This window comes from Sorex araneus, chromosome X, assembly GCF_027595985.1.
Source record: "Sorex araneus isolate mSorAra2 chromosome X, mSorAra2.pri, whole genome shotgun sequence".
NCBI lineage: Eukaryota > Metazoa > Chordata > Mammalia > Eulipotyphla > Soricidae > Sorex > Sorex araneus.
Window position 1 is genome coordinate 326,581,261 of NC_073313.1, and position 288,358 is coordinate 326,869,618.

The window sequence follows — 288,358 nt, forward strand, 5'->3', positions numbered from 1 at the left end:
CTATGGTAACATTTAGATTAATGCAGAGTTTCTCGACCAACTTCATTATGAATGTGTAGGGGCTTCCCACACCAACAAGAAATTCTTGTATACCAGCAGAGTGCCTGCGTACTCTATTCTGATACTACTTACCACATAGGTCAAACCCCAACAAGCCTGTCCTCTACTTAAGGAAACAGCCTCAGGACTAGAAACATAGTATGTCAGGCAAGGCACTTGTACTGCAAAGGGCTAACCCAGGTTCAATCCTTAGCGCCACATTTGGTTCCCTGAGCATAGTCAGAGGTAAGCTCTGAACACTGCTGGGTGTGGCCTCAGAATCAGAACCAACCAAAAAACAGCAACAAAACAAACAGTCATAAGCCCAGAATTTTATCTGGACTTTTGACCACCAGCTTTAGTGCTGACTACAAGATCAGGTTGTCAACTGTGCATATGATTGATTATACACATCAAAAAGTACCCAGATGTAGGATTACATAGCCTCAGGTAGTTTAGGTTTATTGGGTTACTCCCTTTACAGTGCTCCCATTCCTCTGTGTTTATTTGTAGCTTCTTTCTTAAGTGTTCTGTTGACATGTAAATATTGTTTTTCTTTTCTCCTTGAGTCCTTTGCATAGTTTATTCAGAGCCATGTCCTTTTTGTATGGACACAGGAAGACTTAGCAAATGCTATGCTTTTGTAACCTGGGAGTCATTTGACTTTACATGATATTTTCCTCCTGGGCATCTGTTCTCTCTACCTAAGCCTCAGCTGCCCTTACTTCCTAGCACCCCAAAAGCAGGGTCCCGACGAGGGACGAGACAGACCCAGGGCAATCGGTGAGTTGTGTGCTACCCTGGCATCGAGATGGGCCTGGCCAAAGTGCCTAATGCTTAACTATAAATTAAGAGCTTGATCATGGACAAATGTCATGATCCAAACAATGATAACTAGATTTGGACCCTGCTAGGGTGAGGAATGATTCATCTGGCCTGAGTGCTGTAGTTGAGTCTGGCAAGATGTTCCCAGGAGAGCAGCCTTGCAAGCCTCTATGTATCTCTTGCTATGTCTATACAAAAATAACTAGTATTAAGATGTTAATGAGTGTTTGGAGTAAGGAAAGGAGAAAAACACCTTAAGAGTCAGGAAGGGCTTTCTTATGATGATTTTGCTACCTGGCTGTGTGTAGCCTAGGGGCAAGGGTGAGAGAGAAAGAAGGAGGAGAGAGACAGAGAACGGAGAGAGGCTGCAGTAGATCCAGAGAGAGGATGGAGCTAGAAGTGCGGGAGATGGGAAAGATGGAAGATTGAATAAATGGTAACTAATCAGCAACCAGCTTGGTCCTTGTTCTTCCTTCGTCTGTCCTTGGCTAACGGCTGTCCCGATCCAGTCCACACACAGCGGTTCCAGAGCACCGAATGCAGGCAGTGAGATAGAGCATCCCGGAGAGCCCGCGAGTGCACATGCCTGTTGGTATGCTTTAGTTTTTTACACCCAGAAATCTCTCTAGCAAATTTAATTAATTAATATGCTCACAGAACTCAGGAAACCTATTTGTTCACAAAACTTCCACAATTTATTACAAATCATACAGAAGAATATGAATCAAAACCAGATAAAGAGAAGCAAAGGATGATGTCTGGAAGAAAGGAGCTTTTAGTCGCATGGAGTTAGGTCCAACAAGGCTGCTCATGGAAGTTCTCTGGTTCCCCATCCTGGAAGCTCCTTGGAGGGCCCACACCCCCATTTTTAGAAACTGACTTCTTCACAAAACAGCAAGATTAAGTAAATCATTGGCCACTGGCAACTGAACTCAGCTTCCAGTGCTTCTCTCCTCATAAATCAATCAGTGGTACTATAAATTCCAATTCTTTAGTCACAAGATTTCTTTGGCAACCAGCCCTCATCCTCAGTTGTATTCCTAAAACCATAATAACATGATAACACTCTCATCACTTTGGAAATTCCAAGGCTTTATGGAATTGTGAGGCAAGAACTATGGGTATAGACCAAACGTATCACTTGTGTCACTTGTCATCCATTGATCTTTGATTTGCTCGAGTGGGTGCCAGTAACGTCTCCATTTGTCCCTGTCATGTGCGAGTATAGCCCCAATGAGTGTAGACCAAGCATACATGAGAATATGCATTTTGATAATCTGAATGACCAAGAAGAAGCAAACACATGGGTTAAGTTAGGATAATCTCTCCAACTAAAAATCCTTAAATTAGTCACATTTAAAAGACCATTTTCTAAAATAGGATAACATTCACAGGCCCAGGAATTACTATTAAGAATCTAAAGAAGCTATCATTTTAAAGTCTTACTCAGAAACTATGTACAGACATTTCAAGCATAAAAATTGATTCAGAAAGGTTATGTTCAGGACCAGAAGATAGTACAGCAGTTACAGTTCACTTTCCCTATTCCCATGGTCCCTCAAAAATCACTGGATGTGGGGCCAGAGCAATAGTACATTGAGTAGGGCATTTGCCTTGCACGTGGTTGATCCGGGGTTTGATTCCTGGCATCTCGTATGGTCCACTAAGCATCACCAGGAATAATTCCTGACTGCAGAGCCAGGACTAACCCCTGAACATCGCCGGGTGTGACCTAACAAACCAGAAAAACTAAAAAGGATTCAGCCGGTATAACCTTGAGGCCTCCAGCATGGCCAGGTGACCCGGGAATCCCCGATAAATTGTACCTTTAAGGCCTTGGCTAGTTGACCAAGAACTGCTAATGAGGGTCCAAACTCCTGAGCACTTTTCAGGAGTCTCCCCAACCCCACCAAAAAAAAAAAAAGAAAAATGTTTGTTTTTTATACAGTAAAATTCAAGTTAATCAGGGCCTCATACACATGAAGCATGATGTGCTCTACCAGAGAGTTCCAGCCCCAATCCCTAGATTTTTTTTTTGCAAAAAAAGAGTATACCCTGGCACTGTACACCCCTCCCCAAATAAGATGTCCAACCCTTTTGAAAGTTTTTTAAAAATTCAGTAAGAAATTGTCAGAATTTAGCGTCAATGTTCCACATTTACCCTGTTACACTATTTTTTCTAAATATGACATTCCACTTCCTTTTTGTTTTAAAGAGAGAAAACAACTGTTATTTTTAATTTCCTAATTATACTATCCATCTGGTTATATATATTATCCAATTATTTAGGTCTCATCCAAAGAAGAGTCCTAAGGATATTCTCTTTAGGTGGATCTGAAATGCTTAAAATAAATTCTGAGACTAAGTTAGGGAACAGAGGTTCTTTATTTTTGCCTCCTCAGGGGTGCACTGACAGGAAATTCAACAAGCCAGACCAGAGACAGAGATGTTTGGAAAACCATCAAAAAGACATTTATGGAATGAGCAACAAGAACTCTTTAACATAGTTGAAAGAGGAAGAAAAATATGATTATACTGAATGCCTTATTTCAGAGATCTTTATGAAGGCTTCAAAGTCAATAAGTAATATTATAATCTATATATACAGCAGCACAGTAATTCTGAATAATGTTCATTTTAACTAATGAGTTTAGGAAAATATGTATTACTGGTGAGTTTTTTGGCATTTCAAAATTATAATGACATATTAATCTATACTTTCTAAAAACTCAGAGAATATAGGGTAAAAATTTTTTGGGGGGACATGAAACAGCTCCTCTGCTCCTTAAAGACTATGATCCTGGAGGGCTACTAACCACTTTTGGCATCCAGTGGCTTCTTATAGAAATGCATCTAGACTGTGAACTGAACTACAATCCCATGCCGCCCCAGGTGGGAAAAGGTTTTTCTCTCTTGACCTTTTCTTTCAGTGTGTGTGTGGGGGGGGGGGGGGCGGCAGCGGTGGCGGTGGCACCCACGTGGCGACCACCATTTTCCAGAATCCACTACCCAGAGGTACGAGTTTGCAGTGACGTGGCACGCAGGAGATCTTGGGATGGGGGTGTTACCAGTATGCTCTCCACCCAGACGAGATCCAGAGCAGCTGCACACGAAATTGTGAACTTGTGTGGTTCTTGGTGGTGGAACATGTGCACTGGTGAAGGGATGGGGGTCTTATCATTGAGTGACCGAGACTTGAACCTGAAAGCTTTGTACCTTTTTTCATGGTGATTCAATAAAAAAAATTAAAAAATAAAAAAAAATTTTTTTTGGTCTTTGAATAACACCTGGCTCTGTGCTCAGGGATTACTTCTGGCAAAGCTCAAGGATGTTCTGTGGTACAAAGGATCAAACCTTGTAAGGTACAGGGCAAGCACCTTGCCACTGAACTATCTCTTAGGCACCTATAGGATGTTTTCAAATGATTAATCATAGGTCTACTTATTAAAGGAAATGACACTTCTGCCTTCATAATCAAGGAAAGAGGAGTGGGACTGAAAATGTAACTTGACTAAGTGAAATACAATAACTTCATGGGCACTGACATTTCTCATGAGCACTTTTCTTTGTGCCACATTCCAAACAGATGAAAGGAAAGACCACATAATAATTAGTCAATTTCTATGCAACTTTCAAAAGAGAAAGCAGAAAACATAGCTGACACATGTAAGCAAGAAAATGCATGTTAAGTTCACAAGAATTGCATTCCTGTGAGCTTGATAACTTTTAAAAAATTAATTTTAATTACTGTGGACACACTCAGTGATACACCTTGGGGGCTATGAAGTCACTCATATAATGCTAGGGATTGAAACCAGGACCTTGCATATATGCAACACATGTTTTATCATTTGGACTGCATCTATTGTCCATGAATGAGATGGATGAATTTTAAATCTACTTAGAAAATTGGTCTATTCACTTTTTAAGTTATTATCTGTACTGTGAAGTAATATTTTTTTCAAGTATCTAATTTCAAATGATTGCTACTGTTCTGATATAAAATTACATAACCATCAAAAGTAATTTAAAAGTCATACTATGAACAAATGGGAGGATATGTCATAATTTAAATTCACAACTTGTTTCTGCAAACTTCCTGATTCATTAACAACAGGGTGTTGGCAACAGGAAAGAATGAAGTCTTTCTCTTCCTCAAGTATTTGGAAACAGCATTTGTTTTTCAGTCTACTCACTCTCTCATTAGTAGTCTGTCTCACAGATATTATTGATATCTTTTTCCAGTTAACCCAGTTTGGCTACATTTTGACTTAAAGTGAAATTCCCTATGGTTAAGTCTATTCATAAGCTGGTAATTTCTGTTTCTTCTTTTATGTTGGTGGCCTAGGATTTAGGTGGGTAAAGATTGAAGTCAATATTGAGTGTGGGAAACAGTCTATTGTTTAACTCTTGCCTGGTCTCTTAGCTAGACACTTTGGGCAGGACAGAATTTTTAAATATTTCTTACATGTTCCTTAAACCTTCTTGTGTGTAGGAGATGATGGTAGAATTGACAAAAAATAATTAAAAACCACACACATTGTTTATCTGTACACTTTCTAAATATCTCTTATTGGATTATATTCACAGTGGGCAATTAACAAAGTTTACTATAATCAGAACATTTCATTTGCTGATATTTTTCTTATGCTTGAGCGGATGCCAGTAACATCTCCATTTGTCTCAGCCCTGAGATTTTAGAAGCTTCTCCTTACTTGTCCTTCCAAATGGTGCTGCATTGGAGGCTCTTTCAGGATCAGAGGAATAAGACCCATTATTGTTAATGTATTTGGCATAACAAATACGCCACAGGGAGCTTGCCAGGCTCTGCCTTATAAATGTGTATAAATGTATATATATTCACAGTTCTCAAAGAATAGGAGGTACAACACTGTGTGTTAAAAATATTTACTGGCGGTGTCTGGAGCAATAGTATGGAGGGTAGGGTGCTTGCCTTGCACAAGGCTAATCTGAGTTCAATTCCCCAGTGTCCTGTATGGTCTGCGAGTACCACCAGGAGTAATTCCTGAGTGCAAAGCCAGGAATCACCCCTGAGCATTGCCGGGTATGACCTCCAAAGCAAAATAAATTAATAAATAATAATTATTTTTTTAAAAAAACATTTAGTGGTACTAAACTGGTCATTCAGCATAGAGTTATCAGTTGTTTGTTATGTATCAGAAACTTGCCAACCACAAAATCGAGAAAGGTACTACTTAAAGGGCCAAAGATGCAGTTCATGTTAAGGGTTCATGCACTTGTCTTGTTTGCAACTTATCCAGTTCATTTCCCTTCGTGGAATATGGTCTTATGAACATTGCTAGGAGTGACCCCTGAGCACCTTCATGTGTGGCTCAATCCCTGTCCCTCTACCCCCACAATAAATTAAGATAAAATAAAGGCACCTAAAGAGAAGCTTTATAAAAGGGTGTGAAGTAGATAGATAACTCAATGGGCTAGTCACATGCTTTGCATACCAGAGGTCTATGTTCGAGCTCATTGCCGTATCTCCCCCACTTCCATCCAAGCATTGTTAGGTGTGGCCCAGAGAACAAAAAAAAAAATTTAAAAGGCAGCAGTTACTTGTTCTTATTTCATTTTATTTTTCATATTAATTTTTCCCTTTTTCTTTCCTTCCCTTTTGTTGTCTCAGTGACTGAGGGTTGTAAAACCAGTTGCAATGCTCACACACTCGGTCATGATACTTGCCGGGGGGGGGGGGTCACACATGTTTAGTTGTGGCGCTCACACACACTTGGTTGCAATGTGTTGGAGATCACACAATCTGTTGTAGTGTGGGGATCCCAAGTGACAGTGCCACTGTCACCAGCCTTACATACTCTCTGCATGTGGGACAGTGTCAGAACGAACTCATAGCCTCATGCCAGCAAGTGGATACTCCAACAACAGAACAATCATGGCTCCTGTTTCCTTGTTGTTCACAGAATATACTTAGCTAATGAAAACAAGAAGGACAATATTGTTATACATCCTCGAACACAGGATTGGAAAAATTAAGCAGATTTTGTTATGTTTCTATGGGGCAGTAAAAAAAGAAGTGAGGAAATTTCAGCAGAATTTACATCATTCTTGTATGATAGTATATAGTATCACTTCTATCACTTGTAGTCCCGTTGATCTTCGATTTGCTCGAGCGGGTGCCAGTAACGTCTCCATTTGTCCCTGTCTCGAGCCAGTGCAGCCCAATGATATCTGCCTGCTCCAGGAACAGGAAGAGCCTCAAATCATTCACTCAGGGATTCGACGAAGAAATCTGACCATCTAGTTGGTGGGCGGCCACGAGGTCTTCTGACGTCCCGTGGAATCCAGTCATAACAGCTCTAGTCCAGCAGTCATCTCTGAATTGCATTACATGACCGGCCTATCTGATTTTTGATGTCTTGGCAAATGAGACAGCATCCCTGATTTTTGACCACCAATGGTTTGATGTCTTGGCAAACGAGACAGCATCCCTGATTTTTGACCATCAATGGAGGTCAGAACTCCAGATTCCTTCTTTCACTTGAGTGAGACATGATATTCCCAGCATAGCTCTTTCAATTCCTCTTTGGGATACCCTAATAGTATTCTCATCCTGTTTGCATAGGGCCCAGGTCTCTGAGGCATATGTTAGTGCAGGAAGAATGGTGGAATCAAAAAGATGTGCCCGGAGTCGAAGGTTCTTCATTCTCTTAACCACCTCTTTGACGCTTTTGAACGCATTCCACGCTGCTCTCTTCCTCCTGTGCAGTTCTGGCACCAAGTCGTTCCTCATGTTGATTTCTCGACCCAGGTACACATAGCTGCTGCATTTGGAGATGTTCGTTCCATTGAGAGCAAATGGAGCTTCAGGGACCAGTTCCTTTTTCATGAACATCGTCTTGTTGAGATTCAGCTGCAATCTGACCTTTCCACACTCGTGATCAAAGTCGGCCAGCATTTGTGCCGCTTGGCTAATGTTTGGTGTTATGAGAACGATGTCATCAGCGAAGCGGAGGTGGTGTAATTGCCGACCATCTATCTTCACTCCCATTCCTTCCCATTCCAGTCGTCGCATGATGTTCTCAAGGGCGGCACTGAAGAGTTTTGGTGAAATGGTATCACCCTGCCGCACCCCTCTCTTTACATCAATGATCACTTCCTTGCAGAATGGTGAGATCCTGGTGGTGAATCCACAATACAGCTCTCGGAGGATTTTGATATACTGAGTTTGAATGCCCTGTTTGACCAGGGCTTCGATGACTGCCTCAGTCTCAACAGAATCGAAGGCCTTCTTTAAATTGATGAACGTTAGACAGAGTGGCATCTTGAACTCTCGAGAAACTTCAATGAATTTGGTCACTGTGTGGATATGGTCTGTCGTGCTGAATCCCTTTCGGAACCCGGCTTGTCTGCATGGTTATCCTTCGTCTAGTGTTCTGCCTATTCTATTCAGGATGACACGAGCAAACAACTTGTAGACGACAGACAGCAGGCAGATTGGGCGATAGTTACCGATGTCGTGGATGTCTCTCTTCTTGTACAACAGAACGGTCCTACTGGTTTTCCACTGGGACGGAACCTTGCATTCAGACAGGTAGCGTGTGAAGAGTCAGGCTAGTGTATTGATGAGTACTGGTGGCAGATTCTTCAGGTGTTCGGGTCTGACTTTGTCTGGACCAGGTGCTGTTTGAGTCTTTACCAGCGAAATGATGTGTCGGATTTCAAGAGGAAGAACGTTGGGAATGACATATCCATCCTGCGGAATTTGGTATGTGGGCAGGTGGACATGGCTGTCAAAGAGATCCGAGTAGAAGTCATGAATAATTTTCTCCATTGCCTTTCTGGAGGATGTGATAGATCCATCGAGACGTCGGAGGGCAGTCATCTTGGTCTTGTAGTTGGCGAAGGACAGGCGAGCGTTGCGAATACTTTTCCTGGCTTCTGCTGCACTGGCCAACCAATAGTATATGGTGCCCGTGAAAATTGGCTTTCAAGCTTCTTAGTTTATTACCCACCTCATCCCTGCAAGCACACCCTTTCCCCAGTCTCCCCTATCTTCATTCCTTTTTAGTTCACTTTTATGCAAAAATTTAATCTATAACTCTAAGTTACAGATTTCTAATGCTAACAGTATACCTCATGTACCTTGGAAAATTCCACACTAGCATGCTATTTTTTAAAAAAATAATTTAAGAACTGAAATAGTAGACAGGGTGCTTGCTTTGCACATGGCTCACCTGGGTTTGACCCCTGGCACTCTGTATGGTCCCTTGAGTATGCCAAGAGTGATCCCTGAGTGCAGATCCAGGAGTAAGCCCCAAGCACTTCCAGGTATGGGCCCTTCCCACAAAAAAATAAAATGAGTTAATGCACACAGACTTAAGAAAGTGACTTTCAAGCATTAAGCATATAAAAATATAGATAAATAGTTATCACTTGTATCACTTGCCATCCCGTTATTGATCGATTTGCTCGAGCAGGCACCAGTAAGTCTCCATTCGTCCCTGTCGCGTGCTAGTGTAGCCCAATGGCGTCTGCTCGCTCCAGGAACACAAAGAGCCTCAAACTGTTTATTCAGGGTCTTGGTGATGAAGTCTGACCATCTTGTAGGGGGGCCACGTAGTCTTTTGACGTCCCCTGGAATCCAGTCGGTAACTGCTTTACTCCAGCAGTTGTCTCTGAATTGCATTACGTGTCCGGCCCATCTGATTTTTGATGCCTTGACCAACGAGACAGCGTCCCTGATTCTTGACGTCGATGGAGGTTGGAACTCCGGATTCCTTCTCTCACTTGAGTGAAACGTGATACTCCACGCATAGCTCTTTCGAGTCCTCTTTGGGATACCCGAATAGCTTTCTCATCTTGTTTTTGTAGGGCCCAGGTCTCTGAGGCATATCTTAGTGCAGGAAGAATGGTGGAGTTGAAAAGATGTGCCCAGAGCCAGAAGTTCTTAGCTGGAGATAAGTAATTATACCTGCTAAAAATACTCAAAACGTTAGTAGCCACACTCTTTTTCCCTGAAACCCCATGTAATAGGCCAAGTACATTGTTTCTAGTGGACTCAGGTAGCAGGAGTTTCTTTTACAAAATACTGGGGGTCTGAGAACTTAAATTTATGTTGCTATATTTAAAAAATTACACTTGACATGATGCTTTTTGGAAAGAATATTTGTATGGCTTCGAGAGTAATATTTCCTGAGACATTTTAGACTCAGCCTTTGCAGATAAATTTTGAAAATTCCTTGTTTTTTTCTCTCTTCCCCTCCCATTGTTGTTGCTGGCCATAACTGGGGATTACACTTGGTTTTATTTTGCAGTATTCACATACTTAGCTGAAGTGCTCACCTGGAGTGGCACCCCTCCTTTTTTTTTCACACCTTCAATGTTGGCGCTTGAACGCTTGAACATGCGCTCGCTGGGGGTCACACTCTTTAGCATTGATGCTTGGGAAAATCTTGGTTGTAGTGCTTGCCGTAGGTTGTACACTTTAGTCACACCTGCATTAAGTATAGAAACATATAGATAAGGAAGCAATGACCTTACTGTGGTGTGTCAGAGATTGTACACTCTGGCTGTGGTACAGCAGGTTATAAATAGCAGAGCTGAAGGGGCTGTAGGGACTAATATTGGAAGCTTATGAGTGGGACTTGGAATAAAATGCAAAACTTGTTTTTTTTTACTTGAAGCATGTGATTTTCAATGTTGTTAATGATAAGAGTTCATGCATGAGGTTCCAACACCACACCTCTATAAAAGTGTCTGGCAATGCCTTACTTTTATAGGGTAGGTGTTTTGCCACTGAGCTTTACCTTGACCCTGTTTTTTTCTTTTTTTCTTATTTCTTTACTCCCCCACCAAAACTTTCCTTCCTTTTGTTGTTGTTTTTATGACCAGGGATTGCACACATGCTTGGCTGTAGTGCTCACTTTTTTTGGCTGAAGTGCTCACCCAGGATATCACGCTTTAGTCTGCAGGGTGCTGAAACTCACTCTGTTTTAACCTGGGGGAGTCCCAAATAGCAGAGTCTCTGAGACCAGGGTTGGTACCTGTGGGTATCTCTAGGGATCAAACTCTCAGTGTAAGGCACATGTTTTTGCCTTTAGTTATCCCCAGGGCCACAATGGAGACTTCTCAAAGCACCAAATGTAAAACATCTTTTGGTACTATATTTCAATATTTAATTACTCATTAACCAACATCTTTCTGCAATTAAAATTTATTTCCTCTTCTGTAATTTGTGAAGCTAAAATAGAAAATAACTGATCATTAAACCTTGCAAAATTAAAGATTTTTTGTTGCCCTTTAACTTTATTGTTTCACAGACTCAGCAACTCTGTGGGGTGCAAACATTCGGTAGTATTTTATTTTGTAAACAGTGGTTGATAAGTACTGCTCATTTACCACTAAAACAACTTCTGTATGGTATACAAATGATGTGGACAATCCTGCATAAATTTTTTAGTCTCCAATTATTATTAAAATGTGAAATCTGAATTTTAGGGATATCTTTGGCCTGATTGGGAGAAATTGTCTTATAACTGAGAGGCTGAAGGTGTTAATTTATTTCGGTTTCTTTTTTGTTTTTTCTTTTAGACACACCTGGTCATGTACAGGGGTTACTCCTTGCTCTTCATTCAGGATTCACTCCTGGCAGTGCTCATGGACCATATGGGATGCTGGGATACTGGGGATTAAACCCTGGTCTGCCCCCCACCTTTGCAGAGCAAGTGCTGTATTTAACCACTGTACTAGGGCTCCAACTCGAACTTAATTTGTATTTCACATGAGAAATGGATAATTCCTAAGGTTAACATTGTCTAATATGACAAATGAATCACTGACTTCTTCTGCAACACCTTAATAACACTTCTACACAAATATGGAGCACTGAAATCTTTAGAGTTACTTTGTGTAAAGACTGAGTCATTTGAAACTCACGCTTTACGTAGGTTGATTGTTGGTGCCTAAAGACTCAAACTGTTAGTACTATTACCTGGTTTATTGGAAGTACCTAAAGAGCATGGACAATTAATCTGTCCGGATGCAGGATGCAGGATGCAGGTGAATGGAGTCATAAGATGTCAACGGGAAGTTACAGACACACCTATTAAGAGTGACAGCACACCTAGTCTTATAGATAGGTGGGGTTGGAACACCAGGGGTCATGTGGTGTGTTCTAGGAGAGTCCTTTTCAGTCCCCACGTCACTAGGAATGTTCAAGCTTTTTAACAATTCTTTTTTTTTTGGGGGGGGGGTCACACCTGGCGATGCACAGAGGTTACTCCTGGCTTTGCACTCAGCAATTACTCCTGGCGGTGCTCAGGGGACCATATGGGATGCTGGGAATTGAACCCGGGTCAGCCGCGTGCAAGGCAAACGCCCTACCCGCTATGCTATCACTCCAGCCCCTTAACAATTCTTTTTAAAAAATTTATTAATTTTACTTTTAGGGTCACACCCAGCGATGCTCAGGGGTTACTCCTGACTCGGCACTGAGGAATTACTCCTGGCAGTGCTCAGGGGACCATATGGGAAGCCAGGGATCGAACCCAGGTCGGCCGCGTGCAAGGCAAATGCCCTACCCGCTCCAACCCCTTAATTCTTGGGGGGTGGGGGGACACCTAGAATTTATTAAATGGTAAGCATCTGCTGAAGGTTACTTACGCCCTTCCCACTTTGATTAGAAAGTAAGCGCCTATCACAAGAGTCATTTTCACAGGAAGACAACCCAAGGTGAGGATAGTGGTGGTTTGGTGGGAGAGAGCCCTCACTGAGCACGTCATTCCCACCCTTACCTCTTATTAGAGGTTGGGGGGGTGTGTTTGGGGGGGGTCCACATCCTACTGCTCATTCCTGAACGCACCGTCACCCTCCCCGGATCAGGTGGGGTGAGTATGAGACGGGCCCATCTCTCTCTGGGCAGCTGTCGCGGGGAGCCCCGCCCGCTGGTTCAATCTCCGGGGCACTCGGACAAGTGCAGGCTGCAAAAATAACCACCGGGAATTCTCTCCCGTGACCAAAGTGTGAGTGGCAACTGAGAGTTTTACAGGCGAGACATCCTCGCAGCGTCGCCGCCTCAGGTGCGGCTCCCACGCGCGGGATACTCAGCTCCGGCTCAGCGCCCACCCCCGCGCAGCTCCCCGGGGTCGCAGACGCCCCGCCCCCTGCCACCCCCGCGCGTCTTATTGGCCAGATCCTGCGTCCGCCTCGCCTCCTGACTGGCGGCCGCGTCTGTCGGTCTGCGTGGCAGGGACATTTCCGCATTGAGGGGGGCTGCTCCACATGGAGGGGGAGGGGAGGTGTTTAGGAGAAGTGGGGGCTTGGAGTGTCTGGAGCCAGCGTCTGGGTGGGCGGAGAGGGTCAGCATCTGGGCTGCGACCACTGCCCGGGGGCTCGAGGTGTACACGCGTGAAGGGAGAGAGGGAGAGGGGAAAAAAGGTGCCTCAGAGGTGACATTCTCTCAGCCCGTGAGCCTTCTTCCCGGGGCGCCATCAACGTCCCCAATTTCCCAGCTGCTGCAGAAGAGGAAGGTGGGTCTCGCTGGCGGTTCGCGGAGGGGGGGAAAGGGCGGGGGGCAGGCGTGCCGCGACCCCCTGGGCGGAGGCGTCGCCCTTCTTAAGAGACGCGTGGGTTCCTCTTCCTCAGACCCGCCGTGTAGGGCTGCGGAGGCCCAGCTGGGGGGTCGCGAGCGCGCGGGGCAGGAGAAAGTAGAACGTGTCCGGGCCGGGCCGCTCGGACTCGCGGCGGCCGTGCGCGCTGCTGACCCGCGGGCAGCGGCCGCCGGGCGCGGGGCGGCGCGGCCCTCGGCCCCTTCTCGGGAGCGGCGCGCCGGGCAGTGCCGCTCGCTGCGGGGCTGCGGAGAGCGAGCCTTGGCCCGGGCCGCCAGCTCCAGGACTTCTGACGCCGTCCCCGTCCCCGGATATTTATGGACTGGAAAGAAGTGGTGGCACGGCCCCCCATTGCCGGCCTCCCCGCCTTGTCCACGCCTGCTTGGGCCGGGGCCGCGGTGCAGCCGGGTTTCCCGGGGAACTGGCCGGACACTACTGGCCGGCCGCGCGGGGCGGGGGAGCGCTGGGCGGGGGGCGGAGAGGGGGGGCTCGGTGCCCGCAGCAGTCCGGCCCCCGAGGGCGTGGGGAGGGGGGGCGGTGAGATAGCCGCGGTAGATCCGCCTCTTTCATTGAAGAAATTTAAGTTCGTGGGATTTTACCTTTTCCGGGTGTCTCCTGTTGGCCGTCATTGGTGTCAGGAGCGCACTGTGGGCAGGAGTTCCAAACCGACTCCGTCGCTTCAAGTTTCCGTCCTCTTAGAAGTGGGGGAGTTTTTTCCTAGTGTTGCCTTTTTTTTTTTTTTTTTTTGGAGCCAGTTTTAATTGCTTTGAATAAACACTCCCTTAAGTGGCTAAACACTTGGAGAAGAAAGAGCACGGCGATTTGGTCAAGCAGGGGGAGAAGAGAGACTTGCCTCTCTTGTGTCTCCTCTAGCAATTAAAAACAAACAAACAAACAAGACAGACTCTTTTCATAAAGCCCCAAAATGTCGCTATTTGTACAAGGTAAGACACCCTTCTTCTCTCCTGGGTTGCTTCAGCCGAATTTGGGTCCCGAAGGTTTGTTGGGGAGGGGTGGGAAGGCGAAAGTGCAAATGCTCCTTTCAGGTGCTATTCGCAAAACCCCTTTTCATTAAATTGACATCTGAGCTGCCTGAATCAGGCCCTAGGTTTGGTGTTTCCAACTCATATAATATAGACTCTTTTGCTCCTCTGTGTTTTCTGCCTCCCTGAAATCAGGTTAGTAGCACTTCGGTTGCCCAGAATAGTGTCTGTAAATGATAAAACTGGAATTTGGCAGCTGTTCTATTTTCTTGGTGGGTGTCAATGTACCTGTATGTGCAGAGACAGGAAGAGAAGCAGGAGTGCTGAGGGAGGGTAGGTGGATTTTGCCAGGATTTTTGGGAAAGCTTTAGTGTTCTCGGCTGCTACACGGGTTTATGTGTACGTGGTTTGAGTCTCAGATTATTTTATTGCGAAATCGGGAGTAGCTCTTAGAAGCTGGAGGTCATTTCAGCAGGAGAAATGACTTTGCTGCATTGCTGTGTTTAATTTTTTTCTTCACTTCTTTGAAATCTTAAAAGATTATTAAGGTTTCTTTGAAATTTGAAACGTGCCACCTGATTTCCACTTTAAAAAATATTTTTAAAAAGGGCTATGGAATGTCCCTGTGCTCTTCGTTAAGCGTTGCATGTATGTGGGGTTTATGTTGTTTCCACACATTGAAATTTGTGCAAGTTTAAAGCCTTAAGCTTCTCATTAATTTGTGGCATAGAATTTACCTTCTGGTGTTCAAGTAAACCTTTTACTTATAGTATCTAGAGTATGTGAAGACATGAACCATCTTGCTGAACACAAGACCAGTAAAGTTCACAACCACTTAATGTGATTCTCCGTAAATGTAGAAGTACTTTTGTAAAAGTATGTCAGTGTTGGCCATCATATGACCCTGGGGAAAATATACTAGTAAGTTTTGCATCATCACTTCATTGGCCTTAAAGTTGTATAATAGAGAATTTCTATTGGTCATTAGCTTTTAAGTTCATATGGTATTTTATGTGTGGTGAGAGATGCTTCTCCTTCTTCTTCTTCTTTTTTTTTTGCTTTGTATTGGGGCTACACCCCGAAATGCTTAAGACTTACTTCTGGTTCTGCACTCAGGGATCACTCCTGGCAGGCTCGGGGATCCCTATGGGGTGCCAAGGATAGAACCCTAGGCCACTGTGTAGAAGGCAAGCTTCCTATCTGTTATACTTTCGCCTTGGCCCCTGCTTCTATGTTGTCATTGACTAGTTGTCTTAGCCAAGAATAGAAGGGGAGAGATGACTTTGAAATTTAGTGGTTTTCTTAAGAGCAACCACACAATTTAATTACCAGAGAGCCAGCATTTTGAAATGATATGCTGAGAAGTGGACGAGTCACTTTTCTTTAAAAATTAAGACTTTTTATTAAACACCAATTGTTTCTTCTAGTTGACTTTAGAATAGTTTGTAGAGGTGGTACATATGAATTGATTTCACAGCTTTTACCATTAAGAAATCATAAATCAATAGGCAGTATCATCTAGTGACTATATTCATTTTTTCCCTCCGTGTCATCTATTTAAGTAGGTCTCTCTTTTTTAGATTTATAGAAAGTATAAATGGAATTCTTTTAGATTTATAGAAAGATTACGCATTTATCAAAGCTAAGAAGTTATCATTAGGTATGTTGGTATCTTTTTAAGATAGAATGTAAAATTCCACATTGTTTTTAGTTGCCATGCACTTTAGCTTAAAAAGGTAGTTTTCCTCTTAAACTGGCAGGTTTATGCAAAAAAGATGATAGCCTTCAGTTTATTTTTAATGTGCTGATTCTCATATTTATTTAAATATTTTACTTCATGTGTAAATCCTGTATGTGTTTAATGAACTCTGCTGTTCTTTAACTGCTGATAAACCAGTTGGCTAATAACTGGCCTATCTCGTGAGATTAGTTTTGTAGAATAAGTGTCAGGATATTTTGTTCTTTGTTTTTTTTTTTTGGTAAATCAGAGTGACCTTTGCTATAGCAGTTGTTGACATTTCCACTCATTGACACTGAACTCATGCTACTTCAGAGGGCAAAGATGATCAGACATAACCCCTATTTTCATATGTTGCATTACTTGAACTTTATAAGAACCCTGAGAAGTAGATTCTGTTTGTTTGTTTGTTTATTTATTTATTTATGTCCACACCTTGCGGTGCTCCAGATTTACTTCTGACGCAATGTTTGGGAGTTTAGGCAGTACTTGGGGGACCATATGATACTTGGGAGACCATTTCCATGTGGAAAAACATGGTGTTCCCACGTGGAAAAACATGCACTTTTACCCTATTAGTCATCATCTACCTCTCCAGGCCCCAAGAAAGGTAGTAGATTTTTATCCTGAAGAGACTTATTTTATCAAAATAAGTCACAACTAGAAGACAATGGAATTCATATATATTTGTGTGTGAAACTCATGCTTTTTTCCAATACTGTTTGTTTTTTCTTCTTTTCAAAACTTATTGAGTAACTTTTCTCTAACTGAACTCTCAGTTCCCAAGAGTAGATATTACATTACTAGGGAAAATAGTGTCTTGAAGTAGTGGATATTCTAAAAGAATTTGTCTTGGATGCTAAGTGAGAAACTCAGCACTTCGTTACTTTTTAAAGCCCTCATTGTTGGTTGTGTTTATAAACATCTTAGATTACTTAAATGTAAAGAAAGGCAGAACTTAAGTTTGGATCCTAATTGTTTGAACTAGTAACAGTTTACTTGGTTTCTCCTTATATAGTATTTGGGTATAGTGGGTATACTGCAGGATTATTGAGATGCTGAAAGGAAATCAGTTTTGCAGGTGTCATTTACATGGTAAATAGCCAGCACGTTTTACTTTTCTTTCTTAAAATGAGGATGGCTTTTCTAATAGCATTGTCACCGTAAGTATAACCATGTCTTCAACAGAGATAAAGAGAAACAAGGCAGATAAGAAAAGTAAGACAAATTTTCTCTTCCATGTTTGATGTTCAGGCACCTAGCACTTGAGAGTTGATATATAATTTTAAAAGGTTGGGGGTGGGAGGAGGGGGGAGCTTGAACATTGACATAAATATATAATTGATAACAGACTTTTTCGATTTTTCTTTTGAAGTGCTATTAATGTGCAGTGTATTATTTTGGAAGTTTTGTGTTATCACTTATGGTGGGTATTTAAAAAACTGGGTATTGTGACTGTTAAGCCTGTTTGGAAGATCTGGGTGTTATACCTGTGTATTATGTGCATGTGTTCTGGGACACATGAATGTCTTAGAACTTTGGGTTACTATACTTGGTTCAAAATCTCCTCCTAAATCTAGGCAACATGATATATAAGAAAGCTGGTTGTCTCCATTCTTGGGCAGTGTAACCATAAACTATAGACTGAATTGTTTATTTAATAAAAGCATTTTTAATATCAATGGGCAAGAAGTTTTTAGTATTTTATTCCTTGCCAAAAGTAGTTCAACTTTTCTTTGGCCATTTCCCAAATCTGTGATCTTCAGGCACTTAAGGAACTTGTAGGAAATGTCTTCATTGCTGAAACTAGGGCCTAATCTAGCTGGATATTCATTCTGCCCTCAGGTAACTTTTGTTCAGCTTGTGAAATTACTTATTCCCTTGCTAGTTTTCTCTATCCCAGGGATTGTTATAGGGTCTCTAATTACTCTAAATAAATGTGAGCACTTAGCTTGGTGAGAAGAGACTCCTTTGTAACAATTGAGATGCTATGGGTCATTTGATAGCTGTGAAAATATTTTGGTTAGGCTTCTAAACCATTTGAGATCTTGCATTTAAAAAATTTTGAGAACTATGAGGTAATTTCCCTACCTTATTTGGACTTAAAAATGGCACAGGGACTATTGTGATTCCACCAACTAAGGCCATGTTATATGCTTATATTAAATAGGCCATTGTTTAACTTATGTAGCACCGTAGCACTGTCCTCCCATTGTTCAGTGATTTGCTTGAGCAGGCACCAGTAACATCTTCATTGTGAGACTTGTTACTGTTTTTGGCATATCGAATATGCTCTGAGAGGGAGGGATCCCGCTTGCAAGGCAAATGCCCTATTCGCTGTGCTATCTTAACTTATGTACAAGTCACTGTCACTGCCATCCCGTTGCTCATTGATTTGTTCGAGCGGGCACCAGTACGTCTATCATTGAGAGACTTATTGTTACTGTTTTTGGCATATCCAGTACGCATGGGTAGCTTGCCAGGCTCTGCTGTGCGGGCGCGATACTCTCAGTAGCTTGTCGGGCTCTCCAAGAGGGACGGAGGAATCGAACACGGGTCGGCTACGTGAAAGGCGGACGCCCAACCGCTGTGCTATCGCTCCAGCCCAACTTATATAAAGTCCCTTAATGTTCTGAAATTGAGGTTTCAGGGGAAAATATTTGAGTACCTGTATCACTTAAATATTTAGACCTATAGCATTCCTATTTGTTAGAATTATCTTTATTTATTTATTTATTTATTTTTTTGGCTGATTCCTGTCTGGTAAGTGTCACCTAGCCAGGAAGGGTGAGCTAATTGTAACTAAAGGGGTTTCAGATGAATATAGGTATGAGAAATATTCTGGTGCCTGTCTGTGGAGGTTGAGATGTGGCTTGGGTCTCCTCAGATCCCAAGAACAAATTTAGTTTATTGCTGATTATTCAGATAACTAGGATGCCTGAGCCCTGAGGGATTGTGATATGACTCTGCAGGACTAGGGGTGACTGAAGCACACTCCTTATTTTTAAAGTTGTGGTTTAGGAATCAGTGTTACTAGGGAGAGATTGGGTTTATGTTAGAAAGGGGTATAAGATTCCGCTTTAGTTAAATTCATTATTGTACTAGACATGGAAAATGAAAAGAAACAATTTTTTTCTTTTTTCTTTTTTCTTTTTTTGCTTTTTGGGTCACACCCGGCGATGCACAGGGGTTACTCCTGGCTTTACACTCAGGAATCACCCCTGGTGGTGCTCAGGAGACCATATAGGATGCTGGGAATCGAACCCAGGTCGGCCGCGTGCAAGGCAAACGCCCTACCCGCTGTGCTATCACTCCAGCCCCAAGAAACATTTTTTTTTCATAGTTTTTTTTGTTTTTATTTTGATTGCAAGGTAAAAAAATAGAAACTTGACAATGGAATTTTTTTGGTGATCAAAGTTAACCGCCACAGGTGAGGAATACTGTGCCTCTAGGTTTGCAACCTTGAAATGAACATAACATTACTTATATAGTACAATATCCTGAAATACAACCTGTTTCTCTAGTCATGAGCAAATTTCAAACTATTCATATTTTGTTTAATATGTTAAATAAAATATGGAATACCCTTTTTAAAATTTTATTTTATTTTTTGGTTTTGGGGCCACAAATGGCAGTGCTAGGGGGACCATAGGGGATAGAATCTCTGTCTGTTGTGCATCAGGCAAGTGCCCTAACCTCTGTACTACCTCCCTAGCCCTATAAAGAGGACAATTATTTAATAATAATTTATTAGATTCTTGATTAATTTTTTGGATTTGGGGCCACACTCAGTGCATTCAGGGCTTGCTCATAGCTCTGTGCTCCAGGATCACTTCCAGAAGTGCTTGGAGGTCATATGTAATACCAAAATCAAACGGGGTGGGCTGCATGCAAGACAAGCACCTTCACTCCTATACTATCTCTTTAGCCCTAGAATATTCTTTGAAAGGCAGGGTCCTGGAGCCTGGGGAAGATGACCAAGGGGCTGGAGCATACACTTTGCATGCAGAAATCCTAGGTTTGATCTCTGGCACTACATGGTCCCCCAAGTACTGCTGGGAGTGACCCCTGAGCAGCATATTTGAGATTAGCCCTCAATTATATTAATTAATAGCCCTCAAACCAAAATAAATAAATGAATAAGTAATAGAAAGGGAGGGGTTTATTGTTCAACAGATTAATATAAATCTTTTATTGTAATTATTAAATTAGAGTACAGATTACATGTGCATATGTAAGCATGTATGTAGCACTGTCATTCCATTGTACATCAATTTGCTCGAGCGGGCAACAGTAACATCTCCATTGTGAGACTTGTTGTTACTGTTTTTGACATATCAAATATGCCACGGGTAGCTTACCAATCTCTGTCATGCGGGGGGATACTCTCAGTAGCTTGCCGGGCTCTCTGAGAGGGATGGAGGAATTGAACCCAGCCACATGTAATGCAAACGCCCTACCCGTTGTGCTATATGCATTATATATTCATACTGCATATGTGCATAAATGTAAATACAAGAAATACCAAAAGAATGAGGAAATATTAATATATCTTTGTAAAAGTTTATGCATATTTTTGTACTGTCTTGCAGTTTTTCTGTATGCATAAAATTATTTTTGAAATAAAGGATATATATATTTATTTTTTGCAGGTTTTGTTTTATTTTTTGGCAACGTCTGACTGTGCCCAGGCTAACTCCTGGGTCTGTGTGCATTGGTCACTTTTGGATGAACTTTGGGGACCATAGTAGGTGCCAGGAATTGGTTTGGGTGCTCACTCCAGTCTAAAAGTTGAAGTTTTTTTCTAAAAAAACGGCATATGATTTCCCCCCGATAATCATAATTTGAACTTGAACTTGATGTAATAGTGTTTGTAGATATCAAGGCTGAACAATTTAATTGTCTCATGAACAAAGACATAACTGAAAACATATTTCTTAGGTCTCCAAAATTCCTATGCCAGGCATGTATTTTTATATTGTTTATAAATCTTTGACAGTTTTCTTGTGTTGAAAGAAAATTAGTTTTAAAAAACCCCTTAGATTATGAGAAAGGGATTAAATCTCTGTTTGGAAGTTGTGTCCCAATTCTCTTGCTTGGTGATGCCTGCAGATATCTCCTTCAGTTTGTTGTAAAGTAATTGTTCAGGGTTCAGATTCTGCTTCTTGCCGAAAGTCCCATTGTCTTTTTTTTTCAGTCATTACCAAATTAAATTATTGTACCCAAACTGTTTTGACAATTAAAGCTTGTTATTGAGAACAACATACACACAGAGAAATTAGCTATATTATGTTGATATGCCTAAACAACAACATTTTTTTTTTAAATTGAAGTTTCTATTTGTTTTGAGGCCACACCTGGCTGTGCTGAGAACTTACTCCTGATTCTGCACTCAAGACTTACTCCTGGCAGGTTTCAGGGTACCATTGGGGTACCAAGAATGGAATGTAGGTCAGCCATGTGCAAGGCAACTTCCCTATCTATTGTACTCTCTCTTGAAATAAAAAATACATATGTCAGTCCTTGAAAACATAGAGATGTATCAATTTCAAGAGTTACTTTGTGATGTGAGAGCATAGTTACTCTTATTAATAGGAGATCTGGTTTATAAATGCTGGCATATACATTTATTTTCATTTAATTTGTTTTTGTGTGGGACCCGGGGCTGAGATCTCCAAGCCTGCTTGGATCAGGACTTGGCCTCTTCTACCCAGATCCCCCATTTTCCAGTAGCTAGGCAGTCATACCCACAAACTGCCCCCGGTGCCATGTAATACCATCAACAGCCAACATCCAGAGACTATAAAACCAAGCTCCTGAAGCGCTTTGCAGCCGCGTGACATCTTAGAGCCTAGTTCTCTCTTTGAGAGAACATGGCAAGCTACTGAGAGCTTCCTACCCGCACAGGAGAGCCTGGCAAGCTCCCCGTGGTGTATTCATATGCCAGATACAGTAACAATGATGGGTCTCTTTCTCCTGACCCTGAAAGAGCCTCTAATGCGGCACTGTTGAGAAGGCCGAGTAAAGAGAGGCTGTTAAAATCTCAGGGTTAGGACGAATGGAGACGTTACTGGGACCGCTCGAGCAAATTGGTGATCAATGGGATGATAGTGATAGTGATAATGAATTTGTTTTTATTTGAAGACTTGGGGAAACACACTCAGCAGTGCTCAGAGCTTACTCCTAGCTCCGTACTCAGGGATCACTTCTGGCTATTCTAAAGTTACATATGTTGTATCACATATTGTACTGGAATCAGCCACAAAGTGAGTGCTTTACCTCCTATACTGTTTCTTCAACTCAAAGCTGAATTCTTTAAAAATCTATGTAAATAGTTCCATATTGTTTACAATATAGAAAAATCAATTTTAATATTACTAAAAGATCATATAAAATTGTAGATTAATGAATTGATTTTTCTAATATGATTCATATTGATTATGTTTTTCCAGTTTTCCTAAAATTAAATCTAAATGCATAAATTACCCAATTTTAATTTCTAAAATTAGTGAAAATATTCCAGTCATTTTTATACAGAATAATAAAAATTAGATTTTTTTTTGGCTCCTCACACTCGGCAAAGCTCAGGGGTTAGTCCTGGCTCTGAACTCAGTAATTACTCCTGGTGTTGCTCAGGGCACCATATGGGATGCCAGGGATGGAACTTGGGATGGCTACGTGTAAGGCAAACACCCTCCTCAGTGTACTATCACTCCAGCCCCAGAATAATAAAACTTAAAGGAAAATTAAAGAGTCCTAGACTCTTTAATGTCAAATTTCATAGACTGCTTAGGAATTTGGAAATTCTTTGACTACATCCCTGGTACTCAATTTACAAATTAACTTGTTCATGGGCTGGAGCGATAGCACAGTGGGAAGGGCGTTTGCTTTTCATGTGTCTGACCCAGGTTCGATTACTCCGTCCCTCTTGGAGAGTCCGACAAGCTACCAAGATTTTCTCGTCCAGGGGCTGGAGAGATAGCACAGCGGGTAGGGCGTTTGCCTTGCACGCGGCCGACCCGGGTTCAAATCCCAGCATCCCATATGGTCCCCTGAGCACGGCCAGGGGTAATTCCTGAGTGCAGAGCCAGGAGTAACCCCTGTGCATCACCAGGTGTGACCCAAAAAGAAAAAAAAAAAAGAGTTTCTCGTCCCGGCAGAGCCTGGCAAGCTACCCGTGGTGTATTCGATTATTGCTAAAAACAATAACAAGTCTCACAATGAAGATGTTACTGGTGCCCGCTTGAGCAAATTGATGAGCAACATGATAGCAGTGATACAGTGACAGTGATACAGTGATGAGGAGCCTTAGGACTTATGTCTGCTCATATTTTTCTTAGTTTTATCTCCCCAGGACCAGAAACTGTGACTTTGATCTTTGGACTTAGTAGGAACTGCCTCCACGACACTGGATTCCACATCATTGATCTTTACTCAGCACATAGGTGTTCCATAATAGGCTCTTAGTCATTTATCTAATAACATTAATTGACTGCTGGATATCAGACTCTGTACTGGATGGCAAAAATATAGTGGTGAATGAAATAGACATGATTTATTCTTATAGAGACTATAATCATTGGGTAAACTAGACATCGACTAAATTTAACTTTTATTATTGGGGTGGGGAGTTGGGCATATCTGGTGGTGTTCAGGGACTATTTCTGGCTCTGTGTTCAGGAGTCACCCCTGGTAGTACTTGTGGGACCATATGCCAGGAATTGACTGACATTGTCAGCTTTGCAAGCAAGTGCCTTTATACCTATACTATCTCTCTGACCTGACTACATTTTTAAAGTATGACGTTATAAAAGAAAGGTACAAGGATCTATCATGGGTGTATGTAATAGTGAACCTTGCTTAGTTTAGATTTCTGGAAAGAGGTTCATTTAAACTGAATCTGATAAATAAAACCATTTATGTATGAGAATTTAAATCTTGATAACACTCTCAGGTGCCTGTACGCTCCCAGATACTGAGGTAGGTGTTGGAGAAAGCTGAAAAATATATTTTGATTTGTGTTCTTTAATAGTTGCAGAAGGCATTAAAGCAAAGAATTCAAGTTTAGGGGCTATTTGATATAATACAGAGGCAGGACTGATGAAAACGTTTACAAGATAGAGTTGTGATAGAAAGGAAGGCCTCTTTCAGTGTTTAGAGTCTACCAGCTAGAAACACTAGGAATGTCATCCTGCAAAATGGTAAAAGTTACTTATGTCAGGGAATTTGAGCTTTTGGGGACTAAAGAATGAAGGAGATTTCCTGGAGTTTAGGATGATCCTCTCATGACTTTGGAATTTACAATGGGCCATTAATTTATAGTTCTTTTCTTTATTTCTGCCTAGTTGTATCTAAAACTGTTGTTGAATTAGTGTTTTGGAATAATCTTAAACTAGTACAAAATGAAATCTTAGAAAATCAAGCACTTTCACATTCACGGGACAGAAAAATACCAAATCAGGTTGGCTTAACAATTGTGGTACATATATTGCATAAATTGTGAAGATTTGGTTACTTCATATTCCAGACTTGGTTAATTTAGTATAAAAATTTCACCAGCTTTCCCTTCTTTTTCTCTGCTCTCATAAACATATCTGCATTGTTCATGGGTCAGCTTCCCTCAAGGTCACTAAATGGCTGAAGAAACTATGTCCAGGGGTGGGAAGAGTATTATTTCTTCTCAGGTGTCTCTTATTTCAACAAGAAAGACCTTTCTTCAAAGTTCTTTTGTAAACTATGTCCTTATGGCTCACTGACCAGAGTTATGTTTCATGCTTAACCAAATGACTAGGGAGGCTTTAGATAAATCTAGGTCTGGTGCCAGTTATTAAACACATGCTTAGGGACTAAGAAAAATGGCAAAATACCAGTAGGGTAGGGAGAAGAATTGAAGAGCATGACTGCTATAAATATATTGAGATAATCTTTATCAGAACTACTCAAAGTAGTATTGGCAGTAATCTCTTATTATATATGCATATTCAAATCCCTACTCCATACCAACTGAGTCAGTCTCTCTGAGAACTTGCCCAGGAATCTGTTTTAACAAGCTTTTCAGGTGATTTGTATGCACATTAAAGTTTTAGTAGCACTATTGAGATATCACAAATGGAATAGGAAAGTGCAGCCTTTAAGAATCCTGCTTTAGAAATTTAATTTTGTATTGGCCACTCAGAAAAAAAAAATCCACAAAACTTCATCTTGACTTTTAAGACATTCCTAGCTAAGGCATTTGTATTTATTTCAATAGATAATGAAAATTCAATTGAATGAGGAAGAGAAATTATATGAGTGGGGTGTCAGATTAGGAAAGACGGAAACCAGTTCTAGTTGGTACCACCAGATTACAGTGACAGATGCAGACTTGTTAGGAAACTGCTGTCCCCATGACCAAGAGTGTGAAAATGAAAGGGAAATTAATATAGCAGCAGTGGAAATGCAAACAGTGGATGGAATTGAGATTTAATAAGAACTTTGGTATTGGGTTGGATATAATGTGAGGGGAAATATAAAAGCCAGTGGCACTGTGGGATTCTGGATCACATAGGCAGGACTAGTGCAGTTTTAAGGAAGATGAAATTAGATGTTGAGTTTTATTTTGAACATGGGATACATACTCAGCTGGGTGTCCAATTGCAAAAGTCTACACAATGGTAGGAAACGTGAACCTGGAGTTCAGAAAAAATATATCAGCAGAAGTACATATCTGAGATTAGCAGTAAGAAAACTGATAAAAAAAATTATAGAGGGGGAAAAAAGCAGAATTCTAGGAGGTAAGGGAAGAAAGAAGGAACTAGTTAAAGAAACTGAGCCTTGTCCAGGGAGCTAGGAAGAGATTTAGGATAATTTTGGGTAGTGGAATTCAAAGAATTTTCTAGGACAGATGTTTACAAAGAACAGAATACAGAGGACTTCAGTGAGAACTCAGAGGATAGTTAACTTAAAGTGATTGTAAATCTAGTCATATGCCATTACTTTTTATTTGTTTTTTTTCCAGTTGCAACTACACTTGTGGGATTTTGTTTATTTGGATCACAGATCATTTTGTGTTTTAAGATCAATTGAGGTCTATTTCTCTGACTTTGGGTTTCCAAAGACTAATGGGACTGATGGGAGAGCTCCTTACCTTGTTGTTCTTGGTAACTCTTGCAGCTTTCCCATGTACTTTGCTTTTTGAATCTTTCTCTTTTAGAGTGTTACGTTGTTTTGTTTGGATTAAGTTGTCAGGGAAGTATATCGTGTATCCTTCTCAACTGCTGAAATGGATGAAATGAAGTACCTGAAATAAGATGAAGCTATGTATTTTTTCCATTTAAAGAGAAGAAAGTCTCTTATGATTAGAATTTTAATTCTTGTGAACAAGGAAGAATTAGGAAATTGTGTGTGTGTGTGTGTGTGTGTGTGTTAAGTCAACCAAGACAATTCTGCTAAGACCAGTTTGTGTGGTAGGGAATTTCCTTCTGTTCCTTTGGGTGTTTAAGATAATCATGATAAGAAATGTGTTTTGGATAAGGGTCAGAGATTAAGTGGTTAAGTGGTTAAGGCAACTGTCTTGCATGGAACTGACTCCAGTTCAATCCCTGGGACCATTTATGGTCTCCCAAGCACTTCCAAGAGTGATCCCTGAGTACAGAGCCAGGAGTTAGCTCTGAGCACCACTAGGTGCAGTGCATAGATTTTATTATAAAGATCAGAGAGAACCAGGATAGTGGGAGAAATGAGCAGGATATTTTCATTTCATTGTGGTGGATTTGAATTAGAATAAATAGGCTTTGCTTCTGGGTGCTAGCTAGCATTAGCTGCTTTGTGACCTTACGAAAGTCATTTATGTCAGTCTGTTTTATCTATAAGATGAAGAGTGTAAATTAAATGCTTCCTCTTATCTCTAAAAATGTTTGTTATGACTGTGTTGATGAAATTTTTGGTTCCTATTCCACACTGTCCAAAGTCTAAGAGGAACAGTTCTCTTGCTAGGAAGTGAGAAGGACAAGACATTTTAGGAGGGTAGACATTTTGCATTATTCAGGGGATTCTTTAATTGACCTTCCCTTAGAATTATAGTTGTTATTGCCAGCAGTGTAGCTTGAGAGTGTTATGTCCAAGAAAGCTTGTAAATCGTACTTTTTTTTTATCAGAAATGTCAGACTAAAAAAGAAAATAATTAAGGATGATTTCAGCAGGTGATAGCAAAGGAAATGGTTTCTAATTCTGTTCTTTCTGCTTTGAGCCAAATGCTTAATATAGTGGCTCTTATTGATTAAAGACAGGTCCATATTTTTTATTTCTTAAAAGCCCTTCATTATTTTTAAATCATTAAAACAGAACTTCACAGTAGGTCTTTGACCAGGGAAGCAGGAGGAAAAAGCAGTGGGGTGAGGTGAAAGAGGAGATAGTTATTTTTTAACTGTAATTGTAAAGAGCATAGAAGGAATAAAAATTGTTGTTCATTTGCTTTTGGTGCTATTTCAAACAAATGGGAGGAATAATGATTGGGGGTAATTTGTTACTACTTGAGTTTGAATCTTTGTCTATGTGTTTTTGAATCTGTCTGATAGTTTGAGTTGCTGCAACTGGCAAAGATCATATGTATATTTAATGTAAGTCTTTGAGCTATTAAGTCTTCGGTAAGGAGACTCCTTTTGTGGGTTCTTTGCATTTTGACTTTATATCAGTGATTTGCAACCTGCTTTACATAGGCAGATATGTGAGTTTGGGGAAGGGGTGTTGAAAATTATTGCTCTCAATCAGCAATTCTCAACCAGAGTTAGGGGGAGGGGAGGTGGGGGTGGTGGTGCTTATTATTCCAAAGGGGCTACAAATGAAAATTTTGTAACTGGGGGGGGGCACTAGATGAGGGGACCAACTAGTAGAACAGAGGTGGCCATAGACGGAAGTAAGGTCAGAAGGGGGACACTGTCAGAAAAAGGCTGAGAAGTACTGCTCTAAAAGGATTCTGTGGGTCTTAAAATTTTTTTATTTTTTATTTTTGAGTGTACTCATTTGAAGAATTTCTAATAGCTACTATGGTTATTTTTAAACTTTGCAGTTACATTTAGTTATATCTTACTTAGGCATTTACCAAGAATATAAGTAAGTTAAATATGGTTTTTTTTTTTCTGTCACGATTATTTTTGGAATGCCACGGTGAATGCTGGCTTTTATAATCCAACTTCAGCAGTGGAGCAGCAAGACTATAGATGTCTTTGAGTTTGACTAACAAAAACAAAACCATCACGTTAGAAATCATTAGTTTCTTTGGGACTTTGATGGTATTGGAAAAGCAATAAAGTTGTACGTTGGAACTGTCAACAGTAACCTGTTGCTTCATTACAATGAAAGTGTTTTAAAAAGACAAAAATCATTAGTTCTTGACTGTTTTATCTCTCTGTGACAGAAAATCAAATAATTCATGGTTCGTTAGTTGAGATTTAATATTTTTCCACTACAGGATTTCCAAAATTTTGGAATTGGCTTGAAGATGGGATGGGGGTGGGGATTAGGATGGAGTTGGTATCCTGGATATACATGGGGTAGAAGGCAGGGTTACACATTTTGAATTATAATACCATCTGCTAAGACTTGGGCATGTGTGGGTGATAATCACATTACCTTTAGTTTAAAATGTTCTGCTGAAGGTTTCAGGAGATGGTTCAAAGGGCTCAAGTACATGCTCTCTGCCAGTTGGAGGCCCAGGTTCAATCCAGTGCATGGTTACCTGAGCACCACCAGGAGCGATGCTTACTCCTGATACCTTATCAGGAGTAGCACCTTAGCATTGTTGGGTACCTCCTCAAAACCTAAAAACCCATAATGTTTGGAGTTCTTATTTGTTTGTTTGTTTGGGTCACATCCAGTGGTGTTCAGAGCTTACCCCTGGCTCTGCACTCAGGGATCACTTCTGGCAAGCTCAGGGGGGCAAAATGGGGTGCCTGGAACTGAACCCAGATTGGCTGCAAGATAAACACTGTACAGTCATTCCTCCCCTCCATTGGAGTTCTTAATTATCTATCATAGTTATGCAAACTTGCTTATGCATTTATAGGTTTTTGCAAATTTAATACAATTGCTATTGCTCTGGGAAACATCTTTAGGGTGTTTATGGGACACGTGTGTGTTTCTTATGGTGTTTCTTAGAAGTTGTTTATGAAACATAGTTTGAGTCATTTTGGTAGTTTCGTTGGAGTTCATATAGTCATGATACATTTTATGCCTGAAAAAACACTATTTTAGGATTAGATGTTGTATTTTCACCAAATATACATGGTATTTTGATATGTTAAAAGTATAGAAAATGATTTTGAGGGGCTATGTTGACTAAGTCACTTATTAATTAATATTCCTATGTTTAAAATTTTTTTAAATTGGGAGAGTAAGAGGTTGTATACACTAAATAAATTGTGTAAGGAATTTTATATAATTTTTCAATTTCTCCTCCAAAGTATTATACAAATATCAACTATGTTGGCTTAATTTTTTATATATAAAAATATTTCCTTTTGCCCAGATAACACATAAAATAATTCATAAGGTGTTTTGGGGCTTATTGAAGTATATTTCTTCTAACTTAACCAACATTTTATAGAAATAATTGGTAAACAAACTTTGTAAGCTTAAAGATATCTTTATAAAGTAAGATTAAACTAGGTATTGTGGATAAAAGGGACAAATAGATGAATAGTAACCTCATCTTTAGTTTTGTAAGTGGTAGACAGGATAATTAGAATAGCCTGTCAAACATGAAAGTTTTGTAACTATCTCACAGTGAGTCAATAATTAAAAAAAAAAAAAATGACCTGTCTTGGCATTCTCTCTGGTTCTTGGCCTGGAATATTTTCTTTTTCTGTTTTCTATTCTATTTCCTTTTTTTTCTATTTTTTATTTGTTTTCATTTTAGAGGTATTTCTGTCACCATTAGTGACATCTGTCTGTCATATCTTTTGGCCCAGCTATCTAAAAGTTATGATTGTCTTGTCTGACCTATATAAACACTGAAAAGTCTTGAAAAGATTGAGAACTAGAATTTGGGAGACAGCCTTATACCCTTTTTACTGTATATATCACTCATTCATTCATTCATTCATTCATTCAACTCCCCCCTAACCAGCCCCTAGTGCATACTGTTGATGCTGTTGAAATAACCACAGGCTGCAGACTTGCTTTGTTGTGGTACTCTGCATTCTCATTGAAGTGCTCACCTGGAGATGTGGTGTTGCACAGATGCTTGCTGGAGTTCCCACTCCTGGTTGCAGTATTGGACATCTTTATTTTAGGTGCCATTATTGTTGGGTATGGCATTGTCCACCTATGGTGCTCATAGTCGCCTGACTGCAATGTCGCCAAACAGCAGAGCTGCCAGGATTGTCTTGCCAAATGAGGGAGGTCAAACTGAATTTATGCTTGCATGGCCTTAGCCACTCTACTGTATCCCACCCCTCATCTCATTTTATTTATTAATGTATTTTGTTTCCGTCCTTTAACTTCATTGTTAATTTTGTGGTACCTGGCTGTTGTGCTGCTACATTTTTAATTGTAATGTTCGTTGGTGGTTGCACCTCTGTATTTTGGCACTTCCACATACCTAGCTGTAATGTGGCCAGAAGTTGCTTACAAAGCTAGGCACCATAGACTACAGAGCTTCCAGACTTAAATAGCAGAACTACCCAAGACCATGCTTAGCACACATATCAGTATCAGGGATTGAACTTGCAACTTCATGCTTGTAAGCATTCTAAGTTGCTGAGCTCTTCCTTTGGCCACAAAACCTGTCCCCTCATTTTAAAGGAAAAATTTTAATGCCAGTAAAGTAGAAGTTTCTGTTATTAGGGGGTCCTTTAGTAAGGAATATAAAACTGGAATGACTTCCTTTCTAAAATGGAAAGGATTCCTTTAAATATTTCATTTGTCCTATGGAAGGATGAAACTTTTGCTTCAATTGGGAAAAGAATTTGTTATTCTTTCAGGTCTCTTCTAAGGTACCGGTTCCATAAGAGTGAATTTCGTAAGACATTATTCAAATTGTTCTCATTTTTCTCCAGATTTTTGTCTAGGAGGAAAGACATAAAAAAAGGGATGAAAGTATATACACAAATGAAGATTTGGCCTCTTATATACACCTACCCATTTTCCCAGAAAGTGTTTAGTGCTTCAGATACATGATAAAAGCATGGAGTCATGTTTGAATCCATATCATCTTAACAGTTGACATTCCAGAAATCTTGTGAGAGAATGATGGAACCATGGTTTAGGTCCTTTACATTTCCTAAAACACTTGAAACAAATTAGCTGTTATTTACCAGGTGTCTGATATTTTTAGTTAATGTGATATTTTTTGCTTTAAGATCTTAGCAAAGCTATGTCTCAAGATGGTGCTTCCCAGTTCCAAGAAGTCATTCGACAAGAACTTGAATTATCTGTGAAGAAGGAACTAGAAAAAATACTCACCACAGCACCATCACATGAGGTTGAGGTAAAGACTTTGGTGTTTTTTCAAATTTCTTTTTCTACATGTAGCTTATTATAAACATAGGTTTATAATGTAGCTTATTATAAATCTGAAATAAACATAGGATGTCATATAGCATTAAAAAAGAAAATGGGATTGCTTAAAAATTTAGGATTTTTTTTTTTTCTTTTTGGGTCACACCTGGTGATGCACAGGGGTTGCTTCTGGCTCTGCACTCAGGAATCACCCCAGCGGTGCTCAGGGGACCATATGGGATTCTGGGAATCGAACCCGGGTTGGCTGTGTGCAAGGCAAATGCCCTACCCACTGTGCTATTGCTCCAGCCCCCAAAATTTAGTATTTTAGAGACAGAGTGATAGTACAGCAGGTGCAGTGATAGTACAGGAGGTGCAGGTGTGGCCGACCTGTGTTCATTCCTTATGCCACACATATGCTCCCCAGGAGTCCTGCCAGGGGTGAATTCTGAGCTCAGAGCCAAGAGTAAGCCCTGAGCCCAGAGCCAAGAGTAAGCCCTGAGCATTGCCAGGTTTCGGCCCCAAACAAAACAAGGTCAAATTAAGGACCTTAATTATTTACCTTTTATTTTAAAAGTCTCTTTTTAATTCTAGAAGGTTTATACAAATTATAGAATCATAATAAAATTACACTTTATCTGTGTTGTGATAGCTTCAGATGGATATCAGCATGAAAAGTTAGTTTGATAAATCCTGCCTGTCTTTCACAAAGAGTGAATTCTAATAGAACCATGATACTTTCAACAACTATAGAAGGGATTTCCTGAAATAGTAATTCCTTTTATTTTCAATTTTCTGTTTGTATTAATGTTTTGAGATTTGATGTATTTTGTTCCTTTTCATCTATTTGGTGAATATTAATTTTTCACGGAAAAGAGGAATATTAAGATATGGGTGAATAATAGTAGAAAAACAGTTGGAATATCTCATATATCAAGCAGTAAATTATAATTGTTATCAATAATTACATGATATTGCTCAGCCAGGAAAGGCTTGTTGTGTGTGTGTGTGTTTTTTTTTTTTCTTGCTTTTTGGGTTACTCCTGGCTCTGCACTGAGGAATCACTCCTAGCGGTGCTCAGGGGACCATATGGGATGCTGGGGTTTGAACCCGGGTCGGCCATGTGCAAGGCAAACGCCTTACCCGCTATGCTGCTATGCTGTCGCTCCAGCCCCATGTGTATTCTTTTAAATGTGGTTTTTACTAGCTATTTTTCTGTTTAAGTTGGAGTATAAAGAAAAAAATCTCTGCTATCCTCCATATCCTAATAGTGTAAGAATTTAATTAAAAGATAATTATATAATAGGTCTATGTAATAATAAGCCTGTTGCTATTTGTAACAATGTCTTCTATTTTCATAGCACACTAAAAAAGACCTGGATGGATTCAGAAAACTGTTTCATAGATTTTTGCAAGAAAAGGGCCCTTCTGTGGATTGGGGGAAAATTCAGAGACCTCCAGAAGATTCGGTAAGTTCTAGATAAAATAAGAAAATTTAAGGTAATTTTAGGACATTGGTTTAACTTTAGGGCTGTGTTAACATAGAGGACCTGTAGGAAACACCACTTTATCACAGATAGGTATTATGTTACATTTTGTCTCCCCATACTGAAAGAACAGAGATAGCTTTCTGCTACTTTTCTTTCTGTCAGACCCAGCTTTCCTATCCTACATAGAACTTACTTCAAGTCAATCCAAATGCTTCTGTTAACTGCAATAAAGAGGTGTGGTGATCTAGTATCAACAGATTCAAATCCTTGTGCTCTTGCTGCTGAGTTTTGTGTAAATGAGGGTAACATCAAGTGCTTTATGTATACGCTTCAGAAGATCATTAATGGTGCTTTATTAAGAGATGTATGTGGAAACATGTTGAGTTTTGAAGCATTTTGTAGATGTTTAGCACTTAGTTCTGCCATCATATAGCACCATCAGCCTAATAATTAGTGGTAGTAGTTGTTGATGGTGTTCATGTAATGTTTGTGTACTAATCTTGGAGGCCTGTAAATGTGTCCTAAACAAGTGATTGCTAAATGAATAATCTAAATTAAATGATAAAAATAGATTTGTTGGGACTAGAGAGATAGAAGAGCGGGTAAGGGTCTGTGGCCTACCTGGGTTCAATCCCTTGTATCACAGGGTCTCTGGAGCACTGTAGGAGTAATCCCTGAGCACAGAGCCACGCATCGGCTCTGGGCACAGCCAGGTATAGCTCAAAAGCAACACAAAAATGTTTTTTAAAGTATAAGTTTGTTATATTGACTTTTCTCCCTTACTGTCAGCAATTTTGATCTTAACTGCTTGAAATACCTTTGCAGATAGAAAATACATATTGGAATTATTGTACCTAGAGAGTTTTATCTTTTTTGTTTATTTTGACCCGGGTCTACTTCTGGCTCTGTCTGTAGTGTGGTTAGAGAGTTGTTCCTGGTGTGCTCAGGGATCATGTGGAATCATCTTGGGTCTCCCTCATGCAAAACAGGCTCTCAGCCCATTTAGCTGTATCTTTGGCCAATAGTTTATCTTCATATGTTTATACTCTTAAGTAATCTGGTATTGGTTTAAGAGCAGGGTAAAGTTTACAGTAGGGGTTCAACAAACTACTGCCTGAGGCTGCTCTGCTGTAGCCTTTATAAAGTTTTCTTAGAGCCTAACTTATGTATTCATGTGTATACTTTCTGTGGTAGTTTAAATAAATGGAGTTCATATATTTTCCTGAGAAAATCATTTTAGTGGTAAAATTATTTTTATTCTTAGATGTAGAAAAAAATTCAATTCTTTTTAATTTTTTGCTTCTCTGTTTTGTTTGGGGTCCCTATCTGGCTGAGCTCAGGGCTTATTCCTGGCTCTATGCTTAAGAGTCACTCCTGGTGATGCTTGAAGATCATATGCAGTACCAGGAATTGAACCCCGGCTGGCCATGTGCATGGCAAGCTCCTTATCCCCTGTATTGTCTCTCTGGACCACAAATTTAATTTCTGATGTTATAGCCTACCTGTTTTGAAGGAAGCTGCTCTGATTGTTTCTTTCAATATATTTCAAAGTTTAAATTCTGCCTTACCAGTGAAGAAATCTGCCTTTCTATATTTTGAGTGAAGACATATATACATGTGTATATGTATATGTATGTATATGTATATATATGTGCATATTAGAATTTCTTGAAGTGGGGATTGCAGTGTGGGGAAGGAAGGAAATTGAGGGATCAAGGGATTAGAACTCCCTGGGGATTTCCTCTAGTTCAGTAGTACCATCCCAACAATGCCTAACAAATTCTTTTTGGAGGCTGTGCCCCTATAGTAGGAAGACATAGTTAGTGTTAAGAATTCAGAATTGATAGGGGAAAAAGGAGGATATGGAAAATAGAATTCTTAATGTCATAATTTTATGAAGTCTTTGTTTATGAAAGTCTGTGTACATTAAAATATATCATTATTTTGTAACTTAAATTTTGGGTGTCCCTTATAGGTGAAATTGTTTGCCATAGAGGCATTGGGAGGGTTGGGATTGGAGGATGGGGATACTAGGGACATTGGTGGTGGAAAATGTGCACTGGTGGAGGGATCATTCTGTGACTGAAACTCAGAGATGAAAGCTTTGTAACTGTATCTCACAGTGATTCAATAAAATATAAATAATTTTAAAAAATTGGGGGGTGTCCTTAAAAAATGTGTTTATAATCCCATATAGGAGGTTTTGGAAAGTGGAAACAAAAAGTGTTTGCTTTTTAAAAATATGTTATTTGCTTCTTTAGGGACAAATACATTTTATACTCTGCATATTAACAGGTTTTGCAAATAGATCTGAGAATACAAATGAAGAGTTAATATTAATTCTTTACTTCCATATACTCTACCACTTCCTCCTTGTCTCCCATCCCACATCCCCACCCCCATAAAGATTTTCTTTGTGGCCAGAGAGATATATAGATTAATTTTCTTTTTATATGACTTTTTAAAATTAACATTAGGTTTTTGTTTTCTTTAATGCCTGTGATAATATCTTCCAAACCAATAACAATAATAATAATAATAATAATAATAGCATTATTATTGTATTTGGGCTTGGGGTGGCATACTTGGTGGTGTTTGGGGAATTGTATGTGATTCTGGAGAATGAACCACAGTCAGTCACATGCCAGGCCAGTGCCTTTACCCCTATTCTATCTCCGTGGGCCCCAAAGACATTATTGTGGGAGGCTAGTCCTTTGAAGTGACATTTATCATATCAATGCTGCATTATAGGTGTATATGCATAGACATTATCATAACAGAGATTCTATGTTATTCTATGGGAGTTGGTAAGGCACTTGAGTTAGCTACCTGTTTTTTAATTCAAGTTTTATTAGAATACAACCACACTCTTTTATTTTCAGGTTGTGTATAGAAGTTGTCATACTACAGTTGCAAAGCTGAATAGTTGTGTTTGAAACTACATGGCCTGTAAAATCTAAAATATTTTCCCTTTCTTTTTCGAAACAAATTTACTAAAAAACTCCACCTTAGTGTATTCATTTTAAAGTATCTGCAGTAGTTTTATTTACTACTTTGTCCCCTCAGAAAACTTACACAAATGCCATTTTAAGCTCTGGTGATCACTGTTTAGATAAAAAAAAAAATTTTTTATATATACTATGTTGAAAGACTTTAGTTAAGCATTCCAAATTTTATATTAAATTTTGCTTACTCAACTTTGTCTTCTATATTGAATACTTTAGCTCTGACAGTGAACACACTGAATCCATATTTTACTGAATTCTGGTTGAGAACAATAACCCAATTTATCAAATTGTATTATGAATAAGGCTCTGCCCCAGATTTGTGAGTGTTAACTAAATTTTATAATCAAGCTTATCTTTTTTTTTGGGTCACACTCGTCCATGCACAGGGGTTATTCCTGGCTCTGCGCTCAGGAATTACTCCTCGAAGTGCTCAGGGGACCATATGGGATGCTGGGAATCGAACCCGGGTTTGGCTGCATGCAAGGCAAACACCCTATCCACTGTGCTGTTGCTCCAGCCCCAATCAAGTTTATCTTGATATTTAACTATACAAATAAATAGTGCTATTTTATATATAACATATATGGTTAATATTTTATACTATAACAAGGAAGGGACCAGTTTCCATATAATAGTTTTGTTTGACCACTTCATTGTTTTCTAGTGACACCATGAGAATATCTTGACCTTGAACAGATTTCATGTTTGAGTTTTTGTGGATGGAGATGGATAGAAAATAGATGAAATCAAAGAAGGTGTAGAACTTTTTCAAAAAAGTACCAACAGGTTCTTTTAATCCCTAACTTAATATGTATTATCATCTGGCAGATGTCTCATTTATATGAAAAATGTTCTTTAAGGAAGGCATTGTTTTAAAGTTCTCTAAAGAAAAAAAAATAAAGTTCTTTAAAGGGTGAGGGTTCACAGTGATTTACTAATAAAAAATTTAAAATAAATAAAGGGTGAGTATATTTGTGAGGGAGAAGGAGACATCTAAAGTCAACTGTTTTTTTTTTTGCTTTTTGGGTTAGACCCGACGATGCACAGGGGTTACCCCTGGCTCTGCACTCAGGAATTACTCCTGGTGGTGCTCAGGGGACCATATGGGATGCTGGGAATCGAACCTGGTTTGGCCGCATGCAAGGCAAATGCCCTACCCGCTGTGCTATTGCTCCAGCTCCTCAGCAGTTTCTTAATTGAAACATAGAACTGACATAAAACCATGTACCATCGTGGTATTTACTTCAATAGATTTTTCTATGTCACTCCATAAAATAAGTGAGATCTTTTGTTACTCTCAACTATCTCTACAAAACATTGGAAGATGTGTGTTTAAATGGCAAGAGATTCTAAGAAAGATACAATACATGTGTACAGAGTAAAATCGCAGATTCTTTTTTTTTTAAGGAGAATAATAGAACTTTGTGCATGTAACATCTGCACATCTTTTTTGAAAGATTTACTAGAGGCAGTTTGCTAAAGGATCTGACATGATGTGACCCAGGATGGTTTGCTTTGAGCATGGTGAAGAATTCCCAACTGTTTTCAGCTAATGATAAAGCCAGTAAAGACTTGTTTTGTGTATGTGTAAAGATAAAATATATCCTGAATGTACAAGTATTGAACAAAAGAAAATTGTGATATTTAAGGAGTACATAGCTGGATACACAGAATTTTATTTTTCATTTGACATAAAGTTTTTAAATGGTAATAGTTATAATTAGTATTATAAGCAAATGTACTTAGTAGCTTTTGTGAGAGCTCTCTTTTCTTACCCTTTGATCCCATAATGAACTGAGAAATCCTTAATTTTCTTTCACATACTTTTATATATAGGATCTTTATTTCTCTATGAGGACTTAACTAAGTAAACTGATCCATTGCATGTAAATCTTATTTATTTTTTTTCTTTTTGGGTCACACCTGGCAATGCTTAGGGGCTACTCCTGGCTCTACACTCAGAAATTACTCCTTGAGGTGCTCTGGGAACCACATAACCATATGCTCTGGGGACCCCACCATAATGCTGGGGATCAAATCCAGGTGCAACCCTACCGGCTGTTCCTCTGTAAATCTTTTTAATTTAGTGCAGGAAAATTAAGTCAGGGCCTCACACATGTGAGGCATAGTCTTTATAACTGAATCACAATGCTGGCCCCTGACCTGTGCTGTTGCTTCTTTTATCCCTCCTTCGCTCCCCCCTCCCTGCCTTTCTCCCTTCCTCTTTTTCTTCCCTCCCTGCCACCCTTCCTGTGTGTGTGTGTGTGTGTGTGTGTGTGTGTGTGTGTGTGTGTGTGTGTGTGTGTGTGTGTGTGTGTGTGTGTATGTCTGTAGTGGTGGGGAAGGAGGAGTTTGGCCCTATCAGTGTTCAGGGTTTATCTCTTGCTCTGCTGAAGGACCACCCCTAGTTGTGCTCATGGATCATTTGCTCATACGCGATTCCAGGGACTGAACATAAATTGGCCACATGAAAGACAGGAGCCTTAGACACTGTACTATGTCTCCAGCCCCTAGTCTTATATTTATTTTTGAGACGGGGGTGTTGTTGGTGGGTGGGTGGTGGTGTTGAGGCCACATATAGCAGTGCTCAGGGCTTATTCCTGCTTTATACTCGAGGGTCATTCCTGGTGGTGCTTGGGTGATCATATGTGGTGCTGGTCAACTGTGTGTCATACAAACCTTACTCTCCCCACCCCACACTGACCTCAGAGTCCCTACCCTAGAGCCTACCCTAGAGCCCCTTTTTAAAAGAATTTTTTTATTAGTGCAAACACTCCTGAAATTCATATGGAACAATAAGCCCCCACAAATAGCTAAAGGAATTCTTGGGGGAAAAAAGATGGGAGGCATCACCTTCCCTATCATAATTCCATTCTTGTCACTTTTTTTTTTTTGATATTTCACTTTAGGAGCAGTAGTGGTAACTGTTTGGCTACTTTAACACCATTTCTTTGATTACTTCTTTGAGAGATTCTAGGAAAGGTTTTTGTTTCTAATTGTTCCTCTTGTTTCTGAGTGGGGAGAAGGAGTATACTCCCACAGAATCTAGCTTATTAGGAAAATAGTAGCGTATGTGTATATTAATATTACTCTTTCATTTTGGTTTTGGGCCACACCTGGTGGTGCTTAGGGATGGCTTTGCACTCAGGAATCACTCCTGGAGGTTCTCTGGGGACCATATGGGATGACGGGAATTGAACCAGATCAGCGCCATGCCAAGGCAAGCACCTGACTTGCTGTACTATCTCTCTGGCCCCATGCCACTCTTTAACATTGCCAATCCCCCTTTCTCACTCTACCCTATGGAATTAGTTAAGTATTATGGCTCTTGGCCTGGCCCATTTTGATGCCAGTGTAGCTTACAGCTTGCCCTGGGTCCATCCAGACCCTCGTTGGAACCCTGCTTTTGGGGTGTTAGGAACTAAGGTCAACTGAGGCTTAAGTCGAGTAAACAAATGCCCAGGAGTGAATATTATTTGGAGTCAATTAACGCCCAAGTTTCAAAAGCATAGCATTAACTGTCTTCCTGTGTCTATACAAAAAGGACATTGCTCTGAAGTGAACTATGCAAAAGACATAAGGAGAAGAGAAAAGCATTATTTCACTTACAAATCCAGAGTCCTTAGAAGGATCTGACCTTACAAGTCAATGGAGTCTCATTTGGGGATAAAGGTTGAGGAAGCAGAGCGCAGAGAAGAGGTTACAGATAAACACAGAGGAATGGGAATGCCTTGAAAGCACTGTGAATGGTGTAATCCAATACCTAAGCTCCCTGCAGCGAGGGAGAAATGACAAACCAATGCTATCCTATTCTCTTCACCTCGCTCTGTGTGTCTGTGTGTGTGTGTGTGTTTGTGTGTGTGTGTGTGTGTGTGTGTGTGTGTTTTGCTGGGAATTGAACCGAGAGTCTCAATCAGCAAGATAAGTGCTCTACCAGTATGCCGTATCTTCAGCTTCAGCACTTTGATCTCATGTTTGTGGAGGAAATGGATTCAGAAACAAGTAACTATAGAATGGTGTGATAAATAATTCATAGAATGCTGTGTAAGCATCTAATTGACATCAGGGCTGAGCAATACATCTTAGCATTATGATCAACTTCTGGAGTAACCTTGAGGCAAGACTTTACTGAGAATGAGAGGTAAATCAGAGAAAAGCAAAGCCTTGAGAACCATAGAAGTCTAGAAGAATAGGCTTGTATCATCTTATTCACTAGTTATGAGGTATACGTTATATTTATTTGCCTTTATGTGATCTAGATCCAGAAGAAACGATATGAGGGCTGGAATGATAGTATAGCCAGTAAGGTGTTTGCCTTGCACGCAGCCGACCCAGGTTCGATCCTTGGCATCTCTTATGGTCTCTCAAGCACCACCAGGAGTGCAAAACCAGGAGTAACCCCTGAGCATTGCTGGTTGTGCCCCTGCCCCCACCAAAAAAAATGCCATGAAGAAACACCCCAGAAGAACAGCATGGGAAAACCAGCAGCTGATTCTTTTTGCCTGCCACTGCAGCTCTGATGGCTGAGAACCTTAACCAGTGGGAGCTATAATTTGAGAGACAAAAGTGGTGGAAAATAAGAACATAAGTTTAATGATAAAAATGCTTATACTTGCTTCTCCCCCCCTTTTTTTTCTTTTTTTTTTTCAAGTAAGGACTACTCCCAGCAATATCTGGCATATCAGGGGCCATTCCTTGCAGTACAGTTCAGTTTTGGGCCCAGAGCTGTGGTGTATAATGAGGCAGAGGGCCTGGTAGTCCTGGGGACCTTCTGGGCCACCCCTGTGATATTGGGGAAATGGGTCCATGTGATACTGGAAATGAGTATCAGTGTAGGACCCTGCACTGCAGGGTTTTCAGCAGCACCCCTTCGGGATGTAGCCACGCTCCCTCTGTATTTAAATTCTCATAAACTTCATAAAGTTAATGAGAATTTTCATTCTAGTAGCTTCTGTTTCTGAAGTGTCAGGTGTATTGAGGTATAATTTACATAAAAAGCAAACAAATTCATCCTTTTTAGTGTATAGGTTTTTTGAATTTTGGAAAATGTAATACAGACCTGTAATTACCATCATAGTAATGTATATACATAGTAAGATATACAGCTTCTCTATCATCTCCAGCCATTCCCTCCTGCTGCTTTAAAATATGCTTTTTCTTAAACTCTTACGGGACTCTGTTCCCATGCTATCTCTTTCCTTAAACACTCAAGAAAATTTGTATCTTTCTAAATGATTGTCTTTTCTTTCTTCTAGACTTTTCTAAAGAAAGAGATCAACAGAGCCTCAATTCTCAATACTTAGTTTTTGCCCTCTCACCTTAATGTTGCAGCCTTAATCTCACAACCTACCAGCGCCACCTGTCCTTTTATTTTTCATAGTTTTGCCTTTCTTCTTTCCCTGCTTTCACTTTTCCAGATTGCTCTAAGGTGAATTATATAATTAAATTAAAGTGTACATTACACTGTTTTAATCTCTAGTTATGTAGTATTCAAGAATTTAAAGCCTAGGATAGAGTACAAAAGAATGCTATTAGTGGCTTCAGTTTTTGTCTTTAAGGGAATTTAGTATTCCTGCAGTTGTTCTGAGGTATCTTTTGACACAGTTATGCTAACTGGCTGGTTGACTGAGAAGACAGATGGAAGTGATTTTAATGAAGAGCACTTAGTCCTAGCCATGAGCATTATCAGAGATTACCTTTACATTTTTTTCTAATTTAGTCAGCGTTAAATTAATTACAGAGTTAGCTATTCGTGAGCGGGTTCAGACACAGCGTTTTAACATCAGTCCCTTCATCAGTATCTACTTCCCTCCATGGGATTGCCTTTTGGACTTTCCATCTCCTCTCTCAGTTTCCAACTCTGGTTGTCTACCTTTTTCCTTTATAATTCATGCTAATCTACACTAAAATATTCTTTGGAAACTACCACCTTAAACCAGTATGAATTTAGGTCAGATGCCTCACAAGGTTCACTAATTTCATGACTTCAGACGACTTCTATAAAAGGTCGATAGGCATATATCTGTTGATAGGGTTTGAATTTAAAAACAACTATCTGTAATTACTATTTTTTCCTCTTGTAACTATCGATATCCAAAAGTTGGGACTGGATAGATAGTGCAGCAGGTAGGGTCTATCCTCATTTTCAGTTGGTTTAAAGTTCATTGTTATAGTGGAATATTATTGTTTTTCATCTCTTTGATGTATTGGAAGTTGTAACAGTTTTCAAAATTTGAATAGCATGGTTTTATAATACAAGTTTTAGGTGAGTTGCTATTTTTTGTTAGTTGTCAGGGTCCCAGCTGGCAGCACAGGGAGAGGGACAGAGCCATTCCATATGGTGCCATGCCATTCTTGGTATTGTATGCAAGCCCTCACATATGCAAAGCACTCTGTCTTTTGAGGCACACCTTCAGCCAGAGTTGCTACTTTTTTTTTTTTTTTTTGCTTTTTGGGTCACATCTGGCGATGCTCAGGGGACCATATGGGATGCTGGGAATCGAACCCGGGTCGGCTGCGTGCAAGGCAAACGCCCTACCTGCTGTGCTACCAGAGTTGCTACTTTTGTTTGTTTTTGTTTTGGGGCCACACTCAGCTGTCCTTAGGACTTGCTTCTGACTTGTTCAGGGATCACTCCTACAGGTGTCTTGAGGCCCTACGGCCGTTCCTGGAGATACTCAGCACAGCAGTACCCTGTGTGCAGACCAGATAGTTATGGGTTTAAGACTCAGCAGTGCTCAGGGCACAGTAGGACCACAGCTGATTTTCTAATGGGGCTAGGCAATAGAATCTGGGGTCTTGAACATACAAAGCATGTATTTTAGTTCTTTATATGGCACTACTTGGGCCTGGTGGTGCTTTGAACCACAGGGGCAACCCCTGGGATATTTAGGAGGGACCAGGGCCACCACCACTGTTGCTTCTGTCTCTGTGCATTCAAAGCACTAGTTCTTGATCACTGAACTATCTCCCCGGCTCCCCCACACTTTTTTTTTTTAACTAGAAACATTATATAGTGATCCAAACTAATTTCTGAAGCCATTTCCTATTTTAAAATTTACTGCTACATCAAAAGAAGTACAAAATAATTGCTGAAAGGCTTTTAGAATTTTTTGTCCAATCTCAAAATGGAAAATAAATAAAAGATAGCTGAGAAGAAAAACAAAAAAAAAAAGAATTGCCTGAGGGTTATGGTACCTATGGCTAGAAAAATATGGAAAAGGTAAAAATAAGTCTTTAATCAAAGTTTTCTGTTTATGAATGAAATTAAAAGCATCTTCATTATAGTAATCCTAAAGCCACTGGGAGATTAGAAAGTATTTTATTATTTCAAAAGAGCATTAAACAAATATCACTTAAAAAGTTTTAAATGAAAAAAGGCATATTTCTTAACTTCATTTTACAAAAGAGGAATTGAAGTTCAGATTTAGTAATTTGCCTTAGAGGGAGATATAAAGCAGATACTGAGTTAGGCTACAACAACCTTGTTCTTTGATACCCTTTAGTAACAATAGTAGAGCTCTTTAAGGAACAGAGTCCTATCTTTAGAGCACAGAATGTGGTGTACTTCGTGTGTTTATCAGCAGTATTAATAATTGCAACACCAGCAAACAGAATTCCAATGCTAATGAGCCAAGTGTTATCCTCAGCTGTTTACATGTATTTCCTTTCACAATCCTCAAACAAATTTAGGAGCTTACTAATATCCATTTGACACTAAAACTATGAGACTGAGAGTGATTGAATTTTACATACAAGTTTACTTAGCAAATCGGTGGCAGAGACAGAATTTAGACCCAGATGTGCCTGATACCAACTTTTAACCTCTATATTGTATACTATAGAACAAACACCAGTTACTATCAGTGTATGAGAGAAGCTTGAGGGGTTTTAAAGTTAGACTCTTGTTGTTTCTCCATAGTTCCTGAGTAAAATTGATGAGTAGACTTCTATTTTTTGTTTTTTAAACTTTTTGGGTTATACCCAGTAGTGCTCAGGGGTTACTCCTGGCTCTGCACTCCGGAATTACTCCTGGCGGTGCTCGGGGAACCATATGGGATGCTGGGGATCAAACCTAGGTTGGCTGCGTGCAATGCAAACACCCTATCTGCTGTACTGTAGCTCCAGCCCCCTAGACATCTTTTCTAGTGCATAAAATACCCCCACTTTTCTTTTTTTGTGGGATGGGGAAGTTGGATCACACCCCAGTAATACTCAGAGATCACTCCTGGTGGTTTTCTGGGGGCCCTGTGTGGTAAAAGGATCTAGCTGAGGTCATTGGATTCAAGGCAGGTGCTTTAATTCCTGTAGTACCTCTTTGCCTTCTCTTTTAAATTTTTTAATTTTCATTATGCTTGAAATAATTTAATATACCTTTATTTTGGGTTATTGGTTGTTAGCCTTTGAATCACTATGATCTTTATTACTTACTTTGTAATAACAGAAAGCCATGATATTCAAGTTTTTTCCTGACAGATGGCAGTACCTAATACATACAGAAAATCTGTGACTTTTTGATTCTCACTTCTGGTAATAGTTCTTGTGGAGATTTTTACTAAGACTTTAGTAACTCAAGTAGCAGATGGAATAGTGGAATTGAAGGATATTGAACATGAGTTATTGGAACTGATGAGAATTGTTTAGAGCAGTGTTGATCCCAGGATGTCTGACTTGTTCTTTGAAAGGACCTATTTATTTCCCCCCTCATAAATTTTTGCTTTGAACATGTGAGGATCCAGTGTATGAAAAGGATGACTGTTTCACTCCACCACTGGAAAAAATGCTGCAGTGTTTTTCTGTCCATTTGCTTAGAAACATTTATTTTGGATTAACTAAAGTAATTAAGACTCCCCCATATGTGATTTAGTATTTACAGATAGAAAATTTGAAATACGTTTTTGATTTGATAGTCTGTGTTCTTAAAATTCATAAACAGAAAAAAGCAAAATAACTTAAGTAGGAAATGTACTTTTCCAGACTCAGTTCATAATATTTTTATGTAATTATTCATTTTATTTACACATTACAATTTGTTTTATAATTACTATGTGAATATTTTAGCGTAATACTATTTTTTATGCAAAGTCTTAAATTTAAGGTTTTTTTTTTGCCAAACTTGTATAGAATGCATGCCTAATTCAATATGTATGCCGAATTTTTTTCTTCCTTGAATTAAAATATCAGTGCTTGTCATCTGGTTCCTAATTAGTGGCGAAACCACTTTGTTTGAAGCTCTGTATGTATGTATTTTGGGTCTCATGAAGTGCTCCAGGGCTCCTAGTGAGAGTGAGCTAACGGCTTAGTGATTCAGTGCAGACCGGAGGATGCATTGCTGCTTTGCTCCTGTGGTGTTGGGGATTACTGGGCTGTACAGCCAGTGTTTGGAAGTTTCCAGGGCTACCCAGAATTGCTTGGCAGATCATGTGGTACCAGGCATCGAAATGGAGTGGGTCCCACACCATCCGTGTACTTCAACCCCAATACTATTACAAAATTTCTATTTAAAAGAGAAGAAGCTCATATCAAAATAGGACAAGCAATAACTTCCAAAATATTTTATTTACTAATAACTTTATTCATTTTATTCATTTATTATTGAGCAAATGAATGCTGTCAGTGACCTAAGAATATAAAGGTAATGCATGTAGAGGGAGAAGTACCTTATGGCAGTTGCTTCCTTTCTGGAATTTATACCTTTATAGATATAGAGTGCTGAACAATTTAGAAACAGTGTAATAATTATATCTGAAATTAAAAGTAGGGCTGGAATAGAGTCATTTCTGAGGCATGAAAGCCACAAAAGACTTCTGAAAAATATTTTTGCTCTCTGGTCTTAGATTCCTTGACAGTACTTATAAATGTGTGCTTCCCCATAATTATGGTAAAACACGCATAACATAAAATTTCACATTCTTAACCATTTTAAAGTGTACACTTAGGTAGTATACTGTTGGTTAACAGCCTCTAGAACATTTTCATCTTGCAAAACCAAAACTCTGTACTCCTATTCCTTGCTTCCCCCAGCCATTGGCAGCTACTATTCTGCTTTCTGTCTCTATGAATTTGATTACTCTTGATGTTTCATGTACGTGAACAAAACGTTTTTTTTTTTTTTGCTTTTTGGGTTACACCTGGCGATGCTCAGGGGTTACTCCTGGCTCTGCGCTCAGGAATTGCTCCTGGCGATGCTTGGGGGACCTTATGGGATGCTGGGATCGAACCCGGGTCCGTCGCATGCAAGGCAAACACCCTACCCGCTGTGCTATCATTCCAGCCCCTGAACAAAACTTTTTAAATCTTAAGTTTTCTTCTGGTGTTTTGAAAATTGTTCTGCTACCAATTTCACATGCTTGTAGCTTTCCATGAAGAGGGAATTACTGTAAGACATTGATCTTGACAGGAGAAGTTCATAGTCAAGAATAACCTTGGGAGAGAAGGTTATGCTGCTTCCTCTGGCTGTGCTGAGAAGTTGTCAAGTGGTTTGGTTTAATTTCAGGGTCGGCATGGTTTGCAGAAGCAGAAATATTATCAAAAGTTGGATTTTTTTCACTTCAGAAGATTGTCTAAAGCCAGGTTTGGCATGTCTTTTCTATAAAGGGCCAGGTAGCACATTTTAGACCTTGTAGGATATAAAAACTTTTATAATTTGTTCAGCATTAATACAATCAAAGAAGCAGTAAACCATCTGTAACCTAATGAGAATGTGTTCCAGTAACATTTTCTAAAAACAAGATAGCAGGATTAACTGTACCAGAGTATGGTTTGTTGATAGGTCAGTAAATTGTCCTCCAATTACACTTGACTAAAGTCTCTGAATGAAACACATGTCTGAGAGACTATTGAGCTGGTTTGTGACCAGCTCATAGGAAAACAAATATTCAGTAGCATACTTTATCACATTTGTGCCATCAATTTTAATTTGTACTATATAGTTACTACTAAGAGAAGTGCAGCCAGTCAATGGTAGGTCCCATTATTTGTATAATGCATCTTGGGTTTCAGATATGTTAAAATGTGGGGTAAAAGTGGAGAGTATGTTTGAATCAATGATGCCAGCCAATATTAGTGAGTCCTGTGGACCATACCCTTTACATAGCACATTACATGCATTATTCCATGGGCATTCGCCTTTCACTTGGCCAACCTGAGTTCAATTTTTCTGCCTCTGTCGGAGAGCCCAGCAAGCTACCGAGAGTTTCGAGCCCGCACGGAAGAGTCTGGCAAGCTATCCGTATTGGATATGCCAAAAACAGTAACAGAAAGTCTCTCAATGAGAGATGTTACTGGTGCCCGCTCGAACAAAATCAATGAGCAACTGGATGACAGTGACAGATATGAAATAGATAAAGAACTTGGAGCAGTTAAATACTTTGTTGTTATGAGGAGTGGAATCTTAAGATCAAACCCAGGCAGCCTGATGTTAAAAACCTGTGCTTTTAGCTACTATATTGTGCCATCTCATTCCATTTTGGAGTAGGTTTTTTTTTTTGTCAGATGATATAATTCATGCTGCAATTGGCAGCATTTCTTATGATTATTTGAATCAGGTCATAGAGGAAATAGCAGTTATATTAATTTTCATTTCATGTCTTTGCAAATTCAGACATTCCTCAGGGCAGACCACTACTGGTTTTCATTAAATTTGCATATTGGTACTCTAAATAATATTTAGGAACTTTATTGAGAACACTTTATTTATTTATTTATTTATTTATTTGCTTTTATGATGGTGCTCAGGTGTTACTCCTGGCTCTGCATTCTGGAACTACTCCTGGTGGTGCTTGGGGAACCATATTGGATGCCAGGAATCAAACCCAGGTCGGCCACATGCAAGGCCAATGCTCTTACTGTTCCAGCCCCTGAGAACATTTTCTTAAATGATCAAGTTTCTAAGTCAGGTAAATGTATCGGAAAGTGACATCATGGTGCTCTGTGCAGATTGTATATGTCATGCCAGTTAGCGTATGTGATCATGCGGTTACAGAAGAGAATATATACCACTGATACTATAAATCATCCTCTTGAACTCTGCACATTAGAGCGACCCTGTGTTAGTGGTGCTGAATTCATCAGTGGTCTTACTGACTGTTGGAGGACTTAAGGAAGTGCATGACCGCTGAGCTTAGAACCTTGAAGAATTCTGTTGTTTCAAGTGCAAACTTAGCTTTGGCTGACAGCAGGCCATGAAGCTTGCCTTGGAGAGAATTGTGATTTTCAGTACTTCTGACTATTTAAAGAAGAGTCAAATGGAATGTGAGTTAAAGATGGTATACATTTCTCTTACCCAAAGCTACATCACGGTGTCAACTTCTTATTCAGTCCAAATAGAAGGCTTCTCATTAAAATGCAGTTAGTAGTTTATTTTGGACAAAATTTTCATATTAGCTTTCACTGGGGGAAAAAACTTATCATAAATAGATTCTTACATATTGTGAGCTAAAGTTTTACTGAAGAGAAGTAGATTGTACATAAATATTTTATCTTAGGGGTGCTATTGTACTTTTCCTAAAAGAGTTTATTAACTTCTGATTTTGAAAAGTGCCTAATTGTTCATAAAGCTTGAGACTTACTGATCTGAACTGACATGTAAAGGATGAAGTGTAGGTGAAGTGAGTTTGCCTGAGGAGAAAGTTGAGGAGAAACGTGGAATGCATTCCAAGGAATGCAGAAGAAACCTGTCTTCTGCATTCCAAGGGATAAACAATGAACAAGGGATGCGGCACAGTAAGAGTAAATTTGCCATGTTCCTAGTACACATATGCTGGAGAGGAGAGAAAAAAATGAAAGTTAAAAAGAGCCATCACTAAATCATACCTCCAGCTTAGTATTTCATTCAGCCACACTTAATAGTGAAACCCAAGGGTGAAAAACAAATAATCTAGAGAGATGGGATAACAATCGAGTCATCAGGAGCCCTGACTTTTCTATCTTGCCTCTCTGCCATCCTTAACATATCTCATCCTGGTCTTTAAATTAGTACTAGTCACATGTCTCCATTCCAAGTAACAGGAAGGAGGAAAATCACGCCCCTTTCCTTTCATAGAGATTTTCTAGAAATCTTTCAACTTTCAGTAGATCATATTGGCCAGAACTCTGACTCAAATAGCTGCAAGAGAGATGGAGAAATGCAGTCTTTAACCTGGGATGGTGGAACTTGAATGAAAATCAGGGATGAAGGTAATGAAGGAAAAGAATGATGCTGGGATAGATTAATTATCTTTGCCTTGTCAATACTTTATTTTGTGAAACATGCAGTAAAACAGGAAACATTCAGATTTTCTCGTTTGTAAAAGATTGCTGTCTGCAAGGGGAGGTTAGGTTGGAGGGAAGTAAGGATACCAGAGACGCCTCTATAGTAACAGAGGTGGAGGGGGAATGCTTATCATGGCAGCTAAGAAAATTTCACAAGACTGATAGGTTTGATCATTGCTCAGTTATGAACAGGCTTCTCAATCAGCACCTGGTTTGTCTTTGTGTCCTAGAAATAGGTGAACATGCTATGGGGTTGGAGCAGATTGCTGGGAAGAAGAGGTCTATTTAGAAAGGACTTGATGAGAAACCGGGAGAAGGAAGAAAACAGAATGTGGAGTTTCAGAAGAAATCTTGGGGAATAGAGTATTTTAAGACAGGGAGTGGTCAGTTGTGTCAAATCCAGCTGAGAACACAAATAAGAAAAGTATCTGCATTACTGATAGGATTTAACAATTAGGAGGAGGATGACCTTGTTAAGACAAATTAGTTGAATGATGAAGAAAATAAAATTGCAGTGGGTGAAGGACAGAAAAAAGATGGAAAAGTACCTAATTTTTAAAGGAAGTTTTGACTAAAAAGGGAGGAAAAAGGATGTGTAACTGTGCTATTGTTTTCTTGTTTTTTAAGATGGAAAATATTTAAACTTCTTCATAGTATTGGAAAAGAATAGAGGGAGAGCTAGTGAAGAGACTGGATGATTGATAAGGTTTTGCAAGGGATAGTGGTGGAGAGATTTGAGGTACAAGCAACTCTTCCTGTAACTAGAAGGAAGGGGAGGAAATGGATGTAGTTGAAGGGAAGTTCTGAGGATCTAGTGTAGAAAGATGAGAACATTCTCTTGTGACTTTCATAAAAAATAGGAATTGGGCTCATCTTGGGTATTTTTGAGCTCATTGGTGGACCATGGGATAATAATGTATATGATTTTTCAGGTTTTCTTTTATTAAAAAATGGTTTAGGTATTATTTTTCTGCTCTCAACACAAGCTTTCCATCTGGTCTTCTTTCAGAAGAAAGAATTTGAAATGGAGAGACAGGAGGTGAAAGTACCTGGCATAGAACTTAGCACACAGACACTGTGCAACATGGGATTAGTAAAAAGTTGAAGTTCCTGTACCACTTTCTGTACATTTGGAGTATCTTTCCAAACTTGTTTTACTGTTTACACAGCTTATTTTCTTTCAGGAGAATTTGCTTTTGTTGAAAAAGAAATCTTTCAGATTGCAATAATCATATCTTTGTGAACTGTAACAGGGCAGGTACTGTTTGCTTGTTTGGGTATTTGGCACTGTTTCCAGGAATAGCACAAATATGCTACCAAGAACTGGGTTAAACTATTGCTAATGAGAACAGTGTGTCCATGACTGAGGATGAATTCAGCTTTTCTTCTAACTGGAAGCTAAGTTCTGAGCAATCTTGGCAATATATAGGTACTATGATGCATAGTTTTTAAAGACTCTTATTTAAAAATCCCTTTTATTTCAATAGAAAAACTAGACTGACTTGTTTAAATCACATTCTGTAGTAGATTGTCTGCTACTTGCTTTTGTTCATTCCCCAGAGGAAGTTGGGTCCTTGACCAATTCTTTTCTCCCGATGAGAAGAGAACATGAGTGGCCCAGTCTTGCCTGCACATTTTGCAGGAAGCCTCATGAATTACTTGTAGAGGTTGCCTTATGAATATAGTGCAGTAAAATTCTTGCACACTGAATTCTACTCGTGTCTGGAGAAAGAGAAATAGGGTGATTATATTGAAAGCACAAAGATCACACTAGTAACAGACTAACGTGATTCTTACTGCCATGGAAACCGTGTCCAGCAGTGTCAGGCGGTACCCCTGTTTTCTGAACACCACCCATCCTCTGAGTAGATGTCTTTGTGAATTCTCTTGAGGGAGAAGAGGAGGTGAAAAGTGGAGGGAGGTCTAAAAATGTCTTTCTGACTAGGTGTGTCTGGTATAATTTCTGTTGCTAAGCAATTTCCTAAATCAGATACCCTTGCTTGTGGAACTAAAAGTTCTGTCTGTGGCATTGCTTGGTGAGGTCCAGTAGATTGTGGGCAGAGGCACCAACAGAGAGAACTTCTACTGGCACCTCGGGTGATATATGTGATAGAAATGTGTGCTGATCACCTGTCTATTGAGTTGAATATAAAGAGATAGAGGCTAGGATATAGTTAGAGTAGTTAGGATACATAACTAATATGTGATGTTTAATTCCTGGCACTGGTCCCCCAAGCATTGCTGGGTGCATCCCGGGAGGCTCACGGGGTAGGGGGGGGTCTTGGGGACTCCCTGCACTGCAAGACCTGAGCAGCATTGCATCCATTGGTCTTTGCACTGAACCTTAGCCCCATTATTCAGGAATCATCAGTGGAGCCCCTGAACCTCCTGAGTACTGCTTAGGAACCCTCCCCCTTCCCCCTTAGTGTACTGATTTTGGGAGGAAGTTATAGTATCAAACTATTGGTACCTTTCACTCTGTGTGTGTGTGTGTGTGTGTGTGTGTGTGTGTGTGTGTGTGTGTGATAGGAGAGGGAGAATATAGCTTATGGAATTTATGTGAAAGATCTCTAGTTGGAATCTTCCAACAGCAACCCCTGAACAGTCTGACTTTTATTCCCTCTTTATATTTTATTTCATTCCTTGTGACTCATCCCTTTCCCTCCATAGTTACTTCCTTTTCAGTCTTCTAATTGACAGCCAAGACCCACTGGGACCTATAGTTAACTAGCTGATCTTTTTGTTTTATTTATATACTTATTAAATTTTTTGTGGGGGGGGGCACACCTGTTGAGGTTTAGGGGTTATTCCTGGTTCTGTACCCTGGAATCACTCCTGGTGGTGCTCTGGGGACCATATAGGTTGCCGAAGATCACATTTAGTCGGCCACATGTAAGGCAAATGCCCTACCTGCTGTACTACCTCTCTGGCCACTTTTTTGTTTTGTTAGCCTTTTTTTTTTTTTAACACACCCAGCAGTGTTCAGGGTTTACTCCTGGTTCTGTGCTCAGGGGTCACTCCTGGTGGGAACCATATACGCTCCTGGGAGTCAAACCTGGTTTAGCCATGTGCAAAGCTAACACCCTGCCTTATAATGTTTCTCCAGCCCAGGCTTATGGATTTTACTTCCTTTCTCTTTTTGTTCATGGATATTTGAATGAACATTAAAAGTATATTTATATTGCTTTGGTAGCTATGGAGATGGTGCCAAGGACTGGAATACATTCTTTGCATGTGGGAGCCAGCTGTTCTGGTCTCATGGTTCCCTGGACACTGTCAGAAGTAACCTCAGAGATGGGTGACATCCTCCCATCCCCCTGTTCTGCTGGTATCCTGGCAGTCACTGCCATGAACTGCCTCTGGTGCCATATAAGCTCATTAACTGGCCATGATCCATAGAATCATAAATAAATCCTGAAAGAGATCAGCAAGCTGCAGAGATGCTTCTGTACCCTGAAGTTACCATCCAGTTAAAAATTTAACTCCAGCTGTATCACCTAATTCAAAATTTTAGAATTCTCATACTTTATACGACTGATACACCAGGAGTAGCACAAGGCTTAACCTGTAACAACATGTAAGTAATCTCTTATATAAGGACTTAATGACTCCAGGGTGAAATACAGCAATCTTCACATATTTTCTTCTAAGGAAATCTTTTTTTGATCATTTTTAGCGAGTTAGTCATACCAAGCAATACAAAATGAATCATTTAGGGCCTACTATTGAGGCAAGCTTTGGTGGTTGGGAAAATTGGAAATAATGGTGGTAGGAAGGTATAAAGGTGTAATGGGACTGGTGTTGGAATATCAAATGTAGTAAATCATCTTGAACAACTTTATAAAAATTAAATTTTAAAAAGAATCAGAAAAAAATAAGAAGTAACTCCAAGAGGTTCATACTAGGAATAACCCTCAGCACCACTGGGTATGGCCAAAAATTAAATAAAATAAAGTACCCCTTTTGGCTAAAGGCCAAACACCTAATATTAAAAATCATTATGAGCTGAACCAGAGAGATGCTTTAGTGGCTAAGGCACTTGCCTTGCATGCAACCAACCCCTAGACTGTGCATTCAGGAGTGACTGCTGGCAGAGCTTGGTGTGGGAGGGGGTATATGAAGTGCCAGGGATTGAACTGGCATCCCAGCTGCGTGTGAAGCAAATACCTTTTATCTTCTGTACTGTTTCTCTGAATCCTGACTTATAATTTTAAAGTGGCTTTTTCTTTCAGTATTAATTTAAAATTTTTTAATTAAAAGTTCAAATTTCAATTACCTTTTCCAGTATGATTGAAAAAAATAATAATGCCTCAAAAAGATTTGTCAGGGATGTGGATGAGTGGCAAATACCTTGCATGCACGAGATCTTGGTTTATCCTTGACTCTGTCCGCCCCCCCCCCCCCCGCAAAGTTGTCTGAAAGTTAAATATTAAGAAGGGAACTCTATTTTGCTCATACCTAGAAGTATGATGTAAATCTGATGCCATCTTCCTCTTAAGGACAAGCTTAAACTGAGCAAAAGAAAATGACAAGAGAATTTTTAATTTTGGCTTTTGCCTTGTCTGGAAGTGGGATAATGTGAGATCATCTATGTATTTCTCCAGAATTGAAGTAGACTCACAGTGCACTAGAAATATTTACAGAGTAGGAGGCCAGAGGTAGTATAGTGGGTTAAGGCAATACCTTACATGTGGCTGACCTGGGTTTAACACCTGCACCTGATATAGTCCCCAAGCCTGCCAGGTGTGAACCCTAAGTGCAGAGCTCTGATCAGTCAGGTGTGACTCAAAAACCAAAATAAAGTGAATGAGAAAGAAATATTGGAATATTTACAGATTTGATGAAGTTTTATTTTGGTTTAGGGGTCACTCAGTGCTCAGGGGTTATTCCTGGTGGTGTTCAGGGGACTATATAGGATACTGGGGATTTAACTTGGGTTGGCTGCATGCAATGCAGGTGCTCTCCGCATTATGAATAAATGGATAGTATTTCTGAATGTTTTCCAAGACACTTGGATGTTGACACAACCAAATATTTGTAGACTATAACTTTTCCCTTTATTGGTACTCAAGTTTCATTGAAAATTTTTACTTTGTAAAGTTTTATTCTCCTTCCCTTTATTGTTACTGTGATGATTTGGGCTTGCATGTACACACCTACTTTGTTGCCCATACATTTTTAATTGTGCTCACCAGGGCTCACACCTCCAGATTTCAGAGCTTACACTTCAGCTCATGGTGCTACTGAGGTTTGCATTCATTTACTCATGGTGCTGTACTCACCCAGAGTCACACTCCTAATCGAGGCACACAAATTCTGGTTATAGTGCTCACAGGGGTTGGAGTGGGTCTCTGATGCTTACACATGTACTCTCCAGTTGTGTAAATATCTCTTCAGTGGTGCTTCTTGCGGGTTGCACCTCTGTTTTTTATGGTGCTTCTACACACCTGGATCCACTGTGGCTGGAAATCATTTTGCCCCTGGAGGATGAGATAGTAGAGCTGCCGGGCTCAAGTAGCATGGCTGCCAGGATCACTTTCAGCAGATGTGGGACACTAAGGATTTTTGTTTCTTTGGGAACCACACTTAACTTACTCATGGTTCTGTGCTCAGGAATCACTTCTGGCAGCGCTTGGGGGTAAAGGGGCTGCGGGAGGAACCATATGTGGTACCAGGGATCGAACCCAGATTGGTGGAGTGTAAGGCAAGTGCCTACGTTATAGCTCCAGCCAACATTGAGGATTTGAAATCATGAACATAGGCTTGTAGGGTGAGCACTGCAAGCCACAACTCTGTTCCTTGGGCTCCTATACTACTGTGAGCAAGGGAAGTTGCCAGTAAGTATTTGATTTTGAACCAGAAGAGTCTATGACATTAGAGAACTTGTAGTTGAGATCAAAATCCTTCAAAGCAACAGGTAAATGTCATTGGATTGATTTGATTTAACTTCTCCAGCTGTTTGGATTACTTCTCTCTATATTTTAAATTTCAGATTCAACCTTATGAAAAGATAAAGGCCCGGGGCTTACCTGATAATATATCTTCTGTGTTAAACAAGCTGGTGGTGGTGAAACTCAATGGTGGCTTGGGAACCAGCATGGGCTGCAAAGGTCCCAAAAGTCTGATTGGTGTGAGGAATGAGAATACCTTTTTGGATCTGACAGTTCAGCAAATTGAAGTAAGTAACTTTTATACCTTCTCATGAGATATTAAAATCATTTTTAGTTTGTTGGCTGTATAAATGTCCCTTTGATTGAATGATGGAGTTTGTTAATCTTTAGCCTCTTTATTAGTATATTAAAAAGTTTAGGGTTTGTAAGGGCAGATGCATAGGGTGATGTAAAAGCTTTTTATCTTTAAATAGCATTTGTGGTTACTGAGCTACTCCGATTTTCAGATTTTTCCTTTGATCCCTACCTCCTTTCTAGCAGCAGCCTTCCACAGTGGGATCACATGCCTGGCTTTCTTAACCTTTTGCGGTTATTTCTTTGGGAAAGATGGGGAGAATTAAACATACCTGGTTAGAAGCAGTAAGCTGAGAATTCTCTTGGCTTTTCTTTTCAGATGAAGTTATTACTTGTAACTGTTCAGGAGCAGTGACCCCACCTTTTATTTATTTTATTTTTTTATCACAGTGTCTGGTCAGCTACAGTGATGACTATAGTAGTAGCAGTGGGTAACATTTATCCGCATTTACTGTATACCAAGTATTATTCTAAGCACTTTACATTAATTGACTCACTTGTTCCTCTCAACAACTCTGTAAGAAAGGTGCTTCTATTTTCTTCATTTTACAGATGAGGAAACCAGAGCAGAGAGAGGCTGAGTTAATTGGTCAAGTTTCCCCAGCTAGCTAGTAAGGGCAGAATCAAAGTTTGGATACAAACCTGTTTTCTTTTCACTTTTTGTTGCCCAAGATGCTTTATAGAAAACTGACAAGATTTTAGTTGGGATGGAATCTGAAGTTCTTTGCAATTAATCTAAGATCAAGGAGCTTTGTTGTCCTGTCCCCCTCTCTGGGGCTCAATTGAGCCATATGAAAAGGGAAGGTTAGAGTTTGTTTCATAGGATTGTGAGTTAATGAACAAATACTCAGTGAATTGACGTGCACAATGTCTAGATGGTCAGTAATTTTTATTTCAAATCTACATATTTCACTACATAGGTAATGTGTTTAACATACTGGGATTAACCATTAAGAGTTAATCTTACACTTTTAAATGGAAGAATAGTAGTAAATCAGGGTAATCTGATTGTCAATTTTCTTCCTAGCATTTGAACAAAACCTACAATACAGATGTTCCACTTGTTCTAATGAATTCTTTCAACACCGATGAAGATACAAAAAAAATACTACAGAAGTACAACCACTGTCGTGTGAAAATCTACACTTTTAATCAAAGCAGGTATAAGAAATTTTTAAAAAGTAATTTAGGGTGTATTACTCCTGGAAAAGAAAGACTTGCCTTGTTTAAACAACATCTCGAACAACCTCAAGATGTGCATGAGCCAAAGACTAATGTTAGCTTGTGTTTGATGCCTTTAAAGGCTGAACATTTGTTCATAGGTAGTTTTGTGATTGTTATAATCACTCTGGTTCTTTAATTTCTGATTCTTAAAAGAAAATCTGTTTAGGATTCTGTTCCATATCTGGAATAATTGAGGATACCTTAGGTGTTACTTATTTACTCTCCAAGTGGATCTATGAAAATTTGGTAACTTTCCTATGAGTAAAGAATTTATTCAATAACCCAATTAAGCTTGAGTGAAATTTAATAAATCATGGTAAAAATTTACTTTGGAGAAGAGAAGAGTAAGTATGAAAGGAATTCAGATGATGAGTTGTGATAAAGCTCAGACACTTGGAAAACGGGATTCTATGTAAGGATGAATACAGGTATGTGTATAGATGTATATAAAATGGAGCATTCTGAAGTGATACCATTAGCTTCATTTTGTTTAAATTTCTTTTACCATAAATTCTTAAGTGGTAGGTATTCTTTTTTTTTTTAGTGGTAGGTATTCTTCCTTGATTTTCTGTTGGTTTTTCATTTGTTCGGTGCTAGTACCTCTGTGTCCTTGTACATATTCTCGCTAGTTGTAGGAAATAGATATCCATGAGCTAAACTGCCGATTTTCTGAGAAAGAAAGGGCACCACCACCACTGCATGTGTCTCTGTGAGATATGTACAGCTTTTCCCAAATAGGTTTTGGGGCAGGGGGTGAGGGAAATGATTCCACAGTCAAATAATTTTGAGAAAAAGTAACAAACACACACAGTCTACATTTCCTTCTTGGATAGTCATAAAACATTGATGACCTTAATATTTCAGCTACAGAGATAGCTCCAGTGCTCAAAGTCACGGATCACATAGGTACATGTCCTCCTAGTACCACCGCTGTGACCATGAAAACATTTTTAAAGCAGATGTTACTATTTAGGAAACAGCTTTTTCTCAAGTGGACTTAAGCCTTATTAAATAAATAGATTTAACTGGAGGAAAAAAGTTTATTTAAGCTTAAATGCATTGTTTTACTTGAATTTCTAGAATTCTTTTCGGAGTTGATATTGAAAAAAAAAAAAACTTTTTTTTTCCCCAGGTACCCACGGATTAATAAAGAATCTTTTTTGCCAGTAGCAAAGGATGTATCTTACTCAGGGGAAAACACAGAAGCTTGGTACCCACCAGGCCATGGCGATATTTATGCCAGTTTCTACAATTCTGGTTTGCTTGATACCTTTATAGGAGAAGGCAAAGAATATATTTTTGTGTCTAACATAGACAATCTGGGTGCCACAGTGGATCTTTATATTCTTAATCATTTAATGAACCCACCGAATGGAAAACGCTGTGAATTTGTCATGGAAGTCACAAATAAAACACGTGCAGATGTGAAGGTAAATACATAAAGAAAGCAGTTTGGGGATTTATAACGTCACATTTCATAGGTTATATATAGTTCGCACTTAATGAAATATTTATCTGCTTGATAGCATATTATGTATACTACATTATGAGATAGAATAAGATATGCTGGCTTCCTTCTGATGTATTATATAAATCCAGATTTGTAGTATTAACCGATTTTTTTGGTTTGTTTTGGAGCCACACCCAGAGATGCTCAGGGGTTACCTGGCTTTGCACTCGGGAATCACTCCTTGGCAGTATTCAGGGACCATATGGCATGCCAGGATCAAACTTGGGTCAACTGCATGCAAGGCAAGCAACGTACCTGCTATACTATTGCTCTGGCCCCAGAAGAGCATTTTTTTTTAAAAGCGTAAGAATAATTTTAAGAGAAAACAATATAAAATAAAACCAGATAATCTCATCAGCCACCCTCCAGAACTCAAGGCTGCTTTTCCTGGAACAGAGCATAAAATAAGACCCCCATAACCATGCCACCAGACTCTGCACCAGGGGTGCTCCAGAGGGGGGACCCAGCCCCAACAGCCGATCTCCACTACTCCACAGCCGCCACGCTCCATACTGCTTTTCCACACGCTCAGGCCGAGCCTCACACATGAGTGAACATATTCCTGGACTGTGTGGCGCACACACACCATCATAGAGGGGAGAATATATATATATATGTATATATGTGTATATATATAATATATGTGTGTGTATATATATATATATATTATATATATATGCCTCTCGGAGAGCCCAGCAAGCTACCGAGAGTACCCTGCCTGAGGGAGGAGCCTGGCAAGCTCCCCATGGTGTATTCGATATGCCAAATACAGTAAAAATAACAGGCCTTGTTCCCCCGACCCTGAAAAGAGCCTCCAATTGTTGCGAAAAACGAGTAAGGAGAGGCTGCTAAAATCTCAGGGTTGGGATGAATGGAGATTACTGGCGCCTGCTCAAGTAAATCGATGAACAACGGGATACAGTAAAATTTGATTAATGTAAAACCATTTTTGATACATTTGTTCAAATCTAAATATCCATTTATTGCTCATATATTTTTATTTCGTCCTTTCAATGAAAATTTACTATTCTGTGTTTATGGTATTTCTGTATTTTTGACCACTATAGCTGTAAAAAATGCAGTTATTGGGCCAAGCAGTAGCACAGGGGTTTAGGCATTTGCTTGCACACAGCCAACAAGCTTGGATCCTGGCACTGCAAGAATAGGCACTGAACACTCCAAGGTGTAGCCTCAAAACAAAATAGCAGTTACTGGGGAAAAATGTTTTTTTTTTCTTTAATTTTAGTATGTTTAGTGGGGATGACATTTGGCCTTTGATGAAATAGTATGCAAGATTTTGTAATATCCATGAGAGCAAAGAAAGTGGGCAGTTTTTGAATAGTGAAATGTTGGTATTAGTCCCTCAGTTGGTATCTCTGCCTTTTACAAGTGTTCTTTCTCATATGTCTTATGCTTTGACCTTTGACTGTTTTTATTTTTATTTATTTACTTACTTACTTATTTATTTATTTATTTTTGACTGTTTTTAAAAACATTTCTAGATTGAGGCCGGTCAGAGTAGGGTCTGAGTGGTAGGAACGATTGGTGGGGGATAGTGCTTTAGGAATAAGAAATGGTTCCTATAGATCTCTGAAAAGTGAGAAGATTCTGATGTATTCCAGGGGCTTGTATTTGGACAAAAGGGTGGTTATTTAGCATTGAAGTTCTGACAACCTAAATGATTATTTTTGGATCTGCCATCAAATGGACTGGAGCGATAGCACAGCGGGTAGGGCATTTGCCTTGCACAAAGCCGACCTGGGTTTGATTCCTCTGTCCCTCTCGGAGAGCCTGGCAAGCGTATTCAATGTGCCAAAAACAGTAACGACAAGTCTCACAATGGAGACGTTACTGGTCTCGAGCAAACTGATGAACAATAGGACAACAGTGCTACAGTGCTACTGTCAAACATTTAAAAAATGTAGGTAAAATCATTATCAGTGCTTTTTATTTCTGGAGAAGCAATCAGTCTCTTTCCTCTAACTTTCACAGATTAAGCAATATGGTATAATTGTGATTGGGAGAGATTTGAAGTACTCACTTTTTAATTTTTTTGTCATTCTAGGGTGGGACACTTACTCAGTATGAAGGCAAACTGAGATTGGTGGAAATTGCTCAAGTGCCAAAAGCACATGTTGATGAATTCAAGTCTGTGTCAAAATTCAAAATATTTAACACAAACAACCTATGGATCTCTCTTGCAGCAGTTAAAAGACTGCAAGAACAAAATGCTATTGACATGGAAATCATTGTGAATCCAAAAGTAAGCCAAAGGTTGGGCCCATTGGGGTTCTTAGTTCCTAAAATCATAGGCTACATACAAACCCATTGCTCACTAATTTCATTCCTATTTGGTCTACTTGATCTCTCCAGTTCATGACCCTTTCAGAATCTATACTTAACCCTTTAATGTGCCTAGCCATAATGCCCTTATTTGACCCTCAGCTCTGGTGGAGACAAGATATTGAGCCCAAAAGTGGAGGGGAAGCACAACGTCTCAGTCTTAGGTAGCCGCTCTGGTTTTTACCGGCCTTTTGGCCATAAGCACTTTGCCAAATAGTGCTTTGAAATATGGGGTTTTGAAATATATGGTTCTTTATTGTAAAATGGAAATGTAGTACTAAACAGAAGTTCTTTTTGAGTATTCACTGAAAAAAAGAAGTGTTTGGTGTCAGTTCTCAAACTTCTGTTTCCTTTAATAGATCTCAAATCATTCAACCTAAATCAGGTAGCCCACATAGATTAAATTACTGGCACTTAAAAACCTGTATTTCTCCCTTCTTTCTTGCAGACTTTGGATGGAGGCCTAAATGTCATTCAGTTAGAAACTGCAGTAGGAGCAGCCATTAAAAGTTTTGAGAATTCTCTAGGTATCAATGTTCCTAGGAGCCGTTTTCTGCCTGTGAAAACAACATCAGATCTCTTGCTTGTGATGTCAAACCTCTACAGCCTTAAAGCTGGTTCTTTGACAATGAGTGAAAAGCGGGAATTTCCTACAGTGCCCTTAGTTAAATTAGGCAGTTCTTTTACAAAGGTATGTAATTATAGATCTATGATGTACACATGAAATTGTATTTCTTAAATGTTTAAAGATATGATATACATGTGAACTGGAGTATAAGTACAGTCTCTGCTGCTAATCTTACTCAATTTCTCCTTAAAGAGAATTGACCCTAGAAAAAAATACTACATACTGACTACTGACTACTATAGAATAGAAAAAAATGTTTACATTTTGGAACATTTTATTTTCTATGTCTTTGAAGACCTGTACGGCTTTGATCAGTGGGAGAATTAATTAATTAATTCTGGAGTTCCTACCATATTCTGGGTGGTTCTGGATACTGAGTATCTACCAGTAAACAAAACAGAGTTAAATCCTTGTCTTCATGAATATTTTAGTAGGAAAAGACAATAATAATTAAAAAATGAAGTTGCCAAGTGATAGGAATGCTATGGAAAAAAATGAAGTGGAATAGTGAATGTATGGGTGGGGTAATAGTGGTATAATTTTACATTGGTTAAAGATACTTTTTCTGAGAAAGTGGTACATGTTGGTATTAGTATTTTAGACAGGGGAATTGTGAGTATAGTAAAATTTAAGATGGTAAGTAAAATTTAAAAAAAATAATCAAGTGAATGCAAGGTTAATAAAATGACAGGATGAACTTTTGATGGCTGACCTATGAAGTCCTACTGGTAAGAGGACAAGGGAGAAAAGAAGGCGGCGGCTGCTGAAATCCTGGCAAGAGGAAAGAGTGGAGTGGACAAAGTTGGTAGCAGTGAAAATAATGATGAATGTTTAGGAGATGTTTTAAAAGTTAATACCTATAGCATTTGCTGTTGGGATAGATGGGAGGGAGAGGCAGAGTAAGGTGAAAGAGAAGAGAAAATTCGAAGTCTTTGGCCTGTGCAGATGAATGAAAGCATGAATTGCTGTTACTGAGATGGTGGAAGACTTTATAGAGGAGATTTAGTGAAGCAAGATGGGAAACAGAGATCTAGATGAGACAGATACTGAGTTTTCAATTTCTAGCTGGTCATGATGTAGAAATGGATTATCTAGGGAATAAATTGGGGGGGTCTAAGTTCTCAACAAAATAGGAAGCAAGGCCACCGGGATCACTTCCTAGGGCATGTGTTTATAATAATTTGTTCAATTTCTTTTCCTGAAACTACTCCTTTCCCAAAATCTATCTACTCCATTAAGACCAGCTCTAAACTAACTTGCTACAAATCATTATGATGTTTCTCTTGTTAACTAACTCCAGATTATCTGAACTATTCACCTGGCTCTTAGCATGTTGGTTCATTATCTTTATTTTTTAAATATGATTTGCTCAGCTGTATTGTAAATTGCTTGGTTTTAGGGTTAATATTCCTATCTTCTTGTCTTTATTGCATCAGATCTGCCATGTAGTAAGTGCTTAATGAATGGGTTCTCTCAATGAGGATCTGAGTGTGGCCTTAAACAGTATTTTGTAATTAAATTATCTTCTTTATATAATTTGTTGTTCTGTTAATCCATTTTTGAGATAATTTACATGGTTCTATTTTTCTCTCAGGTTCAAGATTATCTGAGGAGATTTGAAAGTATACCAGATATGCTTGAATTGGATCACCTTACAGTTTCAGGAGATGTGACATTTGGCAAGAATGTTTCTTTAAAGGTATGTTGTTACGAAATTATAGCTTTCACAACTTTGCTAAACAGCTTTAAAAAAAAAAAGACTTAATTTACCCTTAACAAATACTTTCCAGTCGAAAACTAGTTATTTTTCAGAGGGAAGGATAGAGGGAGCACACCTAGTGGTGCTCAGGCCACCCCTGGCGGTTCTTGGGAGATCACACAGTGCAAGGGACAGAACTGGGGCTCCCGCAGGCAAGCATGGAAACTCAGCACTTTAAGCTATCTCTCTGGCTCCTTAGTAATAGATATTTATAAGATGTAGGTGGGCTGGAGCGATAGCACAGAGGTAGGGCGTTCGCCTTTCACGTGACCGACCCGTGTTTGATTCCTCTGACCCTCTCCGAGAGCCCAGCAAGCTACAGAGAGTATCGAGCCCACAAGGCAGAGCCTGGCAAGCTACCCATGATGTATTGGATATGCCAAACACAGTAACAATCAGTCTCACAGTGAGAGACGTTACTGGTGCCCGATCAAACAAATCGATGAGCAATGGGATGACAGTGATGGTGAAGATGTAGTTATATTTTAAAAATGAAATAGAACTGGAGAGATGGCTCTGTGGGCTAAATGCATGCCCTGGCACAACTCTGAGCACTGAGCCACACACCAAACCAACCCAGCCAAAAAAAAAAAAACCCAAACAAAAAACTGCACCAAACGTCTTATAATATATAGAATTAACACTGTGTACTGTCTTCTGTAGATGGTCAGCGTAGTTAAAAATATAATAATAATTATTGTACACTTATATTTATTGTAACTAGATAATTATGTAATTATATAATTATTTTACATTAATTATTATATGAGCTTTGTGGAATATTGCATTCAAGTAAAGATTAATAAGCTGCTACTATTTTACTGAAATGAGAATCTAAAATTACTCATTTAGGGACCTGAGAGAGTATAGAAGTTAAGGCACTTGCCTTGCATGCAAGCTGATCCTGGTTTTATCCCTAATACCACATATGACCCTCCAAGCACTATCAGGAGTGACCCCTGGCCACAGAGCCAGAACTGAGTTATGAACACCACAATGTACAGCACAAAAAACAAGAAAAGAAAAATCTACTAAATTAGCATCACCTTCTTAAAGATTATCTGACAGACTTCTTCCCCTCTGCCACCCCTGCCCCCCACAGCCTGCCTCTTTGAAAGACTCTTTCTCTGCCCTCTTTCTCTTTGTCCCCCCCCTTTCATTTTGTCATCTAGGCACTGTGGTTTGCAATATTGTTACTGAAAGAGTACTATGCATATCATTTTACCTCCTTTCAGACTCAAGTTCTTGTCCAGAGTGATCATTTCCAAATATTGTCATAATGGTCCCTTTTCTGTCCCTAACTGCACTCCCCCTTTCACTTTTTGGCAAGCTTCCTTCCATGGACAAATCTGCCATGAACAACTCTGTAACTATGTATCCCATGGTGATTCAATTAAAAATTTTTAAAAATACTATTATTCAAATCTGAATAAGATCTGTGCATAGTAATAATATTATTATGATTTTTATCTACATTATTATAGTACTTTGATTACTTAATCAATTTCAGTGTACTGTTAAAGTTTAGAACCAAAGATATGTCTTTCCTAACTTTTTAAAAAATCTCCTATCTAGTTTGCATTTGTTCTTCACACTAAAGCTACTTAAGAGTTTGATTTTTTTAAAAAAGGTATGTCTATATACACATATATTAAACTTTATTGCTAATAAAATCCTTATCTCAATAGTTTCACTCTAAGACATGGAATAAAAACTTATCAGTAAGCTGTTCTTAAGAATAATTCCCCAGACCTTAAAGTAAATATAAATCAAGCACCATTCTGATTGTTTGTGAAGGCTTGATAATGTTGGTGGCCTTGAAAGTAATTCTTTTAAAGGTTCAATGATGTGCTGCTACTGGATTTATTTCCTATTCTTGGTACACCTCTAATTAAGAGACAAGGTATCTAGACATATTGTCAGGATTATTATGGAGAGACATATAAGTTTTCTGAAATGTTGTTTATATTTATAAACTATTAAAACATAAAAAAATCACTCCATTGTAAATTTAGTGCTATATAAAATAAACTCTGTAATTCTAAGAAAATCAGTTGTTTTGGCTGCAATTCCAAGTATACTCTTGCTTTTTGTTTTCTCTGTCACTTAGGGAACAGTTATCATCATTGCCAATCATGGTGACAGAATTGACATCCCACCTGGAGCAGTATTAGAGAACAAGATTGTCTCTGGGAACCTTCGTATCTTGGACCACTGAAAAGGAGATTACTGTGTACAACTTACACTAATTATGGGCTACATAGTTTCTCACAGTGAAATGTTCTCTAGAATTCTAAAGTAGGCAGGTACTTTACTATGTTACTGTACCTTGCAGTGTTAATTTTTAAAGTTTTCTGCAATATGCTTTTAGTCTAAGAAAAGCACGGATGGAAGCAATACTTTTCTCTTTGAAGAGGCTCCTGAAAGTCAGTTCATCTTAAGTGCAATAATGTTTAATCTAAAAACCGGGGCAGCTCTGTTGGAAGATTTTTTAACAGAGGCCTCAATGACGGTCACTTTGAATTGCTTATAATTTCAAAAATAAAGCTGTGAAGCATTACATGTGTATACTTATACCTTTCAATGCTAACTTTATGAAATGATGAAGTGAAATGGTTTACTTTTACTGAAGTTATTGATCAGTTTGAAGATTTGCTCTCAGAATATTTTAGTACTCACTGACAAGTTACCTAATAAATCCAGGTTTTGCATTTCTACAAATTTTAACCACACTATTATTTCTATAGGAATTAAACTTGAAGGTGTACCTTTTTCATCTAGTTTTAAAACTGGGATGCCTGCCATGCTTTATAGACTCTTAATTTATCCAAACAATGTGGTAGTTCTTTTCCCAGCTGAGGGAGATGGGTGGGCAGAGATAGGACATTTCTTTTATTCCTTGTTTTCTAGTAATGTGGGGTGGGTTTATAATTTTATAAAAAGTTCCCTTTTCTTCAAGCTTTTCTTTAAGCTGCTGTTTTCACTGAAAAACAGGCCTGCAGGTGGTTCAATTTGTGCCTTTTCTCTAAGAATCCAAACACATTTTCCAATTCTTCCATACTTGTTTTGAGTAGGTTACTTGTTTAAAGTTGACTGTATACTATTAAAAAAATTTGTCTTTTAAAGTCTGGTAATTTCTTATAGCTTTATTTTAGACAGACAATTTGAGAACCAATGACATACCTCTGTAATGATAAAGGAAAGAAAACAGGCTTTCCTCTTAGGAAACCAAAGAGCACAAAATGAGATTATTTCATTACATAATCACAGGGTTAGGCACTCTGACCAGGTTAAACAAGATTTCTGGTGTGAGCTGAGGCACAGGCACTTTCATTTGCAGAGTGCTGCTGATTCTAAATTTTGAAGGTAGGTATTAGAAGTTTTTAAGTAACTTACTTCTCATCTAATTTCTGGCCCCCACGTGGCAGCCTGTATTATAAAAGTTTTTTACCTTCTGAAACAAGAACCCAGGGAGGCCATACTTCCATCAGTCATGTAAATGTGAAAATGAGAACCAGTAAGTAGGTAGAATACATAAACATGTTTTCTTACTTTTGCTAGAAATAAGCCCCCCTCCACCAACCCATCAGATACTTTTATAAAAATACAACCATTAAACCACAACTTTTCAAATACCACTTCTGAAAAATATTAAAAGGTGCACAAATGCCAGTATCTTATTCTTTAGTTACTACTTATGATCAGACTTTCAAGTATTTAGACTATTCTGAAGGCTTTCCCCAGCTGACATACCGTGTAGTAAAAATATTAAATACTCGACACACAAAGCCTAAAATTTGACATTGGCCACTAAAACAAAAATTGAATTCCTAAAATTCAAGCAATCAAAAGATGTTTATTTTTTATAGAAAGATCTGTAAAAAAATAATTTTCAAACAGCTTTACTTTCATAGAGAAAACTTTCTACAGAGGTTGACTAAGATTTTAATATTTTAAATTGTACCATCATTAAATAAGGTGGGACACCATATGAATTTCATTGCACTGGAAGAAATGCAAAGCATTTTTTAATATAAAGTATACAGAGCATTCTAGTCAACTACAGCTGTGTTACAGCTATGTGTTCTTTTGGATTTGGTCCAAAGAAACCTGAGTCTGTTTCCAGAGAGAATGAAAAATGTTATAGACACCTGATCAATTACTCCTCACTAAAGGAAACATAAAAATGGTATTCCTTATAGATCCCACTGAATCCCAGTTTTCCAACACTGATACTTTCCTTTTCCCCACTTTTCCACCCAGTTCACTTTGGGTTCCAGGTTCAGTTCTTGAATGACAGGCATCCATACTTTCTTCACACGTATAGCCCATGGTCAAATGAAGTTCCCAGTTTTTCAATGTTATCACCTCTTCTGTTCCCAGATCTCAGCCATATTTAGGTCCAAATCTTTAAGGCCTTTTAAGGCTTGAAGATTTCCAGTGTAAAAAGCTACATCTGCTGTGACCAACCTAAAGATAATAAAAACTTTTTACCAAATGTGAATATATTTCTCTTACTAGTAAAATTTTTGCTATTATCAGACCATTTAATGTTCTATTCAAACAATAAATGTTATTTAAAAAAAAAGAAAACTAATGCAGGTTGAAGTCAGTTTCATACTGTTGCACGGCACTGTAGCACTGTTGTCCCGTTGTTCATCAATTTGCTCAAGTGGGCACCAGTAACATCTCCATTGTGAGACTTGTTGTTACTGTTTTTGGCATATCAGATACACCACGGGTTGCTGGCCAGGCTCTTTGTGTGGGTGGGATGCTCTCGGTAGTTTGCTGGGCTCTCCGAGAGGAACGAAGGAATCAAATCCTGGTTGGCTGCATGCAAGGCAAATGCCCTACCTGCTGTGCTATTGCTCCAGTCTCATTTTCGTACTACAGTATATAAATACCTTGGACTTATGTATTTAAATCTTATATCACATGGCCCATTGTTGTTACTGTTTGGTGGGCCGGACACGTAATGCGATTTAGAGGGGACCACTGGACTAGAGCTGTTACCAAGTGGATTCCACAGGATATCAAAAGATGGCATGGTCACCCCCCTACGAGATGGTCAGAGTTTGTCAAAACCCTGAATGAACAGTTTGAGGCTCTTCGTGTTCCTGGAGCAAGCAAACGCCACTAGGCTACACTATTTCGAGACAGGGATGAATGGAGACATTTCTGGTGCCTGCTTGAGCAAATCAACGATCAACGGGATGACAAGTAATATTACATGTCAGAATTTAATAAAGGACCTTATTTTCAAAATAAGGTTCCCACATTTAAAATTAACATAAACCTGTTTTAAAATATTGTGTCTCATAAACATAACTATACAAAAGAATATAGAGAAAAATATATTTTAGACTTACCTTGAAAAATTTTGGTAAAAGCAAATATTTGTGACATACGTAACAACCAGGAATTAGTAAGAGGGCTAAATAAAAATATAAAATTAACAAAAAACTATACGGACAAATACTATGCTAGTGTCCTAGATGAGACAGAACACTTGAACTATATGTATAAGAAAAGATAATTAGAAAATGTAAATCATAAGAAGCAGAAAGAAAAATCTAACTGCAATTGGAGAGGTATGGGGAAATGGTAGGAGTGTAGCTTTGTCTAGTCATTTTGGAGAACATTCTGTTACAGTGAAAATGTACATGTGCACTGATCTACTTGCAGGTATATACCCTAAAGAAATAGTCACTTCAATATATATTTTTTATTATGTATATAATATATATACAACTTCACCGTGGGATGGTTATATTGGAAAATAATGACCTAGAAACCTACCACTAGGGGGAAAGGATATACTAAATACAACTGATTCATGTGAGATACTATAATAAAACAGTAAAAATAAGCCACACTGTCCATTTCATTAGAGACAGATAAGTAACAACATTCTTCAGGAAAAGCAATGTATAATATAAAATCTAAGTAAATTTAAAGGTACATTTTCTTAGATATAAATAAATGAGAACTTTAAGAATATATAAAAAACATTAATTAGAAAAACTGCCTAAGGGATAAAGAATGAGAACAGGACTAGAGTGAGGCAGAGGGGTGCTTCAGCTTCATTTGGAATGCCATGTTTTTAATAATTTTGACATTTTTTAAGTGAAAATGAAAAATGTTAATAATCGATTCTAAGTAGCAGAAACATAGTTTGTTATATGTGTATTTTTAAAATAATTTAGAAACATTAAAGGGAAAGAAAAGGCTTGGGAGAGAGAGTAAATAGGGAGCAACTACTTAATGGGTAGGTGATTTACTCTTGGGGTAATGAAAGGGTTGGAACAAGAGGCAATGGTCATACTATGCACTGAGTGCCAGTATATTCGTAAATGATTAATTTTATGTTATGCGAATTTCACCTTAGAAAGGAAAAGAAGAAAAAGCACATTTTTAGAAGTATATGAAGAACAACAAAATTTCCTTTAAGCAAGTAGTTCATTATGTCTGGCTAGAGTCTAATTTTCAGAGTATTTTAATCTTTGAAAGCATTGCTTAAAACATATGAATTAACAGTGTCTTCAAGTATGTGACAATAAATAGCTATGTTAATAAAACCATAGATAATGAGCTAGCCTAAACGCTTTAGAAAGATTAATCTGAGAAAAACAAACACAGGAATGATGGGAGTAAGAGTATCAGTTGAATGTGGGTTAAGAATATGAGCTTTCCTTGAAGAATCCTTAAGAAGTTTTGGTACTTATTACACTGTTTTTGAACATGTCTATGACTTTTTAAAGAATAGTTATTTAAAAACATCTGGTAATAATCAAGGGAAAGAATCAATTTTTTTTATGCAGCCCTTAAATTGAGCAGTTTGAAGCTTCCAAACAGCTTTTTGCAAAATCAATTGACATTTTAAATTAGTAGGGCCAACTTCTGATTCCTAAATATATTTTTTCACATGTCCTAAGAATTTGAAACTTAAATTTAAAACTTCTCCATATCATTATGCTACTCTTCATAGATTCCTGTAAAGGAATTTATAATAATCATCACTATTTTAAACTGTAGAAAAATTAAGGCTCAGTGTAAGTGGTATGACTGAAGTTACACAGCTAATAAGTGGCAGAATTTAGCCCAAAGTCTCTGATTATAAATCTTAGAGTATCTCATAAATAATACTATTTTATCAATAACAGTTTAACAGCCCCCACCACACATATATATGTGTGTATGTAAATACGTATCTTCACTACTAAACAGGACTTTCTGCATAGGAGGTCCTGGCTGGAGAGGGGAAGATTACTGAACAATCAAAAAGCAGTACTAATACTCTGGCTTGAAACTGATACATACAGTCAGATAGGTTTGTAGATACATACTACCTCAAACAAAAGATTCCTGTTTTTACCATATATGGATCCTGGCATGAGTACAATAGAAAACAGCATAAAGATTAAAAACCAATTTGACAGACTATATAGCAAAAATAAAAACATACCCATTTTGAGGTCCTCCATCATTTATCACATTTAAGTGACATAACTGCTTTTTCAAGTGAAGTTTGTAACTTGCATTAATTCTTAAAAACAACATCTAAAAAATAAACACAACTAAGTTTCTTATAGTGCTATTAAAATAAAAGACAAATATCTTGTTATAAATATAAAATTAATATTATTTGGAAACACTATTTAAAAACTTTATTATGACTTATACATTTTGCTTGTTTTTTGCTTGTTTGTTTTTGGGTCACACTTAATGATGCTCAAGGGCTACGCCTGGCTCTGCACTCAAGAATCACTCCTGGTGCAACTCAGGGGACCATATGGGATGCTGGAGATCAAACCTGGGTCATCTGAATGCAAGGCAAATGTCCTACCTGCTGTACTATCATGCCGATCCCTGACACACAATTAAAGTGTTTCACTGAAAGTATTATTTCTGTCATTTTTTTTCTGAAGCTGGATAAAAGCTTTTTTACCTTTTTCTCACAGTACTGTCATCAGAAAAGCCTCCCAAAGAATGGGAGAAAGTTATACCCTATAAGGCATCACTGTATTTTTTAAGTGATAGGTCTTATTTGCATCTTGGAAGAAGTCCTCTGGGATGTGTAAGTAGAATCAGTTGTGACAGGTATAAAAGAATTTTTTTAAAAATGGGGAATTATATAATGTAAGCTAGAACCTTTAAATAGAGAAGGTAACAACAGTAGATACAAAGACACCTTCATTTTCTGCTTTTTTCTTCTTTGTTTGTGTGACATTATTGCTTTTAGTTTAGAGAGGATATCTGTCCAAGACCTATATTAGGCATTTTAGTTACTACTTCACAACTTCAAGATTTCAACAATCCAGTGGCAGGGCCTATGACCAATAGTGAAGATACTCATATGCATATTTCACTACTAAAGAATTTTGCTAGAGGATAAGATTCACAGTTTATATCAAATTGTTTAAGTCATGCAGCCATGTTTTGTAGGGCATTGATAATTGCTAAATTTCCCTCCCCCATTTTTTGAGATGTTTTTCTGATAACAAACAGCCCATTTTCTGTACCCTAGCACTGCAGAAGGTGTACTGGGATGTGATGACCAAAGAGAATGATCTGGAGAAGGTCAGGCTTCTCAGCACTGATCTGACAGAACACTTTCAGAGGGCATCCATCCAAATTGGTAAAAATCACTTGAAAGTATGTCACTGCTACTGCAGGCTTTTTTTTTTTTGATGCAAAAGCTCATTTCTTTGAAAAGTACCTGGCTTGAAATTATATACAAATAATCTATGGAAATGTGTGTAAAATAAATTTTTTGTTAAGAAAAAGTAAGATTACAGAGTTTTGTAAACTACAGATATTCAAGTCATCATACTGATATAACATCTGGCCAGTTTTAAAAAGAACTTTCTTTAAATTATGATGTGGATAAAAACACATTCAGTACCTGTATGCCTACCTCCCTAATCTGGCTAAAATTTGTTCTCAAATTAGAACTCAGCAAATACAGAAAGCCAGGATGTAAGAACCGGGGGCATCTTACATATGGAACAAAAGATAGCCAGGCTGAACAAAATGAGAAAGAGCCCAGACTCTAGAAGGTATGATCTTATGGCTCCACCTCAGTCTTCAGAGTTCAAGGAACTAGACATATTTTAATCGTGAGGATAGCATGAATATTGAAAACCTAGGGAAGCATAATGAAAAATGATTAAGAGCTAGTATAAGATGAAAAATGAGATTGCCTGGGAAGCTTCCTAACACCACTTTTATTAACCAGTTAGGAACAAACAGATCCAAGAAATTTACTTGTCTAAATAGTAAAAATTCTGTAAAAATTAAGTTTCTCAGTACACAGTAACAACTAGGATTGAAAGAGATCAATTGGTATGAACAAGCTAAGTAAGGCGGCAGGGGAGGAAACTGGAATATTTGGAGTCACAGGAGGACACAAGGGCAAGGGGGTACAGGATGGGGGTGGAGACATTATCTGGAAAATGTGAATTAAAAATGATTAATAGTTTGTGGAGGAAAAGAAAAGACAGAGGATGGATACTTCAAAGATGAGAAATGTCAGAGGCTACGTATATTGCTATTTTTAATGGTTTGTGTTTATACTTATGATGACCTAACAAATATTAACTTTAAGGAACACTGAGTTACTTTGTATATTTATATCATTAACTCCACCAGAACTTCTAATTCTGAATTGACAATGGAAAAATCTGCTTTTATTATTGCTGACCATATACAGTAAGTAAAGCGTTTTATTCCTGTTTGTTGATACAACTGGATTGAAAATCAAAACAATTATATCTGAAATAAGAACTAAGCCTAATTTAGCATAAATACTTAAAAACACCTCAATTCTACACACATATTAGTTTATATATTAAGAAAAAGTTTTGGAACCACCACTCACTTGTGTTTGTTCTTCCGGAAGAAGATCAAATATCGCTTCATGCATTTTTGCCATTTGCTTACAAATATTCCTAAAACAGGCAGAAGGAACGGGAGCTTTCACCTCATACTGGCAAAGAAAAATAATAAGAATTGTATTCATATCCTCTGAATTGTGTATACACTATTCTCTGAGACCTATTTCTTCCCTTACACATCAAATTCTGGTTTAGTCTTAAGCTTGAAGTGCAACTATGATCTGTGTGTTATTCACGCAATGATTTAAGGAAAATTTCATGAAGTATCCTTTTTTTTTAAATTTAGGGGAAAAGAGAAATTTGTTAATAGCATGCATACATCCTGTATGGTTACCTCATTCAGGGAGAGATTCAACACAGCTAAAGAACTCCTAGCCTACTTTGAGGGAACCAGCACAGCTTGGTGACTAAGAGCACAGGCTGCTTTCCTAAAGATGTGAGAAGTCAGATGCCTCTCCTTGAACCCCAGGTCCCGCAAGTAACTTTATTTATTTCTCTTTCAAGATGGCTGGTAAGATCACAAAACAATGCTTGGTACAAAGTACTTAAAAATGTGAGCTGTCAATCTGTCAATAATAATAAATCATTAAGGAAAGTCTGCCAAAGATGTTGATCTTCTAAACATAATTTTAAGAATGTATCAACATGATTATTTTGAAATAAATATAACTGGTAGAATTAAAATATTTTCTTTCTTTCATATACCATTTTTAGAAGAGAAACCTTGGTCAAATAACTGTCTTTTAAATATGATCATCTAAGCTTATTAAATGAGTTCTAATAAACTGCTAAAGAAGAATCTGTAGACGTCACCATTTGACTAAGTCAAGATCAGCAAAGCTGTGATCTCTTAAAGAGGCCTGTCACTTTAGCCACGAAAATATCAAGACATATCATCTTATAAGACTTTAAAATTAATAATGGCTTTGAGATATAATTTCCGTATCATAAAATTCCCCCCTTTAAAGTACAATTTTTTAGCAAATTTATAGTTATATAACCATCACTACTGTTTCAAATATTATCATCACCTCCAAAAGAACCCTCAGACCCACCAAGACTCATTCCCCATTCCCTTCCTCCACAGCCCTTGGCAACCACTAATTTCCATAAACAGAATCATGTAATATGTGGATTTCTGTGACTAGATGCTTTCATTTACCTTAATGTTTTAAAGGTTTATCCTTGTATCATATAACAATAGTTCAGACCCATTAGAGGTTATAAAACATTCCATTATATGAATATATCATAACATAACCAATCAACAGTTGATGACTATTTGTGTTTCTCCACTCTGGGATTATCAATGATGAATAATGCTATGAATATTCATGTGTAGGTCTTTTGTCTAGACAAATGTTTTCAATTCTCTTAGGTATATACTTAAAAGTAGAATTACTGGATCACATGGCAACTCCATGCTTAATTCTTTTTGCAGCAGGGCCAGGGTTAGATGGGGGGATATTTGGATGCACCCTGCTGTGCTCAGGGCTTACTCCTTGCTCTGTGCTAAGGGATCACTCTTGGACGTGCTGGGGGTCCATACACAGTGCCAGGGATGAAACCAGGGTTAACCAGTGCCTTACTCCTATACTAGATCTCCAGTCCCTTTATTCTTTTAAGGAAATATCTATTTTACAAAGTGTTTGTACTATTTTATATTACATCCAGTAGTGCATAGGGTTCCAATTTCTCCTTAGCTTCACCAATATTTACTATTGTCTATATTTAGTTTTAACAATCCTGGTTGGTATGAAGTAGTAATTCACTATAAATATTACCTTATGTACTCCTTCAATTGGGCTGAATAATATTTTCATCCCAATTCATGTACACAGGAAACCTCATGAGATCATAATCAAATTGACTAACTGTTATCATTATAAAAAAAGAAGAGGGAAATTCAGACACATAAATACAAAGGGAAATGGTCACATGATGACAGAGGCAGAAATTGGGGAATTACTTCTCTAAGTCAAGGAACGTCAATAATTATGAGCAAGCACCATGAGCTAGAAAGAGACATGGGAGACTGATTCTTCCTTAGAACCTTGTGAAGAAGCATGGCCTAGTAATACTCTTAGAACTTCTAGTCTCCAGAATTATAACAATATACATTTCTATTGCTTGAAGCCATTGACTGTGGTATTTCTTACAGCACCCCTAGGAAGTTAGTATCTGCATGCTACAGGCACATGGGTGTAGGACATTCAGGGGATGTCTGTCTTTTATTGAAGAATGCTTCCAGAGCAGCATATCTGGGCTACTGAATCTTCAATGGAAAATAATTAAATGAAAATATATGATGAGAAGACATACCCTATCAATTCAAATCTATTTTACATATGATCTGGTGAATAATTTTAAAGTACAATTCTAACGAAATTATTCTTTAGTTTAAAAGTTTGTGGATTCTGTTTAAAGGGTAGAATATGAGGCTGGAGGGATAGTCCAGTGGGGCGGGTGCTTGCCTTGCACAATCAACACAGATTTGATTCCTCAAGGCTGCCAGGAGTAATTCCTAAGCCACAGAGCCTTAAACATTGCTGGATGTGGCTTGAAAAATCAAATAAAATCTAGACTACTGCAAGAGAATGCTTTTACTAACCCTAACTACAAGAAAAAACTGGGATCATTCATCAAAATTTTCTAGAGTCCATTAGCTAAGAGAGACCAGTGAGAATCAAGATAATAAATCCAAACAGTGACAAGGCTCTCTAAGAGAGACAGACAAAGGAATAGTCTTGCTTTTGGCAGAGAAAAGAAAAAACAGGAAACCATACCAGAAGCAAATAAGAAAATAGATTTTAACAAATCTCAAAAGGTTTATGTTCAGAATAAATGAGCACTCTAGTCACAAGGGAATATGCAATCATTCATAATTCTCCATAGGCCCTAGGAGGAGCTCACAAGCAGCATTGGGGTAAGGGTAAAACACTGAAAGACACTCTCAGCTGCATAGGCATGAAGAGGTGATTGGTTGCTATATGGGAAAATGAACAAGTGCTATCACTTCCTCGAACTCTATACTTACTCAAAAGCAAAGTCTTAAGTCACTGAGAAGCAGAACCAGACAATATCATATCCAGGACAATTATAAGGGCTTGTAAAAAAACATGTCCATTCTTAAGCAAAAACACAAACAAAAAAGACAAACAAAAAAACCTTACCCTAGGATACAATGTCAATCAAAGCAGAGATTGGCTACCACTAGGAGGAGGGCAAGAATACCAGAAGGAAGGTGGGTAAGCCTCATGCCTGCCAAACAGAGCCCTGGCAGTCAAAAACCTCCACACTCCACAATCACCACCATGTTCCCAACGAGACTTCCACTGCTCAGACAAGCCTCATCCAGAAATTCATCTGCTGAAAAACTCAGGTTTGCAGGTTTTGTGACCAAAATCTCCAGGCTTTCAGAGTTTGGGATGGGCTACCTCGCCCCATCTCCCTATACTTCCCCAAAGCTACTAACCAGTTAAAAATTTAACTCCAGCTGTATCACCCCATTAAAAATTTTGGGTTTTCTGAAGCAACATTTAAAATTCTACACACTGATAAATCAAGAGTAGCACACCAGATTAAATGGTATGTAATGTGGAAGGCAACCAATCTTGATTAACAAAATATAAACACAGAAGACAACCTGTAAAAACATGTTAGTAATCTCTTATAAAAGGGCATAATGGCGCCATGGTGAGATACAACAATCTTCATTAACTTCCTTCTAAGGAAACATTTTATTATTCTTTTAGCAAATTATTTATAACATGCAATATAAAAAATTATTGAGGGACTGCTATGGGAGCAGACTTAAGGGGTATTTGGGAAAATTGGAAATAATGATGGTGGGGAGATGCAATGGTGGTGGTAGGACTGGTGTTGAAATATTGAATGTCTATAACAAATAATCATGAACAACTGTAAACCACAATGTAAGGCAGAAAAAAATTTAAAAAAAAAGAAAATGAAAAAGTGTCAGACTGGGAGGCAATCACGTATTTGATAAAGGAATTATATCTAGAATATAAAAATTTTATCAGTTAGGGGATAAACCCATTTTTTAAAGGGCAAAAATATTTGAACTTTTACCAAAGGAAAGATAGTAATGGTAAACTAACATAGGAATAGATGCTTAATAAATAAGTCAATGTGTCAATTAGTACCATTATGAGGTATCATTCAACACAGACCTACCAGTAGACTAAAATTTTATTTATTTATAGTTTTTTCAGGTATACTTGGCAGTACTCAGGGGTTACTCATGGTTATGCCTTCAAGAATCACTCCTGGCAGGCTTGGGGGACCATACAGGATGCCAGGATTGAACCTGAGTTATTTGTGTGCAAGACAAATATCCTAGCACTGCACTATCTCTCCGACCTCACAGACTAAACTTTAAGATTAAAAAAAGATTTAAAAAAGTGCTGGTGAAGATTAAAGGCACCTAAAGCTCTCATATATCACAAGAAGCACTGTAGTGCTGTAGCACTGTCATCCCACTGATCATCAATGTGCTCGAGCGGGGATCAGTAACATCTCCATTGTGAGACTTGTTGTAACTGTTTTTGGCATATCAAATACACCATGGGTAGCTTGCCAGGCTCTGCCGTGCAGGTGAGATACTCTTGGTAGCTTGCCGGGCTCGAGAAGGACAGAGGAATCGAAACCGGGTTGGCCATGTGCAAGGCAAATGCCCTACCTGCTGTGCTATCACTCCAGTCCATATATCACAAGTAGGAAGACAAAATTATAGTCACTTTTGAAAATAATCTGATAAATTTTTAAATAAACTTATACAGTTGTATACTTACATATAACTATAAATGCTCAATCTATGGTATTTACTTCAAGAGAATTTAATTTGATGTGTACATGAGTGTTTATAGCAGACAAATTTATAACAGCCCCAAACTGGAGAGAACCCAAAGGTCTATCAATAGACGAAAACATAAGCAAATAGTGGTATATGCACACAGCGAATAAGACTTTATGATAAAAAGGAGCAAGGCACTAATTCATGATAAAATATCCATGAATTTTCTAAAAAGCATTAGGCTAAGTGAAAGGAATCTGGCACAACAGGCTATATCCTATAGAATTCATTTATAGGTCACTCTGGAAAAGGTAAAATTATATGAATGGAATCCAGATCAGTGGTTACCAAGGCATGAGTAGTGTGGGAGAAACCTGACTGAAAAAATGATAATTTTTCACAGTAATGAATATCTTGATTATGTCAGTTCTACTATATACACTTATTAAAGTCTTCAAACTATATCCTCAGAAACAGTGAATGCTACTGAATGCAAATTATTATAATTGCCTAACTATACTGGTCAGACCTTTCCACTATTTTGTTGATAGATCTTCAACTTCATTCATTCACCCTAATACATTAGCTAAACAGAATTACTTGTGTTATTAAACAACAGAAAAAGCATAAGCAGGGATCATTTGCTAGAACTTGCTATACTTCGACACATGAGAAAAAAAGGTTTCCACATATTTCATTATCTCTACTATTACCTTATGTGGCTCTGTTGTTATAATTAGTCTGAAACTAAGGCTTGTGGATAATTAATCATTTGTTCGAGGCTACTTAATGGCTAACTTGTGACAAAGAATTTGAGCTTAGTTCAATCTAGTAAAAACAGAGATCAACAAATGGGACTACATTAAACTAAAAAGCTTCTGCATCGCAAAAGATACAGTGACCAGAATACAAAGACTATGTACAGAATGGGAAAGGATATTTACACAATACCCATCAGATAAGGGGTTGATATCAATGGTATATAAAGCACTGGTTGAACTCTACCAGTTCAACCCCATCAAAAAACGGGGTGAAGAAATGAACAGAAACTTTACCAAGGAAGAGATACGAATGGCCAAAAGGCCATGAAAAAGTGCTCTACATCACTAATCGTCAGAGAGATGCAGATCAAAACAACCATGAGATACCATCTCACACCACAGAGGCTAGCACACATCCAAAAGAACAAAAGCAACCACTGTTGGAGAGGATGTGGGGAGAAAGGGACCCTTCTACACTGCTGGTGGGAATGCCGGCTAGTTCAGCCCTTTTGGAAAACAATATGGACGATTCTCAAAAAAGTAGAGGTTGAGCTCCCATTTGACCCAGCAATACCACTGCTGAGAATATATCCCAAAAAAGCCAAAAAGTATAGTTGAAATGACATCTGCACTTATATGTTCATCGCAGCACTGTTTACAATAGCCAGAATCTGGAAAAAAACCGAGTGCCCTAGAACAGATGACTGGCTGAAGAAACGCTGGTACATCTATACAATGGAATACTATGCAGCTGTTAGAAAGAATGAGGTCATGACGTTTGCATATAAGTGGATCAGCATGGAAAGTATCATGCTAAGTGAAATGAGTCAGAAAGAGAGAGACAGACATAGAAAGATTGCACTCATCTGTGGAATATAGAATAATAGACTATAAGACTAACACCCAAGAATAGTAGAAATAAGTACCAGGAGGTTGTCTCCATGGCTTGGAGGCTGGTCTCTCATTCTGGGCAACTCAGAGAAGGGAACACCAAGTAAAATGTGGTTGGAGGTCATGTGGGGGAAAGATGACGTGGGCCGAATATAGACTAGAGACTGAACACAATGGCCACTCAACACCTTTATTGCAAACCACAACACCTAATCAGAGAGAGAGAACAAAAGGGAATACCCTGCCATAGTGGCAGTGTGGGGTGGGGGGAGACGGGACTGGGGAGGGGGGGAGGGATGTTGGGTTTACTGGTGGTGGAGAATGGGCACTGATGAAGGGATGGATTATCGAACTTTGTAAGGGAGAAACATGAGCACAAAAATGTATAAATCTGTAACTGTACCCTCACGTTGACTCACTAATTAAAAATAAACTATTAATTAAAAAAAAAAAGAATTTGAGCTTAGTATACCTCACTCCAGAAATTCAATACTAAACCTCCTCCTTATGATTTATGTACTCACACACGAACACACACACACACACACACAAACACACACACACACGTCTGCTCATACTGTTACCTGAGAGTCCCTCTTCACTGTAACTTTATTTGCTCTAATTTCGCAAATAAAAATTCCATACATAACCCACCCCCGATGCCATCTTGCCACACACAGCAGTTAAGAGTCCTGGCGGGAACCACAATACCAGAGAATTCTCCAGGCCCCATACCAAGCCAATATCACTGCGATGCCCCAGATGGGGCAGGTATAGTCTCTGCCTTCCCCAGATGGAATCCTGGCAACCATGAGCTTCTACAAGCATAGCTCCAGTATGTGGGTATCAGGACTATTCCTCCAGCCTTTTCTGATATGCAAAGTGAGCAATGGAAAATAAATGATCTGGCATTTGCTTGAATGGTGGTGGGAATATCCAAGCAAAATATAATGCCCAAAACTAGAGAGAGAGTATCTGAGCAACTGTCTGCCGTAGAGGCAGGGAAATGACTGGAATGGACATGGAGGGGATAATGGGGATATTGGTGGTGAAAAGTTTGCACTGGTGGAAGGATGGGTGATCAGTCATTGTATAACTGAACATGAAACATGAAAACGTTGTAACTGTATCTCATGGTAAAATTTTTTTTAAAAAAATTCCATACATGTTTCATCCCACAAACATTTCATAGGTGTAGCTCCCCTGATGGCAACCATCTCTTTTAAAAAGAATTAACAATTATAACAGTACTAAATCAACCTCTTAAGATATTTTATGTATTCTATCTCCTTTATAGTTACTGACAGACTTCCTCCTATGCTATATTTTACCATTTGAGGTCAAGGTTAAAATATACAGTCACCTTGCTCAGTCCCTGGTAACTAGCGTAATTTTACCTACTAAATGAATGCATGTTGTCTGAAATGTCAGTCCAGCCAGTAATAAATTTAGATGTAAATTTTTCAACCTACCCAAGCAAAGGTACTTCTACTTATCAATTTCTGAGAAACTGGTCTACATAATTGGATTATTTTTCTTTCCTCAAATTACTCTCATAAAGAAAATAAAAACCTAAAAACTGAGAGACAAAACTAAACCAAATGTTGTCTACTATTTTGTCATTATTGTTGTTGTTTTTGGCCACACTGGACTGTGCTCAGAGCTTATTGCTGGCAAAGTCTGGACCACACGGAGTGCTAGGGATTGAACCTGGGTTGTCCACAGGCAAGGCAAGTATTTTATCCACTGTATGCTATCTATTTTGATATAGATTAAAAACAAGGCCAAACTTCTGGGAAACCAATGAAGCAAATTGGACAAAGAGGCAAAGAGAATACAGGGAAATATAACATGCCAGGCAATAAGAAGGTCATCAGTGACGTACATAATAGAGAATATTTAAGAAAATATTAAATTGCAAGAGTCAAGGCTTATTTTTAACCAAGAGGTGGGGGGGGAAGAGTGATAGTACATAGGATGCTTGCTGTAAAAATGGTTTACATGGGTTCCCCAAGACACCATTTGGTCCCCTGAGCCCCATGAGAAGTGATCTCTGACTGCAGAGCCCTGAGCACCACTCCTGGAGGCCCAAAACCCTAAAAGAGAGGGGGGAAAAAAAGAAAGAGAGAAAAAGGTGTTTGGAAGTTATAAAAGGACATGAAACAATAACCAAATGTAGAAGTCTTTGCTGAAAGAAGCCATTGTAAAATGACATTTAGGGATAACTGGTAAGTTTCAAGTAGGAATAAATATCAGACAATGTCAAGGAATAATTATTCATTTCCTTACTTTGATATGGTCATTTGGTTATGTATGAACATATCCTTACTTTTAAGAAATTCCTTCTTTTAAAATAGAGTTGAATTGAGCAGGTTAAGAATCATGCTTGTGTGTATTCAAACTTGAGTTTGAACTGCAGCACCATACAACCTCCCAGGGCATCATCATGTGTTAAGTCCTGGAAGCACTTCCAACCATCACCAAGGATGCACCTAAAGACCCCTGAGCACTCTTAGAGTACCCTTGCTGGTCCCTAGCACTTCAGGGCCTAAGTGCCTCAGGCCCTAGCACTGAATTGCCAACCTTTGGGCTTCTGAATACCACAGAAATAAAATCTTAATATTATAATGCCTTAATTATAAAATAATTTAGCAAAACATGCTAATGACTACTAAATATAGAGATGATTATATAATAAGCTCATTAAATAATTCTCTTTAGAAGGAGGATTTATCAGGAAAAGTCAAACATTGATCCTAATTCTTTTCCAAAACCTCCAGAGCACACATACATATACATGAGAAATATATTGTGTCAGGGGAAGATTCTTTTTTAAAAAAATTTCTACTCAGTCCAGAAGAGGGCACAGAGTGGTGCAGGTTGCTACCTAACCAGGTAAAGTGCCTGAACTTTGAGAACACGCAGATCTCTAGGACACTGACAGGCTCTTCAAAAGAACAGGCAGATCCACGTAACCACCTGAGAGCCATTTGAAAGGAAACTGAAACTGAGAGAACAAAAAACCACAGTATAGCATAGCCTCTTGCCTCAACAGCAATCAGTGATAAATCTCAGCTATCAGATCCTCTGATTACAAAAACATGCCTAGCAGCTGAAAGAATTGGCATAACTTAGAAGGCTTTTGGTTATGCTGAGACTTCTCCCACCTTTACTGAAAATCCAGCTAAGCCTACTCCAGAGAAAGCCACTAATAGCAGCAAATACTGATGGTCGAGACTGAAGAATCTGGTCACAAGCAGAGAAGGGGCAGGAATTCAAACTTACATTGGTAGCCTGCCCCACTAACAGATAAAATTTCTCTCCTCTCACACACCCAAATCTCAGAAAACAAAATACCAAAGATCTACAAACCAGAGTTATAGTAGAGTTATAGTATCTTCTACTTGTGTGTGTGTATGTGTGTGTGGGGCGGGAGGAAGGAAGCAAATGCCCAAAATGATTAAATTCTTGACAAAATGAGTGACAATGGAAAACTGAAATGTTAATGATATAGAAATGGAAGTTTCATACACAGGAATGAAAAATAACAATTATGAGATTAGGGAGATGGCTAGAAGAGCTGGAATACATGCTTTGCATTCAGAGGTCCCAAGTTTGATACCCAACACCATAGTACTGCCAGGTATAGCCCCAGTGGCTTATAAATAACACCAGGATGATCCTAGTCGTCCCTGGAGCCAATGGACTAAAGCAGCATCACACCACCAGATCCAAGCATACACGGTCAGGCTGACCAGCACCAGAGATGCTCCTGGGATTGCCTGAGTATTGTTTGTGAGCTCCCTCCCATAATTATTATAAAAAAGTTAATAAAATACATTAGTATATACTAACAGAGTGAAATAAAGAAATGTAGAGCTGGAGCAAGTTCTTCAACAAAGCTGAACAAAGATTAAAGGTATAACAAAATTCAAACAGAGATACTGGATATGAAAAATACACAAAAGAAAACAAAACTTCTTTAGAAAGCATATAAAACAGGCCTAATTAAGCATAAGAGAAAAGGAAAATAAATGTCAGCAGATTTAGGAAAAGTAGATTTAGGAAAAATGAAGAAATCCTTTGGGAACTACCAGACTCCATCAGAAATAAGGAAAATGGGAAGATCAGAGGAGAGTGAGAATAAAACAAAGCAGTCATTGAGAGAAGCAACAGGGAATTTTCAAAACCTAAGGAAAGAACTAACCATAAAATCCAGGAAGCTAAGCCAAAGAGGCAGTTCAGTGGGTTGGGCACATGCTTTGCATGCAGAAGTCCCAAGCTCAACCTAAACTCCATTGAGGACCACTGGGAGAAACCTTCAAGAATAGAGACATACGTAGCCCGTAGGCAATTCCAGAAGTGGCTGCAAAGTAAAACAGCTCAGGAAGCTGAAAGGAAATCCAGTATCTAAATGTAAAAACATATACACCAAGATACATCAATGTGAAATTATCAAAACTCAACAATAAAGAAAAGATTGCCAACGAGAAAATACACAAAGGCATATGGATCAATTTATCCTATGTTCTCTTAGAAGAAACTCTACAAACTAGAAAAGATACATGAAATATTTGTAATTCTAAAATGATCTATCAAATATAATGGAGAAATAAAAGTTTTTTCCCTGATAAACAAAAGCTAGTGGAGGTTACCCTTTACCAGTTCTTCCACACTCCAAGAAATGCTGAAAGGGATTTATTTCATAAAGGAAATAATAAAGCAAAAGAACATAAACTCTTCTGTATTATAAGAAATGAGAATTAAAGGAGACAACATTGAAAACATCAAAGGGAAAGAAAGTAGAACACAAATATATTTAAATTTAGACAATGACTCAATACCAGCACAATAAAAGACTCAAACACAGAGAGACTAATTAAAACCTCATGGTAACCACAAAACAAAACTCTGGAATAGGGACAGTTAAAAGAAAAACTGAAAAAACTGGAAGCATCGCCAGAAACAAAACATCCACAGAAAAGCATGTACATACTCATGGAAAAAGAAACAAACAAACAAACAAAAACATAAAAGCTAGAAGGAGAGTTACTACACCAATATATAAGTAATAGCTCTAAATGTGTGTGTGTTGGGGGGAGGCAGGTGGGTATTTGCTGAGGGGTTACTCTGGCTCTACATTCAGGAATTACTCCTGGTAGGCTTGAGAAACCATATGGGGTGTCAGGGATTGAACCCTGGTCTGTCACATGCAAGTGCTTCGGCCCCATATGATAAATTTCTTAAGAGTAATCACAATGTGTTCTTTGATGACTTTTAGTACATAGACAACTGCCATGTACTGAAAGGGAAACTGATAAAAAAAAAACTGCTTTTAATTTAGCTTTACCGCATTTCACTATATAATAATCAGCACTATGTAATTACTGCAATTTTTTTAGAAATGCTGGCAAAAATTTTTTAAAAGGCTTCATGTAATGGTTGCACCCCACTTTTTTTGCACAAAAATATTTGGCTTAAAATCTGTGAAGATTTAATCAGCTTAATCAATGGCTGAATAAACAGTAGCATTCCTATATTATATATAAAAAAAAAATCTGTGAATATTATGTGGCACTTGCCATCAGTGAAGAAAACAGAGAAATTCTAACCAACCATAATTTTTCTCCATACAAACACTGGAACTATTTGTATTCCAGTGTCATTTAAATATGTATGTCTACTCATCTATAAATTTTATAAGCTTCTTAAAAGAGAAGTATAAAACATTTGCTAGCTATCATTTGAAAAATCAGAGGGAAATGAGTGAAAGGAATCTGTGAGGTAAAGGCTATTCTCATAAAAACACTATAATAATTATCTCATACTCATTCTTTAATGACTGAACAGAGGATTTTTCGACAATTTGTGATAATGTCATCATTCTAAAGGCTACTGGAAATTGTGTTTGTGCATTCTTGTGCTTTAAATTTTCTGACTTTTAATTTCTGATACAATACTTAATGATAAATAAAATTTGTACAAATAAAAACTCTTATGATCCTCAATTTTTTTTTCTGGTTTTTGGGTCACACCCGGCAATGCACAGGTGTCACTCCTAGCTCTGCACTCAGGAATTTCCCCTGGCAGTGCACAGGGGACCTTATGGTATGCTGGGAATCAAACCTGGGTCAGCCACATGCAAGGCAAACGGCCCCCCTCAATTATTTTTTAAGAGACCACAGTAAAGGGGTTCAAGAGGTCAAAACAGTTGAGAACTATAAACAAAACACAGTATTATTTTTCAAGCATCCTTTTCTATTGTCACCTTCAAAGACTTAGGGAAATATCTATATGTAAGTGTGAGTGGGCACCACTTTAATCAGGTGCTTTTATCACTTTTACATGACTGCTCCTCCTGCCACTTCAAAATCTGAAAGATCCAAGAAAGAGGAAGTGGGCTGGAGGGATAGTGCAGCAGGTAGGGCATTTGCCTTGCACACAGCCGGCCTGGGTTCACTCCCCAGTCCCCCATTTGGTTCCCCAAGCACTGCAAGGAGTGATTCCTGAGGAGAGAGCCAGGAATAACTCCCAAGCATCACTGGGTGTGGCCCAAAAACTGAATGTAAAAAATAAGCAAAACATTAAAGGACCTTTCTTGGTAAGCTTATGCTAAACACATCCTTGGGCAAAAAACAATTTAGTCTTCAAATTTTCAAGTTTATTATTTCTTCCTAAAACATGAGTCAAGAAGAAAAGAGTGAAAGTATGGTAAGTGATATTAAAATGATAGTTTTATGAAAATACCCTCCTAGTGTAACTGAAACTTCTTTGTGAAACTGTCTCCTTTAATGAACTGCTGAGAATTGAAAGAAGAAATGAATAACAAGATAATCTATGAGGGAAATAAAAGAGTACCTCAAATATCCTTCTTTGTCTGGAAAATAGAGTAACATCACATATAATTTATTTACTTTTTTTCTCCTCTATGTTCTCAATTCTTTAAAAGGCTTTCAGACTAAAATGTGTCTTAAAGACTGTGCATGTAGCTAATACAGAATTACTTTGCATAGATTATTTCTATCATCCCTGAAAATATTTTCTCTCTCCTTATTCCTGTGAGTCTATACGAGGTGGTTGTCAACTATTTCTGAGCACTTCATTGTTTTATCTGAATCCCAAAGAATCTGACTTGTTAAAGAACTTTGGATTAGGTCACTATAGGTAGCCTCATATCAGATGATCAAATTCTCCTTATAATTATTTAATATTCTACCAATTGATATCTTTGAGAGTAATAGAATTTTTTGCACTTCTGCTTATTTACAAAGGATTTCTCTATAAAATGACGAGTCACGAGATCTTTAAGCGAAGTCTAATAATTTCCAGAAATCATTACCTTAGATAACAGCTTGTCAAATAAGCTATCCATTATCGCTACAAGTTTAGCTGATATTTCAGCTATGTGGTCATGGTAGTCCTATAATGAGAAATAACAGTTTATTTGAAAGTCCCAGAGACATATCTTTAAAATATTTAATAATTAAACAATTAAATTTATAAAACTGCAATAGAAAGTATGAGAAATACCTTAGTGATATGATCAAAATGCCTAAGCATGTTATACTGCTTAGGCTGCAGTCGAGCTTCAAAATGAGCCCGGATCACAGGAATGTAGTGCACAATTAACTGCAAGCAGCGTGAAGAAAGAGCTGGAGATCAGGGAGTAGATATTTCATAGAAAAACAAAAAAGGACACAACTAATTTTAATTACATATATTTATAAAAAAATCTATTTATACAGATTCCAATTTATTTCATAAATAAAAGTGCAATGACAGAGAAATTGTATTTAAAACAATTATATGGAATAGAGTAATGTAATAATCATACTGCTCTTCCCAATGGACTTAAATTGTGAATTTTACTGGCATGAGGTAGCTAGACATTTATATACCTTTTGAATGATCATCCTACATTTTAACCCCAAAGGACTTCATACATATCTTAGTACTTTCTACAGTAGTTCAACTTCCAAATAATTTATGCTTTTTAGAATGATAATTCTTCAAAATACTTCTCCAGAAATTAAATTTTCATTAATGGTAAGACAGAAATCAATTAAGCATTTATTACTTTTAAAGTCATAAAAACATCCAACATAATAAAAACACGGTAAGTTTCACAGTATTATCATAATGTCTCGGTATATGAGTTAGATGCAAGAATTCATACCCAAATTTTTTGTAGTTATTGTTTTTAGTCCAACAACTTGCAGTGCACCTGCTCCAAGAACTAACTGGCAACTTCGTGAATTGAAGTACTAACAAAGGAAGAAAAAAATCCAAGAACATATTAAAAACTATTCTTCAGATGCTGGCACTCTGTTAATAACAATTCTACAAATACATTGATTTTTTTCTCTTATTCAAGGATCAAATGACTTTTCTAGTACAAGCAATTAGAATCTATGCATGTATGACAAAAATGGGGGTAGAGAACAAGGAAGGTGTCCTGAATAATAATATTCACTGTCTGGTATGAAAAAGTTGAAAAATTCTAAAAAATCAATAGTTCAGAAATTAGTCTGCATTTATAAAATTAGTTTTGTTTCAGTCATTCTTATTTGACAAGTCCTATTTTCTAATGGGTAACAAAATTTTCTGGACTAAAATATGACAACTCAATTTGGGGAGAGAATTGATATATCAGATATTTGTAAAAGCCTTTTCTCTATGCTAGAAGTTAAAAGTATCTGTTAATAATGAAATGGTTGAATAAAATTATCACCACATTCTTACTTTACATCAATGGTTCTGAAAGAATGATTTAAGAAAAATATCTAACCTTAGTGAGATGAATTTTGTAAAGTTCAGTGAATTCCTTCCATGCACTTTTGAAACCAGTCCAGGTTTTTTGACCTAAGTGGCCTCAGTCATGTTCAGCACCTAACGAACAAATCATCTCCTGTCTCCAATGTCATTTACAACTCTATGAGTGTAATGAGGAATCACTAAATGCAGAGTGAGAAGGAAGCAGGTGGCCTTCTTCCAGTAATATGTGACTCAACCATAATCAAATTTCATAAAATTAACACCTTATATATATTAACCTTGAAATGTCTTAGATTAATCATACCCTAATGAATTACTTCTTCCAACTACTTTTTCATTAACAGAATGAAATCATACACACCTTTAATAAATCTGACAGACGAGTAAGCATGTCAGTAGTAACAGATGGGATGTTATCCACGCATTGACAATATTCAAGAATAATTCTGATCAACAGCAATACAGTTCTGTATGAAAAGAAAGATGATCCCATAGGAAGTCAAAATAAGAATAATCAAACTGAATTGTAAAAATAAAAGCTGATCTCATTAACTGTTACACTGTTTGATCTAAAGTGCAGTATAATAGGAACTAGAGTGTGGCAAGAAAAATTCCTGGGGTAAAAAACTAAGGAGAAATTCAACTTTAGGGCCAAGCAATTTTAGATTAAGCACTTGCATAACACTGATAATGAGGACATTCTGAAATTTTGTGTGCTCTGGGCACACTTTCTCCATGGCATTCTTTTTAAACTTTTTCAATAGGGCATGTAGTTTATTCACTCACCAATTCAAAATCACTGGCCAAAGGACTATATAGTATTTCTGATTATATAGTAGATCTAAATCATAATTGTTGAATTAATGAAGGAAGCCTACTCCAGATTTTCTTTGTGAGAGGAAAGATAAAAATTGTTTCTAAGAACAATTATCTCCTAGGAAGTTTATTAAGTCACAAACAGTTTTTAAAAATAATATTATCTCCTAGGAAGTTTATTAAGTCACAAACAGTTTTTAAAAATAATATTATCTCCTAGGAAGTTTATTAAGTCACAAACAGTTTTTAAAAATAATATTATCAGCTCATTTGCAGGATGTCACAACTGAAAAGAGACATTACTGGGAACTTAATGGAAGACAAACTCTTCATTACAGGATATGCAAGTTCAATAAGATATTGAAAAATGAGTGACCCACGCTGAATGGTTTATATAAATCTGAAATATATCATGGAAATAGTGATTTAAGAAAGACAGCGATTTAAAAGGGTATTTAACCTTTACTACAATTCTCAAGCCATATATTATGTTCCATGCACATTATAGAGCACTGTTTCCCAATTGGAAGCCATATGGTTTCCAGCAGGCCACCAGAATACTCCAAGGGCATTACAGGTGAAAATCATGTAAATGGCAGGTTGGGGACATCGTACAAGATTAGGGCACCAAATGGTAGGACAGGAAGGCCACAGGAAGAAAACAAGGTTAAAAGGGGATGGATCACAGTGGGGAAAAGGCTAAAAATCAATGCTCCAGACTCTAGTGCCATGGTCTATCTTTTGTAATATTCCCTCAGAAGATGTAATAGTCCCTCTTTGGACATGAAGTTCAGTTTGGGGGGAGAAGTCATCTCTTTGTCTCAAGAATTAGGGCATTTAAAAGCCATAGGGGAGTATTTCCATCAAGCATAAGAAGAGAATAGGAGATAATGAATAGTTAAGGAGAGAAATCTAAAGCTTTAAGGGATAAAATTCTAGGGAAGTTGAATAAAGCCTTGCCAGAAATCTCAGAGGAGAAAGGAAAGGAAGCTTTAACTTATTAAATATATACATATATATTATCCAAATATAAGATTTTATACACACACATGCACATATTCAGAATTTTAGATTACTCTAACTGAGAAAAAGTACCAATTCTATACGCATTTCCTGAGTGTCAGGTGCTAAGAAACGTATGACATAGATCTCCAACTTTGAATAATTCAGAGTTTAATCAAGGAAATAAATATATAAAAATAATCAGAAAGTACCAAGTAAATATACTTCAGAAAGTACCAAGTAAAAATATACAAAATTTTAAGGAGAGGATCCATTTTTTCTGAGGAGGTTGCTATTTCAGAAAAATAGCTTAATGGTAATTTTTACCATTAAAAAAAAAAGCTGAATGGTAAAAATCTTAATGGTAAAAAAACAAAGAAAGAAAATGAAGACTTCTGATCTAAATACCTTGTTTCTAATGTTGGTTCCATTTGAGTAATTTTATATTAATTCCTTAACCATGTAAGCCTTCAAGTGTCTGAACTGTTAAGAAAGAGACAATAATCCCAGAAATACTATTTCACAATGTGGTTGTAAAGATCAAATGAGACCATTTATATAAAAATTCTTAACCTGTATTATTGGGGCCAGAGAGATAGTACAGTAGGTAGGGCATTTGCCTTGGATAGAGCTGACCAAGGTTACATCTCCAGTAAGCCCTATGGTCTCTCTAGGCTACCAGGTCTCTAGCCTACTATGGTCTCTAGGCTACTATGTTCTCTCTAGCCTAGCAGGAATGATTCCAAAAGCACAAGGCCAGGAGTAAGCCCTAAGCACTGCTGGGTGTGGCCAAAAGAAACAAAACAAACAAAAAAATACATAAGTTGTACTATTAAGTAATAAAAATTTATTATTTTAATCACCCACTTAAATAAGAGGCATGTAGTACTAAACAAAGAGTACTGGAATCTGCATTTATTTTTAGTTAATTTGAATTTGAAAAACTGTCCTTTGTAAAAGGGTAAAAGACTGGGGCTGGAGAGAGAACTTAAAGGGTTGGAGCACAAGTACTGCATACAAAAAGCCAGGGTTCAATCACTGACACAAAAGGTCCCCTGAGGACAGCAGGTACAACTCCCCAAGCTGGTTGTGTGGGGGATGGTGTTGGTCCTAAGGACCACTGGTGTGACTCCAAACATTAAAAGAAAATGAAAGTTATAGTGACAAATGAATATGATTTTTAAAACTACAAACACTATCAATTTATTTTAAACCAGAACTTTATTACATGCTTTACATGCATATCACCTGTTTATTTCCCATAATTCTAAGCATAGAACTAATTTCCACAATTTTATTTTATTTATTTATTTTTTTTTTTTACAGACAAGGAAAGCACAGAGAGACTCTGTAAGGTGACAATGAGTAAAAGAACACCAGGGCACCCGGGATTCAGACCTAAAAAGTAACAAGTCTACAACTTCAACTACTACAATATAGATACACATTGAAAAGGCTGCAGCGCTTAAAACAATATGGAGTCATTATACTACTTAAAAAAAATTTTTTTTTAAGTTTTTAGTGAATCACAGTTACAGACTTACAAACTTTCATGATTACATTTCAGTCATAAAATAATAGAATACCCATCCCTCTATCATTGCCCATTCTCCACCACCAATGTTTCCAGTATTCCTCCTGACACGCCCCCTCCCCTCCCACCCCCCTGCCTCTGCAGTAGGCACATTCCCTCTAACTCTCTCCCTTTGGGTGTTATGGTTTGTAATAAGGTACTAAGTGGCACTATACCACTTTTGATTGTATCTCTCATTATATGAGAAACATTATCTACCCCTCTTTATATTTAGTTCCGATAGATATGAAACTGCTAAAAAATACAAACAAAAAGTTATTTGTGGCCTCAGAGACAGCACATTGCTAACCCAGTTTGATACCCAGTACCATATCTTTTCCCCCAGCACTACCAGGACTGATCCCTGAGCACAGAGACAGGAGTAAGCCCACTCTTTTCCTTTAAAATTCACAAAATTTTATATTCTTCGTAAGACTGCAAATATGTTACCCCTGAATATTTAAAGTTCACAATAAAGGGGAACTAGAAAGTCTGTCTTAATTTACTTTCTGTGGAACCAGGGATCACCCCAGGTCTTATGTGTGCAAGGAATGTGCTTTACTGCTCAGCCAGTAAACTGAAGATTTATGTTTCAAATAACTGGAAAAAACTACTGAAAGTGTGACTCACCCAACAACAGCATATTGTTGTCCCTCTACAATGAGAACTTCAGCTGGTTTCCTTTCTTCTGCAGCTAGAGTAAAGCAAATAAGTGAGAGTCATGGGTACAAGGAGAAACAAAATAAGGAAGAGCTAAGACAGTTTCATTTTGGGGCCTGGAATTATCTTATTTCTGATAAGAAATATTCCTCTTTGGGGAAGCTATTTGGGACAGAGAAAAGTATAACAGGTTTAGAACCCAAGAGATTTGGATTTGAGTTTCAATTCTGCCAATTACTTGTATGTATGACTTGAAAGTGTGCTAATTACATAAGTTCTTTGAGTTTTACTATCTATATCTATTAAACATGAATAACACATTTATCTTTCACCATGGCTACTACTGGTAGAGAAAACAGATATTGCCTATCCCCTGAGCCTCTTACAAGAGAGAGAAGTAATTTTTAAAAAATTATTAGTATGAAAAGGCACAAGAATTAGCATTTCAACTGACTGTAATTATCAGAATACAAATTAATTCTGTGAATCACTAAAGAGATAAAAGAGTTAGTCCTCAAGATTTTAATCTAGATTTTTCATTTTTTACTATATATTTCTTATCATTCTAAAATATTAGCATATTAAGGTAAAAAGAACAACAGTCTAGATCACTGTCATGAGTCAATCAAATTAATATGACTACTATGGGCAAGTCATCCCCCAAACTTTTATTCGCTTGAGCTCTGAGATATTAAATGTATTGCTTGAAAGAAAAGAGATTCAGTGTTATCCAATTCCTAATCATAATGTACTATGTATATTACATAAAATTTTGTTAGCTTTGGGGAAACACCCAGCAGTGCTCAGAGGCTACTCTGTTCTGCGCTTGGGGTCATGCAGGGCCAGGAACCAAACTCAGGCCTCCTTCATGCAAAGCATGGTTGCGCTCATTGAGCTATCTCTCCAGTTCCACATTAAATTTTTAAGGACGTAATGTTTTTTTAACCTATTCTCTAAACTTCAGAGGAAGCAGCAGAGCACAACAGATAAAGAGAAAAAGACCTAAAGTCAGTCTGCCTGAATTTGGATTCTAGCTCTACCAGTCCCTAATTATGTAACATTAGGAAAATTGATTTTCTTTTAAGGGGGGAGGGCTTATTAATTTCCATATTATTTAATGCGAATACTAGCAATAATAGCAGGTAGCTTATGTAAATGACATAACAATGTAGAGTGCCTGGAAAAAACTGTTGAGTAAATGCCAAGTAAATAACCAGTAACAACTTCTCTCCACTAACCTTAACTTCCCAATGCCTAGCCAAGTAACTACCAACCAATAAATGGAGAACAAATGAATAATAACCAAGGGAAATTTTAACTACTAAAACAAATCAGTAGAGAATGGAAATATATACGTAATTCCTTTCATTCTTCTCTGCTCAATATGAATTAATCTAGTTTATACCTGTTCTTAGCTTCTTTTCTCATCATAGAGGTAGAAATAATAGTCTTTCTCTTGAACTCTGGATTCAATTCCAAGAAGCCCTGCCCCACAGTCACTATCTCACTTAACCTAAATGAAACTTCTTTCACATATGCAATAAACCATAATTCAGTTTCTCCTACTTTAAAAGTGCTCCCCAGTTGTATAAGAGTTAAAGTACTTCCCTTGCATGTGGCCAACCCCAGCAACAGATGTTCAATCCCCAACAATGTCAGGTATGGCCCAAACAACTCCCCCAAATGCTTAAGTCCCTAAGTAGATTAAACAGTCTCTCTAACTTCTCTTATCTGCCACTTCATCACTAACTTCCTTTCACATCAAAGTTGTTAAAAACGTGGGCTGTCCTTCCTCACCTCTTGTGTTTACTTATCACTAAACTGTAAACTGAATCAATTATGCTATCAATTACTAAGATTGCAAATAGAGAGCAAATGAGTAATAACCAAACTAATATATGTCAAACTAAGCAGTTACTACCTGATATAATACATTTCGCCCCTCTGATGTCAGTATTTGATACATAGAAGCTTACTAGTGTTTCACACATGAATACTTATGTCTAAATAGCATGGTACAGTGGTTAAAAGCATAATCATAAAATTATGTAAGTCTGGTTTCAACTTCCTGTTCATTATTTACACAACTTTTCTTAATCCATTGAAGCCTCAAGCCACTTTAGTATCAAACAAGTTTAACAATACTTTCATCAGAGGCTGTTAGGAAGATACACTGAAGCAATGAATGTAAAGTCATAGCCTGCTTTGTGACATATGGTCAACAGTTAATAAACTACACTGGCCATAAATAACCACACATATTTTCCTGTCACTTAAATCAGTAATTGTGTTAAAATTATTAGCTCAAAAATCAGTCCTTTCAAAAGGTACTTTTAAGTAAAGAATTATTAAGCATTAATACAAATTGAACACTCAAAAACTCAGGGGGAAAGGTGTAAAAAAATATGCATACCCCCTGATTTTTTTTCAGGTAAAGCAATCTTTCCATCTGATATAGAATCAACAAGATCCTGGAATTCTGCAGGAACATCAGCTTGCTTCCAGCGTTCATTGTCTAAGAGGAGGCTATTCAAATGTAAAAAGAAAAAGCATTTTAATACAAAATATTAAAAGAAATAACTAGTAATATTTCATTGGAATCTACTTGGTTGAAAAGAAAAGGAAGTATGGAGTAAGACTTTGGTCTTCTCTTTGAGTAATAATAAAGGCTACATATATCTTAAGTTCAAGTAGAACTCATACATGATACTGGGATTTTAATAGCTTTGAGGTGTTGTTAAGTACATGAGATTTTTCAGATACCTTGATAAATTTAAATTATTCACAAACAATGCAAATATTTTCCAAAAAATTCCTTTTTTTTTTATATTCTTAACCTAACAGAGAGAGTCCTGAACATAATTAATCTGAGTAGGAAAGGTAATCTAGTAAGAATCTTCCTGAAAGTACTTAAATGTTAGAATAAACAATTCCATTTTCAAAATATAGAGTGATTTGAAATTTCATAATCCCTCCTTAATTAAAAAGAAAAGATAATATGAAAGGGTTTTGGTTGGGCAATCAATTGTTTCCTCTTTTTTGTTTTGTTTTTTTTCAGGGGCTGCACCTGGTGGTGCTCAGGATTTAACTCCTGGCTCTGCACTCAGGAAACATTCCTGGTGGAGATTCGGGGACTACTTGAGGTACCAGCCATCAAACCTGGGTCTGCCGCATGAGTATCCTACTGGTTGTACTATTGCTCCAGCCCCTACTGTTTCCTCTCCAAAAGATAACTGAGTTTAGTAAAGAAAAGGAAAATTATGAAAAACAGAATGAACATGGCAGTAATACCTGAGCTTGGTTTTTCTTTCTTCATGAAACCTATTAACAAATTTATTAGCTTGGCTCTGAAGTGCTCCAAATAAAGACATACTTTTCCTTCCACAGATCTGCTCAGTGTCTAAAATAAATGTTTCCATTAATCTAGAAAGTGTAATGAATTCCGTGGAATTTAGCTTCTCAAGAAAACCATCCTAAATTTTAAAGATAACACAAAAATTATGAGTTAATACAATACCAAATGTGGATAATCTATAAAACCAACTTAGTTTAACAAATGTTAATTACATATTTTTGTTAAATAAAAAAATAGCTACCTTAATTCATAATTTTAATCATTTTAACAAAATTTCCCAGTAACTCATTCAAGTTTAAGATGCCTAAATTTTATTCTTACAATACAGTAGCTCAATCACATTCAGAACAGATTGTAAAGTTTTATTAACTGGGCAGCTATATATAAATTTATGTATATATTATATTAACTATAAATATTAAATTAACACACTTAATTTAATTTATGAAATTAATTAATTTATGAAAGTGTGTTAATTTAATATTTATAGTTAAGGTGGTATATATATATTCTTTTTTTGTTTTTGTTTTGGAGGGGTCACACTCAGCTACACTCAGAAGTTACTCCTGGCTCTGCACTCAGAAATTACTCCCGGCAGTGCTTGTGGGACCATATGGGATGCTGGGGATTGAACCCAGGTCTGCCGCATGCAAGGCAAACACTCTACCCACTGTATTATCACTTTGGCCCCAAGGTGGTATTTTTTTTTTAAAGACCTTCAATCACTGGTTTAAAAAGAATGCTTTAGTTTCTCTATTTTGTTTGAATTATTTTATATTTAATTATCTCCCTCACATACCACACTAGTAACATCACCCTTATAAAGTGTTACTTAAAATATATATATATATAGATATGGGAGACTGGAGTGATAGTACAGCAGGTAGGGTGCTTGCCCTGCATGCAGCTGACTCCAATTTGATCTCCAGCATCCCATATGGTCCCCCAAACACTGCCAAGAGTAACCCACGAGCATCACCAGGTGTAGCCCAAATACAAAACAAAAGAAAACCCACATAAAATAAAATATGTACCATGGAGAACATAGGCATAAGTGAGAATATAATTCCAGACATTCAAAAAATATATACTACATATAGAATATCTAAAGTTTTTTCTGGAAACTGTATGTGGTGGCAAGAATCAAATCCATGTTGGCCATGTGCAAGGCTAGTACCTTACCCACTATACTCTTTCTGGCCCCATAAAATAAAGTTTTAACAAAATAACCAACCTTTGCTCTTGACATGAGAAATTTGACAGCTCGATCATGACATATATCTGAGGCACTATACAGTAACTCCTGGATATTATTTGCCAGCTTTCCTAGTTCTAAATCAGTTAATTTCATGTCTTCGCTGATTCTGAAAATGAAAAAATTCAAAGAAAAATTTGAACACATTACTTTCCATATATAACATGTTAATAAATGCAAAATGCTATTAAATTCACTTCTGAGGAAAAATTCTGTGGACATCACTGCGTAGTTTCTGATATGATCCATCACTTATCTGATGCTCAGACAATATTTGTAAATTTCTTTCTGTGCTGAGTACCTTTAATATTTTAGTTTAGACTGGAAATTTACTAAAATTAGAGCAAAAAAATTTAGTTTGGGGACAGCTGGTATCTATGGTAATCTGTACTATGCATTTCAATGGCCCAGTAGGTAGAAAGGAATATTACTTCATGGCAAATAGGTCTGTTCTTAAAATTATGAATGACAGTTTATACTCAATTTTGAATTCATTTTTCCTGAGTATTTACCATATTTAAGTGCTAGATAGGAGAGGATACAAAATAGGTTACTACCCTCAATTAACTTATAATAGAAATTGAAGGGCAATTTACAGGAGGAATGAAAGGCCTTTGTTTTGTCCTTCCCCAACCCCCTTTTTTTGGCAATGCTGTGATGGAAACTAAGGACTCATTTACCCAAAGCAGGTACTCTACCACTGCATCACATTCCTGCAAGACTCTGCTTTTTATTAAAAACAAGACAAAACAAAAACACCCAGGTTTTCTTTAAGACATAAGACTATTGATCATAAGCCAACAACTCAATTTAGTATTAAAATAAGCCAGGCAAAGTGCCATAGCATTAATATTTGCTTTTGCAGTTGAATTAAAACAATTTTCAGTAATAATGCAAAGGGGCTGTAATGGATAAAAATCTGAGGCAAACTATCATTCTATCTGGATTAAGATGTTAAAGAATGCTATTACCACTGTCCTTCAAAATTATAATCACTAATTTACTAAAGCTTTAAAATAGAGGAATTAACATTGTTGATCTACTCTAAGAAAGAATATCTTGTTCGGTTCTCACCTTCTGACGCAGGTAGAAAAATATAAACTTTACAAATAATACTGAATCTCTAAAAAATTTAAATGATCTACCCAGAGTTGTAAGGAAAAGTGAATGGAACCAAAACAAAAAGCTTAATTTCTAAACTTCCTCTGCTCAACCATTCATTTGCTTCTATGTAAATAATTTAATGCTTTTTCAATGCAGCTTCTATTGGTTAAAACTGAAAATTCAAATCTACTAATGAAATAAGGTTTTATTTTCTGAAAGATTTCTAAAATGTACCCACATGTAACAGAATGGCTAAGAATTAGGAACTCTTGGTATGCTGCTTATTCGCAACAGAATAAAACAACAGAGTAAAACTGTTTTATTCACAACAGAATAAAACAACAAAATAAAACAAACAACACACACACACACACACACACATACTAACACACAACCCTTTTAAAAAGTAAAGTGGTTGGGCAGGAGCAATAGTACAGTGGGTAGAGTGTTTGCTTCTCATGAGGCCAATCTGGGTTCAATCCTGAGTGGTCCTCTGAGTACCACCAGGAGTAATTCCTGAGTGCAGAGGCAGGAGCAACCCCTGAGCAAATTACCAACCCTCCCCCCCGAAAAAAAAAACAACCTCACAACTATATCCCAGCAATTAAGTAAGATTGTGGATATATTTTAAAGAGAATTAAAATCAGGATATAAAAAACATATTTATATCCTGGTCATAGTAGCACTATGCACTACAGCTGAGATATGGAAAAAATCCAAGAGAGGTGAAAACATAAAGAAAAAGGTGTTATATGCATACAATGGAGTAAAATTCTTCCTGAAAAAGAAATTGGGAGGCAGAGAAATGATATAGGGTATAAGCTGCTTAACTTGCAGGTGGCAAATCCAAGTTTGAAATGTGAGAGCACATATGGTTAGAAAGTCAAAAGCACTTCCAGAGGTCACACACCTTATTAATTTCCTAGATATATACTCAGTTGAAAATAGCTTACTGGGGGCTGGAGCGATAGCACAGCGGGTAGGGCGTTTGCCTTGCACGCGGCCGGCCCGGGTTCAAATCCCAGCATCCCATATGGTTCCCTGAGCACCGCCAGGAGTAATTCCTGAGTGCAGAGCCAGGAGTAACTCCTGTGCATAGCCAGGTATGACCCAAAAAGCAAAAAAAAAAAAAAAAAAGAAAAGAAAATAGCTTACTGTAAAATGTATATACCAGAATCACAGCATACTATGGGGAAATAAGCTAAATTTCATCAACAGTAGAAAGAATAAATTCATTGTGGCATAGGTATAAAGTAGAATACTTATAAATAAACACTACTACATGACAAAAAACTTAGAAAAATCTACAAACACAATGTTGAATTAAAGAAATTATAGACACAAAGAACATGACTCCACTTATGGTTTCACTTATATAAATCCTAGAGACAGAAAAAAATAGGGCTAAGGATATAGTACTAATGTCAAAAGCAAAAACCTAGCATGAGAGTGAGGCTCAGGGTTTAATCCCAAAACCTTATGACTCTCCACTCCAGTACAACAGATAAAGTCCTGAAACCCTCAATCTCAGTGTGGGCTCCCTGAGCACCATTGAGGGGGTATGTGACCCCTATGGGGTGGAGGCTGGGGGCGGGGGGCTGGGAAGAGAAGAAAACAACAGTTTGAAAGGTTTTCTTTGGGAAGGAGTGAAGATACAGAGGGAAAGGGTGTTTCTAAAAAGCTGATAATATTCTATTACTTAATCTCAGTGATTGTATCACTATGTTCACTCTGTGATATTAATCCGTGTTCTTGTACAATTGCTGCCATTAGTAATTTATTTTTAAATATAAGTTTTCTGTTAAAAACCTATTTATTTGTTGTTACCACAGAGCAGGAGCTCATAATTAGTGATGTGGGGTGATGCCAGGATTTCACACAAACAAAGCATATATTTAACCTCATGACACCTCCACTAGTGACTTTAAATAAGCCACCACACACTCTGAAATGAGGGCATTTTCGCTAAATGGTTCCTTTTAGTCTTAAAATTCTGCAATTCTCTTTGATTAAAACTAAGATGTCCAAGCAGTGGGGGCAAGGAGTGGGGGAAGAAGAGGCTAACTAGAAGTAATGTAGGATGGTCATTGAGGGTCTCAGGCATTTTAGTGGTGGTAAAGATTCAGTAACTTTGTATATTAATGTCACAAATTTTAATGCTATTGTGACCATGTTACCTAAACTACAATGCCAATTTTTAATTAAAAAAATAATCCCTGCAATTGTTAGTTCAGTGTTCACCTCCTTAGACCTTCCAAACACTTTTTAAAAGTTGCACTTCATAAAATTAATTTTTGACGTTTTTTCAGTAAACTGAACAATTTCATTTAAATCAGAATCAAAATCTTGTTAAACTGGAAGTAATTACCATACTCACATAATATCTACACCTCCTGGAGTAGCATAAGATGATGTCTGCTCTTTGCTGGATGAAGAATCAGTAGTACATTCTGGTTCAGATACTGAGTCACTGCTGCAGGGCTCGCTATTTGGAGATGCATTTCTTTGCGAAGTAGAGTCCATTGCTATAGGTGTTAATTCCCCTTCACTGAATGTATCACTTATAAACATGCCTTCATGGATTAAATAAGCCACCTCTGTGTCCAGTGAATTATCTTTTGTTGTATTCTTCTGCTGTGAAATTTCCTCCAATTCTCTAGTCCTTTGATTTTTGTCAAGAACTGAGAGAACAACACTGTGAATAATGTTTAATGTTGCCTACAAAAAACAGGAGGTATTTTAAAAGAATTTTAAACAATTTGTATTTAAAGTTTCCAGACTAAATTCTGTGTAAGTACTTATAAATTAGTTAAGATGATGCATATAGGATTACTACAATCTTTTGTTACCAGTAAAGGTTACTTGTTGACAGAAGAAAAGGGGGTTTCCCCTCCTAAAGCTTAGGGATAATGCTCTATGTTTTCATTTGCTTTACAAATGAAAATGTCCCTAAAATTTATTACATAAACGTTTAAGTAGGTTGCACTAAACAAAACATTAACTTTCCTACTGTCAGAGAACCGGTAATATATCTGCTCTTCAATAATGTATCTGCAAAGAAGGAAAAAAATTCCTATTTTTGTTTTTTAATTTTTTGCTTTTTCAAGGGGCAGGGGCTGGAGCAATAGCACGGCGGTAGAGTGTTCACCTTTCACGCAGCCCACCCGTGTTTGATTCCTCCGCCCCTCTCGAAGAGCCCCTCTCGAAGAGTATCTCACCCGCATGGCAGAGTCTGGCAAGCTACCCATGGCGTACTGGATATGCCAAAAACAGTAACAATAAGTCTCACAATGAGAGAGGTTACTGGTGCCCGCTCAAACAAATCGATGAGCAATGGAATGACAGTGACAGTGACAGTGATAAGTGAAGGGACCACTTCAGCAGTACTCAGGGGGTATAGGGGCCACTCCTGGAAATTCTGGGCCAACTGGGCTGATGTTTGAGTACCTAGACCTGAGGAGGTGATGCTCCTCAGGCCCTGCTGTGCTCCCCCAGGCTACATCTGGAAATGCTCAGGAAGCTGGCCATGTGGTGCTAGGGATCAAACCAGTGTAGGACAAATCCCAGCTTACATATCTCAACATGTGTATTCCCTGTCCAATTCTCTTTTCTTCTGTTATGACTTATCTCACTAATTAACTTATTCTCCAGGCATTCTGATTCTCTATGAATTCTTCTAAACTTTCACTATTCCTATTTCAGTACCTTAATTGTTTTCTTTACTTGGAATCCTTCTCATCTTAATGTTTACATACAAGTTTCCTTCTTATCATTCCAGTACTTGCACAAACATGCAAGAGACCTTATCTGACTCTTCTGCTAGTAACTCTATTTCATTACTCAGTTTTAACATTATTTTTTTTGTTTTGCTTTTTGGTTTTGGGGTCACACCTGGAGGTGCCCAAGGCTTACTCTTGACTCAGCTCAGGGATCACTCCTAGTGGGGCTCAGGGAACCATGGATTGAGCCCAGGTCAGCTGTGTGCAAGGCAAACACCCTACTAGCTCTACCATTGCTCTGGCCCATTATCATTTTCTTTAAACATTTCAATTCTAGGTTTCCTTCACTATAACAGGGTTTTGTTCATTTGGTTTGGGGGGGGCCAATCTGATAGTTCTCAGGACTCACTCCTGACTCTGCGCTCAAAGAATCACTCACGGCAGTGCTAAAGGGATTGTAGTGCCAAGGACTGAACTGGAGTCTGGACTTGAGTTGGCCACAAACCAGGCAAACAGCTTACCCACTGCATTCTCTGGGCCTAGAATTTTAGTTCGTAAAAAATTGCAATACTAGTTATACTTAATGGAACATAGAAGATACTCATTTTAGGAAAAGCTAAATGAAGTAAGACCAAATTAATATCATTATAGACTATTAAATAAGGGCTACTTGCCAAATTTAATATTCATTTTGCATTCTTAGTTTTTTGTACTCTCCCTCAAAATCTTTTATTACTTTTTTAGGAGCTACATGGAAGCAGACTCATAATTCTAAGGAAGCAACTTCAGTTCTCTAAAGACAGGATGAGTCTAAATAAGTCCAATCAGTATATAGAATCATTATGGCTTTAGCTAAAAGCAAAGAAATATATGTAGACAAATTGAAGATTACAGAGAAACAAAGATTTGATAATATCATTAACCTCTCCATCAGACACCCTGAAGACTGATTCATCTCTTGATATTTTTTAAATTGTATGAACCAATAAATTCCTTTGTTTAAGACACTAAGAATTATGTCTTCTGTTATTTTAAATTTTTTAAAAATTCAAAGTGAGGGGTCAGAGAGATAGTAAAGACGGTAAGGTGCTTGCCTTGTATTCAGCTGACCCAGGTTTGACCCTCGGCACCCCACATGGTATCCTGAGCCCACCAGAAGTGGCCCCTGAGCACAGAGCCAGGAGTAAGCCCTGAACACAGCCATATGTGACTCACAAACCAAAACCATAAAAAAAAATCTCCAAATGATACATACATCTCATACACAATACATATACAATATATAGTACAGATTCTGTCTGTGCCTTCAAGAGCTAAAGTACCAAAGTGTTTATGAATACTATAGCTTTTAATTTCTCCATTCTCCATTCAAACTTCACAACGGACATTGCAAATGATCTCCCGAATCCCACAGGAGTGATCTTTGAGCACAGAGACAGGAGTGAGCCCTGAGCACTGCTAAATGTGGCCCAAAACCAAAATCAAAAACCAACCTTAAAGTAGGAGTCCAGAATAGAAGTGATCATACAGCAAGCAGTGTGTTTGTCTTGCAAACAGCTGACCCAGGTTCAATCCCTGGCATCCCATATGGTCCCCCAAATGCCCCCAAGAATGATCCATGAATACAAAGGCAGTAGTCAGCCCTTAGCACAGCCAGGTATGGTAAAAAAAAAAAAATAGGTGCTGAAGAGATAGCAAAGGGTCCCAGGGTGAATTCTACGCATGCAACAAGACCCCAAACTAATCCTAGAAACACATGAACCCCTAGGCAATAACCACCCGCCTCCACCCTCTAAAAAACCTAAACCAAGTCTCTTGAGAGAAAGTATTAAAATGTTTTATTCTCATTTGATCCGCATGTAAATTATATATCTAGGAAGCAGATAATTTATGTGTTACATAGACAAACTGATAATCACATAAACTTACCTTAACTCTCTGAAGGAAATTTGTAAACTTAGAGAATATATCCTTGAGCAGATCAAACCACTGAGGAAAATTCAACTTTCTCATCTGATCAGCAAGCCTAGGAAGAGAAAAATATCCAAACAAAAATAATGACATTCTCTGGGTCAAAATAATATTTACAAATTAGAGAAAATGATATAAAATAACATTATGTAACAAAGGAATAAGATACAATTTCAACTAGACAGATAACTAAAATCATAAAATTGAATTGAAGAAGTCAATCAACTATCAAATAACTCCTACTTGTTAAAATATCTCTAGAACCAAAGTGGAACTAGAACTAGAACTAGAACTAAATTAAAAGGACTAGGGCTAAGGTTCAATGGTTTAGTGCCAGTACTTAAACCCCATCCATGCTCTAATTTTCTCTCAGAAGCAAAACCATGTATGAGACATGAAAGTCTGTGTACACACAAGCCAATATTATATTGATATTTACTATATTATGCTTGTATTATGATTTTATTATATTCATTTAGCATTAAAATACTAAACCAACAGTTTCATACTGGTATTTAATAGTTACAACATAAAAAATGAATGTACTGTAGCACTATCCTCCCACTGTTCATCGATTTGCTTGAGCGGGCACCAGTAACGTCTCCACTGAGACTTGTCAGTGTTTTGAACTGGAGCGATAGCACACGGGGTAGGGCGTTTGCCTTGCACTCGGCCAACCTGGGTTCAATTCCTCCTTCCCTCTTGGAGAATTCGGCAAGCTACCTAGAGTATACCGCCCGCACGGAAGAGCCTGGCAAGCTACCCATGGCATATTCGATATGCCAAAAACACTAACAAGTCTCACCAAAAAAATGAATACAAAATAAAACTTCCTAAAAGATATTTTATGGTACATAATAACTTATTTTTCCAAATTTTTAATGAATATTGCTACAGTGTGGAGCTTATTCTCAAAAGATTCTTCTATACTTGAGATTTAAGAAGTATCCTGAGAAATCCCAAGCTAACATTTACTTACTTCAAAACAACATCTGTATCTATTTCTTCTATCTGTGAAATTTTATTAATCACACACTGCAAAATTAAAAGAAAAATTTTGGTTAATACCTCAGTATTCTAAGAACATATTTATTTATATTAAAAACTCCAAATTGGCTACTGTCATCATTTTTTTTTTAAGTAAACAGATTTTATTTAGAGGCTTTTGAGGGAAGGAAGAAGGTATAAGGGGAAGAGAGAATAGTAAGAATAACATGCTCAAGAGAGAACACGGGCTTCTCCAAGGGTGGAGAAAGCCCCTACATATAACCAAGCTTTAGACACAAAAGTATGAAAGCATGAAAGTACACATCTCAACAGGGGAGATGCGGGCAACACATGTGCTCAGGCGACACATGTGCTCGGCCACGTGGGCGCAAGCAGCACATGGGCTCAGGCAGCATATGTACCTACCATCATCATTTTAACAAGTTTTTTTTATCTTATTATTTACCATAAGGTATCTGAAAATTACACAGTATGCTTGAACAGAATAGTTAAAATTGCCTGCTATTTAACTTTTCAAAATCATATATCCAAAAGATAGAACTCTAATAACTTAGGACAAAAGTGGAAGTCCCATGGTAAAAATCCCCCCTAAGAAATTTATTTTCAAGGGGTTAGAGTGATAGTACAACAGGTACTTGTATGTACCTGTTACATACACATACAAGGGAAGCGTATATCACATACGCTTGCCTTGTATGTGGCTGACAAGTTTTGATCTCTGGCACCCAATATGCTTCCCCAAGTTCCCCAGAAGTGATCCAAGTGCAGACCCATGAATAAGCCCTGAGCACTATCAGGTGTGCTCCCAACACAAAAAATTCACTTTCAAAAGTACAACTTTTGAGGCTAAACTTCCTTGTACTACATACAATAGCTTAAAGATGAAAAATAAATGCTTAGACTTTAGAAATCTGAAATTGAAAGTTTAAAAGTACTTTTTAAAGCTTGTTTAAGGGGCTGGAGAGGGAGTACAGTGGGGAAGGTCACACCTGAGTTTGATCCCCAGCATCCAACACAGTCCCCCAAGCACCACCAGGAGTAACCCCTGAGCATCACCAGGTGTGACTGCCTCCCCTCACACACACACCCACTGCTAATGAAAACTTGTTTAAAACTACATAAGGAAAAGTATAATTGTACAAATTATGTTTAGAGCTCAAGAAAATTTTTTCCATATAAATGGAGTACAGCTATGTAAACAGGACTTCAATCATAAAACTGAATATGTAGGTAAGCTCCTCCTCTTAGATATTATTTTCTTCCAAAAGATTACTACTATCCTGATTCCTTGCATCGTATTTCAGTCCTGCCTGTGTTTGTAGTTTATAAAATTATTCAGCGTGTACAGTCCTTATATCTGCTTTCTTTGGCTTTACACTATATTTAACATTTAGTTGCTTTATAGTTAACAGTAATAACTGTGATTTTCTTGTTGCTGTTTAATTTATATATTGAAATAATATATAATATTATATGTATCGAATAATACATATTTATCCACATTGCTCCTTGTAATTTCTTCATTTTCATGCTGTTTTCAAATAGAAAAATACATCAAAATTCTATTTACTTTTTCTATTTATGATAAGTTGTTTGCTGCCAAGAACTTTTTTACAAGTGTATTTCTATTGGATAAACACCTAGGAACAGAACTGCTAAGTCACAATATGTGTGTACATTTAGCACCAGCACATACTGTCAACAATTTTCCAAAGCGGTTGTACCAATTTAAAAAAGACAGTATTTTAAGGGATCCTGGAGATGGCTCAAATGTCTGGAATGCAAGCTTTACATGTGGGAACTCTGTATTTAATCCCTGATACTTTGCAGTTCCCCAAGCACTACAGGTATGACCTCAAAACAGAAACAAAACAATACAAAAAAATAAATAAATAAAAACCACCAGGAATGGGAGCTATTCCAAAAAGTTAGAAAATATGCTTTTCACATAGGGGATCACCATAAGAAGTCCCCTGAACACTGCTAGGTGTGACAAAATAAAATAAAAATAGAATGTTTTAGTCAGTGTTTGGTAAAATGGTAGCAACTGTGATTTTCTCATTGCTGCTTCTTTCATTTATATATTGAAAACCTAGCAAACCACTGTGCTTAAAGGAGGTAAAATGATATACATGATAACCTTTCACTATTGCAAATCACAGTGACTTAAGAGGGTGGGAGATATATGAGAGAGAGAAGAAAAGTGTCTGCCATAGAAGCAGGCTTAAAGGACAGGGTGCAGGAGGGAAACTGGGCAAACTGCTAGTGGGAATAGTATAATGGTAAAGGATTGTGTGTTGGAACCCTGTATGACTGAAACCCAATCTTGAACAACGCTGTCAGTGTGCATCTCACAGTGATTCAATTAAAACAAAACAAACAAGTAAACAAAAATCTTAAAAAGAAAAGAAAAACCCTAGCACTTCATTCCAAAATTGCCCACATTCCAGATCAGGTTTAGAACTTCCCCACTCATGGTACAGTCCACCACTGAGTGATCCACACCCCTCTACTGTTAGTGTACAACTTCTCACTTATAGTACAGTCCACTGTGGAGTTATAAACATCAGAACTTAGGGTGCATTATAATCTCTCCTTTAGAGTACTCAACCCTAGAATTGCCTGTGTCCTTTTAAAAAAAAATCACTGTGAATTACAAAGACATAAAGGCATTTATGATTGAGTTTCAAGCAGACATCAATCAACACCAATGTCCTCACTTTACTCCTCCCCCTTTGTCCTAGTGGTCCCTTCCCTGACTTTCCCTGACTTATCCCCCTATCCCTGCCCCAGTACCAAGGTTCCTACTGAAGACCTGCTCTTCATTTCTATTGCCATTCGGAATTTGATATTCCCCCACAAGGTATTTTTTATATCCCACGTATGAGAGAGACGTTTCTAAGTCTGTTCCTTTCCGTGAATGATTTCACTCAACATTATATTCTCCAGATCCAATCATAATACAGTCAATTGCATGGCCAAGTAGTATTCAACTGTATATATGTACCACTGTTACTTTATCATCTCTCTGTGGGCATTTGGATTGTTTTCATATTTTGGCTATTGTATACAGTACTGCAATAAACAGAGTGCAAATGCCTTTTCTGCAATGTGCTCTTGGGTCCATGGGGTATACTGTTGGAGCAGAACTGCTGGGTCGTATGGAAGTTCAATACCTAGTTTTTGAGGAATGTCCAAAAACACTGGACCAGTTGACACTCCCACCAATAGTGAATGAGGGTCTTTTCCCCCACATTCTTGCTGGCGGTTGTTCTTTTTGATGAGTGCCAGTCCTTGCGGTGGGAGGTGATATCTCATTGTTGTTTTAATTTTGCATTTCCCTGATGATCAGTGATACAGAATTTTTTTTTTTTTTTTTGCTTTTTGGGTCACACCCAGCGATGCTCAGGGGTTACTCCTGGCTCTGCACTCAGGAATTACTCCTGGCGGTGCTTGGGGGACCATATGGGATGCCGGGGATCGAACCCGGGTCGGCCGCATGCAAGGCAAACGCCCTGCCCGCTGTGCTATCGCTCCGGCCCCAGTGATACAGAATTTTTTATATACATTCTGGTAAGTTTTATTTCTTTGAGGAAGTTTCTATTCATGTCTTCTCCCCGAACTTTTCATAGAGTTGAATGATTTTCTCTTGTAGAGTTCTACCATTGTTTTCTTTATATGTCTCAGATATTAACACTTTGTCAGATGAGTGGTAGGCAAGCACTTTCTCTCAGTCTGTGGGCTGTCACTTGGATAGGACATCATTTCCTTTGAAGTGTAAAAGCTTCTTAGTTTAATATCTTTGCTTCTATTTGCTTGGTAGGAGGAGTGGAGTTTTATCCTTAAAGTTGCCTCTAGCTTCAATGTCATGGAGTGTTCTGCCTATATATTTATCTATGTAACATAGATACAGGGCCACATCGTTCTTTAGGGACAAATTTCCTTTATAAACAAGAACTTCTATTCTCTGACTCTTGAGATTCACATTCTCCTTAGAGCAAGTATACTCAATAAAACTAGTTTACTTCAAAACACAAACCAAAAAGCATAGGTGCGTACAATTAACCTAGTAATAATGATCAATTAAGTCTAATATCTATATTAAACTTTCTTGTTTTCCAAAGCTAGAGAGATAGCTCAACAGGCTGGCATGCCTACTTTGTATGCCTGAGGCCGGGTTTGATGCTCAGCATAAGGTCTCTGAGCCCTGCAGGGAGTGGCCCTCAAGCACTGAGCTGGGAGTAGTCCCAGAACATAGCTGGGAGAAGCTTAAAATCAAAGAAGAAAAAAGGCTTTTTCATATATAGAAAAATGGAAGTTCAATTAATAAGATTTCTCCAGATAATAAAAATCTAAACAAAGATAAAGACTAAAATATACATGGATTTTAGTTTATTATGAGACGTTCTTTCTTTTTCTTGGCTATTGGACCATACCAACCAGTGCTCAGAGGCTACTCCATGCTCTAAGCTCAGGGGTTACTCCTAGCGGTTCTTAAGAGGACCATAGTATGCTAACAATCAAACTGCAGCAGCCTGATGCAGAAAACGCATGAGCTCAGCCCATTGAGCTATTTCTCTGGCTCCTTAACAATAATTTCTTAGAAATCAGGGAAAGAAGGAAATAATTACCTACAGTTGGTGGTAGTGGAAATTAGTAAAATCATTTCATAAAGCAAGTTAATCCTCTATATTAATTTAAAAATGCTTTTCACTTTCCCATTAATAATTCCACTTCCAGGAATTAGTTTATGAGAAAAGTCTCAAATATGAAAGATAAACAGAACTTTATATTAAAGATGTCTGTCAACGTTCTTTACAGGAACTTAAAACAAACCAAAATATTCAATTAGAGGAACTATTAAGATAAATTAACTATCATAATATTGATAGAATTTTGGTAATTAAAAATTAATTTCCCAAAGGCTTATAAAATGAGAAAATGCTTATGATTCTGACTATATTATATATACAACTGAAATTCATATGCTCAGTATAAGAATAAAAACAATCAAAATCTATACATAACACTATTTGTAAAATGGTACTCTAAGCTATAGGACAAGGTTTATTTTTCATATTTCTATACATTTCTATATTTAAGAAAATGTTACTAATATATCGCATTACAGTATCACTTAAATTATATAAAAATAAATTTTGCAAATTATTCTAAACAATAGAATTTAAATGTATTACCTGTTTAATGATATTCTTTGCTGTAATGATCATTTCTTCACTATAGATTTCTAAAAAATTAAGTTTTCTTTGTTTTAAAAGTCCAAATACAAGAGATACTAGTCTTTCCTGTTAAAAATATGAGATTTCACATGCTGATTAATCTCATTTAGATACATAAATATAAATATTCAATAGTCAAAGTTTAGGGTTTTTGGTTCTTTTTTCAGTTTTTTAAAAATGTTTTTAAAAATTGTTTTACTTTTTTATTGAATCACTGTGAGATAGAACATTACAAAGCTGTTCATGATTAGATTTTAGTCATACAGTGTTCTAACACCCATCCCTCAACCAGTGTACATTTCCCAGCACCAGTGTTTCCTTAACCCTCCCACCCCCCCATGGAGGCACTTTTCTTCTCTCATTATCAAGAATATCCCTTTACCTACTTTTAACACTCAGATCTTGTCCAACGTGATCATTCCCAGCTATTATTGTCATACTGGTCTCTTCTCTACCTTACCTGCCCTCAACCCATTTAATCCTCAGATTTTTATTAAGCATGTGTATCAAGGTATTTTTTAATAGCTTAACCTCCACATAAAGCTTGTCATATTTTCAGAATCAGTATTCTAAAGTAGGTGAATCATATTCTACTTTAATGCTTCAAATGGAGCTGGTTTGAGAACTAAAGACGGTTTTTGATTTGAATAATCGAAACACCATTTTTGAGGGCTGGAGAGATAGTATAGGAATTAATGCCCTTGCCTTACATGAGGCTGACCCAAGTTCAATTCTTGGCCCCATACATGGTCCCTGGAGCACTGCCAGGAGTGATGTTCTAAACTACAGCTGTTAGAAATTAACACTGAGGATATCAATTTCACTGCACAGTCCAAAACACATACCTCTTCTAAAATCTGACAGTCGTCTTCCAGTGGTCTATTTAAATCATTATGAGAATAAGTAGAAAATTCTGCAATCATCATTTTATCTATCAGTTTTTCTAACTCACAAAGCTGTGATCCCAAATGTCTACAAAAAAAGAGAAAACTATTATATTTATTCATTAAAATAAAAATTTACTCTTAGGAATAGCAACCTAGTAGCCAAAACTTTTTTCTGCAAACGATATCTGTGCAATAATGGGATATTTCAGTAAAATGGTGTTCTTCAACTTACCCAAATAATTGTGACAACTTCACATCATTTCCCAATTCTATCTTTTCTGCTTATATCTTTAACCCCGAAATAGTTAACATTTTAATGAGAAATATTTCATCCTTTAATTTACAGAGAAAAAAATATAAGCTGTATAATAAGATAAACTTATTTGGGCTTAAGTTATATAAGACTATAGAACCTTCATACTGTCCTTCAACAGATATTAACCCACTGGGAATAAATATCCAACATTGTTCTTACTTTTTTTCCCATGTAGTTTTAGACAACTACACTTTACCTCAGTATTATTGGGCACAATCTTATAAGTCAAGAAAAATAAAATAAGTGGTGTTAAGTTTGAGGGTAAAAATTAGAACCAATTTTAGAATTTGTGTTTAACATAGCATTTAATCTTTGATTCTATATCTCAATCACTGTCCTATTCAGAGAATAAAGCCCTTTACTTTGAAGACCTGGCTCTTGATAACCAATACTCATGATATCGTAGTAAATGAAAGTAAAATAAATGCTTCACTGATTATGTAAGTCCATTTTTCTATGATAAAGAGAAAATAATTGTATATACTTAAAGTAATACCACACACAGTTAAAGAGGAACACTTAATTTTTCATTTGTGAAAAGGAAACTAAAAAAATCATTTTCCACCCTGAGTTCCATGCTGGAAAATCCAAACTAGGTTTCAAAAAGCCATGAATACCTAAAAGTTGACTGCAAAATTTTGGTACTACTATATTTTTATGGAAAGTCTGTTTAATCACAGCCTTCAACAGAATCTCAGAAAGATTTGTAACACAAATTTTTTTGTAAACATCCAAATCTAGATTAGGTTCCTCTCTACTGTTACTGCTCCACACCAATCTGTATACTTATCTTGAAGTTGTATTGCATTGCAACTTAACTACCCAGTAATTCTCTCCCCTCTGTCTGCTGCTAAAGAGAAATGGTGAGGTTTGTATATCTCTATTTTGTTCAGAGCATTCTACTGAAAACTGACAGATAATAGGTGTTCATCTATTTTCCATCCTCCCGCTCCCTGTCCTTTTTTTTGTGGAGCAGTGGTGCAAGAGACTGAAGCCAGGTCCTCATATATGCAAAAAATGTAATTTTCACTGTCATTTCTTGTTCATGCATGTAATTAAATTTGAGCCAATTTTTTAAATGCTATCTTAATATTCTAATTGCATACCCTTGGTTAATAAGAATTTATAATTCTATTAAAATAAATTTAATTTGAAACTAAGGAGTATAAGGTTTAGTAGTATAAAGTAAACAGGAACTTCCGCAAAATAATACTGTAAGTATGTATGATCAAAAAAATTTTGACAGCCTGCAATTACTTTATTTATGGTTTATACATTTTGAAAAGATCTGATGTGAAATATGTAAAACTGTATAATACTAAAAGTACCTTCAAGTAAGAAGTTAAAATAAATTGGGTCTTTTTCATCACTACAAATAATTTTTTCAATATGATAACCAGATTTCAAATCAGAAACAAATTTTAATTAAAATCTAGTCAGAAGAGTTTAAAATTAAGATATTCTAGCATTCCTTCCTCTAGCATGATATACTTCACCACACAAAACTATTTTAACATCTTTGAAACACTGTCATTTTCAAAGTTGTGAATGGCCTTTATTTAGCAGAACATTTAATTTTGCTTCACTATTCACTATTTTATAAATATCAGCCTTTGTTTTTGCTACTACTAAAATATTAGAATGATAATTCTAAACATATAAATATGGAAGGCATATGTATATGGAATGATAATACTAAACATATAAATATGGTGGTTCAGTGGTAGAATTCTCCCCTACCACACAGGAGGCTCGAGTTCAATTCTCGGCCAATGTAACAAAAATTTTGGACTGGAGTGACAGCACAGTGGGTAGGGTGTTTGCCTTGCATATGGCCGACCTGGGTTTGATTCTTCTGTCCCTCTCGGAGAGCCTGGCAAGCTACCAAGAGTATCCCGCCCGCACGGTAGAGCCTGGCAAGCTACCCATTTCATATTCGATATGCCAAAAACAGTAACAATTTTCACAATGGAGACCTGACTGGTGCCTGCTCGAGCAAATCAATGAACAATGGGACAACAGTGCTACGACAGTGCTACATAAATATGAAAGAAAAATACCAACATGGAAGGAAAAGTACCTGAAATACATTCACCCCTCAGTCAACATTAGACACTAAAAATTTACTATTTAAATTTTCTAACATTATTTTTAACAGTTTACTTAGTGGACATACCGGAAGCTGTGAATGCCCTGAAGTTCCTGCTGTAGAACCTCTTGTGTTGTAGCTATTAAGTCCAATGCTCCAACAAATTCAGAAGTAGATAACAACACCTGTACTGTAGGTTGGGTCTGGTGTACAGTAGCCATTAACTTCAGTTTATTGTACACTTTAACACAATTATTTCTGGTAAGTGCCAGTCTTAAAATATGTAGTGATCCTTCACACATTACTTTGTCAATCTGTGCAATTTTATCTCGAAGCATTTTTACAGCCTGGGAAGTTTTCTTGAGGTAGTCCTGCAATTCGTGTTGAGAGGTCATTGCATGAAAAAATGCTTCTGAACGTAGAGAGATCTGATGAGCAATGTTTACTTCCACAATATCCAGATAATGGCTCAGCTTAAGAAGATAGAGGGGTGAAAAAAAAAAAACCAAAGAAAATTATAAATATAAGACAAACAGTAGAGGTTTATATTCTTCCAATGCTCCTGCCATTACTGCCCTCCAAATACCAACTACTTTACAAAAACTAAGAATATTTCCAGTGAGAGAGTCAGAGAGAGACAGAGACAGAAGACAGAGAGAGAGAGAGAGAGATGAGGAAAGGTGCCTGCCATAGAGGCAGCTGGGGTAGGACAGTGTGGGGGTTGTGGGAGGGAAACTGGGTACATTGTTGCTGAGAAACTACACCGGTGGAAGGATGGGTCTTGAAAAACACTGTATGACTAAAACCCAATCATGAAGAGCTTTGTAATGGGCTATCCTATGGTGATTCAATAAAAAAGTCTTTTTAAAAAGAGTATTTTTTTTTTTTTTTTTTTTGCTTTTTGGGTCACACCCAGCGATGCTCAGGGGTTACTCCTGGCTTTGCACTCAGGAACTACTCCTGGCGGTGCTTGGGGGACCATATGGGATGCCGGGGATCGAACCCGGGTCGGCCGCGTGCAAGGCAAACGCCCTACCCGCTGTGCTATCGCTCCGGCCCCTAAAAAGAGTATTTTTTAATAATCAGTTCTCTCAGATTATAATTTAGCTTTCAGAGGTTTTAATATCTGAGAATAAAATTCTTAGCTCTCACATATTATTGTCATCACCAACATATGTTTGACTAAAAGATAATTATAGCTACCATTTATTGACCTCTTCACTCTGTGTACCATGCATCAGTATTTTTATACACATAATTTTCTAATGTTAACAATATTGGAATAAAGGTAGTATTCTCATTTTGCAGCAAGGAAACAAACCTTAACTAACTTTTAAAAGACATGTGATTAATAAGGTAGCAAAACTACGATCTGAATCCAGGTCTGCCTGACTCAAAGCTCTTTCTACTATATTACACTGCCTCAAATTCCTAAAGAATATATAAAAGATAGACCAATGATGCTAAAATTTATTTGAATCATTTTCATTTTAAAAATTCTGATTTTTTTAAAAATCATCCTTTTATCAATTTATAAAATTAAATTATTTCCAGTTTTATTTCCAGTTTATTTTCCTCTTAGAAGGTTGGCAAATGACTTAAACAATTAGTTCAAATACATTTTATTTGTAAAAGTACCAAGATTAACTCCTAATGTAACAAGCTTTCTAATTTTCTAAAATGTTGAAGTAAAAATGCTTTGTAATTTCAAAAACGAAATTCTAAAATTTGACTTGTCTTTTCTTCCTATCGAACTACAAATAACTTTACTGGTGATGTTATCTTCCTATTTCTCTCCCATTTTTTTATTTTAGATTTTTGACAGTTCAAACTTTAGACATTACTTCTAAAGGTTTCAAGAAAATTCATATGTCAAAAGATTTTTCTATGTTTAAGATTTATAAGATTAGAAGAAATTATTGGTCACCAACTATCTTTTTGTAAAACCATGCAGACATATATTTAATTTGACTTTTTCACTCTAAGTTTCCCTATTATACAATAAGGCTACAAGCAAGAAATTTTTTTTACAATTTAAATCTCTTTAAAATGTATGCCATTTGGGAATGCCCTGCCACAAAGGCTGGGGAGAGGTATGAAATTGGGGGGAGGGATACTGGAATCATTGGTGGTGAGAATGGGCACTGGTGGAGGGATGGACACTCGAGCATTATATGACTGAAACACAAACACGAAAATATGTAAATCTGTAACTGTACCCTCACAGTAATTCATTAATAAAAAAATAATAAATAAAAAAAGAAATAATATGTGCTAGGTAATCGCTGTTTAGCTAAAGTCTAACTACAGAGCTATGATCTCTTTCAAGGAATGAAGGCGAGGGGGTAGGACACAGGAGGTTTAGTTCACATGAACCAAAAAATATGAACAGGGGCTGCAGCAATAGCACCCCAATAGGACTCTTGCTTTGCATACAGTGTGCCCCCCCATTTGATCCCTCGAATCCCATATGATCACCTGAGCAATCCTGGGCGTGGTGCAAAAAACAAAGAAAAAAAGATATGATGATCAGGGACATTTCCTTTGTGTTTAGAAGAGGGAAGGTTATAGGAGCAGAAAAGACAAAACCCTGCAAGATTTTATGGTCAAAGAATGTGGGGTGTTTGTTCTAAAGTGAGTTTATAATTTTATGGTCTATTTCTTCCCTGCCTGACAAAAATGGAGATTTCTGTGAAATTTTGAAAGGAAGAAATTGGATTCAATTAAAATGTATCCAATCAAATAAAATGTATACCTTTTGTTGTTCTTTGCATCTTTAATACACTGTTTGTTTACAAGCAACATGGGGTCTAAAGTACATAGCAAGCTATAATGAACTAAAAATTAAGAACAATAAATTTAGCATGGATAATTCTTTAAGATATTCTATTAGGATAACACATTCAGTTTATATGCTGTTGCCTAGTCTGAATTGTTTAATAGGTCTAAGATAAAATAAGGAATTTAGCTAGAAAGTTAATCACCAATCATTTTTTATAGAAAGCCTTTCTTAATGAAGGATTTAAAATAAAAAAGGACTCAAAACAAAAATTTACATTCGAAAACATACTCCTTTTCTGATTGCAAACCAACAGCTAGGAAAGCATTATAAAGAATGCTCTAATCCTGGTTCCTAGTTCCCTCTCTTTAAAGCTAGTAAGATGAAATAGCTTTTTTCAATCATAAAATTCTCATGGAATTCTGTCTTCCTTTCATTTTCCATTTTTAATAAAAGAGCATTATGAATTAGAAAAAAAATAAACTTGATTCTGCAACTTATCACAAAATCTCATTACTTCTGTCACTTCAAACATTGGACATATGAAAATTATTTCATTAGTTTCAAAGATCAATATTCACAGATCTATTTTTCCAAAGAGATGTTATTTTCAAAATTCATTTCTGATTAAAATTCAATCTTTAAAGTGTTGCCAAAAGAAATCTGTATAGACTGATAGATTTTTATAATTTGTCTGTATTCCTTCATATAAGGCCAAAGACCTGGAATGTGAAATAGCACAAGTATAAGGCCAAATAGCACAAATATAAGGCCAAATACCTGGAATGTGAAATGTGTTGAGCCTAAGTTCATAAACAAGTTGCATTCTTAGTTTTAATTGGATTTCTGTTTTTTTTTTCTTAAAGAAAATCTTTATAGGTAAAAATGTGGCCATAGGAAAAAGCTCATTTTTCACTATGAGTAAAAGAATACTCATGATATTCCCTCCACCCCAATTTTTCTCTCCTTTACAAATTAGTCCTTTCTTTAGTTAATGAGCACCAGACCTAATTTATTGAAAAGTATTCCTAAAATAAGCTTTCAGACTGCCAAGAGATGTCACCAGACTGCAACAAAAAAATTTCCCCTCATTTAAAAAAACAATCATAGCAGTTTTAAAAAAACTTCCAAACTGAGTGATGAGAAAAAAACAGATAAAAGATCTTTACATCTTCAAGTTTTAAAGATTCTTGACAAGTGAGTAGGTTTGCTTAAAGTTATACATTTTAAATGACTGTTAAGATGCTGACTTCTGAAATAAAGAATACTATAATTTAAAAAATCTGTTGAACAGTATGGAAAAGACTAGGTTTTGCAAAGCCAAAAATACATCAAGAATATTTTTACATTTTCTTTTTTTTTTTTAATGTGATGCCAGGGATCAAACCTAGGACTTCCCATATGCAAGGCCAAATGCTCTATCACTGAGCTATATATCCCTAGCCCTATATTACTGTGCATTTGCCTACCAAAATTTTGCTTCATAGCAATCGTCCTTTACATATAAAGAAAAGTAATACATCAGAAAAAAAAAGATTCTGTGCTTAAAGTCTTAGAGAATTAAAAAAATCACACAATATATTATTTGAATTGATGCAAAGCAATTCACCACCTAATATATTCTTTCAATTTAAATTCCATCAATTGATTTGCTTTGTCTTGTGTTTTGGGCCACACCTGCCAGGGCTCAGGGTTTATTCCTGGCTCTGCTTTCAGGAATCTGGGCAGTGCGCAGGGGACCATATGGAATGCTGGGGATCAAACCTAAGGTAGATGTGTATAAGGGGAAAATCACCCTACCTGCTATACTATCACTCCAGCCCCACTCATCAATTAATTTTTAAGTTAAAAAAAAATTCAGATGGAAACGCATCCCCTGCTCATGGAGAATTGGGAGATTTAACACAGTAAAAATGGCAATACTCCCCAAAGCATTATAAGATTCAATGCAGTCCCTAAAAGGATGTCCATTATTTTTTTCAAAGAAATAGGTCAAACACTTCTGAAATTTATAAAACTCCACGAATAGCTAAAGCAATCCTTGGGAAAAGGAAGATGGGAGGCATCACCTTCCCCAACTTCAAACTGTACTATAAAGCAGTAGTAAGTAAAACAGCATGGTACTGGAACAAAAACAGACCTGCAGACCAATGGAATAGAGTTGAATATCCTGACACATACCCTCAAATACATGAACATTTCATCTTTGATAAGGCAACAAGTATGAAGTAGAGCAGAGAAAGCCTCTTCAACAAGTGGTGCTAGGAAAACTGGACAGGAAAAATGAATAGAAGCTTCTGCACCTCAAAAGAAATGGTGTCTAAGAAACAAAGACAGCCCACAGGAAAAATTACTTACCCAACACCCATCTGATAAAGTATTAATATTAAAATTATATAGGACAATGGCAGAATTTTACAAAAAAAAATCCAACCCCATCAAAAAAAAAAAACCCCAAAAAAAACTTCCTCAAAGAAACTCAAATGGCCAAAACACACATGAAAAAATGCTCTACAACAATAATCATCAAGGAGATGCAAATCAAAACAACAATGAGATATCTTCTCACACCACAGAGACTGGCACATATCAAAAGAGGAAGAGCAACCAGTGCTGGTACGGATGCGGAGAAAAAGGGACTCTATCATTGTTGGTGGGAATGCCAACTGGTCCAGCCTCTTTGGAAAACAATACAAACATTCCTCAAAAAACTAGAAATTGAGCTCCCATTTGACCCAGCAATACCACAGGAACCCAAAAACACACAAGAGAAACATCATCTACACTGCAATGTTAAAGCACTATAGCCAGAATCTGGAAACAACTCGAGTGCCCAAGAAAACATGACTGGATTAAGAAACTATCTACACACTGGAATACTATACTGCTGTTAGAAAGAATGAAGTCATGAAATGTGCTTATAAATGAATAGACATGGAGAGTATCATGTTGAGTGAAATGAGTCAGAAGGACAGGGACAGGTATAGAATGACTGCATTCATTTGTAGGAAGTGAATATATACATATAAATATATATAAGTTATATATATAAATATATATAATCCACATGTATATATATTTAGAGAGAGTTGCTTGTTTTGTTTTGTTTTGTTACAGTAGGAGACGAATATCCAAGGATCCAAGGTGAGGGTAAACAGAGGCCAGGGATGGGATGGCGTGGGAGGGACAGGTCAATGGTTGGAAGCTGGCCATAGTAGTGTGTTGGGGAGTGAAGGGCACAGGTAAAAGGATATACCTGATAGATAACCTTTCATTATCTGTATTGTAAACCAAAGGCCCAAAAGGTAAGAGAGGGAGAGGGAGAGAGACAGAGCAAATGAGACGGGACAGGGTGGGGGGCAGGAGGGAAACTGGAACAATTAGTGGTGGGAAAAGTACTCTGGTGAAGGGACAGATGTTGGAACACTATATGACTGAAATTCAATCATGAAAACAACTTTGTAAATGTGTTTATCACTGATTCAATTAAAACAATAAATGGGGAAAAAATAAAATAAAAAGAGTTGACAAAAATTTCCTCTTTAGGGGCTGGAGCGATAGCACAGCGGGTAGGGCATTTGCCTTGCATGCGGCTGACCCGGGTTCAAATCCCAGCATCCCATATGGTCCCCTGAGCACCACCAGGAGTAATTCCTGAGTGCAGAGCCAGGAGTAACCCCTGTGCATCGCCAGGTGTGACACAAAAACCAAAAAAAAAAAAAAAATTCCTCTTTAGCATAAGCAGAACTTATGTTCCAGTAAGTCAAACATTATTTTATCAATTAAAATTTGAAGGCCTCAATTATGAAGATAGCTCAAGGGCTAGAGCTTATACTTTTCATGTGGGAGTCCAGGGTTCAACTGAACTAGGACTGCATGGTCCCCTAACAGCGCCAAAGTAGTAGCCCCAGAATATTACCAGGTGTGACATCCCCCCCCAAAATAAGTTGAAGGTCTATAATAATCAAATATGAAAGTAAAATGAAATGAATTAACCCTTACTAAATAAATCTGAATCCATACATAGTGCCACTCAAGTAAAGTTTTCTACATGGAAAAATTTTTTAAAAAATATTACCTTTTCTTGTAACAACTTTGAAGACGCTGCATCACGATTTCCTTTTCCACCAGCAGTATTAAAATGAGACCACGGTAAAACTGAATTAAAAGTTAAGGAATCCTCCAAGGCAAAATCTGGTTTCATAAAAATCTATTTAAAAAAATGCATTTTCCTCCATTAGACAAACATTTTCTTTACATTTATTATCCCTTCTAATATCAAAAGATCATTAAACTAATTAGAAACAGCAGAATTATTTACCAAAAATATATGAGGAAAATGTAAGGGTTTTTGTTTTGCTTTGGCCATGGGACTTACTCCCTGCTCTGTGCTCAAGGATCACTCCTGGTGGTGCTCGAGGGACCATATGTGGTGCGGGAGGGGGTGGGGCCAGGAGTGGGAGGGCTGAACTTCTGCATGCAAGGCAAGCACCCTACCCACTGTACTATCTCTCCAGCCCAAGAAAAATACATGTTCGTGAAGAATAGAAAATGGGGGGTTTTGCCTTTATCAATGGAGATCACCATTCTAATATTACTAGATCAATTTACCAAAGGAGTTACACTTAACTAAGATTTCCATACTTACCACGATAGTTTTAAAAAATGTCAAATATAAATTTTCTACTCATATTTCAATTTTTTCCTGCTCAGAATTCTTTTTAAAATTAGTATAGATTAGACATAATTAAATTTTAAAATAAATCAATTTTTATTGGATTTATCCATCACATACCATACCCATCTAGGTTATTAAATTCTATAAAAGTTATATTTCCTATTTATAACAGAAATTCCCTATCTCCACAGCTTTTCATCAGGTTGTCTTTACTATCTGCTAATTATAGTAAATAGCTACTTACTGATATTCTCCACTAATGTAACCTTTCTATTAATATCAAAATACCTTCAAAATATAAGTACTTTAAAATAAAAGCACTAATACATGGCTCCTCCCAAATCAACCTCTGGCATTGTAGATGGTCCCCGAAACCCCACCAAAAATGATTCCTAAGCACAGAGCCAGGAACAAGCCCTGAGCACTGGGTGTGACCCCAAAACCACTACATAAATGTTAATTTTTCTGTGTAAAACATCCAAAGGATTCCCATGACTCAAAAACTATCTGGAAAGGTATCAAAAACCCTTCATTAATTAGAAACCACTGATCTTTTTATATAGTGGCAAGATTCATTTCAGCAATATTTAGTTTTCATGCTCTCTTACAGTTAGTATCCTTTACATATTTTTGGTGTAGAATGCCTTTTTTTAGCCTATGTTCCTAAGGAATACAACTCAATCAAAAGGATAAAAAATGTTTTGTATAACACAGAGATGACTTACTTTTTATCTCTGAACAACGTATACAACGAATACTTATTTATCTCATACTTCATAAAAACATTTATCACCTAAATAACCCCCACCCCACAGAGATAGTATGTTCCTTATAATATGCAAGTTTAGATTTATAGCATTAATCTTCATATCCCCAGCATCTAGCATTGGATTTCAAATAAGGTTTAATCTACTCTTACTTAATTTATATGCTGTTATTTCACTGTCACTAATTTAACTATGTCCAAAAATTAGTATGACTATAATAAAGAAAACCTAAGCAAGAACATGAATAAGTTTCTAGTTCTTGATTAAAGCTTTCAATTAACTGAGTACTCACTGATTATATAATTCTACGCTACATACTAAGGGGGAGACAAAGATGAACTATTGCAAATGTCCTCCCTCAATTAAAATTTGAAGGCCTTATGAGATGTAATAAAATATGCACATAAATATCTCCTAAGAATAACAAATACATTAAAAGGGAGAGAGAAGACTAAATAAAATAATAAGGAAATTTAGCCAAGGGACATTAGTACATGGGAAATTTATTCCTATGAAGTTGTTGCCATTAAACTGAAAATTGTAAAGAACTGGATAGATAGTGGTAAGTGAAAAGTCTTCCAGGCTAAAGGAACAATGCTAAAGTATAGCAACAACAAAAAGTTTGAAGTAAATAATGTGTGTAAAAACAGTGGCAAACATTACAGGTATGACACTGATGGAAATAAAGGCCTTAATGACAGAAGTTGATTTTTATTTTGTAGAAATTAATAATTTTTAAATGACCTTCTTCTTTTTGTTTCTTTTATCTTTCTGTCTCTTCTCACTACAAAGAGCATTTGCCATCGATCTCCTGGAGAATCTGATAAATGTTATAAACTTTGGGCATCAGGGCAGAGCTGGGACTCATATACTACACATTACTAAAAACAGTTCATACAAAGAAAACAACTCTTAATAATTTAAAGGGGTATTAACATAAATTTATTTTATAGAATGGAAAAACATAATTGTCAGTTTTAATGATGAGCAAATGATTGAAAACGCAAAAGTGAAAGAAGAAAAGTGAAGCAACAAAGTCCCAGAAAAGACAAAAATAGTTAAACTGTCAGAAAAGTCAAATAAAAGCTTTTTACAAACAAAATTAAGGGTCAAATATTAAAAAGAAGTATTCTTATTATTTTAAGTTTCATTACCTTAGGTACTTGCTCCAGATCTGTCCTGGATTTATCTATTTTTAAAAAAGGAAAAATATTATTTACTTTCATTTTACTTCTATATGTTTTGATAGATTACTGTGCTAGGTTATACCCAAATAACCATTTAATATTTTTCTTCCTTCAACAAGTATCTATCAAGCATCTCCTTAGGCATATTAGAAGATAAAGCACTAATATATATTTCAAATAATCTTAAACAACTATAAAGTAGCAATAAAACAAATGAATACATCTCAGGTCTTCTATCAAATGGATAAAGAGTATGATGCTTATTAAGTTTTTTGAGATGAAGACAAGCATTATGTACTCTTTAAAAAATAAATGCTAAAATAGGAATATCTATACTACTATTAAAAATATCTACCATCACCCAGAATTTCTTATGAATGAAGATTTTTTTTAAAAAATGCCATGCATGCTACTTTTGGTCTAAAATGTCTTAAATTGTATCACCAATAATCCTTCTCAGAACTTGATGATCAAAGGGATTTTTTTTAGGCTGGAGAGGTAACACAGACTTAGGTAAGGCATATGTCTGGCATGACACTGACCCCAGTTCAATTTCCTGGCTCTGTATATAGTCCTCCAGCTCTGTGAGCAGTGATTCCTAAGCAGTCAGGAGTAAGTCTTGAGCACAGCTAGGTATGGCGAAAACTTCATCCTTCCCAAATAATGATTTTATATTATATGCCTAAGACTCAACTATAAATAACTATATATCACAAGGTTATATAATAAAAAAATAGTTTAAAAAACTAACAAAAAATATTTTTTTAAACACCGGATTAACTTCTCTTCTTAAATATCTTGGTTTTTGTCATCTACACTATCTGCAAATGAATCTATTTACCTTTATCTAACCATTAGATCTCAATGCACCTGTCTTTACAAAACTGACTCTGGACTCTTCTATAAATTCAATTCATCTCTTACCTCTCTTCATAATCACTCACCCTTTAATAATTTCCTCCCTAAAAACTCTTTGCTTTATCTAAACATACTTATTTCTAAACCACTGGGGAGAAGGGAAAAAGAAGAAAGAAAAAGAAGGAAAAGAAAGCCCAAGGAGTAAGGACAGACCTGGGGTGCAAAGTTTAAGACAACACTCTCTCTTGCCTTATCTAGTCCTAGCTGAAGAAAAAAACATCTTTTCACCTTTTCACCCAGTTTCCTGTAATCAACAACCTATATATCTCAAATCTTCAAGCCACATTCATTCAGGTAGTCTCTATTTTTTTTCTGTTATGTTATCCCTTAACATTATATATAGCATTGTGATTTCTGAAAACATTACACTAGTCCAATACAAAATCCTAAATTGCCAAATTCATGGAGACTTCAAAGTAAACTGATCTACCTTAAAATATTTTGGTGCTACAGAGTAACAATTCATTGTCACCTTTTGGAATTCTCATTGGCTTTTATTTCTAAGGTGAAATTATCTCTTTCAAAGGTACCTCATTTTTGTATCTGTACCTGCCTTTTAAGTGAATTTTCTGGTGCTCTATCATTTTTTTTTCTGTTAGTATACTCTGTACTCTTGGATTCAACTTTAATGCTACTGATGAGCACACTGTCTACAGTAACTTCTACCATACTGACTGACACCTCATCCCAGATCTTTTTTTTGAACAAATAGTTGGAAAAAGAAGTGTCTAAATGTCTCCTAAAATCAAGCAAACATGCCTCTATCTCTCCCAAATTCCCTCCTGCCCTCCCTTTCTCACTGAGTTGTGCTTCCCACCTTGCCATCTGCCTCTATAAAGAATCCGAGAGTCATCTTTAGGTCATCTCCCTCCACTGACCAACAACTTACACCACAAAAAAAAATTGTCCCTGAGACTCTGAGGCATCTCACAAAGGTCAAATTTCCTCTTATTTTCATTATAACTGCTTTTGGAGCTACAGGATTTCTCATTTGTATTACTGATATAGCATCCAACTGTGTCCTTGCCTCTAATTTTATAATCATGCATAAATTTAGTATATACAACTGTTTTCACAGTGAAATGTATATGCATAAATTCGATCATGTCTAACTGAAAGCATTTTGTAGCATTTCTAAAATGCTTTTAGAAAAAGTCCTTAGCATAACATACAAGGCTCTTTGTGATATGATTTCTCACCTATTTCTTCAACCTCATTTTCATATTTCAGTAAAACAAGCACATTGCTTGCAGTTCCTAGAATATGTTATATTCTCGACTCTATTGCTTTGCATAAACTGTTTCCTTTTCCTGTGATTGTTTCTTCATTCATAACTATTTTTTAATAGTTTTAAAATCACAAACCAAAGGGATAGCTCAGCTGGCTGGGGCACATCTTTTGCATGCAGGAGGCCGGTATTCAATCCCCAGCAATACATGGTCCCCTGAGCAACATAGGGAGCAAACCCTGAGCACCACCAAGTGTAGCCCCAAAACCAAAATAAATAAATAGGTGGATAAATAAATATAAATAAGAAGCAATTATCAACTCTAGGAAATCTTCTAAGGCTAAATTATGAACTCTATACAATCTTGCCATGCTGAACTTGATAATACAGTGTTACAGTTGGTGATTTACTTATTAAAACTTATGCAGGAGGCCTTCATTTCTTGAAGACAGGGATTATTTCCTATTTATCTGTTTTTAAACAAGTCAAGTGTTAAACATCCAAATGTCAAATAGTTTTTGAACTAAAGGGTAACATTACCTACCATAAGACTCATGATCTTTCTCTTTGAGACTTTTTAGAAATAATATGATCATAGACTATAAAAATTTCACATTTAAAATGACAGATATTACAGTCAACAAGTTCTCTAACATTTTGCTCATTACTATGCGTACAATTCTACAAAGAACATTCATCTAAACATTATTACAAATAGCACATATTCATACCATGAGTATGTAAGAGCGTTCTGTCAAAGGTATCTTTAGGAGGACAAATATTCTTGCATCTCTCATGAATCTTCTCTCTCTAATAAAAAAAGGCAATTAAATAATGTAATCAATTCTATGTGGCAATAAATATCCAAGGCATCATAACTGAATAGATCAAATTTATGCTATAATTTTATTTGAGGAGAGGTAACCAGTGATAAAGCCCAGAGCCTAAAACCTGTGAAGCATATGATTACCACTGAGGACGAAAGAGAAAACTCAAAAGCCTGGAGCAGCACATACTTTGCATGCTAAGGGCCTGACTTGGATCCTCTACGTCACATGGTTCCCTGAACATCACCAGAAATAAACCCCACGTACCCTGAACACCTGTAAAGTGTGGCCCAAAAGCAATCAAGAAAAAGATTCACCAGTGAGTTACAACCCAATCTCCAGTTCTATGAATTTGTAGGGTGATGGGGAGAGGTTGCACTATACCCAGCTGTGCTCAGGGCTTACTACTGTGCTCAGGAATCACTCCTGATAGTGCCTGGGGTGCCAAGAACATATGAAGTCCCAGCTGAGCCCAGCCAGCCACATGCAGGGCAAGAGATTTAACCCCTGTGTTATCTCTCCAGGCCCAAGTTTTTAACATGAAATCATTAGCATCATGAACTTAAGTACAAAAACCAAATATTTAATAAATAATATTATTGAGTTCTATGATGTACAGCTTTATATAGCTATAGTAAAATTTCCATAAATTTGGAATAAAGTAGGAAAACAAATCAAAGATCTTTTTATTAGAAATTAATGAAAAGAATACACCCCCAAATATATGATCATCTAATCTTTGATAAGGGAGCAAGAAATGTGAAGTGGAGCAAGGAAAGCATGTTTAACAAATTGTGCTGGCAAAACTGGACGGCTACATGCAAAAAAATGGGCTTAGACCTCCATCTATCACCATGTACAAAAATCAGATCAAACTGGATTAAAGACCTCAACATCAGACCAGAATCCCTAAGGTACATTGAAGATAAGGTCGGCAAAACCCTCCACGACATTGAAGCCAAAGGTATCTTCAAAGCTGACACGCCACTGGCTAAGCTAGTGAAAACAAAGATAAATAAATGGGACTATCTCAAACTAAGGAGCTTCTGCAACTCAAAAGAAACAGTGACCAAAATACAAAGACAGTCTACAGAATGGGAAAGGATATTTATGCAGTACCCATCCGATAAAGGGTTGATAACAAGGATATACAATGCACTGGTTGAACTCCACAAGAAGAAAACTGCCAACCCGATCAAAAAATGGGCTGATGAAATGAACAGAAACTTTTCCAAAGAAGAAATCCGAATGGCTAAGAGGCACATGAGAAAATGTTCAACATCACTAATCATCAGGGAAATGCAGATCAAAACAACAATGAGATATCATCTCACACCACAGAGACTGGCCCACATCCCCAAAAACAAAAGCAACCGGTGTTGGCGTGGATGTGGGGAGAAAGGGACTCTCCTTCACTGCTGGTGGGAATGCCGACTGGTTCAGCCCTTTTGGAAAACAATATGGACGATTCTCAAAAAGTTAGAAATTGAGCTCCCATTTGACCCAGCAATACCACTCCTGGGAATATATCCCGGAGAGGCAAAAAGGTATAGTAGAGATGACATCTGCATTTCCATGTTCATTGCCGCTCTGTTCACAATAGCCACAATATGGAAAAAACCAGAGTGCCCGAAAACAGATGATTGGCTAAAGAAACTCTGGTATATTTACACAATGGAATACTATGTAGCTGTCAGGAAACATGAAGTCATGAAATTTGCATACAAGTGGATCAACATGGAAAGTATCATGTTGAGTGAAATGAGTCAGAAAGAAAGAGACAGACATAGAAAGATTGCACTCATATGTGGAATATAATGTAACTGAGAAGTACAAGTTGGCAACGATGCAACTTCTGGCAGATATCTCTCTGGACTTAGTTACTAAAATACTAAATTACAGAAACCCAAAACTGAGAGGCCGCTAAGTGTGGTCACTCGACCTCACACTTCTTCATCCTCAGCAATGGAAAACAAATTACCTAATGCTTCCTTTTCAGCAGGTCTGACTTTAGGGGAGAGACTCTCCAAACAATAATAGTGAGTTTTCTTGAAATATTGTATGCAATCAAAGTGAAAGTAAAGTGAAATTTATTAGTTACACAGGCGGGGGGGGGGGCTTAGGGTGGGGGGGCTAGGGGCGTGGGGGTGTTTGGGGTGTGAGGGGGCGGGGTGGAGCTATACTGGGATTCTTGGTGGTGGAATATGAGCACTGGTGAAGGGATGGGTATTCGAGCATTGTATAACTGAGATTTAAACCTGAAAACTTTGTAACTTTGTAACTTTCCACAATAAAAAATTAAAAAAAAAAAAAAAAAAAAAAAAAAAAAAAAAAAAGAAATTAATGAAAAGAATGATTTTTTTTAAACATGAAAGAAAATTTGAAAAACCTATAAACCTAAGATGGATATTAGTTGACAGTTTCTGAGTTAGTAAAAAAAGGTCATCCAATGTAATTTACTTTGGATGACCACAACGAAATTTTTACCTCTTAAGAAACACCATAAAATAGGGACATGGTAGGGAAAAAGAATTAGGTTAGTAGTGTTCTGAGGTCTGATAGCAGTTTTGTCAGAAATTATAGAATTGTCAATAAGAATGGCTGTACCATTTTGCATCCTTACCCACAAGGAATGAGATTTCCTAATAGCTTCCACCCTTGTCAACATTTATCGCTATATTTTGGATTTTGCCATTCTAATAGACATGTAATAATATCTCTTTGTTTTAATTTGCAATTCCCTTAGTGTCATTTTTATAATGCTTATTTGCCATCTGCAGATCATCATTTTTGAGGACACTGTGACCACTAGTGATGCTTACCATCCTGTCCTGTATTTATCAGTCACTTGTATAACTAAAGAGAAATAACTATTCAAGTCCTTTGCACATTTTTGAGTGGGATACTTTCTTATTGTTAAATTCTAAGAATCCTTTGTTTACTTTAGATACCTTTTACCATATACATATTTTGAAATTATTTATCCCCGTCACTGTCATCTCTTTATTAAGATTAATTCATAGAGTACAAGTTTTATATGTTGATAAAGTTCAACTTGTCCATTTTTTTTTCTTTTTGGGTCACACCTGGCAATGCACAGGGGTCACTCCTGGCTCTGCACTCAGAATCACCCCTCATGGTGCTCAGAGGACCATATGGGATGCTGGGAATCGAACCCGGGTCGGCTGCTTGCAAGGCAAATGCCTTACCCGCTGTGCTACCACTCCAGCCCCAACTTGTCCATTTATTATTTCATGTATTGAACTTTTGATGTCATATCTAAAATTTCATAACCAAGCTCAAGAAAATCACATATGTCTTCTATTTATCATCTAAAAGTTTTGCAATTCAGTACTTTATATATTTGCAATAATTTCTTTGAAAGATAGGCTGGAGTGATGGTACAGCAGGTAGGAAGAGGTTGCCTTACACACAGCCAACCCGAGTTTGATCCCCAGCATCCTATATGTCCACCTGGCACTGCCAGAAGTAATCCCTGACTGCAGAGTCAGGGGTAACCCCTCAGCGCCACAGGATGTAGTTCAAGAAAAAAAAAAGAAATGAAAGATACAGGTAATCTGAATCAGATGCTCTTTTGTTTGGACACTGTCTAGCTGTGTTTCAGCACCACGTATGAAAAAAACTGTTCTCTCATTACTGAACTGCCATTGCACCTTTATGAAAAATCAGTTGCCTGTATTTGTGGAGGTTGGGGGATCTATTTCTAATTTGTTCCTTCGATCTAATATCTGTTATTTCATCAATACTACACTATCTTTATTATCATCACTTTGCAGTATGTCTTTAAGTACTTTCAATCCTCTATTTTTCTTAATACTGTGCTTACTCTTTCCTTTCCACATAAATTTTAGAATCAATTTCTTGATTTCAAAACATAATTGATGGGATTTTAACTGAAATTGAGTTCAATCTATAGATCAACTTGGGAAGAAGAGATGTATTAAAAATATTGAGTCTTCCTATACATATGGAATCTACTTAGATCTTCTTTGATTTCTTTTATCAGAGGTTTATAATTCTCATCTATATTTGTACATATTTTGTTCTAGTTTTTGTATATGAATTTACTTTGCTTTCCCCTCCCCTTTCCATCATTGTTATAATAATTAACCTGACATTGGTATTTGCATATTAGCTGTCATGCTCACCAAAGTTCACACATCAGGTTGCAGTGCCCACACACTTAGCTACAGTGCTCAACAACGGCTGCATTGATTTAGCCATAGTGTTTGCATATAAGCACACTGTAGGTCAGTCTTTACTATGGTGCTTATGAACATCCTGGTTCCCGGGGTCACTGATACACACCTGCTTACGTGGAATACCACTCAATTATAGTGCTCACTTTTTTTTTACTTTTGTTTTTGTGTCTGTGTGCCTATTTTATCTTTTCCCAATGTTTTACCTTTAAATATTTTGTGTCACTGTGATTAAAGTAAGTTTCCTATTAAAAAATTATATAATTTAGGCACATATGCTGCCTGAGTGCAGGTGCTGTTTGTGCCCATGTGGCCGAGCACATGTGGTGCCTGAGCACATGTGGCACCTGCATCTCTCCCCTCCTGAGACATGTACTTTTCCATCTAATGCTGGGATGTTTATAGTGGCTCTCTCCACCCTTGAAGAAGCTCCGGTTCTCTCTTTAGTGAACTTTCTCTAACTTTCCCTTTCCCTATCCAAAAACCTCCAAATAAATGTTTTACTTCAAAAAATAAAAAAGTACATACTTTGGTATTGTTTTTTTCACTCAGTCTCAAAATCTCTTCTAATTTGAGAGCTGAAACATCTATATTTCATGTAACTGTTGGCAGGACAAGGCTTAACACTATTATCTTACTTATCTTATTTTCAATTTTTTCTCATACATTTCTTATTCTCCTTTTACTCTCTGTCTTTGGATTAAGAAATTTTTTAAAATCTAATTCCTGTTGACTGTTCACTTTCTATGTGTTTTATAATTTTAATGGTGTGCTATAAATTGTAATTTAATGGTGTGCTAGAAATACAGGTTTTCAGGGCCAGGGAGATAGCTAAAAGAGATACAGTATATGCTTTGCATTTGTGAGCCCTGAGTTCAATCCCTGGTATTTCACAGTCCCATGAACACTGATGGGAGTGATCTCTGAGCACTGAGCCAAGAGTAGCCCCAAACCCCACCGAGTGTGGCCCAACTCTTCCCCTTACTCCCTAAAAAAAGCTTTATAATGGAGGGAACCAGTGTCTGCTTTGGTCTCAGCTATAAGTAGAATTAAGATGTTAATTAAGATATTAATTAAATTATTGGACTAAGAAGAGGAGAAACACCCCTAAGTGGTATTTTGCCCTTGGGCCGAAGGGCTTTCATATGTTAACTGTACTAACAGAAGGGGTGTGGTGGCTATCCACAATGAGGAAAGTACGAGAGAGACCAGGGAGACCAGGCAGAGAGACCAGGGCTGCAAGAAGGAGCGTGGAGAGATAAGCAGAAGAGAAAGGAGGAGACGGAAATGAGGGGCAGTGTGAGGGGGTTAGTGAGACTGGAACAGGCACGTGGGGAGAATGGAATAAGCGCCAACTGATCACCAAGCAGCTTAGTCTTCGTTTCCTCCTTCGTCCACCCATGGCATTGGCCATCCAGGGTGGGGAATCAGCTCGAGACCACCGAATGCAGGCTGCGAGAAAGAGCCAAGGGGTCTTTCTCCCTAGCCATCTGGTGATTACACAGGCAATCAGGAATGAGATTAAAATAAAAAAGCCATCAAAAAATAACAGCTGTGGGTTCTATATAAAAAAGCCATCAAAAAGAAGGCATATTAGGACTTAAGTAATGATCATTAATATGCGTATTACCTAATAAAGGTAAATAACAGCTGTGGGTTCTATATAAAACATTAAATAGTATAAAAAATGATGCAGATATTGTAGCTCTGTCCACTGTCCTCCCGTTGTTCATCAATTTGCTCGAGCAGGCACCAGTAACGTCTCCATTGTGAGACTTGTTGTTACTGTTTTTGGCATATCGAATACGCCACGGGTAGCTTGCCAGGCTCTGCCGTGCAGGCAAGATACTCTCAGTAGCTTGCCGGGCTCTCCTAGAGGGGCGGAGGAATCAAACCCGGGTCACCTGTGTGCAAGGCAAACGCCCTACCTGCTACGCTATTGCTCCAACCCGGGTATTATATATTCCAATATATAATATTTAATCTATTTACAAATTATTAAAAGAACAAAGTACAATAAAATCAGCTAAGTGCAAATTATGCTTACTAGTGAAAAAAGTATAAGAATTAGTAACAATAGAAATAAACACTCCCTGTAACACTTAAATGATTATTTTTAATTAAAAAATTGAAAGGATGAACAGAATTATATTAAGTTACATACTAAAAAATTTGTAACAAGTCACCTCAAACTCAACTGCTTAGTTCTATCTCTCACAAGTGTTTAAAGCAGTATGTCTATAAATATTAAGATCTCTGTTAGAGGGGGCTAAAGTGATAGCACAGCAGGTAGGGTGTTTGCCTTGCACGCAGATGACGGGTTCGATTTCCAGCATCCCATATGGTTCCCCAAGCACCGCCAAGAGTAATTCCTGAGTGCAGAGCCAGGAGTAACCCCTGTGCATCGCAGGGTGTGACCAAAACAAACAAACAAACAAACAAAAAGATCTGTTAGAGCTAGCTGCTCTATTAATTGTGTACATGATACAGAAACAAATCCATTCTGCTCATTTCTTAAAGCACATAAATCATCTGGGCTTTATAAATCTAATTAAACCATCATTTTCTTGGTAGATACATTTGGCTTCAGGTTGAAATTTAACATTATTTGGAATGCGTAACTTTGGAAAGTGAGTGAAAAGGAATGTATTTATAAGTATCTAAATCAAGAACTTAGTACAACCAGTGCAACAGAATATACAGCAACAGAAAAGAATACCATAAGTTCATAACAATTATTGTGAAAAACCTACAATAAATCAAACTAATTCTTTTTTAACCTGACTACAACTTAAAAATATTACCTGAGAGATTTCCTGTTGATAAGCTGTAAAATGATCCTTGCTGATCTGTGGGAGGTAGCATGAAGGTATGACATCTGTGTCCACAAAATCCAATCCCCAAGTTTTTGTGAAGAAATCAGATTCTCTTTTTGCTAATCTAGGATCATTTAATGCTGCTGGAAGATTTACTTTGGAATGATATATAGTCCATCTATGTTGATCTGCAACTAGAGATGGGGCAACACATAAACTATTTGAATCACCTGCAAAAAGTAAACAAGAGAATTCTGTAAACTGTATGTCTGACAGTATATCTTAGAAAAATAAAATATGCTTAGATCCTACTTTATACAATCAAACTCTTTTCTGCCATAAATGTTTTAATAAAAAGCCACCTGATTAAATAATCCTCAGTTTTTAACACTGTTGTCAAAGAAAGAAAAAATGTACAAGATAATGGAATAGAGAGTCAATTTTTGGTTATAGCAGCTAGGTGGGATACATGGTAAAGAAAGACTCATTTACTTCTTTTCCTCAATGTATAACTTTTCTATTTTTTTTAATTTCTCTATTTTTTTCTACCTTTATTGTATATCTTGTTTTCTTTAACAATCTAGTTTAGTCATAGGCCGGCATGTTGTTCTATTAGGACAGATTCTCCTGGTTCTAATAGTCTTTGTATCTTTTTTATTTAAATCACATAACTACTACTGTGGCATCAACAATAGAGGAATTTAAAAATATATAATCAGCCAACTCTTGTTATTTATGGTAGTTTTGTTCCAAAAGTATTTGACTTTTTGGAACAAATACTGACTCACTCCGCTAAGGGAAAACAGAGGGTTAGTTAGGTCCAAGCTATCTGGTCACAATATTTTTATCAGCAAATAAATAATCTTGGATTTTTGTGTGTTTCTGCTTAAAAACAACTTTTTTAGTATAAACTGTTTAACCATTAACATTGAACTCACGGCCAGTACCACCATAATTCATACATGAATGAAGCTATATAATAAACATTTTTTTCATAAGGCACACTGCAGCCTCCTTGTGCTCAAAACACTGAACAACACTTTTTTTTTTTATTAGTGAACCACCGTGAGGTACAGTTACAGACTTAAAACTTTTCGTGCTTGTGTTTCAGTCATACAATGCTCAAGTACCCATCCCTCCACCAGTGCCCATTCTCCACCACCGATGATCCCAATATCCCTCCCACCCCTTATCCCATCCCCCCCACCCCACCCCACCTCTGTGGCAGGGCATTCCCTTTTTTCTCTCTCTCCTTTTGTGTATTGTGGCTTGCAATAGAGGTATTAAGTGGACATCGTGTTTGATCTACAGTCTACTTTCAGTGCACATCTCCCATCCCCAGCGGGTCCTCGAATCACACTTTAACTGGTGTTCCCTTCTCTATCTGAGCTGCCTTTTCCCCCAGCATGTGAGGCCGGCTTCCAAGACATGAAGCAAACCTCCTGGTACTTATCGCTACTATTCTTGGGTGCTAGTCTCCCATTCTGTTACTTCATATTCCACAGATGAGTGCAATCTTTCTATGTCTGTCTCTTTCTTTTTACTCATTTCACTTAGCATGATACTTTCCATGTTGATCCACTTATATGCAAAAGGTCATGACTTTATCTTTCTAACAGCTGCATAGTATTCCCTTGTGTAGATGTGAACAATACTTTTTTAACACTTCATTTGGGGCCATTTAAAATAACAGCATTGGCAAAAAGCACAAAAGTTAAAAATAAAAGTTGGGGCTGGAGCAATAGCACAGCGGGCAGGGCATTTCCCTTACACGCGGCCAACCGGGTTCAAATCCCAGCATCCCATATGGTCCCCTGAGCACCACCAGGGGTAATTCCTGAGTGCAAAGCCAGGAGTAACCCCTGTGCATCGCCAGGCATGACCCAAAAAAAAAAAAAATTAAAAATTAAAGTTAAAACCCAAGGAAAAAAATGTGGTACTAAACAGATCACAGAAAAGACACTGGCTCACATAAAACACGAAAGTTGAAATATAAAAGTTCATTTAAGAATCTATGCATCAGAGGATTCAAAGTTTCCACTCCTCTTTAATTCCTCTAAAACGACAACAAAAGTGAGCCAGGAATTGATTTGAGGGGTTACAAATAAGCTTTAGGGAGCAGGAAATTTTTTAAATATGGAACCAGGAAATACTGAGGACTGTACTGTATTTACCTAAAACAGTTTTAATCTGTAGCTTCATTTTCAAAACTTTTTTGTTTTCTTAAGTAGATTCTTTTACAGAAATGCATGAAAAGAACCATGTTCTAATTTCCCATACAATACAGTCCCAAATTATTTATACCTCTTGAATATCAGCATCATAAAATTTCACTTTTTAAGATAAGTATATGAAATCTGTGCTCAAAGAGAATACAAAAATACAAATCTTCTATAAAAATATCAAGAAAGATGTATTACCTGTGGGTTCCTTGGGACACACATCTGGCAGTGACTGTACAGGTCGGATGTGTTTTGTTGAATCTACCTCTTTTTTAAAGAAAACATCACTACCGCTTCCTTGAGGCACTGGTGAAGAACTGTGGCTTGAAGCCATTGCATAAAATCACCACTCAACTGAAAATGAGAAAAGAAAAATCAAAACACAGCACAAATCTGTAATTTACCTATAAGTATTATGCATGTTATAAACTTTCTTGCAAAAACACAGTTTTCAATATTCCTCAAAGTATAATTACAAAATTTGGATATTTCCTATTAATTGTAAGAGTCACAAATAATACAGCTTCCTAACTAAGTTACTTTGCTTACAAAGCATTCTTCACAAACTGAAATATCTTAATATTTTTGTCTTCCAAAGTACAGTAACAAAGCTGCACCCAAAATACAGCAGATTAAAAAATTCAGTAACTATGTAATAAAATAGATTAGACTCATGTGTTTCTGAAATCTCATGGCCTGTGTTCACATCTCTGATTCATTCCCTAGCATATAAGAGCAAATTTTCTTAACCTCTGTGTCTTACCTCACCTGTAAAAATGGAAATAGAGATTTCAGATGATAAACATTTGTATAAAAGAATAGCCCTGAGCCCTTCCCACCCTAATTCCTGTAGTCAAGTCTCCTCCTGTGTGACTCTCAGAGGGGAAAAATGGTAGGCCAGGGCTGAGGGCTGAGGGATGTGATTCAGTGATTCAGCAATAAAATTGTGACCCTCAGTTCAATCCCTGGTACCAGACACACACACACACACACACACACACACACACACACACACACACACACACACACACACACACACACCCATGTAAAAAATAAAGTATGTGAGATATATATATATATATAAAACACATTAAAACAATGAAAACAATGCTTGCCTCAAAGTTAGTACTCATTAATGTTATATATTATCAAGATTATTACTGAGATATCACTAAAAATAAAAATAGACCATCAAGGCACTTTGTTACATTACATAAACAAAACAATCAAAACACTAAGCAAGGGGCCAGAGCCATAATACAGCAGGTAGGATGCCTGCCTTGGATATGGCCTACCAGTTTAATCCAGTGATCACTGAGCATAGAGCCAGAGTAAGCCCTGAGCTAAGCCAGGTATGACCCGAAAACCAGAAACAAAAAATGGTAGGCAAAACACAAACCTACACTTCTACACACCACTGGACATGGCCCCCAAAACAAAACAATAAAACAAAGCTCTTAGCCTCTTCCACTAAGAGACTTGTACAAATGTTGCCTTTTAGTTTAGCCTTTTATTCTATAAATTCCTTGGCAATCTGGTAATACCTACAGACCCTTCTCAACATTTAAAACGCACATAATACATAAAATTACCATTACAGTGGACAAACATTTATTTACAATCTATATAAATTATAATATAGCAATTTTTTGCTTTTCAATGTAAATCTAATTTCTAAGCAAAAAACATGGACATAAATATCTGAAAATTCTACAGGTGACAAAATTAGAGAATGTACTAATAACTCTGAAGGACACCCTACATACAGAATTTTTAAAAATGCTAAAATAGTCAAAAAAGTTTCTCAACTGTGGCACTAGTTACATTCTGAACTTAATTCCTTCTTTTGGGGGATTCTCCTGTATACTGAGAATCTTTAGCCACATCCCTAGACTCCATACACCCATTTAGATGCCAACAGCATCTCTCTAACTCAGCTATAAGAACCAAAAGTGTCTACAGAGCGAAAAGTCCCAGAATAAGGGAAAAGAACGGAGTGGGTGAAAATCATCTGAGTTAAGAAGAACTGATTTAGAGAATCACTAACTGAATTAAGAATCACTAAAACAAAGAAAAGAATATCACAAAATGATGATGAAAACAGTGGTCTAGAAAAGAAGCAATTCTGGTAATAAAAATTGTCTTTAGAAATAACAAAAAAGGGGCTGGAGTGATAGCATAGCGGGTAGGGCGTTTGCCTTGCACGCGGCCGACCCGGGTTCAAATCCCAGCATCCCATATGGTCCCCTGAGCACTGCCAGGGGTAATTCCTGAGTGCAGAGCCAGGAGTAACCCCTGTGCATCGCCAGGTGTGACCCAAAAACCAAAAAAAAAAAAAAAAAGAACAAAAAAATTTGCTTCTTATAGTGAACAGAATGCTCCCTCCCCATACTTTCCATCACTATTCCTAGCTCAATTGCATTCAAGAAATGGAGAAGTAGAAAAAATAATTATATAATGGGAGAAAGTGAAAATAAAATGAGAGTTCGGAACAAGTGTAAAACAAACACATTTAAGAAAAGAAGCAATCATAAGTATAATCATTCCTATAGAAGCCAAGGGAGAAGTGCCCAGAAGAAAGAAAAAGTATGTAGTCAACATATTCTAAGGAAGATCAAAGAGCCTCAAAAAAGATATGTGATTATAGCAGTTTTCAGGACAGTGGTTGAGGCATTAATTACATCACAAAAGATTAAGTAAGTTGATGAGAAATAAAGCAACAAGATCAAAATCTCTTTGATGGTGAAAGAAGAGACATTGAGCAAGAATTTTTTAGGTTATAGAAAAGTTAAGCATATTTGTAGCAAACAGCAAGAAACAAACTGAAGTGTGAGATGAAAAGGAAATTTTAAAAAGTGATAGAGAGCCTGACAAAGCACAGCACTTGCCTCGCATGTGGCTGACCCAGGTTCAATCCCCAGCATCCCAATATGGGATTCGAGTGATTCCTGAGTGCTAAGCCAGGAGTAAACCCTAATCACCTCCAGATGTCGCAGAGCCAGGAGTAATGACAGAGCACCACTGAGTGTGGCCAAAAACCAAAACCAAACCAAAAAAAAAAAAAAAGTGGTGGGAAATAGAGATTCAGAGGAGAGGGGAAGGTTAATTGTAATAGAGTAAAATGGGATAGAGTAGGGGTGGCCAGATAAGCCCTATGAGATCCTGGGTCTGGCCCTGATGGGACAGATGTATGCTTCTAATTGGCTGAGTGCAGCCTTTTTGCTATCCTGTATGGCCCACAAATAATCTTTTAAGTATCCAAATGGCTCTGGCATAAAAAAAGGATCCCCATCCCTGGGGTAAAGAGACAGGAGCAGAAAGAAAAATGAAACCCAAGGACTGAGGCACCTTAGGCCATCTTCCACTTCAAGTGAATCAAATCTTCTCTTAGGCAACCATGAGGAAATGAACAAGCTGATCTAGAAAAGTTGCTCTCACTCTTACTCCCCTACCCGATGCCCCCTCAGTAGGGAAAAAGAGATCACTTGGCACCTGGGCATGGATTGCCTCACTCCCACCATCAGCTCTGCAGGCTTTCTGAAGTCTTAAGACTAAGAGTGCAGAGAAAATGTTATTAACAAAAGAGGGAAGGATGTCAGGGAAGAGAAAAGCAATGAAAACGGAAAAATAATTAATCCACCATTAATATTTGATTAAGCATCAAGACATTTATAATTGCTAGCTTTAATTCAGATTATCTTATTGATCTTCATAATAACTAGTAATTTTTTAATTTTAAAAATATTATCACGAAATGAACCAATGATCTCCATTATGTGGATCAAGAAAGATTTCAAAAAAACTTGGTTTCAGATCATTTTTCTAGCTAATTGTGAAGATGGGAATTGAATTCAGCTATTCTGATTTTAAACGGCTTATGTCTCTATACTATATTGCTCTCAACAGAAGAAGGTATGGGAGATAGAATAGGCATTAGGACTGATGTCTGGGACCACATGGCACCGAGCATCATTTCCCTTGAGCATAAGCAGCCCCAGCAACGACAGGTGTGGCCCCTGTACCACAGAGCCTGGTGCCATTATATCCTCAATGCTGCTCAGGGCCTCTAGTTGAGCTGAGCAGCCCAGTTATCTGTGAAGCACAGAAAGTGACACCGCACTTCATGGAATACCACTTGAGAAGGCCCCCTGTTTGCAGTGGGGGGGAGTAAACCCTAAACTTAATGCCCCCTATCCATTTCAAGCACCCAGTACTCTCTCCTCTTCTACCTTAGCTTCCTCATCAATCACTAACACAGTAACAATTATTTTTGAAATTGTATTATTAAGTCATAACTGAAAAGTATTATGCTGGGTCCATGGAGATACCTCAGTGGACTAAAATGCGTACGTTACATGCAGGAGGCCCACGTCTGATCCCTAGAGTGAATCCCAAGCATGGCACCAGAAGCAGCCCCTATACACACTAAAAACAACAAAACATTATTACGTCTATCTTACATTAAAAGTAAATGATACTTCTAATTTTTTTGTTTCTGGACCAGGCCTAGCAGTGCCAGGGCCTACTCTTGGCTCTGTGCTCAAGGATTATTCCTGATGCTGTTCAGAGACAGAGTGGTGCGTGCATCAAACCAAAGTCCACTGCACACAATGCAAGTGCTTAATTCCTGTACTATGTCTTCGACCAATAGTTCTGGTGTTCTTCTGACTTAATTTTTACGGGCAGTTTTAATCAAAGAAATTTATTTTTATTTTATCGTTATCTATGGTCACACTCTGCCATGCCAAGGGCTACGTCAATTTCAGTACTCAGTTGTCACTCCCTGCAGTGCTCAGGGGACCATGAAGCATAGGTAATAGAACTTGGGCCTCCCAAATGCAAAGCATATGCTCCTGCCCTAGATCAAAGAATTTTACATAGCACTGTGACCGTAGAAAACTATTCCCCAATATATATACATATACATATACATTTTTTTAAGTATGTATTTTCAATACATACTCTTTAAAAAAAAAAATTTTTTTTAATGGGGGTAGTTTCCCAAGTGGTGCTCAAGAGGCCTGGGCCCCTCCCATTCCTGGCCAACCAGGCCTGCAATTCAATGCAAGGGCCTAAAGACATAGTGCTACTGGTGTCTTGCAGTAGTGGGGAGTGAGGTGGAGTGCTGAAGGCGGGAACCATGTGGCTTTTGGAGTGGAATAATTCTGTTCACTGAAATATGTTTTGCAATATCCCTGGCTTTATGCCAACAGCACCCAAATCTAAGTGTTTTCAGATACTGCCAAATTTCCCTGAGTACAAAGTCACCATTTCTGAAGCACTGATTTAGATATTAGGGTTTTTGGATAACTGAAAAAGGAGACATCAAATGAGTTCTGGTAAATATAATATTTAAATTAATTCTATATTAAAATTTATATTTTTAAACATAAAACAGCAATTATATAAGAAGATAACTCTCTCTATATATACGAAAACATCCTCATTTAGGCTAAAGCATTTCTAGAGAATTCTATAACAAGACTTAATTTATATGAATATACATTAATATCCTTTATTCCCATCTCACAGTTGAAGAAATATACAATTTTTTCCTTACTCTGCTAGTAAAATGTCAAATACACACAGAGTGCTGGGGACATAACTCAGGGATAGAACACTTGACTTGCATTTGATCCCCAGAACTATGCAAAATATACAAAAACATATATATATATATATATATACAAATCTACACACCTACTTAAGAGTCTAACCAGTTCTAACTTCTGATTCCAAGTTTCTTGCTTTAAATGGCCACTTTGTGTTTCTTAAGCCATGCAACCTTGTCAGGGTAGACCTCAGGGCACGAGTTAGAAAAGCAGCATAACTGGGTTGAGCACTACTTATGATATCCCCCCAGGGAGCTGGAGCAATAGCACAGCAAGTAGGCTGTTGCACGCGGCTGACCCGGGTTCGATCCCCAGCATCCCATAAGGTCCCCTGAGCACTGCCCGGGTAATTCTTGAGTATAGAGCCAGGAGTAAACCCCCTTTTGTCAGATTCTTCCCATGTATATGTTATTAAATTTTGATTTGTTTTTTTCTATCAAACTGATATTTATTTGATTATTTGTGAATCTGGAAGAAAACAAGGAAAAGAATGTTCTTTCTCCCTGCCCTAACATTTAGTAAGTCAGCCAAGAGCACTAACCAAAGCCATACACTGCTTATTTCCTAGGATGGCTGGCAAAGGGCAAGAACGGTTACTATTTACTGCCCTACCTTATAGACAACTGGAGTAGCCACAAGGGAAGTCAATGTAATGACCTCTCAAGTCTCTTGCCAACAGTTTTGTTAGTACTTTACCCTGACAGCAGACCCTTCAGCTCCAGTCAAGTTTTTAAAACAAAGCAAAACAAAATTGTACCTCCAGCCAACTTAACTTCTTCAAGTCAGAAGCACCGCCTCGCCCCACCATGCCCCAGAAAAGTTACCTGGAATCCTAATCCTCAGAAACACTGAAGAGAGAAAAAATGTGTAATCTTGCTTCAGGGATCTTAAATTAGGGTAAGTAATAACTATAAATGCCACAGTTGCAGTTTCTTCAAAGTTAGCCATTCCATAGGTTATATAAGATTTGATTTTAATTCTGACTTAAAAATGATTACTTGGATTACATTTTAATTTTTCTAGAACACTTTAAAAGTTTCTTAGTATATTTTGAAATCAATAAAAAGTAGGTCAGAAACCAAAATGCTAGTGTGATAATACCTCTATAAGGTTAAGATACATAAAATAACAACAATAACAAAATACGCACAGTCTTTATGGTTTTGTTACACTCTTCATAAAGAAAGTCATTATTTTAAAAGTATCCCTGGACTACAATGTCTCTCTCTGGTAGTAAATAAAGCTAAAGTTGCCATAGTGTAATTTTAAAAGAGCCAAATGAAACAGCAAACATCTAAACCCCCCCACCAAGACACTATCAACCATTTAAAATCTGTATATAAAGATCACTTTTAATCAAAATCTATTTTGAGCAATGACGATCACTATGAACCATCCAAAAAGCAATACCTATTTCTAGGAAATAAGGCTCTGACTGCAATACAAATACAGCCAATGAAATCCTGTCTTTCCGCCTGCCTCATCATCAGTGCTTTCGAACTGTTACAGCTTTCAAAGGTATTTGCTTTTCCAACTAGAACTGTCCCTTCTATTTGTAAAAAAATCAACCTGCACGTCCATCCAAACCTGTAGTGGAAGTGATTACAACACATGTCTCCATATACTGTAATAATAGGACTTCCTGGTAAGCATTTACTATTAAGCCCTCCCAGAGGTTTGACAAATCAGATATCGGGTCCATTCAAAATAAAAACATTCACACACAACTTAATTCGACGAAAGTCAGAAGGACCTTCATGAAGAACAGAAAGTAAAACCGATTAAACGGTCTTTCCTTTCTTTCTTTTCTTTGCTTTTCTTTTTTTCCTTCTAATTTTGCAACCCGGGTTAGCCAAAATTCTAAAAATATCATCCGGCACATGGACAGACCAAGGAGCTGCTTATTATCCTGGGCAGGCAAAAGTTCCCTTGCAAACGCGGCGAGGGGAAGGCAGGCCTACCTTTGTATCAATGCAGAGACAGAAAGAAACAAAACTGAAGAAAATGAATGCCTAAACAAATGAGTGCCAGCTCAACTGTCAAACTGCAAAGTGGGGGGCGGGGGGGGGCAAAAAAAATTTTGTTCGGCGTTAAGCTTTCTTAAGAAGAAAACTGGTTTGTTGTTGTTGTTGTTGTTGTTGTTTGGGGGGGGGGGTGTTGGTTTTCACACTCACACGACTCCAGTTCAAAAGAGGGCAAGGGGCCCCGCAGGAAAAAGAAAGGGAAACTTTGGGAGGACGGCGGCTGAGGACAAGGGCGGAAGTTCCCCGGCCCCGGAGCCGCGAGCCGGAGAGGGGGCGAGAGGGGCGAGGGCGGCCGCGGGGAGCCGGCGGCCGCCGAGCGCCCGGGAGGGAGAGACCGGACGGGCTCGGCGAGGGGGCGGCCGCGCCGGGAAGGGAAGCGACCGACCGAAGTGACCGAAACTCCGTCCGCCGGGGGCCGGGGAGGAGACACGGGGGGGTGGGGTCTCGTCGCCGCCCTCCACTCCGGGTCCGGGGGAGGGGGGGCGCGGGGCGCGGGGAAGCGAGCGGGGCCGGCATACACCTACCTGCGGGTCCCGGGCAGCCGCCCCGAGCGAGGCCTAGTGCATCGCCGCCGCCGCCGCCGCCGCCGCCAGCCCTCCACGTCGCGCCCAGGCAGCTGCTCCGCGGCCGCGCCGCTCCGCGCCCGGCCGGGCCCGAGCCCGGCGCCCGCCCCCGCCCCGCGCCCGCCGGCCGCTCGGCCCCGGGAGCTCTCGGCCGCCTTCTCGAGCGCGGCTCCGCTCGGGGCCGGAGGGACGGCAGCGGCGGCTCCCTCACGTCTCTCCCGGGTGTCCTGTCAGCCAGCAGTTTCCCCCAGGTCCGCAGCGCCGCCTCCGCCGCTGCTGCCACCGCCTCTCCCACATCCCCGGCCTCCAGAGGAGTCGCCGCCGCCGCCGCCGCCGCGCCGCGACCGCTGGCCCTAGCGCTACTGCCCCCTGCTCCACTGCTTCCCCCACACCCCGCCGGCCCGGCTCGGCCCGGCTAGGTCCGGGGAGACAGCGCCGGAGGCCGCCGCGAGGCCGCCGCAGCCCCCAGCCCACAATCCACCGCGCGGCTCCGCCGGGGCGGGAGGGCCGCGGCCCGGGCCGCGGGGAGCGCGCCGGCCGCCTCGGGAGCCGCCGGCCTGCCCCGAGTGGGAGCCGCCCCGCGCGGCTCCCCGCGCCTCTTCTAGGCGCCCCACGGTGAACTCGACTGCTCCCCACACCCGAGTGCCGCCGGCCGCCTTTCCGAAGACCGGCCTGCGCTCCCTCGCCCACCTTCGGGTCCAACCACTCCCAGTGTGTCCAAGTCACCCAGGACCCATTAAGGAAATACGTCCGCAACATGCCCCCTCTCTCCTCCCCTCCAGGTGTAGTGTCCCAGAAAGGGGGCCTGTCAGAGGTTAGGGACCACCCCCGCACCAAGGACCCCCCGGACTCCGGAAAGAGTGCAAGGTCTCTCTGCCGCGGTCTCTCCGCCTAGTTGCCCCACTCCGCTGGAGTTGCCTCCAGACCGAGGCCTTCCTCCCAGGCACCTCTCCCAGTCCTCTAACTCTGCAGTCAGTTCTGTCTGCAATTTGATGGCGATCTTGAAGTGTGTCTGTTGTTAGTAACTCCTGGAGAGTTTAAGGGCAACTCGACTCAGTCTGATTTCGGAGGGCTTGCCACCTCAGACCTCTTCTCTTGGCAGAAATGGGAGGTCCGGGGAAGGGAATGCAGTGTTTGAAAAGGGGGTGCCTGGATCACCCTTGGCCCCAGAGTGTGGTCAGGAGGACAGAGAAGAAAAGAAATTGAGAGGAAAAGAAGAGATAGACAGGAAGCAATGGGGAGCAGGAGTCAAAGGGACCCGAGTACATGGGTGGTGTACAGCCAACTATCCAAACCACAGAGACAACAACACTAAAAACAAGAGATCTGAACTTTAACAAACTTCAAAATGTGCTTGTCAAGGTAGCAAGCTGGAGAAGGGGTAGGAGTAAAAGGAATACTGGTGGTAGAATTGGTGCTGGGACATAGTATGTCTAAAACCCAAATAGGAATGACTTTGTAAATCATCATACTTTAATTAAAAAAATTTTTAAGAAATGCAAAGCCTTGAAATTTATTTTTTAAAAAGGGGGAAAATGACCCTCAATCATTTGAGTGTTTAGGTTTTAATCTTTACGATTAAATTTAAGCTTTAAATTTTAAAACTACTTTTCTATGGGCCAGAGAGATTGTACAGGGCATAGGGCATGTGCCCTGCACATGACCGATCAGGGTTGGATCCGGGCAACCCATAAGGTCCCCTGGCCCCACCTGGAGTGATTCCTGGCCACAGAGTCAGGTGTCAGCCCTAAGCGCTGCTGGGTGTGGTCCCAAAAAGAAAACAAAGCAAAACTATTTTTTCCACTTAAAAAATATCAAATCAGGGGCTGGAGTGATAGCACAGCGGGTAGGGCGTTTGCCTTGCATGCGGTCCATCCGGGTTCAATTCCCAGCTTCCCATATGATCCCCCAAGCACCTCCAGGAGTAATTCCTGAGTGCATGAACCAGGAGTAACCCCTGTGCATCGCCGGGTGTGACCCAAAAAGCCAAAAATATACATATACATATCAAATCAAAAGTGAAAAACAATTGGGAATTTTAAAAAAGTAGATGCAAGTTTCACTCTCAATAAGTCACTTTGAAAATTACAAGCATAAAATGCTTTATGAAATATTTTACCCACCATGGATTGAAAGTTGAGGAGGGAAAAAAAAGAGTAGTAAGTATTTAAAAAACTGAGAAGAAATTCTTACATTATATTTTTACAAATTCAAATTTCTATAGTACTATAATAAGTACTATTATACTTCTATTATCATGTTAATCCCTGACAGGAAATAAATTTAACTGTAAACTCTAAGTCCACCCAGATCCTTTATTTCATAGGATACCAAGTGAGTTGATATTATGAAAATATTGAAGAATCACAAAATTTTATCTAAAGCCAGAAAGGAAATTTGTTTACTTTAAGTCTACAATGAGTTCATAGATTATTCTAAGAAATGATTTAGCAAGTTTCTATATTTTGAGCCAGAATCAGGAAGTCAACAATAGTTTCAAAGTTTGCCTCTTAAGAAAACTTTGCACTTATACCCCACCTTCTTCCAAAAAGATTTAAAATTGCCTTAATTGGTATTTAGATTAAATGAAGTCTCTTCCAAACACTCAACAAGATAGACTGGTTTGCTTCCCTTGCTTCCCTTGTTATCCGTCTGTAGATAACATATTAAAGAAAGAAAACACATAGAGCATTATGCTTTGTTTTTTTAAGGATCCATTCTAATGTTTACTTTTACTTTGCCACAGTTCATAATCATAATCCAAACAAAAGTTATTCTTGAAGATGTGGTTCACACACACAAAAAAAATAAACAGCTACAACAAACAGACTGCTGTTCACTGGACAAGTATTATGTTTAGTTTGGGGGCCATATCCAGAATGATCAAGGCTTGCTCCTGCCCTATGCTCAGAGATCACTTCTGGTTCTGCTCAGAGAACTGTACGTGGTTCTGGGATGAAGCCCAGGTAAGTCATGTGCAAGACAAGCTCTGTACTATCTCTCCAACCCAAGTAACATTTTAAAGGCATATAAGTTTCAGATTAACTAATATGTTAACAAGATATCCTTTGACTCAATTCCTTTTTAAAAAGAAAAATAAATATGTGGGCTGGAGAGATAGTACATTGAGTAAGGCCTTGCGCATGGCTGATTCAGATTTGATGACAGCACCAAGGATAGTCCCCTATCTCTGTCATGAGAGATTCCTGAGCACAGAGCCAGGTGACAATAACAAAAAAATAGGTCACCAGAGAGATAGTTCAATTACTTGAGTACATGTTTTTGCATACAGGAGACCCCGGTTGAGACCCCAGCACCTGGTATGGTCCTTTGAGTAATTCAGGAGCACAAAACTGAGCCCCTGAGCGTTAATGTGTTCCCCTCCCCCTAAAAGGAATTAGGAATGATGATAATATCTGGTTCATATATTCTTCTTATTTTCTAATGTACCTTATGTTTATGTTGCAGTGCATATTTGTATGTGTGTGGCAATAGTGAGATGAACGTGCCTATACAATAGACATCATCTTTTTTTTTTTTTTTTTGCTTTTTGAGTCACACCCATCAATGCTCAGGGGTCACTCCTGGCTCTGCGCTCAGGAATCACTCCTGGCAGTGCTCAGGGACCATATGGGATGCTGGGAATCGAACCCGGGTCGGCCACTTGGAAGGCAAACGCCCTCTCCGCTGTGCTATCATTCCAGCCCCAATAAACATCATCTTTATTTATTTTTTTAATTTTTTTTATTGAGTCACCATGTGGAAAGTTACAAAGTTTTCAGGTTTAAGTCTCAGTTATACAATGCTCGAACACCCATCCCTTCACCAGTGCACATATTCCACCACCAAGAATCACAGTATAGCTCCACCCTGTCCCCCCACACCCCTAGGCCCCCCACACCCCTAGCCCTCCCCACCACCCCACCCCCCCCTTGCCTGTGTAACTGATAAATTTCACTTTACTTTCACTTTGATTGCATTCAATATTTCAACAAAACTCACTATTATTGTTTGGAGAGTCTCCCCCCTAAAGTCAGACCTGCTGAAAAGGAAGCATTTGACAATTTGTTTTCCATTGCTGAGAATGAAGAGGTATGAGGTCGAGTGACCGCACCTAGTGGTCTCACGGTTTTGGGTTTTCTGTATTTTAGTATTTTAGTAACTAAGTCCAGAGAAATATCTGCCAGGAATTGCATCACTGCAAACTTGCACTTCTCAATTATATTATATTCCACATATGAGTGCAATCTTTCTATGTTTCTTTCTTTCTCATTTCACTCAACATGATACTTTCCATGTTGATCCATTTATATGCAAATTTCATGACTTCGTGTTTTCTGACAGTCTTGAAAGGAGTCGCCGCAAACTTGATATATTTGCTTGACAGACACTCTATAGTCACATGCCCATATAATTGTGGAAGGGCAAGAGGACACTGGTAGATGAAATAATCTGAACAATCATTTTCAATTTAGCTAGATATGAGCACTATGATTCTTTTTACCATAATGTGAATTGTAAACATCGTAGCATTTAAAAATAGCTTAAGGGGGCTGGAGCGATAGCACAGTGGCCAACCTGGGTTCGATCCTCAGCATCCCATATGGTCCCCTGAGCACCGCCAGGTCTAACTCCTGAGTCAAAGCCAGGAGTAACCCCTGTGCATCGCCAGGTGAGACCCAAAAAGAATAAATAAATAAATAAATAAATAAATAAATAAATAAATAAATAAATAAATAAATAAAGCTTAAGAGCCACGAATAGTACAGGGGGGAAGGTGTCTGCCTGGTATGCAGCAATCTCCCATTTGAATTGAAGGACCACATAAGGTCCCTAGAGCACTATTCAGAGTGACTCTAGCACAGAACAGGAGTAGCTCCTGAATACCTCCAGATTGGCAAAAAAAACTTGAATTTTTCAGGTAAATAAATAATATAGCTTAAATGTAGCACTGTAGCACTGCCGTCCCATTGTTCATCGATTTGCTCGAGCAGGTACCAGTAACAACTCCATTGTGAGAATTGTTGTTATTGTTTTTGGCATATGCCAGGCTCTGCCGTGTGGGTGGGATACTCTTGGTAGCTTGCTGGGCTCTCCACATCCCTTTCAGATTCTGAGAGTATCCCACTCATATAGCAGAGCCTGGCAAGCTATCCATGGTGTATTTGATATGCCAACAACAAGTCTCACAATGGAGACGTTACTGGTGCCCACTCGAGCAAATTGATGAACAACGGGACAACAGTGCGACAGCTTAAATGTAGATAAAATAATTTGGATATCATATCTATTAACCTGAAAAACTAGGAGGCCATTAATAAGCAAAGCAGGTTTATTTAGGATCAAGAAACCACAATTGGGAAGGCCAGATTCCAGTACAAACAAATATGTGCCTTCTGAGGAAGAATAATTTTTTCTACAATTTGCATGTTTCATTTATTATTTTATAAAGTTGTTCATTATGATTTGTTACATTCAGTATTTCAACACCAATCCCACCACTATTCCATCATCATCATCATCATCATCATCATCATCATCATCATCACATCATCATCATCATCATCATCCCATTGATAGTCAATTTTCTCGAGCAGTCTCTGTAACATCTTCATTAGTCCTAGGCCTGAGATTTTAGAAGTCTCTCGTTACTCATCCTTCCCAATGGTGCCCCATTGGAGGCTCTTTCAGGGTCAGGGGAATGAGACCCATCATTGTTACTGGTTTTGGCATATGAATACACCACGGGGAGTTTGCCAGGCTCTCCCATGTGGCCAGGAAACTCTCAGTAGCTGCAAGTTTCTCCGAGAGGGAGAACTAGGCTATAAGATGTCCAAGCTTCCGGGAGTTTGGTTTTATAGTCTCTGAATGTTGGTCGTTGATGAGATTACATGGCACTGGTGGCAGTTTGTGGGTGTGACTGCCTAGTTACTGGAACATGGGGAATCTGGGCGAAAGAGGCCCAGTCCCTATCCGAGCAGGCTTGGAAGTCTCAGCCCCGGGTCACACACACCTGGGTTCCTCTGCCGGTTTCTTTACGCGTGAGGCTCATCCAAACATGTGGAGAAGGGCTTTGAGCATGTCCGTGGCTGGGTTCTGGAGGTCTTTGTTGCGAGGGCTCTGTTCAGGGCGGGGAGGGAAACTCAACACACACCCTCTGAGGGGCCCCCTTGAAGACAGCCAGGCACAGGGGCAAGAGACTCTGCATAGCTCTCTTCTGGGAGCTTGGTTTTATAGTCTCTGGATTGCAAGGAAAGGATAAAATTAAACATTCAGAATTTTTGTTCAGTTCGATTCTTATTTTGGTGTTTAGTTGTGCTCTAGGCTGCTCCCCCTACAGTGCTCAGAAGTTGTTCCCTCCATGTTTAGGGGACCATGTAGTGATGGGAATTAATTCGGGTCTCCTGTGTGAAAAGCAATTTGAGAATGTTTTTATAGAAAGAAAGACAGTAATAGATGAGGTAGTTATCAGGTAATGATATTACAAGGTAAAAGTAACTTAAGGTTCACATGTATCAACCCTTTTAGATTGTATTTTTGTTTTTCTTGCTGGGTTCTTGAAATGCTGGCTGTTAGCCTAGTGTATATAAGACAATTCTTATGATTTGGCTTCAGTTTTTAATAGATTTTCCCTGGCTTCTTTTTTTAAAATGGCTCCACTTATGTCAACTGTTCACAGATCAGAAACTAAATTCTAATAAAATTATTATAAGCTTAATACTTCCAGCTCATGGGAGCATGTTCATTTTACTTACAAAAGATAATTTATATGAGACATGCAACATAATTAATGCATACATATGTATTTACTTACCTTTAGAGTAAGAGAATTTGAATGTTTCCATTTGATAGATTTAAGGTTTGCTACTGGACTATTAAACTGGCATGTGTATGTATAGTTTCTATCAACGTCATTAAAAGTGGTGTTCATTGATTGTAAGAACTTTGCTGATGTTGGCTTAGCTACACCTTCCTCTGAGTCATGTTTAATAAGCATATGGAGCATCAGGAAATAATATGGCATAATAGCATTCATGAACTCTGGGTTTGCATCCTAATTTTTCCATGTTTTAGTGAGTTACCTTGAATATGTTAAGCTCTATGAAGGTCACTTTTTAAGGGGATAATAATATTATCTAGTTCCTAGTCATGCTGTGAGAACTACATTTAAAGCATACTTGAACAGTACAGCTTGGTGCTCAGCTCATAGTCAGTACTTTAAAATGCAGTCATACTCATTATTATAGTCTTCACAATCTCATTATTATGAGAAAAGCTGTGTTAGTGAAAATCACAGACTAGAAAGTGGCAAGATGTGACTGTGAATGAAGTGGTGCAGTGAGGGATAAAAGGACCCAAGATCTCAAAATTCCTCACTAGCCAAAGGGGCTCAAGTAAGATAATGGTAAGATGGTAAGAAAATGGTCAAGTAAGAAACTTGACAAAGAGAAACTAGGGGCCAAGGTAAGATGATTAATTCTCAGCCAAATTATAGGAATGCAACATGAGGCATGAGTAAGAACATATGAAACATAATTCCTACATCAAACATGGAGCCTCTTTTATAACTCTTCTTCTATCAAGAGTCAACCATACATACAGCATCCCTAAGCAAGCATTCTGAATAGGAAACAAATGAGTCAGGTTGCTACTGAAAATAAGGGGTTGGAAAGATAATTCAAAGAGTTAGGTGCTTGCCTTACACACAGCCCACCCAGGTTTTATTCTTGTGAATACATATGGTCGGTCCCCTGATCACCACCAGCAGTAATCCTGAGCACAGAGCCAGGGATGTCCAAAAAAAATAAAGAGGGAAAAATAAAGTATATAGGTTACTTAAAGGATTTGGGGAGTAATGCAATCAAATTAGACTTCTCTCTTGAAAAATAGCTATATAGACATCATTTTATTAGCCGCATCATCATGTATTTTCTTATATGCCTTATATAGTATTCAGTCCTTTCTTTTTTTATTTGGCTCTTTTCTGTATGAAGGCTTTGTATAACAAGAAAAATTATTAATATTTTCAACAGGATTTTTCATTGTTATATTTTTAAAAAAGAATCTGGAATAATATACCAAGTAACTGACTTTCAATAAATGCTTATTGAATTATAAATAAATATTAATAATACCCTTTAATAAATTATATTTGTACAATTAATATTAATATTTTATAGATTAATAGATGACCTTGATATCACATGTTATTTTATAGCCCAGATCTATAGTAAATCCTATTTTAGTTCTACCTTCATAATGTATCTAAACTAAATATTTCCTCCCATTTTCATTACATCCATTCTGGTCAAGCCAATTTGCTTGAAGGATTCCTTACTGCTGCTTTTGGGATGTACATTGCTCGTTATAATTCAGAGTAACTGAAAGGTAAGTGAAACTTCTTGGAGTTGTACAATACAATAGTCCTACTTTCCAGGATTATTACAAAAGGTCCCTAGCCTTTGTCCCTACCAATCTATCCTTGACACAATAGATAACTTGACCATACTGAAACTTGAAGTCAGATCAAATCATTACATAGCTTAAAACTCTCTAGGGATCTGTCTCATTCATTTAAAAAAAAAAAAAAGCAAAGTTTTGCAAGGCCCCAGTTTATCTTGTCCTACTCATATCTTCAACTTTGTTCCTTTTGTTTTTGAACGACACTCAACAGCTCTCAGAGATCACGTCTGACAGGGCTTTGGGGACAACATGGGGTACAAAGGATCAAACCTTGATCAGCCACATGCAATGCACACACAAAGCAAACAGCTTACCAGCTGTACCATCTTTCCAGTCCTGCTATCTCCTGTTTCCCCTATTCTCCCACCCCTCCTGCAGGGATATGTAATGGTGTCCAAGATTTTATAAGCAACTATTAATTTATTTGATTCATGATAGACATGTTTGCTTGATTTATTTTATAATCTCATTAATTCTATGGTAAGGTTGAACTATAAAAGCAGAATCATTAAACATCTACTAGATGAAAATTCATTGAAAACTTTTCTAGAAACAGAAGTAATTTTATTGAAAACATCTAGACTTAATTTAAAAAATTAAAATAAAAAAATTTTTTAGGAAAAGGATGAGCAATTTAGAAACCATACATTCAGAGAGGAAATAGAAACCATAATTGGCCTCTCAGGGGATTTCCTCAAGATGCCTTCTATATCAACTGTATACGTGACTAAATACCAGCCATCACTCAGAAAGAACTCTCTAAGCAGTAGAAATACAAATTCTTATACCACTGTGCAATATTTTTAGATAGAGGGAAAAATCAAACAGTTAGAAATATCTGATAAAGTAAATAGAGACCAAAAAGTCCAACATGAAAGTCTACAGTACAATTCAAAGTAAAAGATTAATGTAAATTTAAAAAAAAATTTAATGTTGCTGCCACAGTCTACTCATTTCAGTTCCCATTATACAAGGCAGTAAAGTATATGTATTTTCTTGCCTTGCTCATTTTTTGTTCTACAAATTCCTGTCACGGCAGAGCCTGGCAAGCTACCCATGTCGTATTCGATATGCCCAAAACAGTAACAACAAGTCTCACAATGGAGATGTTACTCGTGCCCGCTCAAGCAAATCCATGGGACGACAGTGCTTTTTATGAATTTTTATGAATTCCTGAACATTAGTAAGGAAAGGTTCTCCGTAAGAATGTTATTTTGTTCCATTGTATATTTTTTTTTGTTTGGGGTCATACTTGGTAGTGCTCAGATTTGATCCTGAGCAGACAAACAAGCATAAATCCTGGCTTCATGCGTAAAGATCACTCTCTGTGTGGTAGTCAGAGAACCAAGTAGTGCCAGGACTAGAACACAGGTATTTTTCATGTAAAACATGTTCTCAAATCCTAGGGACCATCTCTTGGCCTCTAGAATCTAATTTTAATTTAGAAATTTTATTTCTAAACTTCAACATTGATTTAGATAACGTTTCCCTCCAAACTTTTATTTAGGTTTATGTAAGATTAAAACAATAAACTCAAAAGTGGGGGAAGACTGAAATAAATATTTAGAACAGAGAAGGATTCTTATATAATGGAGAATAAAATAGCAGTCTAAAGAGCTCTGAGAGATAGAGTTTTAGTAATATGATTTCCAATCAGAAATCAGGTTTAAGGACTTCCTGTCTGGTGCCCTTTGCCCTATACTGTGCTGTCTGAGTGCTATAGTCACACGTAACTAAGAAAACAAGACTCATGCTAACTAGAATTATTTATTATATAAGTAGATAACAGACTTTTTTCCCTCTCACCTAAAAAATTTAAGGAAATTGTGAAATATGAAGGTACTTATTACTTGGATCAAAAATTCAAGAAGTAGTTACCATATTTGGTGTAAAGCATGCCATATTTTGGACAATATATAGTTTATTTTTGTGCATCTCTTTTATAAATATGTAAAAGCCTATTTTCTTTCTTTTAAAAAAATTTATTTAAATACTGTGATTTGCAAAGTTGTTCACAAGAGAAAAGGACTCTCATTCATTGCTGGTGGGAATGTCAATTCCAGCCCTTTTGAAAACAATATGGACATTCCTCAAAAAACTAAAAATTGAGCTTTCATATAACCCAGGAACACCACTTCTGGGAATATATTCTGGGGATGAAAAAAAAATGACATCTGCACTTCTATGTTTATTGCAGAATAAACATACAATAGCCAGAATCTGGAAACAATGCGAGTGCCCAAGAATAGATGACTGGTTAAAGAAACTATGGTTATATCTATACAATGAAATACTATGCAGCTTATAGTCATATTGATGGACATGGAGAGTGTCATGCTAAGTAAAATTAGTCAGAAAGAGAGGGATAGGCATAGAATGACTGCATTCATCTGTGGAATATAAAAATACATAATATGAATTAACATCTAAGAACCATAGAGACAAGGGCCAGGAGGATTGCTCCACAGTTTAGAAGCCTGCCTTGTGTACTGGGGAAAGAGTCCATGACGGTTGGACTGATGAAGTAGACTGAGGACCAAACATGATGGCCTCTCAGTATCTGTATTGCAAACCATAATGCCCCAAAGTAGAGATAGAGGAAGAAGGTGCCTGCCACAGAGACAGGGGATGGCGTGGGGTGGGGGTGGCAGAAGGGACACTGGGAACATTGGTGGTGGAAAATGCATACTGGAAATGGGTGTTCAATCATTGTATGACTGAAATTCAATCATGAAAGCTTTGTAACTGTATCTCACGGTGATTCAATTAAAACTTTTTTTAAAAAGGCAAAGTTGCTCATAATACAGCTGTTTCAGGCATTCCATGTTCCAACACCAATCCCACCATCAGTGTGACCTTTCCTCCTGCCCCCTTAGGCACAGAATAATTTATTTTACGTTGCTTGTTACAACAAAATGAAAAGCCTAATTTCTTTCTTCTATGTTTACTTTGCAGTTCAGTTTGCACAGCACAACAAATGGTAATGCGACTATAAAGGACACATTTTTAAAATATGAGTGTCAGCTAAAAATTTTAATTCGGATTAGTTGGTTTCCCCCCTACAAATGCCTACAAGTATATATCAACTCAAAAAGCAAATAAAAGGCTTGCAGAAAATGCTTCATGATTAAATGTCTTTATGACTGAACTGGCTTGCTGAGGCATGCCAGTATGTGCCTCTTTGATTCCAGGAGTTCAACATCTCTCACTAGCTAATGGCCTCCTGGGGGAGATTGCTCAGGTCTCTGTTTATGTAATTCTTTACTGCCAGACAGAACTGCCTGCATTTTCTCCAAGTATCATAGAACTACCTCAGCAACCCATTGCTTTCATCAACTAAACAAATTTTTTAAATTTGTTTACGTCAAAGTCAAGATTATTTTTGATGCCAGAGCAATAATACACAGGGTAGGCTGGCAAACAGCTGACCCAGATTTGATCCCCAGTACACAGAAACAGTCCCCATTTCACAGTGTAAAAAAAAAAAAGAATTTTAAAAAACATGTAACCAAAACCGGCTCAAATCTAGAATATATTTTTTAAAAGATTTATGAAGTTTTTGAATCTCCTACAAATTGAAAAAAGAAAAGAAAGAACAAATATGGACCTAGGCCAGAAAATAGTACAGGAAGTCGGGTACTTGCCTTGCATGCAGCCAGCCTAGGTTCAATCTTCTGCATTCTATATAGTTCCCTGAGCACTGCCAGGAGTAATTCCTAAGCCCAGAGCCAGGAGTAACCCCTGAGCATCACCAGGTGACCCAAAAACCAAGGGGAAAATAAAAACAGTCAGACACTTGAACAGGCATTTCTCAAATGGACATGTAAAAGAGGTGTCCAACTTTATTGGTAATTAGGTAAATGTAATATGATATACTATACATTCACATATAAAAGAGGGCTCTGAAGCAAGAGAATGTACAATGGTAAGGGCGCGTGCCGGGCATGTGCTCAACCACAGTTGATTCCCAGCATCATATGGTCCCTGAGCAACCCCAAGCACTGCAGGACCAAAGTAGCATTCTCTTCTAGGCCTTTGTGCTGAGCCAATGGCCTGGTTGGCCACGAATCACCAGCAAATCCTGGACTTCCTGAAAACTGCTTCCAAGGCCTCCCTTCCCAGTAGCCACCTCTAAAGTTCTGGGAGATAGTTCAAGTAGTCAAGCACTTGCCTACCCTGAGTTTGACCCTTGACACCACATGCTCCTATCCCATCCTAAGCACCACTGTGCATAGCCCTGATGCCCTGAATACCACAAGCACTATTGAGTGGGACCGCTGTTTTAAAAAGAAAAATTTCAAATGTTGTTTAGAACTTGGGACAAAAGTTACATTGAGGGTAGAAAAGTAAAGTGATACTGTCACTGGAACATAATTGGGCAATATTTTATATATCTGTATTTATGTGTGTACTCTATGATGAAATAATTCTAATCTTAGGAATATATCCAATAGAAATGCACATATATGTACACACATATTATCTTCAAAGACATTTAAAATAATGTTGCTTGATAAAAGCCAAATACAAAAAACATACATACTATTAATAAATTTATATAAAAAATTGAAAACTGTCAAACTATGATGTTTGTAGAAAAAAGATAGGGTGTAGTGGTTAGGAAAGGAAAAATGGTCATAATAAATATTTTATTTCTTGAACCAAGTGGTAGTTAAATAGGTGTATTCACTTTGCAATAATTTTTTACTAAGATATTTGTACTTTTTATCTATATGTGAGTGACATATAAGTAAGAAATGCTTTAAAAATAAAGTCAAGCCTTCCGCCCGCATGCACTATATATTCTACTGAAAGGATCCCTATTCTCCTCCATGCATATTTACTGACTTCAGTCTTGGTTTTAAGTAGTGAAAAGTGGTACCAGGAAAGCCACCAACAGCTCCCACAATTCCTTCCAATGTTCAAGTTAAGGAGTACTTATCTCTAGGCTCTGTAAAAGTCCCAGATTACCCCTCTCTGACTCTAATAGGATGTAGTTGCACTCATCTCTGAACCAATTACTCTGGCCAATGTGAGCCTCTAATTTGTCAGGCATTATTTACACACAACCCAACCCTGACAGCAGAATCAAGTGAAGTCAATCAACTTCACAATTATACCAAAAGTAAGAATGTGCGGGGCGGGGATGTGGTTGCAGCACACAGGTGACATACTGGGTTCTGTCTTTTATTCCAAGTGACTCCTAAGTTTCACTGAGTGAGCCTCTCACTTCGCATCCCTATCCCCATCCCCCCACCACTGCCACCACCACCACCAGAGCAACAAAAGGATGAGGAGAGATGTAGATCTCAGAAAATAAAGCAAAATAAAATCGCTCCATTTCAGAGGAGGAAAAAAAAAAAGTGGGTTAAATTCCCACAAAATACTCACAGAAGAATTCCTGAAAGTGGGAAAACAAATTTTCTACTTTCTATTAGGTCAACTTCTTTTTACTTGTTTGCCTTTGGCTACATACTAAAATTTAATTTCCTTACTTCTACTGCTATCATGCTTGCAAATGAGCTCTTTCCTGTGTTGAGAAATAACATTCTCTTCCATGTCATCTTTATTTTTTTTCTGGCTCTGAAGTAAGTTTAAATAATGAACCAAACAAATAAAAACTAACAACAAAATCCACTTAGAGTTTTAGATGTTCACTCTTGCCAGGAATTACAATTAAAAAATAGAAATTTTTTGCAAACTTTACTTATTTTATTACTATCGTTACTGTTTTTGGCATATTGAATACACCACAGTAACAATAGGTCCCATTCTCCTGACCCTGAAAGAGTCTCCAGTCGTTGGGAAAGACAAGTAAGGAGGGGCTTGTAAAATCTCAGGGCTGAGAGGAATAGAGACGTTACTGATGCCCGCTCGAGTAAATCAACGTACAGTGGGATGACAGTGATACAGTGATGCTTGTTTTATTACTATTTTTGTTTAAAAAATAATTTCTATTTCTGCCTATCTTTAAAGGTTCCTTTCAGGTGCCTTGAAAGCTACCACCTCTGTAACCTTTCTTTCCCTGATCTGAGTAATTCAGCTGCTCTAATCCTATGCTCACACTGTATTATAATGTTCAGTGTTTTCCACTGGCTCCTTGAAAACAGGGTGGTGGCCTTTATGTCTGTATCACCAGTACAAAGCTCATTTCAGAGACACACATGGTGGAGGGGCAATAAATATTTTCTGAGTAAGTACTTCATATGCCAACTGCATTTCATCCTGTTTACAACCCTGTGAGATACAGATTATCAACTAGAGACGTGGAGAGGTAGGGGAGTGACTTGTCCTGAGCATATAAAGTCTGCAGAATCAGAACTTGTGCTTGAATCTAGCTAATGTCACAGTCTGGACACTTGATCAAAAATGTTAATTTATTTGCAGTCAGATTTAAACTCTAGCTTGGAAGTTTTGCCTAATTGCTACTCTATCGTTATTTACCTTCCTCACAGGTCTTAAACAAACTTGACTTCTTTGTGTTTTAGTTTTTGCAGGGTTTTGCAACTCTATTCATTAAAATCTTTCTCTTTTTATAAAATGTTCCTTTATCATTTAACCATGAGTGATCCCTTCTTCTTTTTTATTGTCATATCATTTATTTCTGAGTCATAGACATGGCACCTCCGTCATACTAACTTCTGTTTTAGACAATGGGTTAGTTTTCAAATTACACCATGGTTTATCCTCCCCATATACCCTCTAGTACAGTGATGTGCCCACAAGACTTTTTTTTTTTAAATGATGATTCACTAACTGGCAGTACTGGTGCTGTTTGGCATACCACTATTTCCCTCATTGTTCTATGTTTAGGACTCTGCACAGCAATGTTTAATCTGTTCTCCCATTCCAATCCTTTTCATAGCTCATAGACTGTGTTCTCTCTTGAAACTCAAAGGGATCTTAAATATCCAGACCCATCAACTATCTGGGACAAATTTTGAAGTATAGAAGAGGTTTTTGCTTGTTTGTTTTTGTTTGGGGTCACACTTGGTTGTGCTCAGGTCTTATTTCTGACTCTGTGTACCCTGGCGGTGCTCAGGGGACGGTATGCAGTGCTGGGTATCAAAGCAGGGTCATACATGTAAGATAAGAGTCTTAACCTTGTATCATTTATCTGGTTCTACAAGAGGTTTTTATTTTTTTTTTTAATTTTTGGGTCACACCCAGCGATGCTCAGGGATTACTCCTGGCTCTGCACTCAGGAATTACTCCTGGCAGTGCTTGGGGGAGCATATGGGATGCTGGAAATCGAATCTGGGTTGACTGCATGCAAGGCAAACACCCTACCCACTGTGCTATTGCTCCAGCCCCTCTACAAGAAGTTTTTGATAACTGGTTAGAGTCCCAGATTAACTGGGACACAAAGAACTAGTATTAAGTGATCGCATTCCCCCTCTACCTCTCTCTCTCTCCTTTCTTTCCCTTCTCTCTGCTCTCTCACTTTAAGTTTCTCTTTCACTCTCTTTTGCTCTCTCTGTTCCTCTCTCTCTTGCTCTTTTTCTTTCTCTCTTTTCTCTCTTTCTCTCTCTCACACACAGACCCATAGACACACACACACACAGAAAAACACACACATACACACTCACGCACACAGAATGAATTTTCCTTTAGTGGAAAGAGACAATGGCAATGACAAATGATCACTGTATCACTGTATCACTGTCATCCCGTTGTTCATTGATTTACTCGAGCGGCACCAGTAATATCTCCATTGATTCCAGCTCTGAGATTTTAGCAGCCTCTCCTTACTCGTCTTTCCCAACGATTGGAGGCTTCTCTCAGGGTCAGGGAAATGGGCCTGTTATTGTTACTGTTCTTGGCATATCGAATATGCCATGGGGAGCTTGCCAGGCTCTGCCATGCAGGTGAGATACTCTCGGTAGCTTGCCTAAAAATTTATTTCTCTCTATTATGACAAATGTTAATGGCAAAATATTATTTGATTGTATATTTTCTAAGAGATGTATTCACAACCACCACCAGAAGCCTGTGTCTTCTCAATAACAGTATTTTTTTTCCAGAAAGAGAACAACTCCAAATTTTGAATCATGCAATAATCAAGTCTGATAATTGGGTTTATCCACAAAAGTCATTAAACCAGTGTTAAACTTGCCCTTTTTCTCAAACAGTGGTTTAGCAGTGTTATATTTTTAGAGTACAATGAGCTGCCTTGGAGTTGTAGGTAAATATAATATTCCTTTAAAAACTGCAGACTTGTTGAAGGAAAGAATCATAGCCACTAAACTAACTAGAAATGTAAGGCCATTTTCACAATGAGAATGGAATCCTCTGCAGCTGGAGCAGAATACCCTGGTGTGCCTTGTTTTCTGCTAAATTGTAGGCTTCTTCAATGATCAGGTTTCAAGTTTCATTGCAACAACTGACTCAAAGTGATTATTTAGCTGGCAAAGGAGAAAAGAGTATAAAGGGTCATGATTGAGGTACTGAAAATTGCAATTACAGAGGGCAGATGAAAATTGATCTGTTCCTCCTTAAATAAAGTTTAATATTAATAGGAATACCAGAGAAGTGTGACTTCATGTGAATTTAAAAAGGAATACTTATTAGCATTGACAAAGGGGGTGGGGCATGAAGGAAAAGATTGAAATAAGATATTTATTTTTAGCTGAGCAACGTTGAAGATTCTGCTGAAAGAACAAAATAGCTAGCATAATAAAATGAAAAGAAAAATAATTTGGGGAAGGATAATGTCATGCTTGTTCAGAGAATGATGATGAGTCTTATGTAGTCATAGCTACTTCACTGTTATATATGAAAATGTTTTAAAAGCCCAGAATTTGGCTTGCAGATGGCCTCACAGATCAGCCACCACCTGATTGCCCAGAGGTGCAGCCATGGTCAGCTCCACCTTGTTCTGTAACATTGTCAACAGCAAAGCCTTTGATTAGATCGCCTTTGAGGTGTTTGCAGTCAAAGTTCCCAAAAGTGCAGAAAATGTTCATGCTCTGAGCATTGAAGGAAAGTTATAAAAGATAAAGTTATAAAGTTATAAAGTTTTCTGCTGTCACAGAACTATGCCAGGGAGGTGACCTATTCGCCATAAGGCAAGTTCATGTATGGATAAAAATTTGATGATGAGAATTTCATCCTGAAACATCTGGGTCCTCGCATTTTGTCCAGGGTAAATTCTGAACCCAACACAAATGGTCCATAGTTTTCATTAGCATCACGTAGCCTGAGGGGTTGGATGGCAGGCATGTTGTCTTTGGCAGGGTGAAAGACAGCAAGAATATTGTACAGCTTTTGGGTCTAGGAATGACAAGACCAACAGGAAGATAATGATTTCCACTGGGAGCAAGTTTAATAAATAAGACTTGCCTTTCACTATCAGACTATTCCTTCTGTAGCTTAGGAGAATGCGTATATTCCATAAACCTGCTCTCCCTGCAGTTCTTTCGGCTTTTGGGGTTCTATATTTTCCTATCCCCTTTCTAAGTCTGGCTGGATGGTAAGGCTGCTTATAATTATGAAAGAAATAATAATAAAGCAAGAAAAATTGGACCAGGGAGATAGTTGAAGTAATTGAGCACATGCCTAACATGTGCAAGGCTCTGAGTTTGCTCTCCAGCACAGCACATCCGACCCTACAGTCCCAGGAGTGGCTGGTGGGCTTCCCACTCCCAACCCAAGCTCCATACTGCTAAGGATAGCCCCAATAAGAAAGAAATCATTTGACTTTCTTCTTGTTTTTTTCTTTCCACTCACCTCCCATATTTTTTTTTGCATTACTTTATCTTTGCCCCTTTCCACCTTCCCTACCCTGAACTCAGCATATGTAAGTTCTGTTTCAAACACCCTTTTTGAAAGCAAGCCTCTACCACACCCCTCCTTCATTCATTCCTGTCCTAAGGTATGAATCATTTTCTGTCTTTTAATAGGAATATATTTGGTGGATTGCTTCTCCTACTAGACCTTAAGCATTAGAATTATAATTTATCCATAGATTCCTTCTTTTGGCAAGGCCACACCCAGCAGTGCTCAGGGTTTACTGTTGGCTCAGAGAGATCACTCCTGACAGGACCATATGAAGTGGCAGGGATAGAACCTGGGTCTACCGCATGCAATCTCGCTGGCCCTTAAGTGTATTTTTTAGTGGGTTTGACTGTAATTGAATGTCATTCTCTACTTCTTTTCTGCTGAAGTCCTGATTAATACTTAATAACACTATTAATTTTTTATGAATACATGCATTAATATCTAGATTCTAGACTATAGATGGCCTGTGATAATTTCTTCGTCATAAATCTACATAAAACATAACTATTACAGATGGAATTACTTCAGCTTGCCCAAAACACTGCCTTTTCTGGACTCCTTATTTTTATCTTTACTACTTTTGGTCTTTTCATTCCATATTTAGTCAGTCATACAATTAATCAATTTTCACTTTTCTTATGATCATCTTTATTGCCTCCTACTAAGTCTCAAATGTTTCTTGGCTTTCAGAAAAACATTTTTAGGTATTTTCAAATTATTATTTCAAGAGATTTTAGGTGATCTTAAGTTTCCACCCACTAATAGTATAAAAGAACAATTATATTCAAACTGCCAACGCTTTGTATTAATAAACATTTTCTTTATCCAATCTAATATGTGAAAGTAGTGCCTGTTACTTTGATTTGTATTGTTTATGTATTAGGTTATGTATTGGGAAATTTATGATTTTATGCTAAACATAAATGTATGTTTATGCATTAGGAAATGTATGATTTTCTCATGCACCTCAGTAACCAGGATTAGATCACCTATATAGGCCCAGTGTCAGGAGACAAGCAGACACTGATATGCAATGGATTAATTGCATATTTAAAAGCAAGATTTTACATTATAAACTTCAGTGGAAATAAGTGAGAATGAGATTGGAATGAAGAAATCATCACCTTTATTTTTATTTATGATGCCTGGGCCTTATGTTTTTATCCTCCTTAAGTCTATAATTTTATCCATAAATTTTAAATTTCTATTATGAATAGATTTATAATTTAATTACACAGGTATAATAATTTTTAAAGCTTTTTAAGAATAAATTTGAGACTTATCTGTCCTTGGAGTCATGAATAGGAAACAGTCCTCAAGCACTTACAAAATTAAAAAATAGATATGTCATACCAAAAAAATTAACATTTTGTATTAAAAAAATCTATCCCACACTTGATCATTTTCCTAAAGGTTGCCCTTTAAAAAAATCTCAGGGAGTGTGAGAGAGCTCAAAGTAGGAAAGCAGTTACCTGGCACCTGAGTTTGATCCCCAACACTGCAAGACCCCCTAGCACCACTGGCAGAGGGAAAAGAGGTCCCAGGTACTATATTATTTCATTCATAAATACTTTATTATTTTTCTGAAAGAAATAATCATTTATTAATCCATTGCATATCACTGTCACTGTCATCCCATTGATCATCAATTTGCTCAAGCGGGCACCAGTAACGTCTCCATTCGTCTAAGCCCTGAGATTTTAGCAGCCTCTCTTTACTTGTTCTTCCCAGTGGTGCAGCAATGGAGACTCTTTCAGGGTAAAGAGAATGAGATCTATCATTGTTACTGTATTTGGCATATTGAATATGCCAGAGAGCTATAAGAGGTCACACGGCCTCAGATGCAGCTGTGTGCTTCCAGGAGCATTGTTTTATAGTCTCTGAATCTTGGTTGTTGATGGCATTACATGGCGCCAGAGGAAGTTTGTGTGTGTGACTGCCAAGCTACTGGAAAATGGGGGGTCTGGGTGGAGGAGGCCCAGTCCCGATCCGAGCAGGCTTGGAGATCGCAGCCCCAGGTCCCGCACACCTGGGTTCCTCTGCTGGTTCCTTCATGTGTGAGGCTTGTCCAAACGTGTAGAGAGGGGCCTTAAGCATGGCTGTGGCTGGGCTCCGGAGGTCTTTGGCTACCAGGGCTCTGCTCAGGGCGGGGAGAGAAACTCAACCTGCCCCGCTTGGAGAGAGCTCCAGTGAAGACAGCCACACATGGGGGCAAGAGACTCTGCCGTGGTCTATATACACAATGGAATACTACACGGCTGTAAGGAATGATGAAACATGCAATATGCTGCAACATGGGTGGAACTGGGAGATATCATGTTAAATGAAGTAAACCAGAAGAAGAAGTATAAGCACATGATCTGTGTTTCACTTATCTGTGGTATTTAGAATAAATGGACGAGGGAATGCAATGTTTCAAATGAGTATACAGAGGAGAAGGAAAAGACAAATGGAGGGAGAGGAAGACAGATGAGAAACGAGGCCCAGGTTGGGAGGCGGGGGAGAGACGAAGGTGCTGTTAAGGAATGACAGATCAAACATCCAAACCACAGAGTCAACAGCACTGATATCAAGAGACCCAAACTCCAACAGTCAACCTTAGAAAGATCCCAGTCAGGAGGGAGGCTGGAGGGGGGTGCTACGGGAGGGAACCTGGGAACACTGGTGGAGGGAAGACGACACTGTTGATAGGATCAGTGCTGCAATACTCTTATGTTTAAAACTCAACTATGAATAACTTTGTAAATCACAGTTTTATTAATTTTTTAAAAAGTGGAACAAAAAAACATGCTGTGGTGCTAGAACAATAGTATAGCAGATGAGGCACTAGCAGTCAGCTGTCTGACATGTGTTCAATCCCTGGCATCCTGTATGTTCCCCCCATGTACCTCTTGGAGTAATTTCTGAGTGCAGAAACCAGAATAACCCCTGAGCATCGCAGAGTGTGACCCCAAAAGGAAACAGAAAAAGATATACATATATACATACATTATATACATACATTTGTTAATAATTTGTTAATAATAATTTGTTAATATAATAATGATTATATTAACAATAATTTGTTAATAATGATTGTTAATCATTGTTAATAGATATTAAATCAGGAAGAGGCAGATTTAAATGTAAAGTAAAGGTACTGGAGATGTCAAACTCTGCATCTTTACAAATTACAAATCTTTACAAATTAAAAAGTAGTAGTAATTAAAACAGCATGGTACTGGAATAAATACATACCCTCAGATCAGTGGAATAGAATTAAATATCCTAGACAGACCATTGAGTATAGATCAGTTAATCTTTGATAAAGAAGTAAAAAGCATGAAATGGAGATAAAAAAAGACTTCTCCAATGAGTGGTGCTAGGAAAACTGGTCAGCTATCTACAAAGTAAAGCACTCAGACCTCTAATACCATGCATGAAAGTCAAATAAAAATGGATTAAAACCCATTTATCAATAAAAGACCTGAATCCATATGGTACATAGAGGAAAATTCTCAATGACATTGACGCTAAAGGCAAGTCCAAGGATAAAAAAGGACAGACCAAGCAAGTAGAAGCAAATAAAACAAACGGACCAACAATAAGTTAAGAGGCTTCTGGACCTCAAAGGAAACAATGACCAGGATACAAAGACAGCCAGGAGAAATCATTTCTCCACCCTTTATTTGATAAGGGGTTAATATCCAAGATATATAAAATCACTGATTTTATATATTTTAGCACCATTAAAAAATTTTTAGCACCATTAAAAAAATGCTCTGCACTCATCATCAGGGAAATGCAAACCAAAATAAGCTATCACCTCACCCCGCAGAGACTAGTACACATCAAAATCAACTGGCACAGATGAGGGGAGAAAGGGACTCTCATTCATTGCTGGTGGGAATGTTAACTGGTCCAGCCTTTCTGGAGAACAATATCAACATTCCTTAAAAGATCTAGGAAGTCAGCTTCTATTTGACCCACCAACTCTACTTCTTGGAATGTACACCAAGGACCCAAAAACAAAATGGAGAAAAACATTTGCACCCCTATGTTCCTAGGAGCACTATCTACAACATCCCAAATCTGGAAACAACTGATGTGAAAAATAAATGACTGGATAAAGAAACTATGGTACATCTACACAATGGAATACTGCACACTAAAAGACAAAATCATGAAATTTGCTGCCACATGAAGGGACCTGGAGAGTGACATTGCTAAGTGAAGTCAGAGGGAGCAAGAGCAACACAGAACAATCTCTCTCATATGAAGAATATAAAGGAAAATAATACTGGAATAATAAATTTCCACAGAGAATGAAAACAAAGAACATGAGGCTGGTATTCAGTAGGAGCCTGTCATCTGTGTGGGTTGGGGATAGAACAGGGAGGGGGTAAGGTCTATGCTGGAGGGATATGTTCAACCAGGAGGAGGAGGTGCTGCAGGCAGTAAAGGATCATGTATGAAACCCTCAGCAACAGTGCTGTAAAGACAGTGCAAACACAGACAAAAGAAATGCCCGCATAAAGGCAGACTGCATGGAAGGCAAAGGCAGAAGGGGCAGGAAAAGCTGGAGTGCACCGGACACTGCTGAAGGGGTCTGTGTCGAGACAGTGCATGCCTGAAACCCAATCAGGAATAACTCTGTAATTTCATGGTAACTAAATAAAAAGTTTTTTTAGATAAGTAAGTAAAGTGAAACTTGTACAAACAGTATAATGTGGTGGTGAAGGATTGGCATGTGGTGAAAATAAGATGCTGGTAGTGGGATTGGTGTTGAAATGTTATGTGCCTAAAACTCAACCGTATCCATTAAAATTTATGATTTAGTTAATTCTCACAAAACAAAATCACTCATGTAACCACATCTTATAGCAAGAAACAGAATTATCAGTTCTCCCGAAGACTCCTTTTTTCTTTTTCAAATGTAGGGGTACTGCTATTTATTCAGCCATTGATTAAGCTGGTTGAATTGGGCATGAGCTCCACATTACTTGTAAAAAAAATTTTTTAATTGAATACTATGATACAGACTTTTGAAAAACTGTTCATAATTGGGTTTCAGTCCTACAATGATCCAGCACCCATCCCTCCACCAGTGTACATTCCCACCACCAATGTCCTCTGTTTCTCTACCATCATCCCCCAACACCCCCACCCCCATCCCCCAGCCTTCCTCTATGGAAGGCACTTTCCTTCTTGCTCTCTCTCTCCTTTCCTTTTGTGTATCATGGTTTGCAATACAGGTGCTAAGGGGTCATGGTGTTTGTTCAGGGCATTCAGTATTTTTATCAGGATGGTAAAGCTGAAGTAACTTTTCAATTGGGCTGCTGCTTTGGAGTGTGGATGTGACTGCCAGTGCTACCAGGAATATTGGGAAGTGGGGGAAGGTAGTCCATCCGACCCCAAGAAAGACTGGAAATTTCAGTCACAAAATCCACATGCCACAATTTTCAGCAGATTAAATCTTGGTGAGGTCCATCTTGAGACAGTGGAGTCAGATTGGGGGTATGTTGATGATTTTGGATTGTGGAAGCAAGTGGCTGCCAGATGATCAGCTTGGGTGGGCCCCAGACTAACCTACCATCCCTCTGATTTACCCTCGTCTGTTTAGCCATGCATGGGTCCCAGGTTAACTGTGGCTTTTGATCTCTTGAGATTTATTGGGCCTCTGAAATAAGACCAATAAATAAAGTTGGATAGCTAAGCTGAAGGTGATTTGTGGGCATGGCTCCCATATATCTAACTTTTGGCCGTTTAATTTCTTGCTAAACTTGGCCCAAGTTGTTGGGGTATGGCCAAAAGCACAGTGACAATTTTGGGATATCAGGAAGCCTGAAGGCATAATCAGGTTGCTGATACACTCACTTTTCAGGTACAGGTCGATCCACTGGCAGCACCATACCCCCCAAAGACTTCTTATTGTTCTCTCCAACTCACTACTATCAGAGACAAGAAAGTTTTCTTTCACCTTCTTTGAGTCCCTGACTGTGTTTGAAAATTAAACTGAAAAAGACAGATTAATAGGAGAAAAGCATAATCACATATTTAGTAGATGTTTTACATAACACAGAACCTTTTGTGGAAGGTGAGGCAATGGTTATAATGACTGGTGCTTTGAAAAAAAATTTTATACTACCTTCCAGGAAGAATGGACAGCCATGGAGAAATAAGATTGGTTAAGGAGTAGGAGGCAATTGCAGTAATCTGGGAATTTAGCAATACCTGTTTGTTAGGATTCTTTTTAGAGTAACTTTGTCTTTAGGAATAACAATGCTTTTTTTCTAGGGTCAGGTCATACCACCCTACACATGCCTGATCTCATCCGATAGTACAAGGGTTAAGGTGCTTCCCTTGCACAAGAAACAGCCCTGGTTCAATCCCTAGAGCCATATATGGTCCCCTGAGCAACTCCAGGGTGATACCTGGAGCATAAAACCAGGAGTAAGCCCTGAGCATAGAACCAGAAGTAAACCCTGAACACAGCTGGGTGTGGCAAAAAAAAATGCTTCTTTTCCTCTGGGCTTAAGGAGAGCACCTTTCATACAAGAGTTTTATGGCCTCTTCAAAGAAGGGAGAAGGGGAGTTTCCTGATTCTATTAATTTCTGAAACTCTTTCAGCTTAAACTCCAATATACTTAATATATTCAGTATACCAAGATACCATATTTAAGGGCAGCATCTTCTGAATCCCATCATTTCCCTATCCCCAAAGTTAACCTCTATCAGCTTTCAATTAATTTTGCCTGTTTTTGAACTTTAAATATAATAGCATTATAAACTTTGCACATATAAGTGGTAGCATGTTGTTTTTGATGTCTGGCTTGCTTTATTCAATATTTTGCTTATAGGATTCACTATTAGCCAGAGGGATAGCTCAAAGGGTCAGAGTACAAGGCTCCAAGTTCTACCAGGTGTTCTTGAACTGTTCTGGAATGTTTGCTCTAAGCTATACTCCCATACAAACAAGCTATATGTATAATAATTATAATTGTTCCACACTGTCAATATGTAGCATTCAGTTGTTGTAAGCTTGGCTTCCTAGAACGAAGACTTTGAGAATGAGATTATGAAAGGAGATCACACTACTGGAAGTTTGTTGAGAGGTGTGCTTCTTATCCAAGCTTGCAAAGGGGGGAGACTGGGGAAGTTGGACTTTCTTAAATTTTAGTTAGTGATCTCACAGAGAACCCATGCTTTTGGGCATAACTTCCACCCTGCTGCTATTACATAATGTTCACATATCTATTATATTAATATTAGATGCTTATGGTGAAGTTTGAACAAAGTCAACAGGAGTAATTTTGTCTCCTTGTTGTTTAGTGATTCATCTATGGTAGATGCTCTCTCGCGTGTTAAAATGCATTCTTCTTGTCCACTTTATAACCATTCTCCTGTGGCCATTACATCATCCCAGACTTCCTCATCTCTAATCTAATCTTTTCCATCCAGTCTCTGACCAGTTGACCAAGTCCTTTGTAATTGCTCATAACTCTGTATTCTAAGCACCACACACTTCTCTTTCCACACAAAGTAGACAACAATTACAAAGAGATGCTTTATTTATAAAGTACCTGGTAATGGTTCTCAAAAATCTTTGGAAACAATATTCAGGCATCAGTGTTTTCTTTAAAGTTTTACAGATGATTCGATTGTTCATCAAGAGTGAGTCTTTCCTTGAGTACTTAGCTAAACTTAAAAGGCTTGTTTTTCAAAAAAACAAAAAACAAAACAAAACACTCTTGTCCTCAAACTTTGTTCTACATTAGAAAATCAGCTAAATAGCTTACTTAAAATTTATATTCTTGGGTCAAGGATGCAACTCAGTTATAGAGTGTTTGCCTACATGTAAGAGGTATTGGGTTCAATTCCTGGCTACACACACACACACACACACACACACACACACACACACACACACACATACATACCAAAATGCATAATCTTCCATCCCATCTCCAGAGATTCTGATTCAGAGTATTGAAGTAAGATCCAAATCTTTGTATCAGTCATCCAAGATAGACGATTCTGGTGCCAGTCAATCAAAGAACTAACTCAGTCTCTAATGTTAACAAAGTTTTTTGCTTTCAAGGAACTAGAGTCTCATAGAGAAGCAAGATGTGTTAATTTGTGACAGGAGGAATTTTAGCAGAGCATTAAGAAATCATCTCCAAAGTCTTGTCCCCGATCTTAGAGGAAAAGCCCTTAGTTTTTCTCCATTGATGATAATGCTTGCCCTAGGTTCGTGGTAGATGGCTTTGACTATCTTGAGAAAAGTTCCTCCAAAACCCATTTTGGTGAGAGTTTTTGTCATGAATGGGTGTTGGATCTTGTCAAATGCTTTCTCTGCATCTATTGATATGATCATATGGTTTTTATCTTTCCTTTTGTTGATGTGATGGATTATGTTGATTGATTTCCGAATGTTAAACCATCCTTGCATCCCCGGGATGAATCCCACTTGGTCATGGTGTATGATCTTTTTGATGAGTTGTTGGATTCTATTTGCTAGTATTTTGTTGAGGATCTTCGCATTGGTGTTCATCAAGGATATTGGTCTATAGTTTTCTTTGTTAGTGGTGTCTTTGTTTGCTTTTGGTACTGGAACAAAGGCAGAGCTGCAGACCAATGGAACAGGGTGGAATATCCACACACACAACCTCAAATGTATGATCATCTAATCTTTGATAAAGGAGCAAGAGATGTGAAGTGGAGCAAGGAAAGTCTCTTTAACAAATGGTGCTGGTACAACTGGACAACCACATGCAAAAAAATGGGCTTAGAACTCGACCTGACACCATGCACAAAAGTCAGATCAAAATGGATTAAAGACCTCAACATCAGACCACAAACCATAAGGTACATTGAAGACAAGGTCGGCAAAACCCTCTACGATATTGAAGATAAAGGTATCTTCAAAGATGACACAGAACTAAACAATCTAGTAAAAATAGAAATCAACAAATGGGACTACATTAAACTAAAAAGCTTCTGCACCACAAAAGATACAGTGACCAGAATACAAAGACCATCTACAGAATGGGAAAGGATATTTACACAATATCCATCAGATAAGGGGTTAATATCAATGGTATATAAAGCACTGGTTGAACTCTACAAGAAGAAAATATCCAACCCCATCAAAAAATGGGGCAAAGAAATGAACAGAAACTTTACCAAGGAAGAGATACGAATGACCAAAAGGCACATGAAAAAGTGCTCTACATCACTAATCGTCAGAGAGATGCAGATCAAAACAACCATGAGATACCACCTCACACCACAGAGACTAGCACACCTCCAAAAGAACAAAAGCAACCGCTGTTGGAGAGGATGTGGGGAGAAAGGGACCCTTCTACACTGCTGGTGGGAATGCCGGCTAGTTCAGCTCTTTTGGAAAACAGTATGGACGATTCTCAAAAAACTAGAGGTTGAGCTCCCATTTGACCCAGCAATACCACTGCTGGGAATATATCCCAGAAAAGCCAAAAAGTATAGTTGAAGTGACATATGCACTTATATGTTCACCACAGCACTGTTTACAATAGCCAGAATCTGGAAAAAACCCGAGTGCCCTAGAACAGATGACTGGTTGAAGAAACGCTGGTACATCTATACAATGGAATACTATGCAGCTGTTAGAAAAAATGAGGTCATGATGTTTGCATATAAGTGGATCAACATGGAAAGTATCATGCTAAGTGAAATGAGTCAGAAAGAGAGAGACAGACATAGAAAGATTGCACTCATCTGTGGAATATAGAATAATAGACTATAAGACTAACGCCCAAGAATAGTAGAAATAAGTACCAGGAGGTTGTCTCCATGGCTTGGAGGCTGGTCTCTCATTTTTGGTAACTCAGGGAAGGGACCACCAAGTAAAATGTGGTTGGAGGTCATGTGGGGGAAGGGTGATGTGGGCCGAATACAGACTAGAGACTGAACACAATGGCCACTCAACACCTATATTGCAAACCACAACACCTAATCAGAGAGAGAGAACAAAAGGGAATACCCTGCCATAGTGGCAGGGTGGGGTGGGGGGAGACGGGACTGGGGAGGTGGGGAGGGATGTTGGGTTTACTGGTGGTGGAGAATGGGCACTGGTGAAGGGATGGGTTATCGAACTTTGTATGGGGGAAACATGAGCACAATGATGTATGGATCTGTAACTGTACCCTCACGATGACTCTCTAATTAAAAATAAACTAATAATAATAATAAAAAAAGAAATCATCTCCAAAGGACTTTAAAAACCAGATAATCCTGTATCTACTGTGATGATTTCAATCAAATCTGTGCTTGAAAAAGGAAATGGGTCTGAGTTGCTGTGGGACACTAAATGAGCTTCTATTTAAAGCTCTCTATAATATATTTGATTTCTTTAAAACCCAGGCTGTATGATCTAGAATGTTTTCAAAAGAATCAAATTAAAATTATAGAAGATTCTCTGCTGTCTTTATAATCATGTTTTTAATATTCATGATGGGCTCTCTTTTCTTCTAAAACCAGAGACAACTGGCAACAGCAGTTTTCACTGCCAAGAGCGACGCTTCTCCGACATGATATGTATTAGAATCACTGGAGCTCTTGTTAAAATATGGGTTCTAATTCAGTAAGTCTGGGCTCTTGCATTTCTAAGAAGTAATATATTTCTAACATCTTTGATTATAACATCCCAGGTGATGCTGATGCAGCTGGTCTAGAAACCACATTTTGTATTGTTAAGTTGTATGGCTTCTCTTTCTTTCTTTCTTTCTCTCTTTCTCTTTCTTTCCTTCTCTCTTTCTTTCTTTCTTTCTTTCTTTCTTTCTCTCTTTCTTTCTTTCTTTCTTTCTTTCTCTCTTTCTCTTTCTTTCCTTCTCTCTTTCTCTCTTTCTTTCTTTCTTTCTTTCTTTCTTTCTTTCTTTCTTTCTTTCTTTCTTTCTTTCTTTCTTTCTTTCTTTCTTTCTTTCTTTCTTTCTTTCTTTCTCTCTCTTTCTTTCTCTTTCTTTCTTTCTTTCTTTCTTCCTTCCTTCCTTCCTTCCTTCCTTCCTTCCTTTTGCTCTTTCTTTCTTTCTTTCTTTCTTTCTTTCTTTCTTTCTTTCTTTCTTTCTTTCTTTCTTTCTTTCTTTCTTTCTTTCTTTCTTTCTTTCTTTCTTTCTTTCTTTCTTTCTTTCTTTCTTTCCTTCTTTCTTTATTTCTTGGTCACACCCAGCAATACACGGGGGTCACTCCTGGCGGTGCTCAGGGGACCATATGGGATGCTAGGAATCGAACCTGGGTTGGCCACATGCAAAGCAAATGCCCTACCAGCTGTGCTATTGCTCCAGCCCATAAGTTGTATGGCTTCTTGCCCTTTCCCTCAAATCTATACTTTGCTTTACAATGATTTGGTCCTACTTAATTTCTTCAGTCTAGGAAATGAAAATTTTAAAAAAATTAGAAACCACCTTAAAGACAATAAACAATATATATTCTTCTCTAGCATCACTGTATCACTGTTATCCCATTGTTCGTCATTGATTTCGAGTAGGCACCAGTAACGTCTCTATTAAACTCAGCCCTGAGATTTTAGCAGCCTCTCCTTACTCATCTTTCCCAATGATTGGTGGCTTTTCAGGGTCAGGGGAAGGAGACCTATCATTACTGTTTTGGACATATCAAATACACCATGGGTAGCTTGCCAGGCTCTGCAGTGTGGGCAGGATACTCTCTGTAGCTTGCTGGGTTTTCCGTAAGGCATATATATATCTGTTACTGTATTTGGGATATGAATATGCCACGGGGAGCTTGCCAGGCTCTCCCAGAGCAGGCAATAAACTCTCAGTAGCTTCTCAGCTCCAAGAGGGAGAACTAGACTATTAGCTTCCAGGAGCTTGATTTTATGTTGGCCCGTTGATAAGATTATATGGCGCTGGGGGCAGTCTCTAGGTGTGACTGCCTAGCTACTGGAAAATGGGGGATCTGGGTGGAAGAGGCCCAGTCCGGATCCAAGCAGCCTTGGAGCTCTCAGTCCCGGGTCCCGCACACCTGGGTTCCTCCACTGACTCTCTCATGCGTGAGGCTCGTCCAAACATGTGGAGAGTGGTCCACATATTATTCTATTCTTCTCTAGCATACACAGGACATTTTCAAGGATAGATTATATACTCAGATAAAAAACAAGTATCAATAATGTCACAAATATTGAAATCATATCAAGTGTCTATTCAAATCACAATAGAATAATACTTGAAATCAATCATTAAAAGAAAGCTGAAATAAACTAAAATTGGATAATAAACAACATTGTTTTGAATAACTATTAATGACTAAATAAAAGAGGAAAATTTTAAATTTCTGAAGTAAACAAGAATGAAGATATGAACTGTTGGGACACAATAAGGAAGTTCATAGCAATATAGCCATACATCAGGAGGTAAAAAGTAATCTTAAACACATAATTTGACCTGACATCTTTGGAAACTAGAAAATTAAGAAAAAATAAAACTCAAAGTCAGGAGAACAAAGGAAATAATAAAAATGAGAGTAGAAAGTGAAAAAAATAAAAAGTTAGAAATAATACAAAAGTATAATCAAGTCAAAATTATTTTTTTAAAGAACAAACAATATTTATAACCCTTTCCTAGACTCACAGAGAAAAAAAAGCCCTATAACCAGGATCAAAAATGAAAGGGAAGAAGTGACAATATTCCAGAGGATTATATGACACTATTACGAACAACTTTATTCCACTAAGTTGGAAATCTAATAAAAACATGAATTTTCAGAATTCTACCACTTCCCAAGACCTAAGTAGAAATTGAAAGACTGACCAGGCCAATCACAAGCAGGGAAATTGAATACTAATTTATTAAGTCTCCCCCCCTCCCAATAAAGCCCAGGTCCAGATGGTTTTCCTAATGAGTGCTAACAAACTCTCAAAGATTTTTTCATTTCTTTTCTTTTCTTTTCTTTTCTTTTCTTTTCTTTTCTTTTCTTTTCTTTTCTTTTCTTTTCTTTTCTTTTCTTTTCTTTTCTTTCCTTTCCTTTTCTTTCCTTTCCTTTTCTTTTTTTCCTTTCTCTTCTTTTTCTTTCTTTTCTTTTCTTTTTAAATAATGTAGGAGTACTGCTATTTGTTCAGCCATTGATTGAGCTGTTTGAATTGGGCATGAACTCCACATTACTTTTTTTTGTTTTAATTATATCACCCTGAGATAGAGTTACAAAACTTTCATGTCTGAGATTCAGCCATATAATGATGAAACACCCATCCCTCCACCAGTACACACCCTCCACCACCCACATCCCAGTCCACACCCTGCCTCTATGGCAGACAATTTCTCCAATGCTCTCTCTCTAATTTGGGGCATTATGTTTTGCTCGAAATTTCCCACCACCATTCAAGCCTACCTGCCAGGGACAGACGCTAGATAATTTATTTTCCATTGCTCATTTTGAATATCATGAGACTTTGCATGACCATGATTATAAATGTAAATTTCTAGACTGTAAATGGTTGGGTTCCAGAGACATCTCTGTATAGCACTAATCCATTCAGGGGTTCAACTGGGAGTCTCTGGGCCAGGGTTGTTGGTACGCTAAGATGGCACCAAGAGGCAAATTGTGGGTGTGACAGTCAGTCTACTAGGCAGCTGGGGGCTTGAGGAGGGGCAGCCTGGGTCCTCTGCCACCATACAGTCTGGATATTCAGTCCTGGAACCCGCATACCTGGACATTGCTTGTAGAAACTCTTGGTTACCGGGATTCCACATGGAGTAGCACCTGCTCCATCTGGGGTGCCCTGGTAAATTGTCCCTGTCTGGGGGCCAGAGAGATCTCTGGTGCTGTGGTGTCTTCTGGGACTTGCTGCTGTGTCTCTTAGCCAGGGCTATTGGTACGCTGAGATGGTGCCCGGAGGCAAATTGTGGGTGTGATAGCCAGTCTGCTGGGCGGGCGGGTACCCGGGGAGGGACAGCCCAGATCCTCTGCCACCATGTGGCCTGGAGATTCAGTTCTGGAACCCTTATACCTGGGTCTTACTTGTGGAAGCTCCTGGTCACATTCCATAAGGAGTAGGCAGGGAGACTGCACCTGCTCCATCTGGGGTGCCCCGGTGAAATTGGCCCGGTATGGGGCCCAGAGAGACCTGGCACTGTGGTATCTTCCAAGGACTCACTAAACTGTCAGTTTTCTATCTTTCTCAAGCACTTACAAAATAGTGAAGCAGAAGGAGATCTTTCAAAAACTTTCTCTGAGGTCAACATTACCCTAATACCAAAGCAGACAGAAACATTAAGAGAAAAAAAAAAAAGAAGCCAGAACTATAGTACAGAGGGCCGGGCATTTGCCTTGCAAGTGGCTGACCTGGGTTTGACTCTAGCATCTCATATAGTCCCCTAAGTACCATGAGGTGTAATTCTTGAGTGAAGAGCAGGAATAACCCTGAGCATGCCAGGTATGGTAGGAAAGAAAGAAAGAAAGAAAGAAAGAAAGAAAGAAAGAAAGAAAGAAAGAAAGAAAGAAAGAAAGAAAGAAAGAAAGAAAGAAAGAAAGAAAGAAAGAAAGAAAGAAAGAAAGAAAGAAAGAAAGGAAGGAAGGAAGGAAGGAAGGAAGGAGGAAGGAAGGAAGGAAGGAAGGAAGGAAGGAAGGAAGGAAGGAAGGAAGGAAGGAAGGAAGGAAGGAAGGAAGGAAGGAAGGAAGGAAGGAAAGAGAGAGAGGGAGGGAGGGAGAGAGGGAGAGAGGGAGAGAGGGAGAGAGGGAGGGAGAGGGAGAGAGGTAGGAAGGGAGGGAGGAAGGTAGGAAAAGAGAGTAATATTTCTGATAAACATAGATGTAAAGATCCTTTCAAAATTGTAGCAAATTCAACTGTACATTGAATTGAGGATCATACACTACAATAAAGTGGGATTCATTTTAGGAACATACAGATGCTTCAATATGTGCATATTAACCATTGATATACCACATAAACAAAAACAAAGAAAAATAATGTGATCACATCAATATCACTGTATCGCTGTATCACTGTCATCCCATTGCTCATCGATTTGCTCGAGCAGGCACCGGTAATGTCTCCAAGTGAGGCTTGTTGTTACTGTTTTTGGCATATTAAATATGCCACAGGTAGCTTGCCAGGCTCTGCTGTGAGGACCAGATACTCTTGGTAGCTTGCCGGGCTCTCCCAGAGGGACAGTGGAATCAAACCCTGGTCCGCCGCGTGCAAGGCAAATGCCCTACCTGCTGTTCTATTGCTCCAGCTATCAATATATGTAAATAAATCTTTAACAAGCTTTACTATCCATTTATTATTAAAATAGCTCAACAAAATTATTTGACTAAAGGATTAAAGGGAATTAAAGAAACATATTTCAATATAGTAAAGGTCATATACTACAAACCAACATCACACTCAATGATAAAAAATTGAGAGTCTTTTTTTGTCTAAGATCAAGCAAAGTACAAGGATGTTTACTCAAACAATGATGGGGGTGGGGAGTGAGGAATAAGTGAGTGATATAAGCCACATCTGGCTGTGCTCAGAGCTTGCTCCTGGCTCTGCACTCAGGAATCATTTTTGGAAGAGCTGAGGACCGTACAGCGTTCCTGGGATAGAACCTGAGCCAACCCTGTGCAAGGGAAGCACCCTATCTGCTATTCTATATCTCTAGCCCTTCACACCACTATTATTCAAATAGTACTGGGAGCCCTAGTCACATAATTTAGATAAGAAAAATAAATAAAAGAGATGCAAATTGGGAATAAAATTAAAACTATCTGCCATTTGCAGATGACATGATACTAAAGAACTAAAACAAACAAATAAAACTATTTGAAACAATAATAGGACCAATAGAGTAAAATGACAGACTATAAAATTAATACAGAAAAATCTGTTGCATTTTAATATGCAAAAAAACTAGATGTGAAAAAACTTAATAAAATAACTTAATTTACAATTGAATCAAAAAAGTATTAAATATTAAATACCCAAGAATCAACAAAGAACCATCAAAAACTCCAAATCCCTATTAAAATAAATAGAAGAACACACCAGAAATAAAATATCTTTCACTCTGTGGATTGTAAAAATTAACAGTTAAGAAATGTTCATCCTACCCAAAACATTCTGCATGTTCAATGTAATCCTTATCAAAATTCCAATGGCATTCTCCAAGGAGATAGAATAAACATTACTAGAATTTGTATAGAATTACAAAAAATTTCAAATAGCAAAAATAATCTTGAGAAATAAAGAAGATGAAAGAAGAGATCTCTGACTTCATACTATAAAGTAGTAGTAATAAAAAAGGCCATAATATAAGATTTAATGCTGACACCTGGATAGTCCAATGAAATAGAACTGAGAGTTCAAAAATAAGCATTCAGATATATGGAAAATTAATTTAGGATAAAGAGATAAATAGCATAAAATGTAGAAATTATCTTTAATGTTTAGAAAACTAAATAGCTACAAAAAGGAATGAAAATGGACTCCATCATTATCCAAACTTAACTCATAAGTGGATTAAAAGAAAAGTGTCAAGGGCTAGAGTGATAGCACAGTGGGTAGGGTGTTTGCCTTGCACACAGCCAACCTGGGTTCGATTCCCAGCATCCCATATGGTCCCCTGAGCACTGCCAGGGGTAATTCCTGAGTGCAGAGCCATGAGTGACCCCTGTGCATCATGGGGTGTGACCCAAAAAGAAAAAAAATAGATATTAGCCCTGAATCCACAAAACATATGGAAGAAAACATAGGGGTAGCACTCCATCATATTGGCTTCAGTAATTTCTTCAGGAATTTGATCATATTGGCAAGGAAAACAAAAGTAAAAATAAACAGTTGGGATTTTTATCAAACTAGAAATCTTCTGCACAGCTAGAGAAACTCACTAAAGTAAAAAGACATTCTACTGAATGGGAGCTAACATACACTTATATCTGATAAAAAGTTGATATGCAAGATATAAAAGGAACTCACAAAACTTAACAACATAAAGAGTAACTCAATAGTACAGCATATATCCAAAAAAAGATATCCAAGATATGAAAAGAACTCACAACATAAAAACGAAGAACTCCAGGCTAAAGAATGTCCTGACCCCATGCTAGACTGTCTTCGCCAGGACACCTTGAAGAGGGGTGAGTTACCCAGCCACCGCCATGCTCAAGGCCGCTCTCCACATGCTCAAACGAGCCTCACCCAAGTGGGAGTTGGCAGAAAAACTGAGGTATGCAGGAACCCGTGACTGAAATCTCCAAGCCTGCTCGAATCAGTACTGGGCCTCCTCCCCTCAGCTCCTCAGTTTTCCAGTAGCTTGGCAGTCACACCCACAAACTGCCCCCCCAGCACCATGTAATCTCATGAACAATCAAGACCCAGAGACTATAAAAGCTCTTGGAAGAGAGCAACGCAGAGTTTCCTGGAGCGACCTCTTACACTCTATTTCACTTATCAAAAGTAGCACACATTCTTGGTTTGAACATACTTGCTTGTATTCTCTTATATTCAGGCTTAAATGCACCAGAATGAAATACAACAACCTTTATACATTTCCATCTCATTGTGGTGGGAAGGTGCTCAGTGGTGGGATTGGTGTTTGAATATTATCTGTAATGAACTACTGTGAACTACTTTTATGGAAAATAAAATATATAAAAATTGAAAAAAAAACAACTTCATTCAAAGATGCAAAGATCTAAAAAGATGCTTTTCTTAAGACATAAGATGATCAACAATCAAATGTTTTCTACCAAATATTTTTGTTTAGAAATTATTGGTTCAAGGTAGTTTTTCTCATATTACCAACTTTGGGGATATTGAATTTTCTGGGTTTTTTTTGCTATAAATGTTAGTTTGTTGACAATTGGTGTTACTCAACATTGGAATTCCAAAGTAATTCTTTATGTTTCATAACTTTACAGATTCAATGGCACAATTTAGGAAGGGAAGAGAAAAGAGCAATTTTGCTGAGAAAATAATAGCAAGCAAAACATTCTTTAAAACATCATGTGTCTGTAAGTGGACAATAGCAGCCAATGAGAGACGAATAGACTCAGGGTAGTATGATCAGAATAGAGAAGAACAGGAGGGAATAAGGGAGATTTTTACAGAAAATTGGAGTTCAAGACTCAGCATGAAAGTTATTTTTAATTTAAATTTTTCTCTTATCCTTTTACTTACCAAAGACTTGCCAGTGTTATAAAGAACAAATGAAAATAGATGGACCCAGAAATACCGAGGAAGCAAAAAGCTTTTTACAGCAGAGGGGTGTGTGTGTGGGGGGGGTGGCAACAAGTCTTTCTGGATACCATTCATAGAATGACTTTGTTTCATTGCCCTACCTTAAAGATGTCAGAGAAATGCTTCCTAGTTACCCTCCCTTCTAAAGGCTGACCACAAAGGTAGGGGGGCAAACAGAGTTGCAACTTAACATTAATTTTGTGTGGAGGAAGTGTTTAGTGGCCTTAGAAAAACCTAATACAAAAGGATTACACCAGGTGGCAGCCTTTCCCCAGGAGAGAAGAGTCTTCCCCAGTGCAAATTTGTTTTTAAGCAGTTTTTCTTTGACAAGAGTGTCAAATTTTTCTAGGATCTGCAGTTAAGATAGACTTTGCCCATGGTAATTATAAAATGGTGGTGCTTGAGAGATAGTACAGTAATTAGGGAGGTTGCTTTGCATTTTGCCGACCTTGGTTTGCTTTCTAACATCCCATATGGTTGCCAGATTATCCCTAAACAGGAGTAATGCCTGAGCATTGCTAGTTGTGACCCAAAAAACAAACCAAAAAGAAAAAAATGGAGTGGAATAAGACAGACTTTTAGATCAATGGAACAGAATTGAGAGTGCTCAGATTTTTGGGTAGTTAATTTATGACACAGGTTCTGGATGGAGCAAGAAAGCCTTTTCAATAAATGGTGTTGGAAGACTGGATAACCATATGCAAAATAAGAAAAAAGAAAAAGTAAGGAAGGGAGGAAGGGAGGGAGGAAAGGAAGAAGGAAGGAAGGAAGAAAAAGGAAGGAAGGAAGGAAGGAAGGAAGGAAGGAAGGAAGGAAGGAAGGAAGGAAGGAAGGAAGGAAGGAAGGAAGGAAGGAAGGAAGGGAGGGAAGGAGGGAGGGAGAGAGGAAGGGAGGAAGAGAGGGAGGGAGGGACAGAGGAAAGAAGGAAGGAAGGAAGGAAGGAAGGAAGGAAGGAAGGAAGGAAGGAAGGAAGGAAGGAAGGAAGGAAGGAAGGGAGGGAGGGAGGGAGAGAGAAAGGGAGCGAAGGAGGGAGGGAGGGACAGAGGAAAGAAGGAAGGAAGGAAGGAAGGAAGGAAGGAAGGAAGGAAGGAAGGAAGGAAGGAAGGAAGGAAGGAAGGAAGGAAGGGAGGGAGGGAGAGAGGGAGGAAGAGAGGGAGGGAGGGAGGGAGGGAGGAAAGAAGAAAGGGAGGAAGGAAGGAAAGAAGGAAAGAAGGAAGGAAGAAAGGAAGGAAGGAAGGAAAGAAGGAAAGAAGGAAGGAAGAAAGGAAGGAAGGAAGGAAGGAAGGAAGGAAGGAAGGAAGGAAGGAAGGAAGGAAGGAAGGAAGGAAGGAAGGGAGGGAGGGAGGGAGGGAGGGAGGGAGGGAGAGAAGGAAAGGAGGGAGGGAGGGAGGGAGGGAGGGAAGGAGAGAGGGAAGGAAGGAGAGAGGGAGGGAGGGAAGGAGAGAGGAAGGGAAAGAGAGAGGGAGGGAGGGAGGAAGGGAGGAAAGGAGGGAGGGTAGCAGAAACTTGATCCATACCTCACCATTCACAATAGTTAAAGTTGATTAAAGACCTTGATATTAGACCATAGTAAAAGTTTCCAGGACATGGGCCTCAATAATTTGATTCCATGGGCAAAGATAGTAAAATTTAAAATAAGCAAACGGAACTAGTTTTACACGGCAAAAGAAACTCAGGCTAAAATAAAAACACTACTAAATGGGACACTACATCAAATAAAGGGCTAATATTCAAAGTATTTAAAGCGCCCACCATGCTCAACATCAACAAAGGACCAGTAACCCCATTTAAAACAAACAAAAAAAATGGGAGAAGAGATGAGCAGATACTTCCACAATGAGGACATACAAATCATCAATGTGCATATGAAAAAGGGTTCAATGTTGTTTATCAGGACAATAAAAATAAAATCCTCAATAAGATTTCATCTCATGTGTATTTCATGTGTATCTCATCTCAGGCACATTTTCTAAAGATGGGTAAAAAGAAGTGTGAGTAACCTTGTGGTGAAAAGAAGTCCTCATTCACTGTGGGAATGTCCTTTGGCCCAACGTCTATAGAAAGCAGTATGGAATGTTCTCAAAAATGTAAGAACAGAATTTCCATATGATCCAGCATCAATAATTTTGGGCTTCAATTATCAGGATATAGAAACACCCAAATGCTCAATGATAGATGAACGAATAAAGAAGTTGTGAATACATACACAATGGAATATTATGCAGCCACAGATTAAATCATACCATTCGCTCCTACTTGGATGCAAAATAGAGTGTCAGGTTAAGTGCAATAAGTCAGAGGGAACAGGACGATACTAGATAATCCCACTCATCTGTGGTATATAGAGAAACAAAACAAAGGAATAGGAAATATCAAATGATAGCAAACCCTTGGCCCTGAACTGCAGAGCTGAGACTAGCAAGGAAAAGGGGTGAGTGGGTGGAGGGAGGTGGATTGGAAGAACATTAGGACATTGGTGGAGGGTCTTGGGCGATTTGGTGGCAGTGAAAAGCAACAGTATGCATTAATCCAATAAATGCTGAAATTATTGTAACTGCATTACCTAACCTATAATAACATTTTTTGAAAAGTAGGGACTGGAATGATAGTACAGCAGGTAGTGTTTGCCTTGCATGAGACCAATCCAGGTTTGATCTCTGGTACCAAATATGTTCCTCTGAGCTCTCTAGGAGGGATCCCTGAACTCAGAGCAGGAAAAAGCACCTGAGCACCACTGGGTGTGGGCCAAAATTAAAAATATTTTCTTAATTAAAGAAAAAATGCACTTTTTTTTGGACAGAGGGTAGAAAAACAGGAAGTAGGAATCCTGGGAACTGGAAAGAATTCACTTCTAAAACCCTGTTCCCATATCTATTGACTTAGAGTTACTTGGTGTATGCATCCTGGTCAAGTTCAGACTCAACACCAATAAGAAAAATGAGTAAAGAGATACATTATCTTGAGGTCAAGCGAGCTCTGAAAAGAAGTCCGCAGAACTTGTCCAAAGACAGGATCAGAGAAGATTAACAATTATCCTGCTGTGTACAGTGAGAAAGAATATTTGACGGCATATACCCCGTTTTTATTCATACCTGTAAAGCAATCCTTTAAACTGATATAAAAAGCATATATTTTTTGGAAAAGTTATTAAGTTATTCACATTAAAGGGTTCAAAATGCTTAGGGGACAGTCAATTCTAATAGGGAAGCTTATGGCTGGAAATACATCCCACTGGGGTGCAGGAGTGATAGCACAGCGGGTAGGCATTTGCCTTGCACTCGTCCTACCAGGGTTCAATCCCCAGCATCCCATATGTCCCTTGAGCACCACCAGGAGTAATTCCTGAGTGTAGAGCCAGGAGTAACCCCTGAACACCATGGGGTGTGACCCAAAAAGCAAAAAAAAAAAAAAAAAAAAAAAAAAAAAGAAATACATCCCACTGGTTTCTACTTCCTTAATGGTAAGATTGTATTTGTCAAGAAGGTAGTCAATATAGGGCAGAATAGTAAGGGGTAAGACACTTGCCTTGCCCCATCACTGTGTTTGGTCCCCCCAAGAACTGCCAGGAGTGATCACTGAGCACAGAGCAGCCCTGAGCACCACTAGGCATGGCCACAAACAAGCAAACAAAAAAAGCAAACAAAGAAGCCAGTATGTAGAAAATGATGTAATTCAAAAATCTAATGTGATTGAGAAAACATTTATAAATGTTTTATATGGATTTGCTTTTGTGTCAAAGGCAACTGGAGTAAAAGGACAGCGTAGGGCAGGAATAGACAGAAATCACTGAACTAGCTATATAATTTAAAATAATTAAAATACAATTAAATTAAAACTAAAATTTTAATTCCTTGATTTCTCTAATCCCATTTCAAGAGCTCAGTAGCCACATTTAGCTGTGGTTACAGTGTTGGACAGGACAGATTAGTGGTTATAGTTTCCATGAACATTAGACAGTTCTACTGCTTATCATAGAGGAAAACACCAGAATACACTGTGAAGTTAAAAGAAGGGTATTTAAGAACAAACCCTCCTTGTAATACTAATTTTAATAGTGATTCCTACGACTGGCAGAAATGTTCATCAGAGTTTCATACAATACTCCTGGCTATCCACACAACAATGCTGCTCCCATTTGCTGAAATATTACTATAGGCTACGTACTAAGGTCTTTGTTGTAATGTTGTGCTGGACTTTCTAGGAACCCAGTAAGGTCCTTACTCCTCTTGTGCCTATTCAACAGATGAGGAACAAACAGAAAAGGGATTTGTAACTTCTTCATGCTTACTGACTTAAAGAAATGGTTGGGGTTCACACTGATTTGAATAGGTTATAATAATTAGAAGGCCTGGAAAATGCCCTGCATTCTCTGATGGGAGTAAAATTTGCTTTTAAGTCACTGTATCTTAAGGCATGCCCAACTCATGCATTCTCTTTCACATAATTGTCTCTCTGGCTGCAGGAGACTGTTTGCCAGTTCTGACAGAGTAACAATGATCCCTGTGAGCCAGGATATGAGCCACTTCCTTCCCCCTGGAGCAGAATCTGCCATGACTGCACAAAGGAAGTTAGTTTCTCAGAAGCTCACCTTTTGTAGAAAGAAATCTATTGGGGTGAAAATTTTGAAGAAAAACATTCTTGTTTAAGATGGAAATAGAGCCTAGATGTACATATGGCTATACGCTGTTTTCTCTAGATGGTGAGATTATGAAAAAATTTTTTTCTCTTTTTTGTTCTGTTCTATTTTGTAATGTTTCTACATGAATATGTACAATACAAGTTAAAAATCAAAACCAGATGCTGCATTGTAAAAATAGTTGATGTTTAGGTTTTTGATAATATAGCAAATACTTCAACACTGACCGCCACTAAAATTCTCTTTGTAATGAATGCTAATTACTTTAATCAAGAGCAGAGGAATTGTGGAATTTAGTTCTAAGGTAAAGGGGGAACTGGAAAACCACTCAGTGCTTCTTGCATATAAAAACAATTCTTACTTGTTTTTATGGCCCCAGCCCTGGGCACTGGTGACTTGTTAAGCAGTTAGTTACTTTTATTATTAGCATCAAGTGTTCTTTAAAAATGAATATATTTAGGTGTGGGGAAAAGAAAATGGTTCTTTTCAGACTATTGTATAGCCAGTCCCCATTCCCTAGTGAGACTGATGACATAAAGCCATGTCACTGCATAGTTGTTGCAATCAATGCAAAAAAATTAATTAAGTTGAGAACTGATATGTCATTTTTTTTTTTTTGCTTTTTTGGGTCACACCCAGCGATGCTCAGGGGTCACTTCTGGCTCTGCACTCAGGAATTACCCCTGGCCGTGCTCGGGGGACCATATGGGATGCTGGCAATCAAACCCGGGTCGGCCGCGTGCAAGGCAAACACCCTACCCGCTGTGCTATCACTCCAGCCCCCGATATGTCATTTTAAACAATTTTTTCTCGTATAAAATATAAAGCATTGAGGCAGTTTTACTTTAGTGGAATGTCCTTAAGTGCTTTACCAAAAAAAAAAAAGTTACATTCTTTTTAATTTATGTACATTGAATTTTCTCTTTCTTTTTTTTTCTTCTTTTTTGGCTTTTTGGGTCACACCTGGCAATGCTCAGGGGTTACTCCTGGCGCTTCACTCAGGAATTACTGGTCCTGGGAGACCATATGGAATGCCAAGGATCCAACCTACGTGGGCTGTTTGTGTAAGACAAATGCCCTACCTGCTGTACTATCGCTCCAGCCCAAATGTTAATATTCTTTAATTAAATTTGCTGTGCTTCTGTTGGGGCTACGAAGTAAAGAAATAATACGGTGAGTTAGGCACCTACCTTGCAACTGGACGACCTAGGTTCAATCCTCAGCACCACATCCAGTACCCTGTGTGCCCCCCACCCCAGGAGTGATCCCTGAGCACAGAGCCAGGAGTAAGCTCTAAGCATCATTGGGTATTACCCCCCAACTAAAAAATAAATAAATAAAGGTCTGCTGCTAAAGGCTAGCGTGGTATACCTTTAGTTAAATCTGTAGTTAGTTTAAACTCCACCAGGAACAGTGACTTAAATGAAAGGTAGCCAAGGTCTTTTCCAAAATCTAATTTGAAATAGATTAAATATAGTTTTTACATGAAATTGCTTTCCTGGTCACATAAAGGGATGTTTAAGTACAGAAGGTAGCAACTGAGAAGGATCAAGATATATAACTTTAAGAATGCACTAACTTCCACGCACCATCTCTCAAGCTTCCATTTAAAGCAGTTGTGGCTAACTTTAGGGTGTAATTTAAGTCAGGTGGCTCATAAAGACATAAAAAAGACACACAAAGCTCAGAAAGACCTAAAAACACAAATTCCCAACAATCAGCCTTCAGGATGGCAGGTGGAGATGAGAAAGAAACAACTGGAAAAAGGGTGACAGGTTGATTCCACAGGTAGCTGCAAAAATTCGATGAGCTGCATCCTTCTCAGAAACAGCAACTTTCAGCTTTGTTCATACTCATTGCCGGCGGAAGCACAAACCTGGAAGCCTTCAAGGATGGGTCCTGGTTTCAAACCAGGCTACCCTGTGTCCCCTGTTTGACTGTTAGCATTTTGAAGCAAATAGAATCCTGAGCGTAATTCACTTAACAAGTAAGTTTATATGTACCTATACATTTTATAAATATTTTATACTGCCTGAAGATGCAAAATAATCCACCTTTCCCATGAGTATTATCTTGCAAATGACTTGAAGCTGATTGCCAACTCTGTTCTGCTTTCCATAGGTAATTTTCAAATCATATTTCTTTCACATGATGAAAATAACCAGACAAGGGCCACTCATCTACCACTGCCACATGTTCCTCTTTGGCATCATTCTGCACTTGGAGTTTCATGAAGAAAGTTGCATTTAGGTTTGGTTTATAGGATTCAATTAACAAGTGTAACTTCTGCTCTATTTCATTCTCACCCTCTGGCTTTTCCTGGATGTGTGCTTTGCTTAAGTGGCCCCAGAGACGTGAGGGACTGGCTAGATGGATGAGTTACTCACACCACTATTTACAGGGACTATCTCAGGAAGCAGGCATCACTGTTTATTGATAGAAGGAAAATAACATTAGGAAAGATAGGTTTATATCCCCCCTTTTTCCTTTTGAACTTGTGTTTATCACCCTCTCCAGTTCATGGTACAATATCCCACATATGAGGCCCTTTCTAGCTTTAGCTTCCTTTACTATGTTATTGTTTTATTTATTTTACCCTCATGGCCTGCCTTAGCAGTCTAATGTGTTCGATATATGTCTGGAAAAGCAGGTATCCTGAAGTTTTATTTAAATATAATTTTGTTTAATGAATGTGCTGCAATTTCATTGTTCAATGACTGCTTATTGCTGTTTACACCATACTGTTTTGTTTGTGTGGGGTCACATCCAAGTTTGCTCAAGGCTTACTCCTGGCTCAACTCAGTGCTCAGGGATCACTACTAGTCAACTATGGGGCCCCATATTTAGTGCTTAAGATTTAACTCTGAATGAATGCAGGCAAAGCAAATGCCTTACCCATTGTACTATCTCTTTGGCCCTTACACAGACCATTTTAAAGGGGGATTGGAAGGAAACTGGGGACATTTGTGGAGGGAAGCAGACACTGGTGAAGGGATTAGTGTTGGAACATTGTATTCCTAAACTCTATCGTGAATAACTTTGTATATCATGATTTACAGCTCTAAGTATTTCCGTATATGAACCCGTATGGGTACAAATTCTTAAGTTAAGGTTGCATGTGCACATGTGATCATGTGTATACACACACAAAGCACTCTTTTGGATATCTGCATCTATGAACAATTTCACTAGGACACTCAGGGGTTTGTATTTCCCCACAGCTTCAATATGACTGACAGATCACTGTGTGACCTTTTGATTTCTTTATGTCTATTGAGTGTAAAGTGATACCTCAGCTAGTCTTAATATGTAATTTGCTATTTACTAATGACATTGAACTTCTGTTCAATTTGCATTAGCCATTTGAGTTACAACTTCAGAGCATTGGTTTTTGAGTGTCTATCAATAGTTTGACAAAGATTCCTTGTTTCACCAAATTTCAGTCATGTTCTTGAAACTTTATTCTTTTTTTTTCCTTTTTGGGTCACACCTGGCGATGCACAGGGATTACTCCTGGATCATGCAGTCAGGAATTACTTCTGATGGTGTTCGGGGGACCATATGGGATGCTGAAGGTTCTAACTCAGGTTGGTTGAGTACAAGGCAAAAGCCCTACCCGCTGTGCCATCGCTCCAGTTCCTTCTTAAAACTTCTTGATCGTGATGGTTTTATACTCTGATGTCTTCAGCAAGATACCTGTGATATCAGTTTAAAACTGAACCCTTCTTGCCCTTCATGTGTCGCTGAGTAATTTTCTATCCAATGACCCTGCCTTCCTCCTAGGCTATACATTCCCACTTGCTGCCCTGTGTCTCTCTCAATCTCAGCACAACAGTCCCTGAACCTATACCCGGAGACTGCCTTGCCATCTTTAACAATTTCTACTTGGTGCTCTCTTTGATCTGCTCCTTTTACATGCTTGCATATGCTAGCTTTTAATTCCTTGCTGTTTTGAAAGATCTCAAATATTTTCTTTCAGATTGCGCTCATCTGTGGAATATAGAATAACAGAGTAGGAGACTAACACCCAAGAATAGTAGAAATAAGTACCAGGAGGTTGACTCCATTCCTTGGAGGCTGGCCTCACAGTCTGGGGAGAGGGCAACTCAGATAGAGAAGGGAACACCAAGTAAAATGAGGCCATGCGGGGGGAGGGTGATGCGTGCCGAATGTAGACTAGAGACTGAACATAATGTATGAGGGAAACATGAGCACAAAAATGTATAAATCTGTAACTGTACCCTCATGGTGATTCACTAATAATAAATAAATAAATTATTAAAAAAAGAATTAAAAATATTTTCTTTAAGTCTTTCCTTTATCTGTATTAGTTTGTCTGCTGGCCTTCACTGAAAAGAAATTCTTTATCTTGTTGAAGTCACATCTCGGCTGGAGTTTTGCATGCAGGAAACCCAAGTTCAATCCGTAATATAAATGGTCCCCCAAAAACCATTAAGAACAAACAATGGAGTCAGAGAAGTCCCCAAGTCCAGTAGGATATGACCCCAACCCCGCCCCCAAGTGTTTTTTCTGAGTTTTATTTATATGCACATTCCAAAATTTGAAAGATATTCTACATGCTTTTCTATTGGAATTTTCAATTTGTAGCTTTATAGGGAATGTAAGATACTGAAAAAATATGTGATTATAATTTGGGGGTACCCTTCACATTGTGAACACATTTCTGGCTAATAATTCTATTTTCATTCATAATGTGGTTTATCGAGTAGTAAACCCAGTGACTTTGGTGCACATTGGTGACTTTAGAGGCTAGAGAGTCCTTTCTAATCCAGGCACTAGTAGGTCCATGGAATGCATATTTTCTTTCTCCTTGCTCACTACCTAGTCCAAGCCACCATGATCCCATACTTCAACTGTGGTATAAACTCCTACTTGGCCTCCTTGCTTATATTTTTGGTTTTCCCCCATTTATTTAAATGATAGAGCTTAGTACTGGCACATAATAATTATTTATAAACATTATTGTTATTATCATTATAATCAGCTATTATGAAAGAATTTGGCACTTAATAAAATACTTACACATGAGAAATGTCTAGTATCATAGAATACATTGTACCAGCTAAATCCAGAAAGGCTACATTGTTTAATAAATCTTTTGTTTTCCTAAATTTAGACTAACAATCTGCCTTTGACCAGTCAGTCTTTGTCAAGGCCCCAAGATCACCATCCTGACGATCATATGTCCTCACTGTACAAGATGTGCATAGTTGGAGATTGAGCACCATGGTATCCAGAAAACGTTGTGTAATTTGTTTAGCAACTCAGCCCTTGCTTTAAGTTTATATTTTAAACTACCTTTATCTTTTTCTTGGGTCAGTCAAGGTCCAGTGAAAACAATAAAAAACTCATATAGTAATCAGAACAGGGGAAGTTTATGTCATGTATAGTAACTAAAATTGCAGGATGAACTGCTAAAGAGTGAAGAGAATTCTAAAGGATACAGAAATGGTAACTTGGGAGTGCAGCTTCTATTTCTAGGCTCCCACCTTGATATGCAGTTAAGTACAGTTGAGTTCCAGAACCTACTGGCTGATATGAAGCACAGGGAAGGAAAACTACAGGAGAATACAGAGAGGAAGCACTTTTCTCCTGCGCTAGTTTCCACACTCTTTACTGACAAGGCATCATATGAGCTACAAAAGAGAAATGTCTTTATTTCAGGGTTCAACTCCAGCATTATAAAATGGAACAGTGAAGGGTAGATTTGAAATGAAGAATAAGTTGAAACTGGAACATCTATTGAAAGAAATTCTTTTAAATTGAGAGTTTTAATTGAGTTCTGGTGAATATAAGTTTTATGATGATAAAATATAATCTAATCTAATGTGGCATATACATATCAAAAGCACCGAGTAATTTGTAAAAATTCAGAAAATAATGTCAGTAATTTATTAAATTTATTTGTTGCCAGTTAACTATGAAGTTTATGCTGTTAACCCCTAGCAGTAGACTTTATACTTTGTGTTAATTTCTTGAGAATTAAAGTCAATGTCTGATTTGTTCATATTCTTTCCCCAACTTAGCCATAGAATGTTGACCAGCTGATATCATACTTATTTTTTGACATTAAACTTCATCAGGTAACTAAAGAACCAAGATTTACTGCTAAATCTTGATAAGGTTGGCAAATCAATAGGTTCCTAAGTTAATAAAATATTGTGAACTACTTTATAAAACTAAAAAAAATTTAAAAATAAAAAAATTCAATGGGCAAAATAAAATAGGTTCCTAAGTTACCTTGTGAAATAATATTGTCATAAAAAGAAATATGGGGGACTGGAGTGATAGCACAGCGGGTAGGGCGTTTGCCTTGTACTCGGCCAACCCGGGTTCAAATCCCAGCATCCCATATGGTCCCCTGAGCACCGCCAGGAGTAATTCCTGAGTGCAGAGCCAGGAGTAACCCCTGTGCATCGCCAGGTGTGACCCAAAAAACTAAAAAAACATGGTATCGGGCTCTGATTATTTTGGGGTTAACAGATGAACTTGCACTTCTGATTCAAAAAGCTAAGGTCAAACCGCAGAGCAGAGGTTGAAGTCATTGCATGTAACAAGAAAGCCTGGCCTGGCCTTTGAGACTTTCCCACTCACCAGAAACTGTGCCACCTAAGGGTGGACTTTAGCTAAGGGACAGGGCAAAGATAGCTAACCAATATATTGACTCTTGTTCGAAATATGTCCCAGTGCCATGTAAGCCTATAGACATCCTACCGATGTCTCAATTCATACTTACATTTTGGATTTGGTCATGAAATGGCTCAGAGCATGTGAATCAAACTCTGGGATTCAGCTTTATTATCTGTAAGATAAATTTGGAAAATATTATACAAGTACATGTTGAATAAGCACAATTCCCCAATCAAAATACAACAATTTTTATATCCATTATTCCTTTACATGAGTATCCAGAGAGGTCATCATTGCTCCAGGATGGAAATTATGGCAGGCCCTTACATTTTCTAGCTACTCTGACATCAAAGACTGTCAGTTTGTTATAAACACTGACTGCATACAAAAAAAGTCTAGTTTAATATAATAATCAAAACTACAAATCTGATTTTAAGGACACACCCTTTCCTCTTTAGCTCAAGACTGCTTTTCTCTGAAACTTATAGTGAAAAGGGGAAGAGGTATTGGGTGTCTTTCCTCAGTACCCCTTCCTCAGGACTCCTTTTCAAATGTGTGACGGTATCATTATGCCAGCTGTCTTTCTGAGATCCACTTTATATACTTTATACCTTCCTCTCTGTGTAGGGAGGTTGACCCAGCATGAATGTTCTCCCTTTCCCTTTGGCTTCTTCTGTGAGGTATGGTCAGTGTGGAGCCCAGGTTGAGAAACAAGGTTGAAGGTATTTAGCCTCTTGGTGACTTGGTGAAATCATCTTTGGCTGTGTCAGGTCTTGGTGAAGTCATCTCTGGCTGTGTCAGGTCATTGCTCCTGTTACTGTGCTCTGCTTCAATTAACACTCCCTTCCCAGTTTCGGAGAATAACCCCAAAGGATGTCAACCGCTCTATTGCTTCCAAATGCTTAGATCCTAGACTATCCTTGGGGTTTCTATTCCAATTCTACCAAATCCCTTGTAAATCGTCTCTTTGAAAAGGAACTCTTGTCAAATTATCCTAATTTAAGTGTGCCATCTGTTTCCTGTTGGGACCCTAACTAGAAAAAAATACATCAAAATTCATATTGCATAGCAACACTTGAAGTTTAAAAAAAATCCTTCTTTTTTTTCCCTTCAGACTAAAGCTGATCACAAAACTCGCTCTTGACACTTGCTCCACAACATTATTATCAAGATTGCTCAAAAACTATGCTAGTGTACATACTGGGTCAATTCTTTGTTCAGAAAACCAAAATCGGTCTCTAGTTGCCCCAGCGCATCTCTTTCTTTCCTTTAAGGACTTTCTCTCTGGCAATCTCTCCCACTGGGAGGAACATGTATTCTAATTAGCTTAAATATGTTCTTGAATTAGTCTAATACTTTCCCAAGAATATGTTAATTTTAAGAGATAACTCCAGGATATAAAATGAATCTCTACTAACAGAAATTTTACCCCGTGTCTCTGGGGGTGAGGAAGTTTGACCTCATCTATTGTGACCAAGATAAGGCATAATTTTCCTGCATCTTTGCTCTCAATCATGTCATTCAGATCAGAGTTTCCAAGTCCCTGTTGCAGTGTCTGCACAGCTGTTCAGCACTTTACAGCACATCAGTTATGACCAAATTTTAGCACATATTAAGAAGAGCTTAGGTTTCTCATTCTGAAAAGATACAAAATATACCAAATATTTGTAATGTTTTATAATCTTAAAATTGTTTTTATAATGAATCCTAAACTCATCAATGTAACCTCTCTTTTTCACATGCCTCTGATCACTCTTGCCTAAGCAGTCAGACATAAAATGAAGGAAATCAAGTAAACAACTTTTTAGCAATCAGGGGACCCTAAAATAGCAGGGGATCTGCTGTAGGTTAAGCACATATCACACACAGGCAATCATTCAAATGTGGTACCTGCCAAATAAGGCTGACAATTTATACTTGGCTCTGACCTGGTTAATTGAAAAGCCTGCTTGTTGCATGGCATCAATATTGAGGCTAATGCTTTCTTGCAGCCAAGGTCCTACTAGAAAGTCACATTTATATGATGATTCTCACATAGAAGCTAGTAGCATTGTGTGATTTTTTTCAAATGGCAAATTAACAGAAAGGTATTCACTGGTACTCGTAGAGTTAAAAATTTTAATTTTTCTCCTTTCTCTTGTTGAAATTGGTTTTAGTCCACAAATATTTACAGTTTGCTATGTGCCAAGTACTGATTTGGGGTGGGGGGGAGAATGGTGAAATCTATCCAGTGCTGAAGAAAACAAGAATCCAAGCCTGTTGTATTTCATGTGAGAGGGAGATAGGTGGTGATAAAAGAACAAAAGCAACAGGTATTGGCGTGGATGTGGGGAGAAAGGGACTCTCCTTCACTGCTGGTGGGAATGCTACTGGTTCAGCCCTCTTGGGAAACAATATGGACAATTCTCAAAAAATTAGAAATTGAGCTCCTATTTGACCCAACAATACCACTCCTGGGAATATATCCCGGAGAGGCAAAAAGGTATAGTAGAAATGAAATCTGCATTTGTATGTTCATTGCAGTGCTGTTTACAATAGCCAAAATATGCAAAAAACCGAAGTGCCCCAAAACAAATGACTGGTTAAAGAAACTTTGGTACATCTATACAATGGAATACTATGCAGCTGTTAGAAATGATGAAGTCATGAAGTTTGCATATAAGTGGATCAACATGGAAAGTATCACGTTAAGTGAAATGAGTCAGAGAGAGACAGACATAGAAACATCGCACTCATCTGTGGAATATAAAGTAACAGAGTGGGAGACTAACACCCAAGAATAGTAGAGATAAGAACCAGGAGGTCTGCCCCACAGCTTGGAAGCTGGCCTCACATGCTGAGGGAAGAGGCATCTGAGATAGAGAAGGGAACACCAAGTAGAGGATGTTGGGAGGACCCATTCGGGTTGAAAGATGCATGCTGAAAGTAGACCACAGACCGAACATGAAGGCCACTCAATACCTCTATTGCAAACTACAACACCCAAAAGGAGAGAGAACAAAAGTGAATGCCCTGCCGAAGAGGCAGGGTGGTGTGGTGGGGGATGGGGTGGTGGTGGTGGGAGGGATACTGGAAACATTGGTGGAGGAGAATGGGCACTAGGGTGGAGGGATGGGTAAACTATTACTGTATGACTGAAATGCAGACATGAAAGCTCATAAGTTTGTAACTGTACCTCACGGTGATTCACTAATAAAAAACTTTTAAAAAATAGTGTAAGCATGGACATAGTACAGTGGGTAGGGCATTTGCCTTGCATGGGGCTGACCAGGTTTGATCCCCAGAATCTTGTATGATTTCCCAAACAGTGGCAAGAGTGATTCCTGAGTGCAGAATCAGGAATACCTCCTGAGCATCACTGGGTATGGCATCAAAAAAAAATTTTTTTAATGCAGTAGTATGTGAGAAGGGCATGAAGAAAATGAATCAGAAATATGGTAGATAGTACCTGGGTCATGATCTGGTACCTGGTGATATCTGAGTTGGGACCTATGGGTGGAAGGGACGCTGCAGTTTGACAGTTTTGGGAGAAAAGAAAGGAAACTTCTAACCCAGGGTTGGAAGGATTCTGGTGTTCTGAGGGAAGAAAGACAGGAATGTAGCTAGGACAGAGTATGATAAAGGGCTTGGAATGCCATCGATGAGATAAGGCTGAAGAGTCATGTTAAAAAGGAATATAAAGTAACAGAATGGTAGACCAACCCCCAAGAATAGTTGAGATAAGTTCCAGGAGGTTTGTTCCATGGCTTGGAACAAGCCGGCCTCACATACTGGGGGAAAGGGCAGCCCAAATAAAGAAGGAAACACCAAGTAAAGGGGGTCTGGAGGAGCCGCTTGGGAAGAGAAATGTGGGCTGAAAGTAGACTATAGATGAAAAGATGGCCACTCATTGCCTCTATTGCAAACCACAACACCCAAAATGAGAGAGAAAGCAAAAGGGAATGCCCTACCACAGAGGTGGGGTGTGTGTGTGTGGGGTGGATGGGCTAGGGGTGGTGGGAGGGATACTAGGATCATTGGTGGTGGAGAACAAGCACTGGTGGAGGGATGGGTACTCGATCATTGTATAACTGAAACGGAAGCACGGAAGTTCGTAAGTCTACAACTGTACCACATGGTGATTCATTAATAAAAAATGTAAACAAAGAGAGAGATGTGATGCTATTGGAGGTCACACAGGGATACTGGGAAGCAATTTGACTTACTTTATGTATTTTTCATTTATTCTATTTTGGGGCCTCCTAAACAGTGCTCAGAAATGGAGGCTACTCGTGGTGACACTTGGCCCAGTGTAACTTGGGCACAGCAGTGCTGGAGGCCACCACGTCCACTCTGCCAGTGCTTAGCATTATGGGGAACTAAATTTAGGGCCTTTCCAAGCCAGCATGTACTTCAGCCCTTTGAGCTTTCCCTCTTCTCTTAATTTATGTTTTAAATTAGTAGGTAGTAAACTTGGTTACTTTGTGGAAAGTGGCTTGTAGAAGTCAGACACAGAAGCAGGGACCAGGAAGGAGGTAGCACAGATGATAGATCCCAAGGGTTTGGTCCTGGCTTTCAGCAATGAGATTGCTTCTAGCCCATAGGGTGCTTTTGTGAAAATTAGGACAGGCTCCCTTTTTCATTAAGGAATTCTGAATAACAAATGGCATAAGCGGAGTGTGAAGAAAAGAGAGGAATACAGAACAATTTTGGATTCCAGGGTTACTCCTCAATACCTCACAAAGGGAAAATAGCAGTTACAATACTGACATTAAGAGTCCCTTCAGCTGACACTGGAAACCTGACATTGATGTAATGGAGATAACATTTGTGACAACTTCAACCAACATCTTTGTCTTTCAGTAAATGATTGCCACACCTCCTTGGACCCCACAGTCCCCAACTTCCTGCTCACTGAGAAGGTGGCATGCCTTGAATCATGGGGAGAGAAAAATCCAGCCCCAAATGGGAAAATCATCATTTTTGTTTGTTTGTTTGTTTGCTTTTTGGATCACACCCTGTGATGCACAGGGGTTACTCCTGGCTTAGCACTCAGGAATTACTCCTGGTGGTCCTTGGGGACCATATGGGATGGTGGGAATCAAACCTGGGTTGGCCGCGTGCAAGACAAAGGCCCTACCCACTGTACTATCGCTCCAGCCCCAGAAAATCATCATTTATCTTTGAGTATTAAAATAAGGCAGAGCCTGGTAAGCTACTTGTGGCGTATTCGATATGCCAGAAACAGTAACAGTAGGTCTCATTCCCCTGACCCTGAAAGAGCCTCCAATCGTTGAGAAAGATGAGTAAGGAGAGGCTGCTAAAATCTCAGGGCTGAGCACAATAGAGACGTTACTGGTGCCCGCTCGTGTAAATCGACAAACAACGGGATGACAGTGATACAGTGATACTAAAATAAGATTAAAACATGTATTGTCATTTGTCACTTGTCGTCCTGTTGATCTTCGATTTGCTCAAACTGGCACCAGTAACGTCCCCATTCGTCCTTGTCACATGTAGTGTAGCTCAATAGTATCTGCTCGCTTCAGGAACACAAAGAGCCCTAAACCATTTGTTCAGGGTTTTGACGAAGAAGTCTGACCAGGTGGGCGGCCATGAGGTCTTTTGACGTCCCGTGGAATCCAGTTGGTAACAGCTCTAGTCCAGTGGTCATCTCTGAATCACATTACGTGTCTGGCCCATCTGATTTTTGACACCTTGGCAAACGAGACAGCGTCCCTCATTCTTAATCGTCAACAGAGGTCAGAACTCCAGATTCCTTCTCTCATTTGAGTGAAACATGATACTCCTAGCATAGCTCTTTCGATTCCTCTTTGGGATACCTGAATAGTGTTCTCATCCTGTTTGCGGAGGGCCCAGGTCTCTGAGGCGTATGTTAGTGCAGGAAGAATGGTGGAGTTGAAAAGATGTGCCCGGAGCTGGAGGTCCTTCGTCTTCTTAACCACTTCTTTGATGCTCTTGAAGGTATTCAACGCTGCTCTCTTCCTCCTGCACAGTTCTGGCGCCAAGTCGTTCCTCGTGTTGAGTTCTTGACCCAGGTACACATAGCTGCTGAATTCGGAGATGTTGATTCTGTTGAGAGCAAATGGAACATCAGGGACTAGTTCGTTTTTCATGAACATTGTTTTGGTGAGAGTCAGCTGCAGTCCGACCTTTCCACATTTGTGGTCAAAGTCGGCCAGCATTTGTGCCGCTTGGCTAATGTTTGGTGTTATTAGGGATGGGTGTTTGATCATTGTGTGATTGTAACCCAAACATGAAAGCTTGTAACTATCTCACAGTGATTCAATAAAAAAAAACCAAAAAAACAAAAAAACGATGTCATCAGCGAAGTGGAGGTAGTGTAGTTGTCGACCGTCTATCTTCACTCCCATTCCTTCCCATTCTAGTCATCGCATGACATTCTTGAGGGTGGCACTGAAGAGTTTTGGTGAAATGACATCACCCTGCTGAACCCCTCTCTTTACGTTAATGATGACTTGATTGTAGAATGGTGAGATCTTGGTGGTGAATCCGTAATACAGCTCGTGGAGGATCTTGTTGTACTGAGTTAACACCCTGTTTGGCTAGGGCTTCAATGACCGCTTCCGTCTCAACAGAATCAAAGGCCTTCTTTAAATTGATGAACATTAGACAGAGTGGCATCATGAACTCTCACAAAACTTCAATGAGCTTATTCACTGTGTCTGAGGGCACAAGCAGAGGGTTGCCCCAGCTGAGTGGTAATGGAGCCCTTCAGCTGCTTTCCAGTTGTAACTTGGCGAACCACAGATAAGGGGAAATTCTATGTTTAGGAAAGGAGAGGACTTGAGATTGCACTTCAAGTTCTCTGGGCCTGTTCACAGCCTGCAGGAGACCTCAGGGAGAATGAAGGCTGATAGGATTAATAGGCTAGAAGAGTCCTGGTCTGGTGCCAAGAAGGTGCAGGAACAGTGTGGCCTGTACACTGAGGGCTGCAGCAGGTGGGATCAGTGGAGGCCCAAAGAACAGGAATAACAATTTCTTCATCCAGGGAAGCCAGGAAGCCTATTGGTAGACAGATTTCCCCTGTACCTCTCTGGAACTTTCTAACTTCCTCTATATGTGGGCAACAATTTTGGGAAAGGGAAGGGGGTGAAAGAATCTTGCGATGAGGAAGAAACTGAAATACCAAAAGGCTTCTAAAGGATGTTGTTTCAAATTTTAAGGATGGTAATAGCTTAATGGATAAAATTTATTGTTTTCTACCCAAATCAGGAGTGATGGCTGTTTATATGAAGTCATTATAGACAACTATCTCTTGGAACTCTGCCACAGCAAGTCACCCAGCTCTTGAACTCTGCACATTGCCATACCATCCCAGGTAGATCAGTCACCCAGCTGATAATATTGTGGCCTTTCCAGGACAGGGCAGGTGCATTTCCCTCCCTTCCCATAGGTTGGTTTTGTAAACTGTCTATCATGCCTCTCCAGCTAGCCCATGACCCATCTGTGCTTTGGCACCCCAAACACAGCCCATAATTTCCTGTAGGAAGGTTCTCCCTTCTAGAGGGGAAAACATTCCCACTAATCTCATCAATCTTGTTTGCCAACCTGGATTGAGGCATAAAATAAATCAGTGAGAGAAAGCAGTTCTCATTCTGGTCATTTCCACTCCTTCCCATCAAGTAGCAGTGGGGAAGTGGTGGAAAGGACTTGGACAGTGGAATTAAAGTAAGACTTAACCTTTGCCAGCTACTAGATTTGGGACTTTGGGTGAATTTATTTTCTACATATCAGAGTTAATGCAAATCTCACTGGGTTAACCAAGCATGAAGCTACAACTTTAACTATTCTCAACACTCAATCCAAGAGAGCAGAGGCTAATGATTGTAAAATCATGCGATCAGTTCAACTCTTTTGTTTTACTTGCTTCTACCTAAGACATAAACCAATTTTCCTCTGCTCTGCTTTTATTAATGTTTTCATTTGCAAGTAACAGGTAACTCCAGTCTAAGAGTTTAAACATTAAGGACTTCATTGATACAAATAGCTTTCTCTTCTTGGTGTTAGCAAACCAAACCACAGCCGTTCCCTGTGTTGAATTTTAATCACTTGGGTCTAGATTAGACTGTCCACCCTTGAGCCAATCATGGATGAAAGGGAAGTGGGATTAGCATGATTGATTTAGAGCAATGGTTCTAAAATGAAAGCAGAGATGTTACCTCAAAAGTATTTGGAAATGTTATGTTAGAGATGGCACTGGCATTTAGTGGTGGGGAGTTCATCAATTTGCTTGAGCAGTCACCAGTAATGTCTCCACTATGAGACTTATTGTTACTGTTGTTACTGTTTTTGGCATATCGAATATGCCACGGGTAGCTTGCCAGGCTCTGAGAGGGACGAAGGAATCAGACCCGGGTCGGCCGCGTGCAAGGCAAACACCTTACCAGAGTTAGCAATTTTTAATGTCTCTTGATTGACAGGCCAATCTCATACAATGAAGATTTGCTCTGACCCAAATGACAATAGAGATATGTGCCCTGCCAAGAAATATTGGCTTAGGGGTCAAAGAGAGTACAGTGAGTTGAGCACTTGTCTTGCAAATAGTCAACCAGGGTTTGATCCCCAGAATCCACATGGTCCCTGAGCACTGCCAGGGGTGATTCTTGAGTGCAGAGCCAGGAATAACCCCTAAGCTTCACTGGATGTGGCCCCCAAACAAACAAACAAAAGAAATACTGGCTTAGAATATCAGGGGCTTAATTTCCTCTGAAGTACATAAACCAGTCTAGTTTGACTCTTGAACAAAAATGAACACCCAGCTTCCTCCTAGCTTTATTTACTCCTTTTTGTATTCAAATATTTTTTCAGAGTATTGTCATTCTCGGCAATAGGCCTTCTTTCTGTTGTACCTAACTATATAAATCCTGTATCAGATACTTAGCACCTTCCAACACTTTAATTTAAAGTGTAAGTAGGCACATGGATATCCATGATAATTTGTCAACCCCTTTGAAGTTTAATGTGTCTTGGAAAAAAACTATAGCCAATGAATTTTAATAGAAGTAGGATAGTTCGTCTCTTGATTTTTCCTGCTTTTTGTTGACCAGAATGGAAATAAAATGAATAGGACTGAAGACATGATTTCAGATGAGAACATGAAAGCCAGATCTTGAGGAGGGCAAAGCAAAATACTAGAAGAATATTGACCCCCGACACTTTGGTGCTCTATTCCAGTATTCCTATATCTAGATTTTTATGTAAGATTGCAATCAACTCCTTTTATGTTAAAACAGCTGTTATTTTTTGTCACTTTCAATGAAACAACTAATACAATACTGACTCAATTTGCCTCCTCATGCCAGTACCAGATATTCTAAATGCTGATGGTCAAATCACTTCAGTAGATCAGCGCCAATACCCACTACGCTATCCCCAAGAGACTTTATTAGTGCAACCTCGATTCAATTCTCTCCAATAGCTATTGCATTCTTCTTCATGCTCCTCAAACACTCTGCCTGTCCATCTCCCATATCAGTGCACCTCTGCTTTCTTAGCAGTTTTCCTAGGAGTCAGACAGAGGAAAGAGAGGTGGATTACAATAGGCAGGGAAAACCCTTATTCCCCCATACTGGAGCGAAGGTCTCTCCTATTCCGTGACTGGAAGGTTGTTAGGAAATTACAAATAGTGCTTCATTCTTCACAAAAAAGTAATAGGTCTAGTTATATGCAACACAGCTTGTTATTTTTAACTTCAGCTTTTATGATGGATCAAATCTTTGCCTCCATCAAATATTTTATTTCCTTGAAGAGACCTCCCTTCAAGAAAATAAAGAGTAATACCTTTATTGCCAAAGACCTTTATGAAATGAAATCAGAGAAATCATTTAAATTCCACTGTGCAGTTCCAAATTATATTACTGATTTAAGACTCTAAAGAATTTTGCTTCAGGCTACTCTTTTAATCATGTTGATCACAACACAGGGCACTATTTATACTCTGGATTTGTTTGCTCTAGTACATACTACCTCCCAGTACATGTTTGCTAGTTATAGAATAGTTTTTTCTCCAGGAGGTTCCAAAAAGGGATCAAGTTTTAGATATATCAACTTATTCACTATCTCAACTTCATCAAATAACTGATCTCCTGGAATTCCACAAAACATTGTTGCTTAGATACCACAGCAGAAAACAAAATGAAAACACTGGTATTTCAGAAATGCTATGCTAGTTGTAAATGAACCCCACAAACAGAAGCAAATGAAAGGGCCTTAATAGTCGCTGTACTCGTTATCCAGGAAGATGATGTCACTGAACAAGATTCCATTTTGTTCAATTATGATCGTGTTCTCTAAAGACTTTATCACCTTCTCACAGAAACAGAAAATTTGAAAAAACCAAGTCACAAAATAGATTTCCTGGCAATATTCTCACATAAAACCATGTGGTATAAATCCCTCACACTGAGTTCTGTGCTTTACAAGTGTACTTAAAAATGAGACGGAGCATTTGGGAACCCAGTGGTTACTGCCATTGGTAAGCAGGCTTAATACACGAAAATCAAGAAATACATAGAAAGATTACTAGCAACTTTACATTTGAATTTCTATTATAACCAAAGATTTTTGCTGATCAAAAATGCTAAAATAGATGTCAGGGGTCAACATAAAATTAAATTCTGATGGAACTGTGCTGCAAGTAGGTAAAGGGATAGACCTGATTTATAACCTTCAGAATCTGTATTATAAATCATAATGCACAAAAGGGGAGGGAGAGAGGAAGAGAGACAGAGATATCGAGAGAGAGCGAGAGAGCGAGTGAGCACAAGTGTGAGCGAGCCTGCCATGTGGGGGTGGGGAGAGTCAGAAGGGAAACTGGGTACATTGCTGGTGAAAAATGTACACTAGTTAAAAAAAAAATAAATCTGATTGAATAACAGTTCCTTGAAATGCAGTTAGGGAATTTGACTGTTTTGGTTACCTCTCTTGAACTTCGTCCCCCAAACAATGTCCTTCCAGTAGTGTTTTAGCTATAAGTAATTCGGAACATTCTTTCCATTAGCCATTCATTGACTTAAAAGGTCCTTTGGGGCCCCAAGATGACTCAGTGGCTTAAAGCACTTGCCCCTCAAGTAGCAGGCAGTGAGTTCCAACCCTGGTGCTGCTTGCTCATGTAGAGGCAATCCTGACAGATGTGTGTGGTTTGGGATCTCTGGTGATAAAAGGCTGGGAAAATGTGTCATTAAAAGGGTCCAGGGCAAGCATGAGGTCATCAGGGCAAGCATGAGGTCATGAGTTTAATCCTTGGTGCAGCACATCATGTGCTGCCCCCGAGAGTGCCAGCCAGGGCAGGGGAAAGTCCTTAGACTGAAGATAAGATCTTATGTTCACTTAAGAGTTGTCTCAGTGTCTGTGTTGCAACCATAATGCCCAAAAGTAGAGAGAGTATGAGGAATATTGTCTGCCATGGAGGCAGGGGGAGGGTGGGAAAGGGAGGTATACCGCCGATATTGGTGGTGGGGAATATGCACTGGTGGAGGGATGGGTGCTTGATCATTGTGTGATTGTAACCCAAACATGAAAGCTTGTAACTATCTCACAGTGATTCAATAAAGTTAAAAAAAAAAAAAGCTGTGTTTGTTGTCTTTTTTGAAGAGGCTACTGAGCTCCCTGATTAAAGTGATCCTAAATTGATTAGGTTGGGATCATCTGCTCTTACAAGTCTAATTCCAAATGTAGGTCCAGCACTGAAGTTCTAGGGCACTAAAATGAGCTAGAAGTAGTATTTACTTCAAAGTATTGATTACCTTATTCCCATAGGATATCAGGCAATGATATTCATAAATGCAGCTAGATCCAGGGAGTTAAACATGTTACAAAATTACGTTGGCTTTGACATAACTAGATTCTCTCTGAAAGGGAGGCTGCTTATCTTGATATTTTCTCACTCCCTTTACTCAATTTCTTCTTTATTTGTAACGAACAATTGACTATTGTTACCTATTCTGATGAAGAAACTTCTAAGGACTGTTATCTGAGACTAGAATGGATTAAGAGTTGGACTCAGGCCTTGTCTGAAGAATTCCTTGTATTTGTGAAATTCCACCCAGACTTTTTTTAATGGCACTTTTGTATTTTAAGGGGGGCTGGAGCGATAGCACAGCGGTTGGGTGTTCGCCTTTCACGCGGCCGACCTGAATTCTATTCCTCTGCCCCTCTCGGAGAGCCCAGCAAGCTACCGAGTATCGAGCCCACGCAGCAGAGCCTGGCAAGCTACCCGTGCATATTGGATATGCCAAAAACAGTAACAATAAGTCTCTCAATGAGAGACGTTACTGGAGCCCGCTTGAACAAATCGATGAGCAACGGGATGACAGTGTATTTTAAGGGGGGGTGAGATGTATAAGTTTGGCAAATAAATATAGCCATATTTCACGTTGGTTGTAATAATAAAACTATTAAGAGCATCTTTAAACAAATTTGTCAACTCTTAACTTTCAAAATCTTATATACCAAAGCAGAAAATGCTCTTTAATGTTTCTCTGTATAAGGCTATAATCCCAAGTGTTCTTTAATTTTATCACAAATATCCCTTCAGTTAATTTGTTTGCTCTGCAAGTAAACAGCAACTGTGTGTTGGATTCTGGGAGCTTTGCCTCAACTGAATTAAATTAAAAAATATGTAATCAATTATTCTATTTATGCAGTATGGTTAACATAAAAATTGTATTAACCATCTTGTTAGGATTTATACACTTAAGCAAAAACCCCCAGCTCCAACCCCACCCCAAAGACTTCTTGAGAAGCTCTACTTATTTCAAAATTGGTAGTAATTTGGAGTGTGTGCTTTAAGATGAAGAGAAACTGCTATGATTCCTTCCCACATCTCCACATTAATTACTATGGCGTCTCTGGTGGGGGCAATAATACATTCTCAAGCTCTTACTCCTCTCACTGTCCGTGCAAACTTCACCTTGGAAGCAATTACTTTAGGGATGCTAACATTTTATCAAGACGCATAGAGGGTGATCTCTCCCAGTACCCCTCTTCAGCTGCCAGTTGATTGATTTTCTGCTTTGGAAGTTCTACAGGATGTGACCACCTTTCTGTGGAAAATTTCTCATTCCTGTCCACCTAGCTTACTTCAATCCTGCTTTTCCTCAGGTACCGCCTCTCATGATTCAGGACTTAGAACCTTGAAATTAATAGATAACTACTGGAATTAAAATTAATGGTACTAAAATTCATAGACAACTATTAAGATGCAAAGACAGAGATTGAACTAGTCATGAATATAAGGCATGCACTATGCCACTGAGGCACAAAGCCCTAGCTCTCATGCTACTCAGGGTCTTATCTCATTTTCCTATAGTGCCACATGAAATTTCCTTGTTTCAAATGAGAAAAATAACCTTTCTGTGCTTTTTAAAAATTTCTTGCTAGTGGACTGGAGATAACAGCTTTGCATGTGGGGTGGCCCAGGTTAGATGTCTGGGATCACATGGATTCCCAAATAGCCTGGAGAAGATGCTGAGTACTACCAGGTGGGTCCTCAAGTCAGACAGAAAATCTTGCCATAATTTTTAATTTCTATTAGTTTGGGGGGCCACATCTAGTAAGTACTAAGAGCTTACTCCTGGCTGTGCTCAAGCATCACTCCTGGTGTGCTTAGGGGACCACAAACAGTGCTGGGGGTCCAAGTTGGGTCTGCACAATTATTGATGTTTATTCTTCTCTGCATTATAAAATTATTCTTCTCTGCATTATAAAATTGACATTATTGGTAATCATTATTATTGGTAGTGATTAAATGAAAGGTAATCATTGAAAAATTATGTTACTTATAACCCACTTAAAAAAAAAGAGGGGAGAAGGAAGTAACAACAGTAACTGAAGCAAGACTTTCAAAGTTCAAGTTCTGCCTCCTAGTTAGAGCCATGGAAAACTTGGGCAAATTATCGGAGCTCTAACAAGTTTCTTTTGTAAAAGGAAATAAAGGCTCTTATCTCATGATTCCTTTGTGTTTTAAAGTATCAGTATTTAGAATACTGCATTAGAACAGGCTTGTCACAGAGCAAACAAGTGATAGCTGTGAGGAATTTTTGATGCTGTGGTTTAATATACAAGCTGCATTTTATAATCTAATGCCAATCTAAACAAACCAACATTCCCATCATATCACCTAAAAAGATGTTTGGACACAGCACATTACACTTAGGAATTCTTTTGACCTTATTTAATCCATTTCCTGATTACTTTATTATTAAATAGTCATTTTAAAGAAAATTGGATAGTAAAAATCTAGACGTTAAGAGTCTAGGATTATTTTCTGAAAATGTGTGTGCGTGCTGGGGATTAAACTAGGGCTTCACACATGCAAGGTTAGGGCTCTAGAGTTGAGCCATATCTGAATATATTCTGAATATTAATAAAACAAAACCTGATTCTGGAAAGTAATACAGCTGTTAGGGCAACACCTGCTTGGGAGTTGATCTTCAGCACTATACAGTTTCCTGTCACTGGGTATGGCCCTGGAAGGGCCTGAGCATTACCACAGTGGCTTGGACAATACCCTAAACTGCTAATCTGGTTGGCTGAGAATTGTCAGTGGGGCTTCTGGATCTCCTGAGCACCAACTGTGAATTCATACATATAAATATAAATCACAACTTGTGCTCTGCCACTGCCAGAAAAGAGAAGCAGCAAAACGTTCAGATTCAGTTAAACTGAGGACTAAAATTTTTAAATGGCAATCGTGAAAGATAAAAGTGCATATGAATGAGAAAAGTGAAGAAAAGGCTACCAGAACATACTGCTGGGGCCAGAGATAGTACAGAAGGTAGGGTGTTTGCCTTATATGTGGTAGACCCAGGTTCAATCCCTGGCATCCCCTCTGGTCCCCTGAGCACCGTCAACAGTAACCCCTGAGCATTGTCAGGTGTGTTCCAAAAACAAACAAAAAGAACATAATGATATGCCCAGCACAAGGTTTTCCCAGCAACACTGCCAGCAGCCCTGACCTCCAGAACTCATTTCCTCAGAGAGCAGCCAAAAATTAAAGAGAAATCAGAGGGGCCCCGAATTTCTATCTCAATGAAAGGAAGTTCATCATTAGGAGGAATATTTTGTTTCTAAGTGAGCCGTAAGTCTTTAGAGAACACAGGTCATTATGTTAAGACAGAAGTTTAAAAAACTATGCAGTGACAACTTACCTTTGTGGCAAGTACCTCCCAGAATAGATATTTTAATTTAAAATGTTCAAAATTTAATTCCTGATTCCACAACCTATCCTCAAATCTGTTCTCAAAATCTTCTCTTCTTCAGTAAGATAACTCCATTCTTCTGTTACACGAGCTGGGCAGAGTCCTTTGACCCCGTTTTCATACTCCGTATCTAATCTGCCAGCATTATGGTAAACTGTTCTCAAAACATAACTGTCCTCAGCAAAACAAACTGTCCTCAAAACATAACCCGATTTTCAAACCATTTCCGCTGCTACTTTTACTTTAGTCGTAGTCACTTCACTCCAGGATTAATGAAACAAATGGTTGCCTAACTAGTCTCTCTGACCCCACTTTAATCCATTTGGATTCTATTGAAATCACGCCATGTACATCCTTCCTGCAGCTTTCATCTCAGAGTAAAAGCCAAATTCTCAGGAGGCCTCCATCCCCACTTAACCTTTGTCACTTTACTCAGCCTTACCTCTGCTATTCCCCACTTTTCCTACCACTTGGCTGCACTGGCCTCTGATGATATAGAGTATCTAAAGGGAAAGAAAGCACAACTAGCCAGAGCACATGCCCTTGTACAATCTGCCCCGAATCCAATTCCCTGACATTACACAGTCCCCCAAGCACAGCTGGAGGTGGCACAGGTGGTCCCCAGTACCACTAGGCTTGCAAAGCACAATATGCTGAGTCCAAGCTTTCAGGCATACATATCTCATCATTTCCTCCCACCCGTCTACCCCCACAATATTCCAAGCACACTTCCACTTCAGGGCCGTGCAATTGCTAGAGCATTGTGTGATAAATGTTCTTCTGTGTAGCCACTGACCTTACATAATTATCAACTTTCCAGTGGGACTTTCTCTTGCCCTGCTATTTAATATTGCAAACACTACAAAATCTTTCCCTTACATTATTTTGTATCCTTTTATCAACTCAATCTTCAGTACTATCTACTATCATTCAGGCTCTTTCATTTCAATCTCCCCCACTCGGATACATATCTCATGAAGGGCGAGGACAATTTTCCTGACAACATCATACAATAGCTGTGCTAGGAACTGGTGCAGTGGCTATGCCACTGTCTGAAGACCGAAAGTACAAAATCTGAGGGTGTGGCCTTCAAGTATACTTATAATGTGAGCAATACTGAAAATGGGAGGCAGATAATGAAGATAGTTCAATTATGGGTTCTTTTTGTGATGTTATGCTTCAGGCAGAAACCCAACAGATCTTTTAACATGAGATCTCTAAACTAAGATTATAAAATGTTCCTCTATTGTTTTTTTATGTTCTAGAAGATTTTTCTACAAATGAAAGTAAACCAATTTCAAGATACCCTGATAAAAGCATGGGAAACCATCATTAACAATACTGTAAATCACAGAATCTCAATTAAGTTAAAAAAAAAATTCCTTTCTTCTTCTGAACACCCACCATCTTGCTCCATGACCCTAACATTTCAGTGGAAGCAAACTGAATTTCCAGTACAAATTAAGAAACACATTTAGATCACTCTGATAAAAGAGGTAAAGACAGAAAGAAAGCCACTTTCGTGAGAATGACATTAGGAAACCTAAAATAACTATTTCTTCTTGGCCATATTAGTGACATTCCCTTAATAAGTAAACCAAGCAAGCAGAAGTGTTCTATTAGGCTTTGGCAGAATGACAGAATATTCAAAATGCTTGAACAGAAAAATACCTAATAAATCTAATTACCTGTTATCAAAACTTGAACTTGATAGAAAAGGAACCAGATTTTTCCAGCTGTTATAAGGAAATTCAGGAACTTTCAGAAAAACATCAATCTCTTATGGTCACTGAGGTACTATTTAGTTTAGTATGCAACATACAAAGAGGAAACTGTCTGAGTAGGACTTAACTCAGAAAAGGCCTCAATTATTTATCCACTAAAGAAAATTCATTTATTAATAAGAAATGCTTTCACAAGAGAAATAAAGATTTAAACTGTTATAGTAACTGCAAATTCCTCATTTTTTTCAGGTAAATATTTCTAGTGTGTGGGGTAGATTTTCCACGAGTCAGTTATGCAAAAAATGAACCCATTCTCAGTTATGCAAAAATGAACCCACACAGACAAATTGAAGCTTCTATTTTGAAAAGTATTTTAGTTTGAATAAATTAATTGCAAATAAAAATCAGCTACAATATATAGCTTGAATAGAAATGACTAGAACAAATACAACACAGGACTTGATTTCCTTGCATTAGTCACAAAACATGTGACAATCTAGAAAACTTTAAAATCAATTATACATCTTTGAAAAAGGGGTAACAGTATTTACTGATACATCACAACTAGTAAACTTATAATACAAGTTTCCTGACATGCATTTCCTGAGTGAACCCAAATGATCATTTTTAAAAACAAGGAAATTTTGACAAGTTGAAGTAAAATAAAAAAAGGTTCATGGCTTCCAAGGAACAAATTTTTTTGTTTTGTTATTAAATCAAAAGAAACTTCAGAACAGCATTGTAATTGGATAAATTAAAGCTATGCTACCACATAAAAAAATTTCTAGACAATTAAGTATTATATAATTTTTTGAACTAAAGGAAAACAAAGATTAAAAAATAATTCTGTCTACTCTAAAAGTGTATTTATTTCTACAAGTGTCACAAAGGGTTTGATGTAGTGCAACGGTCTATACTTTGTGGTACATTAGAAAAAGGGGCAAGGAGGAGAGACAAAGTTTCTTGCTTCTGAAGGCAAAAATCTTACTAGTATTAGGAATAAACAGACCATACAAGTATGTTCCTCTACTTTGCAGTCACTGGTGCTTATCAGCCAACCAAACATTCCTCTGAGTCACTCTGTGGCAACTCTATAGAACTCAATTCCACAATTAAGGCTGGTCTGTTAGATTAAAAAGGGGGCACTAATGTCATTCAACCCTTTATATCTAATTTCCTAATGCCTGGGTAAGGACAAATAGAGAATAATTAGTTATTTCTTTTTCTAAAAGCAAGTCAATCCATTCTTTTTTCTTGTTAATTTATGCTTTTCCTCCTGGGAAATTTTTTTTTTCTAGAAACAGTGAACAGATGAACCACAGTTTATATCTAAAAAATAAACTTGCCAAATGTTGCTGATACTAAAAACAGATTCGTTATCATGGGAGAAAAATAGATAATCTGGATTAAATTGCATATTCAAAGGAGCATATAAAATATTTCTTAACATTAAATTTTTGTTATAGTAATACAATTGAGAGAAACATCAAGGAAAAAAATCTTTCCTGGTTATCTTCAATGTGGTTAAAAACAAATACCTTTTACACAATGAGAATATGAATTTGGTTTTATAAATATTCTAGTTTATCAAATTCCATATTGAAATGGGGGGCGGGGAGAGCTCTCTTGTCCTTCTTCCTACTTTGAAAATCCTTGAGTTATGCTTGCTAAACTACCATTCACACTAAGAGTGTGACACCATTGTTACATGCTACTCTATCAAGAACATTCTAAGATATTTCCTATAATAAAGATAAATAGAAAATAAGTAAATATACATGTTGCGTATTTTACAATGTTTGCAACAAACTGTAAACTAACATAGTTTGAACCAGCAGTACCCTCAGTTGTACAAAACAATTTTCAGCACTGAGGATGGGTGATTCAAAACACTAAAATGAAGGCATCAAATTAGACTGTCTTTTTTCCTCAAAATATATCTTCCACACTCAAAAATTCAGAAGTCTGGTACTTTCAGAAATTCTTTTGCTTGAGTTTCCCAGATTTTTCTCATAAACTGCTATTATAAAGGTTTAAAAAATTCTTCATCTTAATGCAAATGACAAAGCAGAGAAACTGTGATGTGGACAACAGGTTGGACACCCCAACTCGCTTAGCTTATAAATGCATACTGTAGTCCTGGAGGACAACCGTCTGTTAGTCTAGAGGTCCTTGGAAAATAAGTCTGATGTAGCCTTGTTCGCCAGCCAACTGATGTGCGCAAAAGGGACAGGCTGCATGGAAAGTGTGAGTACCATGAGGAAGCGGGATCTGGGACCAGTAGGCGGTTGTCTTTTCGGAACATACATGCCCACAAGGGCTGAATGCATGGGTGGGAGGGCCGGCGTCCACATAAAATCCAGCTTCGCATCCAAGCCACAGAGGGACATAGGGACCAACAGACCTACACATGGGACATTCACGATCTTTTCCATCACGTTCTTCTTTGTTTCCCCAGTTATGATAGCCATGCACATGGCCGCAGTTTAAATATACCCATGGCTGCTTTTCATCAACAACATCTTTCCTCTTCATACTAGGAAATGCTAGTGTGTTGAACCCTACGGGGCACTGAGGTCTTGCTGCATTGATTTCCTGTCTTAAAGCTTCTAGATGCTTTACTGTAGGAGTGTGGGAAAGGCCTTCTGCAGTACGCCATAGCAAAGTTGCACCACACAGGTCAATTAATGAGCCATCTTGTAACTGATTGGTTTCAATCTCCACCTGCAGGGGGAAGAGGGAGGTGGAAATCAAAAAACATATTCACCACTGTGTTTTGGATTTAATAATATTTTGGGATGACACGTTCCCTACCTGAGAATCAGTATTTCCTAAATATTTAAGAAGCTCTAAAGGCAATAATGACAAATGTTTTATCAATGATAAAATACTGAGCAGTAACATCTCTTTTCAGCTTTAAAGAGGACATATGATTAAGCCAGCTGGTTAATTAGTAAGTCTAATATTTCTAGTTAGGTAGATATCATGTAGGGTCAAAGTCAAAAATAGAAAAAAATCCTATTACTTATTTTAGGTTTTGGATCGCATGGAATGCCAGGGATCAAACCCGGCACCCTGCACACTGTACTATGGCTCTAGCCATCAACTTTTTTTGTTTTTGGTTTTGCTTGTTGGGCCATACCCATTGGTGCCCAGGGCTTACTCCTGGCTCTGGGCAGAGGCTGATGTTTTGTTAACTTAAAAAAAGTAGGGGTGAGAGAGATAGTACAGTGAGTAAGGCACTTGTATTGCATACGCTGACCCCAGTTTGATCCCTGGCATCCAACATGGTCCCTATATCCTGCCAACAGTGATTCCTGAGCACAGTCAAGAGTAAACCCCTAAGTATCACAGGGTGTGGCCAAAACCACCCTCTTCCCAAAACTATTTTTAAAAAAAGCGTAGGCCTCAAGATACACTAATGTAGTATGAAATAAAACATTTTTTTAAGAGTATCCATAGTTAAACATTAAGATGTAGTCCCTAGTATAGTATAGTATTTGATGAGCTGTGATGTACCTCACAGATTTGGTACTCTGCATCAACGGCAGATTTAAGAGTTTGGGAAATACATTTAGTCCAAATCATCCAATGTGCTGATTATGGGAGATAAACAGGAAATTACATCTCAGGACTTACCATTTTTCCTCTCTGTTGAGCAGATCTGGTTTCACGCAGACTGAATACATTTCCACATACAGATATTTCTCTCCATATCCCAGGCTTGGAGTCTTCTGTGAACCCATTGCGGGGATGCATAACAAGAACGCCATTTGTGGTTAAGCCATCCATCTGACCATCTGATGTCTTCCATTTGGCAGCCTTTTCCTGGTAAGAAGAACAGCAAGTTTCTTTTTTTTATGATTTTCAAATAGAAAAGTTGATTTTAGAAATGTATTGTTTAGATAAAAAAAATTTTACCCCAAGAAAGATGTTTTTGGATGAGTCAAATCCTGCAGCATAAATTCGCGCTGTAAATGGGGGATTCCGTTCACATATGATTCTACAGGCAAATCTTGATATAGTACTTTGCACGGATTGTGTATCTGAATTAGTCTGACTTCCAGGAACTGTGTCAGTTACTACAAAATCAATTGGGCTTTCAGTGGACCGACCAATCTAAGAGGAGAAATTAAAAACATCAATAAACCCTCAAAGGAAAATAGTTGAAAATTCATTCAAGAAAGTCACAGGTACCATGAGACAGTAAGAAGGTCTCTTGCATTGCATGTGGCCAACATGACTTCAACCCCTGGCACTGCATATGCCCCTGAGTCCCACTAGGAGTGATGCCTGAGCAGACACAGGAGCACCTCTGGTGTGGCCCAAACCCCACTCCCCTCAAGAAAAATAAATAAAAATCACTAAACCACTGAAATGTCTAAAGCTCAGTTATCATATGCTTAATTCTGAGAATATCTGTATTTTTGAAAACCAATCTCAGACTTTTCCTGGTGCAGTAATCAGAGAGCATAGAATTAAGTGGGAACTTATGACCTAGAAACTCTCAAGGGAATAAAGAAGTTAATATGACTGAGCTTCTAGATGATTACAGATTTAATTATTTCACTCTAAGAAAATAGTGAACATAATTAAAATATTTTACGATTACAGGATATAGATTGGATTACAGGATTTGGACTGGAGTGATAGCACAGCGGGTAGGGCGTTTGCCTTGCATGCTGCCAACCGGGGTTCAATTCCTCCATCCCTCTCAGAGAGCCTGCAAGCTACCGAGAGTATCCTACCTGCATGGCAGAGCCTGGCAAGCTACCCGTGGCGTATCCAATATGCCAAAAACAGTAACAAGTCTCACAATGGAGACATTATTGGTGCCCGCTCGAGCAGTGCTATGACACTGGATATAACACCAAAAATAATTTTTTTCGATAGAGCCAGGGATCGAATACAAAACCTAGCATGTTATATGTCAGGTGCTCTACTACTGAGCAACAACTGTAATCTAAATAGCATTTTATTAAGTTTCAATGCACTGGTGTCTTTATAAAAGTGTACAATAATGTTCCTCCTTAAGTTGAGAATTCATATGGTCTTGTTTGAGGCCTTACATATACTTCATACATTTTCTTATGTTCTTTGTGTCAGGTGTCAGTTATCATTTTTTTGCTGCATGTCTAAAAGCATGCCCTCTTCTAACCAGCTACTCTTGTTCTGCTATATGTTGAAAAATCAAAAAGCAAACTTCAAAGAAGAGTACTGCAAAAGATTCTTGTTGAAAGCTTAAGAAATTTCTAGGTAGTACTGAAAAAGAATTTCAGTACATGGGCTATGTGGTATGTGTGTGTGCTTATACACACACTCAAAGAAAGAGGGCTATCTATCTTTATACAGACAAATGTGTATGCTCAGGGGACCACATGGAATGGATCATATCAAACCCGGGTAAGTCACATGCAAGGCACACACCTTACCTACTCTGGCCCCTATGTGGAATATATCTTATATGCTTAGGTGTCTTATTTCATTTTATTCCTGTTTCTTAGACACAAACATTTCAGAAACCAGGCTTCCAGTCTGGTAGATGAGTGCCAGCAAATATACATCTTCAGAGGTGCTAACTAGCAAATAAACCAATTCATTGAAAGATAACATTTGAAGAAAAAAAAGATCCGAGAAATAGATGGTAAAAGTAGTAACTGTGATAGGGTCTTTAGAGATAGTACAGGGATAGGGCATTTACCTTGCATGAGGATGACCCAGATTTGATCTCCAATATCCCATATGGCCCCCCCAAGCCCGTCAGGTGTAATTCCTGAGTGCAGAGCCAGGAGTTGCCCCAGAGAATGGCCAGGTATGGCCCCAAACCAAAACCAACACAAAGAAATGATCAATTTATTTGATTTGTGATAAAGTAGTATTATAAAGCTAAAGAATGTAGGTGCTGAGAAAAAAAAAATACAGCCCCTGTACAAAGATGATGGCTCTTGAAATAATTCTCTGCATAGTTATGTCTTAAGACTTCTTATATCAGTACTTTTAGATAAAAATTCTAGTATTTTTGTCTTATCATCAAGTATAAAGTCTAGGAAAGTTTTAAGGGAGAAACTGATTGCTTAACAAACATAAGACTGGATATGCCTTTTATTTATTTTTAAGTCAACAATATCCAAAGGAAATGGTCTCAGACTTTTGAAATGAAAAGTATTTCTACTATTATAAAAAAAGTAATTATTTTATTAAAGGGTTAGAAGAGATCTCAAATATTTTTCTATTAATTATGAATATATCACCAAGCCTTTTCATCTTCATTTAATATTAAAATTTAGGAAAAAGAATAATTGGGATAATAATAGATGATCCCAATTTGTTAAATTTGTTTAAAAAAAAAATCCAAGACTTTATGAAACCTAAATTAAGGAAGATGCTATCATAAATTCTATTACATCTTTGAGTTTCCCTGTTCTATTATCTATCAGTTTGTAAAAATAACAGCATGGACTAGAACAAAGAATAAGGAAAAAAGCTGCTTTTTTCTCTAATATCTTTGATCAAATATGAAACAAGTGTGACTTCATATTTTTAGAGACTGCTCTGAGAGTGAAAGGCAGAAAAAAGTAGCAAACAATGGTCATATACATGTACAGAATACTTGCTGATTCTTTCTTTTGAATATTGATAGCTAATGGAGTTTTAGCTACAGCTACTCTTATTAATACTATGTACCTTGTGCACAGTTCTGAAACACTTTATGTATTAACACATATGTTTCCCCAAAATCATGAAGGATGTTCTATAAGCTGCACTTTATAAGAGAAAATTGTAACAGAGGGTGCATAAGTAATCTTTCCAGGAAATCTGATTTCAGAAACTGTTTTTCAGTCATTCTAAGAGTTTTAAACAAGAATTTAGAAATTAACATATATTTTAATAAATACATTATGAAAATATAGCATTCTTTAACAGCAGCAAAAGTTATCAAGAATGGGCTTCATATATTCTTTTTAAAGGCAAAAAGCCAAATAATGTATACCTGAAACATATCAGTGTTGCTGTCATGAGTATATTCAACCACCACTGTCTGGGCGCGAGATAAGGTGTAAGATATGCTATGTTGGTCCTTGTTGCTTATTGCCTATGGAAAGAAAGATTAATAGCAAAAAATGAGTAAGTAGGCCAAACAGACCAAAAATATGTTAAGTTTATTATTTATACATGTTTTTTCCTTGATATGGGGTAGAGATTAATAACTTGCACAATCTCTGCTGTGACAATAATTTCTTAACTGAGTAGAGTATATAATGACATATAAATTGAGGCAGAAATTAATAAAATTTTATTGTATAAAAATACTAAAAAATCTGAGTCTCTCTTAGTAGTATTTTAAATAATTAAGCAAATAAAAAACCAAATCCCACATAACGAACACAAAATTTTTCAAGGGAAGCCTTATTTTCTAAAGTAATTCCAAGAGTTAAAAAAGTTAATTAATAAGCAGAATTAGAAAGTGTTCCTAAGCATTTTGTGACTCTCTGAATGACAAATACTTGCCATGTGCTGGCTGAGCTATAGAAAAATTCATAGAACGATCAAAACATTATCAAAGGAAACGGATATAATGCCTATGACTATATTCCTGACATTCAAACGTACAAAAGTCTGCCAAAAAACTTTTTCAGTTTTGTTTGTAGGCATTTTCTGTTTCTGAGTTAAAGATAGTATCCGGGGGAAGAAAAATGGTAGTGGAGACAGGCTGAATAGACCAAAGAATTGCTCTATATACAGCAAAAAGAGTAAATGAAAATAAGTCATTCTTAGCAGGAAAACCAAAAAATTTCATAATTTTAGTATGTTTTAAATTATAGTTAATGTGTAACAGATAAAGCCTTGAGATACTAGCTCTAATATTTAAATAAAGACTGAAAACGTTAAATACATAAAAAGAATAAACAACTGAGTATTTCCTAGTTAGCTCTATCAAAGCTTAGTGATATGTCTTTGTCTGATTTTTAAAAAGCAAATGAACTCTAAAAATACAACAGATGCTTCTTAACATGCCCCTCATTCTCCATAGGGGTTATCAGAATGGATACTATGAAAAATTTTTAAGTACTGATCTATATATTTATGAAATATAACAGTTTTACAAGTTTAAAAACCTATTATTTAATTCAGCTTTAAACAACTAACTTTTCAATCAACTGACCTGATAATTGCTCAATATTTTCAAAGTGAATTCTACATGACTCAAAAAATTTAAGAGCAGATTTTTTTTTTTTTTTTGAGGGAGGGTATAGCCCACACCCAGCGGTGTTCAGTGATCACTCTCAGCAGGCTCAAGGGACCTTCTGGGGTGCTGGGGATCAAACCTGGGATAGTACTATCACTCCAGGTCCTAAGAACACAATTTTTCGTCTTTTTCTAGAATACAAAGAATAGGCTTTTGATTTATTCTGATTTTTCTGTTTAGTTATTAAATCTATTCTTAAATTGAGAGTAAGACTATTTCTAGAACTAAATTATCACTAGACTAGAAGTTTTCTCCATAACCTCACTAATACATTCTTCAAAAATTTAAAGAATCAGTATTTAATTATAAAGTTGTTCTCTAGTAAAGATAATAAGAAGTTGACAATGAAAACATGAGAAACAAAAGTAAAAGTGCAAGGAGCAAAAACTGCAAGTCTTTACAGGGTTTTACATGAGGACTTTCTATAGCAATACAAATTCCCTGATTCTCAAGGCAGGCAACTGCATCATCCTAATGACTAGAGAATGTCCCAGCCCCACACCCATCCATTAAAAATAAGCAACAGAATTGTTTCTAATATCCATACACTCATTTGTCCAATCCCCTCCCATCTGGCACATGTTTAAAGACTGTTACAAGTGCCTTCCCCCATTCAAACAAAAGCAACCTTCTGGTACATAAATATTCAGACAGAGCTGGAGAGGTTGCTTTGCATGCAGAAGGTCCACGTTTGCTCCTGGGCAATGCATGGAACTAGCAGTGACCCTGAGTAGAACCAGAAAGAAGTGGGTTCTGAGCACCTCTGAATGCATCATAAAAACGAAAAAAAAAAATAAAAATGAATTGTGATGAGAATGCTAAAGTATTTGTGAGTGACATTCATGGTTTTTCAATTTCTCCAGGTTAACACAATTTATATTTGGTCTTTTTTAAATTTTTACCTTTGCAGCCTGAGGAGTACAAGCAATATGCACAGTGCTGGGCTTCACCCCATTTGCCTTAGGTCTTTTGAACAAAGCAAATCTACTTTTCCTCCTTCCTCTATCTCCATTTGGGAGAGACCCATTATACCTGAAGGGAGAAAAGAAGTTTAGACTGAGATGAACATACTTCTAGAGCAAATATTTTACTTTGTCTTACAGGGTCAATTCCCAATTATCAATTAGCATAATGTAGTTATCTCAAATTCATTTTAGCAATCACTGATCCTCAAGCTAGTATAAAACAAAATGAGATTCTTCATGGCTACATTCCAAAGCACAGAGAACTACCTTTTGTATTATACATAGCCTAAGATTATACATAGCTCATTTTTCTTCCCTCTTCTATTGAAGAACTGATTAATAGCATTTCTGTCTCCCTATGATTCATTCAACTTTTTAAAATAATAAATGTTTGCATGTGCTAACATAACCTTTAAACGAAGTATGAATTGTTTAAAATAGAATCACCTTTAATTGTGAATCAAACACTTTAAAATAGCCTATCTTTTGAAATAAGAAATTTTTAGACTTGCTTGTTAAAGTTTCAGTTACTTGAATGTACACACTCATGCTCACATTGTTGACAAAACCCATCCAATTGAGAGGACTGCAAAGTAATAGTTTAAACAAGACAGTGGCGAGTTCTTTGTGTTTCCTCTTATGCCCAATATATCCTACATTCAGAGCTAAAGAATTCAACAACCCCAAATTGCTAATTGGAAAAAAAAAGGCAAAAAAACACACCCCTTCAACAAAAGAGTGTTTTCTGTAATCAAAGGAACAAGAAAAGAGGCAGCCTTAGGAAAATAAACATTCCTAGGAAAACAAACATTCTACTGTAGCTAGGTTATGTGTGTATATATGTATGTGTGTGTGTGTATACACCCTAAAGGTATGTAAGTAATCAAGGACTTGAACTAATACGAAATGAAGATAGAAACACTTGAGGTCAAATGGCCACACTAGTAGTCGCACGGTTTTGGGTTTCTGTATTTTAGTATTTTAGTAACTAAGTCCAGAGAAGGATCTGCCAGAAATTGCATCATTGCAAGCTTGTACCTCTCAGCTACTTTATATTCCATGTATGAGTGCAACCTTTCTATATCTGTCTCTTTCTTTCTGACTCATTTCACTCAACATGACACTCTCCATGTTGATCCATTCTCAGCAATGGAAAACAAATTATCAAATGCTTCCTTTTCAGCAGGTCCGACTTTAGTGGGGAGAAACTCCAAATAATAACAGTGAGGTTTTTTTGTTGAAATATTGAATGTAATCAAAGTAAAGTGAAAGTAAAGTGAAATTTATCAGTTACACAGGCGGGGTGGGGGGAGGTATACTGTGATTCTTGGTGGTGGAATATGTGCACTGGTGAAGGGATGGGTGTTCGAGCATTGTATAACTGGGACCTAAACCTGAAAGCTTTGTAACTTTCCACATGGTGATTCAATAAAAGAATTAATTTTTTTTTTTTAAAAAAACAACATTTGGTATTTATTCTGTTCTAGGCGCTACTGGGTTCTATTTCATACATCACTTTAATTCATACATTCTCACATGAACCTTGTGAGACTGGTATCACTTTCCATTTTTATAGATTTGTAATTAAAATTATTCCTCAGAGAATTATGTTCCTCAGAGTTTCAGAGACATTATCTGAAAGTCAGGCAAGTGACAATGGCAAAGTCAAAAAGATAAGTCCAAGTATTTGCCAAGTCCTTTATGGCATAAGCAGTAGCTTAATGATAAACTCCTCATTCACTTCCGGGGAGAAATCAGGCAGGGTATAAGGAACGTATGTGAGGCAGAAAGAAGAGAGCTTACTCAAAGACTGCCATGCATAGAAATCAAAGTCTTTATGAAAAATAAAATACTAAATTCTACTGGAGAAAGGACTTGGTAATCTTGTTTATTAAAAAAGTACTCAGGAAAGTCCCTTAAAAGCCTATCAATTGGGCTAGTTCAGGCTGTTTGCTGTCTCAAGACCACAATGTGGTTTACTGTACTGATCCTCATGATTGTACACTAAGTTACAGAATTTCTTCCTCTTCTAGAGACAGGCTCTTTCTTCCATATCAAATTCCTACAGCTCAAAGCACTTTGCTAAGCAGCAATAATACAAAACTGCTGATACTATCCTGTCTTTACCTCTTTTTCTAGTGGGTTGAGAAGAAGCATTATTTGTATTGTAAGACACCAACTGCCAGATACAGAAAAGACTACTATTGCTGAGGATTAACTGAAAAATTGCTAAGTGAGATGATTAAACTATGTATCAGATTTAAAATTTTAGGAGCTGATGTGATAGTTCAGTGAGTATGGTGCTTGCCTTGCACATGCTAACCTGAGTTTGGTTCCTAGCATCCTGTATGTTCCCCAAGCACACAGGAGGGATCCCTGAGCACAGAGCCGGGAGTAAGCCCGGAGCACCTCCAGGTATGGCCCCAAAACATCAAATTTTCTTTTGATTAATTTCAGTCTTTAAATGATTCCAATTTCCTGCTAAGAGAATTTAACTTAGGACAGGTGTTTGATAGTTTAAAATTGCTTGTCATCAAAATATAAAAGTATTCAAGTGGTATTATTATAGTTACTATATTAAGTTTATTGTCTTTTTTGGGGGGGCTATGGTGGTGGTTGCTAGTTTTTGGGTCACAGTCAGCAGCACTTAGGAATCACTCCTGGCTATATTCAGGCAACTGTATGTGGTGATGAGGTTAAACCAGGGTTAGCTTCATGCAAGCCAAGAGCCTTTTTACCCCTGTATTCTCTGCCCACAAGCTTATGACTTTTAAAGTTCTGGGATTTTTTTTTTTTTAAACATATCCAGTGATGCTCAGAGATCACTCCTAGCTCTGCACTCAGAAATTGCTCCTGGTGGTGCTCAGGGGACCATCTGGGATTCCGGGGCTTGAGCCCAGGCTGGCTGTGTGCAAGTTACAAAAGCCCTACCTGCTGTAGTATCACTTAGACCTTAAGTTCTAGTTTTGAGGGATTATTATTTGTCTCAAAGGAAATTAGCTAATCTTCCCTGTCATTTTCAGGAGAGGAAACAAAGGTCCAAAATGGTTAAGTGGCTTATACAAGGCCTTTTGGCTGGCAATGTTGGAAACAGCTTAGAATCTAGGATTCCTCACTCTCTGCCATGAGCTTAAGCTCCTTATTATCTCCCCAGTTTCTCGTAGTTTATCATGTGAAATGACAGGTACATTCTCACTGAAACATGAACTTATATTATTAGGCTGATTCTAAAGCATGCTATTATGTCTAGAGATGTTCTTTAGGCAGAAGAGAAACAGCTGGAAGAAAGGAAAATGTATGATTTCTACTTAATTGACTAACATTGAGTCTCAACTCGTTTTGACAACTATAGCACATTCAGATGAAATAAACTGAAATATTGGAATCATCTTTTCTTCAGTCTTTATACGGTTCCTGCAGTAGCTGTATGGATCACAGTACTTTTGAAGTCAACGAGTAACAAGGTCCTGGGCTTCAGCCATCAGAAGTCTGATCTTATACAAGTTCTTTCATCATTATACAGGACCATAATAATAACAAGCACAAAGCAACAACTACCTCAGGCAGTATATAAAAAGCAAATAAATATCAACCTATTTACATTGACCTGAAGGGGATGATTCTTGGAAAAGTCAGTTTAGGTAATTTTTTCCCCCTAAAATATGGGATAGGAACAAAACATAGAGTAACTTTAACTTCAAACACACTTTTCATTTAAGAAACTGTTCTTTCGAGGAGTAAGGACATGGCAAACTTCATATGACATTTAGGTGCTTATAATAAACGTCTAAGTTTAAGAGTGATGTTTCTTGATCTAGTAATAGCACTTCATGGCTTCAAATCCGTTTTGGAAATAAGTAGGATATGAATTCTAAAGAAATAGACTTGTAACCTAATGTCAAAGTTTTGTAAGTTTTCCAATGTCACGTGTCACTGGACGGAGAAAGCTTACCCTAAGACAATGAGTTCACCATATTTTACTGGTGCTTTGGATGGATGATTTTCTTGATCAGGAGAAAACATGAGCTTGGCTTTTTTTTCAACTCTCTGTTCACTGGTCAGGAGCCTTGGGACACCTTTTGCATTATTTCCTAAGAAGGGAAAAGTTATCATTAATAATGTGAACAATAAATTTCAGTTTATTTAATTAAAAAATTTTATTGAATCACAGTGAGAGTTACAAAGCTTTAATGATTGAGTTTCTGTCATACAATGATCAAACACACATTTCTCCACCAGTGTACATTTTTCACCACCGATGTTCCTAGTATCCCTTCTGCCAACCCCACCCCATCCCACCCTCTGCCTCTGTGGCAGATAATTTCCTTCTTTCTTTTTACTTTGGGGCATTATGGTTTGCAATACAGATACAGAGAGGCTATCATGTTTGGCCCTTTACTTACTTTCAACACATATCTCCCATCCTGAGTGATCCCTCCAATCATCACTGACTTAGTGATCCTTTCTCTATCCCAGCTGCCTACTTACCCAGCTCATGAGGCAGGTTTCCAACCATGGAGAAGTCTACCTGGCCCTTGTCTCTACTGTCCTTGGGTGTTAGTCTCATATCATGTTATTTTATATTCCACAAATGAATGTAGTCATTCTATGTCTGTCCCTCTCTTCAAGGGTGAAACACCACTGAACAAGCAAGTGGAAAAAACGTAAACAAATAGGACTATATTAAACTAAGAAGCTTCTGCACCTCAAAAAATAAATAAAGAGAGCACACTGAACGGGAAAAACTATTTACCCAATACCCGTTAGATAAGGGGTTAATATCCAGGACATACAAGACATCAGAACTGTACAAGGAAAAAATCCCCAACCCCATCAAAAAATGGGGAAAGAAATGAACAGAAACTTCCTCAAAAATAAATATAAAGGGCCAAAAAGCACATGAAAAAATGCTCTACCTCACTAATCATCAGAAAGATGCAAATCAAAACAACAATGAGACATAATCTCACACCACAGAGATTGGCACACATCAAAAAGAACAAGAACGACCAGTGCTGGTGTGGATGTGGGGAGAAAGGGACTCGCATTTTTTCTTGGTGGGAATGCTGATTGGTCCAGCCTTTCTGGAAAATAATACGGGCATTCATCAAAATACCTAGAAACCCAGCTTCCGTATGATCCAGCAATACCACTTCTGGGAATATATCCCAGGGGTGCAAAAAAAAGCACAGTATGACATCTGCACCTGCATGTTCATTGCAGCACTGTTCACAATAGCCAGAATCTGAGAACAACCCAAGTGTTCGAGAACAGATGACTGGTTAAAGAAACTTTGGTACATCTACACAATGGAATACTATGCTATGTTAGGAAAGATGAAGCCATGAAATTTGCTTGTAAGCAGATGGACATATCATGCTAAATGAAATGAGTCTGAGAGGGAGAATGAATTCCAGTTTAAATAAAGATGTTTTTCCAGCAATTCTCAGTAACTCAATATAATGCAAAGTATCCCATAGTACACAAGTTTTGTGACATTCCCCCTGCCCCGTAATGGCTACATAGAACTATTTAAATAGGTTAAAAATATAAATTTGGAGTCTTCTATTTCCAGGAAGATGAAATAAGATATACTTTTCTGTTTCTTTTGCTTGGTACAACTAAATACCCCTGAACGTTATGGAATATAAGGTGGCTCAAAGGGATAGCTGAGTGGCTAAACGCACCTGTCTTGCAAGCATGAAACCCTAAGTTTATCCCCGGTGTTTGCTATTCACATGTGCTGAGTGTGTTTTTGCACCTCTACCACCTTTTCCCCTGTGGTTACATAGAATATGTACAAACACAACCAACTGTGGGTTTATACTGCCACCCTTCCCCTGCTCTTCATCTCATCATCAACAACAACAAAAGAATGAGAAATAAATGAAGCTTAATTTAACATGGAAAAAACATTTTACAAGATACAAATAAACCAGTGTAAAGGCAGACTAACCAGGTACCTTGGGTCCCAACTGATGATAAACTGATGAGTTCTCTGAGTTTCCTTTTTTGGCCTAATATATTCCATACTCAACGCTAAAGAATTCAATAACCTAGAAATGCCAACTGGCAGAGACCAAGGGGGGGAAAAACTTAACAAAAGTTTGCTTTCTGTAATCACCGGAATAAGGAAAGGGTGGAGCAGGAGAGATAGCGCAGGCAGTGGGTAGGGCTTGTGTAGCCAACCCAGGTCAATTAGGCGCCACATAGGGACATACTATGTCCGCCCCCCTGGTTCCCCCCCCTCCACCCAGGAGTGATTCTTGTTGATCCTGAACTAAGGGCCATGAACAAACCCTCAGCACAAGGAAGAAGGGAGCAAACAGAAAACTTGATAGATTAAAAACCGCTTTGTATCAGGCAAACATAATAGAAAACACTGCACCCCCATACTTCCCCACCTGACATTAACCACACACCTGCTGCAGTTGCCTAGATTCCTACTTCATGAAATGACATGGAAAGGTTCTTCACCACCACAGTAATGTCAGCCAGGGCATAAGCCAAGACTTGCACCCCTCTGGCTGGTGACATAACCCTCACCCCACCCATCAATAACAAAGAGCTCTTTTCATGCAGAGGATGAATAAGGAACCAGGAGTTCTAAGACCACCAGTGGAAATCAGAAGGCACCCAGGAAGTCACTGCCAAAATGCTGTTTTAAAAGGCTATTGGAAACAGAAAATGTAAATAATATCACTCTCAGAACACCATAATAAATCGCCCAAATTGCAAGAGAAAGTCACTCATCATTATCTTAAACTAGGAAGATTTAAGATAATGGAAAAAAAATCAATGGATGCCCAAATTGAGGTAACATCAATGTTGCCTGGAAGATATTAGTGTACAAATCATCTAATCTAAACAGCAGAGAAAATAAAAATCTAATTCCTTATGGGTCTATTATTTGTAAAGAACTAAGAATGAAAATGAAAGTTCTCAAAGAAGAATGGCTGAAAATGCTACCAATTTTGGAAAAAGGAAAAAAAAAACCCATAAACTGAATAAGTTAAACTCCATACAGGGCAAACCTACAAAAAGTCATGCCAAGTCACATTTAATTAAATTTCTAAAACCTATTAAATATGAAGAAAAAATATTTTCTTTTATTGGAAAGTGTGTGTGTATGTGTGTGTGTGTGTGTGTGTGTGTGCGCGCGCGCGTGCATGTGCGTGAGAGTGTGTTCACCCATCAGTGACTAGAGAAATACCTGGCCTGGTGGTGTAGGCCTGGCAGTTTGGGGTTCTGGTTTAGAGATACAGTGCTGCTCAGGACCATCAATGCCACACACACTCAGAGGTCATGTGGTGCCAGAGATGGAATTTGGGGTCCTGAAGTTATGGGAGAACATGTGCCAACTCTTTGAGCTATCTCCCTGGTTCCAAGACAGTACTCTGAAAGAAGCCAAAAGAGGAACTATACCTACCAGTGGGGAAAAAACAAATAACAGTGGATATCTCATCAGAAACAAAAGAAAAATGTAATAATAATAATCTTAATAAATAAAATACTATAAATAAAACATGATTTTAATTGCTGAAAGACTGCTAACTAGAACTCTACATCCAGCAAAAAATGTAGAAGAAATCAAGACATTCTCAGACAAAGGGAAAATTAAAATAATTTTTCACCAGATTTACTTTAATGAAGAGCTACATAAAAAATTATAAGCAGCAAAAAGCTACAAAAATGCAATAATAAAGTTTTTCTTTTGGGTCAGAGAGAGAGCTCAAGGGGATGGAGCACTTGTTTTCATACAGGTAAGGTTCAACTCCCAGCACTGCAGGGTGCCCCAAGCACTGCCAGGTGTGGCCCTCCAAAATGGAAACTTAGTTTCATATAAAACCTGTAAAAAACTGTGTATAGCAACTATTCCTAATAGTGCAAGATTGGAAACAAACCAGATGTTCTTTACTGGGAAAACCATTAAGACTTCCATACAGTCATATTGTAGAATACTCCTCAGCAATAAAAAGGAATAAGCGATTGGTACATGAAACAGCATGGGTCAGTCTCTAGAGAACTTGAGTGAATAAAACATGCAAACCTCACAATATTATATAAATGATTCCTTTTTTTAATGTAACCCTTTTGAAATGACAAAATCATAGGGATAAAAAACAGTGACTGTCCAGAAGGGAATGCCCTGCCACAGTGACAGGGTCGGGTGGGGGGAGATGGGATTGGGGAGGATGGGAGGGATGCTGGGTTTACTGGTGGTGGAGTATGGGCACTGGTGAAGGGATGGGTTCCCGAACTTTGTATGGGGGAAGCATAAGCACAGATGTGTATAAATCCGTAACTGTACCCTCATGGTGATTCATTAATTAAAAATAAATAAATTTATTAAAAAAAAAAAACAGTGACTGTCATGGGTTATGGAAGATGGGAAGATGGGGGAAGAAACTGGACACAGCCCTGAAACGCATATGGGAGACCCCTCTACTGATGAAATGTTCTCTACCTCTATATCAAATATCCTGGTTTACTATAGTTTTTCAATAAAATACCATCAAGGTTAAACTCGGCAAACAGCATACAGGATCTTTCTTCTGTATTTTTTAAACAATTAAAGGGCTGGAGCACAAACATTACCAATACTTTGATACATTAGTGATCAAGAAAAGGAAAAAATCAAAAGCTTAATAAGAACTGATTAAATTTAAGTCAAATGATAAAAACAGTGCTTTACCTGGATTCCTATTTAACATTACTTTTTAGGAAGTGACGTTTTAGGAAAAAATTTCCTTTAAAAAGTTGATTTATTCTGGAGACAGTGCAGGGTTTACTACGGCACCTGACTTGCATTTGTTCAAACCCTGGAATCATGTATGGTCTCCTGAGCCCAACAGTCAGGAATGATTCCGGACAGAGAGAGGAGTAAGCCCTGACAACCGCTGGGTGTGACCCCCAACCTAAAAATAAAAAGCTTATTTTAAAGACGTCAATTTCAATAGTCTTAAATTACACTAGTAAATGTATAGACATGGCAAAAGCCTGAAAGCAATATAAATGCCCATACTTTGGTTGACAAAAGCCTATCATGAGAATAGCAAGTATTGAGCCTATTTTCTAGCTCTCTGAACAAAGTAACAAACATTTCCTCTTCTTTAAAAGTTTTGGGATTATAGTAGAATGAAGAGAATTTTTGAGGTGGAAAAAAAATACAAATGCTACTTGGCTGTAACAGATGAATTTCTAAGCAATGTGCATTCTGCAATACAGTTCTACTGCCTTGATAAGGGAAAAAAAAACAATTTTTAGCTTTGACAAGAAATTAGAGGAAGGGTGGTATATATAATCACCATTCTATACTGGCCAAAGTAGCAAAAAAAAAAAAAAAAAAACCCCAAACAAAACAAGACCCCCTCCCTCACAAAACCTGCTTCCAATTATGCTTATTTTTACTCTGTTTAGGTCCCTTAGAAAGTCTGATGCTGAGATTTTTTATCAGTGATATCATAGCTCAATCACAACAACACATCAAACTTGAAGTTTCTTTTTCTATAGCTAACCTAAAATTTACTAATAAAAGACTTTTGAGTATCAGTTATTTACATACTTCAGTGGCTCAAGATAAACAATTTCCTTAAATATAAAAATATGTATAAACAAATCTACACTACAAATGAAATGTACCATGATAGTTATTTCTCTTGAAGCAACTTTTCACTGCAATACAAGCTGATAGTGAATGGAAAGAAATTGTTGGTTGGCTGGAGATGAGAGAGAGATTAGGACACTTGTCTTGTATACCTAGGTTCTATCCCGGGCACAAAATGGTTCCTCAGCGCTGCTGAGTATGGCCTCAGGGCCCGCCCTACCTTCCCACATGGCTTGAATTTTTGTGTTCTCAAGAGTCATGATCTTCCGAATGGTTTAACAAAGTTCAACAAAGTCCAATAATAGTGCTTTCAAGTCATTTTCTTTCAATATTTTCAAATCTGGGTAAAGATGCAGAACTCTTCTAGATCAATTCCTGAAGTCAGGCACTTGTGCAGTGGTTATGTACACAAACTATATGCGAATGCCTACATGAGTGGCCCCACCTGTTGGTTCTCAAGTTGGCTGAACGTTATTTATCCAGTCCTATCCCAACATGATCTAATACAAAAAAAACTTGAGCTAGTACCATTAGTATTATTAAAAGATGGAAGAGTGATAACAGAAAATCTTGCTACAGTAATACACCATTTTTCTAAGATCTATTACTTTTGAAACTCTGATCTTTAAAAATAAGCATGTTACTCTCATCAGCTGGAACCTTTCCTGTTTTAAAATAAATATTCTGGAATACTGCTATTTTCTGTGTGCAGTAGGAAAATATAAAAAGTTAGCCATAAAATCCATTTCTTAGCAAGTCTCACTAATTTTTGAGACTGTTTAGTTTTGGGGTCTCTTGTTTGGGGGAGATTTTTTTTTTTTTTTGGAGGGGTATATTCATTAATGTATATTCAGCAGAGCCAGGAGTGTTGGCTCTACATCTGGGAATTACTCCTGGCTATGCTGGGAAGACCATATGGGATACCCAAGATCAAACCCAGGGAAGGCAAGCACCCTACCCATTCTACTATCTCTCTCTGGCCCAAGGAATGACTGTTTTGGCTATCAAGTAGAGAAAAGGAGCCTCTACAGGTAAGTGAGAGACAGGCCAGAGAGGAGAGCAGCAGTCAGAACCTGCAGGCCATGTGGGTCATTTAAAGACTGATTTGGTCAATACAACACTTTAATCCTTTGTTGTTTTGGGCTTCCCTGGTTGTGTGGTAGCCATAAGGGCTAGACCTAGTGGTGTTTCCTTTTCCTAAAGGAAAGACTTCTACCATCTCTAATTGTCAGTGATGAAATTCTGGAAAACTAATCTCTGTCTGAACAGGTCCTTCAGTAAGACACAGCTTTCCCTTTGCTATTTACATGATATACAGCTTTTCTGCTTACACTAAGGCAGGAACTTTGTGCAAAATTTTTACTCTGGGAGGGGAAAAGAGAAAACAAATGGCAAGCAAGAGAAAAACAGATCTCATGCAGATGTTCATACAATCTTTTGAACACTTCTATTTGGCAGGCAGTAAGTAAGCATAATGGCAGAGGGCATGGAAAGGGGGGATGCTTTAAAACATGCAAAATGGTGTACAAATGTGCATGGTAAAAAAAAAAAGTAAATTATATATTGTCTTGATGAAACATTTTCATCTATACTGGAGTTCCCCTGTTGTTAATTGCAAATCGATGACTCAAAAATGTTTTATACGGTAAATTTACAGCAGTTTCTTGATAAAAGTGAAAACCTGGTCATATTTTTTACATAATTAGCAGGACTAATAAACTGCACTTTGTCATCACAGGACAAAAAGGATGTCAGCAATAGGAATGTAAGGTTTCTACTTTCGATCAGAGACTTTGAATTTAAATTTTCAATACGCAAAGGAGGATGTGAACTCCATTCCACCTTTCGAGTTAGGGCACCCACCTGAGCAAACTCATATTTCCATCCTAGGGCAACTGAATATCAAACTTGTTTTCTAGCTCCTGCAAGGAATACATTTTTCATCCTGAAAAAAGTAACATCTTTCCATGGTCAGTAGTCACATCTTCAGACTAGGATTTCCCAACCCTGGCACAGCTGAAGTTCTGACACTATGGTAGAAAGCTTGGCAGAATCCCTGGCCTTTAGACCCCCTAAACCCCTAAGTGGCACCTTCTATGATTGAAAAAAAAAATCTTACCGATCTCCCTCCCATTCCCCACACCCTGCTCAAGTATCAAACTGAAGGAGACAATTTTTTTTTTTTGAGGAGAATTTCACTGCTTCTGCCACAGTGCTTGGTGTATAGTAAGATATTTAATAAATGTTTGCTTATGAACACCATCATCCCAATGTCTTAAAGGTTATTACTAAGACCTGTGTTACAAAGGCGATGGCTTTGAGGGTACCAGAAGCAGATTCAGTGTTTTATTAGTCCTGAAAGAGTGGCTGAGATTAAGAATGGGAAACTATCATCTTATCTTGATGGCAATTAATTACTAAAGAATTCTGCACATTTAAAATATTTTTTCAATCTTAGCAACTTCTTTCCAGTGATTGAAGAAAAGGAACTGGAGCTAGGATAACCACAGAGGCAGCACTCAGGCCAGTACTGGGTAGCTTGACATTTAGAAAAAGACTAATCTGTGGAGGCCAGATAAGAAAGTATCTTCTTGACCTAGGAGACCCATATCTAGAAAAATTAAAAGTGGGCTTCGGAAAGCATAAGGGAATCCTCCCAAGTCAAAAGGGGTGTCAATTTGAATCAACCTTGGATTAAGGTCTAACTTGCACTTGTATAGAAAGTTAATTAGCAAAACGCTTTCATATAAGATTATTTTACTTGACCCTCACAATAGCTCTGTGAATTAGGTAGGAAAGTCTTATTAACTCCATTTTCCAGATAAGGGAACTGAGTGTGTCAGTCAGAAAGGTCAAATGACTGGTTCAAGGCCAAACAGGTAGTAACTGCCAGAGTTAGAATTGAATCCCGTTATTAATTAAACATAATAAACTCATTTAATTTTTGACACAACTATATCAAAATTCTTTACCAGCACTTTATAAAAGGGAAAATGGAATATGGCCAACCAGGTTCAATTCCCATATTGTCCCCCAAGTCCCACCAGGGGTGATCTCTGAGCTCAGAACCAGGAGTAAGCCTTGAACACAGCAAAATGTGGTGCACGCGTGCGCGCGCGCGCGCGCACGCGCGCACACACACACACACACACACAGTGGGGCCAGGGAGACAACCTGAAACACGTAGAGTTAAATAATACAAGTTTTCTGACACTTCACACTAGACAAGGTTGGCTTGAGTTAAGTCCTAAATGAGAATAAAAAACCTTTTGAAACCACTTAGGACAGCAACTAGAAAGCAGAGCTCTGTACAACTCTAACCAAGTTACACTCCAGTACAGACTTTAGTAATAGCTATGCAAATATGACTAGTGCTGTTGGAGATTAAGTGAACCTCTGTCACTTCCTTAATGCTCACTGTATTTGTCAACCCTATTTCCTGGTGGTGACCAACAACAAAAACGTCAGTAAGCAAAGTGGACTTTGCATGTTTGTTTCAAAAAATGGGGAGGAGAAAAAGGTAATCCCCAACTGGAAAAGCAGGGTGCTACATTGAGGCACACTGCTGGTATATCTAGGCAAAAAAAAAATAGGCATTACAAGTGGGTTCAGACAATCTCGTCACAAAAACTATCATGTACTCCTGAAAAGCAACAACTAAGAAAAAACTTTGCAGGGCAGTATTCTTGATTGGGAAAAGGCAATTAAATACAAATTCGTCACCTTAACGTCAAATAGGGCCGGAGTGATAGCACAGCGGGTAGGGCATCTGCCTTGCACAAGGCCAACAGGGGTTCAATTCCTCCTTCCCTCTCGGAAAGCCAGGCAAGCTACTGAGAGTATTCCGCCCGCATGGTAGAGCCTGGCTAGCTACCTGTGGCGCATTCAATATGCCAAAAACTGTAACAAGCCTCACAATGGAGACGTTACTGGTACCTGCTTGAGCAAACCGATGAGCAACAGGACGACAGTGCTACAGTACTAATGTCAAATAATCACATAAGTCTTCACATCTAAAAACTGTATTTTAAAAGGCACAATCATGGACTCAAACTTTTTCTGTCTCTGCCCATGCTTAGCCTATTTTCAAACTTCCTATAATGCTATATACTTCTCAGAAACAAGGGTAGAAATTCTCTAGCCATTTAACTCCTAAACAAAATTCTGCAGCAAACAGTAAAACTAGTGGGATTAATTAGCAACTTGGAACAAAAGTACAGGATCAAAGCATATTTGTGGGAATTTCTATCATAACACTGGCAGCCAACTCAAGTCAATTTTATTTTCATAGTGGCTAATATTCATAGTGGCTAAGATTCTGTCTCTATTGTCAAGAACTGCTCTATATACAATTTACACATATTACTTGCAGGGTTCATCCCCTGAAGAACTTTAGAAGACAGGGCTATTATAACCCTCAGTTATTTTTCCTTACTATTTGTAGTGTTGGGTATTGAACAATAAGCCTCATTTACAGGCAAGAACACTAAGGTTCTAACTCAAACCCTACTTAGCACTCCAGAACTGCTGAAAACATATAGAAGAGAAGTGGGGGAGGTGAGGAAGGGAAGGGGGAGGGGGAGAGAGGGAGGGGGGAAGAGAGAGAGAGAGCGCGCGAGAGCACAAACAGTGTTAAGGTGCCTGTCTTGCATGCAACCACCTGGGTTCAATATCCAGCACCACCTGAAAGGAGTAAAGTCCTGAGAACTGCCAGGTATGCTCCCTAAACCAAAAACAAAAATTAAAAGCACATGAAGTCAGAGGGAGAGAACAACACTGGGAAACTAAACAAATAAGAAGTACCCTCCCCTCTTTTTACTGTAAGGTATTAAGGAGTGAGAGTTTATATATGCTATTATTACTTTAACATGGAATAAACGATAATTCTAACAGTTTACCTTTTTCCAGTCACTCAGTCATTTAAAGTTGAGTTTAAATGTTCCTTGAAAAGGGGCCAGAGATACAGTACAGGGGCTAAGAGGCTTGCCTCACATGTGCCCCAACTAGGTTCAGTTCCTGGCATCAAATATGGTCCCTTAAGCTCCGCCACAAGGGATCCTTGAGAGTAAAACCAGGAGTAAGTGCTGAGCACAGCTGATTGTGGTCCCCAAACAGAAACTGAAATAACTTGGTTAAAAATGAATTTTTCTCAGTCTAAATCCACAACTGTTTGCTAAAAAAATTAATTGAACTCAAGTTTATGGTCATTTTTATATTCTAAGAGTAAATAATATTGGGTCTAGAGAAAGTATAGCAGGGGTGCGTGCCTTTCACGTATCTAACTCAGGTTCAATCCCTGGTAACTCATATGGTCCCCTGAGTCCTTCCAGGAGTGATTCCTGAATGCAGAGCCAGGAGTATGCCCTGAACATGGCCAGGTGTGGTTCTCCAGTCCATAAAAAAGGTAAATAATACTATACGCCCTTAAGAAAAAAAGCATTGTGTTGTATAATGGGCTGGAGCGATAGCACAGGGGATAAGGCATTTGCCTTGCACGAAGCTAACCTGGGTTCGGTTACTCCGCCCCACTCGAAGAGCCTGGCAAGCTTCCGAGAGTATCTTGCCCTCACGGCAGAGCCTGGCAAGCTACCCATGGTGTATTCGATGTGACAAAAACAGTAACAACAAAGTCTCACAATGGAGACGTTACTGGTGCCCACTCGAGCAAATCAATGACAGTGACAGTTGTATAATAATTTTTTAGATAGCAAAATTACTTCCAGAAATAAAATCTGGGTTATCTCTAGTCTTTATTGTAAACACTGATGAGCAAGTTACAAGCATTTTTTTAAAGCATCAATAATAATTTCAGAATATCTACCCCAAGATATCTATTTATTGAACAGGAGAGAATACTGACTTCAAAGTGAGAAAAAACTGGCAAATATCTTTTTTTTTTAAAGAATAATGTTTTGTCTTAAAAACATTTTACTTTTATAAAATCGTTTACAGCGATTAATTACATTCAATATTCCAACACCAACCCCACCACCATTACACCTTCCCACCACCAGTTTCTTATTTTCCCAACCACTATCCAAGCCTACCCTAAAAGCAGGCGTTAAGTGATTTATTTTGTATTGCTTATTATAGTTAATTCGCTAAAAATGATTTAAAAAAAGATTTCCTTAAAAAAAAAAAGTGTGTGTGAAGATTGTATCTTACCCTAGAGCCATTAAGCTCTTGTATGAGAAACTAACATGCTATTACAGGTTAAGCCTTGTGTGTTAATATTTTCTTAGTCAAGATTGGATCCTTCTAATTTACATCTCATCCAAAGAGGTGTGCTACTCCTAGTGTATCAGTGATGCAGAGTATGAGATGGTGTGGTCACACATTCTAGGAATTCTAAAATTTTGATGGGGTGATAGAGCTGGGGTTAAATTTTTAACTGGATGGAGAATTTGGAGTCCTGAAGCATCTGGCAGACACCATCTTAACCAACTAAATAAGGTTGTCAGACTTGTAAAACATTTTGGTATCATGTATCCCCAATTACTATGCACTGAGGATACATTATTTCTGTACTATGTCTCCTCCAAATATGTGGTACCTTGATCTAACCACAAGGAAAAAAAAAATCAAACAAATCTCCAACCTATATTAACTTTTTACAAAATAAAAGAGAAGGACAGACAGAAACTTGCAAATTGGAGATTAATGAGTGACAATAACTACATGTATTATGAAATCATGAACTGGGTCCTAGAACAGTTAAAGGGTATCACTGGAAAATGATCTAAATTTGCATACTGAATATATAGCTTGACAGTACTCTGCCAGTCTTCATTTCCTGGTTTTCAGAGAGCTACTCGGTAATAGGTTACTAATTAGGAAAAGTGGAGTAAAGAGTAATTATGAACTCATGCTATTTTTCCAAGGCTAGAAATGTTTCAAAATGAAAAAGTTCTAAAAAAAGAGATTGAAATAAGTAGACAAAATAGCCCTTACAATTTATAGAAGGCACTGGAAAATGAACTCAAGAGTCAACATTTGCCTTTTTACAACCTAGAGGTTCAAGTCTTCCAAGCTATGCTGCTCCTGCAGGTAGCAGTGCCTGTCAAGTCTCCTTTCTCCACTGAGAAGCTGCCCCACTCACAGCTTCACTTTCCTTTTGTTCAGGACAGTTGTTACTACACAACTGTGTTGTTATTCATTAACTGAGTGATACCTGAATCAAAGTAGCAATCCATTCACATACTATCCCAGAACTAAATAGAACAATGTTTTTTGTCTTTTTCTTAAAAAAAAAAAAAAAAAAGGTTTTATTAAAGGGAGATTTTAGGACTGAAGGGATAGTACAGAGGTTAAAGCACTTGTCTTGCACTCAGACACCCTCGTTCATCCCCAGGCACCACACACGGTACCTGAGCATTGCTGGTGTGGTCCCCAAAACCCTCAAAAATGAAAGCAAAATAAATTTAAGAAATTTTAAAGGACAATTTTACTTTTGTAGTAGATCTGTTAGAAAACACTCTGCATTGTTCAACTGCACTGTAGCTTCTGAATTAATGCTGAACACACTAAAATCTTTAGCAGTATCTGAACTTTAAGTTTGATCTATTTACCTGAACCCTAAGCCTTTAAGAAGAGTCTGGGAAAGAAAATATGGGAGGTGAGAGGAAAAGTGAAGCAGCAGCCTTGGATAATTTTGATGTATTTCATTAAAAAAAAAAAACCCAACACACACAAAAAAAACAAGCAACCTTGAAAGTCAGTATACCAAACTGCACTGCAGTCTATTAAGTAGCAGATATTCTAAAAATCTAAGGCCCTTAGGGTTCTCCTCAAACTTACAAGAACTACTTAGTAGCACACAATTTTCTTGTATTATGAAATAGTGACAACATATTCTGTATCTCATATAACTGGTCACAAGGACTTAATCAGTATGAAGCTTCAGTGAGTTTTGAATATCAAAGAAAAATGTAGCTAAAAATTCAAATTAAAACGGAATCACCAACAGTTTCTGACAATAAAGTCAGTTACCTGATTAGAACTAATTTTTGAAACATGACAATTACTAATCTCAGTAATAAAAATTTTCTCAGATTTTAAGTTTTCTCTGGTTCATGAGTTCTCAAAAGCTACAGCTGATCTTTCTTTTGACCAAATCACAATGTTTTCCCCATAAACTTTTATAGCAGTAATTTAGAGACGTTGTGTGTGGGAGGCTAAGAACATCTATTTTTTAGCAGAGAGAATATTTTAAATCACTCTGTGGTACTCCTATTTAACTTTCTCTATTAGAAAAATGGTATATAGAGCTGAAATAATTCTACAAATTTCCTCTCTCCACTCTGGTTTGTTATCACATTACAAATACGACTATTAAATAAATAATTACTATCAAATTTTCCTCCTCAAATTAGCAACTTTTCTTTTGCCAATGTCTTAAATTTCATTTTATACATGTAAAGGAAAGGGAGTATTTCCCCCTCACAGATTAGAAAAATTAATAAAAGATAAACCTTTATTATTGAGCACTATAGTCTAGCTGATGATTATTCATAAATTTTCTTTACAAAAGAAGAAAAAAGTCTCAATTATACCTTTCCTTTTAATGAAATTAAATGCTTCAGGAAGTAATACTGCTGGAGTAATACTGAAGTAATTCTGACTGTTCATTTTTGAGTACAAAGGGTTCTTACCCATCAACCATTACGTCTAAAATTAATAAATCCCTTCCCAGAATCAGAGGAAAAAAAACAACACAACATTTAGGTAGACCCACTACTTAATATCCTTATAAAGCACAATACTCAATCTTTTTTAAAAAACTGTAATTTTTCACTGCTTTATGAAAATGTTTAAACAGTAAACTGCAGTTGTCTTAAAGGCTTAGCTCTTCAAAAGATAATTTATAACCAAAATCCTAGACTCTGAATAAGCTGTCAACAGCTGACCAAAGTACAATGATAGTACCATCATCCTGGCACCAAACAACTTCCCTCAGAGAGCAGCATAATTCTGAAACTTAATCAAAAGGAAACAATGGGACATATTATGTTCTAGGGCACTTTTTTAAAAATACTGTAAAGCTTTTAGTGAAATTATAGAGTTCTCAATTTTCTGACCAACAATCACCAGCACTAAACACTTGTGGGTATTTTTTTTATACTTTCCTTAGGACTGACAGGAGGTGAGATTAACAGTGTACGTTCTCCCCCAAACATACAAAAAGCTCTGGGGCTTGAGATTTCTTTAACTCTAATACAGATATGTATTTAATGAATACATAATACAATTAAAAATAAAAAATAAACAATCTGATTGAGTCAAATTGCTCCCCGTCATTAGTCCTACCTTTAAACTGAAGCACTGACAATGAGAAAACTATACAATAGAACACTTACCTCTTTATTCCACTGCTGGCAGCACAAACGAGACAAACAGCTTTCTCATCAGCAGATAGAATCCAGATAGTATTAAAGCATCTCCCCATTTACAACTGGAATACACTGAATAGCTGTCTGCTCAGTGTTCTTTCACTTAAGCACTTCATAATATGTGTGGGTGGGCCTGTATTACGCAAAACAGGTAAACACTATATAATTCTAGATTCTATTGGCTGAAATGAGAGCTAACTTCCCTCTTACCTCCTCCCTAAGGAAGTCTGTGGCCCGAAAGGGAAGAAACGGAAGTCAGAGGGAAGCACAGAACAATTTTTAACACAGACCTGATTTTAAGATATGTAATAAGGTACTTCCAAAAGGAATATTCTGTTTATTAAAAGGCTGACTGAATTAACTAAGTGTTCTATTAACTGTCAGAAATATGATTAAGATGCTGAAGCGGAACAACCTTTATATAATAATAGTAACTGCCTATTTTCAACATTTAATAAAATACTCAATCTGTTAAGAAACATTCCATTCTGAAAAAATAAAAAAGATTCAATCCAGTCCAACATGTAAAGAAAGAGTACCCTTTTTAGCACTGTCGAATACATCTGATTTTTGGGGTTTTGTTATAAATCACTATATAATTCTAGGCATAAGAAAAGGTGAATATTCTATCACATTTTCAATTACCATGTTTATTTCCAGCTTTATACTTAAAATAAAGTGAATCCACTTGGAAAAGCAACAGCAGAGCTAAGCTAAGCTGCTTTCTCAAACAGCTACTGAAGGCACCAAAATATACTGGTGCCTTCTTATAAGCTTTTCTTATTCTTCTTATAAGCTTCATTTGAGGAGTTATGCGTTATGCTCACTACTCCAAATTCTCCTTTTCCAAAATAAAAGTGGTCAAGGTCTGTACATGGAACTAGTCTAGTCCTCTACAGAGCAAAATAGAAATTGGTTTTATGGTTGTTTTAGATTACTATTATTGGCAAGGGTAGGGGGAGGTGGAGGTGGGGAGGTATGGTCATACCCAGCAGAGCTCAGGGCTTACTCAGGGTTCTTACTCTAGGGCAGTGCTGGGGTGGGGTAGGGTATGGAGAAGAAACAACAGTGGGATAGAGCTGGCTTGGCTGTGTCAAGATGAGCACTCTACCCTCTGTACAAGTTCTCCAGTCCTTTATACTTCTAAAAATATGTTCACTTAAGTTCAAAAAAGCTTGTTCATACCTGCTCAAATAAACTGCACATGCAAAGCGTCTATACTTTCCACTCATTAAACTCATGTTCCACTTTGTGTCGAAGGGTCAATATTCCTTTATATAAACATTCTTTTGGTAGCTCCAAGTCTAGTAGTACCTTGTCACCTACTGTCTTGGCACACAACGAACCACTCTTTATCTTAAGAACTGCAAATCTACTTTTTTCTTCTGTTGCTTCTCCGCATAACTTGGGCACATCCCTTTAAGCTGTTCTGCAGTAAATATGCATAACATTTCTTTTGCTCATTCAGCTGGCAGCAGGCCCACTTAACTTATTGTGAAATAAATCTGCTCAGGCATTCTACTTTTTGTTCAACAAAGATACCAGTCCTCCAGGAAATATATCCATAACATGATCTGGAAAAATTCTAAGATTTTACTATTTGGTGATCTTCCCTGTCATGTGAACCAGGGGTGATGAGACTACTCAAGAAGCCGGATGTGACAGGATCAACACTCATACCAAATAGAATGTGGTTGTGATTCTTTATGCCTTAAACTTGATTCCATAACAAAATCTGAGAACCTGCCATTCTTTAGACCAGCATTATTCAATAAGGGCCCCCTAGAATATCCCAAGGGAGCTAAAGGTGAAAATCAAGTGGAGGACAGCACATAAGACCAATTGTGGGGGTTTATGGTAGGGGGCCAACTGGTAGGATCAGGATAGAGGGGGTCACTATAGGAACACAAGCTTGGAAGGGACAACAGGTGAAAAAAAAAGTTGAGAAACACTGTTCAAATAAACATTTTGGTTCTTAGTTGAGTGCTTTTCTTGCTCAAGTCCTTGAGTAACTAGGGTATCTATCTATTCTATCAACTGAACTAAATATAGCATCCAGAGTAGAAAAATTTCTTATATATTTCAAACTGTGTTTATACCAAATAATGTGTTGAGGGAGTATATATTTTTAAAAGCGCTAAGCCACTAAATATAAAACCTTCAGGGGCTAGAGAGGAAGAACAGCAGGTAAGGTGCTCGCCTTGCATGTGGCTGGACCAGGTTCCATCCCCTATGGTTCCCCAAGTACTGCCAGGAGTGATCCCTAAGCAAAGAGCCAGGAATAAGCCCTGATAATCACTATTTGTGGCCCCACAACCAAAATCTAAAACAAGCCATCATATTTTCTTAGTAATTTTAATGGAACAAAGAAACAACATGAAGGGAGGCAAAGGGCTAGAATTAAATTTCTGAACTTCTCTTTCCTGGTCAAACTCTGATTTGATCACTTTAGTTTCTTAAGAAAACAAAAACAACTTTCTTCTTCTTCTCACATATACTTTATTTACAATGATGTCTGACTAATAATATCAACAAGACCAATCAAATACAGAAACTAAACTTTTAAGTAGCTTTCTTGACTAGTGGGAACCAAAGTATAACCAAACTCTGGTACAAGGCTTATAAAAGATGTCTTAAAACATCTATATAGCATCTGAACTTCTGGCAGTGATCTCTCAGAGCTCAGTGAAAACTTTAACAGCTCATCCTCCCCCCATCCCACCCCCCCCAAAAATAAGCAAAACAAAGTACACTTACCTCACAATTTCTAGGACTTTTCAGATGTTTCTAAACTACCAGTTGTAGTTTAGGCATTGACTTCACCTTTACAATAACTTATCTCTGAGAGTGTGGTTCTTGTCTAACCATCTCCAAACACTTCTAAGGATGTAACCAAAGACTCATTCCTCATAGTTCCTTTACTTCTAGCCACACCCATAGCAGGCGTGTAAATTACTTCATCCTTTAGTTCTACCTCATTGCTGATGCTTAGGCCATGATCCTCTAACCTGTAAGGTTAATTCACATAGATGGCATTTGCTATTCCACAGTAAGGTTTGACTAAGTACCTATACACATGCAGTTTTTTCCTTTTGGGAAAAGTTACTTTGGAGCCTAAGATTTTTCAACAAGGCATATTTCTACCCTGTCAGGGGAAAGAAGGAAAAAAAAATGACTGAACTTCACTGTATCATATGATCATCTTTTGATGAAAGAACTTTAAAGACTACTTTATCTTGTTTCAGGGGTAGAGCACATCTGCCTTGCACACATTCTCACATGTGATCACCAGCTCTGTGGCACTATAATGAAGTACCTCTGGAAAACAGCAACCAGTGTGGAAACCCTCACTTCACAGTAAGAAGGAAACCTATTAATGATCACAGGACTACATAAGGGAGGTACTAACAGACTTCTTGTTTCTAACTCAAGAGTTCATGAGTGTTGGAGGGAAGGACAAAGTCAGTTAACAAGTAACGACAGGACAGGGAGAGAGAGAGAGAGAGGAGAGAGAGGAGAGAGAGAGAGAGAGAGAGAGAGAGAGAGAGAGAGAGAGAGAGAGAGAGAAAGAGAGAGAGAGAGAGAGAGAGTGAGTGAGAGAGAAAATTTACTGTTATAATTACCATATAGGGAAAGCTAAAAAGGAGACAAAAACTTATGAAAGGAATACCAAATTATTTGCTCACTAGATTAGCTATATTTTTCTAAATCAGTTGCTTAAACTACTTTGTAGGCTTTGCTCACCTGGAAATTTCCTTAAACAAATGAGAGAAATCTAAAAGAACTGTTATAAATCTAAAACTGTTAGAAATCTGAAAGAACTGTTATAAATAGTCCATAGAAGAGGGATACTTGCAAACCACATATCTAACACAGATGTACAAATATATACAACTAAAAGACTCTGGCAAATAAAATATAATTTACCTGGTAAAAATAGAGGATCATCACAAACATTTCTCTAAAGATATACAAATAGTGGAAGTACCTGAAAAAATATTGCTCATTAGTCATGAGGGAAATGTAAACCAAAACTACAATGACATGCCACTTCATTCCTACTTAGGATTGCTATCATCAAAGTTGCTAGAGAGTACAGAAGTCTTGTGCATATGACCCCTATTCAAATCCTCAGCACTAGACAGTCCCCAAAATACCAGTAGGCATGTAGCTCAACCCTCTACAGCCCCAAAAGAATGAGACAGATAATGACTATACAGACCTTCACAAAAACCTGGCATGAATGTTCATGGCAGCATTATCCATGATAGCTGAAAAGTAGAACAGGATTGGGGAGATAACTCATGGGGAAGGAATACATTCTTTTCATGCATGAAGCCTGAGTTCAATTCTCCCCTTAACACTAGTGGGAAAGACCCCTTAATAACATGCTGGAAGCAACCCATGAGTGATGCCAGGCATAGGGGGAAAAAAAAGTGGAAACAACCTAAGAGCTCCTCAACTGATGAGTAACAACCAAACCATGATACATAAATTCAATGGATATTTGGCTGTAAAAAGAAAGAAAAAGTCCTGATACTGCTGCTGAAACTCATGTTTACTATTTAGAAAGTAAAATTTTACTAAAAATGCCCACTTACATCTTACTTGACTAGCAAAAATAACATCAATGAACACAGGAACTAACATTTCTAGGTGACCAGATGGTATCACTCAACAAAAGATTGATAAAAAGTCAATATTCTAGACTAGAACTTTTCACCAAACACTTATTAATGATTTATTCTGTTAAGAACTGGGGGCTTCCCTTGCAAATTAACTTACATGTTGTGACAAATTTCAAACTTAAGTTTATGGTCTTGACTTAATTTTATATAACTAAAGTTATAAATATTGCCAACTACTAACTCAACAAATATTATTGAGCAGTCATAATGCCAGAAGCTATAGGTGCATTCACACTAATACAAAAGGTATTATTCCTCACACCACCACTTATATACTTGTAGTTATAGAGGAAGGTATTTATCAATGTTCACCCCAAATAACTACAGGACAGGTATCACATTAAAGCAAAGAAGCATGGGACAGGAAGATAGTTCAAAGGAGTGCAGAGCATATCTTACGTGCATGAGGCCCCAAGTTCATTTTCTGTCACTGGATGTCTTCCCTAACCCTACATCTCTCAACACTGGGTATATCCTGGTGGCCTGAAAATGGCCTACCCACTGCACTGCAGTTTCCAAGCACCCGATCATCTGAACCATAGCTGGCATCTGAGCAACAATGGAAATCGTACATATTGCTGGCAATACACTTAAGAGAGAACCTCAAAGAAAATATTGTCACTGGGATTGGGTTGAGGCTAAGAAAAGTATCACTTTGGTGGGAGAGATTCAGGGAAAGAGAACAGTCTAGATGTTGACTGAGTAGAAAAAACAAAGACAAGTTTTTAAAAAGGTAGAGGTGGAAAATTATTGTTTTCAAGAAAGAAATGAGTTGATTCCTACAGGGAACAGTCTGATTATTAGGAGAGCAATGAAAGTAAATGTGTTGAAATCAAGGACCATATCACTAAGTTTAGTGACTATCAGCAAGCAACAAATAAATGTTTATGAATGAAAGGCTAAATTAGTGGGAAGGTGCCAGGTAGAGTTAGCTGGCCTTGAAAATAAAAGACTGAAACATCACTGGCTAATAATTAAACTAAAGCCTTTAAGAGAGGTTTCAGAAAGGGGAATAAAACTTAAATTTTGGGGTCTGGAGCGATAGCACAGCATTTGCCTTGCACACGTCTGACCCAGGTTTGATTCCCAATATCCCATATTGTCCCCCAAGCACCGCCAGGGCTAATTCCTGAGTGTATGAGCCAGGAGTAACCACTGTGGATTGCCAGGTGTGACCCAAAAAGAAAAAAGAAAAAAAAAAACCTTAAATCTTTTATTTGTTAAATTAAATCTTTTGTCTCATTAAACAGTGTGAAGATGAGGGAAATAAAGCTAAAAATAATTTTCTCAATGTCATTTAGAAACTAAGTGACAAAAGGACCAGTAACATGGTCTTAAGATAACAATAATATAAGACAACAAATTAAATTTTTTACTAGGAGGTAAGGTACTTGCCTTGCATTCAGTCAGCCCTTGTTTGAATCTTCAGCACCACGTAGGCTCTCCACCCCCAATCCCCCCTAAAGTTCTGCAAGGGGCCACTTCTGAGAAGGAAGCAGGAATAGTCCTTGAGGTCCACCAGGTGTATGGTCCCCAAATCCAACCTAACCTCTGATCAATGTTTATGTCTGCATTCTGCACTTAAGAGATCAGTCCTGGCTGGCTCTGGAGACCTTACATAGCGCCAAGGATTGAACTTGAGTTGTTCGTGTGTAAGGTAAATACTCTACCAACTGTCCTATTGCTCCAGCATTCTAATTAAGTGGGCTTCTGCCAAATTTGTGTGGAATGTTGATATGCCTAACCCAAAATGTAGGCTATGCCAGACACAAAAAATTCATTTTGAGATTCTTGGGAAATTATCTCAAAGAAAGAATTAGGTAATAAGAGAAGTTAACCTGAAAATGTAAAGGAAAACTGATGCCAAAATACCTCAGGATCCAATGGATGGTATAAGACAAGATGCAACAAGAGAAACAGACAGCAAGACTGAACACTTTTTGTTGCTGATGCTCAGTCTCAGTAATACTGTGAAAATCCTTATCAGTGAATCCAGAAGACTAGGGTCGGCTCCCCTCACCATTTCTGTACGAGATGGAAAACCACTGGTTCAAGAAGCAGGGACGGGCTGAATCCATTCCATTTTCTCAGGCTGAAGAGAGCAAGAGAAGGCCAGTAATAGAGGTCTTTTCAAGATGGGTGCATAAGCCCATCCTGCATAAACTTATTCGGAGAAAAATTTAATAAATTAAGATTACCACAGCAATATTTCCTGAACAGTTTTAAGTGAGTCTGGTTTTAACATGCATAAATATGGCTTAAACTAGAACTTTGTTGTCTCCTATATTAATTTAGTGGTGGTTAAACTTTTGTTCTGTTATTCCCAATGGAACCTTTACTATAACAACTATAAATGTGCTAACCATAGATCTTTTCCTCTTTGAAAAATAATCACTGGGGGCTGGAGTGATAGCACAACGGGTAGGGCGTTTGCCTTGCACGCGGCCGACCCGGGTTCAAAGCCCAGCATCCCAAATGGTCCCCTGAGCACCGCCAGGGGTGATTCCTGAGTGCATGAGCCAGGAGTGACCCCTGTGCATTGCTGGGTGTGACCCAAAAAAAAGCGGAAAAAAAAAAAAGAAAAATAATCACTGCATATGAAATGAGAACTAACCTGGTAAACATAGATTGTTGCCTCAATTAACTTTTTTAATGTCAGAATTTAGCTTTTTTTTTATTAAGGTCTGAATACCAGACAGGAATAAAATTATTTTTCAAATCTGATCACCATCTTAATTTCTGCCACAGTCTACCATCTCAGATAAAAAGACCCTTCCCATTCAAATAATTTAGAATCTATAGCCTATATACAAGAAGGAGAAATCTCATTTTATTGAATTATTTTTAAAGTAACTTCAGTACAAGCTAAGATGGGTTAATAAGCAGTATCAACATTTCTTGCACAACTGTGCTCAGGGCTTATTCCTGATTCTGTGCTTATGGAAATAAATTTTGTGCCAGTGATCAAACCAAAGTTGGGTACATGCAGGACAGCAACTAATAAACTCCTGTACTCTTTCTGGCCCTACACTGGTTCCTTTACACTCAAAACTAAGAGCCTATCTGTACTAAAATTGAGGTAAAGAGGTGAAGGAGGGGTGCTAATTCTGGTGTGTGTGAGTTCAGTTTTAAAGTTACTGTGCATAAAATAAATAAATAAAGTTACTGTGCACGTGTGCGAGTGTGCGTCACTACTACAGGGTCAGATATAACTTGTTTATATTTCTATAAGTTGCATTTCTTTTTTTTTTTTTTTTTTTTTGCTTTTTGGGTCACACCTGGCGATGCACAGGGGTCACTCCTGGCTCTGCACTCAGGAATTACCCCTGGCAGTACTCAGGGGACCATATGGGATGCTGGGAATCGAACCCGGGTCGGCCGCGTGCAAGGCAAGCGCCCTACCTGCTGTGCTATCACTCCAGCCCCTCTATAAGTTGCATTTCATTCATTTTACAATTCTCAACCAGAATTATCTCTATTAATATTTCATTTACTAACAAAGTATTGGGCATTATGTAAACATGATTATTCTTTACAACAAAACAAAGCTAATGAACATAGTGTACTTTCTCTTTGAAAGCACTGACAGAAATAAAACTGCCGGTATTTGGATCTATACATTTAGTCTTTTATTTGATGGTTGTCGTTTTGGGGTCACACATGGCAGTGCAAATTCCTGGTGCAGTTAGTGCTGGGGGACCAAACCCTGAGGTTCCCACATGCCAAGCATGTGTTCTAGAAATTCGAGTCATTTCCCCGACCCTGTTTTTTACTTTGACCTTTAAGTAAATTCTTTATCACTTAGTTTGTTGAAGTATCTATTAAAAAGAAACAGCAAAGGTTCCTACCCATTTCAGCTAATCAATTCTATTATTGACACTTATTGAACACTTGCCAAAAGCCCCTTTTTGTCACATCGGTAAAAAGAAATCTTATAATTAAAGTTTATTTTGTTTTGAAAAGTCAGGGTTCTAAAACTCAATGTTACTTTGCAACTATTGCTTCACTTGCCTTCAACATTGTGTAGGTGGAGGAAAGAAACCAAGACATTCAGAACAAAATGTGAAGTTGAGAAATTTTTAGACAGTAATAAATTGTAAAAACCACTTAAACCTACTGTCAGAATGATTTTTTTGTAAAGAAACATGAATGTAGGCACTTTAATATATCCCTGATATTCAATGAAAAAATACTAGGCTCAGAATACCATAAATTTATCTTATTTAAGCTAATTTGGATTCATTCATGTAACTCAATAAACTGCAATTAAAATTTTGTCCAATTCCTCTTTGTAATGCTTTTTAAAAAGTCTAAGCTTTCCAAAATTCATATTCTCCTGTCATTACTGATTATGAAAACACTCTTAAATATTTATAGATTTTGCATTCATTTATTTTGGTGGCCACACACATTTGTGCTCAGAGCTTACTCCTGGCTCTGTGCTCAAGGATCCCTTCTGGGGGTCCTTTGGGGGGAGGTAATGACAAGAGGTGTTGAAGTTTGAAAATGGGGGTCAGCCATACCTAGGGCAAGCACCTTAATCCCTGTACTATTTGCTCAATAAATTTTCAACTTAAAGTCACAATGTAGATTGGAAAGAGAAGAGAAAATAAAGGCGAAGTTATCTAAATGGTCTAAATTCCTATTAACTATGTTAAGTATGTTTACTTCCCCCAAGAGTAAACAAACATACTAGGCATAGGATTTAAGTGCAAAAACAAGGTTAAAAACACTCTTCTTGGGGCTGGAACAATAGCACAGTGGATAGGGTGTTTGCCTTGTTCATGGCCAACCTAGGTTCAATTCCCAGCGTCCCATATGGTCTCCTGAGCACCGCCAGGAGTAATTCCTGAGTGCAGAGCCAGGAGTAACCTCTGTGCATCGCCAGGTGTGACCCAAAAAGAAAAACAAAGAACAAAAAACCCGACTCTTCCTTATACATGATTCTGATATTTCAAAGTACACTCTCCTTCAGAACTGTCTTCCCTTCAAAAGCTACAAGACTGTATTTTCTGCCTTTCGTATTGACCTAATATAAGTTTTTCTTTTCCTTTTTCCTTTCTGCCACAAGTAATAGGAGAAAGAGAAAATCATCTATAGAAGTTGTAAATAGTGGGGCTGGACTGATAGATAGCACAGTGGGTAGAGCGTTTGCCTTACACGCAGCCAACCCAGGTTCAAACCCCAGCATCCCATATAGTCCCCTGAGCAACGCCAGGAGCAATTCCTGAATGCATGAGCCAGGAGTAACCCCTGTGCATCGCTGGGTGTGACCCAAAACCAATAATAATAATAAGAAGAAGAAGTTGTAAATAATAACCAGATATGATCTTTTCACCAAAGGCCTAAAATGAGAGTCAGAGATTAAAGTTTATGATAAAGTTGGGCAGATTCAACTCGTACAGAATCTAATACAAAGACATCATAAAACTAAAATTCCTAGTCAAAAGCAGCTGATAAAATTAAATTCAAAGGAAAATTGCTTGGGAAATTTTCTTAAGACTTTTAAACATCATAAACTTTAAAAAACAGGTAAATCATTGCATAATTTCAAGAGACGAAAGAGTTAACCATAATCACAAAACTATTCACTTTAGATATATGATGAGAAAGACATGTTGAATACCCAAGTCACTAAAAGTGTTTAGCAGAAAATTTAACATGGTAGTAAGCCACAAAAACTAAAGCCACTTAAGAATAATATAAATTAGTGCTTCCATTTCTGTGGATTTTGGTGGACAAGCGCTAAATGGAATGAGGCAAAAAACAATACATGTGGCAAAAAATGAAACAAAGAAGTATATCCGTGTACTTCTCAGATAACAATAAAGTGAGCTTTTTACCTGAGTATTTCAGATTTCTACATTTAAAACACATGTGTAGCTTAATTATTATTTAATTCTTATTAATGTTCTAAGTAAATAATGTTGTTTTACAGATAAAACATACAAAAGCATCTGTGAAGACTTGGATAAGAGTCTACATATATTAAGTTTATATAAATAAAGTCTATCATTAAGAGTAGACTGCCTATCTGAAAGGATTATGAGAATTCAAGTGCTTAACACACAACAGTGCTCAAAATGCTTTGTTACAGTTCTGGTAGTCAGCTGAATATTTTTTTATTATCAGTTATGTAAAAAATAATTACTTTGTGCAGAGAAACTATTTCCTGCTACAGAGAATTTAAAGGAAGACAATCTTGAAAACTAGTATTTTGAAGAGAAATAAAATCAGTCTTAAAATAAAAATTAATGTAGTCAAGTACACTTGCGATTCAGTAAAAATTGACCTCAATCACAGGAATCTGAGGTACCTTTAAGAGGTGGATTAGGCTCAGTTTATTTAAGGACTTTATAAGTCAAGGCAGAATTTAGGATTGAGGTGAATAGTTAGAGAAGAAAATAACATACCTACTTTACCCTATCCTCCAGATTCTCAAATGATAAACCAAAATTTACTAGCTATTCCAAAAACCTGCACTACCCCTAAATCTTTTCAGTCTAGGAAATGGCATCACTATTAACCCAGTTAAGCCCGTAATACCATCCTTCTCTATTTCCTTTATGTCCTGTTCATCGACATGCCCTATCATCTCACTTCTAAAACATAACTTCCCCACCTCAGGGTCTTTGTTCATGTGATCCCCTCAGTCTAATACTATCTTGCCCAGCAGAGCTTGGGGATCACTCCTGTGATGCTGGAAAGACCATGAAGTGCCAGAGATTAAATGAAGGGGCTACAGCCTTTGAGGTATGTTACCTCCTTACAAAGCTTTCTTTGAAGCCTGAAATAGTAAACGAATTAAGGTGCCTTACCTGCAACTGATGCTGGTCCCATCCCCAATATCATGTATGTTTCCCCAAACAGGTTCAGGAATGATCCCCGACACAGAGCCAGGAGTAAACCTGAAGCACAGCTGGGTGTGGCCCAAAAACTTGGAAACAAACAAACAAAAAAATCCCAGCTTTCTCTGACCGTCCTGTATAACACAGGCTGCTTCGTGTAATTCTGATTAACGCCTTACTTTGTATTTGCTCTTATATTGTTCTCGTTTCACTCTTTCATTGTACTTGTACAGTGCATTCTACATAAAAGGCATTCAAAACACAACTGCTTAAAAAAAAAAAGCTCTAGAAAAATAACTTTGAAAGTAGTAGTGTAGAATGTGGGAGGAGAAGGCAGATGGGAAAAACGAAGAGTTAAAAGATCGTCTGCGAGGATCTCAGGGGTATATCACATGCCTGGCATCTGTGAGCAGCTGAGTTCAATCTCAGCACTACATGCCTGCACACAACAAAACTGGCCCCTATAGGAACAAAATATCTTTAAGACCCTCTCAGAGCTGGGGAGATATAATTAGTACAGCTTCTAACTTGCATGTGTGAGACACTGGATGGATCTCTAGCACCACAAAAGCAAAAAGCAAAAAATAAAATAAATCTGGGGAAATAATCAAACAAAATAGCTGAACTCATGCTTTGCATGCAAAGGCTCTGAATACCCCGAAACGACAGGGTTCCCCCAACTACCATTAAGTGTAGCCCTAGTGGCACCTAGCATTGCTGGTCCAAGTAGCACCATATCGCTGAGCCTAAACACTGAACTACTCTGGCCTGTCTACTGACTGGGCTGATTATCACCCTGAGTGGCATGTGGGCCCCCCGAAAAACTGCTGCCCTACCTCCCCAAAAAAAACCCAAGACCTTCTAAGACACCAGAAGAATCTCATGCATACCCTTAGTACAGGATCTAAAGTACCTGCCTTGTACAAGGCCAACCCCAGTTCAAACCCAGGCACTACATATGGTCCCGAGCCCTGCCATGAGTGATTCCAAAGTACAGAACCCGGAGTAAGCCCTAAGCACTGCCAGGTATAGCTTCCAAACAGAAACAAACAAACAAAAAAACTTGCAGAGCTAGAACTTGGGCCTCTAGTCTCTTTGCTATGCATTCTACTTCATTATGTACCCACCAAACAGACATATTACTTTGAATTTATCTAATCTGAGGTTTTGCCATAGAAACATTTAGGTATTGCAATGGTATTAAATCAAGCTATCACAGGCCATTTCAATTTGTTCCTACTTCATTTAGAGTTTTATCCAGTCATTTTTTTACAATGTCACAAAATGTCTTAGTTCCCCCCTTCAGAAGAATTATTATAAACTGGCATAAAAACATGGATTTATTTTTCAAAGTTCTAGAGACTAGGAAGTCCAAGATCAAAGCAGATTCAGTGCTAGTTAGGGGCAACTTCCTGGTTCAGAGGCAACACTCTTTTGTTATGTTTCACATGAGAGAATGGCAGAGTTCCCTCTACAACCTTTTATCAGGCAATTAATCTCATCCACAAGGGCTCTGCTCTCATGACCTAATCACTCCTCCCCCAAATACTACCATGCCAGGGATTAGGATATCTACATATGAATTTTTTTTGGGGGGGAGGGAGGAGAGCAGGGAGTACATTCAGTAGTCTATATACAACATTAAATGAAGTAGAAACAAGCTATCCCTGCCTAACAAGAATTCTGAAATACACATAGTATATTTCAACAAGTCATATTTTTACAGGTAAATTATTTAAAGTCATATGATCTGACCTTATATTAAGTTTGAAATGACATATTTTGACCTAGAATGCCAATCATCAAGCTACTGAGTATGCTGTGTACCATAACGTAGTTTGAAGCTGGTTTGGGATCAGTAATTAGTTCAACCTGCTGTGGTCTGTTCCAGAAAAAGCTTTCATAAATTTGATGATCTTACAAGATATGGTAACTGAGTCCCCCAAAGGCTAAGTGAAATATATGAGCACACAGCAAATGAACCAGTAATCTAGCCCTTTTGACTTCTAATATGGTAGCTTTTATTCTGGTCATACTGCAGCTGTCCTGTGACACATTCTATGTAATCCTTGCTACTCAAGAAAAAAATAAAAATTTAGTCAATTCAAGTTTAACTTTGAAAACACCTCCAAATTTGTATGTTCTATGATATAAATATGTGTGTAAAGTACATTCAAAGATTAAATGAAACTCTCAATCTCTAAGCTGTATTACTGTGATCAATGAATAATCTCTGATTCAAATTGTTTTACTGACAATTTTACTTCTTAGTGAGTTTTTAAGGATTTTTTTTTTTATGACAATTCTTTAGGGTTTAGCCATGATGACTCAGGGTACCTAGATGCTATGAAGAAGCTTTCAATTTAAGCAGTGGGAGGAAAGTGAGGGGGTATACTGAATCATTAACAACCTACTCAGTTCTGAAACCTAACAAATCCTTTTTGGAAGCCATTTTAAACACAGCTTCAGGAGACAAATACTAGCAAAAGCCTTAAAAGAATGGGCTTTGAAAGCTGAAATATAAACTAAAAATTAAAAAAAGCATGCTGTCTCTTACAGATATGGTTTTAGCAAAATGTTTCATTTTATTAAATAAGTGTCAATGGTGAATTTTAAAAATGGTACTACTAAAATTACAGATCTGCTCTATGCTGAATAAGTTTTCAGGGGACCCCCGAGAGATGGAACAGCAGGCAGAGCACTTGTCCTGCATGCAGCTGACCAGGGTTCAATATCTGGCACTTTGTGTGGTACCCAAACCTGCCAGGAGTGATCCCTGAGTGTGGAGCCAGGAATAAGCCCTGAACAGTGCCAGGTTTGGGGCAAAAAAAAAAAAAAAAAAGTTATCAGAAAGTCTTTCTATAGTTCTGGTTTTTGTTGTTGTTGTTGATTTTTTGGACAACACCTGACAGTGCTCAGGGGTTATTCCTGGCTCTGCATTCAGGATCCACTCTTGGCAATGTTTGGGGAACTAAATGGAACACCACAGATCAAACCCAAGTTGGCTATGTACAAGATAAGAACCTTACCTGCTGTACTCTCCCAAGCACTGGCCCTGATTTTTTAATGAGAAAAAAAAAAAACAACTTTAAGGACACTCTTTTTCATTAATGATAAACTTAACATTTTTAATGATAAATTTTAATGAGAAAGTTTTATCCAAGTTACAACTTGGGTATATTGGTGCTTTGGAAAATTATTTTATATATTTACATCGTTGTAGGAGTCACACCAGGTGGTGCAGTTGGGTGCCCTGTAGTGCTGAGAATTGAACTCAGGGTCTTGTGCACATAAGGTCATGTGCTCTACCCACTGAAGCCACAACCCTGTTTTTTTTTTTTTGCTTTTGGGTCACACCCAGCGATGCACAGGGATTACTCCTGGCTTTGCACTGAGGAATTACTCCTGGCAGTGTTCAGGGGACCATATGGGATGCTGGGAATTGAACCCGGGTCGGCCTCTTGCAAGGCAAACACCCTTCACGCTGTGCTATGCTCCAGCCCCAACCCTGGTCTTTTTGACATGTTATGGTAAAAAGAAAAAATCCACTATGTTAACTGTAGTCTAAAATTAAACAAATCAGAATTTAGTGCTTCAGTATATGCAATTTATTAAATCTGGTATAAACCCAAAGAATAAGTACTATAGATACTAACTGCCAAGAACCAGGAACATAACACTAAGGTGTTAAAGAACTAACAAAGCACCTGCAATTGTTTTCACTTATTGTTCAAAAAGAAAGAAAGAAAAATTAAACTTAATTGTTTATGCCAGCTGATATGCTGAGTTTGGTAATAAGCATTTACCAATCGGCAGAATTCCCGGGCCAATCAGGTCACAACTCACTCTTGGATAGAACTCAGAAACTTTGTCACCACGTTACTGATATTTAATATTCTCTCCTTTCTATCGTCAAAAAGAAACAACAGAAATTCTGATACAATTTTTCCCCAAGACCATTTGGGAACTAGTACTAAAATGAAGAAGAGTCCAAGCTACATGGACATTATTTTCAGTTGTCTTACAGAAAAGACAACATACTTAATTTAGTTTTTGAAATTTCATTAGGCTGTTAAATTTACTATCAAATTCTGGTAATCTAGGTACAGGTTCTGAATAAGGCAGGATTTACTCATAACATCTCTTCACCAGAATACACACCAAAAATCTCAAAAAGGGCAAGGAAAGATAATAGGAAAAACAATTGGGAAAAATATTACACTTGCCATGTACAAGTTAATTCTAAGTCCACTTTATAGGTATTAAAAAATGGCAAACAAATGTAGAAAGCACTATGGAAGACCAATGGCACCACCAAAATTGGCAAAAGAAGATAAACTGGGCTAATGAGAGTGATAAAGAGATGAAAGTAAGAGATGAAATGAAAGAGACAGGAATGTGTAATTAGTGTACCTTTGCAAAAACAAACTGAAAAGAATTACCTGGAACCTGATGCTGCAGAAACCTACAGAGCTTAAGCAACAGGTTTAATTTTTTAAATAGTGCTTAATTATTTCTACATGTCATCATCTTCACCATTATTATTAGTTCCAAATTTAAATATAAGGCTTTATCATGATCTTAATGTTTAAATCATCATAAAATGTTCCTTTTGCAAAACAATTCTTTTCCCTTAAAGTAGAACCAAATTAATAGTATTCTTTTATGTTACTTAACAATTTGGGTCTTAGTTCACTAGGTCATACAAAGTTTAGATCTAAGTTACAAAAATTACCTTGTAGTAATAACCTTGTAGGAGCCATTTTTTTCTTTCATTTTCTTGCTCCCTTCTCTCCTCCCTGCCTGTCTTTTCCTCCATTATGTTATTTATTTATTCCATAGCCATCTTTTTTTTTTTAACAGATGAATCAGAAAGCTTGTTAAGGAGTTTTAGAGTTAATAGAAAGCAAAATAATTAAATACAAGCCATGTTCCAAACATAGTCTAGTGTTCAATCCTGAGTAGTATTTGTGAAGTACATGAAGAAAAATGTGGTTGCACATGCATGCTCGTACACACACACACACACACACACACACACACACACACACACACACACACACCACACCCTCCCATCCTCCAAAGGTATACATAGTTGTGAGTGAATTAAAGATAAAGAATCCTAACAATTTTCTGGAAAATATTTAAAATAGCTTTGTTAAAACATTCCTTATACAGCTTTATATTAATATTCTTTAGTGGTCATCTAATATAAGTTATTATAGAACTATAGCTCACAAACTCTACTCAGGGGCAGGAGTGATAGCATAGCGGGTAGGGCGTTTGCCTTGCACAAAGCCAACCAGGGTTTGATTCCCAGCATCCCATATGGTCCTCAGAGCACCACCAGGAGTAATCCCTGAGTGCACGAGCCAGAAGTAACCCCTGTGCATGTGCATTGCTGGGTGTAACCCAAAAAGAAAAAAAAGGTTCAAATTCTACTCAAATCATATTTTATCTACTGGTTAAATATATATATATGTATATATAAAAATAGGAACTATGGATGTACCTCAGTGGCAGAATACGTGTCAAATATGTCAGTGCCTAGCTTTGATCCCCAGCACCAAAAAATAAAAAAGAACCAAACACAAAAGAAAATACTGTTACCTTCCCATGTGGAAAATTAATGAGAGAATGTTTTCAATTCCATGTTATCAGTAGACTAAAAATCATTAAAATGAATTTAGTATCTGGGTTTGGAAAACTTATTCCAATCTACAAAATAAACTCACACAATAATCATTCCAAACTAGCAACTTCTACATGTATACTTCCCTATGATTAAAAAAAAGTATTTACAATCCAGAAATGTGGCTCATTTGGTAGAGCTCCTACCTTGCATGCATGAGGCCAGAAGTCTGACCACCAAACATTAGCAATACCTCCACTCCCCACCACTTCACACAACAAAACATGTGTACCCTCCAGACACTGAACAAATTCAAATCCCTAAACAGTAATTTCTAAAAGAAAACTAATGTTTATGTCTTCTTTTTTAGGTTAGGGAAGACCGAGAGGCCTTCAAATATTTTGATGAGACCCAATTTCCCTATAGTTTTATTAAAAGTTTAAAAGCAGTTGTTTCATGGGAAAGCAGAACATTCTTGAAATAAATATTAATCTGAGAATCAAAGCAAGAATACAAGGGACAGATTTATTTTTAACAGTAGAAGCTTGCTACTCTTTCAGTTCCACAACTATAGGTCACAGGAACAACAAAGGCCTACGATTTCATAAGTGTGTCATTCTTAGATCATAAATGCATGAGACAAATGAAATTTATTTGAAACTTTCCTTAAGCATTAAAACACATGAATTGGGGGACTGGAGCAATAGGAAGATAATTTGCCTTGCACTCAATCAACCTAAGTTCGATCCCTGTCATCCCATATGGTGGTCCCCAAAACAATGCCAGGGATAATTCCTGACTGCATAGCCAGGAATAACCCCTGAGAATTGCTGGGTGTTACCCAAAAAGCCAAAAACAAACAAAAGAAATGCATGGTCTCTGTGTATAAATAAATCAGAACTTAAATTACAAATGATATATTCTCTTTTATATTAGTCTCTCTTGGAAATTATATACTCATACTAAGAGATGCTACACTTGACCAGAACACTTTAAATCTATAGAGGATCAAATTTTTTAGAAACCCGTGAGACATACCTTCAGACCTCCTGAGCACTTCTTGAGAGGGATTTACAAAGAAAATTTTAATTAAAAAATTAAAAATATCACTCAGAAAATTACATTATCAGTAGATCTGATTTTTAGAAACAGTTTGGTCATTTTCTCTTTTTCCTGTCAGAATCCTTTGAGTCATACTGATAAATAAAATGAGACATTATGTGGCTAATACCTCTTTCTTCTATTTACAAGTAGCTCTTTTCATATGTGGCCCTCAAACTGGTTTAGATGGCAATTTTTTTTTAATGGAGTTCCAAAAATTACTTTGCACAATACTAGCGCTGTTGAAATTTTAAAAGGCTTCCAGGAGGGTGCCTAAAGTGGATTTATTATAGGGAAGTGTACAGTATAAAATAAATATTCTTATTTTAAAGTAAAAATGGACAACCAGCCCTTACACAATCTGGTCTCTTCTGTTCTTTCTCTTTCTATCTCCCACTACTTTTGTTCTAATCCAGCACACAGGTCTTCTAGCTGTTTGTTGCCTTGTAGTAAAGCTCTCCTATTTCAGGGACACTATTCTTGTTCTCTCAGCCTGGAATGTAGAGTCCCATGATTACCTGGAAGGTTATACTCCCTCACCTCCTTAGGTCTTTACTCAAATGTTTTATTTCTCATGTTGTCAATGAAGTCTTTTCTGAATCCCCCTACAATCCCATACTTAAACTCTCACTTCCTCTGTTCTCCTGTGTATGAAATTGATCACTATGTAATTTTTCAAATATACATAAAAAAATGTGAAACACTCATGTATCTATCATCTCTACCTTCAAGAGTTTGTTATGTATGGCCAATTAAGTTTCTTTCATCTATGTTCCGCTGCCCTCCAAATTCTTTTAAAGTAAAAAATTCCAGGTACCTATATTGTAACTCAATAGAGTTATGTCTCTAAATGGTAAGAATTCTTATTTTAAGACTCTATTATCAAACCTAAGAAATGTAATAATTTCTTCTCCCATCTATCTAGTCTGTGTTCAAATTTCCCCTATGGACTGGAGCAATAGCACAGTGGGTAGGGCACTTGCCTTGCATGCAGCCAACCTGGGTTCCATTCCTCAGTCCCTCTCGGAGAGCCTAGCAAGCTACCAAGAGTATCCTGCCCGCAAGGCAGAGTTTGGCAAGCTACCCGTGACATATTCGATATCCCACAAACAGTAACAACAAGTCTCATAATGAAGACGTTACTGGTGCCCGCTCGAGCAAATTGATGAACGGCATGACAGTGCTATAGTGCTACATCTTTTTACATTACTTTGTTCAAAGCAAGATCTAAGTTCCATACACTGTACTTAAGGAATATGCTTATTAAATCTCTTAATCTTAATATCTCCCCTCCTGCTCATATTTTTATTACTTATTTTTGAAGAAACCAGATCATCTGTCCCTAAAATATGGAATATTTTTATTTTACTTATTTATTTCATTGCAGAGTTAGTACAATGCAAGCACTGTAAAGCAGATTTAAGTCTGTATGATATCAGCACCTAGAACCGTGCCTGACATGTAAAAGGCATTCAATGAATACTTACTGAATGAATATCTGGCATTCATGCCAAATGTCTACTGCCCACAGCACTCTTTCCTAATGAGTCTGAACTAGAACTCCTGAACTAGAAACTCCTCCTTTCCTAAATTTAAAACCCTAAGCAATCACCACCTACCACCATCAGATTTGGTACCCAAGGTGAAATATACTTACTATTCCTACTTTAGCCAGTGTATCACCTTGTACACTGAAATTTAGCTGAAGTTGATAATAATAAATTACTGTCTATACTTCTTGTCATGAATGTTTAAACAAGTCTTGGTTTATTTTAGCCAATCTTAGAGGGAAAAACAAATTGCAGCCAAAAACCTAACAAAAAAAAATGTGATTGATGGTGGGAAACTGGGGACTATATATTTTTAGTTAACAATATCCCTAGAGATCAGTTATAAACTAAAAATCAGCAATAAGCTATCTGAAAAGTAAACTACATGCATCCTGCATTAAAAACTTAAAAAAAAAAAACCCTCAATGAATCGTCAAGTTTAACTGGTAGAGATGATAACAAATGTCAGGATTTACCCTTTTACAGATATAGCCTGTTTCCTATAAATAGTTACAGGGGTGATATAAGATGTATAGGTATAAGAAGACTCTAAGAAAACTTGAATATTCTGAAAAAATATTCAGGTCTTCTTAGACTCATTTACAATTCATTTCTCTTAAATTACCTGACAGAGCCCTTTGCCTTTGAGTTTGAAGGAATCTATGCTAATTAAAAGGCTCCACGCAGATATTCAGGTTTCAATAACTTATTTTTACTTGAAAAGCAATCGGAAATTACCTAACATTTACTCAAGGAATCTTGTTTTTTCTCTGTACTACTTGCAAATTCATTGAGCAGAAAAACCAAAAAGAATTTAGGATCAACAAGTTAATATGTTAGGCATTAATTTTCAATCTCTGCAAGGAAAAAATACTAGAAGTGGTCTTTTAACATAAAAAAAAAACAGTGGTGAAATTTGAAATTATACCAATCTTTTATTGACCAATATTTCTTATCTGGAGGTTCCCATATTTGTCCTGCAAAGTATTTCTCTACAGAGGTCAAATTTAGTACAAAACAACAATAAACCCTTCACTATCACATGAGTGAAAAAAATTTAAAAACCTAAATCTCTTGGAAGAATGGTTTCTATTTTTCCTGTGTGATGTATTTAGAAGGAATCTAGAAAAGATGTAAGAAATCTATAAACAGAAGTGTTAAATGAAATTCACTGTTTCTAAGACTTCAGTTAGAATGCTGTCCTTCAAGTCATGCTGCCAAGAATCTTAATTTATACTTTTTAAAAATATCTTCATTAAATCTCCTTCATTCTGTTGATTACCTTTTCCCACTGGCTATTAAATTTATTTTACTCACCTCAACTAAGAGACATAATAAATGTAACATTTAGGACAGTATGATTTAAAAACAAAATCCTAGAGCCATCTCTGCCAAATTACCATTGTGAAATTTTAAGATACCACATGTACAGTTTAAAAATACATAATAAAATAATCTTCCTATATTTTTCGGGTAAGTACTAATATTTGTACTGATGTGCCATGATAAGGTCTATGTATGTGAGAATGTTAACTTTCAAATCTGTCTTTAGGCTTAAAATATTTTATCAACTATAGAAGCTTCTCTCTGAAAAATTAAGTTATTCACAATGTATAATTACAGTGGTTCTTATCATCCAAACTGCTGGATAATAATCTAAGTACTGGACAGAACTCTGGGGACAGAACTCTCAATATCCAAGAAACATTTTGACAACATGAAAGGAGGCTCAAACAAATCAAATAAACATACTTAGGCTTCTCCTTGAAACTTGTCTGTCTAGCATTCAATAGTACTACAGACTCTTTCCTGCCCTGTCATTCCAATTTCCTTTACAGAGTCCCAAAGAAATTTAAAGACACCATATTTCATTCCATAGAACTTCTGCCTTTGGACTCCCAATGATGGAGCAAAGTTATTGTATAAATCATTCCCTTTAAGTACAAAAACTTTAATCCAAGAAGACATGGGTACACCTATGGTCGTCACAGAACTACTTACATTGGCTGAATGTCCAATGATGAATGGATAAAGATTGTGGTGTATCTGTACACACAATGAAATACTACTTAACTGGGAGAAAAGATGAAATTTTGCAATTTACTGCAACCTGGAGAGAATTGGCAGTTATGCTGAGTGAAGTGAATCAAACAGTAAAATATAATGCCAGATGATGTAGCTCAAATGTGGGGTATACAGAAATGAAGAAGGAAACAGACAATACTCAATGGATACAAGTCCTGAGACATGATCAACAGAGCCAGCTAAGGGGTAAGAGGGCTGGGGAGTGGGAAGGAATTGTGGTTTGTTACAGGTGGAGAGGCCTGGTCTCACTGGTAGATGAATGAGTGCTCTGCAACTTAAAAATAATGACCCTAATATCATGGAATACCTCAATTAAAAAAAAATAAGTACAAATGCCTTTGTAATTTAGGGCTGTAAATTCTTCAACTGTATGATCCTTTTAAGTGACAATTTTAAGGAGAGCAGAAACATCTTCCCCCCACTCCCATAAATATCTGCCATCAAGGGAGAATTTTTAGTTTTGCTTTGCCCTAACAGGGATTTAACTCAGGTCTGTGCATACAAGGTATGAGCTTTACCACTAAGCCACATCCTAGGCCTTCTTAGTTCATTTTTTCCCCAGGTCAATAAATGTTATACCATTATGACACTTCAATAACACTAATAAAATCCTTAGTGACAGTTTTCTCTTTAAACACTGCAAATTAGATGAGACATTATAACCATTACACTACATCCAACTTTCCATATATGGAACTGTTGTTTTCCTGTTTATAAACTCAAGATCTCTTTTTAACGTTCTACAGAAAAAGGATAGGTAGGTAGGTAGGAAGACTACGGCTAATGATTTTTTTTTTTAAATCTCTTTTAGATGGCACCACGGTAACTGAAACTCGGGGGTCACTCATTAGATAGGGAGAAACTAAATTCAAGAGAATTTAGGGTAAATGAAAGTAATACCTATGACTCCAGGTCTGATTCACCTCAGGAAATAACCAGTAGAAATGAGGCTTGATTCAAATTTTTGGGTACCTTTCAATTGGTTCAACTACCAAAGTAAACAAACTCGCCCTCAGAGTTAAGTATTTTCCACCAGAAAAGGTTGTAGCGTGAATAAAAAGCCTAAGAAATGTATAGCCTGTACTTATGCCATACGGACAAAGTTTTTGAGAGACGAAGATCACATCACACAGTGAAAACATCGTCTGTTTATAAGAAAAACAAGACCCGAAGAAACAAAAATTTAAATTCATACTACAGCACATGCTAAATGTTCAAAGTTACTAATTCACAAACCACAAAATTACTAATGATAGAATACATAGTCTTATGGGGGGGGGGGAAATGGTTAAAAAAAAAAAAAAAGGCCACGCCGGTTCTGAAAACAAAAGATCAGCTGCTGCTGGGAAAGCCAAGAAACCAAGTGCTGAGTTAAGGGGGAAAAGTCCACAGCCTTCGAACCAAAACAAATAGATAACCTTTTCCTGCACTTATTAGAGTTTTAGTTCCAGGCACCAGCAGCCCTCTCCGAAAGTGCTCAACATCCACTGAGATCCCGTTTGGTTCTCAACGACGGCCGTGTCGGTGGAGCTGTTCAGACCAACACGGGTTTCCTGTGTGCCGCGATTAAGATCAGTGAACGCTACATTTGAGTCGCCCAGCCTGGCCCCCAGCCTTCCGCCCGGGGAGACCCACCGGCCCCCAAATAAAAGTAGCCGAGGAGCCGCGTGTAGGATTTAGAGTCTTTCCCACACCACAGGCGCGTTTTTCAAGAAGGTCCTTTGAAGGTTTTTTCCCCCCCTCCCCTTTACAGTCAAACACGAGGTTAGGAAGAATTATTGTTTGAACTACCTAACAATTACCCAGACTTCTTTTAGGCTCCAGTTAACCCATAAGGAAAACGAGCATCTTGAACTTTTCCACGGGGCACTGGAGAACGAGTTCTTCCCTCATAAACGCTTTCAAGGTCCTCGGACCTGCCGAGACGCAGCAGGAAGATCTGGCGTATCCATCAATTACCAGAGCACCTCGGGGCCTCAGTTTACCCACTTACGGAAACGGGCGTATCAACTAGTTTCAGAAGGGCCCCGGGGGGGGGGGTGTAATTAATTTGTTTTTTTTTTAATGCTCCGAGATGCAGAGATGAAAGGAAACGCGAGAGACTCGCAGAGATGATCATCATCATCACAATAAAAAAGAATGACTAACTTGAAAGTCTGCGTTACGTAAGGAAGGGGAAAGAAGTTGTCAGATTTTGCACAAACAAAAGAAAAGCCCACCGTCCCCTTTGTTTCTCCGGCCTTGCCCTCCGGCTGCCCGGCCCCCGCGGAGCCCCCTCCGGCCGCGGGGCGCGCGCGGGGCTCGGACTTGGCCGCCGGCGCTGCCGGGCGAGGGGGAGGGAGCGCCGGGCCGGCTCCTGACAAAGGCGCTTCCTCCAGCGAGGGCGCGGGATGCCGGCGCCGCAAACTCCGCTCCCGGTCGCCGCGGCCGCGGGGGCGCGCAAGGCGGCAGGCGGGCGGGGGGGGGGAGCGTCGGCCGGCGGCTGCCCCCCCACCCCCCACCTCCGGAGCCGCCGAGGAAGTTGCGCGTTCTCGGGCCACGCACCCCGCCGCCGGCCCTCCCGCGGCGTGCGGCGGCCACACTCACCGGACAATTGCTGGTGGCCCGAAATCCCTGCACGGCCCCCAGAGGCTGGACGCGGAGGTGAAGTGTGCGAGCGCGGGGAGCGCCAACGGACCCGCGGCGTTCGGCCGCGCCTTCCGCACCGGGCGGCCCAGCCGGGGCCGAGGGGGAAGTTGGCCGCGGAGCCGAGTGCCCGAGAGCTCGAGGTGGAGGGAGAGGCGCGGGGCCCGCTTTGTGGTGCGATCCCGGAGGGCTCGAGACAAATCGGTTGGTGCGGCGCGGCAGATGCTGCTGCTGCTGCTGCTGCTGCTGCTGCTGCTGCTGGAGGAGGAGGAGGAAAAAGAGGAGGCGGCGGCGGCGCCCCCCGATGGTCCCTCCGCCTCTCACCGCCTCTGGGTCACTGACACACACTCGCAAGGAGGGGAGGGACTAGCGGGAAGGCGGGGCCAGAGGGAGGGAGTGCGGGCGGGGCTACAGCCGGAGGCGGCGCCGGGGCGCCGAGGGGTCTCTTGGGATTTGTAGTTTTCTGAAAGCATGTACAAGGCTACATTGTTGTCGCGGACACGTCCCGGTTTCCCGGTTTCTCTCTCTCTCTCTCTCTCTCCCGGTTTCCCGGTCTCTCTCTCTCTCTCTCTCTCTCCCTTTCTCCTCTCTCTCTCTCTCTCTCTCTCTCTCTCTCTCTCTCTCTCTCTCTCTCTCTCTCTCTCTCTCTCCTCCCCCCTCCTCGCTCGCTCCTCTCTTCTCTCTCTGTACTGCGCATGCTTCCGGGGAAGTGGTCCGTCCCCACTGTTACTATGGTCACCGACACACTGAAGACGGACACGTTCAGGGCTACTGTAGATTGAACAAGGCCAGTCTTGTACTGCGGAGCAGTTGGGGATCCCGCCCTTCGCTCCACACCCCTCCCCCCCAACACACACTGACTCCTAACCTCACCACTCATAAGTGCCCATTGAAATCTAACTTTGGTCGTTTTATTTTGGTCTTTCCCTGCCGCTTGATTTTTCTTACGAAACCTAAATTACAAGTACTTCTCCATACAAATTATCCCAAGCCAATCTTCTCAACCTTGATTTCAATCTAGGGCCCAGGCTATTAGGAAAACGCTATCAGAACACCGTAATTTCTTCATTAGGTTAGTCACATCTGAGTAGAAAAGGTAAAGATTAGGATTGAGATGGTTACATGATTGTATAAAAAACTCCAGTTGATAGGTACGGTTGTGGAGGGTCTTAGGTACAATGGCAGTGGTTTTGGTGAGGAGGGCTCAAACTTTGTACGTCAACTTTAACAATATTGTAACCCTGTTTACTAAACTAGAATAAAAATAAAGCAATCAATTTTAATGTCTAAGACCAAAAAATTAATAAATAATTTTTGGTGAAATATAAGTAAAGTTGAAAATTGTTTAGTTACATCTATTGGCAATTATTTATTTGCCAATAAAAACCTGAACCAAGGTCTGAGTATGCTGTTGGGCTGGTCAGCTACACCCATACTGGCTCCCAGCTTTGAATCTGGTGGAGGAGGCTGCTGAAAGAACTAGTTACTGGATCTTCAGAGTGTTAAAGGTAGCATGTCCCAAGGACTTATGTTTTCTACCTACCTAGAGCCTCGAACTCTGTGAAAGAAAACAATGCTTAGACATCAGAAACATTTAGAGCAGGGAAATTCGAAGTTTTTCAAACAAGGCTACATCAGCATCATAAATGCCTGTGTTTACAGACCACATAATTACTCAGGTATTAAAAAAAAAAACTACATACTATGTCCCAGGTGCTTTTATTAAGTCTCAGAAATAAAGATACAAAACTAATTCCTTGTTTTTAAAAAGCTTCCTGTGCAGAGGAGGAAACAGGCAAATAAAGAGACTCTGTGACAAACACTATAATAGGAAAGTACATAGGATGTTTTGGATACACAGCTACTTCAGATTCAAACAAGGTCAGGAAATGCTTCAAAGAACATTTAAACTTGAAAATGACTAGGAGGAGTTAGTGTGTTTGTGTACTTTGATAAAGGAGGGGCCATAGAGAAATGAGTGAGAGCATTGCAGGTGCAAGAGCAAAGTCCTAAATGTATGAGATCAAAAATAATATTTTGGTTCAGCAAAGAGTTCAGTTTTGCTGGTGGTAGAATGGGGTTTGGTGGGGGTAGGGGGAATGAAAAGAGGAGAGACAGAAAAGGCAAAGGAGATGATTTAGATCATGAAGGACCTTATATACTAAATATGGAATGTGACTTTTTTTGAGGAAGCAATGGAAAGGCATGCTAGAATTATAACCATGAAATTTTTGTAAGATGCATTTTAGAAAGACTTTTGTTATGTTTGGCATGACTGCAGCCTGTTAAATTATTATAAGACAAAAATAAAAAGATAAGCCCATGAAGAAAGGCACTAACAGTGATAGGACAGAAAATAGAACTGAAAGTAATCACATTACTTAAAAAATAAAATTAGTAGAACTTTAGTGTTTATGGATGAAGGATAAAGGAAAGTTATCAGTTCTGACACTTTTGGTTGCAAGCAGCAGAAAATCCAACCCTAGTGACTAAGCCAATAAAACAATATTGGCCCAGGAAGTTTAGTAAAAAAGTAAGCTGCAGAGGTGAATGATTCAATAGCTTGGTGAAATAATTAAGGACATTTTTGTTTCATTGCTTTTACTTCCTTACAATTAACTTTTTGGCCTAATGGCCTATGCCTCTAAGTTTCACACTTAAAGACAAGAAGAGTAACTTTTGTCGATTCCTTTCTCAGAATCCCACCTCCCCCCACCCGCCAGACCTTACTTATATCTCTATATATAAACTAAAAATGGAGGCTATGGAATGAGGCCTTCATTTTTAAGACAAATACATATAGCTTACCCCTAGGTAAAGGGGTAAAGATGTTCACTTCCCCGAAAGTTGTGATAAGGAGGTGTGGATATCCTATTGAAAACTGAGGAGATTGCCCAAACAAAATAAGCAACGCTAGAATTGGGGACCACAATATCTAATATAGGAAAGGAAGATGACTCAGAGGCTTCTGTGATTATGAGTTAGTGTTGCTAATCATTGACTTAGGGGACACAGGAAATCTTTGAATTTGATGAGTTCTGTTAGAGGTTATTGAGTTTGAGATGAATCTAAACATCCAGATGGAAAAGTAGAGTGAGCAGTTATATAAATCCTTTGACGAGAGCTATGGACAGCAGAGATATAATTGGAATATACTGTCATATAAATAGTAGTTAAAATTATGGAAATGAATGAGATTAACTAGGAAGACTACACAGCAGGGAAAGAGGGAGCATAACAATACTGGTGTTCCCCAGATTTAAAGGACTAAGAAAGAAAATCATGAAATTGACTGGGACTAGCAAGAGAACTAGTAAACATGTGCCCATACATAAACTAATGCTCATTCAGTATATATTACTTTGAAACTAAGCCACAGTAACAAGGGAAACACAATTTAGACATGTGTTGGGAGTTGAATTCTGAAGCTAGGTGTCAAAAATTAAAGTGGTCTTTTTTTTTTTTTGCTTTTTGGGTCCCACCTGGTGATGTACAGGGGTTACTACTCTTGGCTCTGCATTCAGGAATTACTTCTGGGGGTGCTCAGGGGACCATATGGGATGCTGGGAATCGAACTTGGGTCAACCACATGCAAGGCAAATGCCCTACCAACTGTGCTATTGCTCCAGCTCCTAATGTGGTCTTCAGATATATTAAGACACACATATACACACACACATATATGTATATATGTGTATATATACATATATACACATATATGTGTATATATACATATGTATATATGTGTATATATACATGTATGTGTATATATACATATATATGTCTGAGATATGTTTTGCAGCTATGTTCACCATATAGTTTTTGTACAGTTCTTCAATTTATCTATAGCCTTTTAATTCCAGAAATGTTTGGCCATGGAAAATGAGTACATTTCCCATTACTATTTGTTGGCCTACATGTCCAATTTATTCCCCATATCTCTCTGATCAAAGCATCTATCCTGTTCCCACTTTTTTGCTCTTTCAAGTTTCGTGCATAAAATCATCTAGATATTTTTGCTGCAGAAATCAGCACTGATACAGACCAGTGTAAAACAGAAGAGCAAGTTCTGAGAGTTGAGAAAAATTAGGATTATTACACAGGAGGACCCGGCAGAGCCCCTGCTCAAAAGGCTGGCCAGACAAGGTTGGTGGTGGTGGGAGAGGAGGGCTCCTGTTTTATAGGGTATCTGATTGGAGAGGTGGCATTTGCCAGCAGCTGATGGGAAAGTACAGGAGCAGAAATACTTTTCTTATTTTAAAGATTTTATTATTGAATTACTGTGAGATAGACCATTACAAAGCTGTTCATGATTAGGTTTCAGTCATAGTGTTCCAACACCCATCTCTCCACCAGTGTACATTTCCCAGCACCAGAGTCCCGAGTTTCCCTCCCATCACGCATCACACCTTGTCACAACCTGTTTTTCCCTAGCCTGCCTTTTACAGTTGGCTCTCTCTCTCTCTCTGTCTCTTCTCTCTGTCTTTCTCTGTCTCTCTCTGTCTCTGTCTCTCTGTCTCTGTCTCTCTGTCTCTCTGTCTCTCTGTCTCTCTCTCTCCTTTTGGGAATTGTAGTTTGCTGTACAGATATTGAAAGATTCTCCAGTATATCCTTTTACCTACTTTTAACACTCAGCGCAATCATTTCCATCTATTATTGTCATCCTGGTCCCTTCTTAAGTATGTTATTTGCAAAGCAAAGTCAAGACTATCTCAAGGTCATAAGCACATTTTTTTTTATTATTAGTTTATTTTTAATTAGAGAGTCATCGTGAGGGTACAGTTACAGATCCATACATCTTTGTGCTCATGTTTCCCCCATACAAAGTTTGATAACCCATCCCTTCACCAGTGCCCATTCTCCACCACCAGTAAACCCAACATCCCTCCCCCCCCCAGTCCCGTCTCCCCCCACCCCACCCTGCCACTATGGCAGGGAATTCCCTTTTGTTCTCTCTCTCTGATTAGGTGTTGTGGTTTGCAATAAAGGTGTTGAGTGGCCATTGTGTTCAGTCTCTAGTCTGTATTCGGCCCGCATCACCCTTCCCCCACACAAGGTCATAAGCACATTTGGAGTACATTCTGTTGTTACAAAGTAAGGCTATGACCATCTCAAGGTCTTTGCAAGTGCATTTTGTGGTTACACATAGTAGTCCAAATTTGAGCAGTTCTCACTCCACTGGCCCTTTGAGATGAGAGGAGAAGCCCATTTTCCTCTTCAGTTTCACTTTGGACTCTTATAAGTAGTTTTGGTGATCGTGATAATTTCTTAAATTCTAAAGAATTTTTGACCAGGGAAAATTGCTTAGTATATTTCACATTTCCTCACCTGTGGTTATATAAAAATCAACTAACAATAATCTATCTCTACCTTCTTTCCAAGACACATTTAGGTATTAGAAAACAGTATTTAGGATAGGAATGCAGAGAGAATAATCCATAATACTGATACCTAGCTCTAAAACGATACGGAGGAAATCTTATGACTTGATTAAATTGTTGAAAACTTATTTTTCTTCTTTTATTAAAAATAATCATCCATTTAAATGATTCTTAGGTTTGAGAATTGCAAGGGTGTGTGTGTGTGTGTGTGTGTGTGTGTGTGTGTGTGTGCGTGTAAGTTCATTTCAATCATTGAATAATAAGTAGGTTATCTTTTAGAACTCTTGCCTCCCAACATTTTCCCCAAAAATAAAAATATTCTTTTCTAATGTCCTCAGTGTCTCCAAATAGCTCATAATGAACATGGAACACATTCCTATTTTAAAACTGTGAATGGCACATAATTTGAGGGCCTGGGCTTTCACTCAAAAGATTTGTAGGCCCCAAATGTTGGCTTTGACATTTTAGATACATTTGGAAATGTCAAAGACAAGCTAGTTAAGATTTTTATATTTTAAAGTAGAATGCTTATACATCAAGACTGAAGCCTTTATATACTCAATATTCATTTAGCCAAAATGTACATAAGCAGTTATTTTGAAACTTTAAAGAATTCTGCACAACAGGAGAAGTGGAAAACTCATAAAAAGATCTAGATCGTGCTCCCACCCCTATTGATGTGTACACATTCATGTGCTTATGTTGAGTACTTGTACTTTTTCATCTCAAATTTATATGTGCTTTCATTCATAACATAGTTATTGTGTATATTAGGTTCTTGCTGCTTTACCTTTATGAAAATCACAATATCTGTTTTGCTGATAGAAATCCAAAGAGGAAAGAGATGTGAAAGGTTTCTCACAATAGAAAGGGAAAAATGCATCAATGTTTGTTTTGCCACATCCAGCCTCAGCATCTACCTGACCAGGCCGAGCAGCAGCACCAAGCTTCCTGATTATTTACACTGTCTGTGTATTAATCAGGCCATTTCTTCCTACTTTCTATCACATGAATTAATGTTATTCTAGGTTTGGTGTATTCTTTGATATGACTTAGTAGGTAACTTTTGATACCTTGAGACACTCAAAAAAATCCAAATAAATTAATGGCAGTTGCTTCTTTAGTTCATTTTTATATAAGAAAAATTTCATAGGAATGCTCCTCTTTCAGAAAGTGAAGAATAAATGTAGTATGGTACCAAAATAAGGATGCAAAGATTAATTAGCCATATTTAAAATGCTAAAAAAAATCTTACAAGGACCAGAGACATATTATACACACAACCCCAGCACCACATGGTCTCATGAATACTTCTGGGAACAACCCCAGAGCACAGCATAGGGAATAGCCACCAAGCACTGCCAAGTGTGACCCTAATATCCAACACATCCCTCCAAGCTTATAATCTTGTAAATAGATAAAAGCAAAAAGTTTCACCGAATCTTTTCTGGAAGCATATTTAGGGAATAATCATTTTTCCTGAGATTACAATCAGAAAACCCTTCAAAGAGGAAATGATAAAGGCAAGTGCTGAAAATGGGTAAGTACTCATCAAGTAAGCAAAGACATTGCAGTAGAACTTATACTGTAAGAAACTACATCAAAGAATGAAATAACAGTTTAGAGAACTGCAAACATTTCAATATGGTTAGTTTATTGGGTGTGAAATGGGTGTCCTGAATGATGAGGTTGGAGGAATTTTCTGGGATCAGATCACAGAAGTCCCTGTATACCAGGTATGTCAAGCAGCTTGGCAATAAGGAACTGTTTAAGAAAGAGTATATAAATCATATTTGTGCATGATGACTCATATTAACTATGAGAATATTAAAAGACTATGGAATAATTTAAATAAAAGATTTCAGATAGATCTATTGTAGACATAAAAATAAAACATGGGATTAAAGTGGGTAACACAGTGGGTAAGGAACTTGCCTTGTATGTGTCCAGTCCAAGTTATATCCCCAGCACCCCATATTGTTCCCCCAAGCCCAATAGGAGTAACCCCTGAGCACAGAGCCAGAAGTAAGCCCTGAGCACAGCTAGGTGTGGCCCCAGATCAAAAACAAAAAGGAAAAAGAGAGAAAAAGAAAGGAGATATCAGATACCAAAGATGTTTAAGCAGTAGAATGAGCAGAACTTGGATGGTCATTGATATGGATGTGAAAGAAAGAGGAGAAGATTAATTTTGAAATTTATGGATGTGTAACAACATTGGAGTAAATTATGAATATAATTAATATTAAAAGATAAGTAACTATAGATAAGGTTAATAAATTTCATTTAGGTAGTCAAAGTGATAACATTCTGTAGGTGTGAGTTAAATATTTAGAATTCATGAATTCACTAAAATCAAAAGTGCAGATAATATCACTCAGGAAGAATGTACAGAATAATAACAGTACTAAGCATTGACAGTTATTGTATTATTAAGATATCAGTTGTAGCAAGCTCCTTGTTCTGTTATCAGGTTTAATCCTTGCCACAAATCTATGTGTACTTGTAAAGATTTAAGTTTATGTGTCAACTTGTCTGGTCATAGAATGACCAAATATTATTCTGGGTATGTCGTTGAGCATGTATTTCGATGAGATTAACATTTGAATTTGTAGATTGCATAAAGCAGACGGTCTTCCCTTGTGTGTATAAGCCAGCCTTAACAGCACAGAGAAGCTGACTCTTCTGAAGATAAGAATGAATATAATCTTCTGCCTGACACTGCCTTGAGCATGGACCACCCTGTCCCACATAAGATTCCATAAGGCATGCAGGTGCTTTTTGCTTCTTAAACCTGTCAGAAACTATGAGAACTACATCATTTTTCCCGGCACTCCAGCTTGCCAACTACAGATCTTTGAAGGTGCAAGCATCTGTAATCATGTCAGACAAGTCCTTTTAATGAATCTCTCTCTCTCTCTCTCCCTCCCCTCCCTCTCTCTCTGTAAGATAGGTTCTGATTTTTCTGGAGATCCCCAACTAATTATCCCCTACTTCATATCTGGCTTATTTACTCCCAGATCTTCATTATTTAGGACCAAATAAAGAATTTTGAGGAATACCAACATTAAAAACTACAAAGAGGAAGGAAAAATTATTGGACGATGATTTCATTTAAACACTTTATTCATGGAACAACAAAAAAAACTTATGTATTATCATGGAATTCAAATGAAGAAAACGTTTAAATGGAGGATTTGGATATAATGAGATTTGAAAGAGTCCATTGCATATGACACTAAGAAGACAATATCTTTTTCTTAAAGCAGTCTCTTTTGCAGTATCTATTTTTATTTTAAAATATTTTTAATTAAATCACAGGGAAATACACAGTTACAAAGTTGTTCATGATTGGGTTTCAGTCATGTAATGTTCCAACACCCGTCCCTTCACCAGTGTACAATCCCACTGCCAATATCTCCAGTTTTCCTCCCCCTTCCCCGCCTCAGTGACTCAGTGACAGGCACTTCTCTCTCTCTCTCTCTCTCTCTCTCTCTCTCTCTCTCTCTCTCTCTCTCTCTCTCTCTCCTCTCTTGTCTCTCTTTCTCTCTCTCTCCACCCCCCTCTTTCTTCTCCCTCCCCCCTTCTTGGACATTATGGTTTGCAGTACAGACACTGAAAGGTTATCATGCATATGATTATTTCTGACTATAATTGTCATACGGGTCCCTTCTCTATCCTGACTGCCCTCCACCCCCCACACACTTGTGGCAGGCTTCCAATCATTGACCAGTCCTCCTAACCCCTGTTTTCCCTGGCCTTGAATATTAGTCTTATACTATTTTTTTATATCCCGCAAATGAATTCATTTATTCTATATCTCTCCCTCTCCTGACTCATTTCACTTTCCATGTCCATCCGTTTATAAGCAAATTTCATGACTTTATTTTTCCTAAATTGTAGTTTTTAAAGGTTAGAGTGAAATAATCTGGGGAACTACCTTAAATGGCTGGAGCACATGCATGCATTCTGAATCCCAGAATTTGATGCTGGGATTTCACAGTCCCTAAATACCATCAAAAGTGACTTTAGAGCACTGAGGCAAGAGTAGCTCTCAAGAATTACTTGTTCTGGCTCAATAAATAAAAACCAAAAATAAACATAAACTAAAATTTGCAATGAAGGAAAGTCAATTTAAAAACACTGTTTTACCAAACATTTTAATTAACGGCAGAAAAAGAAAAGCTATTTAATAAAAGAAAAGAGAAATACCAAAAAATTACTTGTGTGTCTAACCTAATTATTTGGTATTAAAAAGCCAAAAATTTATATGGATTCAAACTGACTGTTATTATTAATTATATTTCTTGATGTGATATATTCTATTAATTGCTAATTTTAATGAACACATTATTGAAGAATATATGTCTCCAAGGTTCAAATCAGTCTGATTTTTGTCTGGTTTTTGTTTCCATTTTGAGTTTCCCTTGATGCCGTAGGGTTGCTCTTGGTATGCACACAACTCTTTGCACTGTCTCCAATACTGTCAGTCTGGCTTCGGGGCCATGCCTAAACCATTCCTGGTCTGGGACTCAGGTGAGGCTCCTGGTTTGCTCTGGAGACCATCCAGTCCTGAGAGTTGAACTTGGAGCTCCAACATGCAAAGGATCTGTACCAATCCATTGAGCTATCTCCTTGGCCATCATCAATCTCGGATTATTTTTATTATTTGTTTGTTTTGGTACCACACTCAGCTGTAACTCCAAGCTGTGTTCAGGGATAACTCCTGGCGGTGTTCAAAAGACCACATAGTCAGGGCTTGAACCCAAGACAGTTGTAAGCAAGGCTAGCACCTTGCCAGTTGTACTATCGCTTTGGCCCTCTACCTGGCTCTTAAGATTAGGTTTCATGGGAAAAAAGTTACTTATGACTAACATATAGGAGAAAGGATTTTTTTCTTGGAGACAAAATATTCTTGCAAAAATCCAAATGGTAAATGAGCATCCCTTAAATAAAATTAAACTATCTTATAAATTTAATTGTCTGTGAAATAAAACCATTGGAGGTGATAGTGATTTTTTCAATCAAATATTCCTTGAATTTTTTATTATTTTAAAGATTATTTTTTAATAATTTTCATTATTCTATTCTTATCTTTCATTGCTGGATTCACTCTTTTTAAATTGATTTGCCTCCTTTTATTAGTTTTATTGTTGTTTTGGGGCCACACTTGATGATCTTGAGGTGTTACTCCTGAGTACACACATTAATCACTTCTGGCAGTGCTCAAGTACCATATGGGATGTTGGGAATGGATTCCAGGTAGGCCACATGCAAGGCAAATGCCTTACCTGCTAACTATCTCTCTAAGAACTAGTCCCTGTTTTTATCTTTTTAATAGTTAGGTCTCAATTAGTAGTATCAACAGATTCAGGGAGTATTTAGAATGTATGAAGGCACTTTAAAAAATAGAGACTTCTCTCATTGGGCTCAAAGGGGTCCCCAGGGCCACACCCAATAGTTATCAGGAGAACCATGAGATATCAGGGATTAAATTCAGGTTCACATATGGCTAGGCATGTGCTTTATACCATATGAGCCATTTATTGGGCCCCAGGACATTTTTATTTTTTACAGAAAACATTACTATTGGTATTTTAAATGCAAGGGCCAAGATTTCTGACTGTGTAAAGGACTGTCTCATTTAAGATGCCAATTGCATTGACAGATTTGGGGATTATATGTTTAATTTCCACCGTTCTAATGGTTATCCTTATATTTGTTTTTGGACCACATCCAGGGCTTACTCTTAGCTCTGTGCTCAAGAATCAAAGGACTTGGGGGAACAGTTAGGATGCATGGGATCAAATCCTATCCACTGTGCTGTCATTAAGGCTTCATAGTTTCCTTTAGACAACAAATTTTCACAACTGCACTCCACTGTCACCATGCAAAATCCCAGCCTTCCAACCTGAGTCATAGCGTGTTCCCTTCCAGTGTTACCAGTCCAGGCTCTGGCCTCCAGTCTGAACGCCTCAGACAAAATCAGCATCACAAAAAGTTATCAAAGAAACAGTGTGATCCATTTTCCTAGATTAAACCATCCTGGAGACGTTCAATTTGTGGTGGTCTTTAAAAGAATTAATTATTAGAAAAATTTGTTAATGAAAATTTCAAAACATACTAAAGGATGAAGAATAGTCTACTGAACCCCGAATTTCCACTATCAAACTTAAGCAGTTTTCAACTTACCAGTCTTGTTATACCACTCTCTCCACTGCACCTACTGATTTACTTAGAAACAAAATCCAAGATGCTATATGATTTCATCAGTATTTTCCATGTGTCTCTTAGAAAGGATATCACTGTATCACTGTCATCCCGTTGTTCGTTGATTTACTCAAGCTGGCACCGGTAACATCTCTATTACACTCAGCCCTGAAATTTTAGCAGCCTCTCCTTACTCGTCTTTCCCAACAATGGAAGCTCTTTCAGGGTCAGGGGAATAAAACCCATCGTTACTGTTTTTGGCATATCAAATAGGCCACAGGTAGCTTGCCAGGCTCTGCTGTGCAGGCGGAATATTCTCGGTAGCTTGTTGGGCTCTCCGAGAGGTATGTATATATCTACTACTGTATTTGGCTCTCCTGAGGTCTCTCGAGCCTGGATCTCCCGAGTGGACAATAGACTCAGTAGATGTCAGGTTCTCCAACAGGGACAAGTAGGCTATTAGCTTCCAGGAGCTTGGTTTTATAGCCTCTGGATCTTGACCATTGATGAGATTACACAGCATGGGGTGGGGGGTGGGGGCAGTTTCTGGGTGTGACTGCCTAGCTACTGGAAAATGGGGAATCTGGATGGAAGAGGCCCAGTCTCAATCTGAGCAGCCTTGGAGATCTCGGCCCTGGGTCCCGCACACCTGGGTTCCTCTGCCGATTCCTTCATACATGAGGCTCGTTCAAATGTGTGGAGAGTGGCCTTGAGCATGGCTGCGGCTGGATCCCAAAGGTCTTCATTTGTCAAGGCTCTTCTCGGGGTGGGGAGGGAAAGGCAATCCGTCCCCTCCGCAGGGCCCCAGTGAAGACAGCCAGGCACGGGGGCAAGAGACTCTGCATCACTCTTTTCTGGAATCTTGGTTTTATAGTCTCTGGTTGTTGGCTGAAAAAGGGTAAATATCTTTTTTTCTTTTTTTTTGAAGTAACAGATTTTATTCAGAGGTTTCTGAGGGAAGGAGGAAGGGATAAGTGGGAGAGAGAATAGTAAGAATAACGCGCTCAAGAGAGAACGCAGGCTTCTCCAAGGGTGGAGAGAGCTCTACACACATCCTAGCACTGGACACGAAAGCATGAAAGTACACATCTCAAGGGGAGAGATGCGGGCGACACATGTGCACAGGCACCACATGTGCTCGGCCATGTGGGCACAAGCAGCACATGGGCTCAGGCAGCATATGCGCCAATATCTTTATTTTTAAAACATAACTAATGGTTCCAGAGAGATAGTATGAGGGTTAAGGCGCTTGCCTTGCATGTAGCTGACTAGGTTTTGTTTCTAGTATTACCTTATGTGATCCCTGAAAGCAAAGCTAGGAGTAAGGTCTGAACACAAAGAAACACAAACAAAATGCTGATAAAATTACAATAATATTCCCAAATATACCCCTAATAATTTTAAGTGTTCATTTTTTTTAGGTTTTGCCCTTGAATTTTTAGTACATTGGTAGTGAGATCTAGAGGTAGAATCGGATTAATTTCATCAAAACTTTCAAAAAGGCATCATACACTGGCATTAGAAGATTTGTAGCAATTAATGTTCTTTAATTTGCCACTATAAAATTGAAAATACTTTATATATTCATAGAAATATGAATATTGGATCCCAGGATAAATGTATATATAGTTTTGCTAGATTTATGATTTTATTCAGGGGGCAGGACTTCCAAATGGTGCTCAGGGGGCTGCAGGGTCCCTAGAGATTCTTAGTCAACAGAGCCAGTGGTTTAGTTAGAGGGTCTGAGGAGGTGCTGCTGTTCTGAGGTGGTATTGTCTGTCCTTGCAGTGCCAGGATTACTGGGTCGCTCTGCTGGTATTGGAGACCTCCAGAGCTATACCTAAGGATACTTGAGAACCCTGTGGTGCTAGGGACTGGACCAGTGTCAGATGTATGTAAAGCATACCCTTTTAACCATTGTACTTCTCTCTGGCCCCTGCTAGACTTACTTTAAATAATTTTAGGAGCACAAAAATATGAAAATATGGCAGTAAATGAACCACATACAATACCCCCCACTCCAAATACTTATTTAAAATATGAGAATTGAGACAAGTTGAAAAGGTATGAACCTGAGATAATAACATTAATCTAATTCACTCATAAAATTAGTGTATTAAAACTAAAAATCTGTGATTTCCTCATCGAGATAGAGTTCAAGTCATGTAAAACCTCAATAAATTGTAGTCATACACTTTTTGGTTTGCTTTTTCACATAGTACACAGAAACTGGAGTAAAAACATTATGAGATACGGAAGAAGATAACATAATATAAAGAACATATTCCCCAAATATTAGCATAACAATGACCTTTCCCACTTCTAATCTTTCAGAAGATTCTCTTGGGAGGCTTTAGCATAAAATAAAACCTGAGATCTTTGCTTCAGTCTCTTGCTTGAAAATTTCCTCTAGTTTAGGGGCTTTAGCTATAGACAGCAGGTAAGGCCTTGCATGTGGAGTACCTGGGTTCCATCTCGGGCACCCTGCATGGTACCCTGAGCATAATGCCAGGAGTTAGCCTTGAGCATAGCTGAGTGTGGTCAAAAAAACAACAAATTTCTCTAGTTTAGATATCTATCCAAATTAATTTCTTAGACTCCAGAGACATTTTTAAATGTTGTAACACTGAATCACAACATTAGTATCTCTACTCTCCAAGACCCCCTTCACCTCAACCAGAATTCCTATAAAACTTTACTCTCAGAAAACTCTCTCCTAATAGCATGTTGTAAACCATGGGTTGCTAGATTGGGCTTCCCTTTGTTTATATGAGATCTTACCTGCAGTCATTGCTTTCTCTCTGAATTTAAGAATTTCTAAGTTTATCTAAGAAGTTAAAAAAAGAAATCCCTAACATGAGGATCAGGGGAAAGATTTCGAAAATCTACTAGTGTTTTAATGGTGGTATTAGGGCTAAAAAATGATTATCATTATTATGAGAAACAACTGTTTTAGACCTGACCTGACTTAACAACATTTAGGAAAATTGTGAAAACAAATCTTATCTCCCAGAAGACTGAAATTCAGGGAAGTCCTGTTACCTAGTAGTTTTTCTGATTAATTAGAATGAAAAGAAATTCAATGAAAACCTTGTCCTAATATATAATACGTATAAATTAGTAGGATTAATATACAATCAGAAAATCAATGTATAATACATGTAGTTTCAGCTTAAATTTTTGTTTACTCAGTTTCTAAATTTGATAGTTCAATAAGGACCTTGTAATACCTTTGATGATATTATTTTGCTATCTAAACCAATCTGTTTTTAATTCATTGCTCACTATAGCTAGCTACCCTCATCTTTTATTCTCCAACTCTTATTTAACCGATAATTCAGGTGGAGGATTTGACACAGGTAATATGAGTAATCAAACAGGTAAGATTACTCCAAAGGTAGATTTGCATGTGAAATTTTGAGAGCTATCACGGACCTGGTTAGTGATCATGTGTAATGTTAAATCTGAGATTTGGGAATGGTCTTCAGCAGGCATTCATTGTGCTGCAACTTACCTTCCCTCTTTGAAAATTATCTGCTCTGTTGCAATCATTGAGCAAATGCCAAATGCCTTCTGGGATGTTCTGATCTTGCCAGGAGTACCCACCTCCCTGAGCTCTAATGCTCAGTAGGAAAGTTCTTGAATTTCTACACACTAGATGGCCACACCTAAGGTTTGGTCAACTAAACCTAACAAGCATGTAGTTCAAGTAGTCCCTTAGATCTCTTAGGCAAGCAAAAATGTTCAGGCAACAGAAGAGATTTACAATATTGGTAGTAAATTGTGCATGTTTAGAGCTTATGTCTGAATCAACACAGAAAAATGAAATTGTCATTAGAATTCTACTGACCTTGGGGTTGAATTATATCTTGATTTATAAGCATCAGAAGATATACAATATAAACTTTTCTTAATAGATAAAAAGTCGTGAGATAGCTATAAAATAAGAATCCTTTCACAGTTCGGGGTTCAGTAGAAACTGTTGTTTATTCAATTTTTAATTTTAAGTGATCTATTAGTATATACTACTTATGGTTTTGTGTGATCCTAAACAATTTGTTGCTATTTACTTCTCAACAATAGCCATCTACCCCATTTTTTTACATTGCATTTCTAGATTCCAACAGATTACTCAACTGTAAGATTAAATTGAGGTAGAAGTTGAAGACTTTAAACTCAAAGAAATAAAGCACATAATGCGAATATTTAGCCTTTCTATTTCACTATGGAATGAGTTAGGTGTTTTTAAAAAACATTAATCTAAGAGGACACATGTACACTATGTTCATCACAGCACTATTTATAATAGCCAGGATCTGGAAACAACCCAAGTGCTCAATAACAGATGAGTAGATGAAGAAGTGGTGGTCTATATACACTGTGGAATAATGATCAGTGATAAGAAAAGATGATATTTTTCATTTTCTGCAATTTGGAGAAAATTAGAAATGTCATGCTGAGTGAAGTGAGTCAGAAATGAGATAAAAATGGATAAACTTATTACAGAGCATAAAGAAGCAAAGAAAGGGATTAGACAGTCCCCAAGGGTACTAAATTTTATACTGTGATCAATAGAGCCTTGACCTGAGAAGGCTGGGGCATGGGGGTGGAGACATGGAGAGAGAATCTTCAGTGGAGGGATTAATTTATTAGCACTGCAAGTATAAAACAATGACTTCAATACTAGCCTCGGTGCTATTTAATGATACTTCCATTAAAAATAAAGATATACAATTGCTGTGAAATTTTATTGATGACATTGTGACACCCATTGGTATGGTTGACTTCATTGAGTAAAAGGTGAACATTTGTATGTGAAACACAAACTGGTTAGTTTAGAAGAAACCTCAAATTCATATAAATGGAAGAGAGAAAATGGAGTCAAATCGGGGCTGGAGCGATAGCACAGCGGGTAGGGCGTTTGCCTTGCACGCGGCCGACCCGGGTTCGATCCCCGGCATCCCATATGGTCCCCCAAGCACTGCCCCCCCATATGGGGGGGGAGCAATCCCTGAGTGCAAAGCCAGGAGTAACCCCTGAGCATCGCTGGGTGTGACCCAAAAAGCAAAAAAAAAAAAAAAAATGGAGTCAAATAACAGAAAAAAATACAGAAAAAGAAAAAATAGTTTGTCTTGGTCTTATATGACTAAAAAAAAAAACACCATTTTTCTTCAGTTCATTTACCTAGTAACAAACTAGGATCCACTAAACCAGCGGTAAAGTTAAAATCTCTGAGCTGCTAAAAGAATAAGGAAGTTTGAAAAGCTACAAATTAATGCTCACAAACTTCATTAGTAATTTTTCCCTAACATTTGAGCTCATTTAAATAACTGTTTTTCATTCACTCTTCCACAGAAGACTAAAAGAATGTTAGTATTAACCCCCCTCGACTCCCCCCCCCCACACACACACACATTTTAGGAGTCTGGGAAGAATGGGTGGCAAATGGCTCTGGCAACTGGGTCCCTTCAGGGAGACCCACAAAAGAGGGAAGTTGAACAGAAGTAGCAGAATAACTTTCCACAGCAGTCATATTATAGTGATACTACACACACACACACACACACACACACACACACGCACGCACGCACACACGCACGCAAGCACGCACATACACGGACACACACGCACATACACGCGCGCACAGACACGCACACACACAATCGAGAGAGACAGACTTTATATATTTATAGAATATTTTTATTTTATTAAAATTTTTTTTCATCAGAAAGGACATCAGTATACTTTTAAGATCTTTACTCAAAATCAAGACATTCGGTGCTAAGTAAGCACCAATCTTTCCTTCCTCCCTTCCTCCTTCTCTCCCGCTCCCCCTCCCTCCCTCTCCCTCTCCCTCTCCCTCTCCCTCTCTCTTTTTCTTTCTCTTTCTCTTTCTCCTTCCTTCCTTCCTTCCTTCCTTCCTTCCTTCCTTCCTTCCTTCCTTCCTTCCTTCCTTCCTTCCTTCCTTCCTTCCTTCCTTCCTTCCTTCCTTTCTTTCTTTCTTTCTTTCTTTCTTTCTTTCTTTCTTTCTTTCTTTCTTTCTTTCTTTCTTTTTCTCTCCCTCTTTCTTTCTCTTTCCTTCCTTCCTTCTCTGTCCTTCCTTCCTTCCTTCCTTCCTTCCTTCCTTCCTTCCTTCCTTCCTTCCTTCCTTCCTTCCTTCCCCCCTTCCTTCCTCCCTTCCTTTTCTCTCTCGCTCTCTCTTTACTTCTTTCTTTCTCTCTTTCTCTCTCTTTCTTTCTTTCTTTCTTTCTTTCTTTCTTTCTTTCTTTCTTTCTTTCTTTCTTTCTTTCTTTCTTTCTTTCTTTCTTTCTTTCTTTCTTTCTCTCTCTCTTTATTTCTCTCCCTTCCTTCCTTCCTTCCTTCCTTCCTTCCTTCCTTCCCTCCCTCCCTCCCTCCCTCCCTCCCTCCCTCCCTCCCTCCCTCCCTCCCTCCCTTCTTTCTTTCTTTCTTTCTTTCTTTCTTTCTTTCTTTCTTTCTTTCTTTCTTTCTTTCTTCTTTCTTTCTTTCTTTCTTTCTTTCTTTCTTTCTTTCTTTCTTTCTTTCTTTCTTTCTTCATGCCTGGGATTGAAAACCCTGATCCCTAGACATGAAAGGCAAGTACTATGTCACTGAGCTACATGAAAAGTGTTCACGATTGGTCATTTCTTCTCCCCATTTTTTGACTTGGTTGGAGGTTTTTTTCTTGTACAATTCTACTAGTGTCTTGTATATTCTGGATATTAATCCCTTATCAGATGGGTATTGGGTAAATATTCTCAAAAAAGAAAGACAAATGGCCAAAAGGCACATGAAAAAATGCTCCACATTGCTAGTCATCAAGGGGATGCAAATCAAAACAACAATGAGATATCATCTCACACCACAGAGACTGGTACACATTCAAAAGAACAATAGCAACCAGTGCTAGCCTGGATGTGGGTGAAAAGAAACGCTCTTTCACTGTTGGTGGGAATGCCGACTGGGCCAGCATTTCTGGAAAACAATACAAACAGTCCTTCAAAAACTAGAAATTGAGCTTCCATATGACCCTGCAATACCACTTCTGAGAATATATCCTGAGGATACAAAAAAGCACAGTAGAAATGACATCTTTACCTGTATGTTCATTGCAGCACTGTTCAAAATAGCCAAAATCTGGAAACAACCCAAGTGCCCTAGAACAGATGACTGGTTAAAGAAACTTTGGTACATCTACACAATGGAATACTATGCAGCTGTTAGGAGAGATGAAGTCATGAAATTTGCTTATAAATGGATAGACATGGATTGTATCATGCTAAGTGAAATGAGTCAGAAAGAGGACAGACATAGAAGGACTGCACTCATTTGTGGAGTATAGAATAACATAACATGAGGCTGACACCAAGGAAACTAGATAGATACAAGGGCCAGGAGGATTGCCCCATTGCTTCATGAGTGGAGGGGAGAAGACAGATGGAATAGAGAAGGGGTCACTAAAAAAAATGATGGCTTGGAAGAATCAGTCAGGATGGGTGATGCATGCTGAAAGTAGATAATAGACCAAACATGACCTCTCAGTGTCTGTGTTGCAAGCCATAATATCCAAAAGTAGAGAGAGAGTATGGGGAATATTGCCTGCCATGGAAGCAGGGGGAGGGTGGGAAAGGGGGATATACCGGGAATATTGGTGGTGGAGAATGTGCACTAGTGGATGGATGGGTGTTTGATCATTCTGTGATTGTAACCCAAACATGAAAGCTTATAACTATCTCACTGTGATTCAATAAAATTTTAAAAGAAAAGGGTTTACTTTTTTTACTTTTTGTTTTTGGGTCACACCCAGTAATGCTCAGGGTATATTCCTGGCTCTGCACTCAGGGATCACTCCTGGCCGGTTCAGGGGACCATATGGGATGCCAGGGGTCAATCCTCGGTTGGCCATGTGCAAGGCAAGCGCCTTACCCACTTGTACTATTGCTCTGACCCCAAAAAAGGTTTAATTTAAAGAACAATGGATGTGGTATGTTCTAAATGAAATATTATCTATACTTCCTACACTTTTCATAACTACAGAGTTATATTAAGTATTGATGATTGGTATATTATTGGGCCTCTTATCTATTAGAATGAAAATGATAAAACTACATTTTTATAATAACATTCGATTTTCATCTTTAGAAAAATTAGTCAATTATTGCTTTCTAGTTGTTTTTATGTAAGGGATATATTAATTCGATAACTCTATCCCATCAGCTTCTTCTTGGAAAAATATTTATAGAAAGTTTTCCTAGAAAGAAAAGAAAATAATGTATTTATCTATTGCACATTACTTTTATTGACTTACGTGTTCTTTTAAAGTCCCATTTAGTTTAGTTGTGATATAATTTTAATTAAAAAGTTTAGCTACTAAAAATTTTAAATTGTTAATAATTCTTACAAATCTTAGTGTAAGGAAATAACTAGTAAAAACTTTAATCAGTTCATAATATTAGACATAATATTCAAACAAAAAATATACCATTTGGCACTGAATATCTTTAACATTTTACTTGTGTTGCAAGAAAACTATGAAGACACAGTTTAAACCTTCATAATTGTGTTCTTAGAAGTAACACTAAAGCATAATCAGAAAAGTGTAATAATGTTATTGGAATGATGTTTGCATGGAAAATATGATTAACTATTAACTATTATAAAGCCGGGTATCTCAGTAAAAAATGTTTTTTTTTCCAAAAAAAAAAAACAACCATAAAGCCTCCACCAAAATGTTACTGGAAATTATAAGTGAATATAATAAATTTTTAGACTATAAAATTTAAAAAATGCAATAATGCATAAACATTAGTTTTTGTTCAAACCTTTGTGTTAATTGTGCGAATTTTTTAAGTGAGAAAGTGAATGTTGTTTAATATATAAAACATGGGAATATGTTTTATTCCTGGGATTTACATGACAGATGGAGGATTGTAATGCTCTATTTTTCTTTTTTTCCAGATTTTTCTAAGACAGTTTTAACATCCAATTTTAATATTCCATTCTGAAACCATGTTAAGCTACTCACCTTTGAACTATTCACTTTTATTTCCATTTGAAAATGTTTGGATTTCATAAAGTAATAGTCTAATATTTAAAGGAGAATCTTCAGTTTTCTTTTACTCTGAATGAGATAGTAAACACATCAGAAGTGTTTCCAAATGTGGATTCTATACTAAAAACTAGAGCATTTAACTAATAAAGAGTGATTTTGAAGTCTTTTAGACCAGAAATTTTATGAAATATTACTTAAGCCTATAACATAGAGAGTCTCTTGCCCGAGCGTCTGACTGTCTTCCCCGGGGCCCCTCAGAGGGGATGGGCTCCAGCTTCCCTCCCCACCCTGAGCAGAGCTCCCGGCTGCTGAAGACCTCTGGAACCTAGCCACAGCCATGCTCAAGGCCCCTCTCCACACGTTTGGACAAGCCTCATGCATGAAGGTACCGGAAGAGGAACCCAGGTGTGTGTAATCCCATCAATGGCCAACATCCAGAGACTTAAAAGCAAGCTCCCAGAAGTGTGCAGCTGCAAAGCGGCCGTGTGATATCTTATAACCTACTTCTTCATCTGGGAGAAACTGGCAAGCTACTGAGAGTTTCCTGCCCACATGGGAGAGCCTCGCAAGCTGCCCATGGTGTATTCATATGCCAAAGCCAGTAACAAGCTGGGTTTCATTCCCCGATCCTGAAAGAGTCTCCAGTTCAGCATCATTGGGAAGGCCAATTAGAAAGAGGCTTCTAAAATCTCAGGGATAGGACGAATGGAGAGGTGGCTGAGATGGCTCAAGAAATTTGACGATCAACGGGATGATGATGATGATGATGATGATGATGATAACATAGATCTCTCTTGGGGAGCCCAGCAAGCTACAGAAAGCATCCTGCCCGAACAGCAGAGCCTGGCAAGGTACTCGTGGCATACTCGATATGCCAAAAACAGTAACAATGACGGTCCTCATTCCCCTGATCCTGAAAGAGCCCCCAGTATGCCATTGGGCTACACTAGCATGTGACAGGGACGAATGGAGACATTACTGGCATCCTCTTGAGCAACTGGATGAACAACGGATGACAGTGACAGTGACAGTGATAACATAGATCTACTTAAGAAGGTTTATTATGGCAGAGATAGTCTGAAACTTATTTAATTTTAAGGCTTCATATAACATATATATATACATATATATATATACTGATTAGTCTGTAAGCTAAGCTAGAAAAAGTCTCTAAAAGAAAAGATTTTAAAGTATTTACCATTTTTTAAGACAGCATTTCAACCATGTTAGGAATATATCTCCCCTTTTAAAAATAATCGCTATAATTATATTTTCTAAGAAATTATTTAAATGTTGAATCAGTATGACAGACCTAATTGAGTAATTGGCCTAGAATAGTACTTTGCACACCTAGATACTAGAATCATTAAGAGAACATAATGTCCTGCTTTCTTTCCTTTTAAAGCAAACAAGTATTTTAGCAGTAGCTGTGAAGAGAGAACATACCTCTTTCTTGCTCATTAAAGAAATGTTGAAAGTGAAGCTTATCTCTACCTCCTTCACATCATTTTAGAAAAAGAAATCAAGAAATTTTAGTTTCTTTCCCTTTCGTCTTTACAACATTTAGTTGGTTCAAGTGTTCAAGACCTCAGGGGATGATGCCACCTTTGAATTTTCAGATGCTGTATTTTCAATATCCAGGCATACACAGTGAGTGTGATGTTGGTGGTTCCTAAAACCAACTTGTCTTTGTGTCCTCCTTATGTAGCATATATTTTGTGATGGTAACAACATGCTTGTTCTTCTTCTTTTTAATTGAATCACATTGAGACACACAGTTAAAAAGTTGTTCGCCATTGGATTTCAGTCATATAATGTTCCCTTCAAAAACACCTGAAGGAACACCTGTCCCTTCACCAATGTACATTTCCCACCATTAATGTTTCCAAAAACATGCTTCTTACATATAAAAATTAAGATTTCAAATTAACATACTTTCTGAAATTAAAGTAGTCACACAGAAAGTTATATACCAGTACTGTAAGTATTGACTCATATTATGACCTTGACCAGTTCTTTAAAAGACAAGATTAGACACACGTACAAAGCAGAAGTCTCATAAACATTTACATATTTGTGTAGATTGGGCCAAAAAGCTGCCACAGTAAACTTAACACTCAATTCCTGTTAGGAAACTTAAAATAAGAGAACATTTCTGTTTGTATTTATTTCCTGGTTCTGTGTCTTTTTATAAGTAATTGTAAGTCATGATACTAATTTATAAGTAAATGATACTAATTTACATTTTGACCATCAGCCAAATCTTTAATAAAGTCTTGCAAAAGTACATATGTATATACTTATGACTAGATAGGTCAAAGATTCCTATGTTATAAACTTTTATGTCTAGGAAGATACAAATATAGTGCAGTGTTTGGGTATTGTTTCTGATATGTTTGACAATTTTTCCCAGAGACCACTTGTGTATAAAAATAATGAATTAAATGTTATGATGATTTTCATAAAGGAAACTTGTTTTATTTACTTTAAATACAATAATTTGCTCTTTCACCCAATTAGTTTTTGTAACTAAAAACTGAAAATGAGTAAAGGTAACCCATTACTTGAATATGTTATCTTTTGTTCATATTTAAAAAGCATAATATAAAGATAATGGTAATAAATTCTTATTTAATTAGGTAAATATTTAAGAATGCAACTTTTAGACAATATATATATACATATATATATTTAAAGTAGAAGTAGCACTGTAGCACTGTCATCCCGTTGTTCATCAATTTGCTTGAGCGGGTGCCAGTAGTGCCTCCATTTGTCTCTGCTGCATGCTAGTGACACTAGCACTAGTACGCGACAAAGTAGAAGTACTGTTATTTATTCAGCCATTGATTAAGCTGACTGAAGCTGGAATTAACTCCATATTATTTTTCCTTTTATTTAATTTTTTATTGATTATCCATAAGATAGACTATTACAAAGCTGTTCATGGTTGGGCTTCAATTCAATACAATGATCCAACACTCAACCCTTCACCAGTGTATATTTTCCACCACCAATGCCCCTCATTTCCCTCCCATTATCCCTCAACCTATCCCACCCCTTCACTCCCAGCCTGCATCTATGTCAAGGGATTTTCTTCTTTATCTCTCTGCTTTTCTTTTTTTGAATTATGATTTGCAATACAGGTAGTAAGAGGTCATCGTGTTTGGTAAGGACGTTCAGTATTTTTATCAGGAAGGTAAGGCTGGAGTATATTTTTTAACTGAGTGGAACTTTGGGGTGTGGATGACTGCAGAAGTACAGGGAGGTGGGGGGAGGTAGCCCAACCAGACCCCGAGGAAGCCTGGAGATTTCAGTCACAAAACCCACATACCCAAATTTTCAGCAGATTATGTCTCTGTGATGTCCATCCTAAGATGTTGGAGTCCAAACAGGACCATGGCAGTGCTTTTGGATTGTGGAAGAAAGTGGCTGCCCCATCTCCCTCTGATTTACCCTGGTCTGTTCAGCCTTTCGTGGGTCTGAGATTAACTCTGGTTTCTGGACTCTTTTTGGGTCTCTGGAGCAAGGCCAATAAATGAGCTCGTATAGCAGAGCCAGAGGTGGTTTGTGGATGTAGCTCCCACATACCTGACTTTTGGCAGTTTAATTTCTCTTACAAACTTGGTCTGGCCAGAGGCACAGTGGTAAATTTTGGGATATCAGGAAGCCTGAGGGCACCATCAGTCTGCTTATATACTTGCCCCATAGGTACAGGTCAACCTGCTGGCAGCACCACACCCCCTACACAATATTCTTATCTGAAACGTTGACAGTAAGCTTGATAGTTGTTTTTCCTCTTTCTTAAAGCATACCACACATAACTGAAAAATAAAAGCATATCGCAATATCATCATTGTATATGATGTACTGTTTTATATTTCTGACTGTCTATAATTGACTATTAGCTACTTAAGACATTTATAGTGAAGGAATGTTTGCTTCTAAAGTTAAATACAGTATTAGTAGTCTTCTAAATTTTCTAATTTAAGTTCATCAACAAGGAAGAGAAAAACCTTTCACCATCCTTTATGGTCAGTTTTCTTCTGTGATGTCATTCTACCTCCCCAGTGTTCACCACAGGAGATCCAGCAGCAGCTCTCAAGGCCCCCATTTTATCATCACTTGCATTTGCTTAGTTCACAGTTCTTTACCTTTTCTGTACATTTGATATCTCCAGAGAGCCTCTTTTTTTTTCTTTTTTGGGTCACACCTGGCGATGCACAGGGGTTACTCCTGGTTCATGCACTCAGGAATTACTCTTGGCGGTGCTCGGGGGACCATATGGGATGCTGGGAATCAACCCTGGGTCGGCCGCGTGCAAGGAAAACGCCCTCCCTGCTGTGCTATTGCTACAGAGAGCCTCTTTAATTAGTTTTCTACTGAAAGGATTTTACTGAAGAGCAGAATGAACATTGGTTGCTGGAGATTTCCACATGAATATACCACAGACAATATTTAAAAAAATGTCCATAACATATTTTTCACTTTTGTGCCAGTAAATGGATGGAATCATCCTCTGAGTGACTACATTTTTAAATATCCTCTACTGATACCATTTAATCAATGTCTTAAACTTTCTCAATACGGTTTCACTTTATATGCTGGAATGTCTGCCCTCTTCTCTCTCTTCTCCACTTCTGTTAGGTCAGAGTCTCCTAGTAAGCTTTAAGTTGTTTTTCCTTCTTTCAGTTTCACCTTCATCTAATATATTCTGCACCTGATGACAGAATTATCTTCCTACAAAGCAAATCTGACTGTATCATGAATCACGAATCACGAATCACGAAATCCTGTTGATTGTCGATTTCTCGAGCGGGCTCAGTAACCTCTCCATTCATCCTATCCCTGAGATTTTAGAAGCCTCTCTTCATTCGGCCTTCCCAACGATGCCGCATTGGAGGCTCTTTCAGGGTCAGGGGGATGAGATCCAGCTTGTTACTGGCTTTGGCATATGAATACACCATAGGAAGCTTGTGAGGCTCTCCCATGTGGGCAGGAAACTCCCAGTAGCTTGCCAGTTTCTCCTAGAGGGAGAAGTAGGTTATAAGATATCTGGGAGTTTGCTTTTAAGTCACTGGATGTTGGCGGTTGATGGGATTACACACACCTGGGTTCCTCTGCCGGTACCTTCATGTGTGAGGCTTGTCCAAATGTGTGGAGAGGGGCCTTGAGCATGGCTGTGGCTAGGTTCCGGAGGTCTTCGGCTGCCGGGAGCTCTGCTCGGGGTGGGGAAGGAAGCTGGAGTCCATCCCCTCCAAGGGGCCCCGGGGAAGACAGCCAGGCATGTGGGCAAGAGACTCTCTGCATTGCATGTTTGAATGTTTTCCCATCTCTTTCAGAATGAAACCCAAACCCTTTAGGATCTTGTACAGTGTTCTTCAGGATCTTGCCTTTCTACCTAAATCTCAGCCCTTTCTGCTTCCTTTCAAGTATTATTCATCTCTATAGGCATGATAAGTGCCCTAATGCACTGTTCTCGAACCACCATAACTTTTTAAAAAATTTATTTTATTGAATCACCATGTGGAAAGTTACAAAGTTCTCAGGCTTATGTCTCAGTTATACAATACTCAAACACCCATCCCTTCACCCGTGCCCACACTCCACCACCAAAGACCCCAGTCTACCTCCCAACACCCGCCCCCCACCCCCATCCCCACCTGTGTAATTGATAAATTTCACTTCATTTTCTCTTTACCTTGATTACTTTCCATAGTTCAACACAAAACTCACTATTGTTGGAGTCTTCCCCCAAGAAAGACAGCCCTGCTGCCAATGAAGCATTTGATAATTAGTTTTCCATAGCTGAGACTGGAGAGATATGAAGTCCAACTGTTTCAAGTACATAGAATTTTTTTCCCCCTCCTTCCCGCGCCACCAAGTTCATGCCTGCTTAATAAATAGTCCTCATATTATGGCTGACACCACACCGCCCGACGAGAAAAAGAGATATTTCCTGTCCTCAGCCGGCATGGGGTTATGGCTTCGTTCACAGTCTAGAGACATGGCTTCAAGCAGTTTCTGGAACCAAAAGTCGTTCGTCAGGGTTCTGGTTGATCTGCAGCACAAAAGTGTGGTCATCCAGGTCGAATCTCAGTGGAGCATGCGCTGGTATCAGCCTGAGACTCCCCAAGTGTCCCGCTGTTCCAAGTACATAATTTTTTCCCCTCCCCTTCCTGCTCCTCTAAGTTCATGCCTGCTTAATAGACCTCATAATATGGTGGACGCCACACCGCATTTCTCCCAGAAAAGAGAAAAGAACCGAGAAAGGAGGATATTTCCTCTCGTCGGCCGGCGTGGGGCTATAGCTTAGTTTACAGTCCAGAGAAATGGCTGCTACTTTGATTACCTTCAATATTTCAATAAAAAACTCAGTATTATTGTTTGGAGTTTCCCCCCACAGTCAGATCTGCTTAGGTTGTGCAGCCGCGGTAGCGGCCGTGCGGTTTTGGATTTCTGTATGAAGTCCAGAGAAAATTCTGCCAGAAATTACATCACTGCAAGCTTTTACTTCCCTTTTGTGGTGCTCATAAGATGGAAAAGCCTAGAGAGAGAGAGACCCTTTCCCATTGTTGCAGCCTGGGGTAAACTTTCAGTTCACGGTCTGAGGGTATTTTAGTAGGCTGCTGGTGTCCAAAGTAGTTCATTTGGGCCCTGCGATCTTGCTCGAGTGGCAGCAGTGGCAGAAAGCCCACCATACCTTTTATATCCAACCTTCTGGATAATACTTTTATGTTCTTTGGAACATCTCCAGAGTCACATTCTCTGAGAAACCTATCCCTGAAGGTAGCTATAGTGGAAGCTGTGGTGTGCTGCTTGTTTCTCCACCTTAGGTTTCTTTAACCCTATTATGCTTGCAGACCTGCACTAGTCCACAGATGTGCAATTTTAATGCAGGTGGTTGACAAGATGTTTTTAGCTTTTCTACACATGTGGACTGGCACCAGTATATGAACTTGTGGTTAAAGACAACTCTGCCTCTGAAGCTGGAGATAGAACTCAGTGGATAGGGTACTTGCCTTGCATGCAGCTGATCTGGTTTCTATCCTGGGACCCATAAATTCTCCTGCGCTTGCCAGAAGTGATCCCTGAGTGCAGAACAAACTGGGTGTGGCCCCAAAAGCAAAACAAATAAAACAACAAATAAAATAAAGACAATTATTCTACCTCAACAGGCCTACAATCTCATTCTTCTAACTGCTGACCAGGTTGATTACAAATATA

The 288,358-nt window shown here is 38.2% G+C and overlaps 3 protein-coding genes across 8 annotated transcripts; 1 reads left to right on the forward strand and 2 right to left on the reverse strand.

Moving 5' to 3' along the window:
- The first annotated feature begins 13,164 nt into the window (after nt 1–13,164).
- Nucleotides 13,165–65,670, forward strand: UGP2 (UDP-glucose pyrophosphorylase 2). Of its 2 annotated transcripts, none has more exons than XM_004609185.2 (10): nt 13,165–13,376; nt 31,514–31,641; nt 33,014–33,121; nt 55,394–55,579; nt 56,674–56,807; nt 58,003–58,300; nt 60,446–60,643; nt 61,172–61,414; nt 62,946–63,050; nt 65,221–65,670. In XM_004609185.2, exons 2-10 carry the CDS (start codon nt 31,528–31,530, stop codon nt 65,326–65,328), a joined length of 1,494 nt encoding a protein of 497 aa, XP_004609242.1. In that variant the 5' UTR covers nt 13,165–13,376; nt 31,514–31,527; the 3' UTR covers nt 65,329–65,670. The 2 variants fall into 2 exon arrangements, with proteins under 2 accessions (XP_004609242.1, XP_054975995.1); XM_055120020.1 differs by lacking the exon at nt 13,165–13,376 and adding an exon at nt 14,236–14,398.
- A 146-nt stretch (nt 65,671–65,816) lies between these two features.
- On the reverse strand, nt 65,817–143,187 carry VPS54 (VPS54 subunit of GARP complex). Of its 4 annotated transcripts, none has more exons than XM_055120018.1 (23): nt 143,047–143,187; nt 135,085–135,240; nt 132,653–132,858; nt 125,533–125,611; nt 122,623–122,657; nt 120,102–120,233; nt 113,332–113,717; nt 110,798–110,924; nt 109,911–110,018; nt 104,684–104,739; nt 103,663–103,759; nt 100,392–100,732; nt 96,890–97,019; nt 95,592–95,773; nt 94,714–94,826; nt 92,271–92,334; nt 88,611–88,716; nt 87,651–87,738; nt 87,005–87,126; nt 86,814–86,894; nt 72,991–73,098; nt 70,576–70,670; nt 65,817–67,580 (listed from the first exon to the last, which is right to left on the reverse strand). In XM_055120018.1, exons 2-23 carry the CDS (start codon nt 135,218–135,220, stop codon nt 67,475–67,477), a joined length of 2,898 nt encoding a protein of 965 aa, XP_054975993.1. In that variant the 5' UTR covers nt 135,221–135,240; nt 143,047–143,187; the 3' UTR covers nt 65,817–67,474. The 4 variants fall into 4 exon arrangements, 3 of the variants coding, with proteins under 3 accessions (XP_054975993.1, XP_054975991.1, XP_054975994.1); XM_055120016.1 differs by having other exon boundaries at nt 132,653–132,894; XM_055120019.1 differs by lacking the exons at nt 122,623–122,657; nt 135,085–135,240; nt 143,047–143,187 and having other exon boundaries at nt 132,653–132,869.
- Nucleotides 143,188–208,113: 64,926 nt separating this feature from the next.
- PELI1 (pellino E3 ubiquitin protein ligase 1) lies at nt 208,114–260,740 on the reverse strand. Of its 2 annotated transcripts, none has more exons than XM_055120905.1 (7): nt 260,459–260,740; nt 220,925–221,063; nt 216,910–217,039; nt 214,751–214,852; nt 211,681–211,878; nt 211,399–211,587; nt 208,114–210,483 (listed from the first exon to the last, which is right to left on the reverse strand). In XM_055120905.1, exons 2-7 carry the CDS (start codon nt 220,993–220,995, stop codon nt 209,917–209,919), a joined length of 1,257 nt encoding a protein of 418 aa, XP_054976880.1. In that variant the 5' UTR covers nt 220,996–221,063; nt 260,459–260,740; the 3' UTR covers nt 208,114–209,916. The 2 variants fall into 2 exon arrangements, with proteins under 2 accessions (XP_054976880.1, XP_054976881.1); XM_055120906.1 differs by lacking the exon at nt 260,459–260,740 and adding an exon at nt 235,936–236,007.
- Between the last annotated feature and the right edge of the window lie 27,618 nt (nt 260,741–288,358).

What these genes read in the sequence shown, in the direction of transcription:
- UGP2 (XM_055120020.1), top strand. An exon ending in AGAGACCTCCAGAAGATTCG is followed by an intron (nt 33,122 to 55,393) that starts GTAAGTTCTAGA and finishes TTTAAATTTCAG; the next exon opens with ATTCAACCTTATGAAAAGAT. An exon ending in AAATCATTGTGAATCCAAAA is followed by an intron (nt 60,644 to 61,171) that starts GTAAGCCAAAGG and finishes TCTTTCTTGCAG; the next exon opens with ACTTTGGATGGAGGCCTAAA.
- VPS54 (XM_055120016.1), bottom strand. Translation starts at nt 135,220, where the DNA reads ATGGCTTCAAGCCACAGTTCTTCACCAGTGCCTCAAGGAAGCGGTAGT. An exon ending in ATTTTGATCATATCACTAAG is followed by an intron (nt 86,895 to 87,004) that starts GTATTTCTCATA and finishes TTCTCATTATAG; the next exon opens with GACTACCATGACCACATAGC. An exon ending in TTCCGGAAGAACAAACACAA is followed by an intron (nt 70,671 to 72,990) that starts GTGAGTGGTGGT and finishes TTTATTTTTTAG; the next exon opens with ATGTTGTTTTTAAGAATTAA.
- PELI1 (XM_055120905.1), bottom strand. Translation starts at nt 220,995, where the DNA reads ATGTTTTCTCCTGATCAAGAAAATCATCCATCCAAAGCACCAGTAAAA. An exon ending in GTACTCCTCAGGCTGCAAAG is followed by an intron (nt 214,853 to 216,909) that starts GTAAAAATTTAA and finishes TTCTTTCCATAG; the next exon opens with GCAATAAGCAACAAGGACCA. An exon ending in CTCAACAGAGAGGAAAAATG is followed by an intron (nt 210,484 to 211,398) that starts GTAAGTCCTGAG and finishes TTCCCCCTGCAG; the next exon opens with GTGGAGATTGAAACCAATCA.